Consider the following 282,989-nt stretch of genomic DNA (forward strand, 5'->3'; position numbering starts at 1 on the left):
CATTCAGGCACTAATGGATTGATTGGATGTTCAATTTTTGGAGAGAGTGGGCACAATTCCAACATGAATTCCCCAACAGTCATGAATCATCACTTGTTTGTTTATTCGAATTTACCTCCGTTTTGATCGCTTTTTTTGCGACCATCAATTAAGTATATACCTTTGTAAACTTTCTTACCACTCGTATTTGGTTGTTCCTTTTGAACACTACTTTGGTGTGCTCCCTGAATGCTCCGGATTCAAAACATCTGATTGGGTAGCAGTTTATGAGTTCCTAACCACAAAAAAAATCAAACAAAAAAACCCCCCCTCAGCACAAGTCCATAGGTGGTACGTTAAAGCTCAGTTGTCAAGACTTAAAAACGCTGTGCAGCAGAATACCCATTAAGAAATTGATTATTGGTCCTTGATCATTGCTATGTGTCAGTTTAATACCACAAAATTCAATACAATTCATACAATTCAATACCACAACATTATGTGGCCTGTTGTGTTTTTCTAGCAGGGACCCTTTGAGATACTGTTCTCACAGCAATGCGCCATCTGTCTCTGTCAAAATCACCCTCAGGCCGCTCATATAGTTTTACTCCAAACACTAACCTTTGACACTGGCACTCACATCCCATCCAGGATGTTTTTACCAAAACAAGCCCAGTAACACAACCAACTTAGTGAATAATGAACGACTTGACTTTTTCACACAATGGTACCAAACATAGAGGGTCTGATTAACGTACGATGTGTAGAGCAGCGCGGTTGCTGAGCTCAGAAAAAAAACCTTGAAACCATACACTGTATCAGTTTAAAACTGTTCAAAATAAGTTGGGTTCGATATCATAATTGACATTGGCTTCCAGTAAAACTGAGATGCAATTTTAAAGTATTGCTAATTACATATAAAATTTTACACTGCTTTGGCACTTCTTATCAATTTGACTTAGTATCGCCGTATGTTACATCCTTAAAACTTTATTCTGTTACAATTTGCCAGCATGTTAATGACCCTGGGGGCTAAAAAGAAGTCCGCTGGATCCCTGGCTTGTTGTATTTGTACACCAGTGCTCTGGAATGCCCTACCTACTAAAGTTTGCGCAGCCACCTCAGAAGAAATCTCTAAATCTCGACTAAAAACACATTTCCACACTCGAACATTTCGTTCATGGGTCTGCCTGACTGCAGCTTTCTTTTTTATCCTTCCTGCTCTCTTCTCTCGGTCTCCTGGGGAGAGGGCTAGATAGTGAGAGACAAATTGAATGTAGCCGTGCAGATTTGCGCCGATCGACCGATGCGGGTTTTGAGTTGGAACACTTCAGCTGCAGCTCTTTTGTTGGGATGGACCCACCGAGCCAGACTGTGAGAAGAATCTTACCTGATGACATCCCCTGGTGTCATGGCATTGTTGCACTGGACACTTACTGCTTAATATGACATAATGGGGGATTTTTGGCACTCGCCACCTAGTGCAACTTGTTGAGTGTGAAAGAGGGCTCCTCCAACCTGCGGTCCCTTCTGAAGGGTTCTTATTTTCCCCCGATGGGGTTTTCCTGCCTTTTCTGGGAGCTTTGTTCAGGGGATGCTGTATGTGTTTATATTGTTCTGTGTGATCCTATGTGTGTGTGTGTGTTTTTTTTTCACCTGTTAAGCTCTTTGAGACTGTGGTGGGCAGGGCTATAGAAATAAATTTGAGTTGACCTCATAGGTGACACTGGCACACAAGTATATATTATTTCTATTTTTGTAGATGTTATAAAATTAGAGGTCTAATGGCATAATTTACTTTGCAGCTGTGGCCCTGGTAGAGCAAGTGCATTTTAATTCTTGAGTTTGCCACTGTTACAATCACAAAGAAATGCAGAGTAGGGGGAGAGAAGAGCAGGCAAAGGCAAAGATACTAAAAAAAAAAAAAAAAAGTCTTAAAATGCTCACGCAGTCTTGATGCTAGTTTAGTATGAATTAATAAATACACAAGGCTGCTGCTGTCTGGGCTGCCAGACAGAGTCAAAGAGAGTGACAACTTTAGAAATGGTTGATGCAAAGAATTAATTATTGGAGGAAGCAAATGGGAGTGACTTTTTTTTTTTAATGATTTTTACATTTGTATGGATTTTCTCAGTGTACTGACAGTGATCCTTTGCTATGATCACCAGGTTTTAGGGGTGGGCAGTCTTTGGAAAGACCACTAAGCTTAGCTTGAGGATGCGATGAACATTTACTTCCCGTCTATGTGTGATCATTCGCTGCTTTGTGCCTGTGGCAGTTGCGCTGGTGTATTCTGACACCAGAGGTGAAATGGGCTTGTCTTATGTTTGCATCACAGGACAATCAAAAGATGAATGGTTTCCACATACTACTACTTGCGGATAGAAACAAATCACTAACACTACCATTTTGCAGAATTATTAGGTTATTGCTGCGGACATTAAATCAACAGTTAACACGAATGCTTAGCACCATGATTAGAACATACAGCATAGATAAATACTATTAGGGCTTTGTTAGCATATTTTGAAGCAATTATAATTATATACAGTATATTATTATAGTTAATAATCATATACATATACATATATATATATATATATATATATATATATATATATATATATATATATATATATATATATATATATATATATATATATATATATTTAAAAAGAAAAAAGAAAATAAATAAGTAGATATAAGAAACCTTATCAGTAGATATTGCCCAAACTTAGTTGTGAAGTTTCTGATTATTTACATAAAATTTAGATGGTCACCAGTTTATCGCAAAAAAAAAAAAAAGACCTTTGTGAATGGACTCTGCAAAGTCTTCTTACTCATCTCTTATATCAAAGGACTATGTGCTTCAGCAGGTAAAGTGGGTCTTTATCTGTGTGTGTGTGTGCCTTGAGGCCTGAAAATGACACCAACTGGTTTAGGGTACACATGTAAAAACAAACACATAGATAAGTTTTGATCTGTGGGTTAATCAGCAAGCACAGTGAGTCAGGCGTATCTCACATCACATGCATGAATGCATTGACACGCACGCACGCATGCTTGCACGCACACACGCACGATCAATACCGATATTATTCAGTTGTCAACACTGATTGCGGTGTTTCAGAGTGATTTTTGGGGTTGTCATGTCGCAGTTTTTGCAATCCCTTTGTTCAAAAGTGTGCAGCTGAAAATAATCTCGCTGCCTTTCTTTTCAGTCGTATCTTTGCCACAAAAATAATGTAAGTATTGTATTTTTCGCACTATAAGGCGCACCCAAAAGCCTGATTTTTTAAAAAAAAGCTGACAGTGTACCTTATAATCCGGTGCGCCTTATATATGGATCATATCATGTGCTGACTGCATAAACTATAGTTTATGTCTAAAAATCCAGTTCAAACCGACCTGGTCCAAGGGTATTAAATCCAACTAGGCCCAGTGCGATTCATGAACTTGATTTGCAGGCCCAACCCGATTTTTTTTTTTGAGGATTTAAGAGTGTGTGGCACCACACTCATGTTTCTTGTTTAAATTTCCCTGACTTTCGTTTATTCGCAACTTCATTGTGCTCCATAATGAAATAGCGGGTCAAAAATATATCATGCGTGCCGAGGAAAAAACTAAAAAGACAGCGGCGCCAGGCCTTCACGCGTGGTTGGCTCCCCACTCATACCCTTGCATGTTTCTCGTTTAAATTTCCCAGACTTTCGTTTATTCGCAACTTCATTGAGCTCCATAACGAAACAGCTGGTCAAAAATATATAATGCATGCCGAGGGGAAAATCTGAAGGATTGTGGCGCTGCGGATCTATTCTGCGCTCTGCGGCTCCTGTTTAGTAGTGAAATAGCAATTACCAATAACGCATTCTCTGTTTTATCTGATTTTTTTTAATAACAAATATTTCTTAGTATAATATCCATACAACGCTTATATTGTATGAATAAACTTTATATTCTATTAATAAAGTTTGATGACTTTATTAACAAGTCTTTAAAACAATCATACATGTAGAATAGTATTACATTTTTTTCTGAATGCTTAAACTCTAAAAGTTCAAAAATGATCTGGCGGGCCTTTAATTTGACACTTATGATTTTGACTGTTCTTCCACTGTCTTGCCACACTGTTCCTGGAGAAAACTGTTTTCGATAATTACTTCAGTTTACAATCTGCCTGAGCACTATTAGGAAAACCCTCAGAGTGGAGTATAATGAAGGGAGCAGGAAGATTTAGCAGAGTGAGATGAAAGTAAACCGAAAATGAAAATATGGTGTGAGGAAGTGAGAGGGCTTGGACGAGGAGGTCAAGGTAGAGGAAGGAGAGTAAAAGATAGGATTACAGATGATAATGATGATGACATTAGAGTTCTTATAGTACATATGGTGAAATCTTAAATAAAAGTACCGTATTATCCAGATTATAAAATGTACTGGACTATAAACCGCAGGTAATAACATCAGATCTTTACGCAAAAAGATGGTATATGAAGTTTAGAACTTTTTTTTTGTTTTTTATTTTTCTTGTAATTTTCTGCCAACAGCAACATCCTTTCTTTAACAGACTGAACATGCCAGCATGTTTAGTCCCAAGATATTTATAGAAAATGGATGTATGGATATTTTCAACACTAACAGAATACTGTTAGTCAAATAGCAGTCCAAAATCGAAATCAATACTTCAATAGCATCTTTTTTTTTTTAAATCGCCCTGTGTTTGATAGATTATTTTAGTGAACATAAAAACACATCGCACATAATCCATATACACAATCATAAATACATAAATAAAATCATATACAGTGTGTACTGTATATAAAATTTACACATTACAAATTTACCCAAAATTGTATACATTCTTTTATTCAATCTAGACATATATATTTTTTTAAGAATATATTTAAAAAACTTTTTGAGCACAGCCATTGATTAACATCTTTTCAGTTCTATCTCATAGTTGTTCCATAAATTGAAACCTCGAACAGATACACACATTTGCTTGCTGGTGGCTAGCAAAAAAACAAACAAACAACAACAACAAAAAAAACAATAACAGATAAGCCGCACTGGACTATAAGCCGCAGGGCTCAAATCACGAGGAAAAAGTCGCAGCTCATAGTCCGAAAAAATATGGTACTTTAAACTGTGACTCCTATGTGTTTGCAGAACAGTAAAGGTATTTCCTCAAACTGATATTCATATTCATATTCAGATATGTCCACATAAATCAAAACTCAGATATGTTTTTCATATTTCCCATCAGTCTTTTGTTGTCTCCTTACAAATATAATGTGTGTTAATTGTTTTATTCAACAATAGTTATTTTTTAAAGAGTTAAGTAAAACATGGTAAAGAAAATGTTTAGTTTTGATTGACAGTGAATGAACCATATGTTCAGGATTGTGGTTTTAGTGGTCGTTACAACTGCACTGCATTGAAGTAAGAGCTGTTTCTAATATTTTGCCCCAAGCTATTGGATTTAAACAACATGGACAAATTGTATGTAAATTATTTAACTCAAAACTGCTCTAAATTAGACCCACATTGAACAATTGAAATCAATACGATCGATATTTTCCTTCAAGATATTATTGAAGACCTGCACCATTGTAACATCCAGTAGATCAGAAAATAGGTGAACGCAAAGAGGGACTTTGTGCTTTTCCTAAAAAGGCGAATACCACTTTAAGATGGTGTCAGTCGCCGCTTTCTTTGCAAGACAGCAAGGCTATCTTTGGATGGTCAAACTCAATATTTTATAGAAAACCTGGGTCACAGGTAGAAATATGTCTCCTCCATAGAGAAAACAGACCTCTGTGGCCCTGTGATGCATCAACTAAAATTAAGTTGATGGTTATTTATTTATTTATTTAGGACTGACAAAATAATGTTAAAACTATTTCTGTGAAATAATGCCTCTTAATCAACACCAACACCAAAGTGATTTTCCTGAATATCTGTAATAAATGTAGTAACTTCATTAAAAAAAAAAAAAAAAAAAAATATATATATATATATATATATATATATATATATATATATATATATATATATATATGTATATATATATATATATATATATATATATATATATATATATATATATATATATATATATATATATATATATATGCTGCCGCGAGACTTCAGAGGGTGGAAAAGGGTTATTGTTAAATTACTGTATAAGGTTTAATAATTTAGGAATTTAGTAAATATGTGTACTGCAGTAGTACACATAGTATAGTTACCTCGTCTGTCCGGCATTTGATTTAATGCTTTAAAAGATACAGTAAAAGCAAGTGTTGTCACAAAAGCTTTTCTTTGTTTACAATCTCCACCGCGGAGATAACAGCCAGTCGTCTAAAGTTTGAAGTCAGTATCTTTTTCCTAAGGCACTGGTTCCTTTGGATATTTGAAAGATGAACGTACCAAAATTATTCAAAACAACGCATTTTTCTTAAAACTAAGAATTTCAACTTGGCAACGTTCAAATTGCTGTAACTTGATTATAACATATAGTTTTAAAGAGAATTGTATGTAGAATTTGAATATGCTGTTTCGATATGTCAATTTTCATTTTCGCTGACATAAGCCTGGGTTTGTGAAAACGCATATTACATATGATGCGATATACGCTACTTCTTATAAATTAATTGGATGTTTTTTTTTTTATGTCAGACTCTACCTCGGCAAAGGAGATGTAATCATATTATCATATCATTTCTGAGGTCTATTGCTACTAAATCCTTCAATGGCAGCACCAGATGGACTCTTGTCTTTGGATCAAGACTCCTTCCATTTCTAATATTGGATTGAGGTAACGCTTTGTCTGTTCCCGCCAGCTGTCTGTTATTAAAACCCTGCTATAGGTGCAGTATTCAGTGCTAAACCTAATAACAAACAACTTAGAAATGCACTTGAGAGAAAGATATGTTTTTCATACATTCATGCTCGGAAAGTGTTCTTCAATTATGATAAAATAGTGGTGTTTGGGTTAATTCAACAATTAATAATATGAATCATTACCATTGTAATGAGATGATGTTTTTCATTGTATTTTTATTTTTTTTTAATCTGGATAATTTTTTTAAAGCTGCAAAAGAAGCGCACTGAATGGGATACATTTTGTTTTATTCTGTTTTTTTTTTTAAATTATGAATGTGCTTGTAGTAATATTATCCGCGATGAGCTCCCCTCACTCCCCGAAAACATTAGAACTGCCCCCCCCCAAACTAATTTAATGGCACAGATGTGTTTTGCTTTTGCTTTTTTGGTCCTTATAACTTGCAGAGGGCGACTCGCTGGACCTGTTATTAGCACGTCTACCTCACAGTTCAGGGTCCCAAGTTCAATTCCAGCTGGCTCTGGCCTTCCGGTGTGGTGTTTGCAAGTTCTTCCCAAACTGAATGAAGTGACCGGGGAACAGGAAGTCTGGGCTTGCCTGCTTAAGCTGCATCCCCTGCAACCTGATCTCAGATGAAGCAGTAGATAATGGATGGAAGGATGGATTTTTCATAATAGCCACTGTTGTTCTCTGTCATGTGTATGTGCGACTCTTGTGAGTTGAATTAAAACAGAATGAGAGAAATCTATTTTGCTGGCTGTATAACAAGTCGACAAAGTTCACATCCACAATGGCACAAATGGCCATTTTTAAATGCATGTGTGAAAATACCAAAAGGAAGTAAACTCCACCCATGCAAATATATCGACCACACTTTCTGCTAGACTTGTGATGGACATAAAAATATTGCCCGTTGTCTGACACAGTGAAGATTTCACCAAACCTTTAGGAGATACTGTATAGGTGTTCACTGTGGAAAATGGAGTATATGGAACTTTTTTTGTATTATAGAAAGAACATAATCATAAAGTGTGCACAAAATGCTATTTTATGGCCATTCAATAACAATTTACACAACCTTACTCAACTATTTGGGAAGTAATTGTGAGCTCCTTTGATGGAAATGAAAAAGGTTGCAGTAGAAGCCCCAGGCACAGTAGAAAATGGAAATGGATTTTGTCATCACAATAACATCTCTTTTAGATTCGGCGTACGCAGCAAAGGCATTCTGAACAGCTTTACAGAAAGACCGGCAATACACTGTAATTATTTGATGAAAAAAAAGACAAAAACAACAACGAAAACAAGCCCTTGGTTTTAATGACATCTATTGGTGAGGTTGCCAGGAAAAGTGCAAGCCATTTGCCTACCCAGGTGTCATAGTTGTTCAAAAGAATTTAACCCCAAAATTAACATTTTGTTTGTAGATTAGATTTAAATATTTGAAAAATAATAATAATAAAAATATAAATAAATAATGTCAATGTTAACAATACATTTAAAAGTCGAAGGTACCTGTTCAAGCAAGCCAACACATGCCTGTTGTTCAGTCAGAAAAAGAACCTTGCTCATTTTACATAGTGCTTCTGCTTTAGCTAACTAGGATTAAGATTCAACAATGGTATCGGGTGCCCCTATGAAATGGAGCCTGCTGAGCAAAAAGACATCTGTTTCCATTTTGGTTATATATCGTCTTTTCATCTAATCTGTGCTTATATCCCTCTTGTTGACTGTATGTAATCCATCCTCCCATCCAACACTGTCATTTTGATCTTATTCCATCGGCTATGTACCGTATTACTGTCATCGCTTGTGCAAGACCGCAATTAATAAAACTTTATTAAAACTTTATTAATCACCAAGACTGTAATCTTAGTAATATTTTTACAGTCATACTATCGAATAAAACAAAAAAAGTTGTGACCCATTTGTCGAGCCAACAGAACGAGCCAACGACTTCACCACTGTCCCATAGTAGAATTTTATACATATTGCTGGAAATATTAAGTGTTGCGTTTGTCAGCTGTTGTGGGTCCACAAAACTTTATTCACAATTTCATAATGGTTTATAGTGTATAATATTTTAAGGTAAGATGAAGGTGAGTACTTTCCGGATGCACTGTCAGGACACTAGAACACTACTTTGTTCTGTTACTCCGTTCAACTGAGACACTGGCAAGTATTTTTTTTTCTTTTCAATTGTAATAACTAAAACAAGATGTAATTAGTTTAGAACTTCGTTTAGAACAGTGAACAGTCAAATTAAAACTTCTATAACAGCTCCCCAAAGTGTTCTACGGTCGATAAAGTTGTCTAAAACTTTAAAATAACATACTGTTCATCACTGGTTATTGGGATATCAACAAAAGCTCCTTACAAAGTTACTGCAATTCTTTTCAGTTTTTTTTTTTTTTTTTTTCACTTTGTACTTACGGTCCCCTTAATATTGAACAATTTTTGGGACTCCAAGTATTCTTTTTGGGACCCATAGCTTTTTAGTTTTGCGAGTCCCGGGGACCCAACAGTTTCCATAATCACCCTTTTTTTTTTTTTTTTTTTACATCGACAGTGCACCTTATACTGATCAGTTACTTCATGATGAGTGTATCTTCTCGACTCAATTCAACTTTGTACAACATTGCAAAACAGCAATTGCTGTGCGCAAAGTGCTGCACTTGAAGTAAAATTAGTCATGCAAAAACAAGTAGTGAAAACAGTAAGTTAATAACACAAATTATACCTGTAAAACCGGAACAAAACAGTAGAACGGAAAGGATGAAAAGATGTAAAGTGACAATGTAAAATTTAGACTGTTCTTCATTAAAAATGAATAAATTACATGATTATACATTTCAAAAACTTGCAAACAAATGTGTTCTTAACTACTAACGGTATGTTTTAAATATAATCGTAGGTCTAGTTATCATTAAATGGTATTACATGGGAAGTGGCACTTCTCCGGAGGTCACCATGTCTGTTATAGCTACAGACATCCGGAGGACAAGTGTTTATTGCCGAACTTACCACAATGCCCCTAAATCACAACTCCCTGGGAGTACATACTGTACAATTGGTGTAATTTTTGCATGAGCATGAGGGAGCCCTAGGGACATTACGGTAAATGCATCAATAAACAGACCTCCTGCTGTCCGTAGCTAAATCTTACATAGTATCACTTTAAGACGTGTTTCAAAAATGGACAGTGAGGGGAATTTCAAGACATTTAATGGAAGGACATTTTAAAAGGAATGACTGGCACCGGAAAATCCTCAATCCCCTCTGATGAGACTCAGTTTAGTCCCTAGCACCTCTAGTAGAATTTGGTTCCCAAAGTGACCAATTGAATTGATCATGATCTTAATTGTTATTATATTGCTCTCGCTTGAATCTTCCAACTTGAATCTTGAATTACATGATGATCCGACTTGGAAGCAGTTCAGGGTGGCAGCATCCATTTTTATTATCTCTACAGTATTATAGACATAATAGACCATAAAAGACCAAGAACTATACAAATGCATTTTTGAATTTTTGATCCAGGAGTATACAGATAAAGTAGTGTCTCTGTGATATGTATGTGGTTTCTGAATATCCTGTAATTTCATAAATACATGCACACACATAAGTGATTGGATGCGAAATTTTGAAAACATACACACATCCTCACACACACACACTACACACATACACACATCTACTACTCACGCAAACACACACACACTCACACATGTAAACACACACACACACACACACACACACAGTATATACTGCATATACATGAATGTTGCATGGTTCAGTCCATCCTACACTACATAATGCATGTTGCCCGGGTCACATCTCGTACACTGATTTATTTCTCTGTCCCATACTTAGTTCTGACATTCGTGCATCGTTGCACTTTTAATTCGCTCCTTGCATGACTCACGCGCACAACTGCACGCATGAGTCCTAAGCTTGCTGGAGTGATCTACTTGTTGCTTCAATGTCTCATGATCACTGTTTCAGTATAGATTTGTACAGTGTATTTGGTTTTGTATGATATTATGTACTGTATTTCTCTGTGTACAAGTCAATCTTGTGTATAAGTCGACCCCTCCCCTTTTTTTTTACTTTAATGAAGGTGAATTTGACAAAAACCGAGTACAGTTTAAGTCTACCCCTGACTAAAGTGGTTACACAAATCATGGCTGTCTCGTCAATACACATGGTGTATGTTATTAAAATGACAAAACTTTTAGATGCATTTCTTCATCGTGTATCGAATAATGTACTGTTGTGGTTATGGGGGGGGGGGGGGGGGGGCGGAAACAGGACAAGTGTGAAGCAACGTGCGCGCGCGTTGACGCAAATGCTAAAACTCATAAAATGATTGATGTTTCGTTGCTCTATTTTTTTGACACAGCTGAATATGAATTTGTCGAAAAGCCCTTAAAGTCATCTTCACTATCTGACACGCCAAATAGCTCCTCCCATTTAAATCCCGGATGTCCTCTCCTTCCTGCTCGTCATTTGCGCAAAAACCCTCGTTACTCTTCTACAAGTAGCCGTCCAATTTGTTTGAAATGGAGGCATCGATAAAAGCTTTGCTGAAGCCTTCTTTACACATGTGACAACTGTGACAACACTTTGGTGTGTTTCTCCCCCCGCACACTCACACGCATGCACACACTTTGTACATCTATACTTGTGAGGACATACTTTGGCATAATGCATTTCCTAACTCCTAACCCTAACCATCAGAAAGGATTGCCTAACCCAAAACCTAACCGTCACCATGACCATGACCATAACCATAACCATAACCATAACCATAACCATAACCATAACCATAACCATAACCATAACCATAACCATAACCATAACCCAATTCATACCCATACTCTAATATCAAGTTTTGACGCTCAAAAAGAGGTCTGAACAAGAGGAACACACATACACACTGATCTGACTGCTGCCACTTCCCAAGCCTGCTGTGTCTTTTGGTGCTTTTGTTGACATTCATTTAGCTGTTTACCATATCAAGGGCCAGTGGATGTGTCAGTCCTTGGTAAGGCTTTTTCCCATCGATGCACACAAACACACACACTTACACACACATGCGCAGTTTTTGCATGCTGTGAACATTAAAAAAAAAATTAAGCTGTGCACAGCTACAAAAAAGACGGAAAAGTATAAATACTGTACATCAAATTTATCCTGATCTGGGACATTGAAAAAGAGTAAAAAAAAACACTCATAAAAACACTTTGGAAAGACTTTTCTTTATAATAAACTGGTTCGACCTCGATAAATCAACATTGATTCTCCTACTTACTGTATGTACTATTAGTGGCAATTTTTAATATTTATGTACAATTTTGATGTTTTTACCTGGGGTTCTAAACACATTAGCTATTTATCATAGCTTTGGATTGCCCACTATATGGTGAATTCGCCTTACGATCCAAACCACGGAACGGAATATTTTCGTAACACGGGGGCCCACTGTTTATAATTTTTGGTTGCTGTTCTCCCCGTGCCCATATGGGCACTCTCGGGCAACTCCATCTTCCTTCCACATTCCAAAAACATGGATGATGTCTTGGTGTGCCCTGCAATTGACTGGCAATCAGTTCAAGGTGTCCTGCTATTATTGCCTGTAGATAGCTGGGATAGGCACTAGCAAGCCAGCGCCCCGAGTTAGGGTAAGTGGCTATAGATTATGAATGTATGTATGGATGGATGGATGTATGGATGGATGGATGGATGGATGGATGGATGGATGTATGGATGGATGTATGGATGGATGGATGTATGGATGGATGGATGGATGGATGGATGGATGGATGGATGGATGGATGGATGGATGGGCATATGTATAAGTCCGGTTGTACTGTGTGTTGTGGTGCATGTGTGTAGGTTGTGGCATATGGTTGGAAAGGCAATCTTGCCAATATCAGATCATAGAGTCTATGAAAGTCACAGAGAGTTACCATAATGACTCTATCACTTCCCTGTGACCTTTTACTTCTCAATTCATGAGTCTGTGTTGTCATCCCTCCTTGCTTTTATAGCTGTCTGCTCTTTCCGCACGCAGCTTGTCTTTACACACACACACAGACACACACTCACACACATACACCTACACACGCACATACACACGCACACACACTCCAGTCATACTTTGAATAAATCATAGTAAAAGGTTCCTGAATATTGCATTGAGTCCAGACGCCAGATGTGTGTGTCTGCTTGTGTGTTTTTGTGCCTTTGAAATGGAAGGACTCAATAAAAAAATAAAAATAAATAAATAAAGGGATAGGGTTTATTACCCCCCAAACACACACACACACACACCTGTTCTTTAACAATAGACAAGAGGAACATCTGGAATATATCAGTTTCAATAAAAGATCCACCATTTTCCTTTTAAATCAAGTAACAGGTAGTTGTGAAAAATTGTTTCCTCTGTGCCTGTTTCATTTCTGAATTCTGATGTACACTATTACTCATCCTCCAGTCAGATTTTAAGAATTGGAAATATTGAAGAAGTGTGGAAGGTCAGCATACCACAGCGCTGGTGATGGTAAAATCAAAAAAGTATTTTGGTACGTACCAAAATCCAGGCCTGATTCGTAACCCTTTTCTGATGTCCGTCTCAGAAAGATCTTGTGCCAATTGTTTTGAAATGTCAGCTGTCTCAGCAAGTGAACAGTGATCATGTGATCCCTTTTCTATGATAGAATAATGAAAATAAACATAACATTTCACCATATGGAATTGCCTAGTAAATGCAAATGTCGGGGGGAAGTAGAAAGACAAAACTGACAGCAATAAAAGTTCCTTTTTTTCCACTGATGCAATGGTTTAATTTTTTTGTCTATTCAGTGTAATGATAAAAAAGTGCATCTTTTTTCCTCTCTTTGTGTTTTATTTTTGTATGTGTTCAAAATAAGACATAAAGAGAAAGTAGGTAACTAAGATATAGCCAACCTTAAAAAGATATGCTCTCCATAAGTAAACGTGTCATCCTTTCCATAGTGGGGAGTTTTCAACACTTTCCGTTTGAATTTGATATTTTGTATTTAGCCACTAGATGTCGCTGTGAAAAATGTTATGAACATTCCAAAAGATCGATTTACTTTCTGAATCAATCATTCCAAATGATTTTATTGTTCCTTTGTTTCATTTCCTAAAAGTTAAGAGTCAAAAAACTTCACAGGCCGCAGCAGAGAAATCCACCCCCCCTTAACACACACACAAAAAAAATAAAATCCATCCATCCATTTTCTGTAGCTGCTAATCCTCACTAAAGTGTAACCCAGTATGCCAGAAAGATGTATAATTCTTGAAAAAAAAAACAATCACATCACTTTAACATAAACTAACAATATGCTTCATGATATATCAAAGCAATATTATTTTTTAAAAAAGTGTATTTTTGTATTTCATCATTCATGTTTTGGCATTACAAACAATTATAGCTCACCGGTGCCAAATATTTAGCACATTTCTTCCAAACATTCATGGAAAAAGTCTCAAAGAATACATTCTTTCATTCATTTTCCCCCTTCAGTTTTCTGTAGCTAATTCCTCAATTGAAACAATGTAGAATAATGATGATATAGTAATTTAGACTGTGCTGGAAATAAAGAAAAGAAAGTAAAACAATCTAACATTCTGGTAGATATTTTAAAAATGTTTTGAAAATGAGGCCTATGAAGCATTGACGCATTAGAAGGCAATAACACAGTCACATACATTTACATTCATTACTGTTAAATCGAAGCAACTGTGGAATGAACTGATGAAGAAAGGAGACGGAAAAGAGAATAACAAAATAGTGAAACAAACTTTGAAAGGCTTGAATTTGTGTGCTTCTTTAACGTTATTCTGCAGGGGGTATTTTCAACTTGTTGGCACTTTGAGCTAGGAGGGAGGGGCTCAGGGCCAGAGAGACAAAACGTCTGTTGTAGCGGTGTGCTCACGCTAGCAAAAGGCACCTAAATGCTGCCTAAGCATGAGTGGCAGGAGCGACGACCTTCCAAAAAAAAAAAAAAAACACTTCGACTTCCAGTCTTGGCGACACAAAGCGGACCGCCGCCTCCTCCTCCTCGTCACACTGGCTTTACTCTTTCATGTCTCTCCAAAAGCCAAATGCACAAGGTGCAAAAAGACAAACTGGACGCTGGCTTTGTTGGAAAATGAAGGCCTGCGTCAACCTGTTTGCTAAAGAGAAGTGCAAAATAGTCACAGGGATTTCAACCTTTATTAGAAATTAGGTTTCATTCAAACAAAGATTTTTCACTTGTTTTATCCATTTTCTATTCAGGGGTAGGAACATTTTTTCATGCGCCTGCCCCCGTTGGCCACAAACAACATCAAAATTAACAACCATTATCTTGCATTTCTGAAAATAAGTCTATTTGCCTTTTTCCTTCTTCAAAAAGTGCCTACTTTGAAGAATCTAAATTGAAAAAAAAATGTTCTGATTAACATTTTAACACTTAATTCCATCAATATTTCTTTCTAATGTCACTGAAATAAGTATTGTGAATGGGAGTAGAGATAAAATACGAACACATCAGTTCATTTCGCAGTTTATAAGTTTTGACTGGTACTGTGTATCCACAGTTATACGAATTGACAGTGTGTAAGAGATGTTGTGCAATATATTTATGCACCACTGAGACACAGACTATAATCTGTTTCCACAAATGGAAACACTGTTATTTTTATTGTGTATACAGGCGCTTACTATCTTTCTGACTTAAATTGAGAGAAAAATTAATATATTTTTTTTAAAACGTTACATTTAATGGAGCACTTCATATGACTGACATATGATTCCCTTTATAAAAATGTAATGTTAGATTTTTTTACAACTTTGACATTCATTTTATGTGTAAAAAACAGCAATATTATGAATTAATAGCACTTTTAAGAGAATCAAAATTGTCTCACAAAGCTTAAATCAACAGAGTGTATATATACATTTTATATATATATATATATATATATATATATATATATATATATATATATATATATATATATATATATATATATATATATACACACACATACACACACACACACACACACACACACACACACACACACACACACACGCGCGCGTACAGACACACATAGGTGTATTCATCTTTTCCTTCGAGTATGAAATAATTTATCGCATCCAATAATGTAAGTGAGTGAGATGGGAATGTGTTGGATTGGTTGTGAGACAATTATATTAGCAATTAGAATGAGATTTGTTCTATTTATGACTATATTTTTAAAATAGTACAACAAAGCATGTACTTTTTGTAGATCCATCCATTATAGATACATTTAAAAGACTAGGATGAAACCGCTCCAATTTTATTTACAATACTGTACAGTAAACTAGTGTTTGCTGCCATCTACAGATAAAACGAAAACTCTGTGACTCAAGCCACATTAGCTAAAAATAAATACTGTACTTATTGGCTTATTGTTTATAAAGGGTGGCAAACACTGTATTGGGTTATGTACATCATGAACACACCACACTAGGCACAGATTTAAATATAAATAAAAAGGGCTTTATTAGTAAAGAGTAACAAACCAGCAGGTTTGATAGTTGGTTAAAGATGCAGATGTGGGTTGCGTCACTCCGCAAAGTGACTGATAGTGTTGATGACTATGCATGAACATCCATAATATCACCTGGTTTAAATGAGAAGGGAAGTTGAGTTGCTTGTGGTAATTTAACAAGTCTTCAGAACTTTGATGCAAAAAAACCCCAAAAAATAAACAAACAAAAAACCCCAAGGCCATTATGACTGCCATTAAGGCCATCAAAGGCACCCCCAGCTATAAAGCAAATGCTCACAATTGTCTATAAATGCTTATGTCCTGTTCTAGATTCCTAATGTAGGACGAAAGGGGAAATACACCCTTGTAGGGGTCACCAGTCAATCATAGGATCATTCTTAATGAGGCATTTACAGGGGAAAAAAAACAGCCTCTGGCTAGCTATGATAAGCATAAAACACAAATTCTGAGAATAACAAGTATGAGCACTAAATTAACATTCAGAAATTAAATACCAGCATTATGATGCTGGTAGAATTCCCGCCCCCCCTCAAAAAAAAAATACAGCGTGGGAAGTCATTTTCTACTATTGACATGTCTAAATTCTAATTTTATAAACAGTCTGTGGCGTGCACAATGCCCCTGACTCGACATTCTACATACAGTAAGACACCGCACATTTAGTTGTAAACTTTGAGCAAAACAGCTATAGTATAGTAGTCATTGTTCACATGAGGTTCTGGACTCATTTTCCTGTCTGTACAATCAAAAATCCATCAACCCTCATGTCGTGACAGATTGAAGTTTGTTGTTGTGAGACAGTTTTTGCTCAGTTTGAAGTCATGTTATTTGATTACTTATGAGTCATGAAATCATGAAAAAAAAACAAAAACAAAACAAAAAAAAACAGACTCAACAGCACAACATCGGCATAAATTACCATCCAACACATTGGAGAAATGGCAACATTCAGTGTTCATGGAGTGGATTTGCTTCATTCAGAACCAGAGGCATCTAAAGCTCAAAATAGAAAATGTTGAAATGTTGAAAATGAAATTGTGGAATTTTTGATAAAAACTATCCAAAGCTTGGACACAGTTGTAAGCACGTCAGATATCATCAAGTTTAAAACCACGACAAACAAAATACATTCACCTTTTGATTTGAGTGCATGACAGGATAGGGCTCAATATTACATTCTTTCTGTTGGGGAAAAATAACAATATTGTTCACAATTATAAAATGAAATACAGTGGACTCAAGCTTCTTAAACCCCCCCAAATTCTTGAAAAAAATGTGGCTAGCCCTCCACAAAGCATTTTCCATGAAATGCTTGGATTTGTTTGTCACACACACACACACAAAATTAAAATACATGTTTACTCCCCACAAAAAATTGGTGGGTGCTTAATATGAGGGTCTGCTGTGAACATTTTCAATGCTGTGATTTTAGGTAAAATGAATATAACCTGTATTCTGCTCACATAAAAATCCAACGAATGAGTTTGTGATGACATTTTATTCACAGTCATTTCACCCCGTTATTTTTACTCTGGTTCAAAACAGTTTATTGGTTTTCAAACCAGATTTTTGCCCCCCGAATTTGGCTCATAACAATACCATGAAAATCAGTGGCGGGCAGTGACTTTCACACGTACGCCTTCTGTGATGTCAGACATAAAAAGCCTCCACACGCACACGTATGCAGTACTGAGATACACAGGCTATTTTTGGAACTTTCAAACGTCAATATACCCGCATCAGCCATTAAAACATATCACTATGCTGTCAAAAATTTAAAAAATTTATAATAATTTAAAATAAATATCTACCAAATTTTATGAAGTCCAAATTACGAATCACAGTTTAATATAAGAAGAACATCATTTTATTTATTTGCTTTAAATTGAATATAAACAAAATAAAATAACACCAACTTATTAAAAATGAAACAATAAACACGTTTTTCTTGGCACTGAGATGTACACTGTATCCACTCTGGTGTTCCAAAAGTTTTTTAAAAGAGCCGTAGCGCATTGAGGAGCTCTCTTTACCTTCGAACTGAGATGTACAATACTGTATAACCACTCAGGTGTCCCCATAAGTTTTTACAAGCACCTTAGCGCATGTGTCCAGCTGAGCTTTGGTGTCTCATTGCTGCCTTGGTTAAACAATTGAAGTTTGCAAATGCAGTGTCGCTCCAAACACCAAATCCATCCTTTGCAAACAAAAGGCATTCTCAGAAGAACTATTTACCAGGGTTAGCTCACGCCCCTGGTCGCCCAGTTAGAAATATGACTGCCAACACCGCGTAGCTTACATGTTGAGCATTGCACCGCCTTCCTGCAGTGAGCACCCTGTCACGTCAAGTTCAACGTGGTACTTCTAGATGGCGATCATTTTACTTGGTTGGGTATTACAGCTGTCTATTAAGTTATACGGGCCACTCGCATATCCATCTGCGCTTGCGCAGAAGCCCGCGCCGTGTTGATGCGAATGCCCTGGGTTCTGGCTGACGCAGGTTTCACACAGCATAGCGACACGAGTTAGCTGAAATCTAATTGGCTAAAAACTCCAACTTAAAACTACAACAACCAAATGTTGTAGGAGTGCAACCAAATGAATATGACACGAAAAGACCAGAATATGGAGAATAATTTTATAAATTGAAAACTATATATATATATATATATATATATATATATATATATATATATATATAGATATTTAAGAAAAATGAACTCGATATTAAATTAAATTTCATTATAGTTAGTATAATTATTATAGTTTATTATAATTTAATGATTTCAGGTTATGTTAGGCAAGCAGAGAAGGCCTTGCTGGCCCTGACAGCCTTCCACTTATGAAAATGCACTCTACATAATCTTTTGACATTACACGTTTCTCATTGGTTTACAAGAATATGAGTTGAAAATTCGCTGCAGGGACTTAATACGGATACAAATCAGCACAATCAACACAAAATAGAGAAGAAGTGGCACTTGTTGATAACTTTGACTGTTATGTGGACAATCAAGCAGGCTACAACTGACTAGTAAGTAGCAAAGTGCACTTTAAAAGCAAAACAATGCAATGGATTCTACCCATTGGTGAGGTGAAAGGATTAGGCTAAGTGCTGCTGTCATACATCTATGCGGGTGTTAACTGCAAACATACTACCGAATTTCTCCATACAAGGCAAGTTTTTTTTTTCCCCCTCATTTTCAACACCCCTATAAGGTAGGTCAACTTATAACCGCATTGGCCTCAAAACAGGCCAAAATTTTTTCCACATACAGTATCTGTGTTTGAATAACATTACTTTCAATGCAAAATAAGTAATATGTCATTTACAAGGCTTAAAATTATAATATATACCTCTTGTTCATTATAGTATAGTTCCATTTTAGAGTGTTTGCACAGAACATCGCAAAAAATGCACTTTCATCAAGCGTCGTCTAATTGCCTCTTTGTTGTCAACAACGAGGCTGCATGGACATTTCCGGTGGACTCTGACACATTAAGAAAAGGAAAACATGACTTAACTTTTCTTCTCCAGCCCTAGGATGTGGGCTTGAACAAGCCGTAATGGATGTCGGCAAGTGGGGGGGGAGAAACACTCAAGGGCAATTTTCCACACTCTGATCTCACAAGAGTCATCACTTAGGTAAAGCACGTCCCAAGTAAGACGATCAGTAAGACCACCATTTCAAACAAATTGTCCATGTAAGAGTAACGAGGCTGTTTCCGGAAACAATAAGCAGGAAGTAGAAGACGTATGGGATTTAAATGGAAGGTGCTATTTGGCATGTCAGACAGTGATGATAACTTTGAGGGCTTTTAGATAAATTCACATTCAACTGTGTAAAAAAATAAAGCATTATCGTTTCATTGTTGCAACATTAGTTGCCCCCCCCCCCCCCCCCCCCCCCCCCCATGACCACAACAATATGTTATTTAACATATAGTGAAGAAATGCGTCTAAAAGTATGGTAATTTCGTCATTCTAATAACACACAAAGTTTTAATTGGACAGCCATGATATGTGTAACCAATAAAGTCACTAGAGAGATACTTGCGTTTTTGTAAAATTCATCAAATTGAAGTAAAAAAGGGGGGCTCGACTTATACACGAGGTCAACTTGTACATGGAGAAATACAGTATTTGTTTCTACAGTGTACAAGATAATCCATATTACTGCGGTAGAACGCCAGGCAGCACTGTTTACTGGAAAAGCAGCATATGTAACGAGAATGCCTTTGAGTGTACCCATATTTTACTTTTTTGTTTTACTGTACAGAGAAATACGGAAACTCAAAGACGTGTCAAGTCCCCATTGTTCACATTGCACCTAAACTTATGTAACATCGCCAAAATGACGTTTGAATGTGGTGTGGGAAAATATCAATATATGGACCAGCGTTTGAGTTGTTCACACCCGATCAATTTACTGTACTTGACGGAAAATTAAGTAGAATTTTATTCAAATTAACCAAAGGATGCAAGTGTAAAAGTCCCTTTATCTTACTTGAACTGGTATGTGGAGGGTTGCAACATTTTTCTTGTTGAAGCTTAAGTCACTGGTTAGTAGCCAAAGCTAATGTAAACACCACTAAAGCGTTTAAAACACTGAACACAAACAACTGAAAGCAACTGTAATTCATCATGAAGCTTCGGCTTTCATTGTGAGATCTGCTTCAGTCATGGGATGCCAACGTTACTTGACTGCTTCTCACGTCATGGCCTGAAGATTCTTAAAGCTAAATAAAAAAGAAGAGCACAACTAGTAATGATATGGGGACAACTCACAACCTTATATTGATGTCAGGAAAGGATTTTGTAAAAGAATATAAACTTGATGCTATTGCGAGTTACAATGCTCTCCTTATTTAGGGTTGGCCCTGCCAGCCAGCAGAGTACAGAGTGATCCTGAGCAACAGTACGTTGCAAATTATGCTAGGCTAGCCACAATCAGTCATTAATACAGTATTACCTTCTCTTCTTTTTTTTTTGTTGGTTTTTTTTTTGAGTGACACCCTTGTCCTCTGGCTTTTTTGGGGAGCACATTATCCCTGGCTTGAAGGCCAAAGCCACATCAATGCTGCTCCGAGTCTTGCCTGAATCTTGACGGACCATCATCTTATTATTCTTACATGAAATAACTTGAGTTTATGGAAAACAGACAAAAAAAAAATCATGTCCTGATTCAAACGAAATCCTAAGTGTTCCGAAGCAAAAGCTAATATTTTGAAATAACTCCAGTTGTATTTAACGACCATTGTCCTCACCTCAGACTAGGATCATTCGGCTTTCCAGAAGGCGATAGATGCCACCTTGATTCTGACCCGTGTTTCAGCCAAATTCGCCTAATCACCACAGTTGATCTCAAGGTGAAGTAACATTAAGGACACAAAAATCATATATTCCCTGTGTTCTTTGAGTAGGGACGAATTCGCTTTCCAGGAGACTACAAAAGTTGCCTTTTTTTTTTTTAAAGGTCTGTCCGAGTGTCTTTCGCTGTCATGTTTTTAAAGCGAGCTTTAAAGACCAAAGAGGGATATCGTCTTCACTTTTTTGTCTTAGACAATTTCCCAAATGGGCACGGTTTATCCGATTAAACAACTAGAGAAGAAACCTCAATGCGCTTTCTGCATGTCAGAAAGCAACAGAAAGTTGTCTAGTTGAAGTAAATGAGCGGGTTCAAGGATCAGAAGCAAATACAACTTTTGCCCAAGAGGATTCACAGTGTCTAGGGTAAATATTGTTTGGCTCTAGGCAGCTTATTGACCAGGGTCAAGATTGGAACAAGGTAACAACAAAACAGAAACAATGGCCAAGTGATATTAGTATCTGGGTCTGAAGTGTCAGAAAGGCCAGCAATAGCAGACACATCCGTGAATTCAACAATTATGTTAATTAACAGACCTGATAGTTAAAGCAACAAAATATACTATGCATCATGTTGCTACCGAGGCATCGTCATCACAGTGAGTTCCCTATACTGTTGCTAACTAATCCCTTGATGTTGGTGATGGGCCGCACATCATGAAGTTGTCTTCTTCGATCAATAAACGTGGCTAATCGTGTCGTGTCCAGTGGTGTTTTGGAATACTCCCCGCCATGAGCTCCTCCACGGCATACCCATGGATGCTGCAAACAGGAAGTAGTGGATGGCCTCTTCCTAGGATCCTGCATAAGCACAGAACTGACGAAATTCCTCGCTGCCTGACTCACGTTCCTAAAGTAATCGTCGGGGAAGCAGAAGTCAAGGCGGCAGATGTTGACACAGGTTTCCTCAGGAGACTCGTCAAGAAATGGCGACACACCGCTGAGCATGACGTAAGCCAGGATGCCAACGCTCCACACGTCGGTGGCGACAGAAACCGGAGTGCCACAGATGAGCTCAGGTGCAGCAAACTCCGGGTTTCCGAGCAACATGTGGACGTAGCGGCGGTGTGGAGACAGCTGAACAGCATCGCTGAGGTCAATGAGTTTAATGCATGGGGTGGGACAGTGAAGGTCCACCATGATGTTCTCAGGCTAAGAAAGCAATAGCAAAAGATCCCAAAGCTCAGGCATGTGTTTGAGCATGAACAATCTGATCATCAGCGGCCTGAAATACATTGAGTCAAATAGAATTGTGTTTTCACCTTTAGATCCAGGTGTGCAACGCGGCACGTGTGAAGGTGCTGCAGGGCTTCCAGTATGTCTCGGATGAAGAAGGCAACCTTTTCCTCCATCAACTCATCGTGGGCGACAAGGTAATCAAGGAGACGACCATCCTCCAGCCTGACAATCACATGCAAATATTCGCATGGGACATCAGTTTCTGATTGCGCTTTTCCAATTGAGGCTCACTGGTGCTTGGCTTGGACCATTTTCATCGAAGGGTGGTCTACCACTGAAGCGTGAGACTGTCAGTAGGGTGTAACCATTTTTCCAGTTTTCCAAATATACTGCAAGCCATTCCAACATAGTGATATAGCCGGTGAAACGTGTTGACAGTCATTAGAATGTATTTACCAACTATGCAATGTAATATTTAGTCATTTTAAAACCCCACTATAAATTTCAATGAGATGTAAACACGTGTTCTATCACATCAACATTTTTTTAATATCTCATTGTAGTCAAGTAATCGCTAATTAGATCACAAGTTAAGCTCCACTTAGATGGAAGCCGTCATGTTTCTTTTAGCTACGGAAAGCAAAGGTGGAAAATGTTCGCCAATGTAATTCAAATTGCATTTTGGATGTCAGTTTGTGTCTTGTGTGCAGGTGAGGGAGTTTCTGGTTTGTATGCCAATTGCAAATAAAAACTGAAAGAGGGACTAGAAGGTTTGTATGCCAATTGTAAATAAAAGTAGAAGGGGTGGGTCCCTTCCACACAAGCACATATTTGACGACGGTGCACAATGATCGGTTTGACAGTCGGGATGACTAGTTATTCTACGCAATTGCATTCATTAACCGAATACAAATGGTGTATAGCAGACTGCATGCTTCGTATTGTTGCCTCTTGCTAATCCCTGTGCGCCTGGATCACTATCCTGCACTCTAAATGATGTGTTGGATTTTTGCCATGGAGTCTGTACTGCGCAGCGCTTGTGTCAGTCGTCATGTGGCATGCCGATGGACATTGTTTATGTCCGCAGAAGCCAAAGGTAACTAATTGGTGTTGACATATTTGCCCAAGTACTGTAGATTCCATGAGAAACCAGTGGCGAATTGTATTTGTTCGTTCTCTCGCTCACTTGGCCTACTTCATTCCAAAGTATACACTCTGGACTGGTCACTATTTAATCACATGTAATTTAGCAGCTCTTTGAACTCTTACATAGTATGTGGGACAATCATTTAAAAAACAGTTCCTTGGATGAAGCTGTCACTTACAACTCCAGGACCAGCATCACTGATGTTGGAGACTCATAGGTGTCCAACAATGCCACTAGTTGGTGGTTTTGTACATGTTGGAGGATGTCGGCCTCATGAGCTGCCTGCTCCTTCTTCAGCATTTTCTTGTTCACAAACTTCACTGCCACCTGCATGTAACACAGCAACACATTAGACTACATCTTTCAACGTAACTATGCTCAGACCTTGACAGTTTATCCATACAATTTATCCTCACTCAGATTATCTCCTGATAATGATAAATGATAAATTGTAAGGAAGCTAGATGGATGGTAATGTTGAAACACTTTTTGCCTTTAATTGTATGTGCTAGCACTGCAGCTCTGTACAACATTTAGCTTTGACATGACAGAGCTTTGACCGACACATACTGTAAAAGTTCTTCTTTGTCAAGTTTGTATTTTCTCCTCGTGCCGGCATGGGTTTCCTCTGAGGACTCCAGTTTCCTCCCACAATCCCAAAAACATGCATGGTAGATGAATTGGATGATTTGAATTGTCCTTATGTGTGTTTGTGAGTGTGAATCGCTATTTGTCTCTGTGTGCCCTGCATTTGGCTGGTAACCAGGTCAAGGTGTCACCTGCCTATTCTTCGAAGACATCTTGGATAGGCACCAGCATGCCAGCGACTCTACTGAGGATAAGCGTCTATAGAAAATGGATGGATGGGTGTTATATTTAATTTTACTAATGGTGGGAGGGGCACACACTGGAAAGGCACAACCGGTTGTGTAGCGGTCCCTTGAGAAGTGGGTATACTGCAAATTTCACCCCCCCTTTTTTTAAATAGTAAAGAATAAAAAGGACCGTTTTCGAACCAGTGACTCATAAGAGAACTCCAACTAAAAATCTGTCATTTCTACTGACAATTATAAAATTATCATGACTTAATTAGGTGTAGTTAGTACTTCCAGTATCACTGGTCACACAAGCAGAATGGATGTATGTAAAATGTATTCACCATGAGGCAAACATGTTAGTTATTTTAAGACTTCTTTTTTAAGATTTTGAGACTTCTTCAATTTGTTTTTCACTAAACAGGTCAGGCCATTCATTATTGATTTCTACATAATGAAAAAACAAAAACAAAATAATGCATCTCCTACACACACTACTGTGATCACAATAGCAATCAGCAAGACATGCACCCCCCCCTCCCCTTTTCCCATTAACTATCTGCATCACCAAGTGCAACTATTATCAGCAAGATGAAGCATACAGATTGTGAATGAAATACCATAATTTATCAAATATAAAACGCACTGTAACGCACAGTATGAGTCTCACCTTTGATTTTGGGGACAAATTCTGGCATTTTCTACATTACCGTGTACAGTATAAGACGCACCAACAATTTGGAAACAATGTTAAAACTACGGCCAAACAGAATTAATATTATGTTTTTGAAATTCTTTGTTTTCTTGTGTTCATATTTGTAAGTTGTACATTTGTTCTGTGTTAAGTATATTTCAGAGTTCTGACATTGTGAGTGGTCAGTAAACACCTCACTAGGGTAATGTTGAAAGCGCTTGAAGCATTTGCTTTTGCTGGGGCTGCGTATTGGGTCCTAAAAGTGTATTGTGATATATTGTGATACAGCAAAGGACTACTGTTATACATACTGCTATATATTGGGCAATGTTTGGCAAAAAAAAAAAAAAAAATCTATAGCATATACAGTACAGTATATTAAAATGACAATGAAACAGAATGAAATGATTAAAATAGTTAAATTCTAGTTAGTCTTTTTCAAAAGTCACACATCATTGAGCACACATTAAACATTGTTTTTCAAAAAAGGCATGTAACATTTTTTTCATTTCAAGCATGTTCATGTTCCTGTGTTAATACAGTATGTCCCCAGCAGTTGGGAATACTCTTCCTCCACACGCTCTCGCTCTCTCTTGCTTGACCAACACGCAACACTATTGTAACATTTAATGTGTTTTTGAAGTGCTTGGAATGATTTATATGTAAAACCACTATTCATAATATGACAAAAATCATAATACAAAAGCCACTTTGGAGCAGACTGATATAATAAAAACGTAATATTACAAAAATAAAGCGTTTCAAAACAGATACGTGAAGTTTTGGAAAATGAATGTCGGAGGTTGGAAATGGGTATAAGCAATGCTTACTTTGAATAAAGTGGACATATACAGTATACTGCGGTATACCCTCCAATACACTGGGCACAACCATCAAAAGTGATAAGAATGCCGGCACATATCTGGAAATACTATTGACAGATAAGGAAATAGTCCTTCTATCCTGCTGGTATGCATTTGGGAGCACATTGCCCCTGTGTGCTCAAAAGAAAAATCAAGACCAAATAATTGTTATAGTTCTATGAAGTAAATTATTGGTGGGATATGTGGATGAAAGGAGTAAAGCTGAAAAATGGAAGGCCAGAGTAAACATCAATGCAAAAGAACTATTGTCTCTAAAAAAACCCCCGCCACAAACTGTAAAAAAGTACAGTAGGCATCACAGGTCGTGATAACATATTGCAATACAGTCATGTTGGTGCAAGGGCTACTGTCTCGTGTCTCATATTATATGCCAACAATGCCGCCTTTCGTTTTTGGAACTTTCTCTCGTTACTAGAAAATATTTTTCCGCCGAAACGGTCCGTTAGCTGAATTTTTCATAACAAGATGCGTTCGTAAGAGAGCTACCTCTGTATTCTGAATACTGTATTAGAAGTTACGCCAATCTGATTGGCTTGATGGTGATCAACCGATATTCGCCAGTTCATGTAAGATCAGGTGAAATGCTGTAATGTCAGAATTTTCAAAGCAATCAATAATGCCATTGATCCCTACAGCAAGTCATATTTTTTAATGAAAGGTTTGAAGGGCAACATTATGCCTTTTATTCACACTTGTGTGGCTGTTCATTATATAGAGTTACAGGAATGTTTGCTGTAGCCTCAGTTCTTTATTTGCAGTACCTATATGCATTGTGCTCTGTCACGGGTCATCCATTTTCTGGTATTCCATATCTATAAATATTGCAGAAATGAATAGTAATAGATGTATATCCTATACAGTACTTGCCACTACAGGTAAGATTGGTATGTAACTAAAACTGCAATGTGTGAGGGAATTGAAAGCTCACCTCTTTCTTTGTGGACTTGTTGAGACATTTTCGCACAACCGAAAAACGTCCCCTGGTGAAAACGGCAAAAGGAGTACTGTTCACATATTTACCCACATTTAAACTGAAAAGTTAACAATATTGTTCATATTCTGCGCACATTTTACCTTCCGATCTCACAAATTTCAGAAAACGTTGACTCGAAGTTTTCTTTCCACTGGATTCCTGTTCCGTCATAAGCTGAGTCTGAACAAGACAAAAAACGGTAAATGGATTAAAGGAACAGTGCCCCAGTTAACGGCCTTTTTTTTTGTTTTGTTTTTTTGTATGTGAGTGTTGTTCTTACTACTGCTGGGCAGTGAAACCATATTGGATGGCTCTGATGGCGGGCCAAGCCCCCACCGGTTGGATGCTCGCACTCTGAACTGGTAGTGACCGCCGGGGATGAGGGTGTCGATCTGAAGACACTCCTCTGTACAACTGGACACCTGCTGCCATAGGATTGAGTCTGGAAGAGAAAGAGAGGTCAGCTTAGGTATCCCAAAATCATTCAATGTTATAAAACATAAAGGCCATGCCTTCCTGGCGGTACTCCACGGTGTAGCTGCTGACTGCACAATGAGCAGAGGATGCTGGAGGTGGCCAGTGGAGCATCACAGCTGTACTGCTCGCCTCTTGTGCCACTGGTCTCCCAGGGGCTGCTGGAATACCTACAAGGTAACCAATACCTCAATGACACGGACCGTGGTTGTGTCTTGTAGCCAAACAATTTTCTGGCTGCATGGGTTTCCACAACACTAAAAAATGTAAGATTAAAACACTGAAAACGACCATCCCTCACACGACTAGATTGTGTGATTTTCTGATGGTCAAATAGTATGTGAATTTGATGCAAAGCACTTTTGACAGGTCGGCAGTCTATTAACTGTGTGAAACTTGTGATTATTAAACTGCAAAGTGCTGTTACAACAAAGTGTGGTTAGTAGGAACATTTTCAACATAGGAAAAACTTGTGCCACAAGAAAATCTGTACGAGACAAATAAAACTGTTGGGTGTAAAATTGCTGGATAGTTTGGTGGTTAACTCAGCTGACTATGAACACAAGAACACACTCAGAGCAAAACTGTGAAGTTCAACTTTGTCATGAATTACTGTGGGACATGAGAGGAATAAAGATCCCAATCAGACACTCGAAAAGAGTTCAGTAGCAAAAAGGTTTATCAAACAAAAGGTGCACGTTAAGCGTGGAAACATCCCCAAAATGCCAAAGTAAAACCAAAATCACAAAATGCTAATTAAAGTGAGAGAAAAAGTGTCTTCAGTCCAACAAATGCAAGGCAACGAGGGAGCGGAGTAAGCAGGATAACGACTAGAAAACAAAGTAACAACAAAAATGGTCATACGCGGAGAAATGGTAAAAGACAAAGTACCAACAAAAATTTACTCGAAAAGAATCAATTTGGGATTAGACAGCTGGGATCTTCCTTCTCTAGGAGTCCTAGCTTCTCTAGGAGTGAAGGAATAACCAATCGTCGTCGTCCTGCTCTGACCGTACTTAAAAACACCTTGATGACCAATTGCCGTCAGGTGTGCAGCAAGTGACTCCGCCCCCTCATGGCGGACGGGAGAACCCTGTGTGAATGTGACAGCTTTAGGTAAGACACAGATAAAGTGTGCCTGGCCCCTAAAGCTGGATAAAACTGTGTCAAACAAATCATGTGAGTGCAGGCAAGTTTTTTGATCCGCTGAATCAGTCTGAAGCAATTGTGTTGAAATGGGTCGGTATCGCAAAATATTCACATGAATCCGTGTTGAGCATGACAACACAGCTTCCTGAAACACTGCATCAATGGGACAATTGTGTCAAAATGGGTCAGAGTTTCAAAGCATTTCACACAATTCAGTGTGACATATTTTTCATAAAATCATATTGCATTTCCGTTTGACATTTGGGCAATGTATAAAAAAATGTAAGACACTATTGTATCATTCTTACAAAACAAAAAAGTGAAATGCTTGTGCAACAAGATACTGTGGTGGTAGTTTTATAAAATTGCAATTGGTTGGCAACCAGTTCAGGGTGTCCCTGCCTACTGCCTGAAGTAAGCTGGGATAGTCAACAAGCCTGCGACACTTGTGAGGATAAGAGGTGATAGAAAATGGATGGATCAATGGATGGATTGTTATCTAAAATGCTTGAAACACTGGAAAGGGTATTTGTGTTTTACATATTTTTATTTAAAAAATTTAAAAAAAATCTGTGGCATTTGGTTTCTATTTTTCAGATGACCTCTCCAGTTTTGGAGATGACCCAGATGACGGAGTTGCAGACGTATGAAAATATATATTAGGCATCTCACATATATGTCTGTATATGTATAGTAAGTATGCATGCTATGTAGTGCGCATGTATGTATGGATGTATGTATGTATTTATGCATGTATGTATATATGTATGTATGTATTTATGCATGTATGTATGTATGTATGTATGTATGTATGTATGTATGTATGTATGTATGAATGTATGTATGTATGTACAGTATGTGTGTATGTAGAGTTTGCATGTGTATGGGTGAATTGATGTATGGATGCCAATATATAGTGTGTGAATGAACAGTTAAACTATGTGTTGTTGCAAACTAATCTAATGCTTAATCTAATCTTCACCTCAGCCTCCCTCGTTTTCAAATATGCGTGCAAATGCGCTTTTCCTCTCAAAACTCACAACATATTAAGCGACACTGTGAGATTGACTGAGTCCAATTGACAGACCCTAGCCCCGCCCTAAGCTACATGGCGTTGACAAGTCAACTGTCACCGGATGCATGCGTCAGATGTAACAACTCCTCTTTTCCATGTGAACTCTCATGTTGCGCCAGATACAATGAGTCATCGGAACCAAGTATTGTGATACTTCTACCGCGAGCGCTCGCCACTTGAGTCGAGCATCTGCTTCGAGCGTGACAGCACTCAGAGTGCCTTGCTTGACTTAAATCCAATCAAATGAAAATGATTCATGTTAAATTATTGTCATTACCCAATGTTTGAATTTGTAACACTTTAAGCATTATGTTTATTCAATTACAGATATTCTGTAGAGTTGTCTTCGGTGATAAGTGTGAGTTCCAAAATGTTGAACTAAATGGATATACATTTTTCTGTACATTACTTTGTTTTTTTCAAGGGAACCTGTTTCCTAGTATTTTACGAGTAAACTTAACTTATCCGGATTCCTAGTGTAGTGTGACCACTCATGTCCATATAACCATAGCTGTTACCTTGCACTTTGATGGAGGCAGATGAGGATGCCGACCCGTGGTCGTTGACGGCTACACAGGTGTAAATACCGGTGTCTTGCGGCATCAGGTTACAAATCTTTAACAAGATGTCACCAGTGTCTCTGAAGATGAGAAATGGTTCAAAAAACAGCAGCCAAGACAGGAGAAATTACAAAGGCTAGATTGTCGCTGGCACCTGATGTCAATGGTGAAGCGACTGTTGCTGGTCACCGGGTTTTGGTCGGGGCCCTTCAGCATGATGGAGGGTTTGGGTCGTCCACACACTTTGCAGCAGAGCACCACCGTCTCTCCGAAGGCGCATACCACGTCAGAGAGCGGCACCAGGAACTCTGGAGCCACTACACAGGAAGTAAATTGAATTAAAGACAGAGTGTGCCAGATAAGAAATCATTGATTTTGGCATAGCTGAGAAAGCAAAGTGTCCAAACAATTGCCCTGGGGTCATTTGAAGCCTACTGTTCATTTTTTACCATGGTACATGTACTGTATACTAGTGGGTGTGAAAAAAAGTGGGTTGGTTATCATAGCAATGTCCCTTGCGACTGCTAATTTGGTTGTACTGTATATAGGACGTTTTTATATATGCAAAAACACAAAAGAAACAATCTATCCGTTTTCTAAGCTGCGGATCACAGGTGTGCTGGAGCCTATCCCAGCTGTCTTTGGACAGTTGACGGGGTATAATCCATTCACACTCAAAATCATGCCAAGGGAAAATTTAGAGCACAGGTGTCAAACTCAAAGCCCGGGGACCAGATCCGGCCCGCCATATCATTTCAATCGGCCCGCGAAACGCCCATTCCATTTCAAGTTTCTGGTCAAAATATCACATTTGTTAGTCAATTTGAAATTGTTTGGGGGAAAAAGCAAAGGCTTTTTGCCATCACCCGCTTTCTGATTTCAAAACTAGTTGGCAGTGTGACAAATACACCCAAAATGTATTTTATCACAGTCATCCCTCTGACAGAAACTGTAAACCGCAACGTGGCCCTCGATAAGAAAGAGTTTGACACCCCTGATTTAGAGTGTCCAGCACACCTTGTTGAACACCTATGAGTCTTGTTAATTGTGAGGGAGATGTGCTAACCACTGCGACACAGAGCTGCCCTTAAATGAACCATTCACAACTTAAATAGTACAACCGCTTTATAATGGTCAATGAAGATAATTCGGTTTTAGAATGCTCATTTACTGTCAAAGTCTGATTTGTGAACATGACTAATGTATGCCGCTATTTTTTTTTTTTTAAAGTCCAATTGTCATGGTATCTAGCCCTGATATAATATCATGTGACGTAATATCCTCCTTTTGCAATTTAGTTCAGTGATATCATTTTTGTAAAATTCCAGAGGAATTTAGGTTTCTGACCAAGCATTTAAAGTCAAATTCGATTTATTTTGATAGTTTTCTTACCTTCCTGGATGAAGTTTGGGTTGAGAAGCTGAAAAACAGGTATTACCAGCATTTATTTCATTTGTGGTATTTTCTGATTTATGTCATGAAAAAAAAGTTTTAGCTCTCAGCTAAAACAAAATGTTTTTCTATTGAGAACAGTGAGATATAAAAGTTTTGCAACGAATAGCTTTTAAAAGTATATCTTTTTTCAAAGTACCTCCATGCCAGTTTTAGGGTCGAGGTCGTCATCACAGTCTGATTCATCTGAAGTGTGAATCTCCTGGTAGGGCAAGAAAATGAAGGAGTGGAAAAGAGTATTTTGTAGTAATAGAAATGCAGGGTAAGAGCAAAAAAAAGTGGTGGTGGGGGGTATGGGTTAGAGGAATACCAAACGTAAAGAGCAAGTGTTGAAGAATAAAAGGAATACCACAGAGAAAATTAATACAGGAAGAAACCAAAAAGTCAAGATTGGGAGGGTTAAATTCATGCCCATTGGATTTTGAGTCTGTCAGCACAGGAGAACTTGTATCACCCAGAACACACGTTGATACTTACAGTATGTTTTTAAGTTTGCTGTACACCCGTGATAATTTTTTTATTTTTTTTTTTAAATAAAAACTTGGTTTATTTACAGTATATTTTACGTAAAAAACACTGTTGAATTCGCACCAAAATAAATGCACCAAAATCATAAATAAGGTTTTTTTTAAGGGGGTTGTAGTAAGAATATATATATATATATATATATATATATATATATATATATATATATATATATATATATATATATATATATATATATATAGTGATAGCTGTCAATTGAGACCCATTTTAATAAATCCGATTGGCAAAAAATTTGAATAAATTTAGTTTCAAATAACTGAAAATGAACTTTTGACTGCTAATTGAATAAAATTGGCTTAAAAGTAAATAATATGCTTGGTTTAAAGTAGGCTTAATTTTTTTCATTGTTTTGCGCTCAGCAAGTAAGTTAGCTGTGTTGTCCTGTGTGCCAAGTTTTTGCCAGGGATTGGGTAATTTTAAATAAAAATTCATTTATTTATTTATTTTAGTTTATTGTTATTATTTGTAAGTGTCAAGCCATGAAGCTTTGTTTATATACTGCTTGTTTAAAAAAAAGGGCAATAAATTGACATGCTTGACCAAACATGATGAATAATCATGATTAATAATCGTGATTTCGATATTGACCAAAATAATCGTGATCATTATTTTGGCCATAGAATAGCTAATAATAACATACCGTACTTTCCGCACTATAAGGCACACTGTATTATAAGGCGCACCCTCAATTAATGACATTTTTTTAAAACTTTTTTCCATTTATAAGGCGCACCGGATTATAAGGCGCACCCTCAATCAATGACATGTTTTAAAACGTTTTCAATCACAATGTAGTAATACTCAAAGTAATAACAATAATAACTCAAATAATAACTTTAAACTCTCAATAGCATAATAACTCAGTCAATATGACCAACCTTGTTCAACTGTAAACACACAAAAGAAACAGGTAAAGCTTACTTTATCAGTTCATTCCCCATCTATGAATCCCAGTCTCAGTATTGATCCATATATAAGGCGCACCTGATTATAAGGCGCACCATCAGCTTTTTTTTTTTTTTTAGAGGCTTTTAGGTGCGCCTTATAGTGCGGAAAATACGGTAATTGCTTTAATACAGGACACACCAGTGTATAAGATGCATCCTTAATTTTGGGGTCAAATTCTGGTATTTTCTATGTGACCGTGTATAAGGCGCAATTTAAAAACTACACCGAAACAGAATAAATCTCATCTTTTGTAAACTGTTAACTATTTTCTTGTTATCATATCCGTAAGTTATATTGTTGTTGAGCGTTAAGTTATGCGTGTTTCTGATTTCCCAAATTGTGAGCGGTCCATGAATGCCTCACTGGTGTAAAAATGCTTTTCCCTTTAAGTTTGAGTTCATTTTACCATAAATACCCGAAGTTGAGCAGCATCTGTGTTTATGATTGTGTGTAAATGCCAAAAGGCTGCAAATAATAAACGACTTAAATGGATTACCTTTCTTTGTTCTCTAACCTGTGCACTCCTAATTGAATCAGCTGAAGACATCATAACTTTTTCCTAACAACCGTAACACTCTCAGCCAACACGAGCTGCTGTTAGCTGCAACAAGCACTTGATGCTAAGAGCCAACTGAAATCCCCCTCCTCTAGCTTGTTCCATTATGGTAATTATTTTAAGAAACAGTACGGCTGGTGTAAAAATGCACATATGTGGGTCAAAACTTGCCTTAAGTGGCTGATGGATAATCTTCCTTGAATGGTGTTGAATAAAAAAAAGTCACCTTATAGAGGACGCACCAATATTTTGTCCTTCATTTTTTGGGGAAAAAGTGTGATTTATATTTGGGGAGTTACAGTCATTGATTTCCCCTGTTAATTCATTCAACATGTTGTTTTATAGCAATATAAAATGGCTAAGCTAGTTTGGACACTTAATAAGTAAAAAAAAAAAAGTTAAAAAGCTTTGTTGGGGTCAACTATCATTGAAGGAAAATATAGGGGTAAATAAATGTCATTTATGACAAATGTCTGAGATAACTGTTCACCTAATGTACAGTATTTGACTTTATTATAACAATTTGACAACAAAAACGAATGAGCCTCTAAATTTAGTGTAAAAAGCCAGCCATCTTGGTTCATCTGGGCTTGATAGCAGTAATTACTGTGAATTTCATCATACTAGTACAAGGATGATAAAGATAATTTAATTCAGTTCAAGTTAATGTTGCCGCATACAGTATGTAACATTCTAATGCCTCTAAATATTTATTCTTTTTATGTTTAGTATACACAGTTGATAAGTACCAAAACAACATAATGTATGCATTTTAATTGATTTGATGAGTATTTACAGCTTTTTATGCATGGAACAGTATTACGCTAAAGATAAATATTGAAATAATATTAAGGTCTTAATGTACGTCTATCATATAACCATAACCTGAAATGTAGAATTGTGGGTTTCCGTATAAACAGCAATAGTTTCATTTCACTGACATCAATGCAACATTTTTATGCCATGTCAAATTTGTTGACATTTATTTCAGACAATTGCAGGGGAAATAAAAAGTAGCTTGGAAAAAAAGGGGGAATTCTGTGGTTCTCAATCACCTTTCTTATGTCAAGATCAGAAAACAGCTAACAATCAAACGGATTTCCTTTAAACCCTTTACTGGGCACAGTGGCTGCTTTCGGATGATAGTCTAAACAGGCAAAACATCTGAAAGCGTCCGTAACATCCATCGTTTAAATTCAAACATAAGGTCCCCTAAATTAGATTAAAAAATAGAAAAACGTGTGTCTAATAAAGGTCGTTTTTGCCTGTTTAGACTATCGGCTGAATGTGGCGTCTGTGCTCAGTAAAGGGTTAATCATAATCAAAAACAGAATGAGAGCAGCTACAGTAAGTTTAGTGCTCAGCTTGCTTACTGTGTTTCTGTTTGGATAGTAACTCCACCAATTTGTTTGCTAAATCAAATAAGGTTTAGCAATTAAAGCAAATGAAGAACAACTAGCTTACCAATAAAAAAAAAAAAAAATGAAAACGAAACAACAAGCCAAGGTAATGCTGATACCTGCTTGAAAACCATTGTATGGGTTGGGCAGTAAAGTACTGTGCCATTGTGGAAACACGGCAAACTAACATGCACACACTCTCATGGACATACACAAACGTGTTAACAAAATACTACATTCCTCACAAAAAGCTAGCAATATTCTGCTTTTGGTAGAGAAATCAGGATGGCACCAAAGCCTTTAACGTAGCAATTTCACTCATAAGCCGAATATCCCAAACATTTTGTGAATAGTGCGGGAAGGGGCAAACAAGCGACAGGTGCTCGTCGCTGTTACTCACTTTGCCCTTTGCCCTGGCAACAGGGGAGGCGAGTAGCAGGGGAGGGGGCGTGGTTTCTTTTGTCTTACGAAGGAGGCCATTCTCCTGACCTCTGACCCCCAGCGCCGCAACCTCCTTGGCTTCGGCACGCTTCCTGGCGCGCAGCGTGTTCCATGATAAAGATTTCCTGTACGGTACATTAACAAGACATGTCAACGGATGGTCATCGAAAAGCCTGGATGTGTAACCAGCTGGTTTGGACTGCGTAGGTGACAACCCTTTAACACAAAAAACAAATTGGAAACTCAGACATGAAATTATCCCGTGCCATTCAGTGTTTGTGGAAAGAATGTTTGATCGATCGTTAAACCACAATTCATTTGAAATTGGGATGTTGCGTAAACTGTCAAACTGTTTCTTTCTGAATTTAACTGAATACACTACAAACACAAGACATTTCATGTTCAACCTCAAACATTAGTTTTCTACTTTATTTTTAAGTAGTGAATATGGTGACCCTCACTGTATTGTCCACGGGTCACATATTTGCTGCATTGCAGCTTTTTAATTCATTTGTTTTTGTTTTTACAGTGTATTAGTGTATTAAAATGCCAGGCAGCACTGTTTACTGGAAAAGCAGCATCTGTAACGAGGACGCCTTTGAGTGTCCCATATTTTACTGTTTTAATATTCGTTTTACTTCATTGCTCTTTGCTCTGTTTCTATGTTATGAATCCTTGTTAAAGTAGCAACTTTTTTAAAGATTAATATTGAATGAAAGAATGACCATAGTATCTATGATGATACAGTATTTGATTGTAAATTTAAGCCTTAAAATAGCTGACTTTCTTTACATTAAATTATTGTTTAAACATTTTGGCTGCAATTGGCAGGCAACCAGTTCAGGGTGTACCCCGCCTACTGCTCAAAAACAGCTGGGATTGGCTCCAGCATGCCCATGACCCTTGTGAAGACAAACAGTTAAGAAAAGGGCATAAAAAAAAATTGCATACATGCATGCAAAAAGTAAAAGCGGAAAAATCTCAGGTGCAAAAACTTTATTTCCTCATGGCCGAACCTGGCCACTATGAAACTACAACCCTGATGCAGAGTGTAGTGGAAAGTAGTGATGGTGAACCATGCAAGCGAAACTTTCAGCCGTCACACGTACAAACACTTCATTAGGATTCAATTACCGTATTTTTCGCACTATAAGGCGCACCCTCATTTAATGACATATTTTAAAACTTTTTCAATCACAATATAGTAATCCTCAAAGTAATAACAATAATAACTCAAATAATAACTCTAAACTCTCAATAGCATAATAACTCAATGTCAATATGACCAACCTTGTTCAACTGTAAACACACAAATGAAATAGGTAAAGCTTACTTTATCAGTTCCCCATCTACGAATCTCAATATTGATCCATGTATAAGGCACACCTGATTATAAGGCGCACCATCGGCTTTTTTAAAAAAATGAGGCTTTTAGGTGTGCCTTATAGTGCGGAAAATACAGTACTATATGGCATCATCACGTGTTCACTAAGATGTAATGAATTCCTCTACAAAACAAACCATATGACGGTGAAAAACTAAATTATGAAAAAAAAAAGTGTCACTTTCTTTTAGTTATTTTAAATAAATAAAGAAAATTAAAATATTGATACTGTATGTTTCATAGGTTTTCAAAACAAGATTTTTCAAAGTAGCTGGATTGAGGTAGTTCCATTTTTTTTGTGATGATTTCAGATGCTTTAGAAAAAAATCCTCTCAGAGGGCACTGTTGAATCTGACACTAGGACGTTAGAAGAGAGCCAATTAGAGTAATTTAGGGAAATGATGTACATTTTGACAGACTGCAGTGGATCTTCTTCAAAATCGCATAAGCTGTAAGGGGAATCCATTATGTTTTGCAGTGCCTTTTATTGTTCAAATGACACACGGTCGAACTGCCAAACCAGCGAACCACTACTCGAACTAGAAGTGGTATGTGTTTTGCTTTGTAGCTTCACTGAGAATTTACAAGAGGTAGGAAATTAAGAAAAATATTTTTACTTTTTCCTACTTTTTTTGTTATGTTTGGCTTCATTTTCAATTTTATCTTTTTCTTTTGTATGTACAAATTACATATTTTTTATATGCTGTATATATGTATACGTAAATCATTTATTAAATATTAATATTATTAATCATTAATTAAAAAGAAAACATTTGTGACCGTTGGCTGGCTATCAATTCTCAATCTACCATGAGTTGAGATGAAATGCAAAATTTATTTTGAGGTGTACAATGGTCAATAGATTTTTTTAAGCTTCAGTTATATAGTAAACTTCAACTTCAAACAGCTTGACACTTTGCTGTGCAAATAAGAACTGACTAAAATTGACTTGACTAAAATAATAAATACATCAAAATAAAATCAAATAAGAGTAAGAAATAAATGAGTGATGTGTATTCATTGATCATTTTTGCACATGAAAATACTTTGTACATGTACCGTATATTAAGAGCACAGCAGATAAAACAAAAGGATCATACAAAACATCAGATACGAATAAATATAAAATATTTGGAAATACAATATACAATATAATTTTATTGACAAAGTCAATTGTAAATAAAATCTGAAAAAATAAAAATCTGAAAAAAAAATTAAATTTGCATTGAAAAATGTGGTGGACATGTGTTTCGAAGTGTAATGAAATGTTTTGACATCGTTGTGAGTAAGCTTCCTTTCCAGAAATAGCGTAGTTCTTATCTGTCACGTGACATCAGCGCTGACTAAATTCTGTCTGGTCGTTCTCCTTGAATGACTGAATTGACAATAATTCCTGACACTGCAGCCAGAAATGAACTTGTACATAAAAAAGGGAGAATGAGAACTTACTGGCCACTCTTTATTGTTGTTTACACGAATGAAACCTGATTATTGTGGAAAAAGAAAGGAACGATGTTAAAAGCATGTACCTTTTCACTCAAACCGCTGGAGATTCCACCAAAAAGTGACAATTAAACTTTTTTGATATGATGACCCTTGGATCTTTAAAGAATTTATATCATTACTGTCTACTTGGTAGACATGATCCCATACCAGCCCATAACACCATCTTTTTATGGCTTACCAGCTTCAGAGCTTCTGGATCTGCATTGAAATGAAAATCAACCGGCTGGCCTTGCACTGCCAGAACTCCAGAAAATGTGGCAGTGTTCAACAGAATGGCATTATATGTGCTTTTTGAAAATAATAACACTTTTTTTGTTTCTTTACTTTGTCTTTTATTAAACCTGCAAATGTGACTGTGTGTGTGTGTGTATACATATCTATCTATCTATCTATCTATCTATCTATCTATCTATATATATCTATACCTATATATCTATATATCTATATATATATATATATATATATATATATATATATATATATATATATATATATATATATATACACACAGTATATAAATGTTCACTAATGTTTCACAGTTTATGGGGACTGGAAAACCAAAGAGCAAAGAGTGAAATCCCCCACCCCACCCAGCCTCAATCTGCCAGACCCCAGACCTTCCCCCAGATGTAATTCTCCACACAGCTCAAGCGCACAGAGCTTGAGCCTTAAGTCATGTAGTACTTTCCAAAATGCCCTGATATAGGACCAAATGTAGACGAGCAGTGGTTTTGTTTGAAGCAAAAGTGCCTTCTTTTGAAGGAGATTATGTATTAGGGTTCTTAGATTGTTTCAAACTTCACGTTATGACAGAGCATGGGAGTGTTACAGTGCATTATGTGCTGCTCTGAAGTGATGGTCCTTTGGAAAAAAAAAGTGACACACTGAGGGCGTGAAAAGTGAAGCATGTAGTAATAAGGGAACACTGGATATACTGAATACACACACACCCCACACACACACACACACACACACATACACACACACACGCACTACCATCAGTGGAGTTGCAAACCGTAGATGTTAGTAAAAACTTAAACTCCTTAAAAAATAAATGAGGGTGATAAGGGTTTGAAAGGTATTTTATAGACTTGTAATGATGGTAACGTTGAATCAATAAGTCAACACATCTTCATGACTCGTATCCAAATATAAAGAAATGGCAGGCTTGTCATGTTTGCTGCATTTTCACTCCTGTAGTTTATTTACAAATTGTTAAAAACTACCAATTGTGACGCAGAAGAAAACAAACTTCTCTTGTCACATTCATTTATTTTGCTACCACATACTCACATCCCCCAAAATGATTTATTTTACATATATTAAAAAAACATTTAAAATTATTCTTCTTAGAGACTAACAGTACACTACTGTCGTGGCCATTTTGACGAAAAACATATTGCACAGCTTGACTTCATATTTTTTCTTAAATAGTGCAAAAAAAGATTTTCCGTTGTCTTTTTTCTTTTTTATAAACAGGAATGCTCGAGAGCCTCAGTCGAGACATATTTGTACAGTGAACTACCAACATAATAATCAACAAAAACCAACATGGAGGAGGATAAGGGATCCAACGTTGTCAATGAAATAAAAATAATAATTAATAATCATAACAAGGCAACAAGAGGGCCTAACACAAAAACGCTTAAAGATTGCCACAAACAACATAAATCTCCATTGGGGAGGTAGCAGTCCTTATTTTTACACACAAAAAAAAAAGGGGGGGGGGGGGGGGGGGATAATCAAACAGGCGAAAACAAGCAACAATACTGCCCAAAACAAATCAAACGAAAACCAATTAAAAAAACAGGGTGTTAGGAACTGAAATAAGTCCGGTTTTTAAGCTCCACTTTCCAGATCAGCTACGAGATTCTATCCATTCTAACTCTAGAGTTTGTTGGCAGCCAGTGACTCAAAAAGTGTCACTGTGGGAAACATGAGGCCAGTGTGGAGATTTGAAAAACGGAGGCCATCCGATTCCATCCAAGTGCTGTGGTAAACAAGTGCTGTGGTGGTGGGGGATGGGGGGCCGGGACTTACTTGATGTTGTTGGCGTCAGCCACGGCCGCAGGGAAGGACGTGGCGGAAGAGGAGTCTTTTAAAGGCTTGTGGGCCGGGCCCAGGACGTGCCCGGGTACCCAGCCCTCGGCGGCGGGTGACTGGCTGTCGGCCGGCCGATAAACGAGGTACATGTTCTGCTGATTGGTCGCCAGGACCTGCACCATCTCGCCCTGACTCACGCATATCTCGTTCTCTTTGAGCGCCGAGTAGTCCTGGGTGACACGCATTGAGGACGAGGCGCCATTGCAGCAACCGCCGTCCCTCTCCTGAGGAAGATGGGGATGGTGACAAGGATAGGGAGTGTGTGGAGAAAAAGAGGAGAAAAAGGTTATAGGGCTTGTCTACGAGGGTTGGGTGATGATGCAGGCGGCTAAGATGCCGTTTTGGATGACATCCTGAGAAGGGTTAGGGTGAAGGTTGGGATTAAGGAAGATGAGGAGGAGGAACAATAGCGAAAACTGTCAGCCACCGTTTACACTGCCGATCTAACGACACTCCTGTATCCATGTACCATGTGCGGCACGAACCGTGGCGCTTAATCCGTATGGATCAAAGATTGAAAAATGATCTGTTGTACCACCAACAACCCATACCCCAAATTTGAGGTTCCATTGTCATTGTATACCAAATCATTTATTCCCAGAGAAAGTAATTGAAAGAGCACTTCAGCCTCCTCAAAACACCAAAATATTTTCAACTTCCTGGCTGATCACAAAGTTCAGATGACGTCGGCAGCCCTTTTGACGTTTGGAAATAATGGCAGAAGGGTTGTGATGTGTTGCCATCCCGCAAACTCAAGCAGCAAGTGAACTCAATCACAGACTGGATTTGATCCCGAAGTTCTTTCATTGGGGCAGTTGCCAGAGCACCTCCAAAAAATTGAAATTGAATTGGAATAAAAATGAAAGTCCATGCTTAGAATTAAGGCTGATAGACATTTATTTTTTTGCCTTGACGAGGGCAGTTGTCACACCTAGATGTTGAACTGTGCCTTGTGTCCCCCCATGTCTTCATTACCCCTCCTTTTCCTATGCTTGAGAACAGTGGTTCTCAAAGTGGGGTCCACGGACCCCCAGGGGTCTGTGGCCTGAGTGCAGGGGGTCCGTGAAATAGTTTGGTTTATTCAGGAAAAAATATTTACAATTGTGTGAATTTCATGTAATTTTGTATTAAATTGTGAAAATATTCATTACTCTTTTTGATTCGACCAGTTTAACTCATTCAATGCCAGGGATTTATTCTCATGTTATTTTAAGAGACTAGACATTCAATCCCAGGTACTTAAGTATTGATTTAACACTAAAGTATCTGGAAATTAAGGTCCTTAATGTACTTAAGTGTTGATTATCTGGACTCATAAAAAAAGAAAAAAAAAGGAGTGAAACTACCTCCCTGGCGAGTTAATACATTTTTTAAAGTGAATGAATTTTGAAATTTGTCAAAATGTGTTTTGTGTCTACAATTGCTTGCTAATGAGGCAATAAAGCCAGCATACTATTTTATAATGGTGGCTTTGACTAAATATTTGGAAATTGTTATAAGGAGGTGTGCAGTTTGCAATTTTTATTTGCTCAACTACAGTATAGCTGAAAAGTAAAAAATATACTTGTTGTCAAATTGAATCTTTTGGTCAATAAAAAGTGCACTCATTACATTTTTTGATTTAATAATTAATAATATTAAATTGTAAGGCTTTTTTTTGTTTATTTTATTTCCGCAAATATTTGCAATGGAGGTCCTTGGAAAATTTGCTTTCTGAAAAGTTGCTTTCCAAAAAGTTTGAGAACCCCTGCTTTTGAACATTGCTAGCCCACAGATCTGTTTTCCCGTCAAGAAAATATGATCGGGTATATAGGGTTAGGGTCAGTGTAACGTGCCCCTAAGTTCCACATAAGCTAAAATTCGAGTTGCTGTATGTCGTCTGAATAATCATTATGAAAAGTGTTGTTTAATGAATGAATCAACACGACTCACCCTGGAGTCGAAGCACGACGTACTGCCGTTGGACGTCGAGGTGGTCAACTGGCTCCTGCCTCTGTCACTCTCCTTTTCGCCGAGGCCCACCGCCGATGAGGGCCGACTGTGAGAGGGCGTCGTTGAGCGAGTGCTAGCAGTTGAACGGTTTCTGGTCAGGGATGAGCTGCCGACACGCTTCTGCTGGTACTCAATGGGAGACACGAGTGCTGTGTTGGAGGACACAAAACAGAAGCAACGACAAATGACCCCTGAATTCAAAAGTTCACGGATAATCTGAATGTGAGCGTTGTAGTCTCACCAGACAGGAAGTTGCTTTGAGCATCCAGTAGGCCCTGGATTTGTTCACACCAGACCTGCTTGACCTCAGCATTGACCGCCTGTAGAGTCAAATGCTCTGACGAGCCACGGGACGACAAGATGAACTTACATGGATCGTTGTCCACGCTCTCCTCCAGATCCAAGTAGGACACCTGAAGAGAAGACAATCATTATTATTAGAAACTCTGTCATACATTTGATGCTGAAAGAAAGTGGACGAGCCAAAATTGCTATTATGGCCCTGTATTTTGGCAATTATTACACAATTGTTGATAATGATAAGTACGGTGCACGTGTAGAACAAAAATATAGTTTTGACATTTATTTAATACTGTTTTTGTTTCATAGGTGCAAATTATCTCCTGCGCTGTAGCAGCCATGCCTAAACTCTTTCAAAGTGTTTTCCTTTTTTGTTTTCTTTTTAATTAGGCATAGTAAAGGCAATCCTTATTGACAGAGTGAATGGAGATGACCCACAGAAATTTACTTTTTGGATAACAGAAATAAACACACAATTTCTATGTGTTTAAACAGTTCAGACACTCACAAATTTAAATACATCTCCACAGATAACACCATTTATTTTGCATACTGCTATTACAGTACTGTACTGTAAATGTAAACACCAAATTGTTCCCTCATGCAGCATCTTCGCTGAGAGATCCCTCTGCTTTAACCCTAACACATGTCCACAGGTAAGCGTGCGAGACAGAAATCACTGATGCGTAACGTTGGGAGGGCGACGTGATGCCAGGGGGGGCATGGATGATCCCAGAAAAAAAGGCTTTGTTTTTGTCATGTGGAATGTAATTGCAATAAAGTAATAATTTTCATCATTTTCTTTTAGTTCCAGGCACTTTGGTGCACTTGCTTTTTTTTCCCGTTTTAGACTAAGTTGTAACCCATATAAACGCTATAAAAATAATTAACAGTTGTTGAAAGTTGATTTATATATGCATTTTTCTGTTGTTAATGATTAAAAAGGATATATGTGTAGGTATACTTAAACAATTTTCATCAATAATAATCTTATTTATAGAGTGCATCGACTGGGGGGTGGGGGGGGCGCAAAAAGTATGTATACTTAAACAATTTTCATCAATAGTAATCTTATTTATAGTCAGTGCATCGACTGTGGGGGGGCGCAAAAAGTTTTCTCTTTTCTGGGGGGGGGCTGGCAAAATATAGTTGAGAAACACTGCTCTACAGTGACAGAGAATTTACCTCTGACTTGGTCTAATTAAACCGGGTCCCGAAGGAACCGCGCAAAACATAACTGATGGACTTATGAAACTCTTATTATAATTTGAGTTTGCATGTTCTCCCCAAGCCTGCATGGGTTCTCTCTCTTCCTCTCACGTTCCATAAACACACGAGAGGTGAATTGCCCTTAGGTGTGGTTTTGAGAGTGAATGGTTGTTTGCCTCGGTGTGCTGTGCAATTGGCTGGCAACCAGTTCAGGGTGTCTGCATGCTTACTGCCTGTAGAAAGCTGGGATAGGCAACAGCAAGCCAGCGACCCGAGTTAGGAAAAGCAGCTATAGAAAAAGGATGGATGCACTGTATATAAACACTGTACACATAAATCTTGTTTATTTGTATTCAATCCTACATGCCACAGCATATTACTATTTGTATGTCTTCAACATGCCCTCTTAAATATATATTTTGTCCTGCCTCTTCTCGATACAGTTGCCGTTGTTTTGGCGTAAACACAAGTGTTGAGTACCTTGATGCTCTTTTTGAACTGGTATCCAGGGTTGGAAGAGCCTTTCCTGAGCAGTTCACTAAAGATGACAATCTGCTCGAATAGGAAAACCCGCCGTTCTTTTGAGCGCGACAAGACGCCGGCATCTTGCTCAGTCACCAAGAAAGTCTCCTGCTGCAGCAGCTTGCCCTGATTGGTCAGCTTGCCCTGGACAGACACAACACTTGGTCAAGACTTCCTGTTGACCTCTTGCTCGTTATCTGTAGGATTTTTATCCCAAAAAATGGCACACAACGTCCACGTGGCCAAACAGGACCAGTAATTTGACAAACCATGTAGAGTGCTGCCACAGTTACGCGAAGTTAGCGAAAAGAAAACACGTAGAGGATCGCGCTCTCTCGCTGAGGGATGACACTTCTACCACAAGAAGTTAGAGGAGACTCGTGGCGAATTATATGCTGCCACTTCCCACAGTGGATTTACCAGTGTTTGGATGTCGCAACTAGCAATATTAATCTGTAAATAGTTCTGGTCAATATGTATCAAGGTGAAGCATACAAAACTCATGCTAACAAGTACGTCAAACACCTTAACAATGATGTAGGTTAGCTGCTCACGTTGGCCCCACCGAAAGCATCTATTTTTGAAACGTGTCCCTAACCTAGCCAACTGAACCTGAATTTGAATATTAACATAGAAATTGTGGAATGCGCTAACTGTTTCTGACTAAAGCATAAACAAACTTGCCCAACGCTGGTTATAAGAATATACTATAAGATTTTTTCAAGGACAAACAAAAGGAACAAACCTCATATCCCTGTAGCCGACCTAAGTTCATCATGTCGTTACACAATTTGGGAACCTGAAACATCAGATCCACTGCTTGCTATGAAAGAGAGACACAGTAATTGAGCATCATCAAGAGGTGCTCTTTTGGACACAGCGATAATTGCAATCATGCAAAGATATCTTTCTCCAAATGCAAGTTCAAATTGATTTTACCTCTATTTGTTCACAGTCCATTCCTGCCTTGGAGCTGAACTTCAGAAAATCCTATGATGAAAAATGGTATGACATACATCTCCAATGATAACAAATACAGATCAGATAACAAACCTTCAGTAGCAGCTGGTATTTGGTGATTCTTTGGATTGGTTTGATAAGATAGTCGCTGATGGTCAACCGGGACTGAATATCCTGCTGGACTCCCTACATGGGAAAGCAAACAGGACCTCAAAGTCAAGTCAACTCCAAGCAGTGAAATAACTGGTTAGAAGACCATAATGTATTAAGTTACAGTTAATGTGAGCATACTGAATAGAATGAGGTAAATAAAGCAGGAAAACGGTTTAAATGAATGTTAGAGGTGCAAAATCATATACCTCTAAACAATATTGCAGACTGTATGCTTTTAATACATGTAAAAAATTGTAGAAAAATTGGAATGGCAGAAAAAAACTTTGTTTTTTCTAACAAATTTGTGTTTTTGTTTTTTTTACCATTGTAAAGTCGGAGGTATGTAGGAATAGTTTTTAATATTATGTCTTGTAAACCAGAATATAAAACGCAACTCACGTCAAAATAATTATCATATTCTGCAACAATGAACTCCGACTTGGGTTTGTTCTGACAGTAGATCACGTACATGTGCAGTCGTCTCTCCTGGGAAACAATAACAGAAAAGTTTAGCAGGTGAACACTCATGGAGAACAACAGGCTCCTCATCATGGTCACTCACATGTTTGATGAAGAGCTCGGGGAGGTGTTCCTCATCATCCAGACATTTCTCTAGCTCTACCACAAAGAAGCTGCCAGAACAGAACAACATTGTTTTTTAGTAGTAAAAACTAAAATTGCTAAATTCTGAAATTTTCAATGACCTACTCTTTGTGCCAGTCAAAGATCTGGTGAATGTTGCCAAAGACGATTTTCTCTTTTCCTTTCATGTCATCAGGAACACCTTTTTCCTCTATTCTCTTCATGAAGCCCTGCAATGTGGTTGACATCACAGATCATGCTGTCTCTTTGACATGTACAGTATAGTGATTAATAATCCCAAGAAGGAAGATATACAATCTTTTTAATCAGTGCCCCTTGAAGGCCATTTCGGACGATTCACTTCCTAATCAGATGCATGATGAACATGCTGTTTAAGGTGTGGACAAAATGTGCAAAATACACACGCTTAATTCATTCTATTTTGCACCATATCAACTGTCATAATTCAACACCTCTGTCGTTCCTCAATTCAACCCACGTGACGTAACTGATGTTTTGTAATCTATCTATCTATCTATCTATCTATCTATCTATCTATCTATCTATCTATCTATCTATCTATCTATCTATCTATCTATCTATCTATCTATCTATCTATCTATCTATCTATCTATCTATCTATCTATCACTGCATATGTAAAAGATTTATTGTATTATCAAAACCAGCAACGAATTATCTATTTTTCATTGCATGTATAAAAGATGTATTATTCAAACCAACAAATTATCTATTTTTCACTGCATGTATAAAAGATTTATTATCCAAACCAGCAACAAAGCATTTGAGGCAAACCAAAACAACCACTACCATTTTCCATCCCCAAAGAGCTGTCCCCGCTTGTGTCACCTCTCACTGTTGGTAATGGTGTCTTACCTCACCTACTTAAACCTTACACATTTCTGAGAAATATTTAAACTAGGGTAAACTTTTTATTTACTTACATTGGTTTTTGATGCTTCAAGTCAATTGGGCCAATGCACAACATAAATGATGACACAAAATCCTTAATGGATATATTTGTGGGACAAATCTCCATTCAATTTAGTTTGATATTCAATATAGGCGGTTTGAATTATGATTATTATTTTTTGGCACACAATGTTGTGTAACTTCTTTCCCCACAACATTTTTTTTTTAATTTTGGACAGATGTCCCCAGGGAGTTTGTGTGAATGCTCAGACGCATTGAAAATTAGAGGTTACATTGGTGTGTAAGAGATCAAGTAGATTAAAACGTGACTAACTCACCTCAACCACAATACCCAAGTCTTTGACATAGTCCTTCTCTGTCTGTACCAACTCTTTAAGAACGTACCTAGGAGGAAATGCAAACGTCACCTAACATTTGGAAGTATATCAAGAGCATGTGTGACATCGAGAGGACTGATGGTGAACTTACATGCGCTGCTTCATGGCTTTGGCTCTCTCTTCCAGTTCCAGTGGGGAGAGCGAGGAGAAGACCGGGCGTGCTCCTGGTTCTAAGGTCTGTTGCACATTGGGAAATTTGATTCAAGATTTTTTTTGTGTAAATTAAAACATTTTATTATGGATATTGTATCTAAAGTGCGTTTGGCTGCATGAAGAAAATACATTTTGATGGCATTTTAATGGTTCAACACATGCGCTGCATGTTTTAATGGTGGGAAACTACAATTTCAATCATGATCATCTTTTCATCTTCAGGTTTCTCATTCCATACAAAGGAGCATTAAAGTGGACATTTGTGATAGTTGCCTCACAATGTGGCAAGACGTATTGGTCCGTGACATGTCATCAATAGTATATAAGTGACAACAATGATCAAAACATTAGTATTTTTACAATTACTGTACATATCAGAATATGTGATTATGTAGAAGGCATTTCAAGACATTTACCTTTTTTTCCCACAAAAAATGTATTCTCTTTGTGGTGTAAGCAAAACAGCAAACTCCATTGTGACACATCATACTTGAGTGGACGTATACTTTTTCATGATGTTGGTATGGCTGTTCATCCGTTTGGTTTCTATTCAGTCATGCTAAATGTTATTTGTTTTCTCGACTTTGACTGGTCGCTTTTTCAATTTATGCAACTTGTTCCTGAGATGACAACTTCAAAGGGATGTACCAGCTAGCATGTCACGATTAAATACCTGAGCAACCTGGCGCATCATTTCCTAATTTTGTTTTTTCATATACTTCGATTACAATTTGAAGACCTTAAGGAGTTTGATTTTATATAGATTCAAAATTTGACATATCTGAGAAACATTAACATATTTTGATCAATAAATCAAAACAAATATCCCTGGCATATGCCTGGTGTAATCAAAACAAGTCACACACACAAACACACACAATATCATATAGTTGCTACCTCTATCAAGGAGGAAATTAATTTAATTGTTAGCAGAATGATGCACAAATATGAAAAATATCAGACATGGAGGATGAAGAACCCATTTAACTTTAACCATTTAACATTTAACTAACCCATTTAACCTTTTAACTTAAATAGGATCAAGATGATGAACTTTGGTGAAGAAGGCGAGTTTTATCATTATTGTTTTGCCTTAAAGGCAATTTGTGTTCTTTATTGCTGCTGTTTGGTTGACTTACATCATTTCAATATTTAGGAATGTCAGTCAACATAACTTCAATTGTGGATATACAGGAGATGGATGAAATTTGGTGTATAGCTTTGCTGTGACGCAAGACCAAACATATTGATTGAGTTGATTATCCGGGCAACAAAAAATACTTTGGAAGAGTGTTTAGCACGTCCGTCTCACAGTTCACAGTCCTGAGTAAAGGAGCGGCTATTGAAAATGGATGGATTGATGGATGCAATTTTGTAGCATCTGTAAATGCCATGAATACATGAATTATCCTTAGTTAATGAGTTGACTACAGATCCAGACTAGTTATATATGAACTATCACTATGTTATCGGAGCTGCACACTCTACCAAGCCATTCTTTGTTTTTGAACAGAGCAGGGGAGGTTTACCAGTGTTAGCCAGTAGAGAGCAGCATTATAACATGAGAGTTCATACTGAGAAACGTGCAAGGCAAAAAAATACATCCAACCAGACAGACAGCCCTCTACCCACTCGCACACACATGGGCAGTCACAATCCATTATTTTACTGACTGACTAATACCAACATCATTGGATCATATGGAAATTGTATCATATCGCATCAGCAACAATTAAGATTTGGTGATGAAATATCAGGTGTGTGGGAGAAATGGCATAAAAGGGATTAAGGAGAAATTACTGTTTGGGAAACAAGAAGAGATAGGGTTGAAAATCTGGAGTCTCTTGCGGAAACTTGGAATTGACAAGTGTCTACTCGTAGATTCAACATTGATCATAGTTCGCAGCTTGTACCAGCCTTCAAGACATGTTTATAAAAGATAGAAAATAAATACCGGTAAATTGAATGTAATTTTTGTTGGAAATGTTTAGTGCAATGTTTTAACATGGAACCAAAATCTATAAACACTACAAGCAATAATACAAAGAAAATATCTATAAATATCAAAAGAAATACTTGTAAACATATTTCAATCTTCTTGGGCACCAAACTTTCTTTTTTTTTTTAAATATAGAAAGTACTGAAATCAGATGAATGCAATAAAGAACACACTGTGATGAAGAGAAATAAAACAAAAACAATGTTATTTTTGTTTTCAATTAACTTTTGTTAAAAACGCGGTTTTCCTTCACTTGTATGCATAATTTAAAAGGAATACATTGTATGAATGTGCTATGCAACTGGAACAGGAAAACACTTCCTAAAAATTAGGGGGAATATATTTTTTTAACATTACAATTTTTTATATTGTGACAAAATAGGTTATTTGTTTTACTGTTATAGTATGTGTTGATGGCTTGAGGCAAATTATGTTTACGTTCTGTCATTGTATGTTCAGACTTCCCAATTTATAAAGGCACCACTGTGCTTCTTTCAAGTAAGACCCTGGGAATATCGAGAAACTGTACAAAAACTGTGTTTTGGTTGTTTATAAATGTGAGTTCACTTATTGTCTCCACAATCCATAGCAAAAGTATTTTAGGTATTCCAAAGGACATTGTGTTACATCAAACACACACGATAACCTGTGTGTGCTATTGCTAGCTAGCGTCTATATACAACTGTACCGATGTCAGAAATGAAATAAAGCAACAGAAACAACGTGCTTCCTTTTAAATGCTTGTTTATCAGCGCCGTACAGGCATAAAACGGAGGTTTGCATTTTATGATGTATTTTTGGTGAACTACGCCCCAGCTAACTTGTGTTAGCTTAGCTACGATAATAGTTTACCCACAATGCTTTTGTTTAGAGCAAAGGTGTCATATTCCAGTTTTTGATGGCTAGTATCTTGCATGTTTTCTAGGTTTCTCTCCCCAAAACATGTGAGTCTAATGATTAGCTCATCAGCAAGTTATGCAAGATCTTGAAAATAATCCTAATCATTTAAATCAGGTGTGTTTGAGTGAGAAAGGCCAAAAGCATGCAGCCAACAAACAAAGAGCCAAAATATAAACACGTAAATGAACGATTAGTTGACTTAGTATTGACTGTCGAAGATTTTGATCGACTTCATCGGACTTGTTGACTAATCATAGCAGCCTTAACACACACATTAACAAACACAATCTTACGCCAACACACAAACACACAAACCCCCCCCCCACACACACACTCACCATCTTGGTTTTAACCAGTTTTTCTATGGCGCTAACCAGCTCAGCAGCGCATGGCACCTCAGAGGACGACTGCAGAGACGTTAGCAAGGATGACGACTGAGAGAGGAAGCCGATGAGATGGGGCAGAAAAACAACATCATGTTAGGAAGGACGGGATAGTTAATGCAGGAAAACGTTCGGAAAAGGGAAAAAGACAGTAAAGTGAAACCTCACGGGGAAGAAAGGGTGAGTAGTGTGGGGGGTAATGCCACCTGAATTAATTGAAGTAATTGGCTGGAAGTTAAACAACAAACAGCAACTGACAATATACTCTTACAAAAACTAAGAAAAAACGTACATAAATCGGAGCGCAAAATTATTTTTGATCAGAACGCAAGAAAAAAAAACAATGCTGCTGGTAGAGTGCGGTTGTGTTATCTGAAATAAGCATCTGATGTGATCAGGTCAATTTATTATGCAGAATATATTCTAGACCCATCCGAACCAATACATTAACATACTGTATGTGATATGGAAAGACAATATATATTTTTTAACTACATAGCCTGACTTTTCCTTCATACTTCAAACAAAATAACGTATTAAAACACTTAATAAAGCAGATTGTATAAGATGTCATTAGCACCTGCGCTCACTTTTGTGCTTGCACTGGTCTTCAAATAAGAGGTTAGATGTGCTTGCTTTGAGCTGTTTAGTTGTTAATCTGAGCTGAATTCAATTGCAAAACTGACACTGACCAAAAGAGAATTAAACACCAAAATGATCACTCAATCCAGAAAATGTCATCTTGTAAAAAACGTGTAGGTTAATGCTAAGCACGTAATGCAAAACACTGTGGGCAGGCCAATGGAAATGTTATGCCAACTAAAAATTGCAATGACAAGTGGCAGCCATCATTGTGGAATTTACAAAAAAATATATAACAGAATGAGCACCTCAAATGCTTATAATATACTCTGTAGCAAATACATTCACAAAAAACATAACAATTGATTCCTTTAATACATGACCTATTCTGTTTTTTTCTTCATTAATAATCTGCTATCTACGCTTCTGTTTTTTTCTTCATTAATAATCTGCTATCTACGCTAGTCAAGGTGAGTTTTTTGATGTGATGAGTTTCAAACATTCAGCTAATTATGACACTTTGAGGTCTTAGAATTTTTTTCCTGCCCCCAAAATTTGTTGAATATTTGTAACTGAAACCTATTAGAGCACAGGTTAGTGAAGTCTGACTGGTTTCCTCCAAATTGAAGACGTTGTTGAAGCAGATTTTCAAGACAACACAAAACAAAAACCTTCCCCTCAAATGCATTTTTTCCCCCACATAAAAAGCTCAATTTGCTACATCTGAGGTTCAAAATAAGTCATGAGGTGTACTAAGATAGAAACCCACAAACAATCACTCAAATTCACTTTTGATCTCAGCAACCTGTCAGCATTTACACATTTACAAGTTGAATTTTTAGGAATAATGTTTTACTTTTTCTTTTATATGAGTCACCTTGTCGTCTTGTGTTGAGGGGTCCTTAATGATCTCCATGGGCGGAGGCAGGGGTGTGTGCACCTCTTCATCCTGTTCCTCCTCGCCGCCACTCTGCATGCCGGATGGCGTTTTGGAGAGAAGGTTACCATCCTTGCTAAGTATGTGCTGAGGTAGGAAAATAGGATGCATTAGTGTAATATTATCAAATTAACACATTCACTGTTATTGACAGCAATGGAAAACCCATTTTAACTGGGTCATTGGTGAATTAGTTCAATAATTCAAGATTCAAAAGTTTTATTGTCATATCTATAAACGATGAAAAACCATGACAGAGTAATCTTTATAATTGGCTACCTCATCGATGATGTCATCCTGCGGGTTAAATTCAGGCTGTCCCTTACTGCTTTCATCTCTCACACCACCAGGACCTGTCAATCAACCAGTACGCAAATGACTCAATGTTTTTTCTTTTTCTTTTAATTGAATTGAACAAACATGCCTTTGTGTGTGTGTTTGTTCTTTAATGAGGACAGCTCAGTGGTGTGTTAAGGGTATGCAGTCAGGAGATAACAATAGTGCCTTTGTGTGTCTGTCTTTGTTAGCAAAGTAGAAGCTAATGGCCATCCAAAACACCTCGGCTAGTCTGAAACGGTCATATAGCGTGGCAAACACATTTGTATTTGTCAGCTGACTCGACATGTGAGAGTTGCATGAGAAAACAGTTGTGCCTTCATTGCTTTTAGATTACATTTTCAAGCGTTAATAGCTTGAATTTCTTGCTGTGTGTGAGTGTAAATGATTCTTCGTCTGCACGCTATTACTGTGCCGTTTGATGACACAGTGAATTAGTGGAAGTCAACCCCCCCCCCCCCCAAAAAAAAAAAAAAAAAAATATATATATATATATATATATATATATATATATATATATATATATATATATATATATATATATATATATGTATACACACACTGCTTGTCCCAGCCAATCAGATATGTTGTTATAGTATTATCTAGGTTGACCAATGGGAAGTGCTGGGCTTCAAAGCTTGAAAATAAATATAATTTAATTAAAATGTACAAAAGATGCAAAAGAGCAGACTCATAAACACACAGTAATGTGAGAAATGTGGGTAATGTGAGAAACCTGTCGTGATGTGGCACCATTGATAGCTATCTCAAGCAACGGTGCAGGTTTCAATGAGTCTTGCCATGCAAGATTCCTTGTGACAAAGATCATGATTTGCCAGTTTGAAAACCAACAGTATAGGTATGTTTAGTTTTGTGCCCCCCCTCCATTCATCTTCTTTAAACATTTAATATGGGTAGACTGGATAGATATGCAGACATCAACTGTGAGAGTAGTTCCTAGTTATGAACTTATTTATGTGTTGTTAAAAATGCTAATTATGTAATATATGTAATGTCCATGAAGTGTGGTTTTGAATAATAATAAAATGAGAAGATGTTTAGTTTTTTATCCAAATAGGTAAACAGTAGCAAATATGCTCAAAAACATACAATATCAGACAGGAGGACAGTAAGACAGTCCAAAAAATTTGCATGCTTAGATGTATTGGACATTCCAAATTGTCCTTTGATGTACTTTGGTGGCATCAGTGAGCAGGCGACCCTAGTGAGGAGAAGCAGCAAAATAAAATGGATGGATGGATGGATGGATGGATGGATGGATGGATGGATGCATGGTATGTAGGTTTTCTAAATTACAATAAATAAATAATAAAAAACAAATGTCACTTTGATTAGCATGCAGACAATTTCATGCAGCGATGGGTGGTTGCACTTCATTTTAGACACATTTTAAACCCCCCCACCACCGCCACCAAAAAGAAAAAATCCCCAAATTCTTAAAAAAAAAAAAAAAATGCTTTGGAAGAATCATTATACATATGTTTCCCACGGGAAATGTAAAGAAACTTTTATAGAAATATCAAAAAATAACCAAAAATTAAGTGAAGTTGCACAGTTTCGATGAACAATACTCGCATATATGTGTGCAATTAGCATGTGTGGGGAAAAAGAAGGTTTTTAATTTTCACTCTTAACCTCTGATGAAACTTATGCTTTTTTTACCCCTTGCTGTCTATGGTCTATTACACAAGAAAGTGAAGAATTCCACTTTGTTACTACCCATTAACACTGGCACTTCCCTGGTTGCTGTTTAAATCACACTCATACTCTCCCACAAATTGAAGAAGAAATTGAACATTTGATTTACATAGGTGTGTTGTTTAAGTAGATTTGCATATATATACAAGACCAATAAAATGTTTGGAAACATCCGCTTATTAAGTGTTTTTTTTTAATTTTTTAAAGTTTCCTCCATGTAGATTACTTGTCATCAACATTATGAAGAAATATCAATGAAAACATTGTGAATCAAAACAAAATATTTCAAAACTTGTGGTTCTGTCTGACCGCTTCTTATATTGAACCAAAATTAGAAAAAATGCAAAAAATGTAATTTAAAAATCGAAGGTTTTTTTTTTAAATCAAAGAACATTTCAATTCGTTTCATGCACCTTAGAGAAAAAATGTAATTTGTTATACATAGGGAAAAAAAAGTTTTTATTTTATCACAGTTTTTTTTAATTTACTTTGAAAAAACATTCACAGTTGACCCCTGCTATTTGCAAGGAATTTGGAATAACATAGCACGCATAGCAAAAATCTACTTATAATTGAACCTAACTGTCTTTAAGATTTATAGCATGATTTTAAATGTCCGGCACACTACAAGGATAGTTTCCTTAAATGAGTTTGACACCCATGTGTTAAAGTGTTCGAGACCATCTGAATTCCAAACTGTTTTCAAACCTTTCATTGTTATCGGTCATTATTCGATATCTTGACCACAATGGATAAATTAAATATTGCGCCATCCTTACCAGGTCTCTTCTGCTTGTTACTGGGGAGTTTCTTAACTGAGCTTCCGTGACTAAGGCGTCGGACGGGATTGGTCAGCCATTTCCGGAGCGTGTTTCCAGAGCGTTTCGGTCCTGGCGAGTTGGATTGCAGTGTGCTGAGGGATGACTGCGGCTGGAGGTTTGCCACGGATTCAGTCTTCCCATCAGAGCCGCTGACAGGATAGTTTTCTGTAGAAGAAAAACAAAAAAACATGAAGGCTGGCATAGTACTTGAAATAGAATTGGATATTAAATGTTCCAATGAAACATTGTATGAATCCTTTGGTGAACCAAAGGTGAACCGCAGAACTAAAATCATACAAGAGTTGGTTTGATCCAAAAAGTTCCTATTTCCGAGGTTATATTCTTATGGAAAATTCAAATTCATTCCTGAAGTAGTCTTGATTTGAGCATTGTTTTTGTATTTTATCGTAGAAATGATCTTTCTTTTCTTTTTTTTTCTCCTTCCTCACAGATTTTTAATCTAAATACAAAAACCAGAGTTGGCATTCATTGGATTAATAATCCAAATTTGAGGATACCAGTATGCTGTATCTTTTTCATTGGTAAGTAAAGTTGTTTACATTTATTTATTATCAAAGTACTGTAATTGTGAAAGCAAATATTTCCATAAACATTAACTTGGTACAATTGCCTGTATGAACTGAACTAGCTCAATGTAACCACTAGATTTGCATAATTATCATTCAAACAGTAACACAATATGACGAGATGACACCCAGATTTAATCACTGTTGCTTGGTCACACTTTTAAAAACCAGTTGACATTCATCTGAGGAAATAGGATGTAGACAAACAGAGGAAAAAAACATCTTTGTCCTGCAGAGTGTGTGCTTGTGAGTGTGTGTGTGTGTGCGTGCATATGTGTATGCTGGTGTGTATGTGTGTGTGTCTGTTTGCAGTCATGTGTCAGTAGTGCGGTGGATCAGCTGCACTCATACACACAGCTGGAAGCAAAGAGCTGTGGCTGTGCGTAAGTAAGTGTGTCTTGGACAGGAAATGAAAGTTCAAGGGTCAGAGGGATTCTCCTGAGGTGTTTTTTGTGGAACAATATTTTTTTTCCCTTAAAACCTTCATATATTTCACTTCTATGTATGTTTTGTCCTCATCAGATTGCTGTCTGCAGTAACAGTTGTGCGCGCATTAAAACCACTGTCAGAGGAATCAAGTGGTGATCAAGTAGATAAATGGAGCACAAAATATTTGAAAGGGCCCGTACATTCATGTAGAATACGGTCATGTCAGGGTGTGTCAATGCTTACCCTCATGTCTTAGGAAAATTCTGAATGTTTTGTCAAGAACATTTTGATTTTATCAGGAAAAATACAGATCATCAGAAACAGTTCCCGTAACAGAGTAACTTCAACTCAGATTCCCTTCCAATATTAGTGTTGCATTTATGTATATTAAATATTATTAATACGGTATTATAAATATTATAAACAAATAATAATTATTATTTATCTATGATACCTTTGGAATCTTTTAGGTTCTCTCTCTCTCTCTCTCTCTCTCTCTCATTTGCATACCCTACCTCAGCGGTCAACGCTTTAAATTTGTGTGCGCCTATATATATATATATATATATATATATATATATATATATATATATATATAAATGTTCTTCTATGTATGTAATATCAACAGCGGCCAGAAGCAGCGCCAAAAAAACAAAGATCAAGCACAAACGTATGAACTGTCAAACTAAATCATTTCCAAAACATTTCGGGTGCAGCTCATGCGGCCCGGTACCAATTGATCCACGGACCGGTGATGGGGGGACCGCTGCCCTACCTAACTTTCACACACGACAACAACCAAGCCTGAGCTGAACATTTTTTTTCCCTTGAAAATTGGCTCCAAGTTGTGCCACGGCTTGAATCACACTTAAATGTGGCGCATGCTTTACCACTTATGTCCTCAGCTAGCAGATCAAATCACTGTGTTTGATCCAGGTTCTAAATTTTCAGTCATCTTTTATTTGACAAATATGGAAAGAGCACGTGAAAGTAGCACAATTTATGGCTAACAAACAAGCTAATCGAGAAGCAATAGCTAATTGGCCTGTTGCTAGGTGGCAAGACAAAGTGCAGGAACAAGGCAGGCTGTGTAATAGTTTTGTCCTGGCCTTTCATAAAGCTAAGTATGCACGTCCCATGTCTTACCGTTCTGAGGATATTTGTTTGTTTAATGAATCTGCTTGGACCCACTATTGGGGCTGTGTATGATTCTCATGAAGGAGATTGTTTAGGTTGTCACTTAACAGATGAAGGACAATTTACCGCTGAGTTCCTTGGACTATTAAATGGATTCTGAATGGACTGCGCAAACTATAACCAATCAACCATCATCCAATGAACCTTTTTATGACACAGGCTTGAATAATGCACGTCGCTGTGTGCAGACAGTGCGCTTAATGTGTGAGCGACATGGAGAATGACATTGAGGAAGACTTAATGAAAGATATATATATATATATATATATATATATATATATATATATACACACACACACACACACACACACACACACACACACACAGTGCACATAATTTTTCATGGAATTGCCATACATCCAACCTTATTCATATGGCGCTTTCACAAAAGCTACAGCTATAACAAAGCGCTTTTCAAAATGTTACTTTGAAAAACATTTAAGAATATTACATACAATGCAGTTCTAAACACTATATGGTCATCCTTACTCTTCTGAGGCATCACAGAAAGCCAAAGAAAGAGAAAAATGCTTAATCTTTAAGTTTTCCTGATAAATGATCAAACACAAACACATGCACACAGACACATACACACACACACCCTTAAATTTACTCTTACACTTCACTAGTTACTCCTTTAAGTGCTGTTGTGCAAATGCAGTGTCATGTGACTTGTGCATTTTCAGCAAAAGCCATCTTAGCTCTTGAATGTCCTTGACAGTTGCTTGACAACACAAAACACGTACGCATGCACTCACGTACATGAGGCTGACTGATAACATTCCACTCCCCAAGTATGCAAGTGAGTAGAATGCAAACCTCCTCGAAGGCCAAAAACCAAAACCAAATAGTAGACCTCTGAATGCCAAATACTTCCGCATTTAGTGTTGGGACAAGAACATAGTCAACTGAAGATAGTGGGTCGAGTCCTTTATTTAAAAGTGATAGACTGTTTTATGCCTCTGTACAGTAGGTAATTGCAAATTTGTTTAACAGTTCACTTTTTGATGCCTATATCTATGAACTGAGATGAATACAATTATAACATATTATTATCCTCAGAAGGGATAAACAATAAAAGAATAAAACAATTTTGAGGGGAGAGTTTGAAAAGCTAGAGGCATAACCTGCCACTAAAAGTCAGGTGAATCGGAACAATGAGATCACTGTTGCGAGCCAACACAAAAAACAGAGCGTAGACTGCCGCTGTGGCCGTCACTCAATCTCTTTGAACAGAACAGCCCTCTTGTCTTGCACCGGCCCGCTTTATATCAGCCTCACAGCAAGCCCCGACACACACAATCTGGTTCATTCTGTAATTATACCACACACACACACCTCGACCCCCCCTTCACATCTGTGAATAGCTTCATTGACATCACACACACACAGATCATCTCTCTGCTCTTTGCCAGGCAGATACAGTACAGTAGTTAAGCCACTGACTTTGCTTTACAAACAAAATCACCAGCACTGCCCTTAACTAGTAAATTACTTACATTAATCTAGCACGAATCTCATGTCGTCCTGTAGATTGGCATGTACTGTACATTTTTTGTAGATCAAACCACTTTTAAAAATTATTTGTCCGTATTGAGATCAAGTCATGTGCAAGTCTTCTTGAGCAGAATTTGGACCCAGACATGGAGGTGGACAAGCAGAAAATCTTTTATCCAAAAATTGAAAAAAGAAAACAAAACAGCAAACCATATCACAGCACCAGTCACAGTGTGGCCTCAAAAAAAATCCACGAAGACTCGCTAAACTGGGACGCTTGATGCTTGCACTTGTAATGTATGCTAGTGATGGCAAGGCAGCTTTACCCACACATCAGCTCATTAAATATAGCTTCCACTCTTCTTCGAGGACTTGTTTAATGAGCTTTTACTTCCACATCAAGCTTATCTAGGCATGCTTAATCGGCATTGCTTTTTGCTCTAGGAGAGAAAGGGAACTGCTTCCACAACATTGGAAACATTATAATCATATAAACAATAAAAAAATCATAAGAATGGAGTGGTCTAGTCCAACCTCAATTCTTCAGGTGAATGCTGACCAGTCCAGGTGGTACCACACTTCTCACCATAAGTCAGCTGTGTCCGAACTAGCCTTTATGGAATGAATTGACAGTCCATCCTCTGAATGACTATGTGGGTACCTGAATTTTTTTTAAAGTGAAAAGTATTCATACTTTACACATTTAAGACAAGTATTACTGTAGTACACATGTTTATCTTAAATGATTAAACCTCATACAGTAACTGTAGCACTGTTATCTCTTCTCTTTTGCGTGTCTTGGCTGAACGTAGTCGGGATCACTGTGAACTGCAATTGCCCTACGAGTAGGCGCTCAGACGTCTAACTAAAGTGAAGCAAGTAGCTGAGCAAACATGACTAAAAAGCAGAGTTTAGACTTAAAATTCCATTCAATTAATTACAAAAGGTAAGAGGTTCCTAATGGTTTCTTTCCTCTTTCCCAATCTCTTTCAGCCACATGTGTGTGATTGACTCAGAGAACTTCCTCCACAATGAAGACCATTGAGGCCCTCATTGGTCGATGGTTGCGCCGGAAGCCAATCACGTGTTTTGTAGGCGTGCCCGCATCTTGTAGGAGTGCTCCTTGAGCTGAGTGACAGATTGTCTGGCCAGTCAGGTGTGAACAAGACTATTTTTTTTTTTTGGTCATTGCTGAGGAAGTTCTCCATGTCAATCACTCGTGAGCATCTGAAAGAGATCGGGAAACAGGAAAGAAAGCTTTGGTATCCTCTTACCTTTTGTAATAAATTGTAGTTTCAAGTGTAAACTCTGCTTTTTTAGTCATGTTTGGTCAGCTACTTACTTCACTCTAGTTAGAGGCCCGAGCGCCTACTCATAGGGCAAGTGCGGCTCACCGTTGTCTCAACGACGCACAGTTGTCTCCACTCATCAGAGGTCGAACTACTGCAGTACACATGCCAGCATGTCTCTGCTAAGTAGTTTTTTGTTTTTGTTTTATTTTATTCATTAAAAAAATTCTGTGATGCACAGAGGGCACAATAGGGGAGGTGCGAAGTAGCGAAGGATTGCTGTATATAGATTCTTATATACAAGACTTTTATTTTTCTTTTATGGTTGGAACCCAAACTATTGTGTTGAAGGGCTGGGCGATATGACCTAAAAATACAATCTCGACTTTGTTCAATCATTCTGGACGATTCCAATTTTAATCAAAGTGATAATCCAAAACAGACATTTATTTAACGAAGGTTTGATATCTACCAGCGCGAAACAGCAGTCTTTTTGGTGTATGAACGTATGAATAAATGTGAGCTTTTGTCAAGTGCACCATATGGTACGGAGCGCTCTAAAAAGCCACTGTACAGCTAGTCATTATTGTCATGCAAACATTCAAGTTTATGCTTGCGTTCCAAGAATGCCAAAGGAGCTATGTCAGGAATGTCACTATCAGGATTAGTGTCATCTTTGCAGTTATTTCAATTAAATAGGAGGAGGCTTAAAAGCAGTCCGCATTTAAAAAGGCTATACGTACCGGGCCTAAATTGAGATTTGAAATCTCTCGAAATATCTTACCTGTGAGGCAGATCTGCAAATTTACTACACTTTTGTATTGCCATTTAAATGTAAGTATTAACATGAAATACTATAATAAAAGAGAAATGCTTATACATAAAGCTGTATAAGTTTCCTTTGGTGCGATAGGTTAGAAAGTTATCCTTCAAGACTCCTACAAGCACATATTTCTTCAGCAATGCAAATTCCATAGGGTGATTGTAATTTTGAAATTCCCCTATTTTATGTGACTGAGGTTACTGGTAACTTCTTTGATGACATCATATTGGGATGTATTCTTACAGACAAGCAATTTACGGTATTAAATGAGTCATTAAAATCACCAACAAGAAAACGGGAAGTCTTTTCTTATTGCTGACTTGCGCAAACAGAGATTTTTGTTATGTGATTCCTGGTAGTAAACACTTTTTTATTCTACTGTGGCCACTCCCCTAATGAGATGACACACAGCTATACTGTAATTTACTGTATGTAAGGTCTCTGTTCCAGTAATATGTTTTATGGTACTGGGATAGTTTCAGTAGTTTCCATGTCATGTTGATGACCTCTCATCACATAGCCACAAACTACTGCTAGCTTGGCTGTATGCAACGAGTACAACTGGTTTGGCCACATACAGTAGCAATCCTGCACAGTCACAATACAACATGGAGCAGTCACAGGCCAAAGTCCGCCATGAACAGTGCACACAAGTCCACAAAGTTAACGTTTAGCTGGCATGATAAACATTGCACATACCTGAGCTGGTTTAATTGAAAAATAAAAAAAATCAAAGAATCAGACTGAGGGGGTTAGCTTTCATATCCAAAGTATGGCAATGTGAAATGGAAATTGAAACAGCAAACCAGCAGACTAAGCTACTGCAAGCATACAACTATAGCTGGTAGAAAAGAGCGATACATCTTTTATACCGAGTTGTCCATTCATCCATCCTGATAGTACACAGAGAAAACCCACGCTGACACGAGCAGAACATGCTAACTATACACAGGTAATCCGGAAGTGGAATCGAACCTGCAACCTCTGAAACTGTGAAGCATACATGCTAATCACTTTTTCATCATGCCACCCTAACTCCAGTTATACATATTTAAATGTTTTTTGTCCTTTTTAGGCAATGTATGGCAGCCTTATTCCTATAGCACATTTCATCTACAAGTCCACGCAATGAAACGCTGTATCATACAAATGTAACAATCTCTGCCACACACTCAGCACCTCCATTTCCAGTATCCTTTGCCTGACATTGAAGCGGGTACCAAAGAATTTGATTAGAAGATTTATTTCAATAATTTATTTCAAAAGTGAAACCAGTATATTAAATTAGTTCACCACAAACACAGCAAAATAGTTCATACACAATATTAATTATGAGTGTAAGTAATGAGATTAGAGCTTTTTATTTTTTTAGAAGTGTGACGAGACATACAGGACAATACGCTGCATGTCAAGCCACTGTGTCATTGTAAAAGCCAAACGTTGACAGTCTGCCAATGCTTCAAAATAAACTATACTTATGGTATAGTATTATGATTCATGTTGTGCTTATAGAATATGAATTAAGCAGAAAAATCCACATTTATATCCATCTCAGGTGGCAACCAATCATGTCTCAGCTTGAAAATGTCACATGACTAAACGCCTAAAACAGGTGAGCTATGATTGATTACTTGAGCCTTGAGCAACTGTAATGCTTTCAGTTAACTATAAGTATCAAAATGACGGCTCCCTGAGATGGATTAAAAACAGGTGTATTTTGGTATCATATTGCAGAATTGCAAGATTAATCAAAACCATGTTAATTAATTGTTAATCAAGACCATGTTGAGATCGATGGGATTGCAAAGAGCATGTTATGGTCAAGATAATTTTGGTGTTGACTTCCCCTTTAAGATAGAAAAGAAAGTCACACACACGTTCTAGGTGAAAGCACTTCACCCTACAATTATCCTTATGAGAACCAATATATTTATAGAGCAAGATGAAGGCAAGGCATCAAACATGAAGAGGGCCCACTACACAGATATCGCTGTCATGGTTATTACTGTAGTTTTTGTTTAATCATTGACACATTAAGACACACAAGGGCTTAAACACCAAAAAAAACACAATGTTTGGCTCACCTGTACAACAGCAACAGCAACGGTCCAAAATCCAGCTACAGCAATACCAGCCTCGCTTCATTTCATACACGCGTACGCACACACCCCCACACATACACGCACACAAGTACTACATTACACACCGCTGTCTTTCAGAAAGACACATGCATATTTTACAACAAGTTCAGGCAGACGGACTGAGTGAACTGAGATTGCAAGAGTCGTAGTGTAAAGAGAAGGAGGGAGGGGGCGGTGAGGAGGAGGAAGAGGAGGAAGAGGAGGAGCACTACTTAGGACTCCCTCCCTTAAAATGCAGAAATATACTTTCATTTTCACCCACCCTTCATCTATGCTTAAAGTCTATTTAAAGTGAAAACAAACTTTTAAAAAACAATTTATATTTGACACATCACCTAGAAGAGAGGTATTAAGAACTCTGCCCAATTTGAAATTCGATGGCCCAGTGAATGGCATGTCCACCTCACAGTTTAGGGGACCAGAGTTAAATCCAGCTGCCTCCGGCCTTCCTGTGTGGAGTTTGCATGTTCTTACTGAGCCCGCTCTCTTCAGGCACTCCGGCTTCCTCGCACACTCCAAAACCATGCGTGGCACGTGAATTTTAGATACTAAATAGTCCTTAAGTGTGATTGGGTGCGTGAATGATTGTTCGTCTCTGTGTGCCCTGCAATTGGCTGGCAACCAGTTCAGGGTGTCCCCGCCTACTGCCTGAAGCAAGCTGGGATAGGCACCAGCAAGTCTGAGACTCTTGTGAGGATAAGCGGATATAGAAAATGGATGGATGGATGGATGGAAGAAAATAATTGCACACAAAGTGAGGCTCCAAACTCGTTAAAACAAAAAAAAAAAAAGCCGTTCCCAGATTCAGGTCCAGATAAACTAGTGGTCTAGTGAGTGGACAGTGACCAGTCCAGGTTACACCCTCACTATCTTCCAAAGGGAAAGAAGAGTTACATTTTGAATTCTGAATATAAACAGTCAGCTAAATGAATTAATAAGAAAATCAATGTTTCTGCCAAGACAAAGCTGCAGCTTGTGAACTGTGGTTCATCTGCATTGAATTAGCTCTCCATTGTCTAGGTTATAGTCTACGTTTATAAATGTGCTTTTCTGGTAGTTACTCTTTAAATGAGTAACAAATGAAATAATGATTTTTTTTTTCTTAATGAAAAACCTAATACGAACAATAAGCATGTCAATAAATGACTGCTTACCTAAAATATTAAAACAACAATGACAGCCTCATTTGTTGTGAAGTGAAACATGTAAAAACTACGGCTGTTCAGGGATTAAAAATGTTTATTTGTTTCTTTTGCTATACTTATTGACAAAAACATTTTCTTGTGTTATTTTTTATTTTTTTTGCAAATGCCACTGTACTCTTTGCCAGTGACTAATATTAGGAATGAAAACTTTTGATGAACTGTCAAACAAAGGGAACATTAAAAACAGACAAAATCATTGAATAAATTAACAATAAAATCTGTGGGTACTACTTTTAAGTTGAGAAGTTGCCAATATTTACAATAACTCACCAAGCAACTGTGAATATGAAACAGGCAAAACAGATTAAAATGTAAAGCAATACCTAATTGATATTACTATAAATGGTAAGAGCAAATTCTCTTTCTGAGGCTGATTTGTATACTCACACTGCAAAGGGTCAATTTTAAGAAAGTAAAAATAGGCGTATAATAAGAGATGTGCTCAAATTTTTTGGTCAAAAAATATATATCATATGTAGCAAAAGAATCGGTTAAAGATAAAAAAAAATGGTTATTTCAAGATATTAAATCCAGCACTTTTTATTAACTCGTTCAGTTTGGGAGAATTTTAAGAATTTCTGACTGGCTTTTGAACTCAAATCGTTCTTAAAAACATTAAGAAAAAAGTCTTGGGAGGAAAAATAGTTTGACCTGATTGTCAGATTTTTTTTTTGCTTAAAACAAAAAAATGTGCCTAATTTTTAAGTATCTTTGTCTTGTATTTGGTAAGGCACTTTTTGCAGTGCTTTCTTAAGGGCAAATTTCTTGGTGTGACTCCAAAGAAGTGTGTGAACGTTCAAATTATCCAAACTCTCTAAGTCACAGGTGTCAAACTCAAGGCCCGGGGACCAGATCCGGCCCGCCATATCATTTCAATCGGCCCGCGAAACGCCCATTCCAATTCAAGTTTCCGGTCAATATATCACATTTGTAAGTCAATTTGAAATTGAAGATTTTACTGGCCTGACATGTCAAAACAAAGTAAATGCGTGACAAACACAGTTGAAATTGATATGACTTCACAGTCTTAGCAGCCCTCTGACAGAAACTATCACTACAATGTGGCCCCCCCATGACAAAAATGAGTTTGACACCCCTGATCTAAGTGCACAGAAAGGGCATAGGGGGGCTTCTTTCGGTTTGTGCACTTACATGTTGCAACAGCAAGTCATTCCCATTTTTATTGAAAGTAATAAAGTCTTTAAAAAAGTCCTATATTATATTTAAAACTGTTACATCCTAATAAAGATTAAATTAAAACTTCAACTTCTCATGTAAAGCGTAGGTAAATCACTCGATGTAGGGAGAAACCAATTAAAACTTTGCCTGAGGCCCCACATTGGCTACGGCACACTCATCATCACACACTCAAGTCATGAGACACATCATGAACAAAACAGACACACACATCCACGCGCGCACACATGCACAAACACACACACTTTGCCATTAATTAGCATATTTCTAGGGTTAGTTACAGTGCGAACATGTTGGTTTAAAAATGAAAAGTTAATCACTGTATCAGGACAATTAAGTATATGGTCTTCATCGGACAATTATTTTTTGTTCGCGTTAAAATTTTGTTTGCATGCGCTTGGTAAGCACACTTCATCGACGTTCATCACTGTGACTGGAACTGTACCACCGTTGGCAGTGTTTCTCAAATAGTGGGCCCCCCTGGGGGCATGCGAAGCGATGCCATGAGGGGGCATGGATGACCCCGGGGGAAAGAGAAAAGGATTTGTTTTTGCCATGAGAAATGTAATTGTGATAAAATAAGAACTGGCTCCTTTTTTTTGCCAGGCACTTTGATGCACTTGGGATTTTTTTTTTTTGCTTACACAAATATTTAACCTGTATAAATGCTGTAAAAAAAGTCATTAACAGTTTTAGGTACACTTATACAAAGTTTATAGATAATAGTCTTAGTTATGGTCAGGATGGTGGTGGTGGGGAGGGGGGTGTTTGCTTTCCTAGAGGGGTTTTGCAAAATATAAATGAGAAGCACTTGAGTACAGGGACGAATTGTGACCATTGGACAGACAGTGAGCAAAAATCTATGGCTGCAGCATGAGTCACCCATGCTTGCAATGTCGACACGATTCTAAGTAGCTCAAAACAATATGATGTTTTCTTCCAAGTGGCGCAAGACTTAAAACAGCTTCCAGACAATGAGGAAAGGTGCTTAGGTCAGTGGAAAAAAATGAGCACAGGCCTGATTTGACAGAGAACGCCCATATTTCAATAGTTACTCCACCCACAAATTGTAATTGGTGAGAAGGTGTTCAAAAGATAAAATGAAACGAAGGGGAGAATGGGTGCAGCCAAAGGAGCACACAGCTGTGCACCATTTTTGACCAATTCACAAGGTGATCATAGTCGACAAATGCGAATAAAACAAGTTAAATGAAAATTGGGGGGGGGGGGGGGGGGGGGGGGGACATTTTATGATCATGAAATAAAATAAAAACGAGAGTGATTACAAATAGAAAACTAAGTGAAACTACATTTTTACATTCATGAAACTAACCCAAACTACAGTACAGCTACAGCGAAAATGTCGTTTTAGTTGATTAATTTCATACATGAACTTTTAGGGTTAATTTAAAATACAGTGCTCAGAATTGCTTCTAGTCAAACATCGTAGTTCACTCTACTTTATTGCACAGTATGTTTTGTCACCTGATATTTGTAATCTTGCACTCACCAAATATTAATTAATTTTAAAAATATAAACACTAAAAGTAACATATATATTTAACCTCAATATTTGAGGGAAAAAAGGGGCATAATTTTTGAAGCGTTTATAATGGTGGCAAATGAAATTCTTGAGTACTTTTTTGCACGACAAAAATAAAGAATGCGGTAATGTCCTAACGCTAACAACAGAGGTCAGTAGAGATACGGTTACCTGGAAGTTATTTAAAGAAGGAAAAAATTAAGTAAGGTTGTACGCACAAGAACAAACACGCGCGCGCGCACTCATTGTAAGGACAAAAGTATTGGGACCTCGCTAATTCAAGTAATTTAAGACAATTTTATGGGACCAGTGTGGTGAAGGTCTATTTTGTGTATAAAACACTGTTCATCAAGGAATACTACGCTACTTTGTTTCCGAATTTTTGTTTTTTGTGGTCAATGTGTCCCTAATACTATTTCATAATGTTAACAACTAGTATATCCATAGTATATCCATATTTTCTAATCCATTATTAATATTCTATCATTAAATTACATCATATTGACACTTGCACAGCTTCTCAAACAAATGCAAAACACATATCAATGTGGAGTTGACACAAGCTTGGTATTTGTTTGCTGAGGGTGTGAAAATATGTTCGTATGAAAATTAAGTCTGAAAAGACTTTAACAGACCTGAGGGGTTTACTAATACTTGCCGTCAAGGAAACAGGACATTAATTTTATCTTTTGCTGTTGTTAATTTTGCTTTACAGTGTCTTAACTTGAGATAAATATTTGTGGCACTATTCTCCTTCGACACACACATATATCAAAGACATATTAAAAACAATGATAAATAAAGACATAGTTTTATTGCTTTTGTATTTTTAAATTAAGAGATTACCTTATTTTGTATGACAAATATAAACGTGATAAACGTGAGACATATCTGTGACACACTGTATTAGGGCTGCACAATTAATCACATTTTAATCGCAATCACGATATTGGCTGCCATGATTAATTAACCTTATCTTCGGCGATATTACAATTTAAAAAGCTGGCTACGTACATATCAAATCAAGCACTTTCAGACATCCTACCACCAGGGGGCAAACGCAAGGTTAAGACTTCATTAAGCTTAAGAAATAGCAAGCGAGCAAATTCTGAAAGAAGTGTGGCAGCATGCCTTTTTATGCTTGCCGCGCGTCAAATGACGTCATTTTGGCAACCACGGCCCTCTGCGCGGAGTCCGCGCGGACCAGATTTTCCACAACGCCCATATTCTGGAGTTTTTTTCGTGTGGACAAAGTATTGCTTAAGGAAGTTCACCCTGACAAACACTTTTATGATTCGGCTGTAAAGTACTACAGTGACCTAAATACTGTAAACAACTCCTGGTGAGCACGCACGTTGTAGAGAGATGAGGAGTCTGTTGAAAAAAAAAGCTTGGAACAATTTCGATTGTTTGAATCTACTAGGATTCTCTATTTCTGTTATGGAGCAGTGGTGTTGTATGCTGTAGACTCTATTTACTGGCAGAATATTGGCTGACTGCGGGGGAAAGCCGCACCAAATTTAAAGTGCTGCAAAACGTGTCCCAGCGAGATTCTGCGCCTCTGGTTTACTCACTCAGAGAATGAAATATTGGCTGCTAAGTCCATACTCGCTTCGAGTGATTCTGGTACTTTTAGCAGCCCACCATCAGCACCAGAGTCAAATAGCATTGAGTTTCTCACCTGATTCCAAATACCAGTATATATCGTGCTAGCTGTCAAATGAGACCTGTTAGACATGGCTTCTAAAATTGCAAGTGGCAGTCAAGGAAGAAGTAAGAGGATGATGACAATAGAAACGAAGCAGGAGATAATAAAAAAATATGAAGGAGGCGCATGCATAGTTAACCTTGCTAGTGAGTATGGCCGTAACCACTCGGCAATCGGTACAACTCTCAAGAACAAGGAAGCTATTAAAGCATGCAAGTCTTCTAAGGGCATGACTTTCCTTGCCAGGGGACGGGCCTCGGTCAACAACAAAATGGAGAGGCTTCTTCTATTATGGATTAAAGACAAGGAAATCGCCGGCGATATGTTCTCGTTTAAAAAAAGTTCTCGTTTAAGAAAAAAATAAAATAAATTCTGCAGGTTGGTCTCTGCTCCCCTCCGCCACCAGCTCAAGTCACGTCACCCCAAAGGTAAATGTCATTTTTCCTTTGTATATTTATGTTATTTAATTTAACTGTACAGTAGATTATGTTACTAGTTTTTAATGTGTGTATAAAGTCGTGTTATTTTTACCTAAGGTTTTTGGACGCGTTGCACGCATTCACTAATTAACATAGGTTTGGATTGCCCGTCATACGGCCAATTCGAGTTACGAGCCTAGCCGCTGAACGGATTACAATTGTAACACTGGGGCCCACTGTACTTGGAAAGGAGCAGCTTTGTTTTGAGTGCTTATTGATGAATAGATCGGTTAGACTGTTACCTAATTTCCACGTTGCTTGTGACGAATCTGCAGCGAGGAAACAGAAAATATGTCAACAATCGGCCCACATCTGGAAACGGGGGTCAGTTAATCTGGGAGCCAGTTGAACTGTAATAGTTACTCCACCGTGTTTTCTGCCCTGTGCTTCTGTAAGTGGTGGACTCTGATTTTTGCTTTGTCATTGTATTGTGCACATGCCCTTGAATGGATAATTCAACACCTGCACTCAATTGACATTGGACAGGCACTAACAAGAGTCAATCAAGTTTGGCATGCTGACAAAACGGGGCTATCACAAGCATGGGTGGAACTACACTCCCTTTTTAAAAGGACAGGGGTTATGGGAAGAGAGCTGGAGGCCTGGTTGGTGCATGTTGCCTGGACTGGACGTGCGCCCTGAAGAAGGACTGCAGTGAGAGCTGGTGGTGAACACATCTAGAAGAGCAAATGGCAGAGGCCTTTGCTTATCCTTGGCCTGGCAGCAATGCTTTGAACGCCTGTCAACGCGAGTGGCAGATGCTGGACCTTCTGCCACATGGGAATGAGTTTCCCTGGCCAGATTTATACCACCCTTCCCAGTGGGCTGCCTGTTGTTTTCTCCTCTTGTCCCTCGACAGGTGAGCCTCATGTGCGACCTGGAATGGTGTACTCGCAGGAACCTCGTCGACCGCCGACTAAATGGAGCCTGTTTTTAGTTTGGACTTTTAATCTTTTAAGAGACATTTGCATGAGTTTTTATGAGTGATTTTTAGTATTTAGGATTGGTCAAACGGCGACCGACCAAAAAACTGTTTTAAGTGAACTCTTCCATTTGCTGTTGTTAAAGCACTGCTCTCCCTGGTGATGAACAAGGACCAAAAGGGCAGTTGAGAAGGGTAATTTCGCAGCATGGCTGTCACCCCACCCCACTTTGTGACACTTCAGTGCGGCAAAGAAATTCCAGGAGGTATGCCTTGCGGAAAATCTGGCCAGTGCGGACACCGGGTTAAGGGCCGTCATTGCCGAAAATACTTCATTTTGACTTTTGGACCCGTGCTTAACTCGCGGAACGCGCTAAGCATAAACCAGGCTGAGGCTCTTCGTGCAGGATTTTCTCGCTTGCTATTTCTTAAGCTTGATGAAGACTTAACCTTGCATTTGGCCCCTATGGTAGAATGACTAAAAGTGCTTGATTTGACGTGTACTCCAAAGCCAGCTTTTTAAACATTAATATCATCTTAATTATTCATGGCAGTCAATATCATGAGCGCAACTAAAATTCGATTAATTGTGCAGCCCTATTCAAGGTTTGTGCTGTTTTGTGTGTTTTGTGGTCCCTGTCTGTCAGTGTCTTGTTGGTTTAATCTGTCCACCTGTGCTCATCTGCCCATTTCCCTGTGTTACCCAATTAGATCCCAGCACAACATGTCTCTTGTCCAGGTGTTCCTTGTTGTCTTATCAATGTGACATTTCATTATTTAGTTGGCAGCATGTCATTCACTTGTTTTCGGGTCATTGTCATCACCCCATGAGTTACTTTCCTGTTCGAGTCTCGTATCTAAGTTTTCTGTGGTAATTTTATTTCTGGGTTATGTTTGTTACTTTGTATGCTGCATTTGACTTTGTGCACTTTTTATCTTCACCTTATTACAATTTTGCCTTCCATTATTTTGAATATAGTTCCACTGTCTATCACAAGGTGATAGACGGTGATAGACACCCAGCGCACGGGGTGCATTGTATTTCACCTCAACCTAGGTTTTGCTGAAACTTTATAAATGTCAAATTCTTCTTTTTATGCCTACAGAAAGTCTTAGTTTTACTACATAATCAACAGCCTCAAACACTGAGAGTTTGGGAGCATCAAGATTAGTTTACAGCTACCCCAGAGGCAACCAAAAAATTAAACAATGTTTTTATTATTTTGCTCTCACTGTGTTTAAATGTTTTTGTATTCATGTTCAAGAGATTTAAAAAAACTAAGTGGTGCCAATCCAGTCACCGTCGGTTAATGGGGAACTGAACCCCCGCAATAAGTGAAAAACTGTGTAGTAATGCCCCCCCCCCCCCCCCCCCCCACACACACACACACACACGCATGTGGATGTGGGTACTTGCACACACACACACACACACACGCATGTGGATGTGGGTACTTGAATTTTTTAAAATGTCTTGTCTTGTAGTAGCCGAGAGCTGAGCTTCCTCAGTCACACACGCTGTGACGGAGACATGAATGGAGCAACTGAGGAGCGTTGTAAATCTTTGACCGAAATTTCTTTTGTAATAAATTAGAATTACAAGTGTAACCTGTGAATGTTATCCTTTGTCAGCTACAAGCTTCACTTCATTAGACTTCCGGGTGACGCTAATTTAACCGCGGCTCTCCGTGTGACTACAAAGGTATGTGAAGGGATGACAGTACAGTTACTGTATAAGGTTTAATAATTTAATATTTAAGTAAATGTGTGTAATGCACTAGTTTGACGTTCGAGGAGTGCCCATGACAAGTGCGTTTCTAGTTAGGGTTAGTCTTTATGAATCACTGTATTAGAAAAACATGACTAGGGGGATTTCACTTCTTCGTACCTTTCCCTGAGTTAAAGAAGCAGTCCATTTCCACACTGGAGCGTGAGTGGGACACACACAGTGCCGAACTCGGTACCAGACCCTCCTGAGGTGGGCTGCGGTCGGTGGTGCGCACCAAACACCAACCAGGCCGCTCACTGGGCCTCTCCAGCAGCTCTACCGTCTGCCCTGAAGTGAACGAGACAGAGACAAATAAGCATCAGAAAACGTCTGAAAAGAATTTATAACTAAGTACATGTAAATTAACCCAGCGGCAAAGACGCTTACCGGTGCTGACGGATATTTCGCTGCTACATCCTGCCGTGAAATCCTGCAGGATCACTGTCAACTCGCACCCACCAGAGAGCTAAAGACGAAAAAAACAGGTTAGGAAAGGAGATGCCAACAGTACAATGAATCAAAAGATCATAGTGCGTCACAAAGCTGACCATTACAATCAACTTGCAATTGAGAGTTGACCTTCTGCCTACTGTAGGCTGATATCTGAAAATATAGTGGTCATGTCGGGATTCACATAGCTCAGAAAGTGAGGGGCTGAGGCAAATGCAATGCCCTTTCAAAATGTGCTTTAGTGAAAGGTGTACTGTCTTTCATTCATACAACCAGCTGTGATTCAAATGTCACTACAGTGATCCCTCCTAATTCGCGGTTAATGGAGGGTGTCAACCGCCCGCGAAGTCTGAAACCCGCGAAGTAGGGTATCAGTTCCATGATTTCTATGTACGCCCCAATATAGTCGCAGTAACAAACAATCCTTTTTTTTTGTATTTTTTTACGTATTTTATTTCCTTTCTCCTTTTATTTAACATTACATTATCGTTATTAACATTATTGTATATTCATTACATAAATAATATTACTTAGTTTGTTAAAAAATTGTTCTCAGGTCTGGTTATCTGCCCCAAGACTCCGGTGAAAGAGTACGCTAGTCATCACATTGAACTTCACATTTATTTTGGCTCATGTATGGTGTATCATGTAGTATCTGTTGAATAATAAATCAACAACAATGTTTAAGTCAGTCAACTAACATATAAACACTTGCCGAACTTTAATCTATGCATTTACTGTATTTTTAGCCGACATTAGCGGGTTAGCAAAAACTAACAACAACTACCAACTACTGTATAAAGTGCAACCTCTAACACAACATATAAACAGAATAAACACCCATCGCTAACTAAACATAGGCAGTAGCGTGCGTTATCAACATAAATGATGATAAACTATAAATATGAGCTTACGTTGTCTAAATATGAGCTTACGTTGTCATTCACTACATCACTGTAACGAGCTGAATGACTCAGAGAACGTAAAACAGGAAACGGATTGTAACGCGACCTGACAAATTAAAAGCATACATTTCAAAATAAGATAACAAATGTCAGAAACTAACGCTTGAAGAATTCTTAACATAGTTATAAACTAATATTACCTAGTTGATTGCTGAACACAGTACTGTATAATGTACTTGCTTTTTTCATTTTTTCCATTTTATCACATTTTTTAATTTTTTTTTTTTTTTTTTTTTAATAGTTTTAATTTTTCCTGGAAAAACCCACGAAGTACTGAGACCGCGATATCTGAGACCGCGAAGTAGGAGGGATCACTGTACATCATATCTGAAATACTTGGACGACACAGCCATTGGACTTCTCTCAGATATGCAATCCACCCTGGGCTATCATAACACAGCTACCCACTCCAAGAAATATTCAATACTTGGGAATAACTTTGGATAAGACACTGATCTTTGATCAGCACACCAGACATTCAAGAAAAGAAGCCAACAAAGACTGTCAGTCATCCAAAAACTCAAAGGATTTTACATCACACCCCATCTCCTGCTGTTACACTATATAGCACCATCTAATCCTTCCTTCTGTACTGTTCGACATGCTTTTACCACCGTGCTTTCATCACGGATCCAAACCACAGGTGTCAAACTCCAGGCCCAGGGGCAAGATCTGGCTCGTCACATCATTTTATGTGGCCCACAAAATGCTAATTATGATTCAAGTTTCTGACTAAAATACTAAATTTGCAAGTTGTCTTTAACCATAAATAATTTTTGGAAAACAACAAGCTGTTTTTTTTTTTTTTTACAAATCCCCTTTTTGAAGAGGTTTTTTTTTTTTTTTTTTTACTGGGCTCTGATTTCAATTCTAGGTAAATGTTTAAAAATCATACTGAACTTAAAATTTCTTTGACGTTAGTCATAATGGTCCTCTAATAGAAACGATAACCACAATGCTGCCATAAACCGTGATAGCAATGAGTTTGACACCTCTGCCACACGTGTCAAGCACAAGGCCCGAGGGCCAGATGCATCCCGCCACCTCATTTTAAGTGGCCCGAAAATGCAAATGATGACTTAGTTTTTGGCTTGAAAACCAAATTTGCATTTTTTATTTATGTATTTTTTTTGTGAAACAACATGATCATACTTAAGATCCATTTGACCACAGTTGTAACGGCCCTCCAGGAGAAATGATAACTACAGTGTGACCCACGATAAAAATGATCGAACTAGTCTAAATGCACCCGGATCACAACCATAGCTTCCAAAATGGTTGGTCTCTCCATGCCAAATCTAGCAAATGCCATAATTCAAGACATCAGCCGTCCACTCCACCAATATTTCATTCCACTACCCTTAGGATGCAGCTACAGATACAAGTACACTCAAGTTCTTGTTAATCTGCTGCCGCTTTTGTACTGTCTTTGTCGTGTGGGGTCTTTTGTTATCAATTGTTGTTTTTGTTTTCTTTATTATGTCCGCACTGCCAGCGAAAATGAATTTCCCTACGGGAACCAATAAATAAATAGATGAATAAATCTACCTACCTACCTGCCTATCTATTTATCGTGTAATAACATAAAGCTAACTTAGCGCAAAGACAAAGCTTAATTGGTGTGAAGTTTCCACAAGTCCCACTCACATTTGCCCTTTACTGTCGCTTATTTAGTTCACCCAGAACATGGTAATGTTCATGAACTTGTTCACCTAGCTTACTTTTTGGGCCTTGAGTTGTTTTGTTTTTACTGCACAATTAATACCTACAGTACACAGGGCTCAGCTAACTATCGGAGCTCACCTTAAACGTCACATGACCAGAAAACAGGGTATTTCGTAGGTTTGTCATTTTCATTTGACGTGTGGCAACATGTGTTATTAAAGCTAATAATTATAGATACAAAAAAGTACATTATAGACAAAATATTAATATTTTACTGCTAAAGTTGGCTAAATATGCAAAGTTTGTCCCATTAGAATGCAAAACTCATCATGAGTTCAATGAGCTCATTTAAAACTGACCACCAAAGTAATAATAAAACAATATTTTGTCTGTTGAGTGAATAAATAAATACATAAAACAATGGCTGATAATGGTTGCTAAATTTTCTGTACAAGTTTGACATTTCTTACTGCACACTCTACTAGTGATCAGTGTGACTTACTGATCCATTTTGTGATTTGCTCAAATAGCTTCATTTCTAGTCTATGGACTGTATCTCTACCAGCTGCTTTGCATTTCTGACATTTTATGACCCGGATGTGGGGGTAAATTGGCTACAACTACCTATGTTCATGCTGATGAAAGTGTCACCTTAAGGCCCCAAGTCATGATTAGCATCAGTGTTGACACAGGAAATGAGTCCTCCCTGTTCAAGCAACTCAGCCAAACAAACATGTGCTTCTTAAAAGCCTTGCGGTGTCTTTGGAGTTGTTGCACAGTCACATATGGTACACACAAGCTTAAAGAGCAGGCCAACTGTCTCACTGCAAACGAGATGCCAAAGCAGGTTTGCTTTTCAGAGATCATGAACAAAAACAGTAAGGATGAAGATAATTTGCCGCTTTAAAATTTTTAGATCGAGTGAGTGTATTGTATGTGCGCTTCGTAATGTGCACAAACAGGTGCTCTTTACTGGGCTTAAGGTTGCATAGCAACAGCCAGCCTGGCTAGTCCACAGCTGCAGGTTACTTTATACCTGACCACATCTACACAAAGCAGGTGTCTTGACTTGCATGCTCTTAAATGCTAAATATCAAAACCAAATTTACAATGTAGAAGATTTTTTCTGTGCTTTTTGAGATTTTGATCTATTTTTATTTGCTTTGGATTACGAGCCCAAATGGGAATTACGGTGTGAGTGAGGTTCAGATAGGATGTTATGTTGACTGAAGTGGACAAATGGGGAAAAAAAAAGTGCTGGAGAGTTGGCAATACACCTATAGTCAAACACACTCATAAAATTCAAACACACATAATGAGTGGATCAGACACTCTCAAACTTTTTACACCAACAAAAATAGATACTCTAACTAGAAATACCACGAGGATGTCCAACACTAATCTACAGCAGTGTGATAGGTTTATGATTGTAAGTCATAGTCATCATTCATGTCATTGTAGAAAAATTGTACTAAAAGGTTAAATACAACTGAACTAGACTTGGGTAGTGATTAAGTAGCATTAGTGAGCCAGAAAAAAAGCTATCACTACAGTGGATCACGCGACTTGACTTCATCACTTACTAACTCACTAGGTCATACCTTAATAAAGGAACAACAACATGTGAATGTGTGAATCGACTTAATTGCACCTATAAAACCAATTTATTTCTTTACATTCTTTTTTGGTATTTCTTTTTAATGTTCTTACATTTATATTCTGAATACAGTGGACCCCCAGTTTACAACATCCCTGCCTTACATTTTTTTTTCACCTTACAATGTGAACCGCGACAGTTTTTTTGTCCCCTCTTTTTGCCATTTCTTTCATCTTTCGACATATCCAACATGATGGTCTGTGTGCGTGCATGACCGCCATGTTGGATGTGTCCGCGCTCATACGTTTATACACGCATCACATCTTAAGTCACTACAATGCTTGTCTACTGGTCAGCGCCATGGTCAAAATGGCATGCTAAAGTCCTTGAGTGCTTAAAATAACGTGTTTATTGTGCATTTTACTGCTTAATTCAAACTTTAATTCATTAGCCAGTCCCAAGCCTGCTAGTGATGTTAAAGAGAGGTAAGAAGATGATTTGTAGCTGGAGATAATCAAGAATAATGAAGAAAGCTAAGCTAGCCAAGCCTAGCCTAGGCAAGGCTACCCTCACTAGGGCCATAACAAGCTGGTCACGTCACTCAAAGGTAAATAAAAACTTTATATATATTTTTATTTATGATATTTAACTGTATACATGTATATTTTATGTATGTAGCACTTCCTATATACTATTTTGATACAAATTTTGAATATGTATATAGAATAACATTCTTTTAACCCGGGGTTTTACACGCATTAGCTATTTAACATGGGTGCCATCCATACGGCGAATTTGCGCTACGATCCCAACCGCGTAACGAATTAATCTCATAAACCGGGGGCCCACTGTAGTGCTATTTTTGTTGTCAAAAACTGTAACATAAATACACTGTGCATTTTTTGGGGGTGTCTGGAATAGATTAATGGCATTTTAATTATTTTGTGAATTATGGGACCACTGGTTAGCCGCATAGTTGCTAGGCTGGCAAAAGTGAGCCATGTGCTTCATCACAGTGGCGCTCCATCCAGTTCTAAAGAGAGCTTTTATTAACCCTTGACGTGAAAGGACTTTTGACGGTAACCCAACCGATGAGTATTATCGATGTCAATTGACGTTGACAGTTTTTTTTTTTTTTTTTTTTTAATGGGCAGCTCTAATTTGATCATTAAGCTGGGAAATTTAAAAAAATAATTATTGTCAGTGAGAATGTTGTGACTTGTCAAAACAGGTATTTTTTTAAAGGTTGTAATTAAAAGGTAAGGCCCCTGCAAACATGTTGTAAATTGTGAAAATGTGTCCTAAGCTGGTTCTGCTAGCTCATGATAAAAACATTGATGAAGAATTGATGACATGTAAGTGGACATCACAATGTAGTAAAAAGCACAAAGTCTAGAAAAGGCACATCTGATTACTTTTGGTCATCATTAGTTTTATATTCTTTGACATAGAGTAGATAAGGACGGCACTTAAGTGCAGTTTATGTTTACTCTCAGATTTGTTTGCATTACCATTGACTGTGACTTCTGACTTTCTAACTCAAATTTTCACATACTTTGTTTACATGAACTTTGTGAAGATGTCGTAGGGCACACCTAAAAGATACCAAGTCAAAGTAAGTTAACAACACTAACTGAAGGTCCAGACAAAAGAAATAGCTTTCATATTCTTTTAGGGTTCATTTACCTTCATTTTAAAATATGCCTTAAAACTATGAGGCCTGAAAATGTGTTTTTATTTTAAAATACAGTAATACTGCAATTACCTGTGTATTATTTTTCAGAATCATTCAGAGGCCTGAAAATGTATAAATATGTTTTAATTTTAAAATACAGTAATACTGCAATTACCAGTGTATTATTTTTCAGAATCATTCACAACTAATTAACATTCAAGAATGATCATCTTTTCTTTCTCCCAGCTTCAAGTCTGATCAAACACTCGTGTTTGTTGTCGGTGGGCGTTTCTTTTTATTATCTGTCATGTGATTGCACACAACAGGAAACACACGTGCATGCACCACCAGCTTGTGAGGGTCATATGCTTCAAGGGTACAGCGTGACGACGGCAAAGTGAATGAAATTGCTTGAGGAACAATCACACGATTGAATTTATTTGTTGCGCTTGTGGCTCTCTGGACAGTAAAGCCTTTGAATTAACACCACACATGTTTATGTTGTTTCCTGATGTATTGAGTTTGCTGCTAACTGAGTTTTTGTTTATCAGCAAAAGTAACATGAATGAGCTCTTCGTGACACACTGGAGGGGGATTTCCGAAAAGTTTGGGACGCTCCGTGTTTACAGTGCCAACCATGACGTGTTTTTCCCACCATGACCTCACAGTGCGGGACAGCCCACATTGCCCATTGCCACAGCCGCCGTTAGACAGTCACGTTACCAGATGTGGTGTGGCATGAATCCCGTTTGCACCCCTCAAGTATCACATTAATGCTGACAGAGCAAATCATTCACTTCGTTTGAGTTTACTGCGAGGAGAAAAAAAAAAAACCCTTAACTCAGCAAGCTTAATGTGGAAGAGGAAAAGGTGGAAGCCACATTGTGAGCTGCACTCCTTATTTACTTAAATACTAAACTGGCCATGTTCGCTTCCCAAAAAATGTTTTTATACTTTGTCGAGCGTGCAAGATGTACATTAAGGCACTAAATATGATTTTTTTTTAAAAACATTTTCACAAAAACTAGTTCCTATATGACATTACAAATATTGGCATGTTATCGGAATTTATTTAAAATTGCAGATGATACCAACAAAATATTAGGAAACAGTGTATTTTATCATAATTTGCCAGTAATAAGTGACCTTTCCATGTTATTTTCCATCAATTCATTTTTTTAGCAACTTATCCCCTATATATATATATATATATATATATATATATATATATATATATATATATATATATATATATATATATATATATATAGTGACTGCACATGCTGTGTAACCTTGAATCATCACCAATAGCAGGTATGAGGTAATGAGGTATGTTTTATTTATCTATTTTGGATGTTTGACCATAAAGTATCGATCAATAAACATCTTAAAGTGCACCTTCACTCATGCAGCGGTGCATCTGGAGATCATTGGTTGTTATACTTGTGATTCAAAGTGTCTCTGTATTGAGTGCATGCATGTTTATTGAGATTTTATCCGAACATTGTTTATGGATGTATATTTCAAAATGTCAAAAATTTCCCAAAGACTATACATGCACATTTAGCACACTCCACTCAATGAAGTGCATTGTATCTGACTATTTATTGCTTCACTCATTTATTGCTGTAAGAAAGATTGCAAACCCAAAGCAAAAGTGACTAGATGCTCAGATTTCACTCAGGACGTCTTGCAGCGGCTGTGGCTAATGGCCCGCTTCCTGTCTCCATGCCTGTCCTGCCAACCGCGTGCACACACACCCTGTTTAACCATTAATCTTCCCCTCAATCACACACACGCACACATAAATGCAAGACGCAGTCCCAGCAGACGTGCTTTTATGACTGGCTAAGTGAATGTCAACAATTCGCTATGATCCACATTAGTCTATGTAATCAATGATTGAACTTGAAAAAAAAAATCCTTAAAACGTTCCCCCTGTAGCGCTTCTAGGCTCAACTTTCAAAAGTTTCTTTATTTTTTTTTTACTCCTTCTGTTGCTGCAAAAACACAGTAGAAAAACTACAACTCATACACAGCATATGATAATATACTCGGATCATCATATAAAAGACTGAAACATTTTAAAAACGTGTTTGGTACACCAAATTTTACATTTTTTCGCCACAAACTATATCAAGTGAGCTTCCCAAAATTTCCCAAATCTATCAATGACTTTTTGCCACTTCCAGTCCAAGAAGTGCAATGCGGTCAGATATATATTGCCTAGACGTTATGGTCTAACCTGAGAATAAAAGTTGCCCCGGCGCACGTACTCACTCTGCTGCTCTCTTTGAACAATTTAAACGTCATCCACTTAGGCATGTCCAGCGCCGCTGTCGTTTTTCTCTCCTTATGACCAGCGATCGCTTTTGGCCGCACAAACACGCCCTCGTGTTTTGCTCGTTCACTCCCTTGCTCACTTGATGAACAAACAGCTGGAGCTTGTGTGGCGGGAACAGCGCTCTGCTGCTCTGTGTGTATGTGTGTGCGCAACTGTCATAGGTCCAACAGATGGTTGCTGTGCTACACTAAATGCATTGGATTCATGAGAACATGTGCAAGTCATTTCAAGAGCAAGACCTCGTTGGACTAAAACAAAACATTAACTTCACTGGTCACACGTTAACGTCCAACCTTGCGATATAGACGCTTACAGATGAATTTAAGGTGATTATCGATGTCCAGTAATGTGGCATTTTCACCCATGTCAAAGCCAGAATCCTACTGATGACTTCAACAATCCCTCGTCCCACACGTGCAAGAGTAAATACACGCCGACCTTATCCACGTCTTTTAGTTTTGTTTTGGTTCCCGAGTTGAGGAGGAGAGATTTTGTGCGGACTCAGCAAAGTAATCAGGAATTTATTAGTTACAAGATTTTACAGTAGAAAAGGTCCAGTGGAGAAAATGTGTGTTTGGGATTACACATCCGGACAATGATCTGTAATAAATAAGAACTGCTGTTATGTATACTGGTTTCCAGAGGTGGGCAACTTACTTTTTTTTTTTTTTTGCTGGTCCGACATTTGTTATTTGTCAGAGCCCCATCTTCTTTTTGTCATCTACAGTGCATCTGCATATTTTTTCCACTGCTTGAGGGCGACATTTGCAAAAAAATAAAACTAAAATTGGTCCGTCACTCGTCGCGCTGGTCTATGTCTGTCTGCAGCTATGACACACTGCACTCATACTAATTACTTTTTCTGTTTTAGTACTTACACTTAAAGCTAACACCGTGTCTGTAGTTCTACAGTTACACTGCCATTGAAACACAACACAGTAATATAAGTGTTACATGAACACAAATCCAATTAAGGGGTTTAACCCTAGGCTATATTACACCATCATGTTTATTAACCGGCATCTGAGGGAATGCAGGTGGGACGAGAGTGCAAGTAGCAATCACGCCCACTGGATGACATTATTATGCTTGATATGATACTCAAATGGTGGTTGTCAGTTCTCATTTATACCTGTTTGGCCAACAATTGTTGACGATGGTTTTCAAAACCTTTCATTCAAATTGTTCTAAATGTATCTACATTTCATCTGTCACATACACTACAAATGAAACAAAGTATTGCTGAGCTTGAATTTCTTAAAAATTATCTTTAATTCGGGAATTAAAAAACTTCTATCTTACATTTCCTGACCATGAGCCAATCAAATAAAAATGTTTTTTTTTTTTCCTGCTTCCATTGGTACTTGAAAGTAAACAATTTCTTTGTGTAATACATATTTAAAGTGCAAAATAACAAAAATAATCCTCTTCACAATTAATTCCAAACAGTGCTTTTAACCTTTGGTCGGCAAACTTGTGTACAGTATGAGTTTGGGTTTATGAAACCAGGACTAAGAATGTAAGCAACTACACATAAATCTCTGGCAAAGTTACCGTAGCTGTGTTATAGTTGTGAATGACAAGAAGTGAATCTAAGCAACCCAGTCTATTCACTCAATTGAACATATTTCTCCACTGCTTGGTGGTGCTGTAAAGTTACTATTGTCACAGTGATTGCAGGCTGATTGCAGTTTGTACAATAAAGATGCACCAAAATAGCAGATAAGTATCCAACTCAGTTAAATTATATGAAAAGTGACGAGCTAACGGACATATGATGGACGTCTGAGGGAGATCTGCTATCCTGACATTTACAATGACGATGAAAATTGCAATTCTGACATTTTTAAGTCACCATTTTTTTAGCATTCCTGTCATTCGCCGGTCCATCGACAAATGGGCGCCTGTCGACTTATGGACAGTCCTTCAGTGCTGTCAAAGTGCCCACCTCTGCTGTAGAACTTTTTGCAAATTTATAAAAAAGAAAAGAAAAAAGCTGTATTTAAAAAAACAAAAGAAGAAAAACTGAAATATCACATGGTCAAAAGTATTCAGACCCTGTGTTCGGCATTAAGCAGAAGCACCATTTTGAGTGAATACAATGATGAGTTTTCTTGGGAATGATGCAGCGGGATTTTCAAAACTGAATTTGGGGATCCTCTGTAATTGTGTTAGATTGGACGGTGAATGTTGGAGAACTCTCCAGAGATGCTAAATTGGGTTTTGGTGAGGGCTCTGGCTGGGCCAGTTAATAACGGTCACAGAATTGTTCTGAAGATACTCCTTGCTTCTTTTAGCTGTTGGATTAGGGCAGTGCTTCTCAATTATATTTTGTCAAGGGTAGGTGATGACCAGTGCCTGGTTTTCTCCAAATAAAGGGTCACAGGCTTGCTGGTGCCTATACCGCTTTGGATTAATGTCAAAACATTCAATCTTGGTCTTATCAGACCAGATAATCTTATTTCTCACGCTGAGAGTTCTTCATGTGATTTTGGCAAAGTCCATGTGAGCTTCCATTGTGTCTTGCATTGAAGGGAGGCTTTTTGAAGCCCCAACTTGTTAAAGGTTGCAGTGATAGTTGTCTTTGTGGCATTTTTTCCCATCCCTCTCACCTATCTCGAGCTCAGTCAGTCATCTTGATTCAGGTTAGAATCTAACCTGTCTCACCAAGATTCTTCCACCCTGATGGTTCAGATTGGCTGGACGGTCTTAGAAGAGTTCTAGTCATCCCAAACTTTTTCCATTTGAAGAATACGGAGGCTAATGTGAACATAGTGAAGCTTGACTGCTGCAGATATTGTTTTTTCACTTTGGCCACATCTTGCCACAATTCTGTCTGTGAGCTCCTTGGGCAGTTCCTTTGGCCTCATGCTTCTCATATGCTCTTACATGCACTGGGAGCATGAAGGTCTTATACAAAGAGGTGTGTACCTTTCTTAACAAAGTCCAATCAGTTCCATTAAACACAGGTGGACTCCAATGAAGAAATGGAAAACTTTTGAGTTTAATATGAGTGTATGAGTGTGACTGCAACGGGGCTGAATATTTATTGCCATGTGATATTTTAGTTTTTCTTTTTTTTTTTTTTTACATACATTTGCAAGGTGTACATTTCAGTATTTTTTCATTCTTTCAAGGGTGTATATCAATGAGAAATATTTTTTTTCAGATTTTTTTTTTTTGCCTTGGGAAATGGCTTCAAAGATTCAAAGGGTGACAAATACAATATAATCTAAATACTTTCCATTATCCACAAGTGGGAGCTCAGCCAACTCTTCAAATTTCCTATTTAATTTCAACAAGAACAGATTGAATTACTACCATTTGAATTTGATGGTGTTTCTAACTTTTGACTGGTACTAAATATCTAGATTGTTTTCCTTTTTTCTTTTTTTTTTCAGCTTATAGTTTTAAACAAGTAAGCCAACTTCAATGTTGGTAATGTTACTATTTTCACTTATTGGCAAAACAAGATTTATACGTTTCATACATGTCACATTTACACCACACATCTTGTGAAGATGGACGAAACGGAGCTGGCATTATTTTGCGTTCAAGCTTTTTTACACTGTTTCATATATTGTGAAAAAATAACAGGCTATGGATGTACCATTAGTATGAATTTGTGACAAAATATTAGACTTTACACAGATCTGATCAGCTTTATCATGATCTGCCAATATTTGGCATCTATGCAGAATTGACGATCGGCAATAGAGCCATCACTTCCAAGACATCAATGACATCATAAAATGGTTTTACAAATTGTATGTTGTACGAATGTTTTGCAGGCCAAAATGATGCCAGTTGTTTGGATTGGTGACGAGTATGACTCTTCATCTAATTGAATTGAAGAATGTGTGCATTTTTGTTTCTTGTTTGCTGCATTTGCTTGGTGATGTAAAGTCATTTAATTACAATATAGAAATGTATCCATTCATTCATCCATTTCCTAGAGCCGCTTATCCTCATAACGGTCACAGGCTTGCTGGTGCCTATCCCAGCTCACTTTGGGCAGTAGTCGGGGGATACCCTCAACTGCTTGGCAGGGCACACAGAGACAAACTAAGGTCCCCTGAACTGTACACTATCGGGCCCCCAAATTAAAGCATAGAAAATTAATTACTGTAAAATGTAACATTGGACCCATTGTTTCAATCTCAGTTTATTTTTGTTTTACCCGATTCAGCTTTCTCTTTATGTCTGGCCAGTTCGTGAATGCCTTCTCTAGAGGTCTTTGATGTTTTTACCAATGCATTTCTTTCATTTCTTTTGGGCTTGGCATGAAATGTTTTTGTTCTCACACACACACACACACACACAAACACACACACGCATTCACGCACACACGCGCACACACACACACACATATTTATGTATATGTGTGGACAGAGAAAGAAAGAAAGAGACTGATGGATAAAACAAGGTTGTTGGAAAAAAGACGTTTTCCAACACCCACCAGAAACAGTAGCTCCTCACTCTGCACACGCACAGTGGAACATATGACTATAGCAGCATGGTGTTTTTATCATACAGTTTGCCATTTTTTAGAGTTGCGGAGGTTCTGCGGTCGTTTAAAAACCCCTTTGCTTAACACGTCAACTATTTTAAGTTTTTCGTCTGACAAAGCCTCACTACACACTGTTTTTTTGGATTTTGAAATCAAGTATGTCTTTAACTAAAATTATTTTGGATTTTATTGTCAGCCTATCTTTTTATTTGACTGTAGAAGATAGCTAAATATAAAACATGATGTAGCGTGATGAAATGCGCCAGCCTTGTCCTTAGCACGTGCTGCTTTGCTTGAGACGTGGCCTGAGATAACCTTGTCTAAGAGGTTTTTTAGATGAATAAAAGTTCATTTGATCTGAATTTGATTTTCCACTCCTTTGATGCTTTAAGGCAGAAAATAAAATAAATAGCAGAGCACAAAAAAATGTGCTGTCGGAATTCCAAGGAAGATGCTCTCATTGCCAGAAAAGAGCAGAACACACAGAACGCATAACCTCATCTCATTGTCACATAGGCAAATGCAACCACACACAAACTAGATGAGTTTTATTCGCTGACTCATTAACTCTTTCTGTGCCAAGTGTTATCAGAAAACACAACCTCTAGAGTGCCAGTATATTTCACATTTGCTAATTTTTCAAGGCGACAGAAAAGATTGTAGAGAATTATTGTCACGTGTATTGCACGAAACCGCGCAGTGAACTTTTTACTCTGTTCACCTCAGCGAACAGAAGACGGCAGCCACAGTGGGCGCCATCATTCTAAACATGGCAAGTTAGTGATATTGTGTCAATGTCAATGTAATCATGTGTGCTATCATATAAAAGTTTGATTTCTATTCCTTAGTTAGAATTACAGTAAAACATGTGCAAAAATCCCCCCCCGGAAAAAAAATCCAGGCATTGAAGCCTTTCCACATATCTTATTTCCACATACGAGGAAAAAGCCTCCTGTTGCACAATACGGAATGTTTTTTTCTGCATTTATGTTGCATTGAAATTCACTATGACAAAAAGAAGCCTGCAGCAAAAGTCTTGTTTCGAGGATTTCCCCCACAGTCAGATGCTATTTTTCCACTCTATAGGTGGCAGTAAATGGACTCTACAGCATACAAACAGCACTTCCATATAACAGATGGAGCCATGCTAAAGGGAACGTCAACAAAACAATCAGATAAGTAAAACAAACTTTTCAATCAGAAATTAAGAAAAGATGATTTGTGGAAAGTACTGTCTGAAGAATGAAAAAAAACCCTCTTGATTACATTAAAAGACTGTTTGGATCCATGTTAAGACAAATCCAGAGTTTAAAAGAATATAATTATGATTCGATTAAATATTTAACTTTTTAAAATGAAATTGCAACCAAAAACCTTAAAATATATTGTTTTCTTGAATTAAAAAGAGTTTCTGGATTTTATTAATTTATTTTTTTTAAGAAAATTTGAGGGCTTTTAGTTGCACTTTATAGTGTGGAAAATACGGTAGGCCTTTGCCTGAAGGGTAAAATACGGAGCACCTTTGGTGCCAGGGTATGAAAAAAAATGTCTGCACCACCTCAGTTTACTACTCCGTACCCTCAGTTTAGCCATCCGTTCCCTCAATTTAGTAATCCGTGAACTCATGTTAGAAATCCGTACACTCATTTTAGTAATCCGTTCCCTCAATTTAATAATCTGCACCCTCAGGCTATTAATCCATACCCTCAGTTTAGTAATCCGTTCCCTCAGTTTAGTGTTCCTTACCCTTGGGTTAGTAATCCATACCCTCTATTAAGTAATCCGTTCCCTCAGTTTAGTATTCCACACCCTCAGGTTATAAATCCGTTCCTTCAATTGAGTAATCCGTTCCCTCAATTTAGTAATCCGTATCCTTGGGTTAGTAATCTGTACCCTCAAATTAGTAATCCGTTCCCTCGGTTTAGTATTCCGCACCCTCAGGTTACAAATCCATACCCTCAGTTTAGTAGTCTGCTCCCACAGTTTAGTAATCCATTCCCTCCGTTCAGAAATCTGTATCCTCTATTGAGTAATCCGTTCCCTCGGTTTAGTGGTCTGTACCCTCAGTTTAGTAGTGCATACCCTCAATTTACTGTAAACACTGCATTGAAGGGAGGTGTTCCGGGGTGATGACCAGAGAGCGGGGCGACGAGATACAGAGTTTGGAGTGAGTGTTGAATAAATGGGTGTCGGCGGTTCCGCTCCCAAAGAAAAAAAGTTCTGTGTTTCCTTCTCGTCTAACGAAAGTGTTTGGAACACACTAACGCTAACCCTCACGACACGATACATTACATACATTCAATACGTACATTATTAACACGTTTTCAGTGCCATGGATGAGAATTCTCCTCTTGTAAGATAGTAATAAAAGTAAGAAATCATAAAAGTCTCATCAAATACATTTTTATGGAGGGTAACTGACACCCTTGACTGGTGCTTATCTAATATTAAGCTAATTGAGCATTGTAGTGATAACTGCAACCTTTGGGTGGCAGTGTTTTCATACATACGACACATTTATTGTGTACTTGTAATTCTAAGTAAAAAATGGACACTAATCTTTCATATGATACTACCCATGTTTACATAGACATAGCACACAATATTCTGTCGGCCTTGTAAAATAATTGAAAATGCTAAATATACTGGCCCTCTAGAGGTTGCCTTTTCGGATAATGCTTGGCACTGAAAGCAATAATGAGTTCAGCCAATAAAACCCATCTAAAGGAACGACACTTGGTATTGAAAAAAGTTAAGTAAATATGAAAGCGCAGCGGCAGACTCTGACTTTCTTTCAGTTAAAATGTTGTCAGTGATCGTCAGTGATAATGTGGACTACTAGCTACAATGACAAAAAACCAGTATCTCTAAATCACACTCACTGACACACGTTCCTCCTATTAAATCAGTCCCCGTGGGAACCCAGTTGTCGTAAACATTAGGTCCGGCAGTGGGTGACTGACACCGCATCTCCGGCTGTGTGCTCCAAACACGCATTTTAGCCACTTTGGCATTATCTACTGTAAAATGTTGTACTGTAGCTAATAAATGAAACGTTGCTGTTTACTTGGTTGACTCGGTACAAAATCTCAACTCTAGAATGAAAACAAAACTAACAGACGTGGATAAGTTCGCCATGTATTCACTCTTGCACGGACTTTACAGGGGTGGTTTAGGGAAGGTACAAAGTTTTTCCTGTTGTAATACGTTTTTCTTGTCATGTTAACCTTCTCAGGAGGGCCGGTGTGAGAGTGCAGAATAAGCAAGAAATGCTGAGAAATGCATCAATGAAAAAAATAACACGTTGGGGCTGTTTAGGGTGAGAAAACATTGCAGCAAGTTAAAAATTCCAAAATGTTAACTTTTCATGATAAGACCCTTTAAAGTGATATTGTCCCAAATAGAAAAAAGAATGAATGAGGATTCAGGAGATGCAGCAACACACGTCACAAAATGTGTGTCCGTGCATGTTTACCGCATTGACATTTAAGAGCCAAGCTGTGTGTGGGCGTGGGGTTGCTGAGTGAAAAGGCCGCTCTGTCTAACATGACAGAGGTTGGCCATGGTTCAAATCAGTGTGTGTGAGTGTGTGTCCGTGTGTGCGTGTGTGTGTGTGTGTGTGTGTGTACGTGCGTGCGTGATGCATGTGCATGTGTATGTGTGAGTGTGCACATGCATATGTCAATTAGAAGTTAAGAATTACACTTTCGTAGATATATGCACATTTTTCATGCATAATCATATGTAATATATTGCATGTATTTGTTAAACCAGGGTTCTGCAACCAAAAATGTTGAAAGATCCATATTGGACCAAAAAAAACAAAAAACAAATGTGTGGAGCCGCAAAAAATTAAAAGCCTTATATTGAAGGCAACACATGCTCTATGTATCTATAGTAGCTATATTAGCCGATGATCAAAATGATTAAGTTAACTACGAATACATAATGAGCCATTGAGCCTTCATGATTAAATGTGTATTTTTCTTGAAGTGCATCCTGCCGAAAATGACGCGCCACGTGACTACTCTCTTGTGCGATGCCGCCTCAAGTTTAACTTCATTCCAATATTAATGAATTATGTTTCATTGCTTTGATGAAGTTAAAGAAAGCAAATATTTGAAGTTTTTATTTTGAGGATTCTCAAAAAAACAAAAACAAAATGTAACGTGCATAACGTGCCCCTAATCTGGGCAACAGAGTGCAATAAAACGCAGCCTGCATTTATGAAAATAAAACATCAGCCACATACCTGCATAAACGTGCAGTCTTTAATATCGATCACGTCACACATCACAGGCAATTGAGTATGCTGGCGCTGAATTAATTCCCTTGATTTGTTGATCGGTGATGTTGCCTGCCATTTCAAACGCTCTTTCCTTCACTGTTTTAGCGGAGTCTAAGGATATAGCATGTCTTTTTTTTTTTTTTTGGTATTATCCCGGTTTTGTTTATCAAGTGTGTAAATAGGTGTTCTGATATGTTGATAATGATTCCTTCATCTAGTCACCATCTGTGAATGGTTTGCCACGTTTTATTATCTCCTGGGTTGCAACCACACTTGCAGCAGTTGTGGAGTTTGGAGACGCAATCCACTTCTTAAATCTATTTTTGCGCTCCTCAAATTTCTCCAGAAGTAATGCAATCGCACTTTTCCTTTTATTCCCAACTGCGTACTTGGCTGCAAATGTAGCATGCCCTCGCTGAAAATGTCGTTCCACATTGCTCTTTCTGTTATTTGACAACTTCTCGCTACAGGCTATGACGTAAATCTTCGTTGACAGAAATGTTGAAACGTAATATTTATTCTACACATTTATAGAGCATTGGAAAACTTTAAGAATGTTTCTGTCATGTGGGTCCTCCGACAGAAACCATATTAAAACAAAAAATATATTCCTCTTCCCCATCTTTTTCCAAACATTTTTGAAAAAGCTCCAGGGAGCCACTAGGGCGGCGGTAAAGAGCCGAATGCGGCTCGAGAGCCGCGGGTTGCCGACCCCTGTGTTAAAAGGTTTGTAGATGATGAAAAAACTCAGAAATAGAGTTTGAATACTGTGTTTGAGTGTGTGGTTTTTTGGATTTTTCTTGTATTTCTCTGAAACTAAATGACAGTAACTTAGATTTTTGTATTAAGAAACAGGTTATATACACTGGATATGACATGGTGAACTGTGTGATGCTGTACAGTCGTATTTGGCGACACAGCTACAGTACAATATAATATATTTTCCCCCTCTGTACTGTGACTGATTCGATGACATTGTTAGTTTAAAGAAAGGTTTAAGAGATGGTCAAGTTATTGTGCTTTCAGTGCCACAATGAGAGTGCCATCTAGTGGAATTAAAAAGTACAACTGGTTCAAGAAGCAAAATTGAAGCTTCAGTTTCCAATCAATACCATTCAACTGGTGTTTGTACATTTCATCAAGGGTGAGTTGTTCATTAGTGTTGCTTTAAATAATTAACCTGTTTTTGGCACAGTTCCTTTTACAATGCTCATTGTGCTGCTCTCTGGTGTTCACAATAGCCACCTGGAGGCAGTACAAATCAGCGATGGATTCACAGTTCATTGGACATCTCAATGAGTCTAAATGGTAACATTACCAACACGTAGATGCTAGTGATGGGTTAATGAGGTTTCCTGTAGGGTATCCACACATGGGCAAAATATATTGACACTGTGTTGGCACTATGTTACTTAAATGGGACGCCTGATGGATCTTACTTGCGTGGCACCCAACCTATCAACAATATTATTCATGCTTGTAATGTATGTAATAAAGTAACTACGAATAAAATAAAATATTATTATTTTATTTTTATTATTTTGATTCAAGTATAACATATCTTTGAAATATTCATTCAATAAATAATAGGAACGTTTAAATGTGGAAAATCAGAGCGAAAGTGATATAATTGCGAACTGATAATAGAGTATTTTGGCTGTAAAATTCAGCTTTTAAAAGCTAAAATTAAAATATTTGTATTAAATCCTAAAGTATTTAGTAATGTCAACTACTTAAACTATTGGTGTATGTTCTAAGCAAACCATCATGGGTGGCAAAACATGATGCTCGTAATATATTTTAGGCTCGCCACATCAAATGCATGGACATAGAGTGTAAGAGGGACCGAAAAAAAAAAAAAAACACTTAATAGAGTAACTCCTTGAACGAAACCGCTAACACTGATTTTAAGGCCAGCTAGAAGGCCTTATGCGGTTGTGAATGCAGCACAGCATAGTGACTTTAGAAGTGATTTTGAACACAACCAATGACTCAAACGTGAATTTGCTTCCTTACCTTGTCACTATCCGCAGTATTTTGTGAAGTTCTGGATGCGATTGAGATGGTGTCTGGTTGGCTACTGCCATCTCCTTGACTGTCTCCCTCTTCACCTCCATCCCTGATCATACGCACACATGCACAAATAATAAGAAGTGGTTTTAGCAATCCTGAAAGAGTCAGATTCCATCACCAAGATGAAAAACCAAAGAAGCCATAACGTGTTTTGTTTCCTGAAACTGACTTATTGAATTGTGATGTCTTTTATTAAGTTGAGGGTGTTTGAAGTGTGTAGGTTATATGCGATCTCCATATCAAGGAATTTCATCCATTACATACAGTTCCGGAATTCATACTTTGTGATAAATGCAGGTTCAGTGTATTGTATAATCTGTGATATCATTATTAAATAAAATGTTTTTCTCTAGCAAGATGAGAAAATTTCCAAAACCAAAAGATCCGATCTTTGTTGCTATTCTATATGTAGCTAACTGGCAAACTGTTTGATGGGTCTGAGGGGATAGCTGTGATTTATTGTTATTGTAACAATCATTAAAATTGATTTATGGTTATTATGTTAATGAATAAGTATGTCACCTCTTGGCGTTATTTCGAGGTTTGGTGAGTGTTGCCGTTTTGGGTAGCTGAACGGGCTCCTTCAGTGCCCCTTTCAGGTGAGTCATTCTCTCCTGGATCACCTCCCTGATGTTCTTAATCCAATCCTGTTTCGCTTCTACACTGGATGCCTGCAGTTGAACCATAACATTTAGCCACGGATTGATAGATTAGATATAATGAGTGATTGTTGTCTACTTGCCTTCAGTACAGTTTTATTATCAGAGGAGGGAGTTCGCCCTGCCCAGAGTGCAAATTTACATGGGTCGCCTTCTATGTGCTCCGTCACCCCCAACTCTGATGTCTGCAGCAGAAAGGATGAAATTGATGTTACCAGAAAAAAAGGGGGCGGCATACTGCACATAGTATAAAAGCAATCTTCTATTACGCTTCTGATACTCGAAAGAAGCGACTGCCAGGGCTAATTGACATTGACAGTGGCTGAAAAGTCTTTGTTGTTCTTTCGATATGCACAGGCACTAAATGTTTTGTGCCAAACAGAGTGGACAACACTCACCAGTAGTCTGTGCTTGTACTGGTACTTAGTTCTACCCGTCGAGTCTTTAAACTCCTTGCTGAAGACCAGCGAGAATTCAAACAGGAAGAGGTGTCGGTCCCGTCCCTTTCGAATGAGTGAGCGTGGATCCCACACCTGGAAACTATCTTGCAGGATTAACTCACCCTGTACCTCCAAGTTCTCCTCAAAACCTGGAAGAGAATACGATGAATTGCATATCTTGAGAGAGTGGAGGAGAGCGAAAAAAGAGAGAAAGAGAGAGAGAGAGAGAGAGAGAGAGAGAGAGAGAGAACAAGATAGCAAGAGAGAGACCGATGGGAGTAGTACCTTCCAACATGGCAAAATGCATGGCATTGTGGTAGAGAGAGAGAGTGGGAGAGAGTGAGAGAGAAAGCGAGAGAGCAAGAGAGAGAGAGAGAGAGCTTGGATTAGTACCTTCCAACATGGCAAGATGCATGGCATCATTGGCTCTCTTGGGCACACTAAGCATGACCTCCAGACCATCTTTGATCTCCCCTTTGCCTTCCTCACAGCATGACAGCAACTCCTACAGCATGCCAATTTACATGCAATTTTCATCATCGATGCGTGCTTATTATAACGATAACTATTACTACTCTGGCATTTAAGCCCCACCTTGAGCAGTAGCTGATACTTGGTGATTCTCTGCACCGGTTTGATAAGGTAAGAGGAGATGGAGTTTGCCAGGCCGCGTCGCTGCTGGATGTCCTATTCATGCAATACACACAGTGAATCACAAATTGTGACAGCAGTGATCCCCCAAAACATTGAAGAACGCATGAAAAAAGAAAAACCTCTCATACAAATGTGTTTTTTTTTTTTTAATTTAAGAACAAAAGGTGCCGAACATAATTGCAAGAAGTATGAAAGGAAATTAGTTCATATTAAAAGAACAGACAAGAAACAGTATTTTCAGGTATTATTAGAGCAAAACAGAAGTAACATATAAGAAACACGGAAAATACTAAATCAAATGCATGTCAAACTAGCAAAAGGAATTCCATGGCTAAGTATTAATAGATAAATACATTAAGACCAACTGTTCGACTAAGCTATTAAATGTTGTAGATGATACTGAAATAGTAATTGTTTTTAAAACATTAAATAATACAAAAAAATTCTTCTGATTCCTTTAATATAGATATGGCATTATTAAAAACTATTATTAACTAGAGAGTGCAACCTCTTACATACAGTATATTTGCAACTTAAACCTGGCGTCTTTCCATCAAAAATATAAAAAGTTTTTTACAAATTAGACCTTTATCTATATGACCTCAGTTTTCAAAAATTTTTAGAAAGACTGTTTGCTCATAGAATTGATATTTTTTTTATTGCAAAACAAGCTCTTAATTGATAGATCAATATGGCTTTAGAGAAAACAAATAATGTCGAAGAAATTGCAATAAAACAAGAATTACTGCTGGTATAGTTATTGACTTTAAAAAACCTTTGTCATGGTAGATCATAATATAGTCATGAAAAAATAGAGATATATGGCATAATAGGTTTGGCACATACATGGCTGGGTCGTTAATTAGATGAAAGGAAACAGTATGTATGTACATATTGATATAAATAAATATATTCCTGTTTTCAGTACTATTATGATATGATTTATTATTACCATCATTTAATTATATTGTCTGATTTGTTTTTTAATCATTACCCTCTTGTAAAGTGCTGTGTTTGTGGCTATTGATACCTTACATTCCAACAGCACCCTCTGCTGGAAAATTAAAGTAACTACGAATAAAATAAAATAAATCATCATACCGTTGTCTTCTAAAAAGATAACTATTCCCAAAAGCGCTTATCCAGAATTGACGATGGCCTATCCAAGCTGACTTTGGGCGAAAGGTGGGGAAGACTTTTCTAAGCTGGTTGCCAACCAATCGCAATAAAAAAAATAAAATAAAATAAAATAAAAATAAATAAAAACAACATTCAAATTCACACCTAAAGACGAGAGTCTTCACTTTACTTACATATTGTGGTGTATGTGAGGAAGTCTGCATGCTCTTAATAAAAGCTATGCAAGCACCGGAAGAACATGCAAACTCGACAAATAAGTGCCTGAGCTGAGATTCAAACCCAGAAGAACCCTTTCCACTGTGACTACAGAGACACACACAACACCATGGTGTCCCCTGACATAAATAATCAAATTTTCGTAAACGTGTGTGATAGCATTTGAGCTGGAGCCTATTTATTTAATGTCTAAAAGTGAACATAATGAAGAAAATAAAATACTTACATCAAAAAAGGTGCCGGCATGCTCTAAGATGAGCTGGCTAGAGTCGGGTTTGTTCTTGCAATAATCCACATAAATGTGGAACTTATCAGCCTGCATCAAATCGGAGGGAAAGAGACTATGCTTATTGTGATTCTTTTTAATATCGATTTAATTAACGTGATTAAAATCTTACCCAGGTGACGAAGCAATGGCCCACATCCTCTGGCAGCTGCTCATAGTTGACAAGCTCCTTCAAGAAAATACTGCAAGTGCACACAAAACAAACAGTAGTCATATGTTCTCAATGAATATACTGGGCTCCCATTCAGAACTATTTTCATAAGTTTGCTCTCCAACGAAAACAAGCATGTCCTGACAAATCCCCCAAATGGAGAAAATTGTCATTGAAGGCCAGAAATATGGGGAAGTCATGGATTTAAAGAGATATATAAAAACACGCTAGTTCACTCGAAGGTCATGGTGAAGTGCAACACAATTTTCACATCACATGTCAATATTAAACAATCAATCAGGATGGGTAGACAATTGTGTGCGTTGAAGTTTCTTGAATTAATATTTCTCTCTCTCTCTCTTTTTTTTTTTTTTTTTTTGCTCCGCAGTGCACAAAGCAAGGACCACGGAGGCATGACTTCGGTATGAGTGAATAGGAGGACTAAAGCACTGATTAGATTGAACTAGAATACAGATCCAACAATGCTATACTTTGAAAACAAATAATGCTAAATGGTACTTATAGAGTGCTTTTCCACTTTACATACAAGTGGATACTTAATTGACTAATCTGTCACCTACTGAGCAAACACAATCAAGAACAACTGAGGGTTCATTGCCTTATTTCAGGATACTGTAACATGATCACAAGGGGCAGGAATTGAACCCATAACCTTTGGGTTGTGAATCAACCACTCTACCACTGATCCATACCGCCCCTAAAATTCTACAAGTTCACTAAAATCATGCATTTGTTGAGAAAAGTAAGAAATAGTTTTAGAGCTGTCAAAATTAAACAATTCATCAAATAATTGATTATTACACTCATCAACTATCCAGCCATCCATTTTCCAGAGCCGCTTATCCTCACAAGGGTTGCAGGTTTACTGGTGCCTATCCCATCTGACTATGGGCAGTAGGCAGGAGATACCCTGAACTGGTTGCCAGCCAATCGCAGGGCACACAGAGACCATTCACACACCCAATCAAGCCTAAGGACAATTTAGTGTGTCCGATACACCTGCCACGCATGGATTTGGAGTGTGCGAGAAGTGCCTGGAGAGAACCCACGCGGGCTCGGGGAGAACATGCAAAATCTACACAGGAAGACTGGAGCCAGGTGGATTTGAACTCAGGTCCCTGAAGTATGAGGTGGACATGCTCACTGTGCCATCAACTGAGTGATTATCAAATTATTTGGCAGCCATTTTAATAAAGGAGTGATTGCTAGAGTATCCATCCATTCATTATCATAAGTGTCTCCAAACATGCTGCAGCCTATCCCAGGTGTCTTTGGTAAGTATGCTGGACACAGCCTGAACTTGTTGCCAGCCAAATGCCGTTGCTAAGAGCAATTGTTTTATTTAAAATGTCCCCATCCTCCAATTTAAGCCACCCAACAGTAATTAATCAATCATTTTATTTTGATTGTATTTAGAGATGGGATGAGCTCTCGTGCGACAGCATCGTGTGAAATTATAACACCCTGAGAGTTCTCATCCCTGGACAGCAGGAGATACTTTTTTGACACAAAAGTTTTCATTTTGAAGTTGTTGCCCCACAAGCTCATAAACATCTGCAGAGCTTGTTGATGAGCAGATTTTTTGAATCAGGTGTGATGTAGGAGGGAGACATCAAAAACATGTGATAGCGGCTCTCTAGGAACGGCGTTGCCTAACCCCAACCAATGGCAATATTTTGCTTCCAGTTGAAGAAAAGGATGGTAAATATTGGCAGGTATAACATAGGCGGGTTGTAAATGCTGCAAAAAAATGAAATAAAATAAAATAAAACAGAGCATACACTGCAGCTTATAGGAGCAGTATGCTCTTTGTTAAGCTATTCAGTAAAGCCTCGCTTTTCATCTATATTTACATTTGCACACTAGATTGTTAATTTTGTTACAGTCTGCTCAATAAAAATAAAGCATTTCAAAAACTGAAACATTTATATTAGTTTTTTTTTTTAATTAGTATTACAGATTTTGTCAAAATCTTGTCTCGTCTTTTTCTGGTGGACTGAATCCCATGAGACGTCACGCCTTGTGGGATAAAAACAGTCTGAACCAGTATATAAATGCGTTTGAAAACGACACATTACATGTGAGACACTGTTGAGTTCTTTTATTTTTAAATCACTTAAATAATATCAAGTTAATACCAATCAGTGAAGAAACACTAACCATGAACAAAATTGTTGTGAAATAGACTTCAATGCAAACCAATTTTACATTATTATTCAATTATTCAATGGAATAATTAACAGAAAAACCAAAACTAAACTAAAAAACAATGATCTGCCAAAAAAAAAAATTGTAACCTCAACAGCCATATTTAACACTTTTGACTATTGTTCAAAAAGAGTAATTTCCCCATAAAATTTGTAATTCATAACCTATCTTTGCTGGCAAAATGGCGATACTGTACTTTCCTCAAAAGCGAACACACAAAAATGGGTGTTAATACATATTGCCAGGGAAGTAGTTATTTCCCATAGAAATGTGGCATGTTATCAGTAAAACTCACAACTGTATATTAGGCCTCAAAAGCAAAAAAAAAAAAAAAAACTTTGACTTGAAAGTTTGAAATTGGTTTTTAAAATGTGTTTCTAAAACCCCATATCCACTATATTTGAGCACTTTACAGACTCATAAGTCTGTAAATATTTATATGATTTTGCTGTTTTCAGTGACACACTTGAAAATCTTGAGAAGAATCATCTTAGAAGAGTGGAAGCACCTAACGCCAAGAACATTTGTCCATATAATTTGTTAAATACTACATGATTCTGTACAACGATGCATCCAAAACTCACACTATTTTGAGTGGCGTTCATGGGTATGGCGTTATATTTGTGCCACAATTACGCACGCGCGGAAAAAAAAATTGAGCGGAGAAAATCAAACTGAGCGAGCGAAAACAGATTTTGAGAGCAAGAAAAAAACTATTGAGCGCGTAATGATAAGAGTTTGAGCGCGCGCCGATGGAGTTAGAACACAGAAAAAGAAATTGCTCGCTCAAAATTCCTTTTTGCTCGCTCGCAATAGCATTCTCGCGCTCAACATCTCGCTCTCGCTCGCGATACTCCTCCCTCCCTCGCTCAACATCGCGTTTGCTCAACATCGAGCTCTCGCTCGCTCGAGTCGTCCTCTGCGCTCGCTCAGTTCTGTTCACGCGTTACGTTTGTGCCACAAAACCAGCCAATCAGAGCTTGTTAAAGCACATTGATTGACAGCTTGGTATCCAATGAGATTGCTTGTTGTGTTCACCCGGAACGAGCAAACGAGAGTGCGTCACATCGACGTAGGCGGGAGGGGTGGGCTTATATTATTAAAGTACAAAAACTAACAAGGTATTTCTGTCAAATGATACAATACAGTAATAATAATAATATTAAAAGTAATTCTCCAGCCCAAGTCCGTGTTGACGCACTCTCGTTTGCCCTTTTCGGGTGAACACAGGGCAAACGAGAGTGCATCAACGGATAGCGTACAAGCAATCTCATTGGATACTAAGCAGTGTCAATCAAAGTGCTTTTACAAGCTCTGATTGGCTGGTTTTGTGGCACAAACGTAACGCGTGAACAGAACTGAGCGAGCGCAGAGGACGAGTCGAGCGAGCGAGAGCTCAATGTTGAGCAAACGCAATGTTGAGCGAGGGAGGGGGGAGTATCGCGAGCGAGAGCGAGATGTTGAGCGAGAGAGGGCTATCCTGAGCGAGCAAAGAGGAATTTTGAGCGAGCAATTTCTTTTTCTGTGTTCAAACTCAATCGGCGCGCGCTCAAACTCTTATCATTACGCGCTCAATAGTTTTTTTCTTGCTCTCAAAATCTGTTTTCGCTCGCTCAGTTTGATTTTCTCCGCTCAATTTTTTTTTCCACGCGTGCGTAATTGTGGCACAAATATAACGCCATACATGGGAAGGTCCATTAGTGTTCTTAAAAGTTTTAAGATGCGTGTGGATTTCATTCTAGAAAAACAATTTGTCATAGAGAGTATTTTATTCCTAAATAGCAATAAAGTCTACAATAAAGTGACAAATAACAATTGTTAAAAGTCCCTCACTTGTTGTGAAAGTCGTAGATCTCCTGCATGTTGCCGAAGATGACATGCTCCTTGTTGGCGATGGCAGGAGGGATCTCGTCCCCACCCTTTGTCATCTCACACAAGTAGGTCTGGAATGATCAGGTAACATTTGTTGTTGCAAAAACACAGAACCTTCGCCAACTCTGAAATATTTGTCGCTTCATGCTTAAAATGAGGTAAAATAGGATAAGGTCCTATGTAACCACAACAAATTCAATTTGTTTAGATGGCAATAGAGAGTCTTGATGTTTTTTTGGATCCTCTAAATTCTTGCCAAATTTGTAATCGGATTAGATGTGGATTAAATGTGATGGTAAAGAGAAACTTTAGAAAATATGACATAGTTTGTTTTTTAAAAAGATAGATTGGAACTTGCACAAACATAAATCTGTATTTTTCCTGCAAATCAAGCTCGAAAGTCGCAGGCAGAGACGAAACCGGTTTTCTCACCTCCAGACACTCCTGGAGATCTCTGACGTAGGTCTTCTCTGTCTGCAAGAGCTCAGCCATGATGAACCTAAAGAGAGACAGTTTTATATAACAGAGTCCACCCCCCCCCCCCCAAAAAAAAAAAAAAAAAACCTGAGGGGAAAAAACCCTCAAAATTCAAACCATAACAAAAAGAAAATAAATCTAAATAATAATAAAAAAAAGATAACTAAATGAGACAAAGCAGTGCTATTTTGACATACGTACGATGGAGTTACACATATTCTGCAATGCCATGGCAATCCAAAAAGGAAAATGGAAATGGAAACGTATTTCTCAAAGTGTTATTCATAAGGATTATGAAACATTTCCATCATGTTTATGTCTGTTGTACAGTATGTTAATCCAGTTTGTTTGTCTCTTAGGTTAGATTCACGTTGCAGGGCTTAATGCTCAATTCCAATTTTTTCATGGAACCTGATTTTTTTTTTTTTGAGGTCTTTGACGTTTCTAAATAAATGCAACCTGTATGTGACCTGTTTTGGATGCTAAATGTTTCCCAACATGTGCATTGATGACCTTGTGACGTCACAATCAAGCGGGGGTGCTTGGTGTGTATAGGGAAGTACAGTGGTCCCCCGGTTTACGAACTCCCTGTTTTACGTGTTTTTCATCGTACGACGTGAACCGCGGCGTTTTTTTGTCCCCCCTCTTACACACAAACCTTTCGTCTTACGAACTATCCAACATGCCGGTCAGTGTGTCTGCACTAATTTTTTCGCTTTGCTGCATCAACAAAAACAACTTTTCACGCATGTCACGGAAATGCCAATATGCTATTGGTCAATTAAGGCAGTCACAGTCACGGTCTCAATCACGGAGACGCCGATATGCTATTGGTCGGTTAAGGTCACAGTCACGGTCTCAGTCACGGAGATGCCGATATGCTATTGGCCGGCGTCACGTCAATCACAGAAATGCCGGTGTGTTGTGAAGACTTTGCAAACTTTATCTGTTAGACATGGCTTCTAAAATTGCAAGTGGCGGTAAAGGAAGAAGTAAGAGGATGATGACAATAGAAACGAAGCAGGAGATAGTTAAAGAAATATGAAGGAGGCGCACGCATAGTTAACCTTAATAGTGAGTATGGCCGTAACCGCTCGGCAATCTTCTGAGGGCAAGACTTTCCTTGCCAGGGGACGGACCTCGGTCAACAACAAAATGGATAGGCTTCTTCTATTATGGATTAAAGAGAAGGAAATCGCCGGTGGTATGTTCTCGTTAAGAAAAGTTCTCGTTTAAGAAAAAAAAAAAAATTCTGCGGGTTTGTCTCTGCTCCCCTCCGCCTCCACCCACCAACAGCTCAAGTCACGTCGCCCCAAAGGTAAATGTCATTTTTCCTTTGTATATTTATGTTATTTGATTTAACTGTACAGTAGATTATGTTACTAATTTTTAATATGTGTATAAAGTCGTGATGTTTTTACCTAAGGTTTATGCACGCGTTGCATGCATTCACTAATTAACATAGGTTTGGATTGCCCGTCATACGACCAATTCAAGTTACGAGCATAGCCGATGAACGGATTAAGTTCGTAACACGGGGGCCCACTGTAGCTCGCCTTGTTGAAATGGCTGTCATAGTGGAGTCAGAATAGTTTCAATCTATTGAATTTAAGGAGTAAATTAAGGAGGGGAAGTGTGAGGTTTTGTGGTCATAGCATTTTGCACGGTGCCAGCAACGTCTCTCTCGCTTGCTCTCTTCATGGAGTTGTCTTCGCCTCATCCGCTATTGTTGTTTTGGTTTTCAAATCTGCTCCTGCCTTTGTTGAGCGCAGAATTATGACTTTGTCACTTGGTGGTATGCGCGAGTCAGATGAATGCGACCTGGCCGATCAGACTGAAGTCAAAAGGATCGGATACTTATCGGATTTAGTACCACAATACCCAAGTAGCCTAAGTCACATTAGATAAAAATCGCATCTGTGTCATCCACACTGTCATCAGAAGATCGGATACAGGTCAGATAGGGGCAGAAAAATTGTTATTTAGGTCACTTCAGTCTTCAATGTGAACCCCGGAGCTGTACTCACTCTTTCTTCCGTGATGATTTTCTCTTCTCCTCATTGACCTCATCGTTGGGCTCCTGTAGTTTGATCTCAGGGTCATCTGACAAGCTTGCAGGAATAATATCCAACTCTAGATCCTTGTTGTCCTGAAGGTGACATAAACAAACAAAAACCCACCCATGACTCAGCATGTACATGCAGTACAAGACAAGCGTGACCATGGAGATATTCGCACCTCAGAGGAGACACCCAGGCTCCTCTCTAGGTTCTCCTGATACTTGGCCATTCGCAGGGAGAAATCACGGTAACGGCGATCTACCGTGCTCACCCATCGCTTCAATTCCACAACATGGATGTGGCCTTTCTCCACCAGGTTGTCGGCCAGCTGGATAAGGAGCTTCACCTTCTCCTTTGTTTGCTGTACAAGAAAACAAGCATTCGCTCACTTTTTTGTTTTATGAGATATTTGGCTGCAACCTGGGCAAAAATGGTATCTTCTAACATTTTGACCATTTCTGGTATATTTTCAAATCCACCACTAGGTAGAGCAATGTACACACTAATGTAAGAATCCACAAGCTCAATTGCATTCTAATGCAAGGATAAAGAAATGTTGACACTATAGTGTCTCAACATTTACAGTATTTAACATCTAAATATTTAGGTTCAGATTAAGACGAATACAGATACCCTGTACCTTGATCTTTGTTGAGACAATAGTAAACCACAATGTTTATTGAAGTTGTACTGAGATTTTTTTTAGTGTTTTTTGTGAGCTTTTGTGCTGTTTGTAATTTTTAAAAAAAAGCTTCCGTTGCTAATGGAAAATCAGGACCTACCATGGCTCATAAACAATAACTAAATACATTAATGAAAATCTCATGAGAATCTACATAGGATTTCCTTTCAGACAACTTGTTTTTAATGGAAGAATACTTTTTAGATGTCTTGATTTACACTTTTGCATCGTCCCCCAAGTGCAATTTTATACTCCACTTTCTTATGCTTAAATGATTTCCCTTTCCTGGCTATAAAACTCTCTATTTATATATAAAACTGCAACTGCATCTCAACTGATTTAACTTTTGACTTGACCACTGCAAAACCATAACTTTGTTATTTTTTAAGTTGAACTTGCTGGGTTGTTTCATTGTTCTGCTGCATGATTCAAAACCTCCTTAGGTTGAAGTCATGAACTAATGAACAAATGTTTGTCTTTCAAGATCTTCTGGTAAACAGCAGAATTAATTCTTCCCTTGTTCAGAGCAAGCCATCCTGGTTCTAAAGAAGCTAGGCAGCCCCAGACCATCATACTGCCGCCACCATATTTTACTGTTGTTTTGATCAAATGCTGTGCCGTTTTTAACACCACATGTCCAAAAGTCTTGAGGACCATCAAGTTGCTTGTTGGCAAACATGAAACAACCCTGCTTTGTGACCTTTTCTGGAATGACAGACTTTTTTTTTCATTTCTGCTGAAATTTTGGGGATCGTGGAATGGTTGCGGTTTTTATGCCGATCTCATGCGCGTCTCTCTGCAAAGTTATTAACAATAACAATAAGAATAAATCACCCTTGTATAGTGATTTTCTACACTCTCAAAGACGATTTACAACAGAGACATTATTCATGCGCTCACACATTCTTACACCAGTGGTAGCTAACTATGTTGTGTAGCCGCAGGTGCCTTGCACAAAGGTGTGGCTGCCACATGCACCTGCAGCCCCAACCACCCACTGGAGGCAAGGTGGTTGAAGTGTCTTGCCAAAGGACACAACAACACATGACTTGTACAAAGCGGGATTTGAACAGGCAAACCTTGAATTAATGAATGACCTGCTCTGCTGCATGAGCCACAGTTGAACCCTAATTTGAGGCCCATCATCTGTCTCAGGGACCAATGGTGGGCAGGCAAGTCTTGTATCTCAAGCGAAGTGACTTCAAGAGTTTTTTTTTGTCTGTTCACTGTTTAAAATTAATCCAAAAACAGATATGGTACACAAGTTGGCACTTTACCTTTTATGAGGAAAATCTGGGTGCCAATATTCAATGAAAAGAATTAAGTGCCCATATTTTTGCGTTCTCAATAACTCTGATCTGGGATAGTACCTAAGTAAACCAATAGCAACAGAGCCACCCACATGTGCATAGACTCATACACATAGATACACACACAATATACCTTGGCAGTGAGTCTAAAGTGATAATGGTCATTGAGGAGCTGTTGTGCTTCCTTGCTGCTGTCACCAGAAGACACGTGAGTCGCCAGGTAAACCTCACCCGTCTCCTGGATCCATTCAAGAGCCTGCATACACGCATGCACAAACACGCATATAAAGAGCCACAATATTTATTATATCATAGTGGCTCTTAAAAAAAAATTCCCATCGTAAAATATACCAGATGTTTCTTTAGTGCTGCACTTAAGCTTAAAGTTTGCACACATATACACAGGCACACCTGCTTGGCACTGCGTTCAAAGACAAGGTACTGTTGACATTGGTCCAGTCTTCTCTTTTTTAGAGTCCAGAAGTGCAGGACTCTGTTCTCCCTCTGCAGCAACTCATTCAGAATAGCTGAAAACAGAAATCAAAACGTTTTCCTTGGACGATTTCTCATTTTCTCAACACAGTGCTAGTTTTCTATGAAACAATACTTGTTGTTTAGGGGGCAGGAACGAAAGGATTCGTTTTCATGATTGGTTAGCTGTCAATGTGTTGCTATTATGTTCTTTAGTTGTTTTAATGATAATTAGATAATAATCTTATGATAATCAGATGGGTTCTTAAATGCAGAATAAGATGAACAAAGATGAGTGATGTGCATTGGCAACACCTCACAAGGGAAAGTCGTCTTATATTGGTAGTCAGTAATATTTTAACCACTCTTAAGTCTTTCCTTGCCAGCGACAAGAATTATTGTAACATAAAATACTGGTTGTCTGCAAGTGACACTTTTTTCTTTTATGAATAGACACTCGTGGGCAACGCTCCTCTGAATTTTAAGCTTATCGTGCACTGTTGTTATTAAGTGTAACCATTTGATGGGAGTGTTTATCGCAATAGCTACGGAGGATGTGATCAGCGGATTGCCCTTTCCGATAACGATTAGCGCTAAAAGAGTTAAACTGGTAAGTCATTTCCTGGTGCATTTATTAACTCATCAGTATGGGTAGTCCACACCCCACCTCTTGTAAAAACTGTCATTCCTAATGAGCTGTGTAAAAATAACACAGAATTGGCTTGGGTTAGCTACCTACTTTTTTGATATGCAAACAATTTGAGTTATGTTAACGAAATGAATAAATCTATTGCATCAAGTTAGAATGACAATGTACGGTTTTACAGTGTTATTTTTCTGGTTACCTACCTTTGACCTGCTGCTCTGGTCCTCTGGCGTGACTGGAGGCTCCTGGAATGCTCACGTTGTTCCTGTGGATGTACTTGAGGAAAACTTCGGCGTTCCTCCGGGCCAGTGTGCATGCCTATGACCATCACAAAGTTGAAGACACTTCTTATACACATCATGCGTCACATACTAATGTCATAATAGCTGAGATCTGCTCATTAGGGAGACTCTGTAATATTTATATAAAGTATACTTGTAGTGAGGATTTATCTATATTGTGCCTACCACTGATTAGGTTTATTGTAATAACATATTTTCCCATAACTAGATGAGATAATATTTGATTAGGGCTGCAGCTAATGGTTACATTGATTAAATGGTATATAGAAAGAAGGTCTCTTTATTATGAGTTGATTATCAAAATCCCAAATAGTTTGACAATTGATCAATTGTTGTTTCACCACCATATTATCTTATTCCTTGTCACATTATATTTTATCTAATCATACAATATGTAATCTAATCGTCTCCCGTTTCTTTCTTTTCGTATTAAATGTTGTTTAATCATATTGTATCATCTCACAGGATTATGTCATATGCATTGTTAATGAATAAAAAAATAACGGTAAATGAACCCAAACCCTAATTTACAGTATAAATGACAAAACATATATGATTAAAAAACAGCTCATATTACAAAAGAAACACATGCTGTAAATGAAAAATATATATTTAATAAATTAAGAAAACTTAAAAAAAAATGGACATCTACTTTTGGAAGTCAACCCATGCAAAATAGGGCAACTCTGTACATTATGTTGGCTAGGATAAGATAGATGCCAAAATTTAAGTCTAATGAGTAGTGGACTGACCTTGAGGAAGGCTTCTTTCTGTTCCAGGTGTTTGCTGATAAGAGGCACAAGATGATCAGAGTCAGCCGGCGTTCCGACTTTTTCGTGAGTTCCGCACCAGTCCTCGTCTCGTCTGTATTCCTGCTCCAGGCTCTCCAACACGCTGCAAACCTGAAGACCACCATGCCATTCACATTTGCAATGCTGTAGGTGAGTCCGACACTTGCGAGCATGGATGCCTACCTGCTCTGACGTCTTGTAGAAGGCCACCGAAGCATTGACGAGCTTCAGGCGGTCCTCCATCTTCAGCATCAGCTGCTGCCAGTGAACGGCCACTTTCTCGGCACAGTTACGAATGGCCTCTGGGTCATAGTGGCCAGCCTGAAGCATCATCTGGAACGAATGCAGACCTAATGTTAATTCCACTCACTTGCTGTATGTAGGGGACACTAAGGTGAACTTGTGAGAAATTACAAATCACAGTTAAATTTCTAACATCTAACATCTTTATTGATAGCAAAGTACAGTGGAAATAGCAAATACACAGATACCAAATTTAAGCATTTCTTAATTCATTGATTCAGTAGGTTTGCAGTGACAAAAAGGACAGCAAAATCTCCATATGTTATATCTTTTTTATTATTGAAAAAAAAACTTTGTTTTATTAATGTTTGCAATAAATTCAAAATTTTAAATATGAGCAATTTATGTATAGGTCTACAAGTGCTGCTTTAAATATAAAGTTTCTCAGTCAGTCAGTTATTAGTTAGTTATTTAAATTGTTACCTCTGCTTTCTGCTGGACTTGCAGAGCACTCTGATGGGTCTTCTGGAGGGAGTTGGCATGAAAGAGAGACTAAAGAAGAGAGAAAGTCGAAATGAATTGTTAATGAATTAACTGAAACCGAGAACAATATTACTTGATTCAATGTGTACCTAATGTTATGACTGATTTGTGTGCCTGAGTGAGTGTGTTATAAGTTCAAAAGAGTACCTGTGTGTCTGACAGATAATACATCTGCTACTATTAAAAACATGCAGAAACTATTATTGTTCAAGAACATTAGACTGGCCATGGCTGTCATTTTATGCATATGTGTGTGTGTGTGTGTGTGCACCTCTATCGCCATCTGGAACTGTTCATGCTCTCTCTGCAGCTGCTCTGCCTCAGACAACGAGCTGGCATTCACCATGCTGGCATTCAACATTGACTCGCCATTACGGATCCATCCAAGAACCTCGAGGGTACAAAACGGAGATAAGTGATGTCAAATGCGAGACAACTCTGTTCTTTTCATTCAGTAAAAGTGACAATGAGGAAGCTGAAATCTTAATGTATCAATGTGTAAAATCTCAATTGAATCTGAATCCAATGTTTTTTTTTTTAAATCTTTTTCAAGCTATTATCAGTTGAATACACAACAAAGACAAGATCGTTTTATGTTCAAACTGGTAAATACTGTTTTTTTGTGATGTTGTATTACAAATATTCACTCATTTTGAACGTGCAGCATACAACACATACCAAAAAAGTTTGGAAAGGGGCAAAAAAAAGACTGCAAAATTTGTGGACAGCTAAAAATACAAAAATAAATAAATAAATAAATGAATAAAAATGGAACAATCTACAAGTGTATAGGTTCATTGTAAACAGGGTGTCATGATTGGGTATACAAGGAGTATCCCCATAGGTTCAGCTGTTCACATGCAAGGACGGTTCACTCTCAGACAACCAGTTGACTTCTCTAATCTGAGATAGATTAACACTAAAAAGGGGAAAAGTCTCTCGTGGTCTGATGAGTCCGCAAACGAAGAAAGGGACATGCTTTGTTTTGAATGTGTTCGTGTCCAGGGCATGGCTAATTTAATCTGGGTTGGCTCCCTTAGAGCTGAAGGCAGTGGTAATTTCTGACAAACAACTTGATGGTCCTGAAGACTGGAAAGCAAGCTTAGCTTCTACTTATTTTTTTTTCCCTCCTCTTTCCCAAAATGTGATGAAACATGTACCGCTCTGTGTAAATTTCATTGACTAAATTTTATAAATAAATATATATTAAAGAGAGATTTTTTGTTTTTGTTTTGAGAGGGGGGATCTTATATTATTCTCCAGTTTTTCATGAAAAAGGGATTTTATTGAAAATGTTTTTCATTGATTCAATGCCTGTTATTCCCACCTCAGACCCTAAAGTGCGAAGAGCAGGAATTCAAACTGTATTGGAATGGCTTGGCGACACTGCAGCTTATGTGTAAAGTTTAGTAATTTTTTTTAAGTGTGTGTGAAAGTTTGCTTGTGTTTTATTCTTGCTCTAATGTATACTGTTATTCAAATTTTCAGAATCCTTTGACGAATTCAAAAGGGCTGATAAATAATGAGTTGCCAACCTCCACACATTGCTCAACAATTTAGCCAGTTTTGGCCATTTTGCTGGCTGTGTGGCTTGCCTAACACGCATGTTTTTGAAATGAGGGAGGAAGCCTGAGAACCCAGGAAAAAAAAAAGCCACGCAAGCAAAAGGAGAATATGTCAACTCCACACTCCAAGAAGGCCTTAGCCAAGATTCCATCCCTCAGAAATGTGACAACGATGCTAAATCCAAATTAAGATTGTCAGATTTGGCCAAAGTTTGCACTCTCCAAAGTGATTTTTGCTATTTTAAGCTACTATTTTGTGATTCAATAAGCATTTTCATGACACGACCTTATCAGAAAATGAAAGCAGGATTTGTAGAAATGTGTCAAGCAAAGGTGTGTATGAGCACTTTTCTTATAAGCGCATCAACACTTAAATGACACCAGTATTTTTTCTACAGGAGGTTTTGCTTTGCACTTTTTCATGGAGGAGCAAATATGAATGATCAAAACATAAATCATTTCTTGATGGAAAGTTTCAGTTGTGCTAGCACTCAGAATATGTGTGTACCTGTTTGACCTCAGCCTGCAAGTGACGCAGTTGTAGGCATTGCTCCAGTCTCGTGTGTGTGTGCTGGGCGCTGAGCTCTACTTCCTGCTGCTTCTCATGCAAGAACTCTAACAGCTCCTGAACCTGAGACGCCAAGTCCATGTCTTTTTCTCCCGTCAGCTCAATCCCTGGTGGGCACAATTGTTACAATCACTGAATTGATGTTTTCAAAACAATAAACAGTGAAGACAGACAGACAGACAGACAGACAGACAGACAGACAGACAGACAGATAGATAGATAGATAGATAGATAGATAGATAGATAGATAGATAGATAGATAGATTTATTTCACCCAACGGCAGCAATGTTCTGCTTTGATTAAAGTTAAACAAATAATTACAGCAATAATCTTTCATAAATGTTGATGAATTAATAATTATTGATCTCCAATTCAAGACAATTCTAACAAAGAAAAAAAACACTGAATAAGAGGGCGATTCTGCACATTTGACCAGTAGAGTATGTTTCAAAAAGGTAAACAAGGTACACTGCATGAATATGAAAAGAGAATTGCCAGTAAAGATTCATTGTAAATGACCAGTTGACATTAATTAATTTAAGTTTCTTGGAAGCATAGTATCAGTCGATGGAACCATCCAGAAATCTGCGAGAGCTTGTATAAAATTGGCCCAATCTGCATTTGAAAGAAGCTTTGTGATGTAAAAAAGGAATGCTTAGTCTGGACTGTGGCCTTTTATGGAGCAGAGTCACGGGCGCTGCAGAACAAAGAAGAAATATCAAAAGATCGATGCACTGGATATGTGGCTTTGGAGTAGGACGTTAAGAGTGACATGGGAGATGAGGAGAACAAATGAAATCATACTATATTACAGGAACTTGGACTAAAAAGAGAACTGCTGAAAACATTGAACGCTCTGAAGGAAAAAAAAATCTCTAGTACACACACATTACAGGGACCAAAAAATAAAAGAAATGCAGAAGAGATAGACGAACTGAAAAGGATGACAGCGTATAAAGAGGGAAGGATGATGTCAGATCAGACCTGGATAAAGATCCGCGCGCTAAGGCAGAACACTTCAGAGGAAGATGATTTAGGATTCACAAAGGGTGAATCAAGACAAGTGGATGCTCATGTTGGCTGAAAACCATGCAAAGGGACTGAGAATGCTACCTGAGGCCTGCACCTCCATGATGTACTGGTGCAAGTCCTGGCCCTGCTGCATGACTTCATAGGTCATGTTGTTGGTGGCTGCCTTTCTCTCAGCATGCCTCTTCAACCTCTGCTCAGCCAGACCAATGTCCTCCGCGCCTCCAGAGAAAGTGCCGCTGCTCCCGCCACTTCCGCCGCTGCTGCTGTTGCTGCTGCTCGGGCGACCCGCGTCATTCAGCTGTCGAGACAGGTCCTCGTTCCAAGCGTCTAATTCAGCCGTCACCTGAGCGGATGGATCCGTCATTGTATCGGCAAAGTTTTATTGCATAGTTTGAAAAAGCTATTGTAAATACATAAAGAACACATCAACGCTGTTCAGTGTTTACAAGTGACTCCAAATATGTGCTGCTTGCATTATAGGGGAGGGAGACAGTCTTTGGCGTGACCATTGCCATTAAAATGTCACTTAAGTACGACAATTAACACAAAACTAAAGCAAATTAAAGGATTAGTTGGTTACCTCTATGGTGTACTGTTCAAAGACGCGTAGCTGGAGGAAGATGTCCAGCTTGATTTTGCGCTCGTGGAACAGCTCCTCCATCTGGCTCTGGGCCTCATCCAGTTGCTGCAAGACTCCCTGGATGTGAGCGATGGAACTACAGTGTGGTGTCTTATTGGTGGACATGGCAGCATCTCTGCAGAAGAGCGAGACAGATGGAGACGTTGCACAAACAACATGGCGATCTAAACGTTTAGTATTTTGTTTGCATTTTACATGATGCAGGAATAGCCACATTTAAAATTGCACACGTTATGAAATATTGTGCTAAACATGACTGTTAGCACAGAGAAGTCAATTCCAAAGACATTTTTGGGGTATTGTGTCTTAAAAGTTTATTGCGATATATTGCAATACACCAAAGTACAGTACAGTATTGCGATATATTGGGCAATGCTTGTAAAAAAAATCTATGGCATATATTTTAACAATGACTGAAAAAACCAAATTATTCGAAGACAACTTTTCTTTTTTCTTTTTCAGAAGTCACACATCATTGACATCTATGAGAACACATTAAATTATTTCAAGCGTGCCATTGCCAGTGTTAATATGTCCCCAGCAGTTAAGAATACTCTTTTCAGACAGCACTGATGTGGCACGAATACACAGGTAGCACTTGTTCTTACCGCACACCACTTCGTACTCTTCTTTTTCTGCCACAACCCTAAACGAAACTGATCGGTGACCTCAATTGCATTGGTGAAAAAAAATACGACAAAAACCAAGAAGACATTTTTTTTGTCATATTTCATCAAATACAGTGCAACCTTGAGACCTGGTCACTTCTGTACAGTTTTTTTTTCTTCATATTACAAAAATTACTTAGCATATAAAGAAACAAAACAAACTAAAACAAAACAAAAATCTCAAAATTCCCATTTGGATAAACACAACATGAGATTCTATTGCTTAATATGGCTGCTTGTTGAGGAGTAGGAGTCAGATATTATTGCGCTTCTTGTGAACACATACACAAGCTTACTACGGACGACTTGAACAGGAGAAGGAACCCTGAGATATGACTGCAAAGGCAGAAACGAATGAAATGTTATCTTCGTATCATAACGTTTTCATTTTCTGCTGTTTGCCCTCCTCCTCTGCTGCCACATGGCCTCACTCAAAAAGTAAGCTATTGTAACATTTAATAAGCTGTTTTTGAAGTGCTTGGAATGATTTAGATGTAAAACATGATTCATTATATGACAAAAACCATCATACAAAAGCCACTCTGAAGCGGATTGATTAACAACAACAACAAAAAAACCCACAAAATCTTATGAAAATAAGGTGTTTAAACCTGAAACGCGACGTATTGGAAGCTGAACGTCGTATTGCAGTACGTCTATAGTGTCACTTTGTATATCGCAATAGAGCAATATTATAGCCCAAGACTACTTTTAAGAATCCAAATATTCAAGCGCAAGTGCATAAATATCATACATGTGTATATATTACATTTTTTAATATGGTGGTGTAAAGGAGGGTTGGAATATGACTGGCACTGTATGAACAGTGAGAAAACAAGGCATAAAGGTCCCAAAAAAGTCTAAGCTTCTGTTATGGGCGATATCGCTGAGTAGAGAAAATATACTGTATACTGAATGATTTGTCTTTGTTTATGTGTGTTATTGTGCCAAGTTTTTGTGAAAGTAGCAATTGCTTGAAGGCTGCCTGTAGTTTACAATAACTACAACAATGTTAATGTCATGTTTGTTTTTGCTTGTGGGTTCATTTTGGGGGGGTTCTGTTCTTTTCTGTTTACATAGTTCCTGTTTCAGCTCCTCGTATCACAGCACATTAGTTTTGATTTGATCCACCTGTCTGTGTTTACCTGCCCGCGTGTGTCCGCCAATCCGATTCTCCTGCCTATTGATCCCCTTCCAGCTGTTGCGCATCCGTCTAATTAGTGTGTGTGTTGCGGTTCCGTCTAATTAGTGTGTGTGTGTGTGTGTATTTAAGCCCAGTTTTCGTTACAACCTTTGCCGGATCATAGTCTCATGGTAGTCGCGTTTCACCTGTCATATGTCGGTTTCGTCTCGTCCCTTGCCAGCCTGCCTGTTGTGTTTCAATCCTCCACGTGTTTTATTTTCGCTAACTTCACGTTACTATGGCCCCTCTATATGGTTTGTCAAATTACAGGTACTATTTCGCAAAGTGGACAGCTTTTTAGGTGTCGCGCACAAAGTGCACCTAACGATTATATTTTTCTTGTCTTTATCGCTGATGAACTGAAAGCAATGGTCGTATGTCCATCTAGTGTGCATATTGTCCATTTTCAACCTGCCATTTCATCTCAGCTGTAGTAGATCAAACAAACATTTTGCCCCAGACTTTTCTCCTCCCATCTCGCAGTGTTTTGGTCGAATTATGGTGGGGAAAAAAATCCCCCACTGATTTCAGGCAAAAAATGCATTGTAATGCATTACTTTACTCTCAATTGTAACAAGTACAAAATGACTATTTTTGTGTGTAATAGATTATATTACCACATTACAGTAAAAAACAATTCATTACAGTAATTACATCACTTTAGTTGATTATAGTATTAGAGTACCTGAGTTGCTGCATAAGCTCCTCCCCTTCCTTAATGACATTGAGTGTGGCTTCCAGAGTGGCTGTCTGCTGTTGCTGGAACTGCTGAATGAGTGCCTGCACAGATTCTACAGTGTCGCAGCTCACGTCATCCAGCAGCTGCTTTTGAAGCTCCTCCATCCAGGACCACAGCTGCAGCAGAATGAATGGAACACCAATGATACACAAATTGATAGTACTTTACACTGGAGCTAGAGCAATAGTTCCACAAAGACACAGGTGTCAAACTCAAGGCCTTTAAGCAGTTTCATATAATTTACACATCATTAGATTGCTACTGTATTTGTTTACACATATCAAAAGCAGTTTCTTCTGCCTTTTGTTCTCTTGTTCTCTACTTTCTTACTTTCTTAAAAGACGATTTGATATGTATCTCGACTTGTGATGTAATACGATTCAATAACATTTTATAATGTCACGATTTAATTTGATCCAGTGAATAAAAAATGTGAAAGTGTTTCACCTCTTTGGTGTGCGTGTGGAAGGACACCGACATGTCAAGCAGAAGCTTCCTGTGCTCGACACGGCGCACAAAGTCTTGAATTCGAACTTCCAAATGGCGCGCCGCCTTGTAGATTTCCTCCGGGTCGCATTCACCCGTCTGGGCCAGCTGCTCGGCTGCCTCCAGTAGCTTATCTGCGTTAGTATATGTGTTCTGGAAGGATACATACAATCATTACTCTGGCTGTTTATTTTGCAAAGTTTTATGATTCAGTAGCACAGCCGACGTCTTTTGGAGAACTGAAAACAACATGTTTTTCCATTGCAGTGTGACTTGCATTTTTCTTGATCACTTTTTTCCAATTTACCAACAGTAAACCACGGTTCAGTATTTGGAAATTTTCAGATTTTTATTGTTTTAATTTTTTTATTTTTTTTTTTGGGGGGGGGGGGGGGGGGGGGGTAATCCTCTGTTATTTGATCAGGAAGTTACCTATTGCTGTACTGTATGGACATCAGTTACAACAGCCAGTACCTCTGAGATTGGATTACACTGCAGGGTTCAAGTTTGAGTGTTTTGCTTTCAATTGACAATCACGGTACTTTGCGTGTCATGACAGCATGAAAAAAAAAGATCCCTCCGATTGGAAACTGCCCTCAACAATGAGTCGGCCAATAAATAATACACATGACAAATCGCATTAATCACATTAAAAAACAAACTAATGTAAATGTCTATAAATGGTATACTAGAGGAGTGTAGAATATCACACAAGCAAAATAATTGCCAACCATGGTCTGTGGAGTTCAGTAATGGATGTTACCCACAATCAAATTAATTCTGAAATAATTTAGTTCAGGGCAACTAATTGGTATATAAATTTTAAAGTTTTATTTTATTCGTTTAAAAAAGATTATTTCCCATGTTTCACGTTCAGGTGTTGACACTATAGAGACAATATGTTTGTGCGAATTCTGTATGTACATCTTTTGTTTCATGTATTAAGTCAGTGAAAACACATCACAAGCAGAAGTGGGCAACATTTAGTTTTTTGCTGGTTTGGCATTCGTCAGAGCGCCGCCCCCTTTCCGTCATTGCCGGCTCGTCATTTTTGTTGAGCCAGGCAAAATTGTAATCGTTGGTTCAACAGTGTATTTTTGCCCACGCTTTCCCCAGCACTATAGGGCGAAATGTGATTTTTCTTTTTTTTTTTGGTCCGTCATTGTTGGTCTACTTTGTCTGCATTCATATTAATTCTTTTTTCTGTTTTTGTAACTCCACTTATAATCAATACCAAGCCTGTGGTTCTCTACTTAAACTGCAATTAACACTAAACAAGGCCAGGTTTAGTATCCCACATCTGAGGGATATCAGAGAACAAGAGTAGTGCAATTACCAATCATGTCCACTGGACTGCATTAACATGACTTACATTACTTTGATATGTTCCATGTCAGCTCTCTTTATAACTGCCTGTCCTACAACTTCAGAAGATGGTTTCATTAAGATTTGTCTAAATTTGTCTAAATTTCAGCTGTCACATACACTACAAATAAAACAAAGTACTGGTGAGGTTGAAGTTACTAAAGTCAAAAAATAAATAAATAAATAAATAAATAAATGGGAATTTGGGAATTAAAAAAAAAAAAAAAAACGTCACTCTTGCCTTTCCTGGCCAAGAGCAAAACGCATATTTGATGCAGGCCATTGGTTGCTTGAAAGAGTGACTGACTGCAGTGGAACAGGCCCGAACGGCATCCTACAATTTTGTACTTTATAATTTAATTATCAGTAGGGCAGGACACTATTATTGATATATCGATATATTGCAATATGAATGGATGGAATACGCATATTGTAATATGACATATTAATAATATGTAATAGTAATTTTCCAATATATCGCCTATCGGTTTTAAAACGCCTTATTTTTGTAATATTTAGTTTTATATATCAATCCCCTCTGAAGTGGCTTTTGTATCATGATTTTTGTCATATTATGAATCATGTTTTCCATATTACGATATACCGTATATCCGGTATCATACTAGTGCTGATTCTGGTTAGAGAATTTTTAACATTTTCTCCCTGAACGTGTCTCAAAGGGATTAAAGACTCTCTGAAGGGTAAATCTTTTATGATCCACATGAATTATAGTGTGGCTTCATTACGCATTTTGTCTGTAGACACACATCACGTCTCAACATCTTCAGATGGGATGAGACTTCTGGATCTTCCTGAATGTAGGGGAAGGCTTAGTCCGAAGATTACAATTTACAGGAGATTAATACTTTGTGCTGCATGACTGCTGAAAGATTACTGCTAACGTATCATCATCCATGTCAGTTGAATACATAAAGACCCAGAAAACGATGGCCAAAACTCAGAATGACTCATTATGTTGTGAAAATGGTTGGAAATATAATACGTTTTAACTTAAAGTAAAATGACATTAACATGACCCACATTACAACAAGTCGGGTGTTATCATTTCTATTTAGCATGTTATAAAACAGATCACTGGATAAGAACATTCTGTCAAGCTGACCATTACGATCGAAGCAAGGTTGTGTTCTTGTTCATCCAGGTGGATAGAGGCAGAAAGTCTCCTTTTTGGATTTTGAACTTTGCCATATGTAGTGGATGTGAGATGATTTTGTATATAAATATATGACATCACCGGCAGCTCGATTAGCACGTCCACCTCACAGTTAAGGGACCAGTGTTCAATTCCAGGTGGCAACCAGGTCAGGGTGTCCCCTGCCGACTGCCTGAAGCCAGCTCGGGTAGTGAGAAAGTGCGGCTATTTATATATATATATATATATATATATATATATATATATATATATATATATATATATCTCTGGTGTGTGTAGGGATGGGGCGAGGGGGGTGAATGATCAGGGTTGTTACAGGTTACAAATCTCGTGAAGGCACTCTCTGACCTCTGCGTAACTTTCATTTCTTATTTAGTATGGATGATCAATCTTGTACTATTTTATGCTTTCACTGTTTCCAGATTCCCCCATGAGCTTTTAATGAGCAGCAGTTGCATGTTTAGGGAGTAACCTACGCCAATAAAGTTGGGAACCAGACAGTTCTCTGAACTGTTTCAAACGGTTTCAAACACTGTGACCAACATTATCAAGAAAAAAAATACAATACATTTATGACAGTTACAGTATCATAGTTTTAAGATTCCCGTTAGTATAATGACATTTAGGGTATTTGTATTGCGGTCAAACGTCTGCATAAACTGAAAATTGTAAACTGCACAAGATCACATGACTTAAAGAATGAGCACATCTCACATGTAATTACTAATGACAGGTACTTTGTTATGGGTACATCTGCAAAAAACATCTTTTAAAATCAAGCCCAGTTTTAATTAAATCATACAGTACATTCATTATTATTATTTATTTTTTAAATAACTTTCAGCCTTCAAGCTCTGTGGGATGGAGTATTGTGCTACTAGTCAGGGCCGAAAAAGGCTTCTTTGCAGGCCTCAATTATTAAAAGAACTTGCATTTGAAACTTTGCATAAATTTGTAAAATGTTGTTCATAATTTCCACCCGTCTTTTGTCTTCATTTGGTAGGGTGCCTTGGTTGTGCAAACTGCAATCATATGTGGGTAACTATTGCGTTTTGTTAATCATTTGAGCTTCTATTTGTTGCTAAATCGATGCACAACTTTGCTAGGCCTTCAGACTCATGATTGCTCAAAAGACTCATGATTGACCCATACAATTTATATATATATATTTTTTTTAGTTTTCGTTTTAAGAAACTTCAACCATCACATTTTAGATTCATTACACAGAGCCTACTAGAAGGTTGTGAAGGGACGGTAGCATTCTTGTGTCTTCTGATGAGTTCAGAGTTCCACGTGTGTTATTCATCACATGTAGGCAGGAGAGGACGACTGTTGAGCTTGACTGAAAATTTGGATGTGAGAATAATTTGGACACTACTCATAGCTGGCTGGCTAGGTGCCAAATGCACATGTGGTCGCCCTTATGCTTGAACATTGTGTTTGTTATGGACAATCGCTGAAGTCTCGTAACAAAACATTGCTCTGGTTCAGATCAGGGATACCTCCCAATCAAATCTCTGCAGGTCGCACTGTCACTTCATAGTCTTATTGCTATTCATTGCTCGAACATGGAATGTAGTCTGCCCGGAATAAGAATTTTATGGTGTGGTATAATAATACTATACATATGACAATAAAAACTCTTGAATCTTGAATTGCCCACAGGAGCACTGAAGTCCCTAACAGAATGGGGGAGTCCCCAGAGGGAGCATTCTCCAGCTCACTCTCCAAAGACTTTATAAAGCGTAGGTATTCTGAAGTGGTTTTAGGTGCATAATGTAAGCACAAACAACAATTAAAGACCTCACCGCTGGAGGGCAATGTGTATGCACTCACATGCTCTGTGCCTCTCACTGCGGGCACCTCCAGAGTGGAATAGAGGTCATTCTTGAGAGGACTGGTACCAGAACACAAGCTGTGTGTGGAGGAAAGTCCGACTATATTGAGTCTGAACCTTTCGGCCTCGTACACCAGCTCAGGCTCCTTCCCTGCCAAAGCGGTGACTTTGCATGTACCAAGAGCTACTTCTACTACTTGAGCTACTTGGGGATCGGTCTGCTAAGGTACATGTCCTTGGCAACCGCCCAGCTCTCTCTGCAGACGACCCCTTCTACAGATGGTGAGCCCATGGGAGGGGGGACCCATGTTGCCCCCGGCCAGACCCCATGGGTGCAGGTCCAGCCACCAGGCGCTTGCCAGTGGGTCCCACCGCCAGAGGGGGACAATGACCTGCATCCGAGCAAGGGTAGACACAATCCAAGTGTTGTATTCATCATAAGGGAACTATGAGCCTTCACTTAGGACCTGTTTGCCATGGGTGACCCTACTCTGACCCAACTTAGCTCCGAGGATCACTGGGACATGTGAATCCTTCCACCACGGTAAGGTGACGGCACACAGAGGAATGATAGCTATAGGAGGGGCAAAGGCTCACTGAGGGGTGATGGCCAAAGTCATCAAGCCTATTTATTATAATATTATCCTTTTATAGAAAACAATGTCCAACCTGAGCAACGTCTTCAAAGTCATCGTGTCGTTTCTGCAGTGCTCGAGCTCGATGAAGAGACTTTCCCACTCCGGTATGCTTGCTGAGGAAAGCCTCGCCATGGTTTTCAATCCAGTCCATCACCTGGAGAGAAGGAGTGCACAATTCAAAGCAATTTTTGGAGAACTAAGTGAATCAATTTTGCCACCACACAAACTCAAGCAAATTGTTACCATTGCAGTTTCATCAATATGTGCACCAGTCAATGTGTATAAATCAATAGAATGAGTAACCATCTGATTTATGTTATGTGAGGAGAAGAATGTGAACCCAGAAGCAGGCCGAACATGGAAGTAGAGAAGCAATGTCTTTACATATATAATGAAGGAGAAAACTTGGTCTGCAAAAACCAGACCTAAAAAACTAACCTGGAACATTAGAACTGGAAGGAATATAGGAAGATAGCTTTGCATGGCAGTTATTGATCTTGAGCTTCTGACAATATATCACTGAGAACTGTCACATCCCGTGTACCTAATATTGTGTCCTGTTCACAGATTAGGGGGTGAAAGCACCGGCCGCACACCTGCTGCGCACTGCAATCAGGGGACTTTATGGGTGCGGCCGAAGTAGGAGGACATCGCCGGATTATTGCATTACGGAGCCTTCCAGTGCCAATCCCAGTCTCCTGTTTCTCAGTCCCTCGTTTCCTAGCGTTAAAAGTTTTTTTGAGTTGGTACTTGGTGTTTCTTGGCGACATCCTCCTGCTGGTTCTGCCACCAAGTTAAATTGCCCTTTTGCATTGTCTCTTTGATTTGTACTTTGGATCTCGTTTTCACATTTGTGTTGCACTTTGAGGAACGTTTGTTGTTAATTCACGCGTCGCATACTCTTTTTGGGAATAAAGATTTTTTTCACACCAAAGCCACCTACAGCGTGTTCTGGAGTTCACTTCTTGTTTGCCTGGGTCACAGTCGTCACAAGAACCAAGAGAAAAAGATAAGCTATATTGTGGAAAGAAGCGCTGTGAAGGTTTCCCTGCATATCAGAGAGATGAAACAGGACTTGTAATCCACTCCTGGAGTGGAGTAATCCACTGGTCGATGTCGCGCCGGGGGCAAATCCCACTTCTTGTAGGAGTGTACATGACACAATAACTGTCTTGCCAGTCTTGTACATGCTGTTGACAGTCTTTTGAGTACCTCTAGCAGTAGTCTCCAAGTGAACCTCAACCTATATTGTTGCATGTATTGTGCCTTTAGGTGACAAAGGTGTGTGTGGCATGCGAGTGAGAGAGGTGAGAGAGGTAATGAATGAGGCGTGCATGCATGGAAGGACATACGTTGAGGATATATATATATATATATATATATATATATATATATATATATATATATATATATATATACTTTTCACATATTTAAACAATTCTGGTACCCACATACACATGCATTAATATTGCGGGGGCAGTTCCTATTAACCACGAAAATGATGGAACATTTCATATAACATAATAAAGCGAAGGAATGGACCATAGAAACTGCACTGTAACAAAGGAAGAAATCAGTCATCATCATTCACGCTATAAGACAAAGGTGACACATTGTAGCTATTAGCAGTTAGTAATTTGTGGTTAGCTTTGAATTAGAACAAAACAAGAACACACTGAAAATTAGAACTTCCATCTATTTTCTATAGCAGCCTACTGGGGTCGCTGGCTTGCTGGTGCCTATCCCAGCCATCTTCGGGCAGTAGGCACGGGACACCCTGGACTGGTTGCTAGCCAATCGCAGGGCATACAGAAGCAGACAACAATTCATGCACCCAATCACACCTAAGAAAAATTTAGTGTGTCCAATGCACCTGCCACGCATGTTTTTGGAGTGTGGGAGGAAATCGGAGTGCTTGGAGAGAACCCACGTGTGCTTGAGGAGAACACGCAAACTCCAGTTGGAATTGAACTCGGTACCCTAAACTGTGAGGTGGGCGTGCTAACCACTCTTCCACTGGGCCACCTTTTTTTAGTCTACCTATTGTTTATATTTATTTAATATGCACTGATCAGAGCAGCACTCTCAATTTCGTTGTATACCTGCTATATAATGAATCATAAAGGCATTCTATTACGTTCTGTTCTATTTTTTTTTTAATACTATTCTATTGTTTGACTGATTTTCTCATTTTCACTTCACATATCTCAAGCTTTCCCCTAACAAAAATTTGGGCATGCAAAAAAAAAAAAAAAAAACAACAAGTAAAACGGAAGATAAATGAGCAATGAGTGTAAATGTGCATGTCATCAGCTCTTTTCAAAATGATTTGTTTTAATGGAGCACATGGCCGGTTGAAGGTTGGACGTGCCAAACCAAACTGCACACCTCATATGCTCCATCTACACCTTCGCTCGTGTGTCTTCCGCTCGAGAGGAACTATCATCTGCTGATGGGCTGTGATTTATTTAGCATTAGAAGCGTGCTGCGCTTTCCACATGTGCGTCGCCACGCCAGACAGCGCTCGCTCGATGGCTATCTCAGGGGGCTCATAGCCGCCGATACGTGACGGCTGTTTTTGGCGAAACTGTGTTCTCCCACTGAATTTACTGCCCCCGCTCGATGTGATCTCTTCTTTGTTCAGAGTTTCGCTCGTGTCCTCCCCTCTGGGACTTCATAAGCAGTTTTCATGTCTGTAGGAATTCTCACCTGCTTCCTTCACACATTATAGATGATTCAAGATTGTTAATGGTTCTGGTGTTGGGTTCTCCCCAATTTACTTTAGTTATTCTTTTTTGTTTTATCAAAAACTTCAGCATTGTGTGCTAAGAACAATTAAAACATTAGTTTATTTACATGGATTATATCCCAAGTAGCCTTATTGGAAATTTAGCAACAGCGAGCAGTAGATTGATATTACTTGACCAATAATTATCACCAATAATCTATTTTTGGCAGAAACGTCAAATTTGATCTGCGGAACATTGTTCCAAAATGTAGAAGTAGTGAGAGCCATCGTTGGAAAGTGAAAAGGGGCCGTTGTTTCCCCCTTTGCATTTATTTGATAAATGAGTAGACCTAAAACCTCTCCCTGAGGAACTCCACTACAAAATTGTATGGAAATGTTACTTTGGATGGATGTCAGTATGTCACGGAAAAATGTATGGGTTACAAATTCCACCTGCAACAAACTGTAAAGTCAAGAAAAAAAAAGAATTGTGAATTTGGTAGGTTACTGGCACTGCTGCAAGAATTATTTTGTCTTTGTTGTTGGAACAAGGACAAGGAGCGTAAATTTGATAGAAAACAAATACTCCAAACATTCTCCAGAATAAATTACTCAGTACTTTTGTTCAGTACTTTTGTTCATATATTTGGAGACACTTAATAAAGGCCTGTTTTTTCTTAATAGTGGTTTTAAAATCATGTCATATCCTAACCTTCAGACACATTTCCATGCTTCATATATATGCCAAGGCGTCAGAGGAGCAAAGATCCACTCGGATCTGATAAGTTTTTCGGGTTTTAGGAAAATGATGGATGAAAAGAGCTGATGGAAAACACATGTCGCCACAGAATGACACACTCCACTGCAGCTTTATGAAATACTCTTTCTTCCTTGTTTTGTATTGTTTTCACTTACTAAGTGCATAAGTATGTGAATGTGTATCTATGTGTATTTATTTTCATGTGGGTTTGTGAGTCTACGCGCGCGCGTGTGTGTGTGTGCGTGTTGGGGGGGTGGTGGGGGGGGGGGGGTGTACCTGTTGGACATCCTGCTGAAATACACACAGCTGCAGTCTCTGATGCAGTCGAACCTTTCGGTGCTGCCAAATGTTCTCCAGACGGCGCTGATGGTGGAGCACTTCATGGACCACATCCAGGATACAATGAACCTACACAGAAAAACATACCATTCATTACTTAAAAAAAATGTGACTGAGATTTAAGATAAGATGAGTGAGAAACTCAACACCATTTCATACTGGTTAAATATTATATTAGGGTGATAAAAGCATAGGCTTTTGTTATGCAAACATGTGGTGGAAACATTGTTCCCTGGTGGTAGAATGACAAAGTACTTGATTTGACATGTAGTGTAGCTGGCTTTTTAAATTTAATATCGCAGAGGATCAGCTTAATTAATCGTGGCAGCCAATATTGTGAAATATTGTGAAATTCGATTAATTATGCAGCCCTACTAAGTCCTCAATAAAGATGCATTAATATACCGTGATTAAAGAAAAAAGAAAAAGGAATTTGCAATTATTTCACACCAGATTAGAAAATTTTCAAGTATTTTTCAATCAACTTCCAAAGGAAAATCTTGCAAAATTTTCTGACAACTTTTCTGGAATTTGCAATTTTGGACAGTATGGTGCAGATATTTTGCTGATTGAGATAAGGAATTTTTGGCCTTGGCTGTGTTCTACCCTTTATTAAGTGCCATGTTTTGAAAGGTACTTACCGCTTTGGAGTAGTTGGCGGTGGCTGTCAGAGACTCTGAGTTGCCAGGGCTAAGAGGTCTTTGAAGGACGTCTAGCAGAGCCTTTCCATCCTGACTCACCTGGACACACGCAAAAAAGAATCAGAAATAGGAATAAAATTAGAGATGAATAGAAAGCAGTTGTTCTAAAGCTATGTTGTCCAACCATGAATAAGCACAGGCATGTTTTACATTAGAAAGAGCTCATTGTTGACAACTAGAACAAATGTCAGAAAAAGTATTTCTAATAATGACCTTGTATCCATTTATTCCCCAAATCACATACTCAGCGTGAAATCTGGACCTGGCTATTGGCAGATGGAGCTGGTCTGTGATGGGATAACTTGTTATTAAGGTAACACTTTCTCTGGGAAGGGTAAAAGGCCAAGTAAATAGGCAATAGCAGGAATCCTACTTGAAATAATGATTTCTTGGAGTCAGGAGTTTGAGCGCTTCTTTCCAGATGAAAAGGACCCACAAACTAGCCAGAAATGCTTCAGCACCCATTAGTTAATCAACCAGGTGAATCTAGCATGGCTGTGCAAGAAGATGATTAACTGTTGGAGATCACAAATGACGGCGGCCTTGAAAGAAGAAACAAGGCTATGAATAATTTGAGGTTTTGTGTCATATCTTTGTTTTTTTGAAGGCTTGTAAAACAATTTAATACCTCATCATTACTCATGCTTCACACAGGCACGAGAACCAAAAATGTAATCTGAATGCAGGCAATCAGAGCTTAGGCTTTCATGGTGCTATGCACTGGTCCTCATGGGAATTGTAGTCTTCTGTTACTCAAAACACTACCACTTTTGTCCATATAAACGACAAAACCTGAAAGTTCTTAAGTTGTGCTTTAACCACTTAGAAATTGTATCCTCATGATCTTGGACTGAATCCATTTATCTGGCCTAACCTCACCAATGGTGAGTCACCATACATATTGTTCAGTGCCAAAACCAGTTCATCAAAGATATCATTTCTTCTTCAATATGAAGTGTATTTTGGGATATTCATTTACTTTATTCATTTCTTCAGTATTTTGTTGAAGCCTTATTGCAGTATTTTCCAGTGTAACTTTTAAGTCAGATAACAGAGACAAAGGCATTCCTATTAGGCCTGCCTTGGGGGCTGGGGGTTGCTGGACCCTGACCATCTGACCTCTTAACCAATGGGTTTTGCCACAGACAAGTAATTTGAGTAATAAAGGAGGAGATAAACGAGTTTAAAGGAAGAACAAAAGAGCCACAAGGGCACTCGCCATTTTGGAGGCATCTTAACATTAGTAGTATGAAAGTATAGAATAAATCTTTTTCTAACCAAGATGACTCAGGAGGTCTTCATTTTCATCACCAACCAGTGTTGCCTGGCGGCAGATTCCGGAAACGCAGCTGGGCCAGAACCACTACAAGCTTTAAATTCACCACAAAAGCTTGCATCAATAACCCAGATGCAACATTCCTCAATTACCAGGAGTTGTGCTTTGCCCTCCAAGACTTCACCAAAGCTTGCCTGTGCCATGTATTTAATTCTGTCAGTAGCAGCAATGGAGATAATCCTTAGTGAGGCAAGATAAATGTTCGACAGGACCATCTGTTCAGAGACAAACCCATTGAGGAACAACAATATAATGTTGACCTACCTCTTCCAGGCAGCATCGTGTACATTTAGATTGCAGAGAAAGACAGATGAGTTAAAGGCTTGGGCAGTGGTGAAGATTAAGTTTGCCAAGTGACATAGCACGTCAGTCTAAAGGGGAGTCAGCGATGACTTCACAATCTTTTTTGTTGGGGGAGAGAAAATGCCTCCACTATCTGAATAACCCTCAAAAGCCTGCAACGGTAATATATTGCCCGACTATCTGACTAACAGATGGGGAAAGCTGTCATAAAGTAGCTCACAGATGACCTGGCAAAGACTGACCAAAACACAACTCTCTGAAAAGCACAGCTTTCTAAAGTTCCTATGGGCCCAGAGAAAAGCACTCAAACAGAGGCAGAAAAAGCTGTCAGTATACTACAACGCCAAGAGATCCTTGAGTCCATGCGGGGAGAATCAAAGGCTTTGCTACCCTCATAACATATGAAATGCTTCCCTGTACTTGTAAACCTCCACCGGTTTTTTTGTTTTGTTTTTTTTAATAATTAACGCTCAACAATGCTCACAGCAAGTGCTTTTTCAAATGCTTACTTAATCCCCTCCCCCCTCCATAAAACACACAATTAAAAATAATTCAAAGTTTCAGTCCACGTGGTCACATTTTGAAGTACATCTAAAACCAAAAGAGACAACAGAAATAAATTGGGCTTGCTTTTACTCTCCTTGAGTCACAATTATTACCTAATAATCCAGGTCTGATACAAATGCAGAACCAAGACCGCTCTGGATTATACCTCCATTCAAATCAGGACTTGTGTCTCCAATTTTCTCCAATCTTCAGTTTTCACCAACATTAACCAATCTCTATTGCAAAGCAATAACACTTTTAATTTAGAAAGGTATTTAACATAGGACGGCTGATGTCAAATCTTAAAATTACACAGGTTTTCCAAGCACTGCTAAACTTGCGGTGATCTGTGCATTTTTATGGGAACCTTTCTAAAGAAAAATCTTCAAAATTGTATGCAGCTCAGGTTAAAAACACAGATGAAACGTATGCAAGTAAAAACATCAATCATGTCTTTTCAGTTGTTGTTGTTGTCTTTTTACCTCAGTGTAGGCCTGTGTGACCTGCTCATAGAGGCTCTGATGGCGGTGGATGGCCAGCTCTAGTTCTTGCATCTCAGTCGGGAGACCCCCCTCACTGCAGACCTTGCACCATGCCTCCACCTCTGACAAGAACTGCAGCAAAGAAATAGGAGTGAACGAGTTATCACAAAATTGATTGAAAATTGCTTCTCTGATTCATTTTTCTTATTTTAACATTCCTCCTAATGGCAGTATTCTTATCATTTATTTAAGTTCTTTTCCACTTTCTTTTGCCACTTATTTAAAGCCCCCCAAACCATTTTTGAAAGTAAACAGAGGCATATGCAGTATGTCAATGAAGTTTGCACTTACGATATGCTAAATCTTCAAGTTATTACAACAAAGGCCAACAATATAATGATGCAAAACTGTTAGCCATTAAAAACAGAAAGTGTAAAACTGTAGTAAACTGTACTTTTACATAAACAACCAGGAGGACTTATTGTACCTATCTGTACACTACAGGTAAAGACGTGAACAAGTTAGCTATAATCATCATCCTTCATTCTCTGTTGTGCAGTATATGCTACATACTTAGGACTCAAGCATATTTTTACCATGTGTGTACATTGTTTACCTTTTGGGCAGAAAAAGGTGTTGATTTCGGACAAATATTTTTGAAACTATATGTGATTGTACTAAAATCAGCAATGGAGTCATATAGTATCATAAATTGTTGTAATTATTTTGTATTTAGTGTCTTTATACTATAATTTATGGATACAATACATTTCTTTTGTGCCGTTGGTATTCAGTAGTTCATGACAATTCCTGAATAATTAACAAACAAAACTCAAGGAATTACAATTTCATACTATATTAAATTTAATATTAACCACAAATTATTCAAATATTTACTTAGCATTTGCTTTCCAAACAAAACCAAAAATGCCCTTCTATGACATTTTTAGCAGATGAAAATATATGGTCACATTCAAATTGGTACTGGCCTGGAAGGAACAGCATTTATTGCAAGCCGATGGCTCGACAGTGGGGCACGGTAACCCTGGGTCAGTGTTAATGTTGGCCCCTATTGACCAATTTCCATTTCGATGCACATTTTAGTGATATGTGATTAATTGATATGTTACATTCTGGACAAATGTGTCGTGATACTTTTAACCTTTTATATGTTTTGAGAAACAAGACCAGGAAAATACTACTGAACAATGCCTAGGGGTTCACCTGTTCTGCTTTTTGGTGAAAAACAGCAGACATTGCCAGTATGGTCGAGCGTTCATCAAGAGCAGCAGCAAAGCTTTTCCAGTCCAGGTCCAGCTGGCTTGATATCTGTTTAATCTGCGTAGAGGCGTAGTGTCCTGCCTCCGCAAGGCGACCCGCTACGGACATGATCCTGTTGATGTTGACGTAAGCATTCTGAAGGGAGAAAAATGAAAACGGTATAGTACATTACAATGTATATGCATTGAGATTTCATTGTGTGAGTCGACGGAGTGTGGTTACCATAGAGTTCATGGCAAAGTGGTTGTGTTGTGTCTGGAGCTCGGCGGCATGTTGGTATGCTCGGCCGATCTCGGTATGGCTCTGTAGAAATAACTCCTTGTTGTGGCTGATCCAGTCAAACATCTGCACAAATAGAATTTGATTACAGCTAACAGCTAGTTTAGCATCACCTCACTTCTTCATAAGTCCAGATGTGCAGGCTACAATTAAGAATAAGTTTGATTCATCTGTTTTCCATTCAAAAAGCTGCTGTTACAAATTAATTTAAGATTATCCAGAGTGAAGATGTCCGCCAAGGCTTACACATCAGTCCTGAAAAATGAATAGCATTTTTAAACTGTATCTCTGTAATAGTCCTGCTTTCTTGTGCCATCTCTGACCTTTACCACATCTTTTCGTTTTGTTTTGGTTCCGGAAGTACACAGCAACATTACATTTATTAATTACAACATTTTACTGTTAGAAAATGCTGAAGCGGTGAAAATGTGTGTTTGGGAGCACAATCAAGCAACATCAACACCAACAGACAATCAACATCAGTAGTAAATAATTCACCCACGGGAGAAACTGTTGTTATGAATACTGGGTTCCCATGGGGACTGATTTGATAGGATGAAAGGATGTTAATGAGAATGGTGTAATGACATTGTTTTGCATTTTAATCTCAGTAAAATGCCTGATTTTGACCCCATTATTCACGCTGTTTATATAGTCTCCATCATCTGAGAGCCTCGTGACGATAAGCATTTAGGATGATGGATGGATGCAATTGGCTGGAAACCATTCCAGGGTGTCCCCCACCAACTGCCCGACTATGGGTGGGATAGGTACCAGCAAGCCAGCGCCCGTAGAGAGGATAAGCACTGGGGGGTGGAGGGTGGAAAGAAAGGAAGGAAGGAAGGAAGGATGGGTGGATGGATATTTGCCATGTTATAGATAAAAAGGAAGTCAGGTAGCCAACCAGAAGTTCTCATACACATTGAGCAATTTGAGTTCCTCTTTTTGCATAATATATAATATAATGTATACATATTCTCTAAAAATGTCATGCACAACTTGTGAGTTATGCAGCTTCACAAAAGTGAACACCCATGCGGTTATTGTTGTAATGAATTCAAGCTGTGTCACCCTAAAAATGGCTTTTTGGGAGGCTGAGGTCCTCACGCACCCTCACACTTATGTGGACCAAACTGTTGCATTTATTCTCTACACTTTGTAAACATTTATTTGTGAAAACTCAAATGTCACTGGACTCCCATCTGTTGATCTCCTAAACAAATGTGAAGAAGAGGCAAGAACATATTTTGTAAGTTCCGCAAGCTACAACTATAAATATTTTTTTAAAATGATGCATTGATGTTTATGATATATTCATGATTCTGAATGGTAATTGATGGTATCTATCGAATCACAACTGCAGCTGATCAATTACATGGTGCAAATGTTTGATTGTTACACCTTTTTTTAGTGAACACTAATTCCTTGCTTTAGGTCATGTGACACTTGATCTCAGTCAAAAACATTCTTACTGTTTACTCTTTTTAAGAGTTCTCATAGTCCTATCTTGTATTGGAGGAACAAATCTGGAACCAAAAGCAGACAGGACATGTAAGTGGGGAAGTAAAAGTCTATAAAAGCGAACAGAAAACTAATCTTGGAAAAGTAATTTTGGAGAACAAAACCTGGAACACTAGCCCTGGAAGAAAACTAGGAAGACAGCTTGACGTTATGATGACGGGCTACTGAAAAATTTGAGCCTAAATACTATGAGACATCAATCCTGTATGACATAAAAAAAGTAAATTAAAGGACCATAGAAAATATCATGGCAACTGATACACCAAGGAGCAAACAAGTCCTAAAACCACACCAAAACCAAACTCCACCAGTCACAACAGTACGGGACCCAAAACGACAACATTGATAAATTATAACATTATAACATGATAACAAAAATTACAACTATATTAAAGTAGCAGCAGATATCACAAGATATCGGTCCTTACCTTCTCTGCATCCTGCTCAAAGAGTCGTAATTGGAAACACTGGTCCAGCTTCAGCTTCCGAACATGCCACATCTGATGAAGATGTTGCCGGGTGGAGTGGAGCTTGTCCAGCAGACTGGCCACCTGAAACATATGCACTCACATTTTATTTTGGTTCCACAACCTTAAAAAAACATTAAGGTTGTTTCATTGTTTCAGTTCAGGTCAACAATAGTCACTTGCATTGTGCCACCCGGAAGTATCCGTCCATCCATCTGTCCTTCCATCCATCCATCCATCCATCCTCCATCCATCAATCCATCCACCCAAAATTAGCGAATGGGAGTTATATTCAAAAGTCACAGCAATATTTAACCCAGGCTGGATTCAGAGGCGATGAAACAAGTTACCTTGGGCACGAGACTTTGGAAGTCAGCGGAACCGGAGATACAGCTCCTCCCTGAGTAACCGTCACTACATCGAATACACTGCAGCAAGCGTTGACCTTCCCGGTCTAAATCTTCAACCGGAGCCTTCAGCACCTTCATAAGAAGTGGTGTGAAAGACGATTTGCACAATATCAAAAACTGTTGCAATATTGAGAAACGAATGAGGAAAAAAAACAAAGTAAAATATATGTTGAAGAACCCTTTAGTTCAGCTGCCTAACATGTTATGAATAATTTTCTTCACATAGTGAGTAAGTTGCATGTTGGTAGTGCTCACCTTCTTTTTCAGCTGTGTGTGCTCTTCGATTAGCCGACGCGATCCTTCAACATCAGAGGGAAATTCTTTCTTGGACAATACCTCCTTTGAAAAGAAGCAAATCAAAGTAAATACATTTCCGTAATCCATCTGAAGATACCCTCAATCAATGTATTCATTTCATTGGTTATCTATTAAGGGGACAATGTGTAATATTTAGACCGTTTTTCAATATGGACAGCAGGAGGTGCTGCATTTACAATTGCCCGTAGCTATAACAAACATGGCAGCCTCCGGTGGAGTGACACCCCCCATGTAATATCATTTGATGATATTACACTCGACTTACAATTATATTTAAAACATACTGTTGGTTGTAAGAACACATTTATCTGCAATTGTTTTAAATTTATAATCATTTAATTTTTCCGTTTTAATGAAAAATTGTACTCATGTCCCTTTAAGAAATTATGGCCCATTCACATTTTGTGCATGTGAATGGGCCATAATTTTGCCATAACCAATCAACCGTCATTTCATCCATTCATCCACACATCTGCTCACTCAATAACCCATCCAAAAATTTCTCACCCTTAATTTTAGGGTCAAATTCTGGTATTATTATTATTGTTACGGTGTATAGGACACACCAACAGGTTGGTGACGATGTAAACTCTTAGCAAGATAGAATACATCTCATCGTAGCAATTTCATCACATAGTCTTGTCATTATATTTGTAAGTTAGATATTTGTTGCAGGTATAGTGCCTAGTGACAGGTGTGTGGCTTGCAGGTGAGTGAGTGGGCGAGCTAGTGAGAGAGAGAGCCTGAAGTCTCCGCGGAGCGGGGGGGTGCATTTGAGTGCACAAATGAGCGTTGGAGAGATTTTCATGGAGGACTGTTGAAATAAATGTAAACACTGCCTCCTCATTATCCTGTTTGGTTGGCTACATGCTCCACTCTAGATCAACATGGCAAGGGTCATTAGCCCATCAGCTCAAACCTTGTGGCAGCCCCATGGTCTCTAACTTGCTGTGCTAAAAGAATCCTTTCTTCTAGAACGCTACTGCAATATTCCTGTGTATAAACATGGATAAACTCGGCTGCTAGTTCAGTCTGCTCGCTTCTTTTATTGAAAATAACAACTCCCGCTAACACGAGCAGCTCATTGGTTGCATTTAACACAGACAGCTGACGGCCTCTCTATCGCTTGACTGTTGTCTACGAATTAAAATATTGACGCTGTACTGTATTGATTTATCACTTGTGAATTTATTACAAAAGGCAAGAGGATCCTAGAGTTCGCTTTCGTCTCTCATGTGTCTCTCCAGGAACTGCCTGAGTGCGCACATGTTGAGAAGTGCTAGTTAGAACATTGATTGACACCTTGGTCTCTGGGAGCCAATCATGTGACTCGTAGGTGTGCCGAGAGCAAACGCACACACTAATGTAGGCACACAGTCAGCAATGGAAAAATGCACAGCTTTGGAAATCTGACTTTTACCTGGATTTCTTTTGTCATAAATTAAAATTTCAAGTGTATTGTTATAAGAGGCTTCACTTTAACTCGATGTCCGTGCATATGCGTTTATAAAAAGAGCGCCAACAACTACCCATAACAATTTTCTACTCTCGGAGAAAGATGCCTGCACCTTCAGTAGAAACAGACACTAAAGCGGAGCGGCACAGCTGGGACTGTGAAATACGTGAGTGACAATGTTTTCAACCTTGTATTACTATATTAAAGTTATTGTTTTAAATCAATTTTGGGCTTTAAAATATATTGTATATTGCATTGTAAAATAAAAAAAAATTTTTTAAAAAGCTGACTACACGGATTTCACTTTGCGTGTGCTATTTTTGGAACGTAACCCCCTTGATAAACGAGGGCTCACTGTATTCCATTCGATCAAAAATCCTCAAGGGTTCACAACTTTTTTGTCATCGCGGACCGGTCAACACTTTGTGGGTGTCTACAGTGGCTGTTCTCAATTGAAGCTGCACCGTCCCTCTTCTAACAAAATGTAGTATCAACAGCGGCCAGAAGCGGCGCCAAACAATTAAGATGAAGCCACAAAACATAAATGAGTGAACTGTTAAACAATGAACTAAATCAGTTCCAAAACGTCATTATGGTACTGATACAAGTAAATCCCCGGACCGGTTATGGGCCATGGAACAGCAGTTGGTGACTTCCGACCTAACCAACCAGCCACCCATCCATCTACTGAGCAATCCTCAATTTATTTCCCTTTCCATTAAAACTGTGACGGGCACATACTGTACATGTATACTGTACATCCATTTATCAAATCATTCATCAGGTCATCCATACGTTCATCACTTCAGCCCAATTCATCATCCCACCTGCAAGTCCTCTAATCGGGACAGAAGATGAACCGCATTGGACATGAACTCCTCCAGGGAGACTCTCAGGTCCATCCACTCCTCGTGGTTGTAATCCAAAGAGCCTTCAAAGTCATCCGTCAGCTGCGAGGGATCCACCAGCTTGGCCAAACCTTCCACCGACACCATACTGGTCTAGTGGAAAACAATTTAGAGAGTTTTCAGCAGGAGATTCACTTTAGCCGAGGGCTGCTTTTCAGATTTAATGAGACCACTCACTTCAAAGGAGAACTTTGCGCTGCCAAAGTTGGTCTTCTGCTTCTGCCAGAAGTTGTCTGGTTTGATGATGAGTGCCACGCAGATCTCGACCGGGAAAAACTCCTGCAGTGTCTTCAGCAGAGGCTTGATTAGCTCCCACTTGGAGCCCCGCATATCGATGATGACAGTGAAGCCTCTCTTGCACACATCCTCACTACAGTCAAGACAGGTCAAGATAATGTTTGATAGAGCATCAGGTCTTCTAAAAGAAGTCTACAACCGATGGACGAAAATGTGAAGAAACATATGAAAGGAATGCTTTGTCGTGATTCTAAGCAGAAATCACAATACATTTTGAACTTCAAATCTATGTGTTACCAACTGCCATCACCTGAAGACACCCTCACCTTGCTCACTATTTATGTAAATTCAGGAAGTCTGGCTCGAGAAAATTCAGTGTTCACCAAGTCGCCATGGAAACTGCAGTTGAATTAGCACAGTCTGGCTGCTATGGAGAAAGACGACCAATTACAGGCCATTTTGAATCTTTTCTTTTATGTACTCAATCGTCAGGTACTTATGTTGAATTGTTTTTTTTTACCCTTGAAAGATTTACTTTGTGCACGGTACATGTGTGTTATTTATTCAGTTCAGGTGGACTAGAGCAGCGGTTCTCAAATGGGGATTTGTGAAGGCTATATTTTAACAGGGTTTCTGCAAACATCAGCCAATCTAATGTCATGCTTTTTAATGCCATGACAGAAGTACATTTCTCTTTATAAATTGAGAGTAAATTAATTGAAAAATCTTATTGTTCAATTTGATTAAAGTCCTTTGCTCCAAAAACATGCATGGTACGTATATTGGACACTCTAAGTCAGGGGTGGGCAAACCGCAAAGGGTTCTAAAATTTGAAAAAAGGGCTAGACCAGGAACAGATGGATAGAATGTTTTGATAATCCACCTCATAAGAACTGTAGTTTGCCTTTATCTGAGCAAGATATTACTACTGTTGGGTGGCTAACAAATATTTTCCAAAATTCCCTTCAAGCACTTTCCATTTCAGTACACAACAGCAACGTTGTGTACATCAATCCTCGTCTAGCTTACATTTCTAGTTTCAGGAGTATGCAAGCAGAATGTGAAGGCTGTGTCAGCTGAGGCATATGACAGATGATAGTAAATGTACATACCCTACACTCAACCAACAAAGCAATCGTAAATCAGAAAATGTGGCATTTCAGTTCTAGACAGCCCATTAGATATTGTACATATGGTACAATAGAAGTGCATAGAAGATTAAACATTATTTATAGACGGAACATCACCTGAACATAGATCATTAAATATGGTCAAGGTACACAAAAAATAAATGTGACGGCATAAACTGGAGCTACCTGGCAGTGAATTTGTCAACATACTCTATTTTTTGGTTATTTCTTGTTGTCTCTGTCTAGTAGCATTGTTGGACTGTTCAAAGCATGTCAGGGTGCTAAATAGGCTTGAAGTGACGCAGCGTGTACAAGAGTCTGTTGCAAACACTGGAGCGCTTTCATGCTGATGCAAATAAAACCCAAGGCTCCATCTGCTCCTTTGATTCCACCATCAAGCGCTCTACTAGCCACTTCATGCTCCTTCCATTTGGCACAATTCCCTCTTGTCAATGCATTTATTAGAACAAAAACGAGCCCTGGTGGGAATACTGTGCATATTTATTTGTTTCTGTGTGTGTCTGTGCATCAGTGTGTGTCTACCTGGGAACAGTAGACAGATAGGTGACCAGTCTTTTCAAGTCCTCCTGTTTTATTCGGTCATGGTTGCTTCGTGCAGGGAACGTCAAGATGGGTCCTCCTCGTTTGTCCCGCCCACCTGCGCCACATCCACAAACATTTAGCTTCAGAATTCACCCAAATGTTTATAGTGAAACTGGATGCAATCTAAATAAGTCCAATAAACCCAAATGTGTGCTTGATGTGCCTACCAAATTTCTACCAAATTCAACTAGCTTTTTAGACTCCTTTTAAATGTAAATTTTTACCTGGTTGAACATGACTAAATTTGGAAAAGCCCCAACAAAGGTGATTTGTTTTAACCTTAGAATAATAATAATAAAGAAAGAAAAATCAAAAGAATTACAAGGAGGTCTTAGCATTGCCTTGTCCGGCCATTAGGAGCCCTAAAGCTCAGTGTGCAAATCGTGTTAGGGTCAGATGAGTGGCGAGAGCAGTGAGGCGCTTTTTGCATCTGCTTGTTTTGGCACACACTCTTGTGTAGCGACGCCAGATGCGAGAATTTCACATCAGTCATATGTTCGGGGTGTTAAACGCCCTGGATGATTTTCCCTGGCTATTTCCTGCCTGGGCAAATCCTCCAGGGAGGGAGAATGCTAATGATTTTTTCTTAAAGCGCATTTGTCTACCGGAGTTAGCCCCCATCCGAGATATGTTTAGTATTCTTTCCACCAAAGGGTACAGTACATTTTGCTTTATTGTGAAAAATGCAGTGGAAATAAATTAAAAATATAAAAAAAGATCGGCAGCTTCGGCCTCTATGGAAGACATCGATCTGTATGCCAAGACCGAAAATGAAATCCACTCCCTGATTCATCTCACAAAGTTGTACAGCAATGACATCGGAATTTAGACTAGATCATTTTAAGGGAATGATAACGTAACGTTGTAATTTTTTTTAGCTATTGCCATTTATTATAAATCATTTGAATGGAATTATGTGTAGAATTTGAATATATACCTTCTATCAATTTTAATTTTGGAAGACGTGTTATATATATATATATATATATATATATATATATATATATATATATATATATATATATATATATATATATATATGATAAAAAGTTTTTAAATAGCAATGTAAAAAAAAAGCAATGTTTTGATCACTCCTCAATATTGTTATCCTCATGAAGTTTGCCTTCTATTGATGACAAATGACAAATCTAACAAATCGGTCGGGACATGAAATAGTTACCACCATGAATTTCCACTTTTATGCCTGTTTATTTGTGATGAAATGAAAATCAAACATGATAAAAGAGAAATGAAACCGGAAGATGAAAAGACAATAACAATTATCATTGCAAAGCCAATTCTCCCTACCCTATACTACAAGCAGCACATATTTGCAGCGCCTTGTAAATCCTGCAATGTTGGTGTATTACTTTTTATGTTGAGGAAAAAAAAAAAAAAAAACAACTTTGTTGAACCATCAAATTGTCATCAAAATTGTTTTTTCTTTATGTGGCCAAATGCATTTGGCATATAATATCCCTGATAAAACCTCACAGCTTGGCCACACTAAATGCAAAAAAGCAAAATACAAAAATGGCCAATAACAGCCCTGCACTAAATGTCAACCCTTACTTTTGAGGTAAATGACTTGCATGCTCTTATTTCCATTGATGGCAAGCCTCTACGTATTTAGTCACAGTGAAGTTGCCACTCTTCGTGGACTGCACACACTCCCTTAATATGCCTGTGCCTGTTATCTCTATTACTTGCTGTTAATAGATTGTGTGTGAAAGTGATATCGAATACCTGAATGAAATAGCTCAAGAGTCAAGTTATGAAATGGAGTAATGATGAGTCTGATACGTAGGCATGAGGTTCACCAATGACCTCAGTTAGAGTTTTAGTGTTAAGCTCTTTTGTCTTTCAGAGCTGATGTCTGAATTTGCTGCGAGGTCAGCGTAAAAGGCAGCGTAGTGAAAAGATGTTAATACACTGCTTAGCTGGGCCTTCTTAACTGACTACTTAACAGATGAATATAATTCTCATTAGCCAGCCAAATTCCCATATACACACAAGTACTAAAGTGTGTACAGTACGTAGATTTCACATATGTGCACTCCTTTTGCAGATCTATCAGAAGTATGAAGACGTGAGCAATATCCCTTCATTTTTCTCTGACGCCAATATGCTATGATCTGTTCTGACAAGAAAGTGAAAACTTTGGTAAGTTTGTTTTCAATGGTCGATTCACAACTCCATTTAAGTTACCACTGATTTATGCAAAGCCTAATTGATACCCAACAGTTTGGATGGGCCTCTGCTCCCAAAGGGAAAAAGACAAACATAGCTGAGGAGAAGGGAGGATTCAACAGTTCTTGAACTGAATCATTTGCTTTTTTTGCCAATGTGGAAGGATTGCCTGTATGTTTATGTTGGAATGAGAAGTTGTGAAATACAAAAACATATGACATGCCTGTTGTCGAGAAGCTGTCCAATCATGTCCGAAAACAAAAATCACATTAAACAGCCAAGTATATATTCCTGGCATAGGCACATATTAACACTTTCCCTGCCAACAAGAATTATCATCATGTAAAATAATGAGTGACTCCATTTTTTTTTTTTTAATGAATAGCAATGACACTTGCGGCCAGTGCTCCTCTTAACTTTAAGATTATTGAGCACTGTAATAATTATGTGTGACTATTTGATGGGAGTGTTGCACTCCATAGTTACTAAAGATGTGATCAGCGGGTTGCCTTTCCCGATAAGAGTTAAGCAACAAATGGTTTTAAAAAGGTATTTCTGATTTTTGTCAGTATAAATTTGGAATTACACTTTGGGATTTTGTGTGTGTGTGTGTGTGTGTTTTGTTGCTCAGGTTTGAGGACGGCATCCCATTTACTTTTTTTTTTTTGAATCCTTAACATAAAAAAATGACAACAAAAATCTATTTTGTTTATTGTATTTCAATTTCACCAGTGCACCTAAACATAATACAGTACACTAATATTGTAATGGATGTGAGACTGAGGCGATGGCAGACTGGTGAACAAGTCCGCCTCACAGTTCAGAGGTCCTAGATTCAATTTCAGCTCTGGTATTCCTGTGTGGAGTTTGTATATTTTCCCCATACCCAAGTGGACTTTCTCTGGGTACTCCGTTTACCTCCCAATATCCCAGAAACATGCATGTCAGGTGAATTAGGCACTCAAAATTGCCCTGAGAGGTGTTTGAGAGTATAAGTGGTTGTTTGTCTCTGCGTGCCCTGCAATTGGTGGCAACCAGTTGAGGGTGTTTTCCGCCTACTGCCTGAAGTCAGCCGGGATAGGCACCAGAATGCCAGCAACCCTAATGAGGGTAAGCGACTATAGACAATGGATGGGTGGAAATTAAAGCTCCATCGTACAGCAGAGCAGTCACGTGGTGTGTCATTCTCTCCATGAGGCCTGTGCCGGAGGGAAAGTACCAATTTCAACATACTGTAAATGCTCATTAGTAACCCATTTTGATAGTAAGCTAATATAGCTCATATAGACACTTATGGCATGCGTTGCCTTCGTCAAATGGCTTGTATAAGGCTTTAAAAAATGTTTGTGGCTCCACAGAGATTTTTATTTTTTTTACAGCTCTTTCAACATTTTGTGTTGTCAACCCGTGCTCTCAATTGTCCTTAAGTGTGTTTGTGTGTGCAAATGGGTGCTCGACCCTTGTGAGGATAAGCAGTATGATGGATGTACTTTTAGAGGAAAATTGCACACCAAACTTACTATTTGTGCAAATTGAGATTTACATCATTTATTTTTGGCACATTTCTCTCAAGAAAGCATCACATTGAAAGTTTATCAGCCTTGGCAACAGTAACCCAGGTTTTGTCAGGTGATGAGTTCAATGAAACTCACCAGACACAAAGGCAACTTTCTCCTTCAAGACAGGTAGAACATCAGAAGCCTTGATGCCTTCAGTCCTCAGAGACCCTGCAACAAGATGAAAAAATAAAAAAGAAGCAAAAGTGACAGTCAGTAGAGCTTTACGATTTTATAATTAATCCAATTATCAGATCAACATTCCTTCGAGGGAAAAACATGGAGCCTCGCTGACACAAGCATTTTCTGAAAGTGCGGTGGAAAAAGTGTTGCCATGCTGCTGCTTCTTATTGCCTTTCAAACAACATTTTTGTCTTTCACAACTGGAAGACTTGAAACTTCAGCAGTTGCAGGGCTGTTCTGCTAACAGAATGTGGTTTATAATCCTCCATCATTTTGCACTTTCCCAAGATCATTCTTTTCTCTCATGAGAGGGGGATGTGGCTGAATGTCCGAGTCCTGCTGTGCTAAAGATGAATGTTTTTAAATCCCGGTTCAGATTAAATGATGTTCTCACCGCTGCCTTCACACTACTTGACACACTAAAACGCTCAGAAAATGTCTTTACCGGTTTGTATTTGTTAGCTATTGTGATACTGCTATCATATTATTAAACACAATACGTATAATATTTTAAAAGTGCTTTTTATGTGCATGGATAAATTTAGTCAATTTTGTCTTCTTGCAAGGGGATTTAACTTCTTTGGCATTTTTTGGGACACTTATACCAAAGCCTGGAGCAGCCTTCCTCACAAAGGGGTGTTAACAGAAGAAGATGCAAGATTAGAAGATATGACAAGAAAAGATAGAAAGTTTTGAGACGTACACACACTCACATTAATTGTCTTTCCCGGTAATTAGAGTAATTTAATGCCTACAATAAAAAAACATGAGGTGTAAAACCCATCCAAATAACTCTGGACTTTGCTTTTGAACAAACAAAAATGTGACGTCATCAAACCGTCCCAAAAAACGTAAGCATAAAAGTCATCCAGCATGCCTTGATAAAATGAAGAATTGGCAACTTTGGATCTCATCCAAACTCAATTACTTAGTTACAATTAATTAGGTAATGGGGTGTGCCACATATTTGTCCAAGTATACAATACTGTACATGTATTTTGGTGGCAAAGACTTGCTGTTAAATCACACATCCCAAACATGCCAGCAGAGTCATTAGACATTCAAACTGATGTGATTTGCACTCAAAAACTGTTTTAAGGAAATGAAGGAAGGAAAGTGAGAAGTCAGCCTGCCAACCTCAACAAGTCTGAGAGCAAGTGTGTGCCTGTGGGTATTCGTGTGCATGTGTAAGATATAAGTGTATGTGTGTGCAACAAAGAGTTTGCAGATTTTTTTTTTAACACAAAGGAAACTGTCTGACTTATCTCCAAGCAGAACATGTCACAGTATGCCCTATTCTTGTTGTGTAGAATCGTCAATTAAGCTACTTAACTAGCTAAGAAACTAAGAAGTTTTGAAAGGTAAGATTAAACCTGGATATTCTGCAGTTAAGTTTGGCAAATAGCTTTCCTTTGGCTCGCTACATTAGCATCTTTGCTATCATTAGCTGTGGCTGCAATCCATGCTGGTTTATTTGCATTTGTGTGGTAGGCTAAATTTGAGCTGCTTTTGTGATGCTGGAGTTCAAGAGAAGTGGCATGTGCGTGTGTTGAAGCGGTATGTAAAATAAAATAAAATGAAATAAAATAGAATGACTGCTTCGCCATGATCTCTGCCTCCCTGTGGGTGCGGGCTCTAACTCGGGGGAATCTTCAGCTCTGTTGGGGGAATCTCCCTGTGTCTCCCGACAACAGTTAAGGACATGAATATCTCTTTAAGAGCACCTTCCATTGCAGCGCATGGTCCTTGTGTTTCAGTATGGTGCCGGGGGTTAGGACTCACTGCAGAGGGGACTTGAGGAGCGTTAGCTGCCGCTCTTACCACACTCTCGCACACTGAATGTTGTTTGAGTAAAAGAAAATAAAGTTTGTATCCAAAAAAAAGACACATCCTGCACATTACTGGGAAGAAAGGTAGGCGGTCATTTCATTTACATACAATGTCTGTCAGGAGGCAAATCCTACTTTTGAAATTCACTTGTGGTGGGGGTGTTCCGGTCCCCATTAACTGAAAAAAAAAAAAAAAAAAAAAAAAAGAGAACACTGGAGACCAATGATGACTTTGTGCTTGGAACTGTTTGTATACTGCCTGATGCAACGGACGCACCTTGCTGGAGCTGATCTAAAGCACGTTCTGGCAGTCCGTTTTTGAGGCAGTCTGAATAACCCAGCAGCATTTTTTAACAATGCTTGAAGTCATTCATTCTCAAATATGGGTACTTGTATCCCTGGGAGTACTTGAAGGAACTTCAGAGGATACTTGATGTAAAAATCATTTAAAAATAATCATTGAATTAGTTAATTGATTCAAAAAATATAAGTCCATAAAACACATTTTATGTTTAGTAGGTTATTCAATTCCATTCTAGTAAAAAGCCAGATTTTCCCCCATACTAGAATGGTTCAACCCAAATTATCATGTGCAACCTCTCGTTACCTGTCGAGTTTATGATTTATTTTTGTGAACACATGTCTGCTATGATCCCAAAAGTTGATTTTTTTTTCTGTGGACTAATATTTATTCTTTTTTTTTTTAGAACAGTTCTGACACTTTATGTTGAATCTTTTTTGGGGGGACAAATATTTAGTAATAATTAAGTTATTTATTTTTGTGAAGCTATATCTACTGTTACCCCAAAACAGGACGGTTCATGCTTTTATTTTTTTATATCTTTCTGTGGACAAATATTTATTGAGAATTTGGGGGGGTACCCCCTGTACATCACTGAAAAATGATTGCGAACCACTGCTCTAAGTTTCCGAAAGATTCCGAAAGCGGGGCAGGACAAATACCTATGATCTGTTTAAATTCCAGCATTTTTATGCCTTCCTATCAAAGTTGGGAAAGAATATTAGGGACCTGATATTTCTAGATCAATCTAAAGTAATTATTTCATGGTGTTTGGTGTGCTAGTGGTGCTGTTTTTCTTAGCAGTCTGGTGACAATTGTAAATATTTAAAATGCTCAACATTAATAACCGAAAACCTTAATCATAGACTCCATGACTGTAACATAAAACTGAATGATAAATTTGCACTTTTGCAGGGCAGAAAAAGAGAAGCAGCTGCTTGTGTTGAGCGTTTGTAAAAGTGCCTGCCAAGTTTGTAACCACATAATACAAAGCTGCAATAATAATAATGGACACAAAAAATAGTGAGCTTGCGATTTGCTTTTACTGTAACTGTGACTGGAGGTTTATTACATCAGGAAGTGAAGTAAACTTAAATACACACTTCCTGCCGCTTCTCCCATAGGACAAGAATGACCAAAATTTTGCTTTCATCTCAAGCCTGCTGCATCCTCTACCTCACATTGATCTCACATCAACACTTTTCATCACCGATGCCGTTTAAAGTGTTCATCAAACTTCTTAGATCTTATTTTATTTTATCTTTTTTTTCCCAACGTTTTTTGTCTTCCCTCTCTCATATGTACAACTTTCATCCAGCATGTGTTTTCTCCATCCTTGCGTGTGTACGCTGTAGCCATACATTACAGATGTGATTGCAGCAGCATATGGATATTCAAACTAAACAGCTTGTGGCCAATGAATTGACTGGATACACACAAACTATCCAGAAAAACAAACAGCAAAAACCACTTGCGTGCTCAGACTTTTGTTGTATTCGTCAACACAGAGCACTAAGTGCAATCCTTTAATGAGACACCAAACAGCATATTTACAGTTTTTTCAAACACATTTTGATCAAGTCTCACCTTTCATCGCACCTCAACTTTCAACTGCACAGTGTCACGTTGCACAGTTTGGAATGTAGGGCAAATAATTTTGCCGCTATGTAAACTTTGTAACTGGACGTTTCCACAACGTTTTCACCATAAAACCATACAGCTCTGTAGGCTAATTCTTGATTGATGCACCTGCAACAATAATAGCATGACAATAGCTGAGATGTTTTTAACCATGTTATCGCACCTTTGCTGTGTGCTTCCACCACACTTTTCAATAATTTTGACACTTTCGAATATATAGATTTGCAATGAAGCTGCAGTCGCAGTTGATTTGTGTACAAGTTGTGATTCTGTCATTTCTGTATAATTAGAATAAAATCATAGCCATTATGTTTCCTAATCTGGAAGAGGCCTTTCTCCACCAACCTACACCACTGTGTCTAATTGAGCTTTTTGTTATGCTTCCATGGCGCCTAGAATCCCAATGGAAGGATAACAGAATGTTGCTGAGAATAGAATGGATATTTTAGAAACCCTCACAAACATTTTGTCTTGAAATGTCCTGTAAAAGTCTGAATCTATATTTTTTGTTCTTCTTTTTAGCCTCCGAATTCTCTCACACACAAGACAGAAGCAGAAAAGGGAAGCAGGGACACTTTGACTTTCTCCACTTAGCATAAGAACACTGAGTGAATGAAAATCTAATAAGCGTGAATGAATGACTGGTCCAAATAAACACTCATTTACATGCCAGAAGAGGAGGAAAGGAGGGAATACAGATTAGGCTTGCTTCAGTCAAGTCACATTAGCGTCAAGCCAATGAGTGGTCTAGCACCAAAAGACGTAATTTGATCTGACCTTCAACTCGACTGCAGTTCTGTGCAGTGTATTAGTCAAAAAAAAAGAGCTTACGGTCCATGTGCTGACCAATAATAACCAATGAAACTTTGCAAATTGGTAGAAAATTGTGATCTACTGTATATACTTTCTACTGTACAACACTAAAACAATTGCTATTTTAACTTCAGTTATAATGATTTTGTGCCAGATAGCATTCAACATACTGAGGGAGTTATTGCACACAGATAGGTTTAGTTATAAATGGTGGATTTTATTTTTAGGCTGATACAGATTCCAATAAATGGCAAAATAAAATTCCAATGAACGGACATACTAAATTGTCCTTAGGTGTGATTGGGTGTGGGAATGATTGTTATTCTCTGTGTGCCCTGCACTTTGCTGGCAACCAGTTCAGGGTGTCCTGCCTACTGCCCCAAGTCAGTTGGGATAGGCACCAGCAAGGCTGCGACCCTTGTGAAGATAAGCGGCTCTAGAATGGATAGCCAATGAACTCCTTTTTACGGTCCCTTAATGCATAAAACAGTAAATAGAAAAATTGAAGGCAGACATTTTAGCTTACCAACACTAATTTGTACCTTAGTACAAATATAACTACAATTGAGAAAGAGCTGCAAAAATTTGCTGTTTTTTTTCTTTGAATTTTTTTGCTCTTTTTTTTTTAAGCAAGACACTGATACATAATTGGCTATCATTGGACCTGGCAATGCCCTGAGTGGCACAAGCTTCCAAGTGTGGGTGAATTTCAGCCTTTGCAAAGTACTTTGAGCACCATGGGCCCTGATTTGGTAGACTGGTGTCCGGTGTGTCCGGGGATTAACTGCCAGCGCAGGTAGAGGCCCAGTTTGTTTGAGGCGGAGTGGTGCCTGTTGAGGTGGACAGCATACATATGGTTGTTGCGCCCCTGACACGCACCGATAATTTGATGTAAAAAAAGTAGACTGTTGTTGGAAAACAGACAACATCTTAAATTTTGATGAATAATCAATGTAATAATCTTTAGCAGATGTCCCCAACCGTTGGTCTGCTCGGTACCGGTCCATGGATCAATTGGTACCTGGCCCCATAGCCCGCATCCAAAATAATTATGTTTTGGAAATGATTCAGTTTATCCTTTAACAGTAATAGATATACAGTGATCCCCCCGACTTTGCGGTTAATGGTGGGGTGTCAACCCCATAACATAATGAAAACTGCAAAGTTAGGGTATCAGTTCCTAGATTTCTATGTACACCGCAATATAGCTGCAGTAACCATAAACAATCCTTTTTATATTTTTGTATTTTTTATTTCCCTTCTCCTATTATTTAACATTACATTATCCTTATTAACATTATTGTATATTCATTAAACAACTAATATTACTTAGTTTGTTGAGAATTTGTTCTCAGGACTGGTTATCTGCACCAAGACTCCGGTGAAAGAGTACGCAAGTCATCACGTTGAACTTCACATTTATTTTGGCTCATGTATGGTGTATCATGTATTATCTGTTGAATAATAAATCAACAACAATGTTAAAGTCAGTCAACTAACATATAAACACTTGTCAAATGTATGAATTTACTGTATATTTAGCCGACATTAGCGGGTTAGCAACAACTAACAACAACTACTAACTATAAACCTCTACACAAACGAACATACAAACAGATTAAACACTCATCACTTACTAAACGTACTAAACATAGACAGTAGCGTTGCGTTATCAACATAAATGATAATAAACTATAAATATGAGCTTAAGTTGTCCTTCACTACGTCACCGTAACGAGCTGAATGACGCACAGAGAACGTAAAATAGGAAACGGAAATGCAACGCGACCCGAGAAATTAAAAGCTTGCATTTCAAAATAAGATAAAAACATCACGAACTCTTAACGCTTGAATAATTCTTAACATAGTTATTAACTCATATTACTTAGTTATTTGATGGATACAGTACTGTATAGTGTACTTTTTTCATTTTTTTGCAATTTTGCGCATTTAAAAAAAATATATATTTTTAATTGTTATTACTTTTTCCTGGAAAGACATGCAAAGTACTGAGAACGCGATATCTGAGACCGCGAAGTAGGAGGGATCACTGTAGGAAGGACGGCGTGACTTCAGTTATAACAGTCACTCTTGGTGACATAAACGTTCTGTCGCTCTGTAAAATCTGGCCCACAAGTTTCTGTTAGTTGTACTTTTTTTTGTAAGAATGTTGTCATTTATGATAATATGTCCAAAATGTGTTTGTTGAAACAACAATTTGTGACTGTGGATAAAATGCAATCTAATGTTAGTTCCTATCTTACACTGTGCTGCCTTGCATGTGTCTAGCTTGTTTAATTCATTTGTGCCAGGTATTTCCCTTTGGTATATATTAGCATATGCGAAGATTTTGTATTGATAAGTACTCATTTGTATCTAATTGATGTTTTGTATTGAAATGAATTGCATCAATGTAATTTGTATACATTTTCGTAAGATATATAATGCTTGCATATGGGACAAACCTGAGTAATAGCGATGTTTGATATTGAAGAGAGACACTAACAGCCTTTGTTTGGTGTATCATTAATGGTGAGCTCATATTTTAAGAGCAGTTTTATAGTATATATATCTTTGGGACAATCAAATAAAAAAAAATGTGTTAGTGTTTGAGACTGAAACCGCGATGTCTGTCAAAGTGATTTCAAGACTGTCAAAGCCGAACATTTTCAAAGGCATCTTTTCCCCTCCAAGCTCACACAATTTTTTTAAGAGCCTCTACTTTTCTACCCCATCCCACATTGTGAAAAGTACATACTGTATATATGAATTAGTTTAACTGAACAAATTATAAAATTGTGCTAGAGCACCAACTATTTGAGGGAAAAAGTGCTCAGTATTTGTGTGCCTGTGCAGTTATGTTATCACTGACTATTCACATGACAAATTGTAAGGTTAAATTCATGGTAGCTGGCTGGGACTGCACACACACGCACACATGCACACACGTACTCACTCAATGTTTCCAGACATGCCCATGTTAAAGGTTGACACGCAATCCTGCTAGAGCCATTAACACTGGTAACCACTCCCCACACACACCCATAACCCATCTGAAAACGCAGCACATACATGTCATTGCACATTCACACAAATACCAATGATAATCAGTGATGATGAACTTAGGTCAGGGGATGCCATTATGACTTTGTGATATTCTCTGTGATTTGTTTTCACTTACGAAGCCCTTTAAGACCCTGTGGTGATTATACACATATGACTTGACTTGACATGATATATGCAGTAGTCCCAATTTTCAAATTATGCTCATATACTAATAATTATACACTAATGACACTCAGTCTACTTAAATGCAAGTGTGTGTGTGCGCACCTCATGTCATCTATTACCTGTATTACTGTGTGGACATTTTGGCTGGCGGAAAAAAATAAAATAAAACTATCACACTACTGTAATACTTTGTGAATGGACGTACGTGTGCGTTTGCGTGTGTATGTGTGTGTGGCCATGTGTGTGTGTGTGTGTGTGTGTGTTTGTGCATGCATGTGCCTCAGTGTGCATGTCTACATGTCTTTGGAGGACGACAGGTGAAGCAGGCTGCAGCCTGGAAACAGCTGCCACGAGAACCAGCTGCCAGAACTTGTGTTGCAACGGTGACAGAAGGTGGCCTACTGAATCAGACTTTGTTGACGTTCAGGAATGTATAACCGTGTCACCTATTATGTCTTTGTAACATTAGCTACCGAGTATCAGTACTGTACACACACATACACACACACACACACACACACACACACACACACAAATGTATAATGTGTGTGTGTGTTTGTATATAAGTTTGAGGTATCATACTGTGGGTGCATGAGGTAGCACAGCTGGTCCTGGCCTCCCATTGGGGATCCCTTGAAAGATAATGACCCAATAGTGCAGACGGCACAAGTAGAGGAGAACAACTGTAAATTATTCATAACACAATTGTGATATGCATTATTACAGACTATCGACACACCATTACCATACAGTATATTCCTTATTAACTTCTAGTTCAGAGGAAACTGGTACATTAGCGGCATGGTAGTACTTTAAAATATGAGTTTAATATATTCTATGACCATTTTGTTAATGAGTTTTTTTGTTTGTAGTAATTGTAATAATGATAAATCATATTCCCCCACTGAAATGAATACGAATGGCATTAATATATTCCAGCCTTCCCAAATACAGTATTGTGCTTTTTTTTTTTAAAAGGAAAACAGCACACTATAATTTTGCCCAGTATGAAAACATAGAATAAAAACTAAATTAAATAGTGCTCATTTTAAATATAGTTAAAAATATGCCAGTGATTATTGTGATCTTGTTTTTCTCCTTCTACTTTTCTACCTGGGCTGAACAGATTTTTTTTTTCTTTCTTTCTCATACTCCAAAATGTGCCATACACACTTAAATGCAGTCCAAAATTTACCGCTCATAGACAAAATCGGTGCATTTGACACAAGGGCGAATATTTTCATTTGAGGAGTATGAAAAGAGCACATGAATGTAGCACAACTTGTGGCTAACAAACAAGCCAACAGAGAAGCAATAGCTAATCGCACACTTGCTGGGTGGCGAGACAAAATGGAGGAACAACGCAGGCTCTGTGTAACCCGTGGAATCCACAAAATGCACCGCGATGTACCAAGTCACCGTAACAATACGACACACCCCATTGCATGGCTCTCCGCTCCGGTGGGCGCCGCCAACACTACCAACTTGAGCGATTAAAAAGAATAATAATAATACTGTAAATAAGTAAAACGTCTTCTAAACTTCTGAAAACAAAACAAGCTCCATTTGTGAAACGTGTACGTGGATAACACTTCATTGCATGCTTCATTTACAATGGGTGAGTACATATAGCATTCATTTTAACTATTAAGTGAATTGATAGTGACCCAAAGAGTAATGCTGCATATATTTGTACACATGACAGTAACAATGAACAAGATGAAAATGATTGTTCATTTTGTTTTGACGACAATGGCCCAGAGAAGGAAAGCCAATCGTGTTTGGGTTCATCTAGTCAATCAGCAAAGTAAAAGACAACCGTGTAGATGTGGAGTGCTTTTTCTTTGTAAAAATGGATGTAGATCACATTCTTTTTCCTGCTCGGTGCTCTCTGAACTATTGAATTGACCATTGAGGCAGAGCAGATCTTACAACTCCTGAGTAAAGTTGGTGGACCGTGGTGCGAAACGGCAGCCATGACGCAGCGCAGTCTCATTCATTAACATGCACGACACCGCGCAGTAGAGAAGCAAAGCAGTATGTTGAATCCACAGATATAGTTTACTCCGCAGTCTTTCATAAAACGAAGCATGCACGCCCCATGTCTTCTTATTCTGAGGATATTTGTTTGTTTACTGAAGTGGCTTGTACTGGCTTTCGGGGTTGCGTATCATTCTGGCGATGATGTGAATGAGATTGTTCATGTCCCTATATAGTGATGTAGAATTTATCTCTGCCTTCCTTGCACTAATTAAGACGGCTCCTCAATAAACCGCGCAAAGCATAACTGATGGATTTATGAAACTATGAGGACACGGGTTTGACCAACGCAACAGCGCTGCATGCACACAGATAGTGCGCTTAATATGGGAGCGACATGACACATAATGACTTTGAGGCAGACTTTTTAATGAAAGAAAGGGTGAGTACCAAACACTACAATTTGTTACTCATGTGAGTAACTCATAAAATAAATAAATGAATTAAAAAATGTGCACACCTGGTATATATATATGCATTTTCATTAACCAAATCTGCCTATGCAGCAATCACAACTTAGCAATCACAAATAGCATTAGCATGCTAGCAATGATCTTTTAAGGTTGATAAGCATTAAGTACCAAAGGTAGGCATGTTACATTTATTTTTTTGCGAGTTCGTCATTTACAGACCCCTTCTGTAGTTGGCGGGCCTTTGTTTTTGGAAGTAAAATAAGCACACAAAAAGCAACGGCCATTCAGCTCGGTGAAGTTGTCTACCCAGTGCAGTGGAGGGGCAGGTCCATTTTCATATCTGGGATGCTTTTTCATTCAGTGGAACACCGGAGCTTCAGGTGGTGCAGGGTCAGCAAATGGTGGCTGGCTATGTGCAGATGTTGGAGCAGACGTCCCTCGTGACTGAGGGCCCTTGTCTATGTGGTAACAGCTGGGTTTTTCAACAGGATAACGCAGCGGTTCACAACCCTTACTTGATGAGGGACTTCATCAGGTTGAACATTGCTCTTTTAGACCATCCCATAGAGAACATTTGGGGATGGATGGCAAGGTAAGTTTATAAAAGTGGCCATCAGTTCCAGACAGTTGTTGTTCTTTGTGAAGCCATCTTCACCACTTGGAGCAATGTTCCCTCTAGCTTCATGGAAACACTCACATCATGCCCATGTGATTTTTTTTAAGTGATTACGGTAAGAAAAATGCTACAACTCATTACCATGTGTCAACCAATCACCTTCCTGCCTATTGTTAATTTCCGCTACATGGCTGTTTCATGTCATCTCATTTAGTGTGAGTGTATTTTAGGTCCCAGTTGCTTTTGGTTAGTTGTCGGGTCATTGTCTAATGTCTATGTCTACTGTTGTTTTCCAAAGAGTCGCTTTGGCTTGTTCCATGTTGTCTTTTGCAGTTTTATTCCTTTGTATTTCTATGCTGTTAGTCCTACCTTCAATAGTCGTTCATTTCCCGAGTTTATGGTTGCTTTGTATTCAGTATGCTACCTTGGTTTTTTTTTGTCTTTTTCCGTATTAAACCACTGTTCACTTCCTGCATTTGAGTTCACAACCTTCCACACATCACTCACCAGCATGTCCAGTCGTTACAATTTCTGTACGTGCAACTCCTCAGTAAATGATTTTCTCTGAAATGTGTCCTGTATGTCATGACATACAGGGATTGCCATGTGACTAATAAAGGTTTGATGCTGTTTGACAGGTCGGCATAGAAAAATACTGCTGCAAAGAATCATATAAGGGGGCTATGCCATGCCTGATGAACAATTGAACAAAATATGGATAGATGTCTTAGCTAAACAAATTCTTATCATATGCCTTGTCTATTGATTTTGATTCATTGTTTCTTACTTACAAGTAGAATGAGGAACTTTAAATTGACATGGCAAAGATAAGTATTGTCTATGTGTGTCCTGGGGATGCATTTTTCTCTGCCCATAGTTCCATCTGTGAGGGTCACAGGGGAATCTGCATGAAGCTTTTGCCACTTTCTGTATTATATACATCAGCCATGCATGTGATGACTTTTCACAGTTTATTTTTTCATTAAATGACAAAAGACTCACAAAATGCCCTTGAATTAACCACCAGTGACAGCTTCCAATGTGCGACAAGTTGGCAGCATGAAAATCAAAGCAACGCTTTCTGCCAATCAGATCATAGCTGTGAAAAGCGGCAAGATCTTAAGTTAACTCTGCTGGTTATTATTATTATTATTATTATTATTAGTAGTAGTAGTATTAGTATTATTATATTATTATTATTATATGTTATTATTTAATTTACCATGCATCCAGCCATCCATCCATCGTTTCTTAGCCGCCTATCCTCACTAGGATCGCAGACATGCTGGAGCCTATCCAAGCCATCTTCAGGGAGTAGGCAAGGTACACCCTGAACTTGTTGCCGGCCAATCACAGGGCACACATAGATGAACAACTATTCTTGCCCACAATTATTTATAAGGGTGATTTGGAGTGTCCAATATTCCTACCATGCATGTTTTTGAAATAGGAGGAAACCAGTGCCCAGAGAAAACCCATACAGGCACGGGGAGAGCATGCCTTCGTCAAGCTTTATTGCAGAGATACGTGCTGTGAAGGTTTTCTGCATGCCAGGGTTTTCTGCATGCCAGAGTCGATTGTAATGTAACACATGCAACGGGCACTCTTCGTGACATTGACCAAGAGTGGAGCCAATAGCTGACCAAACATGACACGAAAGCAGAGTTTACAATCAAAATTTCAATTTTATGCCAATATAGTGTCGAGGTAACATCTTCCCAAATGCTTTTTATCATCCTCCTTCTCCTCCCTCTCCCCCCGCTGCGCCTTTGAGTTGTCACTCACTTGTGTGATGAAAAAAAATGGATCGGCACTAAGCTCACGTGCAGTCCTACAAGACACACATTACACTTTTCGCGTAAGGTTTCAATTAACTGTGAACAACAAGAGAACACAAAGAGGGAACCATTTTCATAATAAATATCAGCAAGGTTATTTTTGGTTGCACATTTTTTTTACACGAGTCTGATTTGCATAATAATTTTTTTTTTTGCTAATTTTTGCTTCACCAATTGAGTCTATAACATTCAGAAACGATGTATTTGATAAATTATTACCAGTAAAATTAACTACCCTTAATATTGTATTCTGATATGTACCAACACTGCTATCCCATTTGTAATGTGTCATGAATTTCGGGCTATAATGCCCAGCCCTAATTGCACCATGTGCTAATCCTAAACAGTTATGGCAAATGTGTTATTCATGGGGAGTCTTTTAATGTAGTGCTACACACGCCAGCCTTTTCATTAGGTCCACAGAACACTTTACAAGCTCCAAAAGCTGTACCCTGATAAACAATGCTGTTCACTTTTGATTCACAATGTCATAGAAGCCTTCATATTTGTTGGTTTGATTAACACCTATATAAAAATACATTTATCAAAATGTTGTTTGGTTAGTTTGCAACATATTGAGAGCTGTTTCGAATACGCATTTTGACCTTCTCATGCAGGTCGATGAGTTAACTAAATCAGAATGTATGGCTCTAAATCAATTCACAGTTGACAAAAATTTCCATGTGGTGAAATTCAAAGCGATGGGAGGTATTATTATTTAGTGTATATTTTTGCATGATAATGAATCAGAACTGGTGATGACAGTGGTTTTAATCCCAAGAAACCAAAAGGATACCTCCATGCAGAATAATTCATTTCTTAAATATTATAACATATTGGAAACATGCACATGCTTTTAATGCTCCAAGCTCAGTGCGTTTCCTGCCCCCCCCCCCACACACACACACACGCACACGCACACCCACGCAAATGCATGCACACACACATCACATCACATCACACACACACACACACACACACATTGATGGTCTTGGCTCCAGTTTTCCCCGCAGAGGAAAACCACATCCATCACTCTTCTACATAACACAAACCACACGCTGATCTCACACACACATACACACACACGGGTACACACAAAGAGAAATAGTGCTTGTAACACTTTAGTGCTTGCCAGGCATACCCAGGTCACAAATGCACTGGAGAAACAATAGTCTATCAATTGATGATATCAATCAATGGTATTTGATGACTGTTTATCATTGTGAAGTAAAGTAGTTATTAAAATCTGTTTTTACTTATACTTCAATATTTATTATTGTTTTTTTCTGACGTTATGAACCACACCAGTAATCAAATATAAGTACTCCAAAAAAAATCGTCATTTTCTGCACTGGCAATTTGAGAAAATGTCGTTTTAGAACAAATGTGTCGAACTCCAGTCCTTACCGGATCACGCGTGTTTTCGGTTGCCTCTCCCCAACACCCCTGACTTAAATGTTTAGCTCATTAGCACGCTATGCAGGATTTTGAAAGTGAACCGAATCATTTAAGTCAGGTGCGTTTGAGAGAGAGGGTTGGAATACATGCAGGACATCGGCCCTTGACAACTGGAGTTGGGCACCCGTGGTTCTCAACCCTTTTTCAGTGATGTATCCCCTGTGAAATTTATTTTTATTAGCCAAGTACCAAACCAGTGCAAAGTATTTTGCGGTCAAAAAAAAAAAGACTTAAAACATGCCATAAGTGTCTGACTAATCAAATTTAAGAACCTTTCAAACTTCATTTGTTTTGGCCAACAAAAAAGTAATAAAGTGTCTTCTTTTGGCTCATAGAAGACATCTGTTATCAAAAAGAAATCACTTATTGATTAATAAATATTTTTCCACATTAAACAATCAACATAAAGTGTCAGACCTGTTCTCAAAATGAAATAATTATGAATACATACTTGTCTACAGAAAAATGTAAATCCTATAAGTGTCCTCTTTTGGGATTCCAGTAGAGATCTGTTTACAAAAACTAGTCATTAACTTAAGTATTAATAAATATTTAATCATAAAAATTAATCAACATAAAGTGTCAGACCTGTTCTCAAAAAGATATAATTACAAATAAATATTTGTGAACAGAAAAATATTCAACTTAGTCTACTCTTTTGGGCTCAAATGAGATCTGTTCACAAAAATAAATAATTAACTTGGCAAGCGGTGGCATGTGATAAAACCATTCTAGTATGGGGGAGAATCTAGGTTTTTAAAATAATGAAATTGAATAACCTACTGAACACAAAATGTGTTTTATGAACTTCTATTTCTCTGAAACATTAATTAATTCAGTTATTATTTTTAATAGGTTTTTGCATGTTTGTTTGTTTTATTTAAAATCTTGAGTACCTCCTGGAGTTCCTGTACCCCCTACTGATCTAGAGCATGTGTCTAACTCCAGTCCGCCAGAGCTAGCATCCTTCATGTTTTCCAGTTTTCTCTCTCCAACACACCAGATTAAAATGATTATCTTAACAGCAAGCGCTACAGCAGATTGAAAATGATTGTAATCATTTGAATCAGGTGTGGTTGAGGAGAAAGTCAGAAAACATGCAGGACACTGGCCTTTGAGGACTAACGTTTGACAACTGTGTTTTAGAATAAAGGGATGGAAAATACCATGAGTTGTATTCAATGCTTTGATTATCAATAAAATAATCAAACAATTAATCAATGGTTAGTTGCAGACTGCGTATTTTACAAAGGTTTCAATAGCAGACAGCACAAAAACCTAAGGCATCAATGTGTGCGTTTACATCCCTTTTAAAACCCAATTATTGTTAATACTAGATATTTTAAGGACTTTTAAACAGGTGTACTAACACAAATAAGCTTATTGTTAAAAACCTGAATAAGGCCCGTGAGTTACCCCTTTTCTAATCTCAATATGTGGTCAAACACATTTAGGTTAGCTCCTTTAGACAATTTATTGTGCTAATACAAAGTATTAGGAATATGAGCCGCAATACTGATTAAACCTCACCAAATTGAGTGGGTGGACTCACCATTGGAGGAAGTAAAGCCACGTTTTGTTGCGCTAAGAATTGATTTATCTGTGGAGTAAGCAAACAGGATGTAACAGGACGCTACTGAAAGCCTCACTTCTGGTGCAAGAAGGAAAACGATTTCCTTGTTACAATGGTGAGAAACATGAATACACAGTACAGTAATGTGTTTTTGTGATAGTAAAAGTAGGAAGCAAAAATGAAAACTATTTGCATTAAGTCATTACAGTATCTGTACATCTTGGTTTCAATCCACATAACACAGATAATATAAACTCATTTGCTGCAGTAAGTAAACTGAAATATTGTATTGTGAATGTTTCAGAAACCTGAATTTTGACAACCTTAAACCGAATTAGGGCTGTCACAAATAGTTGACGTTGTCCACATCAGTTGATGTGGTTTCCCCATCGTTGACGAGCCGCTTTAATTTTTTACTCTTCATTTGGTCATTTCAGTCACAACGTGTGTTTACTTACAACAGGAGGTGTTTCGGGGTGTTTCGGGGGGAAGTGTTTTCCCTTATTGCATCGTTTCCTTGACTCTCTGCTGCATTTTTTGTGGTACAGTGAATCTTAAGAATGATTGTTTCAGAGGCAGGTTTATTTTGTTTTATTGACATATTGTACCAAAACTGAAGCATAGTTGTTCTTGATAGATAGATAGATAGATAGATAGATAGATAGATAGATAGATAGATAGATAGATAGATAGATAGATAGATAGATAGATAGATAGATAGATAGATAAAACATGCGTGACGCGATTGGAAATACATACATTTTAATTAAGTAAAACATCAAAGTGAACCCCATCTATTCATCTTGCTATATGTCAACTTTAATAGATTAATAGAAAACAAACATCGTTTATGTTATTAATGTTTAATGACTCAATGGGCTTTTGAAAAATGTTTAGAATGCCCGCATTATGCATTATGTGATGATGCGATGTGATGATGTGATGATGTGATTTTTTTATTGTGGTGCGTTGATGTTGCACCACAATACCTCCTTCCCTCTCTTTCACATCGGATGTGATAGGACAAAAATGTGAGTCGTGCGGATAATCAAGCTAGCCACTATCCCAACACAGCTGCAGGCCAACTACAAAATAAAAGTGTACAATCTGTTGCATTATCTGTGCCTTAATTGGTGTGTTTAGTTCGAAATACCAGTTGCAACACATCACTGGCATGTAACATGATGTTGTGGCTTTTTCCTGGGTGTAGCCTTTAATTTTTTTTTTTTTCCAGTGCACATCACATCCTTTCAGAGCAGCATTCTGACGCCATGCAGTATGCCTACCGAGCAAATCGGTCCTCTACCAGACTCTTGCTCCACCCCTAAATAATTTTGATTCGACAACTAGCTATGCTCAACAAACTAAGCAAATTTTATGCTTACAAATTATTAACCTGAAAATAGATATTAAACTATTACTGTATTCCATTTCACTGAGGCGTGTACAAGGCTGAGCCACTTGTATCGCCACAATGACCAAGATCCATAGGCAGCATTAGTAGACAGACACCCATTTATGCAGCGTATCAGCAATACAAAATTGATTTCCCCTTAAAAGGGACAATGTGTAAGATTTAAACCATTTTTCATTTCAGGCAGCAGGCGGTGCTGCATTTACCATTTGTACTTAGCAATGACAAACATTGGAGGAGTGCCACCCCTCATGTAATATAGTTTAATGATAACTAGACCTATGATTATATTTAAAACATACTGTTGGTCATTAAGAACACAATTTTTTTTAAATTTATAATCATTTAATGTATTTCTTTTTATTGAAAAACGGTCTAAATCTTACACATTGTCGCTATAAAGTGGTGACTGTGGCTGGTAGACAAACACTCCTTCCTTCGTTCCTTATTTCCTTCCTTCCTTTCTTCCTTTCTTCCTTCCTTCCTCCCTACCTCCTTCCCTCTCTTTCTTCCTATCCACCCAAAAATGTATCCATCCACCCATCCAATTGTACATGTCCATTTGACACTGGCTTGTGTATGCCTCGCAACTTAGACAATAGCATGTTTTTGTGTATTTGCGTGAGTTTTTGTTCCACTTATTCCACTCTTCTTATCGTTGACAGCTGACGAGTCATTCAGCCTAAACCAATTACATCGTTAATGGTGGATGGTGGGAGTGTGGTGCTTGAATGGTGCAGGGTGAAGTCATTTGTCTTTCGCTCCAACCACACACAGAGATGCCATCTGGATGCTGCTGACTCAGCACAACACACACATGCAGAAATATAACAGCGTGCTCCCACAGATAGCGGTGTTTAACATTTTAGTTTTGGGATGAACCACATAAATTCTAACATTTGTTTATCGAGTGTCTATGAACAGAAAGTAACAATACACTTCTACGCACAGTATTTGTACACAAGCTTTCACTGTGTACACACAAGTGGGCTTAATTAAGCACTGAAGTCAGAGGTCAAGTAACCTAAATAGGTGACTTTCCAGAGGAAGTGAACATTAAAACAGGGAACACGTGTTGCAGCTATCAGATGAATGCCTCTCTCGCTTGCTAGCTCTTTTTGTTTCTATGTCTCTCATCCACTAGATCCACTTTCAGTGTGTGCAGACAGCAGCTGTCTGTGGAGAGGAAAGGCTTAGACGCAGTGGTCAAACCTGGAATGTGTATGTGTGTAATAAGAATGGTGGCAGTTTGGAGTTTTTGTAGTTTGGAGTTTTCTATATTGTAACAAACATGTTGACAAAGACATAGCTTACAATGTTCTGTCCTCCTTGAAGGATGAGTGAAAATGCTCAAAATTGGCTGGCACTCTAAAATTGCCTTTTCAAATTACGCTTGGTACTGAAAGAGTTAATATGCCTTAATATGACTTTAAGGCAATTTTTCTAAATCTTCTGTCTCTATTTGAAGCAATCAAGTCTTGAGCAAAAATATGGAGATTTTTTGTTAAATAAAACCTTAGTTTTATATAAACTATTACACGAGTCGATTTAATACATAATAGCATGTAGGACCGTACATCTAGCTTTACTTAAAACATTTTGAAAAAACCCTTAAAAAAGAGTGCCTTTCACATAATTTATTTCGTGTCGATGCTTTATTAGATTACTTGCTTTTAATGTATCGAAAGTAAGATGTTCTTATCTGTCACATTTTAAATGTTACGGTGGATTATGATTATTGCACTGAAGCTTGATTTGAGGGGAAAAACAAATCACATATTGAATTGAAATCCTAATACTGTATATATGTGTGTGTGTGTGCTGCGTGCGTTTGTGTGTGTGCATGTGACAGCTATTAAGTGCTCCATCATAATACCAGCATTTTGCAGTATCATACTGCAGCACTGGTGGGTGATTGGGCATTTTTAAGGGCAACCATTTATTGTCTTTCCATCTTTTGTGTGACATTGCGATATCATGAAACTCACCCTTTTACCGTATTTTTTTTGTCCTGACTGCATTTGTTTTTAATCCTGCATTTGATTTGGAATGAAAGTACAGTCAACCTGAGCCAACACACATGCAGAGGAACATATGTGTCGGATCGTAATTGAGCGGATAGAACCTGGCTGGGTGTAGTGTATTAATAGAACAGAGCGAGCACGAGTGGAAACATAAATCCAGGCTATGAGCAGTTTGAGGAGAGTGCAATTATGCTGTGATCTTCCAGATAATCTGGCAATTTCCTCTCACCGTTTGATGTTTTAACGATACTCATCCAAAATTCATTAAAGAATCAAAAAGCAGTCTTTTTCCCCCCTCTCCGCACTCCCACGCTAGATTGAAGCTCATTTCTCCCTAATCCCCAGCCAACACTAAAGTTTGAAACCACATTAACTCATCTTCATTAATGGTTACTGTTTCTGTCTCGACCTTCATTAGAGAAAAGCCAAGAAACTTAAATTGTACAGTGGGCCCCCGGTTTACGAACTCCCTCTTTTCGATCTTATCAACGAACGTGGACCTCTGCATTTTTTGTCCCCCTCTTACGAGACAAACCTTTCGTCTTACGAATAATCCAACATGCCGTTCGGTGTGTCTGTACTATTTTTTTCGCTTTGTTGCGTCAACAAAATTAATTTTTAACGCAAGAGATGAAAACGATGATATGCTATTGCTCTTACAATGTTACAGTCACTGTCTCAGTCACAGTGTCAGTCACGGAGATGCGGATATGCTATTGGCCGGCGTCACGTCAATCACAGAAATGCCGATATGCTATTGGCCGAACGCCTTCATCTAGCTTGATGGCACAGCTTGTCGGTGTGTTGTGAAGACTTTGCAAACTTTATCTGTTAGACATGGCTTCTAAAATTGCTAGTGGCGGTAAAGGAAGAAGTAAAAGGATGATGACAATAGGAACGAAGCAGGAGATAATAAAAACATACAAAGGAGGCGCACGCATAGTTAACCTTGCTCGTGAGTATGGCCTTAACCGCTCGGCAATCTTCTAAGGGCAAGAATTTCCTTGCCAGGGGACGGACCACGGTCAACAACAAAATGGAGAGGCTTCTTCTATTATGGATTAAAGAGAAGGAAATCGCTGGTGATATGGTCTCGCTTGAGAATTGTTCTCGTTTAAGAAAATATTAAATAAATTCTGCGGGTTCGTCTCTGCTCCCCTCCGCCTCCACCCAGCTCAAGTCACGTCGCCCCAAAGGTAAATGTCATTTTTCCTTTGTATATGTTATTTAATTTAACTGTAGAGTAGATTATGTTACTCATTTTTAATATGTGTATAAAGTCGTGATGTTTTTACCTAAGGCTTTTGCACTCATTGCACGCATTCACGAATTAACATAGGTTTGGATTGCCCGTCATACGAGCAATTCGAGTTACGAGCGTAGCCGCTGAACGGATTAAGTTCGTAACACAGGGGCCCACTGTATTCCGAGTGAGTGAAAATAAGAGAGAAATGGCTGATGCACAGCGTTGCTATGGACTTTTTCCATTGACAAGTTTGCCAGCGCATCCACGTGAAACTGTCAACAAACATGCCGGAGTCCCTTTTCTCGAGCATCATTTCACCAATGACTTTAATAGATAAATAAAGTGACCAATAAACACCATGATGTGACTATTGTGCCACATGATGTGCCCATTCTATTTCAAGTTTTATTTTTTTAAACATACCATAAATTAATATGAATTCACAATGTTTCAAAAAATAGTTTGTGCCTCGGGATGGGTAATTTTCAAAATTCTTTTGTGATACTGACAACATCATCAGTTTGTCATTGAATGCTAAGGTTTCCTCATAAGCAGTCATTAGCCGGCCATAACAATGTTAACAAGTAAACGTAGAACTCAATCAAGAAATCCTATTTAATTTGTGGTCAAACACATGCTACCTCAACTGTGTCTCCAAACACACACTCATCAGCGCACGCACACTTTTCCTTGCTGATTCTACGAAAGTATTTTAAAGTCTTTTGCTAGCAGCTAAGGTTTGGATGACGAAGCAATTAGCATTGGAAACAAGGAGGCAAGGAAATCAAACCACACTAAAACTCAAAAGTACCAAAACCATAAAAGATCCTGATTGTTAACACTTTAAATCACAAAACAGCATATTATTGTTCAGAACTATCTGGGTCCATTACTAGCCTCTAAGTAAACATGGCACCAAAATGGAACAAATGAAGAAGATTTCATCAACTTTTGGTTTGAAAAAGAAAAAAAACATGCAGATAACTGCACCAAACTGTACAGGCCAACAAAGTATGCCGAGGCTTAAACATTGGCCAAATGTAAAATCAATGGTCACCTGTTATGGCCGGTCTTCCTCACAGAATTACTATACAATGTTCCCTTGTTTTTCACGGTTAATGAGGACCGAACACCCGGGCGAATATATATATATATATATATATATATATATATATATATATATATATATATATATATATCTTTGTATTGGTGATATCCTAACAACTAGGGATGCAAATACAACAAAAGATATTAAGATATTAAATGAATATCTCTTCTTTCTCAGTCATATCAGCAAACAATGTTTGGTGTTATTACAGTTTGGTAAACACCGTGAATGAAAATACACATTTGGGCTGTGTCACTCACGTGTTCATGTGTTTCAGACTTGTAGTACGCATCGCTTGTCCTTTCAGACAGGGAGGAGGAGTAAAATAACCCAGTCAGGATACACACATTTACTGGGCAGTAACTATGGGACGAGATCTTATGGTACCTTATTATTTTTAGTTTATTGGCCGAGAATTGCAATGAGACATGCGGCGAATCCGCTGCCCATCCAGCCACTGTATTTTCGTCAAACAGCTAAACGCTGTTGGATGTCAATTAATCTATGAAACAAACAGCCTTGGAATGCTTTTATTTTGAAGTTCCTCCCGGAAGCAATGCTGTGACAACGGTCTACTACTTGATCATCCTTTACTCCCAGCATGAGCAGCATTCAATGTAAACAACGCTGTGTTTTTTTTTCCTCGATTGACGTTCTTCTTGTTTTTTCATGTAGTGTGATGTTATGCAGCCAACGAGGCAAGTGACCAGTCGACCAGTCAACCATGATCGACACAATGAGCACCCCTGATTTACGGGCTCCACTGTAGGTTGATGTGCAAGGGGCTTAAGGCAAGGGCAACTCCATGGCATGTAACTCCATGACAGCTGACTACAGCCAAGGCACGGAAAGGGATAACAGTACTACTTGTCAGATTCCACTTTTCTTTTTTTCTTTTTTTGTCTCCATTAACCACGAATGCTCATGTGGTTATCTGGAATCGGTATCAAAGTTTCAGCTAATTTTATATAAAAAATCCAATTTGTAAACAAACCAAAAAAAAAAATAATTGCGGGTTAATCAAATTTTGAAATAATCGTGAGTGACAACCCCAATATAGATATTTTGCAGAACAGTTTTGTGGATTATTGATCTAATTAGAGGAGCATTTTTTTTTTATTATTATTAATGTTCAATGCATCCATGCATGTCTGAGTTTGAAATGCTGAGACTTGTGCCGCACCATACACTGAAAATAGAAATGTCCTTAACCTCGAACCTCTTTAATGGCAGTGATGGTAACGATTCTTAAAAGCCAAACATCCTTTGCTGGGGAAAATCATCATCCACAAGCTATAATTCTCTTGGTTTTGTGTTTTGTTTGACAGTAAGCCTAACTTGGAGTGGCAATAAACAGCTTAACACCTTGAAAGTGTTGCCTATCTGCCAAACCGTTTTTGAAGTGAGTCTTGTTGTTTTCACTGCCATCTTTTCAAATATTTTCAATGTACCACTGTTCTTACTTCTTTTTTTTTTTGTAGTTGAGGGTTGATTGTGTTATGTGAAGCTTTTATCCAACAGTTGTCAATCAAAATAAGAGCCTTTTATAACACAGGTCTCTCTCTCTCACACACGCGCGCGCGCACACACACACACACACACACACACACACACACACACACACACACCTGAACATTAGGTTCTGTTAGCTAGCACTGCTAAAACAGCTTCTGACACAAACACACATGCACACACTAGAGCTAGCACTGCTAAAACAGCTTCTGACACAAACACACATGCACACACTAGATTTCTTTGAGATCGATTATATTGAAAACAGATGCTCATTACACTAACGCACACAGTCAACACGCGCACACCATATGGCTCCATGTGTGTGGGGAGAGAAGGACGGTTTTATGGATAGATAAGAGACAAAGAGAAGGAGTAGGGGGAGGAAGAGGAGCAGGAGAGGAAGTCCTTCCTTTGTATTTATCTATTTAACACTCTCTCTCATCCCCCAGTGGGTAATAAGGGCTAATCCACATAAGAAGCACTTGTGTCTGCTTGACAGTCTCACACACACATACCCATCTGCCAGTGGGTGTGTCGGCAGGGGGACAAAGAGATGGATGAAGGGAGGGATTCCCTGTTCTCTCCTCAGCACCACTGCATTGTTTGTGATGACAGAACATTCGCGCATGCGCACGTACACACAAGGCACACACACATAAATAAATCATAGTTCAGTAGCCCCTCCCTTTGAGCGTCCTCGCCATGACTCCGGAAACAGGGCGGTGGCCTGCTGGTGAGCACTTTGACCCTAAACATGTCACAGGAAGTGATTGGATCACATGGCTTGCATGAATCCTGAAGACCCTTTTAACACCGTGTGAAAGCTACTGCAGTATTTTTGCTTTGTATTTGGCGCTGAGGAAATTCTCTCGGACATTGTACCTTCAAAGTGGTATTAGAAATGTAAGAGAAACAGGTTGGTTCTCATTAAGCTTTCTGTAGAAACCAACATGTTTCCACTTTCCTTTTGTGTCGCTTTCGCAACAGAAGATTAGCACTGGCACAAATAAGCAGATTGGTTAGGAGTGTGGTAGTGCTGATTATGAATAGATTATTTTAATAGTCAATTAAGTAGCTTTTTGCTTTTTTGTTTTTTTATGTCTGCAGGTGGGTGGAGAAACAGTAAAGGGCCATGTTTCACGCTCTAATCTCACAACAGTCATCACTTCAGTAAAGAACATCCCAAGTAAGATGATCATCAACATCTCTGAAGAGCTCCATCTCAAACAAATTGGACAGCTCCGAAGACGACTACCCGTGGAAGAGTAACGAAGATGTTTACGCAAATGATGAGCAGGAAGGAGGATGTCCGCGAGTTAAATGGGAGGCGCTATTTGGCGTCTCGGAAAGTTATGATGACTTTTAGGGCTTTTCGAGACATTAATATTCAGCTGTGAACAAAGCATTGAGCATAAAGCATCAAATCGTTTTAGTGTTGCAACATTAGACGACCCCCCTTATATAACCGCAACAGTATGTTATTCTATACAATGATGAAATGCGTCACACACCATGTGTTATGATTGGACAGCCATGATCTATGTAAACACTAAAGTCAGGGGTAGCCTTATATTCGTGTTTTTGCACAATTCACCCAAATTCAAGTAAAAAAGGAGGGGGTCAACTTTTAGGCAAGGTCGACTTGTACTCAGAGAAATACAGTAAGTACAAGTAAATACACAGTCCTCCACCCTTAGTCTCATCAGTCATTGACCATCCAGCCCTAAATCAACAATGAGAAAACAATATTGACTAATTTACATAATCAACATTGTGGACATTGAAGACAGCCCTAAAGGGTGGGGATAAAAGAAAGATTTTGTACAGGGAATATTTTCTTGATTCTTCTGAGGTCACATTAGAGCTGTAAAATTTTACACTGCTTGTTTAAACTGACATTTATCTGCCATGCCAATGGCTAAACGTTAGCAACATGGAATGGTTTGTGGAGTGGGGGGTCATCCAAACAATATTCTGTTTTTATCCAACAATGACCTGGTTTCTGATATAAATATCAAAGCCTGGACACTGCCTTTACCAGTTTTTGCATGCACTGCTGAAAATAAATACTTCAGTTGAACTGGCAATTATCGGATTTTCACAGTTAGCACCAGAGATGTAACAGTGGTGATTCTACAAAGCAGTATATTTTACATTAGGGATCCCCAGTATGGGTCTGTGGATCAGCTGGTCCCAGGCCGCATAGATTCAGTTTAGCCTTTAACAGTTCATTCATTTGTGCTTTGTTTGGCATGATTTTAGTATTTTATAGTGAGGAAGGACAGTGCTTCAGTTGAGAACACAACCCCCCCTCTCCTCTTGGTCCACATTAAAAATCTCAAGCATTGATTGGTAATAAAAAGGTTGGGTTACATGATCTACAAAGCTAGTGTTGTAGTTCTGTGTAAATCGGCGATGGTTGATCAGATCCACAGTATGGGCATTGATCCCGAACCTGGCCAAAATGACTGGATCGACATTGGCCTGTTTTTATGAGATGAAGATCCATCCTATTCTCTGCTTCACTTTGGGTGACATGCTTGCAAGGTTCATGTTTGTCAGAACGAATCAACAACTACTTCCTGCTTTCGTGTGAGAATAATGGGAAAAATAGTCCTACTAGCCTATGATTGCAGGCAGACCAACACAAGATGAGTTGTAGAACTGTCAACAAAAATAGCATTTAGCACTAGCCACAACCATTTACCAGATTACTAGCATGTAACTTCAAAATTTTGGTCTCTTGGAGGATATGCTCTTCTTCTCCACTTGAAGCAACGCCCACGAAGTTGCACAGCAAACAAAAACGAGACCTAGCAGATGTTTCATGTACGAATGTAATCAGTTACCTCTGAAAGTATTTGTTTCTTTGTAGAGTAAGAGCATGCATGCATTGTGCGAATGTGGCACCAGTCAAGTTAAGTCAAAGTTTATTTATAAAGCACATTTAAGAACAACCTCAAAGGATTGACAACAGTGTTGTACAGTTTACTAAAAATATGAATTATAAGGCATAAATAAAGTAATAAAAAAAACAGCAGTAAAAATCAATGTAAAATACAGACAACCCATGATTACCTAGCATGGAGTGAACGCCAGAGAAAAAAAAATAAAGGTTTTAAGCAGGGGTTTAAAATGATCAACAGATTGTGCAGCTCTAACTTGGACAGCCCAGCGACATGACTCTTTTTCATTTAAATACATGGAGAATACACTTATGTGATTTTAATTTTCAGTTTAATGAGCAAGATTACAAAAAAGGGAGAAAACAAGTACAGTGATCATCACTACTTCGTGCCTGGTCTATTGTGCCCTCAGTGCATCTCCGATTTTGTTATTCATTACAAAAATGAAATTAAAAAAAGCTATATTGTACATATATATATATTACATATATACATATGTATGTACATATATATATATATATATATACATATGTACATATATATATACATATATATTGTACACTATATTATACATGCTGTGAAGGTTTCCTGTATGTATGTATGCATGAGTGAGCAACTTGAAAACATTTGATCATGAATTTGGCACACCAAAATCACTGTGTCACAATAAGGGGCAACACATTATTGAAGTATAAATTGAAGTATTGATATCAGTATCAGATTTGAGTAAGTGGAATCAAACCATCCTCGATGTAAACAATTCAACAACGAAGTGAGCTGAAATGTTCTGCCTTCCAAGGTAGTGACCGAGATTTAACATTTTACAAGCAAGTAACAGCAATCTACCACAGCAAGCATCATAATTGATATTGATTGATTAGTATGCATATCCAGCAGCTTGAAATAGTTCTTTCACTTTAATTTGCATGCTCATAATTGTCGCAATCGGCTTTGAGCAGTCACCATACTAATCCCAATATTATACAAATCCGTTAACTGGAATCAAATCTATGGCATTTGATGACATGACACTTATCTTGGATTGTCAAAATGACATTTCTGCACTAGGCATTAACTAGCAGATCATACAATGATATGTATTAAGGCACTTGGCTCATAAACATAATGTGAAGATTCATATCCAAGAGTTTTGCACATGTAATACACACCTAACATAAAGTACAATATTATCATCAAGGTCACACAGTAGCTATCATAGTTTACGCAGTGTTGTAAGATTAAATTATGCAGTCACAAGTTACCACCGTACAATTTGCTTTACATTAAATAGACATTTTGGGCTTTTTTTTTTGTTAATTTTCATACAAATTTATTGTAAGCATGAGATTACTCCTGTGGTTAATGAGAGATTATAGTGCATTGATGTATGTACTGTACAAATTAGGTTATGTCACTGTCATAGGAAACGAATGCTATCGTAAACCTGGTGTACCGTGTTGAGTCCAACTTCTAACATGGAATGATGCTGATAACACTAGTAGCAAAAACTATCAAAGGTAAGATTTCAAGGACAAAATAAACTTTTTAACTTACATCAATTTCAAACTGCCTTTATGGACATCACACAAGATGTTGGCAAATACTATTTTGTAAAAGACTTGCAGTGTAGCACATATCAAAAGATTCATGTGAGGGTTTTATGAAGTAGGAATTAATAGAAATACATGAGAATAATAATAATAATATATACTGGGAGTTAAACCACAATCAAATTATAGGTTGATACTTATCAATGCTAAGCAACCCTTTAAACAAATGTTGAGTATTAGATGTTTGAGATGTATACTGTATGTACTACAAATCAGTGTTGCATGTCTTACTTTGAAGTAGGGCCTGACTGATATGGATTTGTTTCTGGCTCAGCCCTGTAATGTCCGTTTAGCTCCTAGATGCGGAGCAATGTACTGAATCATATCTTTATTATTCTTATTCAGTTTTCTTTGAGACAAGAATGAAAACATTTCTTAAAAAAAATCCCCAAATGTGCCCGTTGCATTAACGGATTTGTTTCAAAGTGGTTATCAGATTGTATTCCTGATCTCATCTCGTAACTGCGCTCAAGCAAATATATTTGCCTCAAGCTTGAAGTCATTTGCATGAACTTAACTAATTGATTTAGTTGACCCCACCAATCGGGCACATGCGTGAGCAGTGGGAAATGATAAGTAACATGAACCCCCACAGCACTTCCCCATGTAAATCACATCATTTCACAGTCCCTCCCCCAAATGCTTTACATAGGTTGAGGTTTCATCTGGCTAAAAGATGGAGGAAAGCGATGAGCTTTCATATATGTATGTGTTTGATTCTGAATCAAGAAAAAGATTACTGATTACTTACTCAGACATATAATGTCTCTATTTGCTAGGCATGCACACACACGTGCACACGTGCGCACACATAAGCATACACCCACACACACCCATACTATTCAACCCGCATAAACACGCAAACAGAACCACTTTCAGGCCCAGCTCCCATGTCCTCTTGGAAATGTCCTGCTAAAACAAACAAGCGTAAGGTGGCTCATTCTTGTAATTTTTGACAAAGACTGGACTCAAAAATCAAATGTATTATGTATTTAAAAAAAAAAAAAAAAACAATAAAATGGAAAAAAAAATGTGTGATACATATTTTGCAAATTTGTCACATGACACTAAATACAGTTCCACCATGTCTATATATTATTGGAACGCATATACCTTTGCTATCATGCAAATTATCTTATGATGATGAAGAATTTCAAATCATATGTACAGTGCCCTGAAAAGTATTTGCTCCATGTTTTGTTTTTTGCATCTTTATCACTCGCTTCATTTAAATTTTTCAGTGCCGTGCATTATAGGCATGTGTGGCAAAGCGCAACCTCTGTATTCGTGCCACAAGAGAGCCATCTGAAAGAGTATTTTCAACTGCTGGGGACAAATTATCCCAGTCAAGGGCATGCTTGCAGAAAAAAATGGGCACTTGCTGCTTTTTTTTAAAAAGAATGTTTAATGTGTGCGCATAGATGTCCATGATGTGTGGCTTCTGAAAAAGAATAAATAGAATTTGTCTACTCTAATAATATCCTAGTGTTTTTTAGTCATTTTAATATATATATATATATATATATATATATATATATATATATATATATATATATATATATATATATATATATATGTATATATGCCATCGATTTTATTTTAACCAAACATTGACCAATATATCGCAATACATATCACAATATGCCTTTGCTGCATCGCAATATATCACAACACAATTTTTAAAATGCAATACCCAGCACTACCACACACACTCTGTCACCATCCTGCTTTACTGTTGGCATCATGCTTTTTTAGTCAAGGGCTGTGCCATATTTACACACTTTACAAAAAGTTACATTTTTGACTTGTCCATCCAGAGAATGTTTCTTCTTCAGGACCATTAAGATGCATTTTGGCAAATGTGAGATGAGTTTCCTTTGCTATTTGGTGATTGCGGTGGCTTTGGCCAGGGGGAGGCAATTATTGCAATATTTGGCCATAATTGACCTTGACCAAGGCCAGCAAGGCCTACAGTTCTTTAAACATTTTTATAGCTTCTTTTGTGACCTGCTGGATGAGTCATCGTAGCACTCTTGGAGTAATTTCGCTGTTGACCACTCCTCGGTAGATTTGCCACTGTTGCCAGTTTTCTCCATTTGTGGATAATGGCTCTGACAGCGGTTCACTGTAGCCCCACAGCCTTGAAGATGGCATTACAACATTTTCCAGACTGATTAAGACTTTTTCTCTCATTTCTTCTGAAATTTCTTTTGGTCATGGCTTGATGCATTTGTTCTTGGGATTTTGTAGTCTACCTCATTTTGTTTAACATATTAGTGGTTTCTTGATTCAACAAAGGATGTGGCAAGATCTTTAGCTTGATTTTACCTGTTTTGCCCGCTTGAAGATAGATTTTTCCCCAAGCGGCCCCTGAGCCAAAATTAATTTGACACCCCTGGTCTAAGGTATCATTGAGTATACCGGTGATGAAATAGATCATCTAATCCAGGGGTGGCCAATTTCGGTCCTCAAGAGCCACAATCCAGCTTGTTTTCTTTGTGTCCCTTTAACTAACACACCTGAATCAAATGATTAGCTCATCAGCATGCTTTGCAGAATCCTGATGACGACGCTGATTTGAGTCAGGTGTATTGGTTGAAGAGCTACATTGAAAACAGGGTGGATTGTGGCTCTTGAGGACCAAACTTGGCCACCCCTGATCTAATCATTAAATTGTCCCATCTGAGGTAAATTTAAGAGTTGTGACTTAAGATCTGTCCAGACTAAAGAATGATAAAGCAGCAGCAGCCCTCATCTTTGGCCTCAGCAGTCAAATCGCCAGACAAAATACACATGGCAATAGACTCTTTGGTGAATATACATATGTTTGTTTAATTAGGTGTGACGCAAATCATGAGGGATTTTCAGGCTGACGACAATTTTCAACAGCAAACTATAATCTGGTTCTTTGCTTTATTGCATAGGTTTCAAACTCCAGTCCTCGAGGACCGCAATCCTGCATGTTTTTGATTCTTCGGTCATTAACTCACCTGAATCAAATTATTAGCTCATCAGCAAGCTCTGCAGGAGCTTGAAAATGATCCTAATCATTTGAATCAGGTATGTTTAAGAGCGCAGTATGGAAAACATGCAGGTTTGCGGTCTGTTCAATAAAGTTTATTGTAACATGTCATTTTCATAGAAATTTTAAAAAAACAACAAGTGAGTATTAATTTACAAATGCACAGAAGGAACCTTGACAACGTGTGCGTGTGTGTTCTGTCACTTCCTGTCTCTGATATTTCTAAGTTTCTATTTAGAAAACGGTTGATTATCATTGACAGCATTTTTCTGCTTGGCCTTATACTTAATACAAGTACACACTTGCAATCAACTCCTTTTGTCATTCCATTCATCACTAAATGTGAATCTTTTGCACACTTTTGTAAGACAGGGCTCGGCGATCATAAGGATTTGTCAATATAGTATTGCCATTCGGAGTGACACAATATGCGTATTGCAATAAGACATTCAGCTTCCAATATATTGCATATCAACTTTGAAATGGCACTTTTTACATAATATTTAGTTCTACCAGATTATTCAATTAACAAACAATAACTATCCATTTCTTCTTGGTTTTTATTGTCTTTTTTTTCACCAACACGTGGCGTCACAGATGTGGGATGTTTTCTCTTATGGTTTAAGTCGCAAAATGGCGGACAAAGATGAGTACAAAGTTATTCACATTAAGAGGGCAAAATTGTCTATCTGGAAACATTTCCGCCTTCAAAAAAGAGAAAGACTTACAACAGCATAGTTGATTAAGTTGCCATGTGTTTTCAATGCCAACAAACTGCATGGCCAAGCAGTGGAATGACCAACATAGCAACGCGAACGCAACATCACCATCCATCCACAACATGTATGTCCAATTTGCGGTCCAACAAGCCATACCATATTATGGAAATGAAAAGAAGTGCTACTGGCAGCAGTCACCAGTCCAGAACAGGCTTGTTTTTAAACAAGTTAACAAAAAAATAGTCAGCAAAAGCCCAGGCGGTTGACCAACAAGGTAGAGACAATTCTCCGTTCTATGATTTCTATATTTATTCACAATCACGTTTCATGCAAGATCATGCTTGGAACATGCCCTTGCATTAAAGGGTATCTTTGAAAAAGAGTGTTTAATGTGTGTTCAGAGATGTCAATGATGTTCTGTTTTTGAAAAAGAATGAAATAAATAGAATTCCTCTATTCTATAGAAAGGTTTGGGGTTTTTTTCTGTTCATATAATTAAATAAATAAACAAATAATGGTTATTGTGGCTTGAAAGCCTAATACAGCAAAGGCGGATTGCAATACGTATTGCGTTATAGGTAAGGGCAATGTTTTGTTAGAAAAAAAAAATCTTCTATGATATATATATATATATATATATATATATATATATATATATATATATATATATATATATATATACAGTATATATATATATATATATATATATATATATATATATATATATACAGTATATATAAAGGATGATCAATACGTATTGCAATGCGCCTTTGCTGTATTAGGCTTTCAAGCCACAATAACCACTAATGTCAGATAAGTGGAACTACTTATGTAGATTAGATTCATATTCTGAATATGATTGAATACAATGTTTATGTCACAATTTAACGAGAGTAACGAGAAGCTGGACTTGACCTAGTTAGAATTCTCCTTTTGGAATACGACTTCTTCAACCAACCTATTTTAAAGTGACAATGTGTACTAAGATTTAGACCGTTTTTTCATTACGAACAGAAGGAGGTGCTGCATTTACCATTGTCTGTAGCTATATCTTACATGGCAACCTTCTGAGTAGTGCCAGCCCCCCCATGTAATATAATTTAATGATGACTAGACCTCCAATTATATTTAAAACATGCTGTTGGTTGTTAAGAACACATTTATTTGCACGTTTTTTTTAATTTATATTCATTTAATTTATTCCTTTTTAATGAAAAGCAGACTAAATCTTACACACTGTCCCTTTAAGGACATTATAAATGAAAGTGAGGGCAAGTTACGAGTGTTGAAGGAGCCAAGTCACTGCCCGAAACCTTTGCCACCACTAATCTGATCTCGCCAAAGTGTCAAGTGAAGGAGAGACATGACGGCGCGCGCAAAAGACATTATTAAATCTGATGGACTCAAGGCGCGGAGTGAGAATCCATTAAGGCAACAGCGGGACCAAGATGCATTTCAGATGAATAATAGAAAACTAGCAAGACCTCGACGGGAACTTGAAGGAAATGGATATACAAGCAACTTGTTAACCAGCTTTGCACCGCTGGATGCACAAATGAGGAAGTGACGAGGCGCTTCGCTGTGCTGTGAGCAATCTGACGGCACGCCCAAAGTCAGCTGGAATAGGAGCCAGCGAGCCGGCGACCCTAGTGAGAAGAAGCGGCTATAGAAAAAAGATGGTTGGATAGTCATTAGCACCTTACGGATGCCTTATTATTCGTAAAGGGGCCCTATGATAGTAATTTCAACGTTTTGAGGTTTTAACCATGCTATAATAATTACTCACCTGAAACACTTTCAAAGTGTCATTTTTCTTCTTCGACTCATCTCTGAGAATTCTTGGTCGTTGTTACTTTCCCCACCGGGGCAGATTATAAGAGACTCACTTCTTACTCGATATCTTTAGAGCAGGGAGAAAAGTCACCAAACCGCCCATGCAGACTAAACACAGGCCCACATTATCCGAGCAGCATTACCTTTTTAACAAAGTTTTACTGTAAAAAATGTCAAAGTAGCGAGAATGTGTTTTTGGTTATGATAATTTTCTGAGCTTGTTTGGTCTTCTATAAGCCAAAATTCTCCACCAGAAACGTTATGATTCATTTTTGGGAGTGCGAGAACAGACTCGTAGGTGTTTGTGATGGTTATTAAACATAACCAATACAGGAGTAAATTATCTGTAAAATTTTGGATGAAAGTTAGCGCAATTCCGAGAATTGCACCTGATGGAGAGGCCATAGCAGCAAGTACATGTTAGCTTCGTTGAAATGAAATGGAGCACATTGAAGCTCTATAAAGACGGGTACTTGAAGTGGCATTTTTCTTCCTGGTTCTTGGTTAGAAATGTCTCTACCAAAAGTTGCTTAGCTGAAAAAAAAAAAAATCATCTAATCTCCCCAACAACATTAATTGTGACTAATTTTAATGCCGTAAGAAGTAGGCCGACTATATGAGCTGAAATTGAGTGTTAAATGAAATTCTCGCTATATTATTATTTTATTTAACTGAAATTTTGAGCCAATTTGGGCTTTTTGTTATTTTTATGTGTGTTATCATAGGAAAAGCATACAAAAAAAGCACAGGGTGGCAAAAATATTGCTTAGATTGTCAAACATGACGACTTTCAATACGCGACGATGCTGTCCTTTCTAAATGCTTGCAAATGGGAGGTCGAGAGGTACACCCGATAGATGTCAAATTTAGCCCATCTTGGACTCATTTACTGCCATTCAAAATTGTAAATATTGTTGACAATTTGCAAGGCTTTCCATGACTGATGATTGGCTTAGCCTGGACTCCCATAATGCAAAACTCTTCAAAAGTCATAATACTCTAAATATGACATAGTAAATATTCCTGCTTCAATTTCATAAATATATATATATATATATATATATATATATATATATATATATATATATATATATATATATATATATATATATATATATATATATATATAAAGTAGTTACTTTTGTTATTATCGCATATTTATAATGCCCTCGAAAAATTAGTTACGTATGGGTATGTATGGTATGCATTTGGATTTACTTTAGGGGTGCTGGCCCAAAGGACAGATTAAACACAAAATGGGCTAGACATACCTGTGCTAGAATGTTTTTCTGTAGTTTTTTGCGTACATTTAAGTCCTGTATTCATAGGTTTAGCTTAAAAATAGTTGTAGAATACCTTAGTTGTATGAACAGCAGTTGTACAAAGACATTACTTTTAAGATGTCTGTGGGGTGGTTTGAGCCAAGCTACAAAAAGTATAAAAAGTTTACATTCTGAAACACAATTTATTTTTCCGAAGCTGATGTGAACAAAAACATGTGTAAATGAAGAGATCTCTTCAAATGAAGAGATTTTTTTTAAAAAGGAAATCAACAAATGATGGATCAAGCCTGAATAAAGATCTCGCAGTTGCTCTAGTACAGTTGTTTTTCCTTTTTGTAAACTGAAGGCTTCGCGCCAACACTGACGGCTATTTATTTTCTTTCTTTTCTCTGCCCCCAGTTACAGAACACCACCTTGACACATCATGAACACAAAGTTTCACTGTAGAAAATGGTGTTCTGTCTGGGATGAATAGAGCTGCATCTGCACCAAACCAACCTTGTGGAATTTTAGACAAAAAGTTCAACCTTTGTCAACTACAATTCTCTGATGTTATGGTGTTATCTTTCTGATTTTATTAGCATGAAACCTTCAGACCGCAGTTAAAACGGAAAGGAATTGGCAGGAAAAACAAAAACCCACTGAAACGTCTGACCATTTATATATATATATATATATATATATATATATATATATATATATATATATATATATATATATATATTTATACACACACACACACACTCACTCACGCGCGCACACACACAGTGGGCCCTCGTGTTATGAGATGAATTCGTTCCGCGGTAGGGCTCATAAGGCGAATTTGCTGTATGACGGGCAATCCAATCATATGTTAAATAGCTAATGCGTTTAGAACCACAGGTAAAAATATCAAAATTGTACATACATATTAAAAATTGGTACCAAAATAGTATAGTAAATGCTACGTATATATAATATACATGTATACAATTTGACAACTGGTCAATCACACTGCCCAGAAGCCTTCGACGGTTCAAGCGAATGCCAAGCGTCTCCGGGCTCAGGAAGACATGAAGTCCGCCTGGTGATGTACGTTGAACAACGCTGAATTCTAATTGGCTAAAAACTCTACACTAAAACTGCAGCACTTAGGAGTAGTGTAACCATATGGATATAATGACATTAAAAGAACAGAACGTGGAGAATAATTTTATATATAAAATATATCTATTCAGTAAATATAAATTTTAAATGAAATTTACTTTTTTGTAGTTATAACTATTATAGTTTATTATAGTTCTGTTAATGTCAGGTGTCAGGTGTCTGCTGTTCGGCCAGCAAAGAAGGCCTTGCAGGCCCTGACAGACCTCCACCGATATAAATACACACACAAACACACACACACACACACACAAATGCACAGTCCTGTCAATGATGTTTCTAACCCATTACGGCCCAAATGGAAACGTTCCAACAATTAAATCTGTTCTTTGGTCCACTGATGTAAATCATTCAACCATCAGGGAGAACGGCCATGCTTTTAACGTGATCACATAGAGTTGCCAAGGCAACTTGGCCCTGCCGCTTGCAGGTATTTTGATAATGGCATCACTGCGTCGCTTAAGTTGAAAGAGGATGGCTCGGTGGTAGGGCACCATTGAATGCTACAGAAATGATGAGCCTATGTTCCTCAAGCAAGTCAAAAAGGCTCAATTCAAGCCTGACAGTCAGGAGTGGAAAGTAAGGATCAGTCAAATGTAGCATGTTTTTCTCATATGCCAAATACTGCAAAAACCTTAAAACACTTTCATTGCTATTCATTCACCTCTGAGTACTAGTTATCTATGAATTCCCGCAATCATCGCTGACAGAGAAAAACCAATCGATTCCAGAGCTCGTCCATTGATGACTGTCCAGCCGTTGAAAAAAAAAAAACAATGACACTTGCGAGGCTTTTAAAAACGACAATTTTGACAATACTTTGTGCACAGTCACGTGACGTCTGTGAACAGGAGACATCAACACAAACGCGGCGCGCGCGCACGCGCCGTCTGCAGAGCCTTGAACATCATTGCGATAACGTCATTGAGTTGCACATTTGGGAACACATTTCCTGGCGTCTTGGAGCAGCTGATTCACGCATGGAAGTCTTTTCCCTTTGTATATGTGCACACACACGCGCACAAACAGAAAAAGAGACAGAAAGTGGACGTACACTCGCAAAGAAGCACACTGATAGGAGATGTTAAAAGCTGCAAAGCGACACTGGGCAGATGTGCAACAAACGCGGTGCCCTCCTTACGTTGAGAACGGGCGATTTTATTTATTTATTTTTTAGCATGTCCTCCCCTCCCATCACTCCTCCCCGGTCGTCCTACCTGTTTTGAAGAATGCATCAGTGTCGGGGTCGCTGGGCGCCTCCTCGGCCGCCTCTGCGGGGTTCATACCGGATTCCGGTTCCACACAACCCCACCGCCAAACGGGTCAAACAAAAGAGACGCGGAGGTAAGAAAGAAAACAAAATCCACTCGGTGTTAGTCCTCACATGTCCAGGGTCCACTTTACGTGGCCTCCATCCCGCTCCCGGACTCGCGTTGTGTAGCTTATGCGTGTGTTTGGAGCCTGAAGGCTGGCGGCGCTCCTCTCTATTGTTCCCCGTCCAACCTCCCCGCTGCTCCGCCAGGGTCTCTCTGCCTCCCCTCCCTCCTTACAGCTGCCCGCCTCCTTCACTCCCCTCCCTCCATTCAGTCCACTGACCTTTATTAGCATCATATGTTTTAGTACAGGATGACAAAATACTAAATCTCGCGATTTTAAAAATGATATGATACAGATGACATATCGTGTGGATGAATACTTGAGTCAGACATCGTGCGTTTATGTATTTAAAAAACAACAACTTTGCATTGTCATACTATAGTATGCAACTGTAATGCCTAAATCACCTGTTTTATGAGTGTGGTCATCTGATATTGTAAGCCATATTGTAAAGTGAGATGCATTTGAGCGTTACATGAGCCCTGAGCAACCGTGATTTCACTTTTTTTTTTTTTTTTTACAGTAGATAATTGAAAAAATGACGGCCCCTGACGCTGCATGAAAACGTATGGATTTTGTCAGTTCATCCATGTTTCACAAGAAGGAAAGAAAGAAAAAAAGGCAGCAAGAAAGAAAGAAAGAAAGAAAGAAAGAAAGAGAGAAAGAAAGAAGAATGAAAGAAAGAAATACTTAGATCAACTATCAGTAAAGTGCTTATCCTTAGTCAATCATTCTATGACTAACATAGTAACATCATAGACCAACATCATAGTGTTGATAGTACTAAAGAAAAATGAGTTACACTGTTACATTTAAAAAAAAATCCTTCTTCTGTTAATGAGTCAAGCATTCACATGGGCTTAATTTTTTGTCAAAAAACATGTTTACGCTTATGTTGTTTTACATGTTAATATTACAAGTTCTTATTGTTGCTGAATTACATTTTACCTTACTCTTTATGTTGTTTTAGCTGACCTTTTTTTTTCTAGCTAAGAACGGTGGTTGGAGACAATGCCACTGTCTTTTGTTTGAATTGGAATGGGAAAAGGATTCTGTTCAATATTAAAGCCAAGGTGCTACTGAGAAGCTAACGTGAAAGCGCATGACAAAAAAAACGCATAATATTGTCTTACATGAATGTGTGAAAGAAATTGCCTTGAAAGGTAAAAGAAATAAGTAAATAAAACATTTTGAATCATTCCACTTCAAAGTGGATATAATTGAATGACATTGCACCCCAGTATTGAGGGATGTAAAACACAATGTCTAATATACTGTATTTCAAAACATAGCATTTTCCCCTTAATGTCACAAGGTATTGATTTGTGCATGCAAGTGGGAAAAATGTTTTTTTTTAGCATCTAGCCTACAATATACATTTGAAACTAGTAAAAATGTTATTAGTGATTTTAGTTTTGTCTATTTATGCCTGTGATGCATGTTTTCTTTCCATTCAACATTTTTCTTATAATGCTAAAGGACAATGATTTTTGCATGTGCAAGTCCATACCCTGTGGCATCATGACTAAATATGCAATATTTTATGAATTTAGTCTACAATTTATCAGTAGGTTCGAACTTCCCTTGCAAAAACATTTGAATGGATTTTCGAACTCGTTTCAACAAGTTTGCAAACCGCAATAAAATTGTTCCATGTTGCAGAAGGGTTGTAAAAGGACCAATGACGGAGTAGCGGGCCGGCTGCTGACAGACCGATGTAAATTACTTCTGCACCTACCACTTCTGTTAGCTTTGCAAAAACGTCCTTATACTTACAGTCCTCTCATAGAGGTGGCAAACTGTAATTTCACCATAACTGAACAATGGTTAAAATTACATTAACAGACAGTTTTGGTTCAGTTTGAAATAATGATGGACTGACAATGATGGCAGAAAGCCTATACACTTATAAAGGACAAATGAGAAACCGGCAAAATTCCCTGACAGGTCGATATCTGGTTATAGGTCACATTAATGGTGGACGAAGTTTTGAAACTGATTATCTTGGTCTTATGAAAAATCTCCGATCTTTTAACTCTTTCAAGTGCCATGAACAAGAATTTTCGTTATGCAAAGTACTCATGTTGTATGTCAGTGACAAGAATTCTCATCAACTCTGTTTTTCTTTTTGTTTTGTTTTTTGTAATGAATGGATAGATAACACTCATGGCCAGCGCTCCTCTTGAGCTAATCGAGCACCGTTGTAATGTAGTTACATACTTACTTAAATTGTTATTTTGACATCAAAAACACATTTTCAGTTTTTTCCATGTTGTTTCAAAGGGAAGGACGGGTAAGATGTTTCAAATGCTACTTTTATGCAGAAAACACATCTTTTCACAAAAAGCTAATTTTCTCCGTTTGGTGTCACTCAAAAGACCTGATTTGAAACTGTGATTACTAAAGAACTAAATTTGGTAAAATCTCATTTTCTTTTTCTAGATAAAGAACGGAATCTAATCGTTCATATGATACCCTCCATGTCAAAATACACATGTAATACAATATTCTGTTGACCATGAAAGATGCGTCAAAACGCTCGAAATCGTCTGGCACTCTAGTATTTGCATTTTCATATAACGCTTGGGATTGACAGAGATAACAGGGTAATGTAGGCTTTTCCTTTTACCTCAAAATAATCATTAGATCATAATTAATCCCTGGCTGTTCTTCTGGACCTGTATGTGTTTGTACAGTATTTTGCTCTCATCAATTTTAACATTACACAAGTCTTTTAGAAAAAAGTAATCCAGCAATTCTTCGTTTAAAACAATTGAAGACACTTTGGGGATGGGAACATTTCAAAATAACACCCTTAACTTGAAGAAACAGTTTTGTTTTGTTTTTCTTTTATTAAATAGATGAAGTCCAAGCAACAGGGCTCAATGTGGATGGTGCTTAAAATCATACAAATAATGTTCGCCTCTAGGTTCTAAACCCATAATTGACTTGATGAGTTTAAAACAGTCAAAACAATGGGCAAACATCTTTTAAATACAATGCTACTGTGTATTACTTCTCTACAACACATTAGATTCTAAAACATATTTCTGCCAATATGATTCAAAAGATGTTTTTTTCTGACACCAGCAACTAATCTAGCATATATGCCATTTTGCATTTTCAATATTTTTTTTGTTGGCCTGTGGAAACAGGGATCTATCTTGACCATGTTGTTTACTTGATGTCAATCATAGCAAGAAATAAAGCATAGGTTACATCCATTTTAGTGCCCATAGATTCAAGTTGACTGCAATAAAAACAACGCTTTCAACAAAACACCGCACACCAATCTGCCACCAGATGTGCCATCCATTTATGAAAAATAAAAATTTGAATCTTATCAAATAGTGTAAATATAAAATAATATTAATAATATAAAACTCCCATACATCATCTTGCATTATGTTGAGATCGTGCCTTTTCAATTAACCAAACTCTAGTAGAGTTTGCTCAATAATGTACTGTAGTGTGTGTCTAGGTCTCTCATCCAAGGAACTTGATGATTCCCTTCCAGTCTGATATGATGCCCATCATTTTACTGCCTTTTTCCAAGATTTTTTTAACATTTAGTTTAACTACTTTGTTTACATTCCCCGTGTCAAACGTTTTCAGTATTATCATAATTAAATTGTACCACTTTCTTGCACCCGGGATTTTGCGTAGCATGCACAGCATGAAGTCTTTGAGATTCATGCCTGGCTGAAGACGAAGGAAAAACATGAACTATGCCATGCAGCGATTAGTTACCAGAATTTATAATCAGCATGTCTTACAGTCGCCTAAAGAGGACTAATAGGGTCGTTTGAACAGGAATTTTGTGTATATGAGACAAAAACACATGTAAACATAACCTACCTAGGCTACCGTGGCAATGAATCAACTCGCAAAAACAGCAGGTCTTGATATATGGTCACTTCTGAAATGAATGTGTACTATTATGTGCACCACAACTTGAAATATGTTAGCCTTAACTGCACCTTCATGAAAAGCAAACCACAAAAGACTCAAGAGAGGTCAGCTGTTACCCGCATCATGAATCATCTGCTCTGCATATTTTTGACAAAAAAGTGAAGAAGGAATAGATAAACTATACTCGCAGTCGACAAAACACTATGTTTCTTGTCCGCCCACAGGCTACTGGGATCATACACAAGTTTGATGAGCATTGATTGTGTCATGCTGTGAAATACATGGTGTAGTTATGATGAGAGGTTGATTCCCTATTACTTTCCTTAGCAGCAGCAAAAAAAAAAAAATGCATTAAACACATGCACAAGCGTTAAAATTTCAAAAGTAATGTTAATACCCAATCGTAAGACACAACCTTTTTCCCCATAAATGAAGGCCAAAATTATGGGTAAAAATTATTTTTATTATTATTTATTTTTTAGTTCGACACCATTGAAGGAAGATTCATCTGTCAGCCACTTGAGAAGAATTTTGACGCACAGATATGCATTTTTATATTGGCCTTATTCTTACTTAAAATAATTGCCATAACTGCCAAGCTCGAGGAGGGGGTCATCAGTTGGCTGTTAGCATCAAGTGCCAGTTGTAGCTAACAGCAGCTCGTGTTTGCTGAGGTTGTCATGGCATTAATTTCAAGAAAAGAAGCGGACAGGCTTAATCAATGCCCGCGCCTATCCTTGGTCACACACAGGAATATTATGAAAACCGAGGGGATAAAGTTATGACGTCTCAGCTGATTCATATGCGGCCCTTTGGCATATACACACAATTATAAACTTGGTGAACACAGATGCTGCGACACTTCAGGTATTTAGTTAAAATGAACTCTAGCTGTGTCACGAGGAAAAGGAATAACAACAGCTTAAAGCGCATTCAGCATTACAATGGAGAGGCAGTCATTGACCGCTCACAATGTGGGAAATGTGAAACACTCTTAACTTAACGCGCAATAAATATATAACGTACGGATATAACTTATATGAACACCAAAAAAAAAATTAAGAGTTTACAAAAGATAAGATTTGTTGTGATTTGTTAGGGTTTTGAATTTGTTGCCAAAAAGTTGGTGTGTCATTTTCAAATATGATGTCATTTTCAGTTGACAGCAACTGGCAAAATGGCAGTGCCTTGTGATGGGTAAAAACAGGTGGATTTGGTTGATTATTACATATTCCACAAACGCAATATATATCGGAATACGTTATAATTATCAAAAGATTATTTTTACTTGATTTCCGCTGTAGAAGTTATTTGTTTTTCACCAATTACGACCAATGCTCCATTGACAGATAAAGCAACAGTAATCCAGACTCTAAATTTGACTTTGCCATGAAAATTGAACAATTCTAACAGAACAACTAGGACACAACAACTATTTAAACGTTTATACGTCTGGGTCAGATAATATTGAAGAGGTTCTTCGTCCATACAGCGGACCACTGTTCCTATTTTCATACAGGTCCTCGATTTACCTTTTCTACAACACATCTGTTTTTGTGGTTCCAAAAGCAAGAGCTATCAGTCTGATTCCGTTGTGAGATGCTGCCATCTACGGGGCAAAAATACAAATGACATCCAAGCCATTGAGAGCCTCGCATGGCCTGTGTTTTGCCTTACAACCAAAAGGAAACTACTTTTTCTATCATCTAAAATTGAGTTCTTGTTGGCTTGATTACAAATCCGGCAGGTTTTCTAAAATGTGTGTATATATATATAATTTATCTTTTCTAATAACACACAACACACAGGGTACTACCGTACGACATGATTGATGACTTACAGTAATTCCTAGTTTATGCTTCAGATCTAATGACAGTAACGGGCAGACAGAGGCAACTTGGCCCTGTGAGAACGGCACTGACTGAAAGCAATACTTAAAAAGCATCATTAATTTCATTCAGTATGAGTTCTCCCTGTGCTCGCGTGGGTCTTTGCAGGGCACTCTGGGCTCCTCCCACTTGCATGGTAAGTGTACTGGAGATTTTAGATTGCCCTTGTGATTGTGAGTGCGAATGGTTATTTGTCTCTGGCTGGCAACCAGTCCAACTGAAGACGGTTTGGGATAGGCACCAGCATGATAAGCGTCTCTAGAAAATGGATGGATGGATGGATGGATGGATGGATGGATGGATGGATGGATGGATGGATGGGTGGATGGAAAATTAAGAAAGTAATTCAGTGGCCAGAAAAAGTCTATCCATTTCTTCAGTTCAATCCAGAAATATACAAAAACGCAATCAATTAAATTGGCTAAAAACAGTGCTTCAAAGTAACATTGAAATGCCTACTATTTAACCATTTTTTAAGCTGAGGGGCGAAGGTTGTGTTCTCGTCAGGGTTCGTTTAAGGTAGCAAAACTTTGCAACCGTAAATTAACTGTGGTGTTTCGTTCTGAACACTTGGGAGCGCCGCAGAGCAGACGTACATACAGTATATGACAACGGTAGTGGTCATTTAGCTGCGGGAGCTAAAATCCAGGCCAAAGAGATGATTGTATGGAGTCTTACACCACCGTATCCCTAAATGTTTGAAAATGACCTCTGGCCAGCAAATTTGACACGCACATTTCTACTCTTATCCACTTTACCCTGTGAAACTACTTTAATTGGCTTTCTTAAACCATATGGGATTTCGCTTGTGACAATAAAAATCCAAAATGTTGTGCCAATCACTTTTATATTTTCACTAGTTGAAGTAGAGATGAGTAGAACTGTACATGTATAAAGTAAAATTTGTGTTAATATATGTTTTCAGACACTAGATGAAACCAGAACACACAAAACAAGCCTGGAAAGAATATTAAAATGTTTGCTTCCTACCCTCAATGGCATAAACAAGATTAAAATAAATAAATAAATAAAAAGCCAGAGTCCAAACTTAAATACCCTCTAAGTCAATGCAGGTTTTCAAGGGATTGAGTTTTAGACATCATTTTACATACAGACCTAAGTGCCAATGTTCAGGAAAGTCAAGTGACCCACCTTTGCTACTTTTCCTTTAAAGGGAGCACGAATGGTGGTTATAATTTACAGAGGCAGTTACATAGACAAGACAGTGGTTAAAATTCAGTAAATGTGAACATGACCCCCCTTGGACTGCTCATAGTGACTGTTTTACTTGCTCAGCTTAAAGGCACAGATGTGAAAAATGTTTGGTTCCCCATCTCTCCCATTTAGATATGGATAGTTAGATCAGAGGTTTTCAAATGGCGGTACGAGTACCCCTCGGGGTACTTGAAGGAACTCCAGGGGGTACTCGAGATTTTAAATAAAACAGACAAACATGCAAAAATCCTTTAAAAATAATTAGTGAGTTAATTAAATGTTTCAGGAAAATATGAGATTATAAAATGTTATGTTCAGAAGGTTATTCAATTTCATTATTTTTAAAAGCCAGATGGTTCGACCCAACATGTGCCACCTCTCATTACCTGTTAAGTTAAAGATTTATTCTTGCAAGCACATCTCCACTATGATCCCCAAAGTTGAATATTTTTTGTGGACAAATATTTATTAATAATTATGTTAATGACTTATTTTTGTGAACAGATCTCAAAAGATGACACTTTGTGAATAATGAATATTTTTTTGTGGACAAATATTTATTTATAATTGTTTCCTTTTGAGAACAGGGTTGACACTTAATTTGAATATCTTTTGTGGATAAATATTTATTAATAATGAATTTATTTTTTGTGAACAGATCTCTACTGTAATCCCAAAAGATGACGCTTTATGATAAATATTTTTCTGTGGACAAATTTTACAACAAATTTATTTATAATCATGTATTTTTGAGAACAGGTCTGACACTTTATGTTGAATATTTTTGTGGATAAATATTTAATAATATTTAAAATTGTCTTTTTCTCTTCTATGATCCAAAAAAGGATTATTTTATTAAAATAATCAAAAATTAAAATAATAATAATTATAATTATAATAACAATAATTAAAAATTAAGTTTGAAGGGTTCTAAAGTTTAACGAATCAAACACTGATGGCATGTTATGAGTATTTTTTTAACACAAAAACGCTTGGCACTGGTTTAGGGGTACTTGGATGAAAACATATGTCACAGGGGGTACATAATTGAAAAAAGGTCAAGAAACACTGAGTTAGAAGATACGAGTAGTGACATACTGCCATTTTTTTTTTCCACCACCAGTTACAACAGTCCTTTAGAGAATAAAATACACCTTGACCCATTTTTGTGTTAACACAACAGTGCTGCACACATGCTGAATGTGGCAATGATGATTTATTGATGTTAAAATGCTACACAAAGCACCTTTACATGTTCGGGCTCCACATAGGAAATCGTCACTGACAGGTTGAAGGGCACCCACTTTTTGAAGAGGATGTCAGTCAAACAGGCTTGCAAACATGTAGGTGTTTATTCATTTGCCCAACGACGTGATCACTGAGATTCTTTTGTTCTTTTTTTTTTTGTAAGAAGGAAAAACAGAAGACAACGCGCAAACAAACTTGTCCCATCGTTAGCATGTTCAACTTCACGTTACATTGCCTACGTTAGAAGACTCAGCAGTATGGCACCATTTCCAGGCTGTCATAGTGTTTTTTTTCTCATTCGTGTGAGCTGCACTATTTACACTTCTTAAAAAAAAAACAACAAGAAAGCAAAAAGAAAAAAAATAGGACAACGGACCAAGTGTCGCAAAAACAGTGTATGAAACTAGTGACGCCAAACTATGTACACGCCTGTATTTGCTTCTTTTTTGTATTTACAGAACACATATTTGTCTTCACATCTTTAATAAGTAACATCAATCATATTAAATATAGCAAAACATTGTTCTGTTGTAGAAAAAAAATAAGAAACAATAAGCGGAAAGGAAATGAGTCAATCTGAATGACATGTAACCACGTGTGAATCACATTTTAACATAAAACATAGAGAACATTAATATTAATACCACTATTAATAACATTATCTCAACAATTAAAATCTCTTTTCAGCATCTCTCCTCTGTCATTCGCCGCCACTCGTCAGCCAGTTTGTGAAAACAATTTTAACTACAAATAAGAAACATTCGCAACTGTGTCTTTCTGTAGGGATCTCCACTGAATTCTTACATTTGGTTTTGCTCCTAACTGCTCATTAACTGCTACCAAAACTCGTATTAGTGATCAATATGTGCTGTAAAAGTATCTCGAAAGAGTGTGCCATTTTGAGAAGTATCGTCACTCAGATGTCAAGTTAGGTGACAAGATTGATACAATCTTTTTATTATCGCGTGTCCAGTATTTTTGTACAGTATATTTATCTTCGCTTCTTATATCTGCTGGGAGTCATTTGTAGGTGCTAGGGATGAACATTTGACGACATTTGCTCTAACGACAATTTTACATACAAACAGTATTCTGTTATTTTTTGTTTAATGTATGTTTCTCCCAAAAGATATGTTTATTTTCATACATATTATTTAAAAAATGTTTCATAAAACGAAATCAGCAAATGCTAAATATAAGAAATGGCATGAGCTGAGGTCATGTTCTTCAGACTTCAAAGTAGCTAATACTGACTGGACAATGCCTTTCACATTGCAGCTAAGTAATACACTCCACTAAGCCTGCATTTTCAAACATCACTGACAAGCACGCTGCCAAATTTATAAACATTGATTGATTGCCTATTCAGCTGCTGTGCAGTAGCCCACCTAACTGGTACGCAATGGATGCTTTACAAAAGCCATATGAGACAGGGCTTAGCAAAATGAATGTTGTTGAACGGTGCAGATTTTAACAGGAGGAAAAAAAAAAGAAACTTATTAACTATATACTGCCTTGCAATTTGTCCAAATTTTGGGCGTGTTAAAACTTATACTGTCCTTGGATAATTAATCATCACTGCCGTCTGTTGTTTACACTGCCTATTGTTAGCTGAGTTTAAAAGTAGAGCGTAGGCTACTTAAGTTTTGTTGTGGTTAACCTTTACACCTCATGTAAAAAATGTGTGTCAAATATGTATTCATCATTCATCACTAGTGTTGGTTTCATATAGTATTAACATTGTTTGAATTATTTTTACACATTTATGACCGCTTAGAATTTCTAAATGTCAACAAAGATTTTTAAGATGCAATAGTTTTTCATTGTGTAATTTGTAGTCAATTGTTTAAGGTAAGATGCAATAGTTTTTCATTGTGTAATTTGTAGTCAACTGTTTAAGGGATTTTTTTAAGATAAGGGAATCAGCAGTCAAACAGCGATTCAAAGCATTTTCTCTCAACAATCTGAAAAGAAAAAAAAAATCAGAATTTCAGAGTTGTTCTCTCACTCCACCCATATGTAGCCACAGTTGCCCTTTATCTTCAGAACAATTGAAAAGCCATTATTGCTGGAGCTTTTGAATAAAATACAGAAATTCTAAACAGATTCTCTAATCAGGTCAATTCAAAACATTTACGCCCCTAAATCCCCCCAAGGTTAACGTTGATCAACATGGTCAACAATAATAATAATTTAAAAAAAAGAACAACTATAGATACTGTATAGTTCAACTTGAGATATATAAAGAGGACATGAAAAATTGTACAGAAATGTTTGCGCTTGTAAGGGTGTCGTCTGAAAATGGAAGCCTACTTGTCTCGTTAGCATTAGTTACTTCTTTAATCAGGAGAAATAAAATAAAACCAAAACAAATATGGTTTTGTTTTGACCAGGTGTTGTGTTAAATGGCTGCTTGAAATAAAGTGCAGGATATCATTCAAGCATCATTTCTTTCATATTCTACTGTATACTTCCTTTCAAACATTTAATCTCATTTTTGACTGGAACAACTATTCAACAAAGAAATGAAGCACTACATTCTTGTTGCATGATGGACAACTGTTTTGTTTGCTCGCTTTTGTGCTTTTTTTTGTGGAGCGTTGAGATGTAAATTGAAGCAAATAACCAAGTGGCGCTCACCGTTGACACTTCATTAGGTACACCTGCACAAGCTACAAAATGTCTGCCTTTTTAAAAAGAAACAGGTCAAGGTATTATGATGAAACATTATGATGACGTTTTCGGTGATATTTGTCCAGAGAGAGGTAATAATTCTGGTGCACAAATAAAATTAAGAATATCAATGATATCAGCCAATGCCTGACAGTATTATGTCAACAGAGAATCATAATCTTAAGAAAAGTCAGCTTTTATATGAGATTTGATTGTATAGCTTGCCCAGGTGTGTCTAAAGAATGGTCTCATTGTGAAACAGGAAGATCTGAAGATATTTCTGATAGACATATGGATAAAGTCAAAGTTGCATTTAGTGCTAAAGCCTCCCTCCCTTTTTCCATTTGAGTGTGTACATTCATGAAGCACAGACATACAGTCTGGCTCCAAACCTGTTAGTTCATCTGCAACTCATTTCAAAGAAACCCTGAATCATCTGTCGCATTTGTATTCATTCACACAACTCTCTAACTGCATTATTGTAAACAAAGGACTCTTATGATAATAGTACTTGAAAAATAATACAATGATGGCTCAACTTCCTTGGCCAAAAAAAAACAACAAAAAAAAAAACAACCAAAAAAAAAAAAAAACAGATCAAAACAAAACTGGACAGCGTTTACTGGTGTCGTTCTATACTGTATGAGTGTTATAAGGCTGGTCCAGTCAGTGTATGTGCGTGTGTGTTCGTGTCTCTGGCCATTCGCAGCGGCCAGGTGGTCAGAGGTAGAAGCCGGTAGCTGGCGGATCCGTGAGACCGGGCAGAGTCTCCGGACAGGGTATCTGGACAGCAGGGGGCGTTGCGCCATTTCCGTTGGGCATTGCGGGGTATGCTGTGGTCAGGATGGTTCCATTCTCAATCTGCACAGTCCAGGAGGTAAGAACAAAATAACAGGAAATGATACGGTGTGATGGGTATATGATATCCCGTGTCACATTTACGTACGGTAGGTTTTATGGAAGCGCTCACATGATATTTATTTTTGATTTAACTACGGAAGGCTACTATGCAAAGAAAATCATACACACAGGAATGTAAACTATCAGCCTAAAGCCTAAGAGTTTACACAACTTTGTGTTCAACCTTAATTAAAATAACAAACTCCTCCCATATCGGCCAAAAATATCAAGAAGCCACCTATCCATCCATTTTCTACTGCTACTGCGGGTACAGAAGCTGTAGCAGAGAAGCCCACTTCCCAGCTACTTGGACCAATTTTTACAGAAGGATCCCAAAACGTTCTGAGGCCCATCATTTATTTATTTATTTATTTATTCAGCTTTTGTCTGTTATTTATGCATGAATTGTATGTATTTAACCCCTTGAGCATCAAGGTCGCAAAGTGTCACAAGCAACATTTACACAGTATGCCTTTATCCGTAAGAATCATCACAATACAACCTTTTCAACCGTGTGATAGAAAAATACACAGGAAAATTCTCTGGCATGGAAAGGGTTGATTAACTTAATTCTAGAAGAATTAGAAGCAGCGGCCAATAGAAACGAGCGTCTTCTGGGGTCAAGGCAAAACATGAAAACATACTCAAGGGAAGCAAATTAAGGTCATATTTTATTTCTCCATTTGTGTTAATACACAACAGAGTACCGGAAGTTTTCCGTCTTTCAAATTTCCAATTTTAGGACACGGAATATGGCCTGTTTACGTTCAGACGGCAACACTGCTTTCTCATGGATGGAGGAGTAACAGGCTTTTGGACACATAAATATCAGAGGACTTGCATGCGTGAGTATCTTGCAACAGCGTGACATTTGTCTCAAAAATAAATGCGCATGCCCAGCGATCCACAAATGAACATTTGTCAACTCAAAAATAGAATTGTTCATTTACAAATGATAAGTCATGATAAATGCATACTCAACATCAAACTAACATGGGAAAATCGCAGCTATATTTGGGGATCTGAAAAACACGCGACAATTGCAACTGCAATCGTGGATCTCAAAAACAAGAGAGAATCATGAATATATTTGTAGGAATAATTTTGGGCCAATCTCTCCTCATCCTCACTGCGGAGGAAACTAATTTCAGTAAGTGGTATCTGAGATCCCGTTTTTACAGCAACAATCCAGAGTTTGTTGCCAAAGGGGAGGGTAGGAATGTTGATCGACCGGTAATTTGATAGCTTTGCCTTTCAGCCCAACACCTTCTTCGCCATGACAGACCAACAACACAAAGTACACAGCACAGTAGATGCTGCTCCAATCCACCTGTCAAGATCCAGCTCCATCCTCCCTCTCGCTCGTTAGTTACATTTTCTGTTGCAGTTATTAATGTAATTCTTGTTGTTTGGTTACACCAAAAACTATGAAATCTAGTTTCTACATATGTATTCTACCCCATATGGAGTGGATGTTTATGATCCCAGGCTGTCCCTCCATTAGTGCTTCATAATTTTTTGGTCCGTGTCTGTTTTTGAGTTAATTAATAAAAATAACTACTCTTATTAAAGATTCTTATTGTTCAAATACAGTATCATAAGATACAAAAAGTAAATTACCGATCAACACCTTAAAGATAAATACGATTACAAGAGGACGGTAAGATCCATGTTAATTGTTTCTTACCTTGCCGTGATTGGGCTCGAGAGGCATGTCAGAGGCCACCATGCTGTAATGGTCCAACTGCCGACATGGTTTGCCAACTGCCAAGATTTGTTCCAGGGAGGCGTTCGGAGGAGGACAATGGGACAGGCTGGAGATGACTTGAGCCAAAGGAACCGGAATCGGCTCCTGTTGCAGCTTCTGGGAAATCCCCGGGAATGATGTGATTGTAGACTCGGCTCTGAGCTGAGGCGCGCTGCTCTCGAACAAACCCCCACCGTTAACCGAGTAATCCGAATTGTCGATGTTGGGGATGCTGTAATCTATGCAGGTATCTAATGAGGGGTCCCCGAGAGGTTTTTGGCTGTTATTGAGGCACGGACTCAAGGTTTCGCCGAAGCCAAAGTCCTGCCACTGTGTTTTTACTGCCGACTGCTCTGTGCTGGAGATGCCACACAGTCCGTTTAGGTTGGCGGCCTTCTGTTTGGCATGGCACTGCTGTGAGATCTGGTTTTGTAGGAGGGGCTGTTGCTGCTGTTGAAGGTAGCTTTGATGTTGATGAAGTTCCCTGTCTAGTTGGGATGTCTTGGCGTTGAAAACAGTTTGTTGCGAGTTCATGTGTTCCAATTGTATCCCTGCATTCATAAGAATGTCTTGGGCTGACCATTGTCCATTGCGGGCAGCTTCTACATGTCCTATCAGGTCTCTGTTGACTATAGTATTGGCCAAATGGTCGCTCTGGGGGCCCCAGTTGTGTGCCCGTTTGCCTGAGCACATGCTGAGGTGCTTTTGCATCTCCTGAGACAGCTGAACGATGGGAGCCTTCCCTGCCACTGAAGGCGTATGGTGAGAAAACTGCATTTTCACATTTGTGTCTGAGGTGAGAACGCTTTCAGACACTGATACAGTTGTTGCACTCACTGAGGGATTAGAGGGTGGCACCTGTCCGCCCTGGTCTGATTCAGTCTTTCCTTCAATGGAGTCGTAGATGTATGAAAGAATCTCATCATTTGTGAGAAGGTCATCTAAAGTGGGCACCCGCTCTGGGTCCATCTCAACTCGAATCATCCTCTCATCCAACAAGAGAAGCTCAAGATCTTCAGCGCTCAGCCCCAAACCCTCAAGAGCTCCAAACAACTCTCCGTTTGAACAGCCACCATCCTCCGAATCCATGACCCCTTGGCCTTCCAGTGAGAGCGAGTCGAGAGTGGCAAGCAGTGGGTCAAAACTAGTGCCCGGTTCTGTGATACTTTGATCCACATCATCACTGTTTGGTGTGTCCCAACTTCTTTGCAAACTGGCTTTGGAGTCAGAGAAGCCCATTTGGTCCCCAAAGAAGCTGCTGTGAAAGGAAATTTTGGGCTCCAAAGCAGGCTGGCAAACATACACGGTCTCATCCTGGCTCATGAGAGCCCCAAGAAGAGAGCCTGGGTCCAGACCATCCCTCAACAACCTGTCAGCCCGACTCTTCTTTGACTTACTACTGTTCTTCTCAGAAACACCATCTCTGAAGCCCGCAATGGGATGGTTCGACTGGTAAAGCAAGGCCTCGCCTGTGGCATATGTAAAGGGTAGATGCATAGAGCGTTTACGCAAATGTTCTCCTCCCTCTTCATCCCTGCAAAACATATAGCAGGAATGTTAACTGGAAGTATTATACACATTTTGAACTCAAATCAAAATATGGAGTATCTGTCATTGTAAACACAACGTTCCAACAGTGTCCCCATTTACCCTTTATAAAAAGTCACAGTGTCAATTTTGAGTTGAACATAAAGAACATACAAAAGGGGCCTCTGAGTAGCGATGATGTAGTCGGGTTTGCCATTTTTGTAAACCAGACGAGCGTTGGCCTGCACCCATTTCCAGCGATTCTCCTTGGTGAGCAGCCTGAACACTGTCAATCCACTCTCCCCAGTCTTCATCACTAAAACAGAAACACACAAAATCAGTGTTAGTGCACTTACTGAACCTTGCAGGGCAGTGTGGGTTTATGTATAATATTTTGTTTGTTTTTTGTTTGTTTCTTTTGCACATTGACTGAAGTACTTCACATTGGCCCTTCAACCACACAGGTGAGAGTAACATATCAGGCCTCGGAGGCCTTTGTCATCACAATGTTTTAATGCTGGGTCATCTGTGATGCTTTGCTTATGCAGTGGAATTCGAACCCCCACCCCCTCCCTTTCCCGTCTTCTCTGGCAGCTCTACAGCTTTACTCAATCTGCTTCGTAATCCCGGGGATTACTAGCAAAAGCTGTTTTAACTCTCTGACTGGGTTGGACCGGGCATCCTCAACTTTTTTGACAGGAGTACATTCAAAATGCAATGTGTTTTGTTGTTGTTATGGATAACTCATAAACTGACACTATCTGGCGTTTGTGTCAGTTTATTTACATCAGCGGCCCATTGAGTGGCCAAATGGTGCACTGGGAGACTGAACTCGAGCTGCAACAACAAATCACCTGCAAAAAAATGAAACATTGAAAGTGTTGGCAACTACGTGCTACTCTATTACTCTATTATTAATTTAATTATTGATCGATTGTGTTTTGTGATTATGACATCCACAATGCCTAGGACAACAGTTAACCGCCACGCCGCGTGATGAAGCTGAGTGTGGAAGAGGGAGCGTCATCTGAGAAAGCAGATTCAAATATTGCATCATGTGCAGAGCAGAATTTGGACCCAGAAGCAATTCAATTCCAACGTAACCATGGACCATTGTATACTAGATCTGAAAAACTAACCTCGGAAACAGATTTAGAATCTAGACCCAGCAACTAAACAATCATAACAACTACACGGCAACCTATCAAGGTACAAATCAGCCCCAACAGTAAATACAGGAATATAGAAAATGGATGTCTGGAAGATTGTTATCAGACTTTTACTGAGATTGCTGATGAGCTGATCAAGTTGATCTGGTATGATGAGAGAGGGAGACATACAAAAAAAAGACAGAACACAGCTCTCGAGGAACTGGAGTTTCCGGCCTCACCTCTGCTAATTAGAAAAGGTGATAAATACACAGAATCGTAAAAGGTGACAAAGTCACGACCATAACAACCACATAGGAACTATTGTCACAACACAAAGCTGACAAAAAGAATACTTAATTGTAAATATAGTGATTATACATTTACTACAATCAATATAACTGCTTGCAAAAGAGAAATGCTTTGCTGTGAGAACGTTTCCGTGAGAGGGAATGCTGTCTCACATTTCGTCATTGGAAGGTCAGCTCAAACCAGCCTGCTCACGCTCTAACCGCAGACAGATATCACTTAGATGTGGCTTTTGTTGTTGTTGTTTTGTTTTTTTTCGCCCTGGCTGCACTTTTGCCCTTTTAGGGCCTGAACCTTCATGTGAACTAAGGACCTTTGATACAAATAAAAAGAGAGGGTTCAGAAAGGCTGCTCGAGAATGCAGCCGATTTGTGCAGTCCTTCTCCGTTCTCCTCATTCATGAGCGAGTATAAAAAAAAAAGCCTTTTCCCCATTTTTTGTGTATAGTTTCTTACACATGTCTGAGAACATTTCAATGTTAACATTGTTTGTTAGAGTGAAATGGCATACCGCAAAGCACCACTGTGATGATGCAGCACCTAAAACAGACAAGTAGTGACGCACTCATCCATCTTCACAAACATGAAAAGTTCATTAGGCTCACGTTAGAATTAGCTCGTTAAAAAGCTTACACTAATGTTAGCATTAGCTTTTTAAACGACTTTGGGTGTACTTTGCTGAGCAAAAGACACACAGACCCAAGATATGATATGGGCGTTAAAGGCCTCAGAGGAATGTTGAAGGTCACCAACTGCTCACTTAACGTCAGTCAAATTTACACCGTTTATAAATAGAGCTTATCTTACAGTTCCTTAAATATACTTTGCATTGCTTCGCCTGCATATGCTCCAGGGAGTCAGTTTTGTTTCTGCCCTGTAGACTGCGTACCTCTTCTTATGCATTGAATTTAAAGGAAAAGAGAGAAGTTTCGATTGGCCAGGAATACATTTGGCTATGTTCAGTCCCACAATGGCACAAACACCTACTTCAAATTGTGCCCCTCTATGAAAATGGCCAACAGAATAAAAACTCCCACCTAGTACAGTTAGACTGCACTTTGTAGTAGATTTGCATGATCAAAATAGGGCTCCACATGTCTCAACTAATTTCAAGTCATCTAATTTTCCCTGTTGTTTTTTCCAGTGACAGTCTGCAGTACTGCAACAAGCTTTTTTCAAGCTGTTTGCCACCTCTAGTTGTAGTTTAGCGTGAAGTTGATAAGTAAAACAAATAGAATTAAACCAGCACGTCTGCTATTTAAAAGCAAACTTACAGCAAATATTTTCCTTGAATTATGTTTACATTTGTTATATAAACGTCATGTGTGTGTGTTTGCTATGTTCCTAGGCAGTGTTCAATTGTGCCACGAGGGGGCGGGGTCACCAGTCTTGCGCACCTGTTCCCCATTACCCATCAGGGTCTTTTTAAGGCTGGTCGCTACAGGAGAGCGACGCTGGGTTATTCCTTCGCCATACTCCCTGCGCCCAGTGAACTCCCATGCCTCGCGTCACTCTCGCTTGTGATCTTTTGGTTGGTACTTTTCTCTAGTTGTATTTTTGCTCGCTTGTTTTTTTTGTTGTTACTTTGTTCCCAGTCGTTCTCCTGTAGCCTCCGCCCCCTCGTTGCCTTACTCCTCAGTTGGACTGATACCTCCTAGACGTTCTTGTCTCTCCCTTATTTCGTACTTTGTGACTTTTGTTTGTACTTTCCCGTTCCCTTTTTGGACACCCTTATTTTCCACGCCAGACGTGCGCTTTCTGTTGTAATAAACTCTTTGAACCCAACCCCTCGGTTGTCGGTCGCATCCTGTTCGGGCTCGGGGTCCCCCGTGACAATAAATAAACTCATGGCATGACAAGTGTATTTCATTAAAATTCCTGCACAAGACAATTCAAAGTGTTTCAGTCATTTTAGGGTAATTGTGTGTTTTTTATAGGCTCAACAATTTACAATTACCATAGAAATGACTTAAATGCACACATAGATTAGATCTAATATGTTAGTCATTTTTGTTTTGAATGCGTCTTGTCTGCAATTGTTCTTTGGGCTATTTACCTCTTGATAACTTGTCACCAAAACTTTGAGACTGGGGTGATTCAGGGCTATACAAATATAATTGACTTTGACTTTAAAAAAATAAACACCCTAGCTAGGAAAAATCCCTACTGAGAGCTTAATCGGAAACAACACCCTTCATAAAATGAAAAAGACATTTACAATATGTGAAAATTTCAGCAGTCCCAGTTAACATAATGCTAAATTTGAATTGTGCATACCAAACCCACACTTGTGGCAAAAGCCTCGCAAATTAGGAAAAGAAAACTTAAAAACAATTTTGGCACATAGAGGACAATCACCTGGCATTTAAAAACAAGGTATTCAAGGTTAAAAAAATTAAAATGAAAAAGTATGTTTTATATATATATATATATATATATATATATATATATATATATATATATATATATAATACAAAAATGGGACCATCTTGTTGAAGAGGAGCCCCTGTAATTTTGCATTTTGCCAAATATATCAGGCATATTAGTGACTTGGTTTATGTTATGATTTAGTTATATATAGTGCATCCAGATTTATTCACAGTGATTTACTTTTTCCATATTTTGTCATGTTACAGCTTAATTAAAAACTGTATTAAAGTAATATCGTAACTGTATAATATTCACACAATACCACAATATGATAATGTGTAAAAGTTAGTTTTTTTTTTTTTTTTTTTTTTTTTTTTTTTAATAAAAATATAAGAAGTCACATTCACAGAAGTATTCACAGCCTTTGGATCAATACTTTGTTGATCCACCTTTGGCAGCAATTACAGTCGCAAGTCTTTTTGAATCTGTTGCCACAAGTTTTGCGTACCTATTTTTAAGTAATTTTTCTCATTCTTCTTCACAGCAATTCTGAAGCTTCATCCGATTGGATGGGAGATGGCTATGCACAGCCATTTTCAGATCCCTCCAGGTACGTTCAATCGCAAGTCTGAGCTCTCCATGACATTCACAGCGTGTTTCTATAGGCAATTCTTTGAGGTCTTTGCTGCGTGCTTCGGGTCTTTGTTCTGCCTAACCCTCGTATTTTTTTGGTTACATTTTTTGGACTTTGCAACGTTTTTGTGTTTTATCAAAGGAAAAAGAAAGGAAGAAAAAAAACTACACAGCTGATTTTCTATCGGAGTGTCAAAAGAGGCGAAAAGTCAAAAGGGCACCAAGATCTAGTCTCTCACTGTTTCAGATTGCCGCTCAGAAAATGATACCCTGGAATGTGATTTAAATCAATTTTTTGTCCCACTGACGCAGATTATAAATAGCCATTTTCCATATTGCAAACCTGTTGTTTTATCATTCTTTTCTCATGATTACTGTATGACTGTATGAATCCCTGAAACGTTTAACACGACTGATCCAGTAGATGGCGCCAGAGTCTAGTTAGTGAATTTTCTTTATGAACGCTAGCTGCACATGGGAGTAAAGTGTTCCTTAAACACAGTATAGAATGCAAAAGGAATATGTGTGTGTATTTTGCATTGGTGCTTGAAGGTATTTATTTTTTTTTTTTTTGCCAGTTCAGGCTATTACTTGAAATATAGGGTTATATATAATATAATATATGTGTGTGGGCGTTGGCGCCAGTGTGTGCTTTTGCATCTGTGTTTGTCTTGCTAATGAAAATGTCCGTGTCCGTGTTAGTTTTGCATGAAAAAGTGTAGCCTGCGAGTCTTGATTCGGGCCGAAATGTTTTGAAGTTGGGCCTGCAAATCTTGAAAGCTGGCCTCAATGTCTGTCTGCAAAAGTGTTGGTTGAGAGTATGTCTGCTGTTTGCTCTTTGCTCACTTTAGCACTTTTAGAAGGCGACATTACAGACTGCGTGTGATGTGACGTGCCAGTCTGCTGACCAAATCTGCCGAGTGACTGAAGCGTAAGCATCAACTATTTTTCCATTGTTTGAATATGAATCCTATTGTGGGAACCTGTAGTCGGCAGCTAAGAGGTCAATACTTTACAAAAACCTGCCTAGTGGACTGTTAAATAAATATAAATATATATATAAAATATAGAAGGAATAAATAAATAAATAAACTGCTTAGTGATTGTTGTGTCAGCATCAGCTATTATTGGTGCACTGATTGAAAATGGGGCGGCTCAGTGGCGCAGTAAATAGCACGTCCACCTCAAGGGGACCCGAGTTCTACTCCACCTCGTTGCGGCCTTCCTGTGTGACGTTTGCATGTTCTCCCCGAGCCCACGTGGGTTCTCTCCCACCACTCCAGCTTCCTCCCACACTCCAAAAAAATGCATGCAAGGTGTATTAGACACACCTAATTGTCCTTAGGTGTGATTGGGTCACGCGCCCAATCATTGAGGTGCGTGCATGGTTGTTCGTCTCTGTGTAGCCTGCGACTGACTGGCAATCATTTCAGGGTGTCCACCGCCACAGTGTGGTTTCATGCTATACGTGTGACAATAATTCTCTAGAATCTACTGCCCAAAGCCAGCTGGAATAGGCACCAGCAAGCCTGTGACCCTTGTGAGGATAAGCCTCTAATGGATGAATGGATGAATGATTGATGGATGATGGATGTTGATGGATGGATGATTGAAAATATACATACTGTAGTTAGTTTTGCTATTAACATAATTCTACTATTATTGTCCATACAGACTATGCATCTTTTTTTAATCGAGATATGTATAGATAGATGTGATGGCACTAAACATTTAGAGTGGTTGAGAGTAAAAGATATTCATTGAAATAGTTTTGTTATGACATTTCAAAAGCAGTGACATTTTTTGAAAGAAAGAAAAAAAAATCTTGTCCTATGTTTTTCACAAGCCCCCAAGGGTTGAAAATGAACCTTCACCCCAGTCTGGGATTAGTGGACTCTGGAGCAGGGTTTCATCCAGGGCATCGTGCTGCATTCATTTTTCCTTCTATCCTGACTAATCTGCCAGATCCTGCTTCTGAAAAACATAGCATGAGGCTTCCACCAATATGATTCACTTTATGGATGGCATTGGCCTGATGATGAGTGATGTCTGGTTTCCTCCAAACTTGACACCAGGCTTTTATACTAAAGAGTTCAATATTTGTCTCATTAGACCAGAGAATGTTGTTTATCATAGTCTGAGAGTCATTGAAGTGCCTTCTGGCAAATTCCAGACGGCCTGGCATGTCCTTTTAGTAAGTAGCAGCTTTCTTCTGAACACTCCATCATACAGGTCTGATTGGTTGTCCTTCTGGAAGGCTCTCCTCTCTCCCCAGTGGAACATTAGAGCTCTGACAAGGACCATCAGGTTCTTGGTCAACTGACTATGGCCCTTCTCCTCTGATTGCTCAGTTTAGATGGTTGACCAGCTCTAGAAATTATTCTGGTGTGATTAAACATCTTCCATTTACAAATAATGGAGGCCACTGTCCTCAATGTGACCTCAAAATAATCCTGTCCCACAGGTCTACAGGCAATTCTTTTGACCATGCTTGGTGTTTGTTCTGTGACATGAACAGGCAACTGTATACACAGTTGTTTACCTTTCCAAATCATGTCAAATCAAATGGATTTACTGCAGGTGGACTCCAAGAAGTAGAAACACCTCAAGGATAATAAGTAGAAAAAAAAATGCAACTGAGCTCATTTTTTGAGATTTATGGCTAAGGCTGTGATTACTTATGTTTATGTGTTTTTTTTTGTAGTTATTTGTCTTGTTTGTTTTTTTTGTTGATTTTACATATCAAAAAAAATTATGTGAAGCGCTGTGAACACTTTCCATGTTTCCATGCTAGTCCCTTAAAAAATATAGCTTCACGCGAACTAGATCAGTGGCATAGAACAAACTGGTAAATGTTGATATAGATCACTTATATGATTTGTGTTTTGAAAGAAAAAGACACTTACTTCTGACATGATTTTCTGCACAGTACAACATATCTGCTGCATGGATGAACTGATAACCAGATCCTCGTACCCGCAGTTCAGCTTCTGTGTACCCCAAGACAATTTTCCCCCTGGAGAGAGACATACAATCCAGATCCAGTGGTCTTGGCTCAGTCTTAAAGTGTTACGGTTGGTGCACTCGTACTAAATACCTACTTTGCATCACAAGCCAACGGTGTAAAGTCCAGCTTATGCTTGGTTCTGAAGATCATGTTCTTTGTCCTGATCTCCAAGATGGATGGAGGCTGCAGAGGAGTTGCAATGGCAAAAAGCGCTAGCTGTGGTGGAGCCTTCCCTCCGTTTTCTTGCCGCTGGTTCTGCCCATGAAGAAATTTGAGTCTTCCCTGGAAGTTCAGAGCCTATAAAAAAGAGAAAGATGACTTGTGACCTAATTGTTACTCTTTAGGAGGCTGGTTTTGATGTATTAAATTTTTTCTGTTGTACTCTCAGTAGAGGGCTTTGCATTTCTAACAACCAAATGCTAAAGTCCACTGGACTTGCCCTTTAGAGAACAAGCTCTTTTTTTTTTTTTTTTACTTTCATGTAGTTTTCAGCTTTGTGTGCATTCACCATGACGTATCATTTGTAAATACTCAGTTCTGCTTGTGAAGAGTTGACTGTGTGTTTGTGGATCTGTGGGCACACGCTTTTATTTTTGAGACACTCCCCACAAGTTTCAAGATTTGCACACACTGCAGTTGGAAACGCTCACTTGTTGAAGGGCTATCCATTCTCCATCCGCTAAGAGGCTGTGTTGCTATCTCAAATGAACGCTAACGAGCAAGCACTTTTAAAAAATGAATCTTGAAAAACAGAAAAAACCCTTTATCTGATATTTTATTACGTGTTTATTAACCACCATTGAGGACAGTGCCTGAGGTAGTTTATTCAAATCAGACTGATGATCTGAAGCAGAGGGGAAACTAATTGAACTACTATTACTAAAACACTGAATGACAAAAACGCAGGATTATGAACAAAAGAAGTATTGTTCTTTGTTGCGATACACTGCACAACAATGGAGCCAAATTAGCTTTTTCTAAATTTATATACAGTTTTGTCAGCTTGATACATAAATTCATATAGTACTTAAAGCTTAAAGCTGAGCAATTCTTTGACGAAGCTACGAGTCGCTGACAGAACCAGCACTTTTGTACCTTCTGTGGGTGCTTTATGTCGGAAAACCTCTTAAAAACACATAGACTGGGATGGTCCATCTGTAGTGACCCCGATCAACGGCGGTACATTTGGTGCCCAGTTCGTGTATTCTTTGCAAAGCTTTGCCTCATAACACATAGGCCACAAAACACGGAAACGCTTGCCGATGCCCGCCTTTGGCAGAGTTGTCACAGCAGTTTGTATGAAGAAATCATGGAAAATCATGTCAAACCATAGCGAGCTGAGCTTTTCTAAAGCATATCCAGTGTCAAAGAGCAAGGTATTTTGTGCCAAAATATTGTTAGTTGTATGAAAAAGGCCTTGAAAAAAAATTGTGCTTCCACTATATGAACGATAACTGTAGAGAAGCAAAATACGCCCTAACTTGTGCGGTTGACTGGAGTGTGTCCAAAGACCACTCAAATAGTAGAACATCTCAAACATCAATAACAATACAAATTCAATGTATCAAACCTCAATGACTAACATTTCAATATTGATTTGTCAAGCCAAAACCAGAACATCCGCATGTCAAGTCAAGTTGCAGGGACAGGGGCTACATGTTTTACTATGTTGGCACAAACCCAGGACCAAGCAAAAGAGGTTGGATCGTGATGAGTCTATTGACTTGTTTAGCGCTGTTGAACTGTCATCCAAAATAGCGTTTAGCATTAAGTCAAACGTACCGGTACTACCGGTAAAGTCGCTTGATGGCCTGCTGCCAATTACCAATTTTGAAACAGAAAAGCAAGCAATGTCTCGTTCACAATCAAGCATCACTCCTCCCTAGTGGATGAGGGTAGGATAGCCGTTAACACGTTATTCACATAAACACGTGAATGTTTGAACTGCTATGCTCTGTTATCTGACATAGAATTTACACTGACAAAAACTACTACAATGAGACTTTATTAAAGAAATTTACAAGTAAATGACCATATAAAAATACACTTCACAATTTTAAAATTTGGGGATTTGGACACATATTTGTGAAGCTAAAATATCAGAAAATCACCAATGTGTTTGTTTGTACAATTTTGGGACAAATCTCTCCCCTTACTTGTTAAATGGACATGGTATTTTGATGGGATTTCACATAAACATAAACTTTTGTGCGGGATTTCGCAATAAAAAGATAATTGATCACACACTCCCCATCTTCATTTCATCCTAAGAGCAGATGCCACAAGACTTATTCACATCATTGCTTTCTTCACTTTTCTTGACATGCCGAGTAATGAGGCATTGCACAGCCTGCTTACTTCCATCATGGAGGGTTTTGGGCAGCAAGCGGCTTCCGGTTCACCTAATCAATAAAACTGATTTCCCAGTCTTACTGGAGTCCACTAAGTATATTAATTTGATCACTTTGCAGATGTTATACGTAAGGAACGGTTTGCAGCCATACCTACCAGGAAGCCAGAGGAATTGTCCAAGAGGCAGCGGAAGCGGCACACAAAACTCCTCTCCAGAAATGACGAGTTCTCTGGAGGAAGCTGCTCAGGGTTATAGGTGACCAAGGATGAACTGCTGTCCGGCTCCATCTCTATGAACATAGGACACTCAAATTGTTGGCAAACTCGACACAAAAATAGGTGAATGTTTTATTGACCTGATTTGATTCAGCCGGCTGTGCTATAAGGTTCAGCTAGACAAATGAACTGATTTTTTTTTGCCACTACAATGTCTGGATCATAATCAACATTAGATTGAATTACTAATTCGTGTCTTTAAATACAGCTTGTGCGGCAACATCTTGGACTAGAGCGACACCACTTGTGGCATGGGATCAGGAGTTTGTGTCAGGGCTATGCGTCTTAGCTTTATGGGTCTTAGCTTGAACACATTGCTAAAATCCAAAGACACAGACATAAGCATCTTACAACCAAAATACAGATGGGGACCACTTCACCTCATAAGCCCGCTGAAGATTACGAGATCATGTGACCTGACCTGAGGGACAGTCTTATGGCTTACTGCCTAAAACTGTGTGTACTTAACAGTCTGATTTTGAATTCCCAATGTTTGTGTGCCAACACAAATGCTTTGTTGTAGTTAAGTTATCGCTGAAGAGGCGAAGCCCCTTATATATCAAATCGTCATAGCTGTCTTATTACAAACCCCAATTTGATTGAAATTGGGCCATTGTGTGAAATGTAAACAAGAACAATACATTTGCAAGTCCTTTTCGACCTTCAGTATGTTAAATAAATCCACTACAACGACAACAAATTGAATTTGAAACTGATAAATGTCTTTTCTATACCCGCAACAGATGCCAAAAAAGCTACTATGGAGCAACAAAAGACAGCAAAAGTTGAAGCTTGCCTTTACAAAAACTGTTTGGAACATGCAAATGGAAAACAAGTTCATTGGAACCATGTGAGTTTCATGAGTATAAAAGAAGCATCCCCAAAAGGCTCGCCTGTTTACCATCAAGGATGGAGCGAGATTCACCACTTTGTGAACAGCTGCATGAAAAAATAGTCTTAGCAGTTTAAGAACATCCATTCATTTTTTATAGCCACTTATCCTTACAAGGGTCACAGGCTTGCTGGTGCCTATACCAGCTGACTTTGTGTAGTAGGCGGGGGACACCCTGAACTGTTTGCCAGCCAATTGCAGGGCACAGAGACACAAACAGTCATCCATGCATCCAATCACAACTAAGAACAATTGAATATGACCAATGCATCTGCCATGTATGTTTTTGGAGTGTGGGAGGAAGCCGGAGTGCCCAGAGAGAACCCACTCAGGCTTGGGGAGAACATGCAAACTCCACACAGGACGGCCTGAGCCAGATGGAATTGAACTCAGGTCCCATAATTGTGAGTCAGACGTACTAACCACTGCATCATCCCAGTTTAAAAACAATAGTTTTCAAAGTGCACTTGCAAAGAATTAAAATATTTCCTCATAATGTTGATATCATCAAAAGATGGAAGGACTTAAGAGAAATCTTTGCACAAAAACAGAGAAGCCAAAAACTAATATAATGTCAATACTCAGGCAGCACAATATTTTAAAAACAACAACAAAAATGCATCGCGTCTTTGTAGAAAAGATTCTTTCATGTGGGGATGAGAACACTTCAAAAACACATTGACACATTTTCTTGCTGCATCTAAAAATGCAGGTGTGAAAAAAAAACCCATATGGCACTAACAACAACCCAGAAATATTGTCAACTTTTCTGGGCCTGAACTCAAGAGATAGACTGCTACAAGGTAACCAGCAGTGATGTGGTCTGATGAGTCCACATTTCAATGTGTTTTGGAAATCATGGACATAGGGACTTCCGGTACTAAAAAAAGAAAGGACCTTGTTTATCAGCGGAAAGTTCAAAAACTAATATCTATAAAGGAACGGGTGTATGTTCATATCCAAGGCATGGGTATAGGAGCAAAGGAACCTTGCTCACCTTACTGGTGTTTGAGCAACGTTTGCTGCCATCCAAGCAACTTCTTCAGGGAGACTTATCTTAATGAGACAATGCTATGTCACATTTTTCTGCAATAATTTACAGTGTGGCTTTGTAGTAAAAGAGGGAGTAATAGCTTGCCCTGCCAGCAGTCCAGACCTGTCTCCCACTAAAATGTGAAGAGCATTTTGAAGTGGCTCCCCCCAGGCACTCACCTTCCTCCCACGCTCCAAAAAAACATGCATGGTAGGTGATTTGTTCACTTTAGATTGTCAGGGGGTTAGGGTCCGGGGACCCTAATGTGAATAAGCAGCTGCAGCAAATGCATGGATGTTTTAAGTGTAATATCATGGCAATGGAGACCACGCATTATTGAGCAACGGAAGGAATCGGGTTCATCAAAGAAGAATGGGAAAGAGCTTCCTGACAAAGCTTCAAAAGTCTCCTCAGTTCCCCAAATCTTATATAGTGTTAAGTGTGTCAAATTGAAACGACTGAATATTTACAAAAAAACTGAAACAATAAAGTAGATCAAACGCAACATTAAATATGAAAAAAATAAGAATATATGAATAATTAAAACATGTGTCCCCAATTGAATATTGGTTGAAAAGAATATGAAAATGACTGTACTTTTTTTATACTTACATTTTACACCACACCCCAGCCTCAGTGGAATTGGATTTTGTAAATAATAAAATTTGAGTCTTATATATATTAAACATTCCTGAAAGAGAGCCACCTCTCAGTTGTATCTCAAAATCATTCTTTGGTAATCTTATAGGAAAGTGTTGATGAAGTTTTGATTTTTAACCAGCCCAGCTCTTTAATCTTGGCAGACATCAGCAAGAAGAATTACCGTACTTCTCAGAGTACAAGTCGACCTCACTTAAAGTTGACCCCCCCTCCCTTTTTTTTTACTTAAACTTGGGTGAATTTTACACAAATGTGATTATAAATCTCTCCTTTAGACTTTGGTAGTTAGACAAACTGGTTACATTAAACTGTCAAAAATAGGTTACGTTTCGACGCATTTCTTTTTTGTACATCAAACAACATATTGTTGCGGTAACAAGGGGGCAGAACCGAGACAAGTGCGAGGCAATTTACATGTGCACGTAGACGCAAATGCTGAAAGTATTAATTTGCCAAAAAACCCTAAAGGTCATCATCACCATCTGACACGCTAAATAGCTCCTCCTATCTCCTCTTAAATTGTTCAAACATCCTCATTACTTTTCCATGGGTAGAGCATGGAAGTTTGCCCTTCACTGTCCCCCTTCACTGTTGTACCCCCCTGCCAATATCTATGCCAGCATGTTCGAGCACACATCCAAGGGCTGAAGGAGACAAGCCAAGCCGTCTTTTCCTTTTCATTATGCATCAAAGTCCGTCAAAAAATATGAGCCACACAGCCTCGGAACTGACAACAAAGAGGCAATTAGGCGGCGCTTGATGAAAGTGGATTTTTGCTATGTTCTTTGCAAACGCTCTAAAATGGATACATACTAGAGCTAGAGATATAACAAAATCATTTTAAGCCTTGCAGATGATAATACTATGAACAGTTAGCGTGCAATTTATCCATACAAATCTGAGTTGAAAAATTTATACAGCCTAATTGATCATGCTGGCGAATTTCGCATTCGAATTAATGTTATTCAAACACAGATATGTGGAATAAATTTGTCTGTTTTGAGATGCGGTTATACGGGGGTTGAATATGAGGAAAAAAAACTTGACTTGTACTCGGAGAAATATGGTAATATGGCCTTAATGAAATGATGATATTCAGAATAAACTAACAACCTTGAGGTGAATCTTGGCTGATGGTTGATGGTGCTGCAGGAGGTGGATTCAGCGCCCAGTGTAAATTTCTTCTGAGCTCCTGCTGGTCTTCCGTATGAACCAGCTCATACACACTCTGGTGCATGACATCAGTCTAAGGAAAAAAAGATGCGGCAAGTCAAAGTCTGAGCCACGACTTACCGAAGCTCCATAAATTTAACAGATAACAGCTATTTCTCACAAGTTAGCTGATGGATAATACTTGGATATGGAACACATTATGTAAACTGGAGTGACATCCTGAATACCATGTTTAGAAGAGTTGGACTCCATAGGACATAGCATTGTAAAGAAAGTTGTTGGGTTTAGTTCCCTTTTAAACTGGACAAAATTACACACTGAGTCAGTCAAAATGTAAGTAAATTGGGAGGCAATCATTATTTCCGGATTTTTATTTGTTTGTAAAATGGGTGCCTCACCTCAAGTTTGGGAAACATTTTGCGATAGTCTAAATCAGTTGTTCTCAAAGTAGGGTCCGTGCAATAAATTGGGTGTTTTGGAATTGATTCAGATGTGTTCATTTCATTTTATTTCATATTAAATTGTGAAAGTTATCATGCCTCTTCAATAAAGCAACCAATTCAACCAGTTTAATACATTTTTTCAAAAAAGTTACATTTGTCAAAATGCGTTTTGTTTCCACAATTGCTTACTAACGAGGCCATGAAGCCATCAAAGTTAACGCAGCATTTTATTTTATAATGCTGTTTTTACTAAATAATTGGCAGCAACCTTTTTGGGGGGAATTGACCAGGTTTGTTAAAAGGAGGCATGCGGTTTGCAATTTTGATTTGATAAACTTCAGTATAGTTGAAAAGTAACAAACATACTTGTTGTCAAATTGAATATGTTGCTGAATAAAAAGAGCACTTATGTCTGGCCTAAATGCATTTTCCACAAACATTTGCAATGGGAGTCCTTGTAAAGTTTGCTTTCTAAAAGGGGTCCCTGACTCCAGAATGTTTGAGAACCCCTGGTCTAGTAGAGTAGATGAAATGATGCTGAAACTGCAGGAAACCCCTAAAAATGCCAAGCCTGATAAGGTCAGATTGTCTTTTTTTGGACGGAGGGGGGGGGGCTCTGCACCATAGGTGAACCCCAGGATGCTGCAGTTTCCTGCAGATGTTGCACGCAACCTATCCATTCAAACCTGAATTGATAAAATTATACAGCCTAATTAAGCACGACTGAATGTTGGAAGTGTTCAGTGACCTGGTGAAAGCCCAAGTAGTCCTGGATGGTGTGAGAGGAGAAGAAGATGGTGCCACTGGCTGTGATGACCAGGACAAACCCATTGAGAGCCTTGAGGAGGAAACACAAAGCTAGCGTTACGGCAGTGAACACAGTGGCAAAGTCAAACTGCTAATTTTAGCTATGTATGATTGTTGCGTAATGTTTACCCAGGATGGAATTAACACAACAAACATCTGACTGCACATTTAAGCCGCCTTTATTCGTGATAACATGCAGTGTGAGGATTTTTTTAAAGGCTGGCATATTTTAAAGTAAAAAGCACCGACCACCGTCTTCTAAGCTATACTAAAAGTGGTTATGAAGCCACATCTTTACTACAAATATTTTAGCACATGCAATGTACCTCATTTATTCTTTTAGTTATTTTGTTTACTTTGTTTCTTTCGCACTGACAATGTGTTGGTCCTTTATCTGAGTGAAAGTGCAAGAAGATATGTATAAACTGCTCCAGAATTCTAATCACTTACTTAAACAGTACTTAAATGCCATGTGCAATTACTGTAATTCTCCAAATATAATCTGTACTATTTTTTTTAATCAAAAATGAAAACCAAAAGTAAGGGTGCATCCTTGAAACGGTAACCTATTTTATTTTTTTTTATTTTTACACCCCTCTATTAAGATTGATCTGTCAGTCACATAAGCAGGGTTTTGACACACAGATGTGCATTTTTATATCGGCCCTATTCTTGCTTCCAATAATTAAGATTACGGGACGAGCTACAGGGCGGATGTCAGGTGGCTGTACTTATTGCTAACAGCAGTTCGTGTCAGCTAAGGTTGTTACGCTATTATATTCAATATAAAAGGCGAGTAGACTGAACCATCAGACTGAGTCAATCCCTGTTCACACAAAGAAATATTATGGAGAGGATCATGTAAAAGTTATGATGTCTCCAGCTGATTCAATTAAGAGTGGCGATGTATGCAGTTGAGTGCTCCGGTTAGAACACACGTAAATACATTTCATTTGACTCATTTATTAATTGTGGTTTATTGATTTATAAACACAATCATAAACTTGGTGAAACATGGATGCTACGCATCATTGGGTATTTATGGTAAAATGAACTTGAACTGCATCGAAGGAAAAGAAAATCAATTCCTTTGAGCCCATTCAACCTTACACTGGCGAGACATCTACTGATCGGTCACACTGAGAGAAATCTGAAACGCCCTCAACCCACAACAAATATATAACTTACGGATATGAACACAAAAAAATATGAAGAATTTACAAAGATGAAATACATTCTGTTTTGCTATAGTTCTGACATTGTTGCCAAAGTGTTGATGCGTTCTATATGCAGTGACATACAAAATACTAGAATCTGACCCCAAAATTAAGGGTGCGTCCTATGAACAGGTGTGCCTTATATTTGGGGGATTGTGGTATGTCCAAAGTATCAATGCAGATGAGCTTGCATTTTCATTTTGATCTCATGGCAACTCATGAGGACTGAGTGTTCCTTTGAAGTTGCCACTGATTGCCCGGGGTCCCTCATCTCGAAAGTCATTTCACGAACGTTTTACATACATCAACAAAGCTACTAATAACAGACAAAAACCCCAATAATGTGACCCATTAGCATGACAAAAAAGAAAAACCAGACGGACAAACAGCGGTACCAACACAGCCCCAACAAGGCTGTACAATGCAGAGTGTACAAATATGCTGTCACCTCACCTGGCAAGCAGATGATGTCACCTGACTGTTGGTGAATGATCCAAGTGTAATTAATTGTCAGTTCCGGGGTCTTTCTCGATCAAGTTTATTTCTACTTTTAATTTAGTGCTTTTCATTTATGCATTCAAGCAAGTTGTGTCAGTTTGATGTTTTGATGACAATGATAAGCGCCCCCATCCCATCACAGAGAGAATAAAAGTTGTTTTTTTAAAAAAAAAAAAATAGCTAAAAGTTTGGACTCTAATAATGTATTGTAATAATTCAACAAATGATAATGTGGCAAAAGTCCTCAATCCTAATGTTTACCTACTATTGATGACAAGTCATAGGCGTAACAGTCAGCCTGGGACATGGCAGCCGCAAATTTCCATTTATGCGTGTATATTTGGGTTTAAATGGAAATAAAAAATGAGGTATAAGAAGACGAAACCTAAAGTTGAAAAGAATATTATGCTATCAGTGCAAAGCCTGTCTCCCTGTTCATTAATGCAAGCATTTTGGAGAGACTTTTAAGTCTAGTAAGGTTATTACATAGAGAAACAAAGTCAAAACAAATCAAGTGGAAACGCCAAAATGCCTCAAAAATCGTCTTTACTTCATGTGCTCACATGCATTTGGCATATCATATCCAAGGATAAAACCTTCCTGTCACAGCTAGGCCACACCGAATGGCAAATAATGTTTTAATTGACAAAAAAAATCTGAAATCAAAATCAAAAGAAACTGAAGAAGAAATGAGAAAAAAAAAGTTTAAATCCATCAATATCTGGAGAGAATCAGAGAAAACCCACGCAGGGTTGGGGAGAACATGCAACCTTACACAAGGAAGGCTGGAGAGAGGTGGATTTGAATTCAACTCCCTGAACTGTGAGACAGACAAGCTAACCACTGCTCCACCACTGCGAGCCGCCCTCCTGTTTTTCATTTTATTTTTATTGATTGCAAATAAATTTATTGTTGAAGTATTGGAAAGAGAGAGTCTGTGACACAGCTACTCAATAGCAGGCTATATCTTTTCCCCATGTATCCTCATGTACATCGTGTTCTCCTCTTTACAATAACGTGATCTTGATTTCTGTTTGGTACGCGGGTCCGATTTTATATCTTTGTAATGGTTCTGTCCACCGACTTTAGTAATTTTGTGTACTTTAAAACAAAATGGGATTTTGTTCTTGTTTTTTGTTACCTTTCTATGATTTGTCCACACCCATTTATATTTTGTGTTTTCATTTTAATTCATCGTTTGTTGTGTTGAGAGGTTGCTTTGAGAATCCTCTCTCTGGCATGACAACAAAAATGTAAAAAAAAGCAAGAAATTTTACAAGGGAGGGTGAAAAAGGAAAAAGGAAGAGGGCTTTTAGGTGAATAGGAGTGCTGATATTTTCAGCTCACCTAGTGCTCACATGCCCTTTCTGCAGTTAACATTATTCCATAAACAAACAGGTCACAACAAACACACAAAAATGTCAACAGTAACATGCATAGATGCTCAGGCATCTCCTTCCCAAACCAGGCCAGTCACGGCTGCAGGGGTTGAGCGACTGACTAATGCTGGAGACTCCATGTTATTCTTTTGGACACACACACATGCACACAGAGAATTATCTCTTTGTGTATCTGTGTATCACTATGCTAAAAAATCAACACCAAAATGTCAAAGCTGAGAATTTCACATTCACAGCCGCCAAAAGTATAATTTTGTAGTGAACATGCTACCTTTGCAATAAATGTACCAATATTATTTACTTACAATCTATTATTTTATTGGGGGGAGAGATTTTTACTAGAAAGAATATTTTTGCTTAGGGGAACCATTAGACTATTTCGATTTTACACAGATCTGAGAGACTGAATTTGATCACCAGGTACTGTATTTTCCACACTATAAGGTGCACCTAAAAACCTTAATTTAAAAAAAAAAAAATGATGGCGTGCCTTATATATGGATCAATATTGAGATTGGGATTCATAGATGGGGAATGATCTGATAAAGTAAGCTTTACCTGTTTCTTTTGTGAGTTTACAGTTGAACAAGGTTGGTCATATTGACATTGAGTTATTATGCTATTGAGAGTTTAGAGTTATTATTTGAGTTATTATTGTTATTACTTTGAGTATTACTATATTGCACTGATTGCACTAAAGGGAAAGTTCCCTGATCTAAATGTTGCACTACATGTTATACCTTGCTGTTAAAGATAAACTGTCACGGAAATACTCTTAAAATAAAACATAAGACAGTTGTTTATTCATTTTGGGAGTGAATGGAGTTGTCAGAAAGCTGGTTTGTAATGTACAAATAAAGTTTGACTCCTTCTTCTGTTGTGCCTTATAATGCGCGACAGAGTTTTAAAATATGTCATTAATTGAGGGTGCGCCTTATCGTGCGGAAAATATGATATTTTGCATTTATGCAAAATTGGTATCAGTTGTAATGTCAGCAATCAATCAATGATGTCATTGGTCGCATCTCCAAAATCAGACATTATAGCAAAAACAATGTCATTCACGCTAGGGATGTTCTGTATTGACATTTTTTATAATTCCAGAGTTTTCATCCTTCACAGTAGTCAAATTTAAAGGCTATTAAGAGTTCCAATATTTGGAAAATATTTTTGTGTGTGTAAAGGGGTACGGTTGTGCCTCTCTTATCCTGTTTTCCATGTATTGAATGTTTATTATGCTTTTAGGGGTCACTGTAGGGTTTAATTGTTACCCTCCTCCAGGCCCAATATATTTCACTGGGCATCAATCACTGTATATGCAAATTCTGGCCATTCATTGTCGTCATGGTCCCGCAAAGTCTCAAAATACGTCTTCCTTAGTTTTCCACTTTAAATTGGGGTTCAGGTGGCCCTCTTCATTTTTTACCTGTACTGTATTGCTTTTCAACCAGTAAGTCTGACTGGATGCTCTAGTAAGGAATTACGTAATATATTGAAATTAGACAAGTAAAAGTTTTTTTTTATTATCATTCAACTATTCCCACCAAACCACTTTGTGAACCAAGCCAAACTTGACCCCTTGCATAATTGTATCTTATGTTTAGAAATAAAGGCAAGATTGTGTTTCTCTCTCTCTTCTGTCTCTCTCGCTCTTTCTCTCTCTCTCTCTCCCTCTCTCTCTCTCTCTCTCTCTCTCTCTCTCTCACACACACACACACACACACACACACACACACACACACTGATATGCATCAAAGTAAAACATTGTTTCACAAATCAAACAGATGTAAGCAAGAAGAGACCCCCTTTCTGGAATGGTCACCTCTTGACCGAACCCGTTTCTCCATATGAGCTTTCATGGTTCATTATGAAAATGCCAAAAAGAATTATAGACTACAACAATATAACAAAATCTTTGCAGTAGGATCTTTTTGCAGCGGGAGGGTTGTTCGTCGCCTTCCCCTCCTGGAATGCCAGTGTGGTGCACATTGGGAGGAATTGGACTGGAAAATCAATGACTCCAGCAGATCAAAAACGATCTGGCAGCCAGTGCGCTTTTGCTCCATCCACACTTACAGTACAAAACTGCCATGAACCAAGACTGGAAGTCCTATGTTTATCTATAGTTTGGCCAAATGTAATGTATTTTGACATGTTTAATGTCTTTATTTTTTTTAAATTTTATTTTGCAATAAGCGTATAAAGCAGACTCACCAGAGTTATTAATAATGTTTAATTTGGGGCAAAGTTTAAGGTAGACTTCCAGCAGATGTTCATATCAGACAGATTTAATTAACCTGGTGTGCCAGATGGTTTGCATAACAAAACCGTTTCTCCATGTGGAAAGGAGCTCATAGAACTGTGTGGCTCAATACAGTTTCTTGACCAAGATTTGAAGCATGGGAAGAGTATTCTTCAATACTTCCAAGACTGTGTGTGATTTCAGGCAGCCAAAGTTAGTACCGAATGTATTATTATAGTCTGGCATAATAAAAAATAGTTGTCAAACTGTGACAATTGTTTCCAAAACGAGAGGGTGAAAAAAATGAGTTTTAAACTTAACCTGCCTAGTTCCAGCTTTGCACATTTCCCTTTCCCCAGCTCTGTGCCTTTGTGAAAGGTACTGATACAGGTAATGACTGAATCAAGGTTGAGATGTGCGCCACAAAATGAAATCAACCATACTGCGCTATCCTGATTGTGCACTGTGAAACGTCTGTGAACATTGTTTCCATTTTAAAGCTCATTTCTTTGAAGACACTGACAAATGTTTTCTTCATCATGTGTTTTAGTTGCGTTAACAAATGTATATTGGAAGTTGTCTCCATGTGAACAATAGCGATAACACCACAACTTCATCACCTGTTAGGGAAAATAGTCTAATTTATCCACAATAATTTTACTTATTACTTTCGCGTTCATGTAAAAGTTGATCTGAGCAGTGCCCTAGCCACAACATACACATTTTGTTCAGTCGTGATACTTGTTGCATCAGAATGGTTTATTAGATTGGGTTTAACCTGAACAGTCCTGGCTTCAAGAATGTGTCTTCTGGCCTTGGAGCTATCACCACTTTTACATAGGCTTCATCTATCCATCCAGCCAGCCAGCCGGACTTCCCTCTCCCCAGCAAATTCATCCAGCTCCTCCGGGAGGGATCCCCAGGCATTCTCAGACAAACCAAGAGACATAGTCTCTTCAGTGTGTCCTGAGTGATCCACAGGGCCTCTTCGCAGTTGGACATGCCTGGAAGACCTCACTAGATAGGTGTTCAGGAAGCATCCTAACAAAATTCCTGCGCCACCTTGGCTGGCTTGGACCAACAACTCGACTCTGAGTCCCTTTCTCATCCTATCTCTAAGGAACAGCCCAGACACTCTGCAGAGAAAACTAATTTCAGGCATTTGTATCTGGGATCTTGTTTACAACCCACAGCATGTGACCACAAATGACTGCAGGAACGTAGATTGACCACGAAACAACTTTGCCTTTTGGGCTCAGCTCCTTCTTTACCATGACAGACCAATAGAGCATTTTCATCACAGCAGACCCTGAAACGATCTGCCTGTCGATTTCCCGTCCAAGACCCCAAGTCTCCTCCACTTAAGGCAGGGTATCAGCCCCGACCCAAAGCGGGCACTTTTATAAGTCATGTAATACCAGTGTGATAACTTTCGATTGTTGAGGGATGAAAATCCTGTGAGAAAGTTTAAGTTACAGTGGTGGGTTCTAAAGTCTGAGTTTGTTGTAAATCTCGGGGCATAATACATGGGACCCAGTTTTGCCAGTGTGGTGGGACATGCAGTTCTGTAGATTGTGTCATCATTGTCGAGCTGTGATAAAAAAAATAAGCTTTTGACTGGACGGGTTTGCGTGGTAATCGAAAAAAACAAAAACAAATCGGGTCCGTTATAAAAAACTGACTATGAATTTGAGTTTTTTTTTGACAAGTGGGAGGTCTGATGTTTGACATTTAAGTCTTTAGCAAATCACATGCAAAGATGTGTATATGTGTTCATCAACGCAATTACTATGCCATCTAAGGCTGTAACTGAAGGCAGGTAGGCTGTGGAATGGTGGTTGAGGAGCATAATCTTAGTTTTTTTTGTGTTGAGGACAAGTTTTGCCTTGATCAGGGCATGCTGTAGAGAGATAAAATCATGTTGAAGATTAGCAAAAGCTGACTCTAGAGAAGTTGCAGAAATGTACCGATTAGTGTCATTGGCATATTTATGGTAGCAGATGAATTGATTGTCACGGATATTATTAATATAGATTAAAAAGAGTAATGATCCTAATACTGATCATCTGCTGTTGCGTTACGGTTATTTTTATTTAGTCCAATTTATCTGGATAAATAATTGGCATACGTTTAAAAGAGAGATTCTTTGTTTTTCAGCAAGCCATTGCACCAATCCTGACGGAAGACTTCAATTTTGGTCAATCACCATTTGTGCTCAAGTTTCCTACATGATTGATGAATTTAATCTGCAAACCATGGAGTACGCTTCTGGATGAATTTTAAATTTTTTGGTGCTATGGAATAAAGGACATTTAATAGGACAGTGTCAAAATCATTTGCAAGTTTATTAACTGCACGACTACAAAATGTGAAAGGAGTTGCAGGAGGCAGTAGGACAGAGATTGAAGCAGCAGTTGAAGAATTAATGTTGAGGCTGTTTTAACTTTGGCTATGGTGAAAACAAGAGCGATGAACTACAGTAAGACTTAAAATTTTATATAATAATGGTCAGATATACAGTAGCACCAGTGTATGGTAATATTGTAACATTTGAGGTTGCTAAGACTAGAGTTTGCTCCAAATTCTAAATCTTACTATTCCCAAGCATCACTGCGTCTGTTTTCTATGTGAAACCAAATGTATTAATTACTGCCTAAAACGCTGCAGTAAGTGGTTTTGACGGGGTTTATGTGGATATTATAGTCATTCATAATTATTGTACAATCTGCATTAGTTAACAACTCTGCCAAATGTTCGAGGAATGAATCTAAAAAGGCAGATAAAGGATCAGGGGAACGATACAAGACACAAGATAAATGGCAGCAATGAGGTGGATCGCATCTCTCGCACTGTACGAGAGGCTTTTAAGGCTACTGTTAATCCACTGCAAAATAAACTATCCAAAAGTGACCTAACCTTGTTCCTGAGAGTGTCTTTAGCTATACACAAATCTCACATGTCCTGTTTATTGTGAAAATTCCTGAATATTGTAACACAACAGCTTAGTGATTACATGGCAGCCAAGAGTTGATTTGAACTTCTTCAGTTAGGATTCAGGGCCAATCACTTAACTGAGACCGCCCTTGCTAAAGTGACAAATGATTGTCTATAATTTGTCAGAGCTATGGATTCTGACACCTCATCAAGATTATCAATACTTTAACTTAGTGCTGTTTTTTTGACTCTGCTTGATTATTACATACTAATAGAACACCTTGAAACGTGTTGTAATTTTAGTCTCAGCACTTGGTTTGGCTCTTACCTCTCAGAAAAGATTGCCCTGTGATTTTTATGGCAATGTAACCAAAATCTTATAACGTTACGTGTGGTGTCGCACAAGGCTCAACCAGTCCTTTGCCCTCTATTGTTTAGCATCTACATTCTCCTGCCTGGTAATATTATACATGAATATAACTTTAGTTGTCTTTATTTTCATTTTCATTTTGCTAACGATTCCCATTAAAATGTCTTTAGAAATCACAATCTTTTATGAGGAAATTGACCCGGTTTGTTATAAGGAGGCGTGCAATTCACCATTTTTGTTTTATAAACTTCAACATAGAATAAAAGTAACAAATACACTTGTCAAATTGAATATGATGCTGAATAAAAGGGGTGCTTATTTTTGGCTTTAATGCTTTTTTTGTTCATTTTGTTTCCTCAAACATTTGCAATGGAGGTCATTGGGAAATTTGCTTTGTAAAAGGGGTCCCTGACTCCAAAAAGCCAGAGAACCCCCTCATCTAAGTAACCACAAAAGTCAAGGGTAGACTTAACATTGTGGTCATCAAGGGTATATGCAGTAGGTTTTTTTTTGTTGTTTTTTTTAAACTTGACAAAATATTGTCATTTTATTGTCTCAATTTACTGGACTCATGCACTGACTGGGCCGCCTAAAGCCAATAGTACTCACTTGTCACCAACATCTGCAAATATTTTGCTTACTGTAATGAAGAGTTCACTTCCTCAAATCATATTCTAAAAAGCACAATGACACAACACTTTTAACAATTTAAACCATTGCTTTTCACTCAGGTTTGGTGCTGTCTGTATTATAAGCACATGGGCAATGATGCCATAAACAGAACCACATGTGATGTCCCCTACAGGGGTGTCCAGGACACCACATGACTCTGGGGTCCCAATACCGTAAAGTCCCAAGTAGCCATCAAAAAACACTTTTGCAAGTTTTCCAATTACATTATTGTTTACAATTTCAGTTCTTAAGAATCAACTTTATAGAACAAATAATATAATTTCTCACTGTACAATTTTAAGTTTCAATGTGCTCTTATTTTGTTGTAAAATATGACAGTTTTTCATTTGGGAGGTGCTGCATTTACCATTCTACGTAACTATAAGAAACATGGCAGCCTCCGGAGAAGTGCCACCCCCCATGTAATATAATTTAATGATAAAATCACCTACAATTATATTAATAACATACTGGTGGTCGTTAAGAACACATTTTCTGCAAGTTTTTGAAATTTAGAATCATTTAATTTATTCCTGTTTTTGGAACAACGGTCTAAATCTTACACAGAGTTCCTTTAAAACACTTTTTGCCACTTGCTATTGACTGAAAATGACATTGTCTGCCGCCAGGGTTTACCTGTTTTATGGGTTTGGTCAGGTGATTTTTGCATGCTCAACTGTAACTGGTTGAGTTTTTTAAGGTATAAGTTGTGTATAACAAATAATTGAGTTATGAAATTATCGACAAAATATTACCTTGTTGCTGATGAAAAGGGCAAAATAAAGGTTAGGATCTCTTTACGACAGATTATTTTAGGGTTTTTATTTAGATCAATTGCATATTTATATAATTTATATAACTTATGGTAGACTATCAAGGATGGTAAGAATACTGCAACCATGTAAATATGGTAGAGAAATCACAGACATAGTTTAGGGACAGAGAGTGGGCAATGCCACATGTCCCCAGCACGTAGCTCAGCCCCTACCCAGTATCAGATAGATGACAGCACACAATTACACTAAAGAAAATAAGCCATTTTTAAAATGGATGGATGGATTTCTTGAGATCACGTTCTCCTTGATATTGTCCCCAAAATACCTCGAAAAGTGGACTGGTTGGTAATTTTGCTTGATCCCACTGACAAACAAACAGATGCAGGTCATTGTAAGTAATCTCAAACACTGAGCGCTTTGGAACGGACTCAGATTAGAAGTATTTTAGTCAGTAAGCAGCAGACTGTGCAGGAGCACAAAACAGTGGAGTATTGTTGCTTGAGTGCACAGCAGACAGTACCAGATGTGAAGTGTAAAGCCATCGTGAGGATTTTTAGCCTTTAAATAGATGGCCCCAAAAAATTCTGGAGACTTTTCAGAGGTTACAAAAATACATGGAGGAGATTGGAACAAGTTATTAGACCGCGAACAGTTGTCAGGATTTCAGTGAAGTTGTCATCAAATAATCCTTTGATCACTTTACTGACCTGCAGCAAAAGTTCGCCTTCAGGTATCTTGGCGTCCACAGCTCCTGCTGTTTTTCCATCAACATTATGCACGCTGACTGGGGTGACTCTGTCTCGGTTGTTCAGGGCCACTGCAGAGAGGGGACATATAAAGTTGGGTTGATTGAGGGAGGGGCAGAGACTGTGTTGACTTTTCCTCACTACTTCGCATCTTTAAATCCCAAATACAAAAATGCATCGTCTAAGTAGGTGAGGGTTGCCAGGATACATTAGAAAGAAAACATGACTTATTCATGAATGCTACATAATTGTTAAGACTTGAACCCAGCAGCAATCTCGAAACCCAGCAGTAATGGGATATACCCCACAATGTGTTTTTAGTCACTCATCAGATTCCTCTATTTATTTTCAATCAATTTGAAATTTAAAAAAAACAATATACATTGATCCGTTTATTTCATTTTGGATATGAGAATGGTGAAACAGAGTCGAGCTGATTTTTGATGAGAGGCAGTGTACATCCTGGACTCTGCAGCAAAGTCATTGAAAAGTTACCCATTTTTATTTAGTCTATGTAAGATGAACCTTATTATTTCATTTGACATCACATTCATTCACCACCAGTCAACAGCTTTGAAACACCTTATAAATCAAGTGAATTTTTTATTGACACGTGGGTCAGTGACATGATATGGATGGGATTATTTGGTAAACAAAAAATGATGATCAGGACAGAATATGTTTTTAATTTAGAAATTTAAACATAGGTGCCGTTTGTCCAGATAATTTCTGTAAATGACATTCTTCAGAGTTGTGACTGGCTAAACTGCTCTTACAGTTTGGGGTTAGGGTTTCTTGCCACTAGCTTCAACAAGTCATAACAGGGCAATCATAGCAACAAGTTAGAATTAGTCACAACTCCCCACGCCATTGGCTGACAAGCGTGTTAGATTATGTCACATGCAGTTTGTTTGAGAATAAGGTCAAGGGTTTGCGACCAAAGCCGTGTCCCGTGTGAGGGTCCAAGCACTCTGTTAGCAAGCCCCATAGGATAGCAGAGAAGCCCACCCCGCTATTCACACACGGACTCCTTGTTAACCCTCTTTTGCAGACAACAAAAGAGCTGACCCAAAACCTCGTTACCCCTTCATGCCATACATCGCTCCCCCCACGATTCCCCGGGTCAGCGGTCATCATGGGTCGTGGCACGGTGCTCCTGCGGGGGTCAGAGATTAATATGCTCGCCCATTGCTCTCTTTCTCATGACATCACCTCATAATCAGCTAAGCCTACTGTCTCACAATGTGGAGATCTCTTTCAGAAGCATTCCAGTTACATCATGTCCTTACCCTTTTTTATGAACTTGTCATTACTTATTCGTTTCTTTGTATTTAATAGTCTTTCAGATCCGTCATATGTCCTCAGTTTACCAGTTAGCATCCCTTCCTCATGGTTAAAAGGTTTTGGGTTCAGAAGCTGACTCAAGGTCTCCCCTTTGGAATTTGTGTGGCTTTTCCCTGAAGACTCTGAACTGCTTATAGAAATAATGCGAATAGTTTTTGGTATACTCACCAACAGACAAAATGTCAGCTGCCATAAAACTATAGTTTAAAACTATAGCTTGTGTTGGATTAATTGTAAATATAGTGAATACACATTTTCTACAATCAAGCTACAATCAATTATCAATATAGAAATCAAACATTTGCTCTATTCAATACAGAAATTAAACATTTGATATCATCAATTGTTGCTTGCAATAATGAGATCCTATGCATCTTAGCTGAACAAATACAATGAGTTCCGACCATGTTTTTCCCCAGTTGCACTTTTGCCCTCTTAGGGCCGGAACCTTCATGTAACATAGGTACCAAATAAAAAAAGAAGGTTCGGACAGACTGTTTCAGAAAGCAGCAGAGTTGCATTCGTGCAGTCCATCTCCATTCTCCCCATGCATGAGCTGTTGAAAGATTGCCCTTTCTACTTTGTACTTCTTTGTGTATAGTTTCTGACAAATGTCTAACAGGGGAACCTGACAGTTTCTTATCTTCAAACATAGCTTATAGCAAACAAGGGTGGCCTGCTTGCATGCTGTGATTGTGGCATCAATTGTCACAAGAGGAATAGTTAGTTGCACTTTGTGTGCGACACCTAAAGAGCTGTTCACTTCGCCAAATAGCACCAATAATTTTACATACCATTTAGAGCGGTGCCATAGTAACATGAAGTTAGAAAAAAGAAAAAGAAAGAAAAAAAAGGAAAGAAAAAGATGATTGAGAGTGGGGATAAAACAAAGCAGGCATAAATTATGGTTCTCTCGCTCAAGGATGCCACTTCCTTCTCAAGAGGTTAGGAAACTCGTGGCGGAGTATGTTGTACGTAGAAGATATGCTGCCGTTTTCCACAGTGAATTCGCAAGCATTTCGAAACCTTTCAGCGAGATCCTTGTCGCAACTGGCAATAATGACAAGATAAACTAACACTAATTTGCACCGTACAATTGTTATTAATAATAGTCTATAAATAGTTATGGTCAATGTTTTTGTCTTTAAAGGTCCACAATATAATACAGATTAAATGATTTGTACTGCTTTTTGGCTCAAGCCAACCTTCCACTGGATGTGTAATGAGCGTAAGGAGCTACATTTAGGATGGCAGTTATGTTGGTGAGAGTAATATAAAAATAATGCAATAGTAGTGTGATGCCTTACATTTCAAATACAATACTATTGTAATAAAATTAAATACTTTGAAATGACATGTTTAACTAATAAATAATGCATTACAGTTTTGAAGTAACTTGCCCAAACACTACACACTAGGAATCAAAAGTTAGCACTGACATTTTAAGACATAAACAATAATGAGATTACCGGAATTCTAGTCCTGGCTCCACTCAATTCCAGATTCCCTGTGCCCAGCCCTAGCGTTGGGCTATCCTATGTGCTCCGCAGAAATGTGCAATATGATCCCAAAGAACTTACGCTACATTGGTTGCACTCTTTTCTGTTTTTATTTGGATTCATTTTTAATGTGCACTACAAAGACACTCTTTCATACACGTTTTTATACTCAACTATTATACAAGTGTAATACACTTTACCAATTAAACATGACCATGAATGTATAATTTACTATTTTTGTAATTGGACCGATAGACTTGGCTAAAGATTAGAAGCTTGAAGCAGAAAGAAGTAGAACATATCATTAGTTTTTATTGTTTTAGTGCATACTTTACATCAGGGGGCAACAACCTTTTTGAAAGTGAGACTGTCTTTAGTACTGACTAATGCAAAGAGCACCAGATTATGTGAAGATACTGATCATGTTAATGATTTCTCACATGAATTAGGGAACAGCTGTAGTAAATATGTAAATCAAATGAAATATGTTATGTACATGTAATATATGTATAATTGTTTGCAACGTTCCTAGAAAATCATACTGTTCTATCACTGGTGAGCTATTTTCAGAACAGGCCTGTGGGCGACTCATTTGATCCTCGTGGGCACCATGATGGTGACCCCTGGCATACACCCTATAATTGTAACGTTCTGCCTGGGTTATGTTCTATGGGTTTTTGTTGTAGAGATTTTGGGTTGTTTGTTTAGCCATTTAGGTTTCTATAGTTTCTTCCCTGCGTCTGCCTCGCCTCCCTGTCTCATTAGTTTGATCTTGTCCACCTGCCTGTTTACCTGCCCTCCTTCTCATCCAATCAGCTTCCCCTGCCTTTTGTCTCTCCCCCAGCTGTGACGTGTCTTCTCGTTAAGTGTGTAGTCTATTTAAGTTCCCAGTTTGCATTCACTTCTTGTCAGGTCATTGTCTATTTTCTCCGCTGCCTGGTCCTTGTCATACGTCTTTCCCCCCGCTGTCTTGCCTCGCGGTCCCTTGTGTCCATCCTTCCTGTGTTGCCTCCCGTTCCTTGTTGCCCCAGTAAGTTGAGTTTAGTGTTTTTGGTTGTACTTTGTATTTTTTGGTCCATTACAACCCTGCTTTTGTTTGTTATTAATTATCCTCTTTTGAGCCTCATCCCAGTCTGTCCTGCGTCCTTTTGGTTCCACCTTTCCCACGTCCCACTCTGCCTCAAGCCGCCATGCCCAATCGTGACAATAATATAAACATACACACAACGGTCATCTGCAGTTTTTCATAAGTCGACACAACCTACTTTGTTTGGATGGGGAAAAGTTTGATTGGTTGGTCACCCTCCAGCTTGCCAGACTGCTGGCACCCTACTTTGAGCGCTATCACATAAAACGATTCACAAAAGTAGCTTATGATAGCATGTAAGCCTAGTTACCCGCAGTAGTTAGCCAGCAAAGCAGAAACTGGACAACAGTTGCTGTAATGTGATTGGCAGCTGCAGCCGAAGAGGACTCAGGTATGATACACAATGAGAAGAGGCTCCCGCTGCACAGTACAGTTGTAAGTCACTAATTTGACAGATTTGGATGGTTTTAAATAATGTGACTTTTAAAATCACAATATATCACCAAATCAGTGATCGGAACATGCCTTGTCAAGACTAAAATTTTCTTGACAATCATAAGTTATATTCACCCCTACCACTCTAACATGGAATAAGCAGCAAAGTCCACCAGTTTTAACCCATTTTGATGTAGCTTTTTTGCCATTTGCTGTCAACTGAAAGTGACATCACATTAGCTCAGGCCTGTGGGTAATGACTGTAATGACCAATCACGATTCGCTTCTTTTTTGAATTGGGTCATGTGACATTCACGGTCTGAGAGCCCCGGAGCAACTGCAATGTCATTTTTAGTCGAAAGTAAGTGTCGAAGTGGCTTCCCCCTAAAATGGACATAAACCAGTGGATTTACCTGCTTAATTCATATTTCACAAGCAGTATATTGATTAATACAGTGCTGTTTGGACGTGGACTATTGCAATGAAACTGTTTAACTTGACTTCCCTTTAAAACAAGCTCATTTCAGTTTTTTAAAAAAAATCCTGTCATTTTCATTTTGATCCAAAATCTTCTAACGGTATTACTATTACTATAATATTCTTATGTATGTTGGCTTTTGTTGCTTTGCCCAGAACATCTTGAATTGCAGGCTTGCAGCAGCATGGCCCTTTGATGAATCCTACTCTAAAAAGTGGTCCATCACAAAGCCTCTTGAATGGCCCGAGGAGGACAAAGAGCAGATCCTGTTAGCAAGCTTCAGTGGGCAGAAGTGTACGCTATGAAAAATTTACATTCCCCGCTGCCATAACATACATGTGGCATAATAGCTAGTGCTGCCGCAGTCACCCACGGGCGTTTCCAGTTAACTGCATGGAACATCTTGCTGTTCCCAAACCGGTTTATTTTAGCATAATGGGGTGAAAACAAAGAACATACATGAAAAAGACCCCAGTGACCTTGTGTGACACGACATAAAAGGCTACTGTCTTCGATATGTTTGTCACTCCAGAAACCAAAATGCGAAAGCAAAAAAGCTATCAAAGTTAAAAACCATTAAAGGGCAGAGGTTTATCATTTCCATTGTAAGGGGTTTATTTTGAAGGGCCACATATTCAAGTCACAAAGACAAAGCGGAAAATTTGATTCAATTGGGCAGAAGTAGTCCACATACAAATTTTGGGCAGATCATTCCTGTTTTTAGATATTATTAGCTCATATAATTAAATGGACAGATTTTCTCTGAAATGTTCTGACACACTATGGCCATGATTGTCAGAAGCATTGCCATATTTCTCATTTCTAGGGTGGTGCGGGTGTATTGGCAGCGTTTGTTATTTACAGATTTATTGATATTTACTGATTTAAAAATGATACACAAATTGAGCTTGTATAATACCTTAAAAAGGTTGGTTTTTGAATATTATTAGCTACTGTGTTTCTTTATGAAAATCTTACCACTGGACACTATTTTGAGGCGCTTGCATCTGTGCATGCAAAGTGTTAAACATATGCACACAAATGCAGCTCAATGGGCAAATACTGTGAGACAAGGATACTGATGAAATAAAATGAATAAAATAAGATATCAATGCCATCATTAATGTGGTCAGACAACAAGAAAGACTGCAGCTTAGACATATGCTCTGACAATGGATAAATGAAAGCTGACAGACGAGCAATGACCCTGAAAATCAGACAGTTCGTCACACTTCTGCTGCCTTCAGGAAGGTTTTTTTTTTTTTTTTTTTTTTTTTGTAATTCATTGCCTGTCCTTGATAGTGTTGACTTTGCACTAAATAGGTCTTGTTTATGAGTCATGTTTCTGAGCCATATATACAACAATTCGGTCACTTGTTTCAAATTTGTATTTAATCCAAAATATTTAAGGCATCAGAAAATAGAAATACTAACACCTCGAAATATGCATATTCCAATCCAGTCAAAGTAAGTGCTTATGCCATGCACAGCAGTTGTGATAACATTCATGATAGAGTAATAATTATTTGGGGTGGGGCGAGAAACAAATCCCACAAACAAAGAAATTATATTTTTTGCAAAAATTATCATATAAAATCATCCCTAACATTTTCTTCATCATGTATTTTGGTTGAGTTGAAGCAACGTCAGAGTAACAGAACACAAGTTTGAGTAAGCCTGGTTAATTAAAAAGTGATCAGTACAAATGGCAACTGTCAAGCTGTCAGCATCAAAAAATAGATCTGTGAAATAATAGTGTGATTCATACCACACAAATGAATTTACTAATTTTGTCCACTTTAACTCAGTATCATTCCCACATTTATGAAAGGGAAAGGAAGCTTGTCAGTAGCACCTTAGCTTAATTATAAAAATATAATAGCTAGCTTCTCCCATTTTAGTTCAGAGGATAGTGGTGTTGTCTCTGACCACCTGAAACGATTCCTAGCTAGAAGAGAATCACAACCGAACATGAGGATACCGATAATACCATGTTTTACAGAGTGGTCAAAGCTAAGAAATGTTTCCCAATAGTATTGTGTACAACACTCAGAGAGGTGGCAGACATTAGGTAGAAGAAACTAAGGTCTTGCTGTTAAAATATTACATTTAAAAAAAAAGTACTGTGAGTTATCGTAATTCCCCAAATATAAGTCACACTTTTTTTTCCCAAAAAATAAAGGCCAAAAGTATGAGTGCATCCTATAAACGGTAACTTCAAAATTAGATTTTTTTTTTTTTTTAGACACCATTCAAGGAAGAGTGATCTGTCAGCCGCATAAACCTTGTTTTGACGCACAGATGTGCATTTTTATTTCAACCATATTCTTACTTAAAATAATTCCAGAAATGGGACGATCTTGAGGACGGGAACGTCAGTTGGCTGTTTGCATCAATTTCCCTTTGCAGTTAACAGCAGCTTATGTTAGCTGTGATTGTTACAGCAATTTCTATAAAAGCGGGCAGACTGATTCAACGTCCAAGTCCATCCTTGTTTACACACAGGAATTTTACGAACACAGAGAGCAAAAGCTTATATCTATAGTTGATTCAATTAAGAGTTCACTGGTTAGAGAACACTGAAAGCTGATGCATTTGAATTTGTTTATTTATTGTGGTCTTTTGGCATATACACACAATCATAAACTTGATGAAACACGGATGCTTGTTGCTCAATTTATTTCTTTATTTAACCTATTTGTGGTCAAATGAACTCCAACCACGTCACGACGAAAAAGAAAAACAACAAACGAGCACATTCAACATTACAGTGGCGAGGCGTTCAATAACTTCAATAACTGCCCACTATGAGGGAAAACTTAAACACGCTTAATTCACAAGCAACAAATGTATAACTTATCAAAATCAACACAAAAAATATGAAGAGTTTATAAAAGATGATATTTATTTTGCTTTGCTTTAGTTTTGATATTGTTGCCAAACTGTTGGCGCGTCATGTACACAGTAACCTAGAAAATACCAGAATTTGACCTCAAAATTAAAGGTGCGTCTTATCCACAGGTGCATCTTACATTTAGGGAATTACAATAATACACCTGCCTAACTTACTTTGAAAAGGCATCTCAAAAAATAAAATAAACAAATAATTTTATAAATTGAGGTTGCAATATAACAAAGCACAGCTTCAGTGTTGCAAGGCTCTGTGACCAATTCCCCAAATCTGAAAACATAGAACAACTTTGTACAGGTGAAAATCTGTTTTCTTTTTTTTTTTTAATTGTATTGCGCAAGGCAAATGCTGTTCCCAACAGATACTGTTTGTTCCTCTTACCTTCCAAGAACAATAATGTCAAAGTGATATAATAACATAGAAAAAGCAAAACCGTTTTTACATGAAACACCATAACGCGCCACCTAAAAACAATAATTACATATTAAAAGGTTTTGCATGGATATTATTTGCAAAGATCCTTTTAATTTTGACATTGGACTACATTGGAAAAGGCATTTAATGCCTTGCTGCTAGCATAGCAACATTATTCTTTGGCAGTAAGGCCATCTTGGCTGGGTCATACAGCCTCTGGCATGCAGCTTAGTGACATGGCTTTCATGCAGAGCCAGCACCAATCTCAGTTAGCCATTAATTTTAAAATAAAAACATTAAGCACTTGCAAATATTTACCAAATATTTGACCATTTTCAATTTGGCCCATCATGCTATTTACAACCGGATTAGCAGGGATGTTGTGGGCTTGCGCTGCTTCAATTCCATCCCCAATCCCTACATGTCATCTTGGCATCATTCCAGCATGCTGCTTGATAACAAAAACACACAACCCAGCCAAAGAAGACTTAACAAGATCTTTTTTTTACTTCGCCTGTGCAACAACAAATAGCTGCTGTGTCAGGTTGAAGATAGCTGAACTTTCATTTGTGGGTCAGTAAAGGAATTATTTGAGGTGGATGGATTCAATAGCCATTAGCATGATGGATAGTTTTGTTATGAAGCGTCGTTGCCGTCAGTGCCCTTAAATGCTAGAAGGTGATACATAATTCAAAAGCTGTTCTCTTTGTGGAGTTAACTTGTTTGTTTACATCGCATATTGCATGTTTTCACTGTCAGGTCATATGAGATAACAAGAGCAACGCTCTGAATCATGAAACGCTGCTATATTTGGACAGCATTAACCCGCCATATTAAGCTCAATGAAGGCGGGGCTGTACTGGCAAAGAATTGTGACAGGACCAATTATAAGACACGTCCCATCAACACAGACCAATTGCATATGGAATGGAAAGAGTGTAGGGTGACCACAATTTATTTAACAGTACAAAAGAGATTCTGAATCCAAGAATAATTGTTTGAGTCCAAAAAAACAAGACAGTCGTTCAGAAAATGATGGCCCATAATCCAAGTGCCAATTCCCAGAGATGATCCATGACTTCAGCAAAATTGACTGGATTCGACAGATGAAAATGTAAGAAACGGGACAAAGTGCCATTGTGCAAGTTTCTTGCTCTTCTATGCAAGAAACTCAAAATCTGATTTGTTTGAAATCTCCATACTTAGAGTAGCTGGTCCTTATAGCAATTATTCTGAAAAATTAAAAAAAAAATTCTCATACTTAGGTTTTGGGAAATGTTTTGTTAAAAATCAAAGAAATTGTTTTTTTTTTTCTATCTTTTAATCACATACTTAATATGTTCCATTTAACCCAAAACACCAATCATACACAAATATTTTGTTGTTTTTCGAAGATAACGGTATTTTTCTTTGTGCAAGCCACTTGTTTACAAGCCAAATTCCAAGAGAGATGTTATGAAAAAATGGAAATAAAAACTGTTTACAATGGTTTGCAAATTATCTTCAATTTATACAATATATTCAACAGTATATTCAACTGGAGAGACTAGAGTGGCAAGATATTTTATGTTTAAAATGATCAACTTTATTGTTTTTGCCAACATTTGCAATTTTGAAAATAAATGCCTTCAACGTGTTTCAAAAATGTTGGGACACGGGCAAGAAAATGGGAAGGAAAGTTGATCAATGCTCAAAGAACACCTCTTTGGAAAATTCCACTGGTGAACAGGCTAATTCGAAACAGGTGAATGTCATGATAGGCTACAAAACAAGCATCACCAGAAGACTCAGTTTTTCACAAGCAAAGATGGGGCGAAGATCACCACGTATGAGCAACTGAGAAAGAATTGCACCTATAAAGCTTCAAAAATTGGTGTTCTCAGTTCCCGAGCGCTTATTGAGTGTTGTCAGAAGGAAACGTGATGTAACACAGTGATGAACATGCCCCTGTTTCAACTTCATTGGAATATGTTGCAAGTATCGCAGGATTCAAATTCAAAACAAGTGAATATTTATTGAAATAGGGTTAGGGTGATTCATGTTATGTTTATATTTATTTAAAAAAAAACAAAGATTATCAGTTCAAACATTAAATATTATGTCTCTGTGTTGTATCCCATTGAAGATAGGTAAAACTATGTCCCAACTTGACACACATACCATATTTCTCGAAGTACAAGTTGAGTTTTTTCCACATTTTCAACCCCCATATTAGGTAGGGTCACCTTATAACTGCATAACTCAAAACAGACCAATTTTTTCCACATATCTGTGAGTGGATAACATTATTTTGGATGCAAAAAAAGTATTACCATTACCTATTAATTTATTAGTGGTTCATTATTACTGCCCTTATTGCCCTAGTGCTGGTTTTTTTTTTTGGTTTGTTTGTTTTGTTTTGTTTTATTGCCTTCCTTATCATTTGCTCAATTATGGAATGTAGTCTGCTCGGGGTAGTGAACAGAGCAAGAATATCATTATGTGGTATTACTATGCATACGATGGGATTTAAATGGGAGGCGCTATTTGGTGTGTCAGATAGTGACAATGACTTCGGTGTCAAAAAAATAAAACATTGAAACTTCAAATCATTTTAATGTTGCAACATTATTTTCAGCATTTGTGTCTATGTGAACATTGCCTCGCACTTGTCTTACCCCCCCTCCTCCTCCATAAACGCAACAGTATGTTATTCGATATATGATGAAGAAAAGCGTTTAAAAGTACCGTAATTTTGTCATTTTAATAACACACAACATGTGTTGTAATTGGACAGCCATGATCTACGTAACCACAAAAGTCAGGAGTAGACTGATACTCCTGCGTTGGTAAACTTCACCCAAATTGAAGTTAAAAGGAGGGGTTGACCTATAAACTAGGTTGACTTGTACTCAAAGAAATATGGTAACTATCCTCACCCAGTCATGTACATTTCATGTTTGTCTTTTTTTGGTAAAGTGGCTAGGGGCATAATTTTTGCAACTGGATGGTCAAAAGTTGGAATTCTGCACAATGGGCCAGTGATTCTATGAACTGAAATGACCAGTCTATAAAAAGTACCAACTACAAAAAGTAGCATTTCCAGGAACCGGAGATACCAATTGCCACTTTTTCACAGGATCTACCTCAAAACCTGTGAATGATCTCGGCCCCAAATACTTAGCGGATCTCCTGACTCATTACGAAACATTGCAGTCCTCTTGGAGGTCGTCTGATTTGGGATTACTGGCTGTTCCCAGAGTCCAAACTAAACACGCTTAAGCTGCCTTCAGCTTCCATGCTGCTTAGACGCAGAGCTAATTGCAACCAGACAGTGGCAACTGACAGTTGTTCAGGGCTCGGATAATGACCAATCACGGTTCACCTGTTTATTGAATTTGGTCAGCTGACTTGCCCAAAACTGAGCCGTGATTGGTCGTTACCTGAGCCCCGAAAAACTGTGAGGTCATTTTCAATCAACAAGTGACAAAATGGCCACCCCTTGAGACGGATTTGAAACAGGCGGACGTTGCCGCTTAATTCATATTGCACAAACGCAATTTCAATCAGCATATCATCTGCAGACTAGTGTAGCCCCACAGAACATTAATGTCAGGAACATGTTTGAATTGTAAGAGCATAAGCATACGTTTGAGTGTATTCATGGCTGAAAAGATTTATTGAATGTGCAAGTCACGTGACTGGGTGCACCACGCAACCGCAAAAGGGCTTAAGATGTTTTCGCTTTTATCAAATCAATTCTGGTTTACTCTGCATAATGTAATGTAAAAACCCATTCTCAATGTAAAGTTTGGCGGGAGAGTGAATGTGTCCCAGCGGAAAGTGCATCTCTCCACACATGCATACACACTGTGTTTGTATGCTAATTATTCTAACAGAGTGTGAATGGCAGCGAGTAAATATAGAACATTTCAACTCCTTCACCCCTCCAACATTGCAGAGTGAACACGCGATGTACACGTACCTCCCCCACTGCCCTCACACATATGCAGCACACACATACAGATGGATGCACGGAACACATATGAACGAGAACACACAGTCACTAATGCAGGGTAGTGTGGAGGGCACGCACATCATGTGCTGCTTTCGTGTCTCCCGAGGTTTTCTCCATCACATGTTTGCATATTTGCTTATGGAGTGGGTGGGGGGGGGTTGATGGGATTTGGCCGGGATCACCGGTGATTAACAGGTTCTCCCTTTCGTTAGCTTGCATTCCTCGCAGTGGTGTATTGTGGCGCTGGGGAGTAGGGGAAGGATGTACAGAAGGGCAGGATGGGGGTTGGTTTTGAAAAGATGCCCCGCCCACTGTTGATAATGTAGCCCACATAGCCCTCCTTACAGGAAGAGCTGGGGGATGGTCGTTTTATACATGACATAAAAACAAACAAATGTCATGACACGTTAGGACTTTACAGCTTACATAAGCAACCCTGCTGGGGGGGGGGGGGGGGGGGGGGGGGGGGGTGATTATAGTGGCGAAGGCGAGCTATTCCACATGCTCCAAAAACATAGCTGCCCCCGTAATTGTGCAGCGTATGGGCAATTGTGCATGCTATGCCGTCACGTTCAGTTTTTGTGTTTTTGCGTTTTTGTAACGCATATGATTGCTAAGCACGCTGGACTGTGTGAACTCATTAAAATGTGTTTGCAAACTCAGTTGAACATGTTTGCAAATTTGGTTCAAGTTTTATGTATGGAAAAAATTTGGGCTAAAAGTAAAAAATAAAAAATTAACAAACCATAATACAACAGGATATGGAATTGCTCACATACAATTTAAGAATGCTAGTTTTTACATTGTACCAACAAAACCAAATCTAAAAAAATTTCACAGTATTTTTATGGTGTTCATATCTGCAGTGCATGATTTCAGTTTGGTCTTTTCCATTGACTTGTGCATCATGTGACCTTAATAGAAAAAATGCTGTGTTTATAGTATTTGGCCTCAATTTTAGTAAAACATTTGAATGTTCTTTGCGAATATGTTAACCCCTGGTTGTCCAGGGATTTTTCACTAACCTGGCCTTATTATCTTTGACATTAAAAGGGCCATAACTTCATCAAATATAAATACAGTTTTTACTTTCAACCCCTCAAAATGTTCAGTGGCATCAGCCCTATCCATACACATGTATCTTTACATATATACCGTATAGGTCGGACTGTAAGCCGCAACTTTTTCATCATGATTTGAGCCCTGTGACTTATAGTCCAGTGCACCTTATATGCTGGTTTTTCCCACCGGTCAAGCAAATGTGAGTTCAAGTCATCAATTTATGGAACAACTATGAAATAGAACTGAAGAGATGTAATCAATGTCTGTGCTCAAAAATAAAATATATTATTAAAAACATTTTTTTTAAAAGTACAGTATGTACACAAGATGGACATATCACCATTACTTTCAGTTCATCAGAGACAGCGACAAGAATAATATAATCGGATTTTAGGTGCACAACACCGAGAAAACTGTCCTCTTTGTGAAATGGGACCAGTAATCTGACAAACCATTTAGAGTGGGTTCATAGTAACGTGAAGTCAGTAAAAAGAAAAAACACGGAGGTGAGAAGATTCATTAGAAGATTCATTAGAGATAAGCTGCTGCTTTCCACAGCTGATTCATCAGCATTCAGAAACCATCAGTAAGAGCCCTGTGGCAGCAAGCAATAACAACAAGGTAAGCTAACGCTAATTTTCACTGTACAATTGCTATTAATTATAGTCTACAAATATTTCCGGTCAATGTGTATCAATATAATACAGAATAACAAAGATGGATAGCTGCTAATTCCCCACCGAAACCGTCCATTTAAGAAACATACGTGCCTAACCTAGCCAACTTATCTTTTTTATGAATAAGAACATTAAAACTGTTAAAAAAAAAGGCACTACCTGTAACTGTTGTTGCTTACAGCATAAATAATGTGTCAATATGCTGGGAACCAAAGTTATAAAGGGAATAAAATACAAAAAAATAAAGATTTTGTATCTTGTCTCTAAAGGTTTACAATACAATAAAGATGAAATCATTTGTACTGTTTTTAGGCTTAAGGCAACCTACAACTGGGTGTGTAATGAGCATAATGAGCTACATTTTGAATGGCAAATTCATATATCCAGGAATGTTGGGGAGAGTAATATACAGTAAAAGTAATAGTCGTGTAATGCATTACATTTCAAGTGCAGTAATATTGTAATGTAACTACTAATTACTTTGAAATGACAGTAACAAGTAATAATGCATCACACACACACACACATATATATATATATATATATATATATATATATATATATATATATACACATACACCATGAAGGTAGCATGCAAGATCACAGCAAGATGTGGGACATTATCTTGAGTGGGCGCGTAATAATGGTCTTGTGACATGCACCAGGAAGAACTATAGTTACGTAGTGGTGGTCATGTGATCATAGGTTTAAGACAAGGAGGGGAAGCGTGGGGGGAGGGGGGTGGGGGTGGGGTTACTTCTGAGAAAGCTAGGAAAGCCCTTATTGGCTTACTTGTGTCATCCTGGATCTCGTCAGGACCTTGGCAGCGGAGCAGCAGCACCAGAAACAGAAGCACTGATCCACATTGTCTGATTGTGTTGTGTAAAAAGTTTTGGCAAACACATGCAGGTCACAAATCTACAGCTGCTGACTCGGCATGTTGCGTACAAACCAGATTAACTTCATTGGTCAACCAGACCAAAAATATCGGGTTGTAGTCGGAAACAAGCGAGGCGCTGGACTAACTGCAAACCCTGACAAGCGAGCCATCTGTCACGTTGGATAATGTCACACATTAGTCAGCAAAATGGATTTTAGAACTCTTCGGTCTTTGTTCGCTATAATCCTAATCTGTCAGGCATATCGCACATGTCCGGGAATACTATAAACAACACAGAGCAGTGGAGGAGAGAATATAGGGCATTATTTGTCCCACGAGTTATTATATTTTTATACCAGTAAATTGGAATCAAGTAATAAATAGGGGTCGGTAACGTCAAAACCTCAGATAACAAGCAATAAAAATAGATAAATGTGATGACTGGACACTAGGAATATAATTCAACAACACAAGGGATATGCAGTCAGGGGGGGGGGGGGGGGGTCAGGAAAAAGAATCGTCTGCCTGTGGAAAGTAAAACAAAGTTAAAAAAAAAAAATCGTTTTAACCCTTTCACTACCAATTCTGTGTTTTCACTGTAATTTCCCCACAGGCATGACACACACAAGCAGTTTTCCTCTATGAGTGTGATGAAGACTCGGAGGTTTTAACCAGTAAAAGAAAACCACTTGTGTTTGTCATGCCTGCACAGGTGATACAGATATTGTGTTTTGTTGCTCAGGTCCGAGAATGGCATTCCTTTTTATTGTTTGTATATACAATTTGCCCCAACTATAAGATGTACTTTTTTTCACAAAAATTAGGCCAAAAGTAAGGGTGTGTCTTCCAAAGGTAACTTAAAAATTAGGTTTTCTTTTTTTTTTCGACACCATTGGAGGAACACTGATATGTCAGCCACATAAACCTATTTCTGACACACAGATGTGCATTTTAATATCAGTCGTATTCTTGCTAATGATATTTAACGAAACGGGATGAGCTACTGGGCGGACATCAGGTGGGTGTTAGCATCAAGTGCAGCTAACAGCAGCTCATGTTAGCTGAGAATGTTAAGGCATTATTTTCAATGAAAAAAGCAAGCAGACTGAGCTGACATCTGAGTCCAACCTTGTTTCGGTTAGAGCACACAGAAAGGTATTCCATTTGACTAGTTTATTGGTACATACACACAATCATTAACTTGATGAAATTGAGCCGCCTTGTGAGGAAAAGCAAAAACATCAGCTAGTAGCACGTTACACTGGCGCTGCGTTCATTGACCGTTCACAATGTGGGAAATCTAAAATAAACGTAACTTTACGTGCAACAAATAATTTACGGATTTGAACTCAAGAAAATATGAAGAGTTTAGGAACATGAGATTTATTCTATTTTGCTATAGTTTTTACATTGTTGTCAAAGTGATGGTGAATCTTATTCTCTACACGGTAACTTTGAAAATACCAGAATTTGACCCCAGAATTAAGGATGCGTCTTATACAAGGGCTCATCTTTTATTTGGGGAATTACCGTATATATACAGTGATCCCTCTCTACTTGGCACCTCACCAATCGCGCCCTCAGTGCATCGTTTTTTTTTTTTTTGGGGGGGATATCTATACTGCGGCGAGACGTGCTATGATGGTTTCCTGCATGCCAGACAGATGAAGTAACTGTGAAACTACTGCAGTACATATATTTACTTAGATCTTAAATGATTAAACTTTCTACATTAACTGAACAGTTACCCCTTTCCATCTTTTGAAGTCACACGGCAGCTGCGGTCATATTAGCGGTGCCCGCAAGTCTAATTAAAGTAAAATCTGTATATAATTAAACAAAATCAATCAATCAATCAATAACATTATAATAACATTATTATCAAATAAATCTAAGTAAGAGATTTCCAACATTTCGGGGAACATCTTTACTCCTCTGCCTTGGGTCTAGACAACAGCATGTGTGTGTTTTATGCGTGACACGGCATATCCAGGTCTGTCTAACAAGCGGGAGTTGGTGCGGAAGTATATTACAACTCCTGCCCTCAGTGGTCAATGGTCGCACCGGGAGCCAATCGCGTGTCTTCTAGAAGTGCCAATCTCCATCATGAAATCAAGTTTTAGTGTCTTGCAGGACACTGCAAACACAAACGAAAATGCTAACGAGCTAAATGAGTACTAGAAAGCACTATAAAACATGCTGAAGATAAGAATTAACATTAACTAGCACATTATCCACAACCAAAAGTTGTTGGATCAGCAAACAAACTCATTTTGGGCATATTATCACAAATGACAACATTCTTACAAAGAACACTGTGGCAAAATGACACTGCCTTACTCCCAAAACAGCTTAACCAATCACAGGACACGTACGTGACTACGCGTTGATTTCTACGTAGGGCCAACTAGCTTCCCCTGGCGAGATAAATGGTCTGAACGCTGTAAAATGAAGGTGCCGTGTCCATTCACTGAGAGCGGACAGGGCTTTCTCTTTTCATTCTGAAGGCTCTGACAGATTTGAGGGAACCTGACAATGCTAGCAACCCGAAATGTGTCATGTGTGTGTGTTTGCTCTGTGCCTAGGCAGTGTTTAATTGTGCCACGAGGGAGCGGGGTCACCAGCCTTGCGCACCTGTTCCCCATTACCCATCAAGGTCTTTTTAAGGCTGGTCGCTACAGGAGAGCGACGCTGGGTTATTCCTTCGCCATACTCCCTGTGCCCAGTGAACTCCCATGCCTCGCGTCCCTCTCGCTTGTGATCTTTTGGTTGGTACTTTTCTCTAGTTGTAATTTTGCTCGCTTAATGTTTTTTGTTGTTACTTTGTTCCTAGTCAATCTCCTGTAGCCTCCGCCCTTCGTTGCCTTACTCCTCAGTTGGACTGATCCCTCCTAGACGTTCTCGTCTCTCCCTTATTTCGTACTTTGTAACTTTTGTTTGTACTTTCCCGTTCCCTTTTTGGACACCCTTATTTTCCACGCCAGACGTGCGCTTTCTGTTGTAATAAACTCTTTGAACCCAACCCCTCGGTTGTCGGTCGCATCCTGTTCGGGCTCGGGGTCCCCCGTGACAAAATGTAATTAGATAAAATTAGAAAAAGAAACCCAAATTTTAAATATATAACACTGGAACTACTGTAAAAAGCGGATATAATGAGCCATACAGGATAAACAGGGAGAATATTAAAAAATAATAATAATAAAAACTATTTGAATAAATGTGTTTTTCTGAGTATGTTTAGTTCTTTGCTGGCCCTCGGGACTCACCACTGCACTTATGGCATGTGTTGCCTTAGTGCTCATGAAAAGCTTTAAAAAAAAAAAGATGCGACTCCAGACACTTTCGTTTTTGTGTTTTTGGTTTATAGTACCTATGTCCCTGTCAATGTTTTGAGTTGCCGACCCCTTGTATAGCCATAGACATTGATGGCAATAAGGCAGGGATAGGAAACCTGTGCCCCATGGGCTGATATCACTTTTGAAAGGAAATCATTCTTACTATAGTTGAGCAGTCTTTAGCTATAATAACATTACATCTCATTGTCTCCAAAACCCCAAGACTATAGCTATACATAAAAGAGAGAGCATATTCTGGCTTGGTGGCACAGTGGTTAGAACGTCCGTCTCACAGTTAAGGGACCCGAGATCAATTCTAGCTGGCTTCGGCCTTCTTGTGTGGCGTTTGCATGTTCTCCCCAAGCCCACACATTCTCTTCGGGAACTTTCTTCCCCCACACTGAAAAAACATGAATGGCAGGAGTATTGAACACTCAAAATTGTCCTTAAGTGTGATTAGGTGCCCTGCAATTGGCTGACAAGCAGTTCGGGGTGACTGAAGTCAGCTGGGAAAGGCATCAGCAAGCGGCTATAGAAAATGAATGGATGGACAGTAAATTAACATGAGGAGTTTCTAAATATATGTCCTCCAAAAACATGGATATATTCATCCCTTATTAGTGTCACATAAGCATATAAAGGCTTGGCGAAGCGGCTGTTGTGACAGATGACAGACTTCATGCAGAAGAAGCGCTTTAGGGACAAACCACTGCCCAAGACTGTACTGTGTCATACAGATGAGTGATTAGACCTATTAATTTGGGTATTCTGACTGAGGTTCAGGCCAGACATGTCTAATATTAAACAGTCTAATGTTAAACCATAGTATTCTCTTTATGTAAGTTGATTTTTGTGCAAACTTTAAATAAAATGTGTATGTGCATAAAATGTGGTCTTGCACATCTTTATATGGGACTGTTTGTGCAAGAGGGCCCTTTACATAGAGGGAATGAATAAAATAGTAGGTAGGTATTTTTTGTTTACTTCAAAGATTTTTTTTCAGATACTCTTCAGTACTTTGGTTCATTAAAAATGACATACACCGATATCTCATTTAAAGATGTACAGATATCTTATTGAAAATTTTGTCAAGCATACATGTGCTGATGAAAAATCGTGGCAATCCCTTATCATGTAAGTTGCCAATACTTATGTATCTTTCAGGTCTGAGCCCACAATTTGGGCAATTGTGAGTTGTTCCTTTCTCATAAATCTATACTATTGGTCAGGCCACGTGTAGGTACTATTTTTCTAAATGATTTAAAGCAGTGGTTCTCAAATTTGGAGTCCAGGTAACCTGGGGGGGACTTGAATGAACTCCATGGGTTATTTGAAATTTTAAATAAAACAAACATGCAGAAATCTTTTTAAAAAATAATTATTTAATTAATTAAATGTAAGAAAAAAAAAATTAAGTTCAGTAGGTTATTCAATGTCATTATTTTTAAAACCCAGTTTCTCCCCATGCTAATGGGTCGACTCAACTTGTCATGTGCCACCTCTCGTTAACTTATAATCAACTTATAGATTTATTTTTGAGAAAACATCTCTACCATGATCCCAAAAGAAGTAATGTTTTTTTGTGGACAAATATGTATTAATAATTAAGTTAATGATTTATTTTTGTGAGCAGATCTGCACTGTAATCCCAAAAGATGACACTCTATGTTTGATATTTTTCTGTGGACAAATATTCATTTATAATTATTCCTTTTTGAGAACAGGTCTCTTTTATGATCCAAACATTAATTGTTGAGTATTTTTCTGGGTCCAATACAAATAAAGTTTGAAGGGTTCTAAAGTTTACTAAATCTGACACTGATGGCATGTATTAAGTCCCTTTTTTTAAAAAAAAAAAAACCCTAAATGCTTTGCACTAGTTAAGCTGTACTTGGCTGAAAACATATTTCACAAGGGGTACATCACTGAAAAAAGATTGAGAACCACTGATCTAAAGTGTTGAAAATTGTCTGCTCTCTTTGATGAAGCAATGTTCATGTTTAAAAAAAAAAAAAGTTGTTTTGCGGGTATTCTGAAAAGCGCCTAATTTTGGTTTTGGATATATAATACTGTATTCTGTTCAGAATGAGTATTTACTTACTTTTCTAATGCTTTCCAATTCAAAGGGCAGCTTGATGCTGCTGCTTGAGCTGGGGTCATTCAAGGTTGTGTTATATGCTTTAATGAGTTAACCCCTTGGCTCCATCCCCCACCAAACACCCCAGTTGTTCCTCCTTCAGCCTGGTCGAGAAGTGCCAGTCCATTTTAGCTCCTGACAACATTCAAGATGGCCGACGGGATGGATAATGCCAGCTTAACCGCTGAGGCTTTGTTCAAAATCATGCAGCGTGCAGAAAATCGCCATCTTAACTGTTTTAAAAACAATGTGCATATTTTCAAGGATTTGGAGGATTTTTTTTCTTTTAAAACAATAGCAATTGGAACAGTTCCAGAGTAAACATCATTTGAAATGTACGCCCAACCCCTCCTCCTCCTCCTCCTCCTCCTCCTCTGAGCATCTGCACTGGGATGACTCCGACAAGCGAGATTTAGAGTGTTTACATACAACAAATTATGGCTGACCACAAAGGCAGCCCAAAGCGACGAAGCCCTCAAGTGGAGCTGCTTGCTTAACGAAAGCGAGTTTGAGCTCGTTAATTACTTAGCGAGCATATACGGGAAGTAGGCTAATGCATTTAGAAAAGAGGACCAGTCTACGTGCCTAATAAGACATTTTGACCCATCGCTACGGAAAAACCCATGATCAATAATTCAGGCTGACGAAGCTGAAAACGTCCATATGTTATTGGTGGGGAAATCTAAAGAAACTCATGAAATATTAAAAATGATGACCCTGTTTTTTTTTCGGCGGATTCTCAAACCCATCAACCATCATCTACATGCAGTCGAGTTCGTATCGAAGGATTCTCGCCGGCTGCTTCCTTCCCTCCTCTGTCCTGCCCTGAACAGCCGTCGCCTTAAACAAACATCCCTCTACCTCCATTTCATAAATTCTTTAGACGTCAAAAGTTCCTGTGAATTATTCATCCTCCGAGAGCAGCTGATGGCCGCACTGCAGCTTTTCTCTCCGGAAGATCATTGCCTGAAATAACGACGCCTTCTCCGTCTTTGCGAATCGTAGACCAGAGAGCGGACGCACTTGTCAGGAGGCGTTCGACTCTCACGCGCTCTTCGACTTTTAATGGTCGCTCTTCATCCTCACCCTCAAATTTCCTGACGTCACCGCCGCGAGTAGACACGCTGTCTCGATTAAATATTGAGGGCTACTTCCCCCCGCTATGAAATCATCGGAATAAGGCGGTGGCTGCTCATACTTGTCATCGCAACAACTTCGATCAGGTGGAAGATGTTGGCCCACAAACAAATCCAATACCAGAAACAAAGACAAAGCAAACAAGTGCATTGTGTATAGTGCTAGCCAATCTTAGCTCACAGAACAGGTGGTAAAGAAAACAAAAATAATGTTATCATCGCTGCATATCCCACAATTCCTATGCCAAGCAGATTCGTCAGGCAGCAGTGTAGTCCTAAATGACTATTTAGCACTCAGCTGGCTGTTGCCAGGAAGCATAAGGACACATTGTCGGCTTCTCTTTTCCATTCTTTTTTTTAATTTCTTTTGCATCCCATTCAGGCAACAGACCAGTTCCACCTTTATAACTTTTGCACAGAGTTAGTTTCTGCAAGTAGCAAATGAGCAAACTGCTCTTGCGGTCTGGCAATCTTCTTCTTGACATTGTTTTGATTGCTTTGCTACCCCTTAGGACACAAGTGTGGAACCCCAGTCCTCGAGGGCAGGTGTACTGCATGTTTTCCAACCATCTCTCTCAAACATACCTGATTCAAATGATTAGGTTCATTTTCAAGCTAACGCATAGCTTGCTAATGAGCTAATTGATTCAGGTGTGTTTGGGAGAGACAACCAGAAAACATGCAGGATATCAGCCCTCGAGGAAAGGAGTTTGACACCTATCCCTTACGAGAAGTCAACCCCAAAACTCGCTTGTTTTTATGTTCTATGAGCCCCACTACTGTTAACACCACATTCCGTTTGATTGTGCATTTGTTGCATATGAATTAAGCGGCAAAAAACACCTGTTTTTAATTCATCTCAGCCAGTGGCCATTTTGTCATACATAAAAATATATCACTCTTGCTTATTGCTCTTATAACAGCCAGTCATGGCTCCCCTGTATTCTAAGTTTAACCATGTGATGATTGTGATCATAGTTGTTATCAGTCTTTACCCGAGCCCTGAATAACTGTGATCTCATTTTTAGTCAATAGAACCAAAATGGCTGTCCTGTGAGGAGGATTAAGACTGCTTTAAAACTGCTTAATTAATATTCCACAAACACAATATGAATCACTTTTAATCAATTAACATTTGCTTTATTTAGACTTTGTGGAAACGGCTAGAGCATTTAGATAGATAGATAGATAGATAGATAGATAGATAGATAGATAGATAGATAGATAGATAGATAGATAGATAGATAGATAGATAGATAGATAGATAGATAGATAGATAGATAGATAGATAGATAGATAGATAGATAGATAGATAGATAGATAGATAGATAGATAGATAGATAGATAGATAGATAGATAGATAGATAGATAGATACTTTATTCATCCCCGTAGGGAAATTCACATTTCCAGCAGTATTTATCCACCTTACTCCTATGTCACACGAACTTTTGCGTAAATTCTTCTAGGGACTTCAGATATGACTTAACCATCTTATTGTTTACAAGATAGCTGTGGAACTGTGGAAGGGAACGCTAATTGTTGCCGCTTAGAGGAGAAAATATTCCAATCCTGTTTCCTACTCGCCATAGTAGGAGAGGATGACAATAAAGACATGAGTGACATAATTACTTTCTGAACTCTCTTATTTACCTTCAAGCCGACATAATGATAGCAAAGCTACTACCTACTGCTGCATGGTAAACACACAACCCAGGCGCTTCTTGTGAAGAAGCTAAACGTCACTCAACTAAGCTTTACGTCACTCAATCTCACAGAACTGTGATTAGAATTCACCAAAGAGTATGTGAACATCTTATAGGTTCTGTGAAACTCTGTCATTTTCAGCAACTGCAAATAATAGAACCATTGGCACCAATATTTTGAATTTTATCAGTATAACTTATTCCTCTCTCTAGCACTACAGCTTAATACTAAAGTGTTGTGCCTCCCACACAGTAGTAAAACATTCCTGTTATTCAACAAATCTCTAGCGGTTCGTCTTAAATGCAAGCACATTAGCTCAAGTAGCAACACATGCGGTAACATGCGTTTCTTTGCTCACAAAATGAAACGGAGAACAGGTAACATTCTAAGGTGGCCTGTCTTCTTTCAAACGAAACTCTCAGACTTATTACACTGTGTTCTTCATCACATTTTCCGCTGAGTTTAACACTTTATAATGCTGTGACTGTCTCAACAACATCTTCTTGTCTGGAGTAACCGTTTAAAACATCGCTCTTTTGGTTACAAATGTATACTTTGTTGGTTTGTTAGTACCATTGTGAAACAACAAGTTCCCAAGCTCTGCCAGGCATCTTTCAATTTAATAAATGCTAAGGGTCATTTAAAAAAGGGTATGGGGGGGGGGGCTAAACCATTTCAACCAATATACAGTAAACTAGTGAAGTGATTTTGTTCGTGCCTTTCTTTTTGATTATCTCCAACAATTTGTCATGACATAAAACCCGGTTGCTTCAGCAGCAGACTTTGCCTTATCATTGGAACAGAACGTACCAGAGAAGAAGTTTTTGGCTCGCAGGTAACTGACGCTAAGTCGCAGGATCGACAGTTTGTCCAGGCTGGCCGTGACCTCCTCCGGAAACGGCAGGAGGCTTGCCAACCTCTCCAGCTCCCCATTGAGGCGATCCCGGTGCCGCTTAGATGGGTTGGACTTTGCCCCCTCATTGGGTGGCTGTTTCACCCTACCAGACAGGAAGAAAATGTTATTAATTATACATGCGCACTTTCTCTTTTATTGATGTTGTAGTATACATTTTTTAATGCGTTTTAATCCAATTTCAGTTTATGCTAAGCAGATGGTTCTACTTTGAGTAGATATCCTGAAAAGTACTGTTAGTTTGGGGCTTGCAGAATATTGCCTTCTAAAACAACTAAAACAACATGCATATAACAAATGGCCATCAGTGGTCAGTTGTGGTTTTATTTTTTTATTCTTTTTTTGTTCATTTTTTTTCATATTTTGCATAGTTTGCTTTTCGGGCAAAATGTTTATAAAGTTTATTAGAAACTAATATGGTTTGCAATTGTAATAGATTGATTAAACCAAATGAATGGTAGAAGACGACAAAAATGTATCCTCCAACACAGGCAAACATTTATGACATATCAATCAAAACTGAGCATATTTGTTCTTTGTTTTAAATTGATTTTGTTGTTGTTGTTTTTTAAATATTTGCTACCATATAAATATCAAGTACTGTTTTTAATGGTTAGAAACAAAAACATTTACGGATAGTACACAAACAGCAATCACCTTATTGTATATACTTACAATAATGAAAGGACAGATATCATATGAAATATGCACGGAAAATTAAGTTATGTTTCTTATTTTCAAATAAAATGGTAAATAAAACGAATAAAAATGTTCCTTCATCAGTGTTGTAGTGAGCATGAGCTCATCTATGATGGACGTCAATATACTTGGCCTGCTCTGCTCTGCTCTGTTGGCCTTGATCTAGATGTTTTTTTTCGTTTGTTTTCTACTAGCATGTCGAGTCACATATGCTCACTATGTTCAATAACCCATCAAGTTTCCAAAAAAATAAAGACTCAAACGTCCCATCGTTCGCCATTTTATATGTAAACAGAATGAGTTAATATTGAGCTACGCATATGATTTTTGATGTTATTTTTTTGTAATAAATTCATCCCTTTTTTTTTGCAAGAAATTCAATTTTAAAAATACTCCAGATTAATGCATGACTATACTTGCTGGTTACTTCAGCGGCCATATACTCATGTGAGTGTATGTGCATCATCAATTCGTTATGTTTTTAATTCCGTTGTCTATTTTTTTTAATCTTGAAAAGAAATGTTGCGGTAGACCACATGCAAAAGCCGCACGCCGTGTATGTAAATGTTTTACTTTACAATGTATTGTTTTAGAGTTATGAATACAATCGTACCGTATGCTTGATTTTTTTTAAATGAATTTAAATCACGATAATACCGTCAAAAGGGCGTATACGACATAGCCCGGGCCGACAGTATTAAAGAGCTCTATCTTGCAATCTAAAGAGTAAAATGTACATTATTCGTTTTCAGTTTGTAGCAAAAGTTTAAATTGTGCGTAGATTTTTTTTTTATGCATGTTTGTTGTGAAGGTCAAAAATCCGGCCTTGGAAATAGGAGGCCTCCAATATAATCCTCAGGCATTAAAGCAGCCTGGTGCACAACATTGAAAGCAAAGCTGGTTTTAACTGTAAACAAGCAACACTTTTAATATCAATGTGAAATGCTGGCTATAATTTTCTTGCGTTTGCCGATAAATCTGAAATGTGCATTTGAAATGTGTGAGATTGCATTTTGGCGACAAATTGATTGTCGAAAACGAGTTTTATTCTGATACATGTTGACATAAAATCGAATTGTGAAATAAACTAGAATGAAATAGTAAAAACTTACGCTCTCTGAACCGGTTTTCTCCTCTTGCGTCCTGCATACATGACGCTGCTGCTTATATAAGACTGATGAGCCGCAAACACTCTGCGCCTCTTTCTTGCGCTACATGGACAACCCGTGCAAATACACCGCTTTTATTACAACAAATCAACAGTATAAAAACATTTTCCTGCAAAATAAAAAGAATGGAACGGAACCACGGGCGTGGCTGCTGAAGAGGCTTTCAACTGGACGGATTTTCGATCCTTCAAAATGCACCAAAATCCTCCAGAATGGTCGGAATAATAATCCACAATAGTCGTCCCATTTGGAGGGGGCACACAAACTCAACTTGTCACGTCCACGCGCGGCCACGGGGCCGTCACAAAAGATGTGCCAGGTGCCCGCATGCGCTTTCCATCCGAGTCAAAGGCAAAAACAAAATGTTCGCAAGAAAACTGCAGACAAATATGGTAGCAATGACCATGTTATACGCGAACATCGGCCCTATACTGCGAAATTGGCCGGGAGGATGCGAGCTGCAGTGAAGGTGGGGGGCATGGGGCGGTCCGCGGGGGCGCGCATTCCACCGGCTTGGAAGCCTAGCACAGATTGACGACGTGCGCGAGACCTCGTTCCCTCAGAGATACATTTATAAACGCTATAGTGGCTAGCGGGCGCGCGCGTATGAGGGAGAATCTCTTGGAAATATGGGCCGTGTGCGTGCACGTGAGCGCATACCCGACTGCCCTCCGGGACCAATGAGCGCGAAGTATGAGCGATGAAGGTTTTATGTGTGAATATGGGTCAGGGGTGAGACGCTTTCATGACATTTGCATTCTTCTGAATTTATCATTTTCGTGGTAATAATTCACGTTAAGGCTATATATATATATAATATATATATATATATATATTATATATATATATATATATATATATATATATATATATATATATGTGTGTGTGTGTGTATATATATATATATATATATATATATATATATATATATATATATATATATAACGTGCTCATTATACCACTGAAAACTTTTGGGTCCCAGGGACAAGCAATCTTTAAAAAGTATGGGTCCGGACAGCAGTGTTTGGAGTCACAAAAATGCGCAATAACAAGGACAAAGTAAGTCCAAAGTTTAAATTTCATTAACAAGACAAAACCAACAACAGACATTAACAAATGTCACGGTAAAGCTAATTCAAATGAACTTACATGTATCATCCATCATCATCTTCTTCATACTAAACCCTGATTTAAATGGTCTGATCTTGAGCATTTGAGTGTTAGTTTGTTTAGTTTGACACTGATATAAAAAAAAAATGTCATTTACTATGTTATTGGCCTAAAGATAGCACTTTTTAGAAGGCATTTTAGAAGGAGGAAAGAAAAACAAAACAGATCCCAGAATCATTGTAAGGACAAACAAATCTACAGTGCTAATTTTCTGTGAAATACATTTGAATAGTTTAAATATTTGCCCCACAACTTGATGATAGGGAAACATGTTTTTCCCCTGAAGGTAGACCTTATGAGACCTACTGCACCATCCCGAGAAGGGATTCATTCATCCATTTTCTAGAATGGCTTATTCTCATAAGGGTCACAGGCTTGCTGGTGCCTATCCCAAATGGCTTCGAGCAGTAGATGGGGGAAACCCTGAACTGGTTGCCAGTGGAATCCTGGGCACACAGAGACGAACAAGCATACACGCACCCAATCACATCTAAGGACAATTTAGTGTTTCCAATTCACCTGCTATGCATTTTTTTCGAGAGTGGGAGGAAGAGCCCAGAGATAACCCATGTGGGCTCAGGGAGAACATGCAAACTCCATGCAGGAAGGCCAGAGTGAGGTGGTTTTGAACTCGGTTCCCTTTAACTGTGAGCTAACCTTGCCATTCATTGCGCCACCAAACCGCCAGAGCAAGGATGTCAAATTCACTTAAGTTTGCAGGATGCTTGCAGGAAAATCTATTCCAAAGTGGCCCGGACCAATAAAATCATGGTATACATTTATATAACTTATAACCCATTAATCATCAAAAGTTTCAAGTTTTTCATTTATTAAAAAACTAAACAAATTTTTATATTTAACAAAATGATCTTAAATCCATTTGTGGGCAAGAACCATTTGACACCCATGATCCAGACGCTATATCTGTCAACACAAACTTAATGCTGGGTTAAAATGATCATTGTTTCATGCTGTTGAAACTTCACTGCAAATTCCCGTGACAGCTCATACAGCAAATTAATATGGTTGGCTTGAAACAAGGAATAACATTAGCTTACTTAGCATGAATTTAAGACAGAAAAATGTAGACATCTTTTTTTTTTCTTTTAAACATCAAAATACAGCAGGCTTCTGGTTTTCAAGATTAATCCGTTCTGATTGGGATCATAAAGCTAATTCGCCCGCGGGCAATCCAAACCTATGTTGATTCGCTCATGCGTGTAAAATCCCAGGTAAAAACATCAAAATTGTATATACACATTAAAAATTGGTATCAAAATAGTACAGTATACTAAGTATATATATATATATATATATATATATATATATATATATATATATATATATACGTATATATATATATATATATATACATATATATATATATATATATATATATATATATATATTGTATAAATAATATGCATGAAAACAATTAAATAACATCATAAATAAAAAATATATAAAGGATTTATTTACCTTTGAGCAACGTGATGAGCTTGTTGTGGCCATATTCCCTAGTGACGGTAGCCTAGGCTAGGCTATTATCGCCGTCTTCGTATTTCTTGATTATCTCCAGCTTCATTTCCATATTCAGTGAACCTACGGGTTACAGCATCCCTGGTTTACGTTTTTTTCATGTTGCGATGTGGAATTATGAGTTTCCTCTTCCCCTCTTTACGATATTTTTCTGGCTTTGCGACAAAAACGACTGTCATGACCCTCGGGGGTTGGCTGTATTTGTGGTTTTTTGTCTCCATCTGCAGGCGATTTTAGGTAATTGCACTTATTTTTTCTTGCGGTCACGTGAGGGGAATGCAGGTCTGCTATTGGTCGGCCTCACTCGTTTCAAAACGGCGGCATGGTAAAGCATTGTTCTATCGTAAGTGGTTTTAAAACCATATTTATAGTGCATTTTACGGCACAATTCAAACTTGAATGGGTTAGCCATGGGTCCCAAGATTGCTAGTGATGTTAAAGAGAGAAGTAAGATGATTTATATGGAAAGGAATCTTGTTTAAATGCTCCTGAAAATAGCCTGTGTTGTACAGTACAGGATTAAGGTGATGCAATGCCCAGTAATGTGTACGTGTGTTTCTCTTTATGAATATTCTCTCAGCTGTAGTGTGAAGAATGATGCTATTATGAGGAGAATTTATTAGTCGCACTAGTTAGACATCACTGAAGGCCTAAGGGTGAAATGCACAGAATGCCACTGCTGTGTTGAACTCACTTGTTAAGGTTGTCTCATTCTAGCTAGCAGAGAGTTCTCATGTACTGTACAGTATCAATCAATCAATCAATCAATCAATCAATCAATCAATCAATCAATCAATCAATCAATCAATCAAATTTTATTTGTACAGCCCTTCATCACCAAAGTCTCAAAGTGCTTCACGGATCATGTTGAGACTTCTTTCGAAAAAAAAAGTCATACACAGACATATTTTTGGTGTAAGGTACACAGCAGCATCCCCTGTCAAAGCTCCCAGAAGGGGAAGGAAAAACTCAAAAACCCCAATTAGGGAAAAATCTGAAACCTTCAGAAGGGTCCACAGGTGGGAGGAGCCCCCTCCCAGGCCCACAGGTTGAAGTCGATGCTGCATGTACCGAATACAGACAAATAGATACACATTACATACAAATAAACGTAAACAAAATAGATTACAGAAAACATATTGTGCTATATAGTGCAATAATGACTTGACAGCAGGCAAAGCCATTGGGTAGGAACCTTCCCACAGTCCAACCAAGTGGACCGCAGGCGATCGCTCTCTTAACCTGCGATGGTCGATCAGCGCAGGGCCAAGTGAGGGCGGTCAAGTCAACCTTCACCATCTAGCTAGCCACCTCTCCAAGCCGGGAGAAGGAGGCAGGAAAAAAAAAAAGAAGAAACCTTGGAGCGGGCCCATTAGCTAAATGCTTTTGAGTATAAATGTGTCTTTAGTCGGGATTTAAAGATTTCTACTGAGGTGGCTGCGCGAACTTCTAAAGGTAGGGCATTCCATAGTACTGGCGCGCAAATGGAAAATGCCCTTGACTTCTTTTTAGCCGGTGGGGTTGATAGCAAACTGGAATTTTGTGACAGAAGTTGTCGGGACGTAACATATGGTGATGCTAAATCAACGAGATAGGAAGGAGCTAAACCGTGTACAATTTTATAAGTAATTAACAACACCTAAAAATCACATCTCATGTGTATTGGAAGCCAATGGAGGTCAGCTAGAATCGGAGTAATATGATCGAACTTTCTCGTCCTTGTCAATTGTCTCAATAGTCAATAGTACAGACTGCAGGCTTTTGACACAAGACATGGGAAGCCCAGAAAACTGAACATTACAATAGTCTAGGCGCGATGTAACAAATACATGAATCAATGTTTCAGCATCGCTGGGAGAAAGGGCGAATTTTAGCTATATTGCGAAGGTTTAAAAACGCTGTTCATGTCGTGTTACTAATATGTGTCCAAAAAGAGAGAGTTGCGTCAAATATCACGCCCAAGTTTTCTGCAAAACTACTTTGGGAAATAGTACAGTTATCCAGGTTCAACGTGGTATTCTTAATCAAGTGCTGATGATGAGCAGGGCCAATAATTAACATCTCTCTTTTACCAGAGTTAAGAAGCAGAAAATTGGAAGACATCCGTTGTTTAATCTTGGCAAGGCAGTCCAGTTTATAATAATATTGATGAGATGTTGGAATCCATGGCTAAGAGAAGATCATTCATCACTTTTACAAGGGCTCAGTTGAGTGGTTGGCCCTACAACCTGACTGAACGAGTTCAACTCTATTGTTATCCATGAAATCGCTAAGCTGTTGTGCTACAACTTTCTCAAGAATTTTGGCAATAAACGGAAGGTGTGACACTGGTCTGTAGTTTGAAAGATTTTCAGGAGCTAGGTGAGGTTTCTTAAGTAATGGTTGAATGACCGCCATGTTAAAAGCTTCAGGTACAATGCCAGAGGAGGGTGACAGATTGATAATATTCAAGACAGATGACCCTTAGACCAGGAATAAGTCTTTAACGAGTTTGCCTGGAAGCGGGTGAGCATGCAGGACGTCGGCTTTGCTGCATTAACCATGTGTGTAAGACGCTCCAGGGATACTAAATCAAACTGGGACAGGCTAACCAGACTTTCATGAACCTGATTGTCCAAACTAGCATCAGCAATCACAGCCAAGGGGGTAAGTGGCGCTGCCTTTTTTATTTCATCCCTTATTAGCTGAATCTGCTGAGTATAGAATCGCATGAAATCGTGTGCTGAATGGAGGGAACTATGATCAATCTGCTGCAGTTGCGTTAGCTTTGCTACCGTATCAAATAAATATTTTGGGTTGTTTTTATTAAGACCAATCATTTTGCAAAAGTGATTTGTTTTTGCTAACCTAAGAGCCTCTTTACATTTCAGCAAGCTCTCGCACCAGGCCTGACGGAAAACTTCGAGTTTAGTTGTTCGCCGTTTACGCTCAAGTTGTCAACTTAACAATTGCCGATCCTGCAACTTAGCGTCAATCACCTGCGAGCCAAAAACTTCTTGGTTGTGGTCAATAGGACCGCACTGAGCTCGGACTTCAAATCTTACAAGATAATGATCAGACATAGCATTTGTATACGGCAAAATTGTGACATTTGAGGCAGTTAGGCCACGGGTTAACACTAAATCTAAGATATTACCATTCCGGTGTGTCCAGCTTCTATTATTTGTGTAAAACCAAATGCATCAATTATTGCTTGAAATGCTACAGTAAGTGGCTCCAATGGGGAGTTCATTTGAATATTGATGTGACCCATATTTAATATATTATCTGCATGAGTTATTAAATCACCCATAAGTTCAGGCAATTCATCTAAGAATCCAGAGATTGTACCGGGAGGACGGTAAATAACTACCACATAAAATGGTGGTGAGGAGCTCGATTGCATAACGAGACCCTCAAATGTCTTAAAGGTGTGATTAGTGCTCGTGACGGGCAACGTGTGAGCCCACAAAGTTTGTGGGTGAGGCCTCATTTGATGATAAAAAAATCATTTGGTTTTAACCAGGTTTTGCAGAGATCAGCACTTATAATAAGAAGATAATAAGATCATTTACAAGTAGGGCTTTTGAGGGGAGTGATCTAATATTTATGAAGCTGAATTTAAACTAGAAATTGTTTCCTGAACTATTCTGGGTCTTCATGTTGGTAGTACTAATACTAACAAGATTTTGATTTTGTCGCATTGTTAGTAATATAGGATTTCGATTGTTGATGGCGACAGCGCACGTATTAATATTAATATTCCGCCTAGGTACTATGTTACTTATCCGACCGGTTAAGGAATCACGGCTACTTTCTTAATCAACACCACCTCAGCAGATATCTTATCACATTATCAGCATTAGGTATTGAAACGTGTGGATTGCAGTGACCTAGCCTAAGTAGACTATGTGAGTTGTAGCAGTCTAGCCTAGTGCCAGTTAACTCTAGCCTTAACAACTCCAACCCGTTCTAGCAGGCTCGCTACTCGCCTGCGACCTGACATGCTCTAATGTGAGAAGTCATGGAAGGCGCAAACAGTAATCTATGATTCTAGAAAGCGTGATAGCGCCTTCCCAGTTAGGGCGAAAGCCATCCATCTTTAGCATGTCAGGCCGGCCTCAGAAAGAGGGCCAATTATCTACCAACTGGAAACCCTGCTCTCTACAGAAACTAGCTATCCATCGGTTAAATGACAATTTACTACTAAACCTCTCATCATTGCCTCTCGCAGGCAGAGGGCCAGAGACAATAACTTGATATGGACTCATCTTTCTGGCAAGATTACGAGTCCTAGCTATGTTCTTCTTTGTAATCTCAGACTGCCTCATTCTAGTATTGTTGGAGCCAACATGTATCACTATGTCCGAGTAGCTAGTGTTGTTTGCACTTAGCTGGTGTCTAGGCCTCTTGCGTGTCAGCTCCCTAAGACTAGCTTCAATGTCGGGTGCTCTGGCCCCAGGAATACACATTACGGTGGCTGCCGTTTTAAGATCAATGTTACGGGTGATGAAGTCCCCTATAACTAATGTGCGGGAGCCTGTAGACTGAGATGGAGTGTGCTTAGCAAGGGGGCTAAAATGATTATGCGTCTGAACAGGCTCACCGCGGCTAGCAGGCCTCTTAGGGCAAATGCTAGCTGGACTAGCCGACGCTAGCGGCATTACTCACTATCAGATGTGTCTGTCTGATCTCCGATTATCAAACTACTCTGTTCTAGCTGAAGGACACGGCCCTCTAGAAGAGAAAGCCTCTCCGTGAGAATAATGCAGATGTTGCAAGTGACTGATGCAGTGGAGGTGCACAAAGCCATTGTTACCTTAGTACAGCCGAGCGAATACTTACGCTAGCAGAGCTGCACGAAAAAGAGGACAAACAGAGCTAGGAGCTGTTCAGAGAATCGGCAAATCATTAGCTAACGAAGAATGGAAACAGTCCTCAAAAATAAAGAAAAACACCGGACACAGGTCCGACAGGTGGTGATAAAATACAAAAATAGAAAAAGAAAAAAGAAATCCTTCGTCTCTCCAGCTAAGGCCAAAATAGCGACAGCAGCAAACGCCCGGAACCGGAACATGCATGCAGCATGTTAAATGCAAGCGTCTTTGTTAAAAAAAAAAAAAAAAACAGGTAATCAGTGAGCAACAAAATGTTTTACTAAAACTGTCTGAATCCTTTTTTTTTTCCATTACATTCCTTAATGGCCAGCAGAGAGATGTTTGTAGCGTCTCCAGCGATTTCTAGGTTGTCCCTAGGACATCCTCCCAGTGGGTCATACCCAGAACACCACACGAGGGAGACGACTAGGAGGCAACCTACCTAAATCGTCGAGCCACCTCAATAAGCTACTTTCAACGCAAAGGAGCAGTGGCTCAACACTGAGAAAAGGAAAGCCTGGACATTCTCAGGAGGAAAACTCATTTTGGTTGCTTATATCCGGGATATTGTTTTTTTGGGTCACAACGCAGATCTCATACCCATAGGTGAGGGTAGGAATACATATCGACTGCTAAATTGAGAGATTTGCCTTTGGGCTCAGCTCTTTCTTTACCACAATAGTCTAGTACAGAGTCCACATCCACACACAGATGCTGCACAGATCTGCCTGTCGATCTCCCTTTGTATCCTACACTCACTCGTGAACAAGACCTCAAGATACATGATCTTCTTCATTTGGAGAGAGGGAAATCCACTCTTTCCGACTCAGTGATCTCAGATTTGGAGAGGCCGAACTTCATTTTAGCCACTTCGCTGAAAACCACTTCAGTGAGAGTTGGAGATCTTTCCCGAAGAAGCCAACAACACCACATCATCACGAAAGTAAAGATGCAATGCTGAATCCACCAAATCGGCTTCAACTGCGTTTAGAAATTCTATCAATGAATAATGAACAGAACTGGTGACAAAGGGCAGCCTTGGCTGACTCCAACCCTCACTGAAAACGAATTCAACATCCTGACAGCATTGCTGACTGATGTTCTGAATCTGATGTTCTACCTCCTGACAGATTCTCCTCTCCAGAACCCCTGAATAGACCTTACCAGGCAGGTTGAGGAGTGTGATCGCTCTATAGTTTGAACACAACCTCCACTCAGGGATCTTAATAAAGGGGACCGCCACCCCAGTGTGCCAATGCATAGGTGGTGTCCCTGATGTCCACGCGATGTTGCAGAGGCGTGTCAGCCACGACAGCCCTACAACATCCAGAGCCCGGGCAGATCTCATCTACCCCCGGGCGTATATGAATATACATTTATATACACGTATGTATATCCATCCATCCAGCCATCAATCCATGATCTGAAGCCGGGCAGTAGGAGCAAATTAATCATACAAACAACATCTTACATCTGAAAAATCTTGTAATCCAGGTAGTTTGTAACTCAAGGCATAATGTATATTCTTGTTTTGTGATGTACTAAGAGATTTTTGTGAGATTGGCATAACACAGTATAAGTGTTGAAAAAAAGCTGTTTTAATTGGATGTCTTTAAAATCATTTAACATCCTTTGACAGGGTCTTCTAATATTTTGACTCCAAAGGATTTGAGAGTGAATTCATTTATGAAACATGAGGTCTGGAGGCCTCGGTGAAAAGGATGGCTACGCTGTCATAGCAAGTTGAGCGTGTCCATGTGGCCATGTGACACGCTTGTGTTTTGACAGCGCACAAAGACACACAAGATGCATCTCTGTGCTCAAATGCAAACATTTGGGTCACATGACTGGTTAACACAACGCTTAGGGTGCACACACACACACACACACATAAAAATGCACTCATACACAAAACTAGGCCAGTGAGCCAAAGGGTTGTGTTCTTAGTGTGAAAGGTTCACTGTCAACAGATCAAGTCTCACAAACACACACACTCACACACACACGCACGCACACACACACACACACACACACACGAAGACAATGGTGATAAAGCTTGAGAGGACAACAAACTAGAAAGCAAACTTGAACTAGAAAACAAGAAAGTTTGTGTTCTAACAAAACCTCCAATGTTGACCTCATCAAAAGTTGTAGCGAAATGTATCAGTGAGGGCATAGATGACGTGCATGTTAAAAACCACAGAACGTGAAATGTGTTTTGTAGCGATTTAAGGAAGAAAAGACAAACACACTACAGCTTGAGATAACTAACGTCAAGGCAAGCGTTCAGCACACGTCTGATAAATTAAGCCTCCCTGGCAAATACATCCAGTTAAATGTATGTTAGAACCTTCTACTGGTAAAGAGATTAAAGAAGATTACTTCCACTGCATGTCAACTTGCTGTAAATAATACATTTATCATCAACACTGACCTGGCCATTGTAAGCTTTGAGGTAACAATAGAATTTTTTATTTTTTTTTTATTTTTACACAACCTTCCAATTTATTGCCATTCTATCATTAAATATCAAAATGTTTTCTAAACTGTTGCAAATCTCAGCTAGATACAAAAAAACAGAACATTCAGATGAACTGGGCAACTCCAATGCCAGAAAACCAATATGGCTCAAAAGTGACTCGATGTTGAAGGAACTGGCACCAGGAAAGGTACAGTGGTTTTTCTATTTATGAAATTAATTTGTTACGGAAGCAATTTTGTAATGTGAATCTTTCATAAGTAGAGACACTTTTTACATGTAAATAGCCTAATCCGTTCCAAGACCCCCAAAATGCTCCTAAACCCTTGAAACGAATATTATTATATTAATGCAAAACAATAAAAATATATCATGCAAAGAATAGTAATAATAATAAAAATAACATCAACAACAACAATAATAATTATAATACTAATACTACTACTACTACTAATAATAATAAATACTCCTAAATCCTTTAAATGAATTATATTAGTTGGAGTAGTTGTCAATTTGAATGCAGTTCACTTGTTGGTCTTGAGATGGTGCTGGTGTGTTGGTGATGAGTGGTGAGACAGCGACACCTTTTTAGGACATTTAATTTGTGTGTTTTATTTTACATTTTACAGTTCTACAGTGTAAATTGTTGGTGGGAAGTGTCGATGAAATGAGTAAAGATGAAAGAACGAAGACCACAGTAAATATCGGTGTAGAAAACTAGTACCTGTGTACCTGTACTACATTGAGCACGTTTTTCTTCTTCCCTCAATAAACAGCGGATTGCAAACAATTATTATCTGCATACCACCACCTACTGTATGGGCGTGTAGCACGCAAGCATATCCGTCAGCCAAGTTGTCCTCCATTGCACTTCTGGCTCAAAAAGCTTATCCTTCAAAAATAATGAAAAGGAAATGAATGTTGTGGCTTGCACGTGCGAGAACTCTCGTGGCGTTCAATTTCGCGAGATCTTGTCCCATCCCTATTGTCAACCTATACATTTTTACCATATGATGTACAGGTTTTATGCATTTTAAGATGTGTACAGCAGTGGTCCCCAACCTTTTGATTCACCACGGACCGGTCAATGAGCGTCCAGAGGCGGAACCAAAAGAACAAAGATCGAGCACAAACGTATGAACTGGAATTATGTTACATGCACATCGAACGCGAAAATTCGCTTTGCTACGCTCATTCGCAGAGCTTTCCGTACTTTTTGTCCACTTTTTTGTCACGGCGAGGAGAGGGGAGGCGAGGGGAGTGGAGCGAGCTACGGTAGATCCGGAAAAAAGAGCATTGCTCAGAACTTTTCTGGGATGTGACAGAGCCAATATTTTTACCGACAGCACCTTTATTCTTTGCGGCAATACTCGCCTGCCAAAAAATAAAAGTTTCAATGTCGGAATCAAGTGGCTGAGACCGTGCTTAATATTGTGCTGACAATGCTGCGCTATCATTTGCTTAGCACAGTAACTACGGTTCAATAGCTGTTAAGTGAAGCAAATGCTGCACATACCAGTTGTCCTAATTTCTCGCTTCCGCCTTTCTACAAGCCAGATGAATGCTCTTGCTTGGCTCTGTTTTGTGTTGAAAGCTCAGCTGGCTGTGTTGGATCGCTCTCGGTGACTGCAAGGCGGCCGCCATGATTTATTCCTGCCCCCTACGTGAGCCGTTGAATGTTCATGAAGTTGATTGGCTGTCGCGACGCATAACGCGAAAAAAGTAAAAAAATTTAAACTCAACTTGAAAGGGGAAATTTCGCTTCTCGTGACCACGCGCGGCCATTTGCGTCGCTTCCATTCGCATCCATCGCTTCGCCCGACGCACATTCACGGCCAGTAGCGCGAACTCCATTGACTACAATCCAAAACTCTCCGCTTTTTCGCCTCTTTCACGTTCGGTGTGCACGTAGCATTAAACGAAATCATCTCCAAAACATGATTTCGGGTGCAGCCCACGCAGCCCGGTACCAGTTGATGCATGGACCAGTACCGGTCCGCGGACCGGGGGTTGAGGACCGCTGGTGTACAGCATACAAGAACATCTGTACTGGAACATGCAAATTTGCCAAATATGGTACCGTGCTAGCCTCCATTTCGGTTTGTTTTTTTCCTCCTTTGATGATACGCCTTGCATGCGTGGGCTGGCTGGGTTTTCCCAATGGCATTGTTGATAAAACTAAAGCACACTAATACAGTACATAGTCTTTACAATAATGGCACTCTTTGGAAAGAGTGCAATCATCAAGTTGCAATGTCTGGACCTGAATCAAGACGCCGTGAAGTAAATAGAAGATATGCTTTATATGTTATAATTTGAAATATTAAAGTACAAACATTATTGACTGATATTTTTAGTTTTTTATTTTCAGAATGTTAAATATTTTTCTCCCCAAATATTTATTTACACTTATTGTGCAGTATTTTTTTCTTATGAAAGTGAAAGTAAATATCCAAATTACTGGATTTTATTGCATGGTTTTTATAATAATTCTTTAAATGTTTTGGAAGAGTAGGAATTTTAACCCAGTTATAAGAAATACTGTATGGATTATTTGATTTAGCAAGTACATTGTTTATTGTCCGCAAAGCCCACATTCTGTGTATAACAATTTTTTTTTTTTATAGTTTATGTTTGTAATTTGTAAGGAAAATATGGCGGTTTGTCAGGCCACGGAGCCTTGGAAGGTGACAGGTATGCATATGTGCCAATGGTCCAAATGTGTGCAGGTCCATTGTACTGTACGTGTGTAACTGTGTAGGCAAACGACACTTCTCAATGTCATAAAAACTTTTACTTGCAATGATGAGGGAGCCCTGCATCGAAACAGACACCAACAAATGCATGAGGAACAACATAACTAACGATTGCGTTGTGAGTTTTTTCTTATTTTATTCCACTGGCTAGGTACATACAGTACACCGCCACCCTCACCCAAGACTTACGCATTACTGCCATCTAGGAGTCAAAACAGCTCACAGCATATCTCTACTACATTCTCAAAATTGAGAATTTTTTATTTAATAGCAAATCCTCTGTGCAGTACCTTGATTTTTTTTTTCTCTTTTGAATGCACTGTTAATATTTTGCTGACTGTTGGGGCAAGATTGGATTCCTGAATTACTGCCCCATAATTACTATGCCTAACCAGTCATTTGTAATAATTAGGTAGCTATACGTACTTCGCCATAGAAATAAAAAAAAAAACGTCCTATTGTAATCCTTATAAAAGAGATTTCTCATCCATCTATTCACCCATTGACATAGACAAAAAAGCTTTCCTTATGCATTCATGGCTAAGAATGATTTCAGTCGTATGTATGAGAGCAATTTCCAAAATGGTGACATTTGACTTCAATTTAAATTGCTGTTTCGTCATCTGGTTTCAATTTAAATATACATGTTTTGCTGAGTGTTCTATCTGAGGCAGTAACTTTTCCAAAAAAAAAAAAAACATGAAACATGGTTACATTGGACTTAATTCTTTCTAAGATTTACTTCAGTCGCTATTTCTCAAAAGCATGACTTGGCCACATGAAAGACGTTTAAAACACGTTTTAATAGTTGTTCAATTTTCATTGCATTCATGCGCTCAACATAGTTCCTCGGCAGCACATCTATGCTTATATTTCGGGTCGTTCCAAATGTGCAGTGCGTACGTTAGGGGTTGCTCGGGATAGAGTCCAACTCGCTCATCTGTATCCTTTAGACAACTTTCATTCCACTTGAAACATGAAGCATCAAGTGGACATTTGTGGTAATGGTAGCGCAAACGGTGCAGTTTTGTTTCCTGAACTGGGGATGTGTTATTTCCCATGATTCAGCAAATACAAAAAAAAAAAAAAAACAACAACACAATTTTCAAACAATGATATGCATATATTCACATTTATTACAAAATTAATGATACAATACAGTAGACAAAAAAGAATATACTTACTTGTCACAGATATTGTAAAATTGACAAGTATAATTGGGTTACATGAAAGTGAAGCAGATTATTCATACATGAGTGTGCTGAGCTGGTTTCAGTGGCTCCAGTCTCAAAACAGGATATCCCTTAGGCATCTGTATTAACTGAGTGATCACGTCAACATTTTTCCTCCATCTTGCAAATACACAGTGATAGATTGATAGATAGACAGAGACAGACGGATAGATAGATAGATAGATAGATAGATAGATAGATAGATAGATAGATAGATAGATAGATAGATAGATAGATAGATAGAGGTCAATACTGGTCAAAGCTGCCATGTTGTCTGAGGAAGGCGTTCACAGAGAAATTCTTATGCTGATGGGATTTTCTGGAATTTTATTAAGTGCACTTCTTGCTTGCTAAAAAGAAGAAAATGTTCCCTTAACATAGGATACAATACACAGACATCCTGATCAAGGATGCAGATAATACATTTACATACTTTGTTTTTATATAGCATAAAGGCACAAGCAATGTAAAGAGGCACAGCGTGTCAAGTAGCGATGATGCTAGCGTGGAGTCTTTGCTACACAAAAGTCAATTTACTAGTCAACGCTTTGACCTCACAGTGTGCAGAACATTTTTGCATTCGAAGAGAAAAACTATACTACTATCGAAGTACTAGATCATAACTGAAATTAGCATGCAGTAATCAATTTGTGCAGTTTTGCCTTGCCTTTACTAGCATGTATGCCAAAGCTGCCCTAAAAGTGAGGACAAACCTTAAGTCAGATGTCTAGATATATGATAGTTCCGTAAATACATGAACTGACAAGTTTTACTTGTTTCTGAATAGTCTTCTCTGTGATAGTCTTCTCTGTGAGGTCAAAAGTGCTTACTCGTGCATAGACTTTAGGCTTAATATCAATGCCCCCACCCCCCAGCGATAGGGAATAAAGCCAGGAAAATTCCAGCTTTGACAGGCAGTGCGGAAGGGTTTACCATTGATAAGAGTACTTTCTTAGCCTCACCAGAATAAGGCATCCTTTATGACCACTAGGGTCCTTTTAGTGACAAGAGCAGTCACTCAGACCCATGGCTTTCCCATTTGGGTCTCAAGTGGGCTTTAAGTACATCACAGCTTGAGGTGCATGAAACTGTTGCTCCTTGGGACTGTTTTTATCCCTTTAGATGTATAGCTGAGGCGTCATGTTGCTACTAAGCATTCTTGAGGGCATGCAACATACAAGGCTGAACATAAGTCTCCATACAGAGAACAGGGGAGAAAAATCATCAGATGTAAGCTATCTTTTTGTCAGAGGTGGGCACTTTGTCAGCGCTGACGGACTGTCTGTCAGTCTTTTGCCGACGGATCGACGAATGACAGGAGTGCTAAAAAATGTAGCGTACTAAAAATGTCGGAATTGCAATTTTCATCCATTCTCTTAATCGTCGGGATAGACATTACGTCAGGTGTCTGTCAGCCCGCCATGCCCCTTTTTGCTTATTGAAATATAATTCAACTGACTTGGAGGTTTATCTGCTATTTTGCTGCATCCTCATAAATCCGCCCGCAGTTGCGGGGTTGCTTCAATTCACTACTTGTCATTCACATCTATAACACAGCTGACTTTACCAGAGATTTGTAGTTGGTCTCTGTCTTAGTCCTGGCTAACATTAGCTGATATAACTATAATCAACTATAATAACTATAATAAAAGTCAATTTCATTTTAAAATAGATTTTAACTGACTATATATATTTTACTGTATATATAAAATTACTCTCCATTTTCTGCTCTTCTCGTGTCATATTATATCCATTTGGTTACGCTCCTTCCAGTGTTGTAGTTTTAGGTTAGAGGTTTTAGCCAATAGGATTCAGCTAACTTGTGTCACCAGGCTGTATGAAATCTGCCTACGAACTGACCCATTTGAGGGCATGCAAGGTAGAAGTTTTTTGATTCCCTAATTAAAGACGTTTTAGACCTGTAGTAAATTGAACCTCAGCAATACTTTGTTTAACTCGCAGTGTATATGACAGATGAAATTTAGACAAATGTTAATGAAACCATCTTCTATAGTTGAAGGGCAGGCAGGTATAAATGCGAATAGACATCCATTCGTGTTACACTTACATTACTACAAAAGTACACAGACGGACTGACATTTGCAATTTCGTATAGCTTGAAAAAATGACGGACTGACGATGACGGAAAGGGGGCAGGGCCCACCTCTGCTTTTTATGTTATCTGAAACATTAAAAGGACAACTTATAAATCATGCATGCGATGGGCAGCTACCGAGACTGGTGGTGGTCAGCACAGAAGTCACAGTTTGTTATGTGCCTGGTGCCTGGCAGCTAACCTGTCCATGGTGAAGAATGTCTTCCACCCAGTCAATGGGGACACAAGTGCTAGAGGAATTGGTTGACTGGATGGACATGTGATTTTATGTTGTTTTTTTTTTTTAAACATGATCTTTTATTGTACATTTCAGATAACCTAATATGAAGTGCATGACTTATTGATTTCTATTAATTTTTAGGCCCACCCTGCAAATCTTGTCTTGGGTGTCTGTTTTAATCAACTGTGTGTGTGTGTGTATATATATATATATATATATATATATATATATATATATATATATATATATATATATATATATATATATAAAATACACATATATATATATAATACACATACATACACATATATAATTTCATGGCATATATATGATGTGTGTGTGTGTGTCTTTGTATTCAAACATCATTGCAACGAATTATGGTTTTCTTCTGTAAAAACTCAGATCTTTGGCAGTTTCATTCTCATCTTCATACTTCATTCCAATTAAATGGAACTTTCATGTGAGTAAATAAGAGACAGACACAAGAGAGGATATATGTGAAAGTATAAGCGCAAGGTTCGGAGCATAAGTGTTGATACTGCATGGGGGCGCTGCTGATTCATTGCCATGGCAACATCACTGGAAGACGCATCTCTGATGAGCATCTACAAATAAAAAGTAAAATGAATAAGACAACAAAGAACTATGCAATGAAACATTTCTGCAGCACACCGCCTAAATAACTTTGAAAAGTATTTTTTTTTAAGGCAGAGACATTTGTGTAGTGATGACCTGGCTCAAAGACACTGAAAGACAACTTTATAGCTGTTTTCAGCCGAACCAGGATGGATCCTATTTGCATCGCACAATGCAATGCACCAAATCACCCATCAAATGGCCCATTGATCAATCAATCAATCATGCATCTATCCTGCCTCCCTCCCTTCCTTCCTTCCCCTATCATTGAAATGTTTTTTTTTTGCGTGGTTTTTTTTTTAGTTTTAACTCATGTAGCATTTCTTACCCTAAACATCATTAAAATGTTATTTTCCTTCATTCATGCATTTCTAAGAATTCCCTGCTTAATCTGCTGTGAGTACGATGACGTGGGAGTGCCCAGGAAGGGCCACGTACTGCCTCAACACTGCCCGTGCAGTGTAAAAACACCTTTTTTTTTTTTTTTTTAAGACATTTGGTTTTTCACCCGTTGGGGAGAAAAGATTTTACACATTGCTGGCCAACTAAATAACAATTATTCAGTTAGTGGTTAAATATGTGTAACGAAATTTTTAACAACCAGCAGGCGTTTGTGATTTGTCGTAAAATAATGAAAAAGGTGGCACATTTCCCACAATTACAATCGATGAAGAGATCATACAATAGCTGTAATTACACATTAGCTACAGCAATGAACCATGCGCATTGCACGAATTTATACAGCACATTTAAGCTGTATGAAGCATGCAGGACTTCCTACATTTCTCGATGTGAAGAACTCTACATCTACTTTTAAATTTCTTGATGTTGAAAAATCATTGTTGCACACATAAGTTTACGTCCCTTTTTTCTTAGATTTTTTTGTTGTGGTTGGTTGGCTTTCAAATGACGTCATGAGGGGGCGTGGCAGCCACACAGTGAGAGGTTTGAAGTCTGCATGATGTTTCACTTTCTGGTTAGAATTTATGTTACTAGGGGTCGCAAGCGCTGGAGCTTACCGCAGTTTTCTTTAAGCATAGGGATACACTCTGAACTGGTTGCCAGTCAATCGTTTCATTTCAGCCAAGAAATTCAATTTTAGAGCATTCATCACTAGTTAAAGCATGCAGTTTTAACAAAATAGATTTTTTTTTTTTTTTTTTATTAATCACCAATTTTTTTTTGCCAGTTTGAAGCAGGTTTTTTCCTTGGAAACAAACTAACTCACTACAGTAAAACTCCTCTACTACAAAACCTGCATGTGAAAAAACATCCCCCTTGTGAAAAAAAATATCCATGAATTGAAGCCTATTCGTCTTGCTTACGTCCTCATACAAGAAAAAACTTCCCCTTGTTGCATAACACAAAATGTTTTTTTCTGCATTCATGCTGAAATTTACTATGGCAGTCAGATTATATTCTCCCATACTATTGGTGGCAGTAAATGGAGGCAACACTACTCCATTAACAGTTGAGAATTCTGATCGATTCAAATGATCTAAACAGATTCCTCATCTCTCCCCAACGTGGTGCTCGCCAGGAGTTATTCATTGTATCTATATCACGGTATTCCTTTTCAGACCAATCATAAAGGTGGTTTTAACGGCAATATTCTATAAGCAATAGTTCGTCCGCCATATTGTCCAGTCGTAGAAAAACATTCCAGAAAATACGCATTGCGCAAAATCTGTTCCGCGTGGACGTCATTTTGTCACGTTCAGCCACGCGGAGGTTAAACCAAGACAACAATTGAAGACAAGATAAGAGTAATAAAGATGAAAGATGGATGAAGCAAAGTAAAATACATTATGCAAGAAATTCATGTAAGTCTGAAAATGAAAGCTTATTATAGATTTGGCAATTTCTTTCTTTTTTTAAATGTTGAATGGTATTGTTTTTAACTTCAGTCCAATTGTAGAGTACATAACACATTTTTACAGAATCAGAATTGCCTTTATTGTCACTGTACTTTGAGACAGATTTACTATAGTGAAAAGTCCCCTGTTCTCCCCTGGCTGCAAAAATGATTTAGCTGTAGAGGAGTTCTACTGTAACTAACTAACTAACTAACTAACTAAAGTATTGCAGAAGTGATTTGGTCAAACTAAAAACAACAAGATGAGCCTGAACAGGGTACTTATACCTGAACACATCATTCCTGGTAGCACTGAATGTTAAAGACTTGCTCTGACTTTGACATGTTGGACGGCGCCGTCATGGGACTGATGTTGACATTCTCCTGGATGATGGTCGATGCGCCCGCCATAGGCTGACCACTCCCCCACTGCATGTAGCATCCACCCTGCGGGGAATTCTGGTCCAGACACCTTCCCCGCTGGCAGGAGGACTGGGCGTACATGCAGCTGCTGTGAGCGGCCACCTGGCCACACACCAGCCCACCCTGCTGAGAGTGGTCCAGCTCATTGACGGCCCTCGGCCAGGGGCCGGCACATGGAAATGTTCGGCTTTCCAGAACCGGATTGCTGTGCGTATTGGATGCATGGGGCAGCTTGTACTGGCCCTGCGACCACAGAGGAGGACAAGCTGTAGGGTCGGGGATGTCGCCATTGTGGTTGTTAAAGTCATTGCACGGAATTGAGGGTGATGTCACAGAATATATGTTATTCTGATGAAGTTGAATCGGTTGCTGATGCTGCTGTCTGAAGCCTGGAAAGTGGGCGGGAGCCACACCAACAGAAGAATCAGGTACAATAAGTTCTGGCAGTTCTATTTCTGGGCTGAAAATGTTCTTAAGTTGCAGCTGCTGAAGAGCAGCCTGGTTCTCAGTCACTGCATCAGGCAGGGGTCCACAGTGGGAAAGTTTTGGGCTACCGTTGAAATTTGGAGCAGATCCCGGTAAAATTTGCCCCGAGTAGAAGCTGTCGGTTTGAGGGAAAATCCCACCATGGGACAGTGTTGGGAACTGCTGCTGCGGTTGCCCGAGTGTGTCCTGTTTCAGGCAATGGGGAGGATACTCATCACCATTCTCCTTGAACAAAACAGAATCAATTTGGTTGAAAATCTCATCGATGAGGACATTGTCTAACTCGGACCGCACGCTTTCCTCCTGGTCACCCTCCTGACCCAAACGCTTGAGAGACTCCTCCCATTGCAATAGCTCAGAATTGTCCACCTCTAGGTTCTCCAGGGCGCCGCAGAAGTCACCCTTCTGCGCCATTTCCTGCAGGCTGTCGATCACAGCCATCACTGACTGCTTAGCCTCCTCCTTTACCACAATGGGGGCGCTGGAATTGGCCACCACGCCCGTGTCCTGCCAAGCGTTACTCGGCACGCTCACCAGGGCTCGACTGTCCATGAAAACTTGATCTACGGGAAAGGGCACCTCTGGCGTGTGCTTGTAAGCAGACTTGTCCTGCCTGAGGAAGCAGTCCAGTAGCGAGCGGGGCAAATGCGTGTCTTTGCTTGCGTCCACGTCATCATTATTGTTGAACTTTTTGTTGAACTGTGTCTGCATGAGGTCCATGGTGGGGCCAGTGTTGTAAAGCACACCCTCACCCGTGGTGAAACTGAAGGGCAGCTGCATCCTCCTCTGGCGGAGGTAGTCCTCGCCCTCTGCATTTCTGAAACATGCAAAGCAGAGGTCACATTGATGACATCAAGTTGTTGCGCGCCCTTTTAGGAATAATGCATTGAACTGGACAATTAGGCACAGTAAAATGACATGTTTTTTTTGTTTTTTTTAAACAAAACCCTGCTCCAAATAACCTTTTTTTTCTTTGTTCATGCCTCCTGCACAAAGGCCTATTCCTGTCAATTGAGGAGCAGAGTTCAGACCCTTGAAACACACGGGAATAAGAGATAGAAAAGTAGAAAATCTTTATACACAAAATCCCAAAGTAACCTTAGCAAGCATTGGAAAAAAGACCAAAAACGAGACTTGTAAAGTAGACACAGAAAACTAGACTCAGAAAGTAGACCTGGAAAAAAACTTAGGACATAGCTTTTTGTGAAATTTTTGAGGTTCTGACAAAAGTATTACTGAGAACATAGTCAAACATCAATCTTATATGACACAATCAGGCAAACTCAAGGACCATTGCGACTTATTTAACAGAGCAACCGATGCAGGGAGCACATGAGTCTCAAGAGTAAGTGCAGGAGCTGATATGACAAAGGTGATAAATATATGAAAATGACAATGGTGACAAATATATAACGAGAGCAACTGATCATAACAATTCCAGCTGAAAAAAAAGAGAGCTGTAGTCTCTCGGCTAGCCTGGGAGCGCCTGGGTGTCCTCCCAGAGGAACTGGACGAAGTGGCTGGGGAGAGGAAAGTCTGGGCTTCCCTGCTCAAGCTGCTGCTCCCCCCGCAACCCGACCCTAGACAAAGCGGTAGATAATGGCTGGATGGAAAACAGCTAATATACTGTATTACACTGTCTTCTTGGTTGGCATGATACGGATCCAGCCTCCAGCTTTTGCGCTAGCCGCTAACAAGATGCATTGAAATGCAGTTGGGACAGTTCAAACTAAGAAAAAGTACATCAATTCATTAAAAATTACATATCTAAACTGTTGGTTTCCTTATCGATCTATAAAGGCTGGCATGTCTATCAAGAGGAGGGATGGGGTAAAGTTCCTTTGATAGTTTACCTAATTACAATGTTTAATTTGTTATTAAATGGTATTGAATGTGAGCACTTTTAATTGTGTTGCACAATTCTTTGACCAATGACAATAAATCTAAATCCCTAAGAAATCCAAATTCATACCTAATCACTTTTGTTTACAGTATCTAATCAAATAACTAGAGTGGGTTTGTAAAATTAACTAAAGCACCTGACTTTGGTACATATAATTGGTATAAGATTGACCACAAACTAATTGTAGCTCTTTTAACTAAATTCACTTTAAACAGAGCCAATTCAGAGTGATGGCATGCAGGTTTAGTTTTTTTTTTTTTTTTTTTTTTAATCAGTTTTATCAGTCTTTAATACATACGTCTAAAACAAACTGATCACATATCCCTGGTTGGAAAACACATCATAGGAGGACATCATCGTACAATAAGAGCTGGCCCCTATGTGCTGTACAAAATAATGTTCACATGAAACCTTTGTTTTTGTTTAGAAATTACCTTACATGTTTCGAATGCGTGCCCCTGCTGCTGAAATAAAAATGAAAAAAATCCTAGATAAAACACTGAATGTAGTTTATGGTGTTTGGGACCACACTGCAGCTCATTGGGCATTCCAGCACACTGAGCCGACATGCTCCTGACTCATCTGAAAATTTGGAAACAGAAAGTGGACTGCGCTCTGCGTAAAAACAGACAGAGCTCAATTTTTGCACAAGGGGCAAGTCTAGTTTTCGACTGTAAAAGCATAGTTCAGTTAGGCAAGCACCCATGTGACGTTTTGCTGAGTGGCATCACCAATAAAAGTAGCTTTGCCACATCTGTAGCATTTAAACCAGTGGTTCTACAAGGTAAGTCTGCGGACTGGGTATTTGGGAACTGATTTAGTTTATTTTTAACAGATACAGATATGTGCCTTGTTTGACTTTGTCTAATTTTTTGGTACTGCCTTTGGCCGCTGTTTATAGTGCATTTTGTCGGAGCAGTTGGGAGTAGCTGCTGTCGGTGTGCACACGTTGTTCCTACTATTTGTGAGATCTGGTCCACGAGCGTCTGTGAGTTGTGTTTTATATGTTGGACTGTTGTCATTTATGCCAATATGCCCAAAATTAGTCATTTGTTGGTCCAACTTGTGACTGTAGATAACATGCTAGCTAATGTTAGTTTTTATCTTCAGCATGTTATATAGTGTAGCCTTTTATATATTTAACTCATTAGCATTTTCGTTTGTGCTAGGTATTTCCTTTTGGTAAATGTTAACATCTCCACATATTTTGCATTAGTAATCATACTCATTTGAGTCTAATTAACATTTTGTAATTCAGTTATAAGATTGATTTAATCTACGCAATTTGTGAACGTTTTGTGAGATACATATTATTTTGCATATGGGACTTAACTGAGTTATGTTTGGTGTATTTTATTTTCTTTACAGTTTTACAATATAGATGAGTGAGAGCTGTACTACTGACACACCTAAATTAAAGAAGGGTTACACTCATTTAATGTTTGCTGTCTGTCCACCTAGATAGAAGCCATTTGAACATTTGGGAAGGGCATAACATTGGGTTATTAATCAATAAAATATTTATATTTGTGTTCATTCGTTTTGATATTAAATTGTGATATATTAAAGCAATCAATTCAACTGATTTAACATATTTAATTTATATAAAATTAATGTTTGATTTAAGATATTTTAAAAAATGTAATAATTTTTAAATGAGTCAAAATGCGTTTTGTGTCTACGATTGCTTGTTAACGAGGTGATGGGGCCAGCGAAGCTAAATGACACTTTATTTAATAATGCTGTTTATGACTAAATAATTGGCAGTTACCTTTTGGGGGGAATTTGAAACAGTTTGTGATAAGGAGGCGTGCAATTTGCAATTTTTATTTTCTACTTCAGTAGTAAACAGTAGCAAAAGTAGCAAATATACTTGTTGTCAAATTGAATATTTTTCTGAATAAAAAGGCATTTATGTTTGGCTTAAATGAGTTTTTGTTTTGTAGTTGTTTTGCTTCCGCAAACATTTTTAATGGGGCTCCTTGGAAAATTTGCTACATAAAAAAGAGTCCCTGACTCGAAAGGTTTGAGAACCCCTGATTTAAACAATGTTTTTTCCACCAGTCAGTCAGTATTGTTACAGGACGTGTAGGTATATTTTTAAGTTGAAGAAATTAGGTGGTAAAACACAGTTCTTGTATATATTTTGTTTTTGACTCTAAATGTTAGACTGTATATGAGTTGCTAAGAACAAAACTATTAGGAGAGCAATACTCACATAAGAGCTCGCTGATAAGCGATGATGAAGTCAGGTCTTCCTCCTTTGTAGATCAGCTTGGCATTGCTTTTGACCCAAATCCAGCTTCCTGACTTACTCAGGAGACGGAAAGTTGTCAGGCCACTGTCTCCAGTTTTCATCACTGTGAAGCACGCACACACACAAACAAGCACACCATGTGGTGTAGTTAGCAGTAGCGGCAGTTGACGCGTCCTTCAATCTATGTTTCAAAACGGTCTGACGTACTTCTCAAGTGGTTATCAGCACAGTACATCATGTCAGCAGCGTGAATAAATTGGTAGCCGGAGCCTTTCATGCATAGCTCTGTCTCGGAGTAGCCCAAAATAATCTTCCCCCTACAGAGAAAACACAATATTACAACGTTTCCTCGATAAGAACAAAACATGTTGAGAGATTAGGGTTTTTGAGTAACCTGTTGTCAACACCCATAGGTGTGAAGTCCAGTTTGTGTTTGGTCTGAAAGAGCAACATTTTGGAGCGGATCTCCACGATGGACGGAGACTGGACAGGTGTGGCGATGGCAAAGAGTGCCAGCTGCGGCTTGCTGGCCGATCCATTGTCCCTGAAGGAGTTTTGGCCATGCAGGTATTTGAGTCGTCCCTGGAACTTGAGAGCCTGGCGCAAAAATGACAGAAAGAAAGGGCACCAATAAATCTAGCTACTTTTTAGCATATTTGTATGTGATGCTGTCTCTCACTAAAAAGCCAGATGAGTTGTCCAGGAGGCAACGGAACCGACACACAAAGCCTCTCTCCAGGAAGGACGAGTTCTCTGGAGGAAGATGATCAGGATTGTAGAACTCTGTGGTCATGCATTCCTCCAAGCCTGACAACACGAGAAGACCAAACGAGTTATTTAGATTTGTAGTTCACAAACAGAAATTTCCTGTGAATAACACATACTTCTTAAAATGTCCAAAACGGTCCCACTGTAATATGCATAAATTCATAAAGAATTACAGTACACAGAAAAAAAGAAATCCCATTGTTTCTAAGTATTGAGAATTTACATTATATTTTCCGTCATGATTTCAAATGTTTTTTGTGTTATAAAATCAAGGTAAAGCATCATGATTCGGGAAATATCTCTAAATATGCACTGTCAGGTGACAGCAGCAGCAGCATCAACCATTGTTCATTCATGCTATCCATGATGGAACCAATTTCAATATCAAATCTTCCAAAGTACAGTAGTGCACATCTTGGTACGTCTATTGTTTTCAAGTTGTCAGTGGATAACTTGACTCCTAAATTTTTCCCATTTGTCCCCACTGCAAGTTGGTAGTTAGAGCCCATTTTAAATTTGTATTGCCATCACAAACTGTTTCTACTAACATCAACATGTCACCCTTGAGTCATGTTAACTTAACCTTATCTATTGTGCAATTTAAAAACAACAATAGGTGCATACAAAGTATTTTACTTAGAGTAAAAATCAAACATGTGTGGCAATAGAAAAAAAAATCAGAAACACAAATCAGGGCAGGATTGTGGAAAGGTGGTTAGCAGGTTCGCCTCACAGCTCTGAGGTGCCTTGTTCGCTTCCAGCTACAGTTTTCATGTATAGAGTTTGCATGTTTGCCCCGTGCCCGCATGTTTTTTTCTTCTTCTACGAGTACTCTGGTTTCCTCACACAATCCCAAAAACATGCATGGTATCAAGAACATGGTATGCCCACTGCCCAATAACGACTGGGACAGGCAAAAGCGAGCCCACAGCCCTTATCGGGTCACGGGGGCAGCAGCTTCCGCAGAGAAGCCCAGATTTCCCTCTCCTCAGCCACTTTAGCCAGCTACTCCAGGGGGATCCTCAGGTGTTCCCAGGCCAGCTGAGAGAAATAGTCTCTCCAGCGTGTCCTGGGTCATCCCTTGAGCCTCCCCCTGGTGGGACAAGCACAGAAAACCTCATAAGGGAGGCACCTTGGCTGGCCCTTCTCCCCATTAAAGAGTAACGACTCGACCCTGAGCTTCCCAAACTATCTGACCCAGACATCCCCCCGAGGTAACTTATTTTTGCCACTTGTATCGAAGATCTTTTTCTTTTGATCATAACGTTGGAGCACTGCTGTGCAAAATAAAATAAGTGTCAGACCATAACAGCTTCCAACCATGTCAGAAGACTCCTAACAAGATGTCAGTGTGATTGTTTTTTTTTTTGTCAATCCCACCATGAAAACATTTGTGGAGGTTACCTATAAACGCTCAAAAATAATTGACTTTGTCAAAAAAATTAATGGACCCTAAACATTTTTCTTAAAATCCAATTTGAGGTTGCTTTGGATAATGCAAAATTATCTGACAATGTTGAGATATCCAAGGCCATGTACCTTGACCACCTGACTCAGGTGGGTTCAGGGCAAAGTGGAGGTTCTGCCTGAACGTAGCGCGGTCGTCTGTGTGGATGAGTTCAAAAACGCTCTGGTGGACCACATCCGACTGCACAGGGAGAGATCATGTCAGAAGACAATCTATTTAATTCTGGAGTGCGCTACAGAAGTCTAAAGAAACATTCACCTGTTGGAAGCCTAGGTACTCTTTGATTGTGGGCGATGTGTAGAACACAGATCCCTCGGACGTGACCACCAGCACAAAACCATTCAGTGCCTGCACATTAATATTACAACTGAGTCATTTGATGATGTTCCATGTGTCACTTTATAAGGACACTGTGTAATATTTAGACCGTTTTTCATTGAAAACTAATACATTATTATAAATTTCAAAAACTTGCAAATAAGTCGTTCTTAATAACCAACAGTATGTTTTAAATATAATCATAGGTCTAGTTATCATTAAATTATATTACATGGGGCGGGGGGGCACTTCTTCAGAGGTTGCCATGTTTTTTGTTGTAGCTACAGACAATGGTAAATGCAGCATGTGCAGCACCTACTGCTGTAATCAAAATTAAATGGAAAAACGTAATTAAAAACGGTCAAAACCTTACACAGTACCCCTTTAAACAGTGCTTTAGCAATTTGTTTTAATATTATTAGTTTTTAACCATAGCTTAAATTTATTCAACTAATATCTTTATTACAGACAGAATATTTGAAACATCTCTTGTAATGGACCTTTATACTTTGTTCAAGTCTACCTAATGTGGCAGCTGAGTGTAAAGCAGGGAATGGAACTGTCCTGACTCGGATTAAGCACTGACTTGATCATTTGAAAAGTATGCCAAATTAGGGAGAAAGTCAGGAATCAAGTCTTGTGCATGTTTTAGCCAGCAAATAAACATTATATTAAACTGTTAAATAATTAGTCAATTAAGGCCATCTATGCAGTGTATCAACACCGTCGTCCTTACGTAGCTGCTGGCCTTTTACGCAGGCCGAGTTTGCAAAATTGGATGCTGGATTGGAGACTCGTTTGTCTCCTTAGTGCTGGCAGACATGGCCTAGGCGACATGTATTAAAAGTTAACTAAAAGCAAAAAACTGCCATGGGTGCTTCCATTGGCCAGTGAATAATTTGTGGGATCCAGGTTAAAGTAAGTGATTTTACATAAAAATTAAAACCTTTCCATTGGCTGTTGCTGTTCTGATAGCACGTTGTCCAGTGTTGGTGCACTATGACAATGTTTCCAAAAAGTTAATATGACAGCTTGGTTAAGCATTTTAGACAACATATGGTGTAAATAAAGTGCACCACATCTATAGTTATCAAACTGGATTTTCATTTGTTGGACATGTTTTCAGTAAGAGTACTATTCTGTTTGAAAAATATTTGGGATTTGGTGATTAAACAGTAAGAAAATTGCAAATCCTTATTTGGGGTGTGATTCCAGGTGCTACGCAGAAACATATGCTACTTCTAAAAAATTACGTCGTCAATATGGCAGAGATCCATGTTTCGGAGCATAATTGATTAGCTTTGTGTTGTTACCTGGAGCAGTAGGTCTCCTTCAGAGAAGCCTTTGGGCACCAAGTGGTTCCCATTAGGCCCGTTGGCTCCCGAAAAGCCACTGTTGGTGCTCTTCTTTATTGTTGCTGCAAGAATAAGAGTGAACATTCCAAGAGGAATTGTGATTATTCATTCAGTGGCAGGAGAGCAGAAACATGCCATTATTCTTTGTTTGAAAAAAAAACAAAAACAAAAAAAAAAACTTGTCTAGCAACCCCCTCTTTAACTAGAGGCGAGGAATAGGCTACCTCTTGCTTATTCTGCATGCCACAAAGCACCACATTTAAACTGGTAAAGAGCTAGACAATTTTGACTCCAAACCTCATTTGAGTGAACATGCACATTTCCTCCTACATGCACATTGAGTGCAGAAACAGGTCTGCCTATTTACTTTGGCATCTTGTGCACACTATTGTGTAAGCACATCGCTGTTATGGGCGGAGCTGCTTGTCAGAGCTCTTGAAAAACCTCAGCCTCCAATTCAAAAGTGTATAGTTGATGGTGGAAAATATCTTTTCTTGTTTTGTTTGTTTTACCTCCTCCAAGTACAGTGGTTTGAATTGTAATAAATGTGTTCGAAATAAACACTTTCGACACAACATCAAACATACGGCAATGCAGAGTGGTGACTTTTTGTTGGTACAGCCCAATGATTTGGGGGCCATGAGGGGGGGAAATGATCTAGCAAATCCAGCAGATGGCGTTGGGGTGAAAAAAATGTTTGACAGTTTACTATCTCAGTACAACAACAGTATGACATAATTTTTAATCAAATAAGATAGAGAAACAGTATTCAAGCTTACGTGCTTTGGTAGAGATCTGGCTTCTACTGAGTGGGTGATTAGTTTATACAGCAAATGTGTATGGAAAAAAAAAAAAAAAAAACTGTCCGAAGATTCTTTTTCTCAACTGCAAATGGTATGGTAAGAGGTAGTCTGATGTATTAGAGAGGAGGTCAAATAATTGAAAAACATGTTAAGTTTCTTTGATTTTTGCCAAGCACCACAAGGCATCCCACACTGACCGAGATATCTCACATGCACTGTAAAAAAACAAAAACCAAAACTGCTTTCCTGCATTCGTGCTGTGCTTTTGGTGTCCTTCTGCAAGCAATGACGTGAGAACTCCCCTGATGTGCATGACCACTATGGGGACATCGCAGGAAATGCAAATGCACCATCCAGTCTAGTCATGCCAAATCATTTAGGAGGAAAGGAGATGCTCGCCAACCCCATCACCACCACCAAACAAATTTGCATCACAGTCATTTTATGCAACCACTATGTCATCATAAACTTTGACAACAAGAAACGTATCACTTTAAGCTTCAGATGTAGAAAGTCCAACCCAAAAACTGAATGCAGAGTGTCTGTTCTTATACCATATCTGGAAAAACCACCAAGAGTCCCTCTACTGTTTTTCCCCCTCCATTCAGACCTTGCGTGAGTAAGTGGGCCTCTCAGGGGCCTCATGTTTGTTTTCATTTGAGTTTTCTTCCCCAGCGGTGAACCTTCTCTTCCATCTCTTTCCATTATTGACCCGCCTGACAGATTCTCGTGCCACTCCGTGCAAACTTCCAACAGGAATTCCTTGCAAAATGACCTTGATGCCTCATGGATTCTTGCCAGCATCTCTCGAAGGCGAGAACTCATTTTAATTGATAATTTCCTTTCCTACTATTTGGATGTTAAGAAGCACAAGTCAGAGTTGCAGCTTGGCGTGATTTTTAACTGGACAACAATTCTTTTAGCATTCTGTAAAGGGGTCCAGACAAACCCACAATTTTTGTTTTGAAATCTCATTTATGCTGTCCTGTTGCAGTGAGAGCATACAATACATAGTATGCTCTCACTGCAACTGTATTACATACAGCATTCATACATCACAAAACAACTGCAGTACCATGCCATGCACACAGTTGTAGCAATTAGGTGTATTTTGATCAACATTTTTCATACAATTTATCCATAAGTGAGATAAGATCATAAGGATTAACTCAGACCTTCTAAAATAGTTTTTATTTTTATTTATTTATTTATTTACTTTTTTTGGGCGGGGGGGCTAAATTGTAATTCACTCATCCATGGAAGAGGATTGCGTAGTGTCGCTATCGTTGTCTCATTGTCAAAGTCTACGCGAGAAATATAAACTTTAATGGTTAATATGTTTGATGGCTTTTTTAACATTTTCTTCAAGTTAATATACTGCATTTAAGATATTGGTACTGCTGTGTTTGTCTTCCAGATTTATTTACATTTATTATTATAAATCTTTTTTTTTCCCCAGCATTAAAAGGTTCCGTTGGTTAAAAATACTTCTTGTTCAAATAAAGATTGACTTTTTGTTTAATTTCAGGCTCTTTAACAACCTGTAACTTGTGTAAACTCTGTAAAAGGTAAAGTTAACGTTTGTTGAAAGTTGATTTATATTATTTTTATATTTTTAATGTTAAAGGGACAGTGTGTAAGATCATTAAAAAGGAAAAAAAAATGAGTGTAAATTTTAAAAAAAACTTGGAAATGAATGTGTACTTAAAGACCAACAGTATGTTTTATAAATCCCCATAGGTCTAATTATCATGAAATGATATTACATGGGGGGTGGCACTTCTCCGGAGGCGGCCATGTTTGTTATAGCTATAGACAAGGGTAAATGCAGCACGTGCAGCACCCCCTGCTATCCGTCATGAAAAACGGCCTAAATCTTACACACTATCCCTTTAACATTAAAATGTGTGTGGGGGTGGCGGTCTCTTTCCTAAAGAAAGCTTAGCAAAACGATATGGCCCAGAGTGTAAAATATAGATTTTTAACTGTAAACAGGCAATACTAGTCAAATCATGTGAACGTTGAGTCTTTCATAAGAAAGCACCAAGTCCTAAAATTGGCTTGAGTATGACAATGTCAGGCAATATCTCACTTGACTGAGTTCAAGTTTTATACACAAACACAAAAGAAAGCAAGCGCGCACACACGCACACACACATGGCAGTTTTTGGCCTTTGACTAACTAAAAAGCCTATATCATATTTAACTATAAGCTCATACTTAACATGCAGCCAGAAGGCACCAGTACTTGCTTTGTCTTTTTTTAAGCCAAGTGCAACTTGACACCACGAGAGGCCCTCTTCTCTACTGCTTCCTCTTTGCAGAAGACAGGCCATTATGGGATTGTTGAAATGAACATGTTTGACTCCAGGCAAACATCGCTGTCATACTGAGAATGAGCTGCATTCATAGTGTCTGACGCCAACACATCATTGTTACATTAAATCCATTGCTTAGAATTTAGGTGAAACGTTGGGTTACATTTTCATGACAAACAAAAACACAAGACACTTGAAAACAATCACCCATTCACATGTGCTAGGAAATAATGTCTGAAAAGACTTAAGATTTGTGCCAGGACAGGAGCTAAATTTACTCTTTGTTACAAAATGTGACACAAATTTATTCTTTTCAACAAAGTATTTACGTAGTAATGTCAGTGTTTTTATTTGTCACCAAAAACTGTCGTGTTAATGGCTGAAAAGATTCATTTTTGCTAGAATTCAACAGTCCCTTATTTATGCAACTTGTCTGCTGTTTTTTTTTTAGAGTGATAGAATTTTCTGTCACTGGGGCACAAGGAGAGTCAGAAGGGAAGAAGGGAAGAAGTGGGGAGGGCCGGGAGAGGAAATGCAGTCACGGCTTGGAGATCTGCCAGACTGCGAGCGAGTATAAAGCATGCCGGCAATGCAAAGGGGGATATTATCTTGATTTGAAAACATTTAGTTCCAGTTGATCCTGTGCAGAGATTGCTGTTCTCACGCATATGTGCAAGGAAAGAGCTGCAAATGGCAGCCAGCACTTTGTTTCTCGCATCCGACGTTCACTGCTTCCTTTAGTTGTGTGACATATCACCCAGTTTACTTTCAGGACTTCCACAAAGGAAATAAACTTTTATTTAGCTGATTCACAACAGTGCCATGCAGCTGTTTCAGGGAAGAAGACGGAGAAACCGGAATGAACTTTAAAAAAAAAAAAGTGCTGCTTCCTTGCTTTCTCCAGTCCATTTGACTCTATAGCAAGATTTCTTTACCTATCTGATGTAACAAACAGAAACAGCTTGCACAATAATAACTAACTAACTAACTAACTAACTAACTAATAAAATAGACAACTGTCACATGAGCTGAAAAACTTGGGCCAGGAGCAGACAGGAAATAAAAGTGAAAAAGTAGAATGTCTTTAAACACAAATACCCAATGTTACAACTACTTGGAAAACTACACTCATAAACTCAACTTGTGTGAATAATTTGACAACTGAATTGGACAGTTTGAGAGCTTTACTTGACATTTTGCCAATATGTTTGAAAACAAAGAGCCCAAATACTGTCAGATATCAATCCTATAGTATGTGACATAATAAAGCAAACTAAAAGACCTTGCCATGGCAACGGGTACAACAAAGAACCAACAAGTCAAACAGTAAATACGAGCCCTTATGTGACAATGCTGCTAGTGATGATTCCATATTATAGTTTTAAAGTGACAATATGTAATGTTTAGACCATTATTCATTTTGAAAACTGACTATAAATTGTAATAAGGTGTAAATAAATGTGTTCTTTCAAACAAACACATTTTTATTCATGTTCGTAGGTCAAGTAATAGCTATTTAGATTACATGGGGAGCGCCACGCAGATGGGGGACACCATGTTTCTTTTAGCCACGGAAAGCGAAAGACGAAAACCTTTGCCCAATGTAATTCAAATCGCATTTTGGGTGTCGTGTGTGCAGCTGAGCGAGTTTCTGATTTGTATGTCAATGGCGGATAAAAACTGAAAAAAAAAGTCAAAAGATGGTTTGATTGCCAGACGTAAAGCAAAGAAGAAGGTCCCCTCAAAGCAGCACTAGTTTCACAACGGTGCACAATGATGGGTTTGGGAGTTAGGATGACTAGTTATTTTTTACATTTGAGTTCACAAACCAAACACGAAAGAAAATACCAGCAAAAACATACAAGAATTTCCCTTAACATGTAGCTCCCCTCAAATGCGGATTGCCGACTACATGAGTTGTGTTGTCGCCTGTTAATCCTCATGCACCTGGATTGCTGTTGTGCATTCTACTTAACTGGTTATCGATGTATTTTTATTTTCTTTATGTCTGCAAAAGCCCGGGTAAATAACCAGTGTTGAGATAATTGCCCCAGTTATGTAGGTTCCACACTATTATGCATTTAAACCAATGGCGAATTCTATTTGTATTCGCTCACTCGGCGCTCACTCGGCGCAAGCTTCCAAAGTATGGTCTCTCTGTGATGCTGTAGTGTGTGTGCTGCATTCACGTAACACCAGTAAACGGCAACTTTAAATAATCCATAGTGCCACTTTAGGAGCCCCGATTTACCACCAGAGGCGGTTCTTATAGCATTGAATGATAAATCCCTTTGCACTGATGTGAAATAGAATTACATAAAAATGACAAACATTGACAATTATGAATACAACTGATATTACACAACCACCACTGCCTCCTGGAACATGTTGCAATTGTAACTTACGCTTACTAAATTTCTGACTAAGAGTGGGGACAATGAACTGTTGTCTTGCTACTACATAAACACAAGCCGTAGGTTATTCCAACATAAACAAATGAAAATGTTGACAGTTCAAAATACAAGGAATTATAAATGCTTATGTGATGTCCTCACAGCAATCCTCATCTGTCATTCTATCCAGCTGAATATACTGAAGGTACTTTAAAACTACAGAATGTGCTGCAGAACCCAAAAGCATATATTGTAGGTTCAGGTGCTACAGGCTGACTTTGATAAGCCAAATCCACATGAAAATCAAGAGTGATCACACGCCATTCAGGACAACATCTACTGTATGTGGTGGTGAAGGTGATGACTGGCATATGCTAACATCTGGCCTTTGATAAACAAACCGAGGTGTTCTGTGCTGTTCCTGCTCTTTGTGTCTGCATGAAAAGAAATCAGGCTCCGGGCTACCTTTCACGCAGAGGAAAAAACAAGTGGTCAATTTGTGTCACAGTGATTATTCTTATCAGTCCTTACTTAATGAATAAATGACCGTTTAAAAATAAAAATGAAAAAAAAATTCTTGCTGTATTTGGCAATATCCGCTGTAAAAATAATATATGGACCACAGGTGTCTCGGTAATTCCCCGAATACAAGGCACACCTGTGAATAGGATGCACCCTTAATTTGGGTATCAAATTCTGTATATAAGACACACCAACTCTTTGGCAACATTGTAAAAACTATAGCAAAACAGAGTAAATCTCATCTTCCTAAACTCTTCATATTTTCTTGTGTTCATAACCGTAAATTATTAATTTGTTGTACGTCAAGTGTGTTTCAGATTTTCTTTTTACCATAAATACCCGAAGTTGCGCAGCGTCAGTGTTTCACCTGACATCCGGTAACTATTGTAAGTAAGAATAAAGCCAATATAAAAATACACATCTGTGCGTCAAAACTCAGCTTATGTGGCTGACAGATCAATCTTCTTTGAATGGTGTCAAATTATATATACGTATATATAAAAAAAAAAATAATAATAAATACTGTTTATAGCAGGGGTTCTCACACTTTTTGGAGTCAAGTACTACTTATAGAAAGCAAATTTTCCAAGGACCCTTATTAAAAATGAATGCAGAAACATAAAAAACACCATATTTTCCGGACTATAAGCCGCACCAGTATATAAGCCGCAGCAGCAAAATATGAGCGAAAAAAAATTGTCACAGATAAGGCGCACTGGACTAACCCGCAGGTAATGAGACATGAGACATTTCAACAACAATATGGTAAATGGAAGTTTATATATATATTTTTTTTTAATTATTTTGTTATTGTCTGCCAACAGCAACATCCTCTTTTTCACAGACTGAACATGCCTGCATGTTTAGTCCAAACATATTTATAGAAAATGGATGGATGCATATTTTATTTACTTATTTATTCATTTCTAACAGTATTCTGTTTGTTAAATAGCAGTTCAAAATCTATACTTCAATAACATTTTTTATCTCCCTTTGTTTGATAGATGATTTTAGTGAACATGCAAACACATTGCACATAATTCATAAACCATAAATAATATACTGTAGAAATTGTACTGTATATACAATTTAACATCACAAATTTACGCAAAAATGTATACATTCTTTTATTCAATATAGACATATATTTTAATTATATTTTTAAAACTCTTTGAGCACAGCCATTGATTAACATCTTTTCAGCTCTATTTCATAGTTGTTCCATAAATTGAAACCTCGACTCAATACACACATTTGCTCGCTGGTGGCTAGCAAAAAAAAAAAACCCAACAACAACAACAGATAAGCCGCACTGGACTTTAAGCCGCAGGGCTCAAATCATGAGGAAAAGGGCACAGCTCATAGTCCGAAAAATATGGTACATATTTAAGTCCTTCCGTTTTTGACTGATTTTCTCTCCTTTCTTCCGTCCTGACCAGCTGTGCCATCAAGCTAGATAAAGGCGTTCAGCCAATAGCATATCGGCATTTCTGTGATTGACGTGACGCCGGCCAATAGCATCTCCGTGAGTGAGCCCGAGACTGTGACCTTAATCGACCAATAGCATATCGGCATCTCCGTGACTGACACCATGACTGAGACAGTGACTTGACATTATATATATATATATATATATATATATATATATATATATATATAATTTTTAATTAATAACCCACATTCTTTCATGACCCTCTGCAGTCAGAAAAACACAACATTTGCTTGGCGAAAAAAAAGTTTATATAAACAAAAGACTAAAATACTCATTCCAATAATAATTATGAATGACCAGCTTTTGTTTTAGGTATGATTTTTTTTTAAATTATATTTATACTGCTTGGCAGCACACTTTTCTTCTCTAAGAACGTTATTGATATTTTAGACATATAAGTTTTGAGTATGGGACGAAGTGATGGCAGAACCACAAGACTGCACATTTAAGTCATTCTGGTTTGTTAAAAAGTGATCAGTAGGAACAGCAACTGTTTTAGGCTATCAGTATCAAAGTGTTCAGAGACATTACCGTCTAATAAATAGCCTTTTAAAAGTATTCCTTCTGCTCTCACAAGCTCACATTAGGCACTTGGGCACTGCTATTTGGTTAGATGCAGCTTTAACGCTGGAGAATATACACCGCTAAACAATATACACTACATGCTATACAATACAATAAAATGTCATCATAAGTTATTTTGTTACCTTATAGGTGCTTGATCATGAAAAATCAACTTTTTGGAGCTTTTGACCATGCTATAATGTGGATTCATCACCCTAAATCCCTCCAAAGTGTTATTTTCCCTTATTGATCCATTTCTAAGCATTCCTTACTTATTCTGCGCTCACACACCAGCCCCTCCCATGCAGAAGAAAATGGCTTGAAGCACGCCTGCGACGACATGAGCAATTCATACCTCCCTTACACCACCCCCGTAAATGCCAACCATATCCATGTCTATTAGTGCAGTTTTAGTTCTGGAGTTAAGGAGGAAAATTTTTACACCGAGTCGGTCTGTTAACCAAGTCAACAGCTACGTTTAATTTCTTAGTTATGTTTTTCTGTAGCATTTTCTGTATATGCATACGTTTGACTGCGGAAAGCGTAAAAACATCATGATCTAGGTCCTTTAAATGTAACTAAACTAAATGTAATGCAATGCCAACTAAATCTAATTTCCAAACGACTTCGTGGAGTTTAATAATATAATAGTTGGTGATGGCAATATACAAAGATGAGTCAAGTCAGTCGTTGTGCCACGGCCAGCTGCCTGGAACAACTTTGAAATAAAAGTGTTCCAAGGCGTTTGTGTCCATACATTATTTAAAAAAGTTTATTTTGAAGTTGGTATTTGAATCCTGTTGGCAGTGTGATTTTCCATCCTACAGACCTTTATCAGTTGTTGCTGTGATCGACTTGACATTGTTTTCCTCACATATATACTAAACAAGCAAGTATCTAGGCCCTCCAAAAATGTCGCAAGTGTTTTTTTAAATCACAGTACGCAAATTACTTGCTGACTCGTTTCAGCCCTATCTAGCTTTTCAAGTCCTGAAAACATGCATTTTTTTTCTTGAAGCACAAGTATTCGCCTTGCCATCTTTCCTAAGAGAGCTTTCCATTTAGAGCTGGTCAAAATGGTGAATTAAAAAAAAAACAAAAAAAACAAACATTTAAGTTCTTGTTTTTTTTTGTTATTTTATTTTTTTTTAGCTGTAACACTTTAAGTATTTAATACGGAAACACTTGCTCCACAAATATAGAGCATGTGGGGCTTTTACAGCATCAGAAACTTGAAAACGTGCCACACCATTCCACACATATGTAACATATATATATATATATATATATATATATATATATATATATATATATATATATATATATATATATATATATATATATATATATATATATTATATATATATATATTTCTTATTATACCATTTTAAAGGTGGAGAGAATCTGAAACTCAAAACCAAGATCACAATTGTATTAATTGCCTAGACCTATTACAAAGCGTAACCGATTACACATGAGTAGCTGGTGGCTTGCGCTTCTAATTGCTGCAAGAAAATGCTGCAACATGCCCACAACAACACAACAGTTAGTTTTTGGAGAGGGAATTTCTAGCCTAATTTTTACTACCTGGTGATTGGTTTTAATTCTTCTAGTCAGTCAAGGTTGGTCACGATATTGTCGCTGTGGTGTGTCAAATTTAGAAAATATTGAAATTCATGTTTCAGGGATTCTAAAACATCGCTCGAAAAAATAATAAAAATTTTACATTGCAGCAATTTAACATATTATACATGTTTAGGATCCAAACATATCAGAAGTGTCTGGGAAAGGATTATGTTTGAATTCTACTGTATTTTCTGCTTTGGCGCAGTAATAATAATTCCTTATTTCGTGTTGAAAATTGGAGTGTAGCTAACAAACAAATGATTTTTGACTTTCAAAAACAAAATTCTTGAACACTCACATTGAGGCCACCATCACTGTGGGGTGAGCCGGGTTCCCGTAAGCATAGGACTGTTTGTAGTGCTTGGGAGGCCCAAACCTCCGCGGAATGGGGGTATGGTAACAATGAAAACGATTAAAAGTGGTTACTTGCATTCTCACGCCATCCTTAAAAAGCAAATTATGAATCAGCAAGAACCCCACTTGAGTCCTGTCGACTGCTTCACAAGCTATATCTCCGGAAAAGCGGGCTTCCCCTGTACGCACTACCTCCAGGGAGCTGCCAGGACACAACAAGCCGCTCTTTATTTCTTGTCCATTTGTGTCATGTGTTTGGGGTTGTGCGTACATGCTTCAGATATCCCAAACACTAGCACACAAGGCTGTGTTACCACATAGCCTCTGATTGTTAACAGGCCCTGGATGTTTTCAATGATTCTTTTTTTCCTTTTTCTTTCTTTCTTTTAACACAAATATGTCAGCAGCAGCGAGCCACAAGACTTTCAAAAAGATCCAGCAAGGCCTCATAAAGTCACGCTACAAAGTCTACAGCCATAAATAGCTTGTCGCCCTATCGGCTCGTTGAATCTCCCGCGCATTGGTCGCGTTTGTTTTTTTCTTTCACTCAGGGATTTTGCAAGATCTTAGTCTGAGGTTTCAGACATGTCCCCACTTGAGCACCCATCCATGGCTGGTGTTTTGACCAGAAGTACCCCGCAGGAGCAGTCCTGGTGATCTCATGTAGACACACAACAAAGAATGTGGCTAGACATTGTGTCTTGAATTGTGTATAATCACTATATGCTAAGAAAGTTTATATAATTACAAGTATGCCTGTGTTTAAATAATTGAAAGAGTTACCAATGTGATGCACTCAGAACAATAGCTCAATAGTGCAGACTACTGAAACAGTTCATACAGTAGGAACAACACTTGATATTGAATGTGCATATTCTTCACCATATGACCAAATTTGTGTATGGTGATATGATTTATTTACTTGGTGTGGATGGGAATCGGCATTTATTAGGAAGGCAGCTTTATTCGTAATTTCATTAACCTCTGTTTCTGCTTCAATTTGGAGAGTATTGGTTTTCTTTTTAATTATTTTAAATTCTCTCTTTAATTACCGTATTTTCCGCACTATAAGGCGCACCTAAATGCCCTATTTTTTTTATATAAAAAAACTGGTGGTGCGCCTTATAATCCGGTGCGCCTTTTATATGGATCAATATTGAGATTGGGATTCGTAGCTGGGGAATGAACAGATAAAGTAAGCTTTACCTTTTTCTTTTGTGTGTTTACAGTTGAACAAGGTTGGTCATATTGACATTGAGTTATTATGCTATTGAGAGTTTAGAGTTATTATTTGAGTTATTATTGTTATTACTTTGAGTATGACTATATTGTGATTGCACTAGAGGAAAAGTTCCCTGATATAAATGTTGCACTACATGTTATACCTTGCTGTTAAAAGATAAACTGTCATGGACATACTAATAAAATAAAACATAAGACAGTTGTTTATTCATTTTGGGAGTGAATGGAGTTGTCAGAAAGCTGATTTGTAATCTACTAATAAAGTTTGACTGCTTCTACTGTTGCGTCTTATAATGCGGTGTGCCTTATATATGGAAAAAATTAAAATATGTCACTAATTGAGGGTGTGCCTTATAATGCGGAATAGATGGTAATTGTGTGCTATTTTGCTGTTCATTGTTGGATGTTCTCAGCTATTACAATAGTCCAGCCAGATGTCTGTGAAAAGCAGAGTCAGTCACACAAGCACTCAAGTCCGGTGTTAAAAAGCTACCCACATGAATCTTTAGTTGGCTTAGAAATTAGTATGACTTCTCTCCATCCTTTCTCAACATTGATGGAGACAACAATTGGAAGTGCAACATTCACTGCCACAGATATCTTGAGGAGCGATCCAAAAACAAATGAGTTCAGACGGATAGCATAGCCACAACTTTCACCATACAATCTCATAAGGAATAACTTGCTGCTTGATTGCTCTTTTAACCCCTCCAATGTCTCATCACTAATGACTATCAAGGTCTAATAAAATAGTGGCTTACATTACATTTGTCACTTAAGAATACATATTTCCCAAATCGGATAAGCACAGGCTCTTTCTACCCTAATACTGTGATGAAGCATGCAGCAGCACGA

At 38.4% G+C, this 282,989-nt stretch overlaps 3 protein-coding genes across 3 annotated transcripts in view; all 3 read right to left on the reverse strand.

The window, feature by feature from the left end:
- Nucleotides 1–20,360: 20,360 nt before the first annotated feature.
- Nucleotides 20,361–175,991, reverse strand: LOC148424129 (kalirin-like). The gene is made up of 68 exons (XM_088415368.1): nucleotides 175,878–175,991; nucleotides 138,998–139,072; nucleotides 135,096–135,210; nucleotides 133,363–133,555; nucleotides 133,105–133,278; nucleotides 130,759–130,842; nucleotides 130,444–130,575; nucleotides 130,055–130,177; nucleotides 128,049–128,171; nucleotides 127,770–127,961; nucleotides 126,546–126,677; nucleotides 123,837–123,917; nucleotides 123,115–123,246; nucleotides 119,382–119,504; nucleotides 114,298–114,489; nucleotides 113,797–113,966; nucleotides 111,201–111,375; nucleotides 110,702–110,963; nucleotides 109,528–109,694; nucleotides 107,726–107,845; nucleotides 107,395–107,463; nucleotides 106,852–107,001; nucleotides 106,630–106,779; nucleotides 105,779–105,893; nucleotides 104,870–104,985; nucleotides 104,592–104,714; nucleotides 102,645–102,827; nucleotides 102,434–102,555; nucleotides 100,362–100,428; nucleotides 99,891–100,000; nucleotides 95,790–95,859; nucleotides 95,618–95,707; nucleotides 93,976–94,068; nucleotides 93,775–93,886; nucleotides 93,340–93,530; nucleotides 93,025–93,126; nucleotides 92,805–92,953; nucleotides 92,226–92,328; nucleotides 73,103–73,181; nucleotides 72,836–73,003; nucleotides 55,889–56,095; nucleotides 53,334–53,407; nucleotides 52,995–53,141; nucleotides 51,491–51,586; nucleotides 48,192–48,277; nucleotides 48,041–48,107; nucleotides 46,898–47,001; nucleotides 46,752–46,821; nucleotides 46,589–46,675; nucleotides 46,130–46,222; nucleotides 46,016–46,066; nucleotides 45,822–45,899; nucleotides 45,035–45,220; nucleotides 43,287–43,458; nucleotides 42,986–43,194; nucleotides 40,991–41,277; nucleotides 36,020–36,185; nucleotides 32,309–32,371; nucleotides 32,110–32,137; nucleotides 30,872–31,034; nucleotides 30,676–30,797; nucleotides 27,972–28,103; nucleotides 27,740–27,901; nucleotides 27,561–27,639; nucleotides 27,415–27,466; nucleotides 24,272–24,420; nucleotides 23,030–23,168; nucleotides 20,361–22,919 (listed from the first exon to the last, which is right to left on the reverse strand). The coding sequence occupies exons 1-68, from the start codon at nucleotides 175,942–175,944 to the stop codon at nucleotides 22,362–22,364; spliced, it is 9,021 nt and encodes a 3,006-aa protein (XP_088271494.1). The 5' UTR covers nucleotides 175,945–175,991; the 3' UTR covers nucleotides 20,361–22,361.
- Nucleotides 175,992–184,250: 8,259 nt separating this feature from the next.
- On the reverse strand, nucleotides 184,251–243,558 carry LOC148424130 (aryl hydrocarbon receptor-like). Its single transcript, XM_088415369.1, has 11 exons — nucleotides 242,927–243,558; nucleotides 241,013–241,200; nucleotides 217,067–217,176; nucleotides 206,192–206,281; nucleotides 204,941–205,073; nucleotides 201,123–201,256; nucleotides 198,709–198,911; nucleotides 198,514–198,623; nucleotides 191,323–191,464; nucleotides 189,562–191,155; nucleotides 184,251–187,835 (listed from the first exon to the last, which is right to left on the reverse strand). The coding sequence occupies exons 1-11, from the start codon at nucleotides 242,965–242,967 to the stop codon at nucleotides 187,695–187,697; spliced, it is 2,886 nt and encodes a 961-aa protein (XP_088271495.1). The 5' UTR covers nucleotides 242,968–243,558; the 3' UTR covers nucleotides 184,251–187,694.
- Nucleotides 243,559–259,628: 16,070 nt separating this feature from the next.
- The window catches only part of LOC148424131 (aryl hydrocarbon receptor-like), a 43,115-nt gene continuing 19,754 nt past the window's right edge, over nucleotides 259,629–282,989 (reverse strand). Inside the window, exons 3-11 of the mRNA XM_088414756.1 lie at nucleotides 270,779–270,882; nucleotides 269,406–269,495; nucleotides 269,219–269,327; nucleotides 267,591–267,718; nucleotides 267,306–267,508; nucleotides 267,119–267,228; nucleotides 266,873–267,014; nucleotides 262,131–263,568; nucleotides 259,629–259,956 (exon numbers count right to left, since the gene is read on the reverse strand). Of these exons, the coding sequence (XP_088270882.1) occupies nucleotides 262,140–263,568; nucleotides 266,873–267,014; nucleotides 267,119–267,228; nucleotides 267,306–267,508; nucleotides 267,591–267,718; nucleotides 269,219–269,327; nucleotides 269,406–269,495; nucleotides 270,779–270,882 (2,315 nt within the window). The 3' untranslated portion in view covers nucleotides 259,629–259,956; nucleotides 262,131–262,139. The remainder of the gene's footprint in view (nucleotides 259,957–262,130; nucleotides 263,569–266,872; nucleotides 267,015–267,118; nucleotides 267,229–267,305; nucleotides 267,509–267,590; nucleotides 267,719–269,218; nucleotides 269,328–269,405; nucleotides 269,496–270,778; nucleotides 270,883–282,989) is intronic.

The sequence above is a fragment of the Hippichthys cyanospilos genome, chromosome 5 (assembly GCF_059441005.1).
Source record: "Hippichthys cyanospilos isolate Australia breed blue-spotted pipefish chromosome 5, RoL_Hcya_1.0, whole genome shotgun sequence".
Lineage (NCBI taxonomy): Eukaryota > Metazoa > Chordata > Actinopteri > Syngnathiformes > Syngnathidae > Hippichthys > Hippichthys cyanospilos.

Bases quoted from the DNA above. Each gene is read 5' to 3' on its own strand.
- LOC148424129 (XM_088415368.1), bottom strand. From the start codon at position 175,944: ATGAACCCCGCAGAGGCGGCCGAGGAGGCGCCCAGCGACCCCGACACT. The intron at 128,172-130,054 runs GTAAGGACCGAT...CTATTTGTGCAG, and splicing joins TTGAGCAGGATGCAGAGAAG to ATGTTTGACTGGATCAGCCA. The intron at 95,708-95,789 runs GTAAGATTTTAA...GATTTGATGCAG, and splicing joins GCCATTGCTTCGTCACCTGG to GCTGATAAGTTCCACATTTA.
- LOC148424130 (XM_088415369.1), bottom strand. From the start codon at position 242,967: ATGTATGCAGGACGCAAGAGGAGAAAACCGGTTCAGAGAGC. The intron at 241,201-242,926 runs GTAAGTTTTTAC...CCTGTCTGGTAG, and splicing joins AGAAAACCGGTTCAGAGAGC to GGTGAAACAGCCACCCAATG. The intron at 206,282-217,066 runs GTCAGTAAAGTG...TTCCTCCTCAAG, and splicing joins AAGGCGAACTTTTGCTGCAG to GCTCTCAATGGGTTTGTCCT.